The sequence below is a fragment of the Ambystoma mexicanum genome, chromosome 2p (genome assembly GCF_040938575.1).
Source record: "Ambystoma mexicanum isolate Mex_15411 chromosome 2p, UKY_AmexF1_1, whole genome shotgun sequence".
In the NCBI taxonomy this organism is placed as follows: Eukaryota; Metazoa; Chordata; class Amphibia; order Caudata; family Ambystomatidae; genus Ambystoma; species Ambystoma mexicanum.
In genome coordinates, this window is record NC_090923.1 from 602,811,444 (window position 1) to 603,055,236 (window position 243,793).

Below are 243,793 nucleotides of genomic sequence, written 5' to 3' on the forward strand. Positions count from 1 at the left end.
TGGCTCTTTGTCTCTTGTGGATGTGCAGTAGACTCTAGCAGCTGAGAGCTCTAGCACACTCAGCCCTCGTAAGGGACAATGTCGCAGTGTAATTTCACGATGCAAACCATGAAGTAGGCCAGGAACACCCAACCACTCATTGAAAAAATACCCAGGACCCGGAAAATGAGCCCATCAGCACTTATGCTTTAGCATTAGAACTAGACCTTCATCTTGAAGGAAATACGCTCTTAAATCCTGTGAGAAATCTTCCTGTGAAGGCAGGAAGCGAGGGAGGAGTCCAATACACCCCTTTGTCTTCCTGCCTGCGATAATCCAGTTCAAAACGGGGAGGCTGGCTGTCCTGAAAAGACTTCCCCCGCCCCCAAGTTTGAATGGTGCATGTCTGTCCGATTGGCTGGGTTCCTGCATAAAAGTCTGATCCTGAAGGCTGAGGAGGTAGTCGACCACTGAACCTGAATCCGAAGAGGCAGATGAAGAAAATACGGCTGAGACCATTTCCAGTGACCGGAGAGCCTGTGTGTAACCGGAGCCTGCTATTAACACTTCTTCCTAACTACCTGGGGACTCCAAAAACGACGATCCCGACTCAAAGAAAGCCTGGTGAGATCCACTAGTCTCCATAGATTTATTTACAACACGGCCGACTAGGCCTAGGGTGGAAGATTGCCAGAGGAGCAGCATTTTATTGCAGTTTATTTTCCATGTACTGCTTGTTATTTTTTTTAAATATGAAGGCAATTTTGTTTCTCAGAGTCTGGCTGATCCACTGTAAGTAAAGTTGAGCTGTAAGCAGTCATTTCACTCCAACAGCTAACATCTTTGATGGCCAAACTTGTATACTTGCCCAAAACCTCATTGGTGCCACTTCATTATCTTTGGAATTCATTCTAATCCATACATACTAAACTGTGTTAAGCAATCATTTTTTTATTCAAATACACAACATGCATCTTTTAAACCGCTGCTAAAGTGAGGGTTTTCTCTTCAGAATAGTAAAGGTTAAAAATGAAGCATTTTACAATATTAAACATAATCCTACACTTATGTCAAGCACAAGCACTAAAATGATGTTCAGAATCAAGCATTTCCTTCCCCAGCCCCACACTTCAGAATGCCAGCCCATAAGGTGCAAGCATGAAATAGATCATAGAGAAGTTAAAATGGCAAAGAGTAAGTCTGAATGAGCAAGTGCATCAAGAAACCTGTGAAAGGATACGTAAAGCCATAGAAGGGTGAGAACAAAAAAAAACTGTACCCAAAGGTACACATGGTTTCAGTAAAGAGATCCATCCAGCCATCTTGACAGAAGCTGCTCGGTGCTAAGCAAGCAAATGGCATCCCTGCTGGGGTTATGTGCTTTGATGACATTCTTCTGCATGCTCAGTACTACCATGAGAAAGAACCAACCTCAATGTATATCACACAGTGCAAAACTGATATTTATAAGTAATCTTAACATTAATTATATTTTAAATGCAAGGGAGGACTTTTACTCTGGAATAGTACTTCAAACAACAGCAGGACATCTCTATCTATACCCACACATCTCAAAATGTATTGTATAGTCCAACCAACTCTACCGAGTTAAACATTTTAAATTACCTCAAATGCAAGCTGGCAAGACCCATAGCCCAAACCACAGCCAAAGATAATATTGTGCCGTAACACCCGATACATTGCTCAATTTTACTATTGGAGTGTTGGGTATTTTGAACTATTGCACAGACAACAATGATGTAAACAGTATGTACTTACCACTTCACTGGTCATAAAAGGTGCCTGTATTGTGCAGCTACGAGGAATGCTGTTGCTTCCAAACATGAATGTTCAGGGTCGCCCTTCTCCATTACTCCACCGTGAGAATGCACAGCCAAAGATTCATAGAACCTTCTCCAACTGTCTTTACTCTACTGAGGTGTTTATGCCCAGGCAAAGTTTACATATTTCACTTGTGATTTTGCCATATTGCAATGGCGTTCCATCATAAGGCATTGGAGGTACATCAGTTTCAGCACGTAACTGGTCTTATTTCCATTTTGCCCCCTACTAACACCAGAGCTGGAACCACGAGAAGGGGCTCGAGTTCTTTTTTTTTTTATAAGATAACATCTGATGTGACTGTACCATTTGCATACATTTCATATGTAAACTTCAACATTTGACACAACTGGATGTAGAAATGTAGTTAATTGCATTAATATTAGACCAGTCTAGGTGCTCATCAGAGAATGACAGCATGCACGTTGTGAGAGAAACCAGATATTAGCATTAAAACCAATCTCTCACTTGTGTCCAGTTGGCAGACAGCTGATGTTCATATCCCTTCCTCTAAAAGATTGTTTTTGGACTTAACCAAAGTAGACAATTAGCTGTAACAATTACCTCTAGTGCACTCAACTGTAGAACACACTGTCTTCTCGAAATCTTGGGCAGCAGAGATCTGAAAACTCTTTCAACTAACATAACATAGAAGATGATGGGCCTGAATAAATAGATGAAGCAATATCGGTCTAATCCCTGCAACCTAAATAGAGCGCTACAATGTTCTGGAGCAAAAATGTGAGACACAATGGGAATGATGGGGCATATTTTGGTCAAAGCATACAGTTTGTTGAAGGGGCACAATATGGTGATTGTGCAGTCTGGCAGAGGTGGAGTAAAGTTAGGGGTGGCTGCATGCACTAGCAGAAAGCCTAAATACACCACTGTTTAAGACCTGCATTTTGAGCCATCCCACAACGTGCTGTGACCTTACAGGGCTACAAAACCTCAAATACCCTGGGACCTCGAGCCATTGTGTGATGCGTGCTCTTCTGAAATTGACTCAAACTGAAACTTTGGTGGCATCCTGCTGGACCCCCAGAGACGCGAGTCCAGTCCTTGAAGTCCACTCACCAGTGTGCTGGACCAGATTAGCGACGCAAATCCAATCAGCGATATTCAGTCTTCTGGCTCCTGAGAAGGGCACCAAAACCACAGAGCTGCATCCTGCCACAAAAACTCTTGCCTGGATCCTTCCCAGTTGCTTCTTGCTGCAAAATCCCTTTCCAAGTCCTGTCTTATTATCTAAATGACAAAGTAATCCATCGAATGGGTTTTTGGCTGCATATCCTCAAGACTCCCCTGCTGTACCTCCTTTTCCATGCAGAGGTACTGTGTTCGCTGGGGACGTTACCTACCTTAAGCCTTTGTGAATCCTGTGTAGCTTTGGGGTGTTTCTTGCGATTGGGAGTCCTCTCATCCAGTTCACCCAGGCCCACTGCTGCAATCCTACAAAGGCGCCTTCTCAGAAGTCCCTGGACCCTTTCAACCTGCCCAAGGGTAACCCTTGCCCGTTTGAACAGCCTTCCTTGGGAACTCTGACTTTTGCTACTTCTGTGCCTTCCTCAACTGTCTGTTGGATGCTAGAGACTTAGTGACCCCGCCCTCTGCCACTGAGAACACTCATGCTCCAAGAATAAGGGAAAGACTAAGGATTGGGCCTGTTGCCCAGAAAAGTAGTAAAGTGTACCTTCTTGTAAATGAGCTGGTTGGTAACTAAAGTGAGCAAACATATTTACTTTGTTACAAAAGTTATTACTTAGCTTGAATGTGCGCTGTGCCATTCTGAAAAGTATATGTAAGGTGCTCTGTGCCATTCTGAAAAGTATATGTAAGGTGATTTTTATCACCTGTGAATTGGTTGTGCCTCTTCCCAAAAGTGATGCTGTTGGCTTTACTTAACTATTTCTTCCAGAATAGAAGTGTGTACCATCACCAACTGGGTCTTGCTTACCCCTATCTGCTGTATAGCCCGTCTAAACAAAGTCTGTCTTGGGTTTTACCTACCTGGAATAACACGGTCATTTTTGAAGTGTAGCATTGGGTTTTTGTTTCCCCTGGTCGGTTTTAAAACAGTCTTCTGTTATACCTACCTTTAAGTTGCTGATGTTCCTTTAAAATGTATATCTACTGAACTTGTTCTGCCTTGGCCCATCCTGAATTAAGTTAGAAAGTTATTGCTTCCCTTAGACTGTGTCCCACTGACCTACAAAAGCAACTGTAATAGTATATTACCACATTAGGTTTTACCTGCCTAGAATAGCTGTGTGCCATTCTCAAAAGTGTTGTGTAGGTGTAGCTGACCTTGGTCTGTCTGGTGCTATCCTGAGTTTTTGCTTACCTTAGTGTTCCACAGATCTGAAAATCAACTAATTGTATATTATACCAAATGGTCTTACTTACCTCGTATAAGTGCGTTATCCTGAAAATGGTTCAGAGGGATCATTGGATATACTATTGCAGGGGCACTGGCTGATGAGTGAGCTGTATATTGACGGGTACCAGATGTTCCAAGTATTGACTAGTAAAAAGGCCCTGGGGACGACCTTTTGGAGGACTTCTAATTGGGGGTAAAATGCTACAAAGGCCTCCAGAATTCCTTGCAGTGAGAATTTGCCTACATGATGGTTCTGGAAATCACATCTTTATAAACATTTACAACCCTCCTGACTATTACTCAGACTGCATTATTCAAAGTGTCACTAAAATAATTTGTTCAAAACCTGAAAGTGCCCCCAAAAACAACAATAATGGGGGAAATTATAATGCACACTGTTGCTTCAAAAAAAACATTTAAACCAAATATGTAAGCAGCCTTTGTATTATGGAGAGGCCATCAACTACTGGGAAGGGGAATGTATGGTGGTTCGATGTGATGAAAATAACTGGCAAAATAAACTGAAAAGAAAAAATGAAAAAGGATTTGGGGGCCCGCCCGTTTCCCTAAATGTTTAACCCTGCCCTGAACCCCACACTATTTAGCTTTTGGTAAAAGTTGATTCTGTATTTTATTTTCATTAACATCACTGGATACCATGTATGGATACACTCGCGGATTGCGACTGCATTATGCTCAATGTGCGAGTTACCAGGGATTTGCCAGGAACATCTACTTTGAAAAACACCCCCTCCACCCCCCCACCCCCCGCCCCCTCCCGCTATCCACGAATGACTTTCTTTTGTAACAAGGCGGCTATTCTGCAAGTTAGGAAGTTAGCAGTTGAAGTGAACATTTACAGCGACCATGTTAGGATAACAATTTCCTCTGCTGGCTATGGCTCTTCTGCAGACGCCATAGTCCGCGATAGATGTAATTTCTAATGGAAACCAAATTAGATGGTCAGAGAAAAACCTTGAAAAAGAGAATACATTTGTCACCTTACACCCAGGTGACTTGACCCAAAAATTCCTTGGTCTGACAGCGGATGCCATTGAAGCCTGGATCAAGGAAACTGGGTTGACTGCATAAGGGTAGTTATGCAATGCTTAACCCAGGAAGAGAGCCCATTTCGATAAAGCAATTCAGGATTCTTAAAGGCTCATGAGACGAGAGCTTAGAAGTATTATCAAGTCTGATCTCGACCCTCTAGGTATTCATCAGGCATCTCGACTAGTTAAAAAAAAAAAAAGATAGGCAATAGGTCAAGGGTTGGAAACTTTGCCATAGGAACGCACAATGGCAGGATTTGCTTAAAGCAGTGTCCTCAAAAGATACGCAACTGCTCCTCCTCAGAGGCATTCTTCCTTTACTCTCCTTCCCCAGAAGCTTGCTGTCTCCAGAGCTCTGGTTCTCTCTAGGCTGGACTATTGCAACAGCCTCTTTCTAAATCTACCTGGTTCCACTGTCCACCCTCTGCAACTCATCCAGAACAGGACTGCGAGACTTGTCCTTGGCCGCAAACCCTGAAATCGTATCCCTCCAACCCTGAAATCTCTTCATTAGCTCCCAGTGGCTGCAAGGAACAAGTTACTTACCTGTAACTGTTCTCCAGCATGGGTCTGGCATGGATTCACATGCTCATGAATATTCCCCGTCGTCAGGCTGGGAATCCTCGGTAAAGAAAAATCAGTATCAGTTTCGTTTCTGATCTGTCTTTCGTAGTAGTAACCAATCACTGATCTCCGCGTCATACTGACCACAGCCAATGACTGCCATCTCCCTAAGCCCCGCCTCTGGCAGCCATCTTCAGATTTGGTAGCACGTGAAGTGGCAGTATGACCAAGTGAAGAGCCGCAGAGGGGTAGGCGGGATGGTTCACATGTGAATCCATGCCAGACCCATGCTGGAGAACAACAGTTACATGTAAGTAACTTGTTCCTTCTCCAGCATGGGGTCTGGCATGGATTCACAAGCTCATGAATAAAAGAATACATAGCAGTACACACATGCACAACCACGGGAGGTGGCAAAGGCTCAACATTAAGCAATACAACAACTCAACATTAAGCATCTCTTACCTTCTCACCAGGCTCACCTTAGGCGAACAGGTTGCGCAGCACTGCTTGGCCGACCCTTGACTCCTCCCTGGAATCCGGTCGACGCAGTAGAATTTCGTGAAGTTGTGCGTCGACCTCCACGTAGCAGCCCTGCAGATGTCCAGCAGGGGCACACCAGATAGGAACGCCGTGGTAGCTGCAATCGCTCTGGTGGAATGGGCTCTCGGACGGCCGGGCAGAGGTCGGTTTGCCAACCGATGACAGTACATGATACAGCCGGAGAGCCATCTGGAAATGGAAGCCTTTGAGAGAGCCTTCCCCTGATTGACAGGTCCAAAGTTCACAAAAAGTTGTGACGTCTTCCGAAAACTCTTTGTGCGGTCCACGTAGAACTTCAGCGCTCTAGCCACATCCAGCGAGTGCAAAGTCCTTTCAGCCGGCGACGGGAAGAAAACAGGCAACACGAAGGGTTCGTTGAGGTGGCAGTCCGACGGCACCTTGGGCATGAAGGAGGGGTGCGTCCTGAGCACTACCCTTGCGTCGTGAAAAGTCAAGTACGGGGGCTTGCAGGAAAGGGCCTGGATCTCTCCTACCCATCGTGCGGAGGTGATGGCCACAAGAAACGCCGTTTTCCACGAGAAGAACTTCAACGGACCTGAGTGCAGAGGCTCGAACGGAGGTCCCATGAGCTTGGTCAGCACCACGTTGAGCTCCCACGCCGGGGCCGGAGCCTTCACCGGCGGGAACGATCTGAACAGTCCCTTCATGACTCATGAATTCTTTCAGACGATGAGACCACAAAGACGTCCGTCCCGTGGTTCTGGTGTATCGGGAGATCGCAGCAAGATGAATCTTGATGGAAGCGTGCGCCAGTCCACCCTTGGCCAGCGTCAGTAGGTACGGCAGTACTTGAGGAGCCGTAATCCGTAGAGGGTTAATCTTCTGTACGTGGCACCAGACAGAGAACCCCTTCCATTTGTGTCCATAGCATTTAAGAGTTGAGGACGCCCTGGCCTTTGCAAGAACCTCTCTGCAGTCGGCCGGTATGTCGTAACCTCCAAACTCTAACGCTGCAGGAGCCAGGCCTGCAAGTTCAGCGACTTCGGGTCGTGATGGAGGATGGCGCGAAGAACCGCGTCCACTGGCAGCTTGATTGACGGGGACGTTGACAAGTCCAGAAGGTCCGGGAACCATATCTGCCTCGGCCACGCAGGCTCGACGAGGATCATCCTGCACCGTGACCTCTTGAGCTGGTTGATGAGCCGGATCAGCAACGGCAATGGAGGGAACGCGTATAGAAACAGGCCCTCCCAGGGGAACGAGAAGCATCACCCATGCTCCTCGGCTGGGGAAACCTGCTGGCGAACCTCCGGCACTTGGAGTTCGTTGCCGTCGCGAACAGATCAATCTGGGTTGTGCCCCACCGTCGGAAGAGGCGGTCCACTAGATCCTGTCGTAGTTCCCACTCGTGGCACGAGCGCAGCTCTCTGCTGAGCGAGTCGGCGATGGTGTTTTTTATTCCTGCCAGATGAAACGGCACCAGAAACATCCCTTGGGCGACGGCCCAATGCCACAGATCCTGCGCCTCCTTGGACAGGGCTTGGGATCTGGTACCGCCCTGCTTCCTGATGTAAAACATGGTGGTGGTGGTGTTGTCGGTGAAGATCCTCACCACCTTGCCCTTGAGGGATGGAGGAAAGGACCCGAGGGCCCAAAACACTGCACGGAGCTCCAGGACGTTGATCTGGAGGAACTTCTCAGTCGGAAGCCAAAGGCCTCTCGCGTGCAGATTTTCGGTGTGCGCTCCCCACCCTTCCAGGGAGGCAACCCGTGGTCACTGTCTTCTGGTGGCCCGGGGTCTGGAAGTCCATGCCCGCCGTCAGATGCGCGCGGGTGCCCCACCACCGGATCGCTCGTCGGAAGCTCTCGTCGAGTGTGATCCTGTCTTTGAAGCTGTCCGTCGTCTGAATCCAGCGAGCGTCCAGGAACTCCTGTAACGGGCGCATCCGAAGCCTGCACAGGCGGATGAGATAAATGCAAGAAGACATCATTCCGAGGAGGGATTTGATGGACCTCACCCTGGCCACGTCCGCAACCAGCATTCGCTGCACCTTGCCCAAGATGGCCCTCTTCCTTTCCTCCGACGGAGAGGCCAGAAGCGCCACTGTGTCGAGTTTCGCTCCCAGAAACAGTGCGTCTTGCGCGGGCACCAGGTGGAACTTGGCGTAGTTTATGGAGAATCCCAGGTCCGTGAGTAGTGGACGGTCCTTGCCGTGTGCTCCGCGGCGAGCTCCCTTGTCTTTGCTCGGATGAGCTAGTCGTCCAGGTAGGAGTAGAAGTGGATCCCCTCCAGGCGCAGCCGCGCCGCCACCAGTGCGAGGCACTTGGTGAACACCCTGGGTGCCGACCTCAATCCGAAGGAAAGGGCTCTGAACTGGTAGGGACGCCCTTGGACCACAAATCTGAGAAACTTTCGGTGTCCCTTTAGGATGGGGATATGGAAGTAAGCATCCTCCAAATCCAACGACGACAGGAAATCGCCCTCCTCCAGCTGACCCAGGACGTGCTGGAGGGTGACCATCCGGAACTTCTGTGCCTTGATGAATTTGTTCAGTCGTCGTAGGTCCAGGATGGGACACCATCCTCCTGTCTTCTTCACGAGGAAGTATCTTGAGTAAACTCCGGAGCCCCGAAGCCTCTTTGGGACGAGCTCGATGGCGCCTTTCTTGAGCATCGCCTTTACCTCCAAGAGAAGTTGAGGGACGTGATGTTCCTTCCTGGCCACGGGGGGGACGGGGACGCGCGGGCACTTCTTTAGAAACTCGAGCGCGTGACCCTGGGCCAGGGTGTCCAGCACCCAACGGTCGGTGGAGATGGATTCCCACACGCTGATGAAGTTCGCCAGCCGGCCTCCCACCAGGATGCTTCGGTGGGGGCCCGACCCCACGGCCGGTTCAGTCCTGCTTCGACGAGGCTTTGCCGCCTTGTCCTCCCTGGCGACGACGGCGGGGTCCGCCCGACTTGCCTCGTCCCCTGTAGGCTTCCTGTGACGACGAACGGGCCGCTTGCCGGTAGGTGGAATATCCGCTGCCGGAACCTTTGGAGGCACCCTGCTTGCCTCCGGTGCTCCGAAAGGGCAGCCGTCGTTGCTGGAGAACACCAAGGGCCCGGGCCGTCTCCGTCTTGATGGCTTGTAGGGAATCGTCCACTGTTTTCCCAAACAGGTTGCTCCCGTCAAACGGCATGTCCAAGACTCTGGTCTGCACGTCCTGCCGGAAGTCAGTTGCCTTGAGCCATCCACGCCGTCTGAGGCACACGCCGTTGCCCAACTGGCGAAATCCGGTGTCAGCGATGTCCGTCGCTATCGTAATGGCGTGGTCCGACGCCACTTCTCCTTCCTGCAAGATCTCTAGGGCCTCCGCCCTCTTGTCGTCCGGTAGGAAGTCCAGCAGGGGGGCGATCTTGTACCACAACTCCCTGTCGTAGCGGGCTACGATAGCCAAGGCGTTGGCAGCCTTAATCGTCGTCGCTGCCGATGAGATGACTCTGCGTCCCATCGTGTCCAGTTTCTTTCCCTCGCCGTCCGGGGGAGGTTGACGTAGAGGCCAAAGCCCCCCCCCGCTTTCTTCCTGGCTGCCGCGGAGACGACCGAGTCCGGGGTCGGCTGTGCCCGAAGGCACAAGGGGGCCACGTCCGGGACCCGGTAATTCTTTTCGTACCGATCCCTTCTCGCAGGCGTTGTGGATGGGTTCTTGAGGAGGGCGAGACCCTCATCCCAGATATCATCCAGTAGAGGTACAGCGAGGACCGTCTTCCTCTTGGTCTTGTGCCGTTGATAAAGGAAACCTTCCTTCTTCTCTTCCGGGCAGAGCTGGAAAAGCTCGGATGCCCTGGCGATCATGGCATGAAACGATCTAATCTCGTCGGGCGGGGAAGCCCGGGGAGGTGGCGATGACGGAAGATCCTCGTCGTCTGTACCAGTCGCGGCCGTGTCCGTCCCCGTATCATCCCCACGGGTCGTGGACGGGGAGGAGGGCTGAGCAGGGCGCGATGGTTGAAAAGGAGATGGAGGATGAATCCTTCTCTTAGGAGGAGGGCTCCCAGAAGGGCCTGGCTCCGGGTCCCCGTCGGGAGCGGTTCCTCCGTTGGTGGTAAAACCAATCTCGTCCTTATCTCCGAACATAAGGACTGTATAGCCAACAAAATGGCCACCGAGTTGTCTTGCGGCACTGGTTGAGGGGATTCCGACGGGCGGTCAGGAGCCTCGTCGGCACCCTCGACGTTCTCGTCGTCTCCCACGTCGGGGTCCCTCCCGACGGGTTGGTCTTCCACGCCAATGCCGTGGCTTAAGACTTCGATCAGCTCCTCTTCAGAGGTTGAGGCCGAATCCACAACGACCTCCTGCCCCCCCCCTTTTCTTCTCCGTCGGAGGTTTCACGGGGGTCCTGTCGATGGGCTTGAAAGAGGAATCCCTCCGTGGTGGCAGGGAGACTCTGGGCCCCGAGGTCGACTCCACTGGTGTAGCCTCCACGGGCTGAGCCAGGGCCACCGCGACTGTCTCAATAGAGGCCTTGGCAGGGTGGATCAAGGCTTTCACCATCTTAGGTGCGCTCACCGCCTTCTCCTTGGGGGGGTGGGGGGGGTCACCGCCTCGCTCCCCCTCCGATGGGGCCTTCGAGCTCGACCGGGGTCTCTCCAGGAGCTTCCCCGGGTGCTCGGCCTTCCTCTTACCCGAGCCAGAGCGTTGGCTCGTGGTTGATGGCGCCGGGGAGGATGCGCCCTGCCTGGCAACCGTAGAGCCCGACCATTCGGCGCTCCCGGTGCCAGTGGACTTGCAGTGCTTGGCATTCTGTTGGGCCCCCGTCGCCGGGGCACCCTCAAAGGTCTTAGAAGACCACTCGGACTTCTTCTCGCCTGACGGGCTCTTCCCTTCCAGCCAGTTGGCGAGACGCAGATGGCGGTCCTTCATGGTCCGCTCCGACATATTGCCGCAAAACGCACAGTCCTTCTCCACGTGCGTCTTGTCCTCATGCAGGCAGTAGAGGCAAAGGGAGTGTTCATCCTCCTTAAAGACATTCTGAAGCCGGCATCCAGGGTAGACCCTGAACAGCTTTCCGGGCGTTGAGCTTCCCTTCTCCTGGGCCATGTCCGAGATGGGCCTGAGAAACTTCTGGAGTCCTCCAAAAGCGTGGCTCGACGAAATCTTCACCCTTGAAGGGTGTAGAAGAATCCGACACGGGTCCCCGTTGATCGCATTAAGAAACGGTGGAGCTTGAGGCTCTTTTGACCGAAAAAAGAGAATTTTCCTATGAAAAAGCGCGAAAACGCACTAAAGCTCGAGAGCAATAGCACGAGGATCCCAACACTTGAATGTGCGGTAAAAATCTGAAGATGGCTGCCAGAGGCGGGGCTTAGGGAGATGGCAGTCATTGGCTGTGGTCAGTATGACGCAGAGATCAGTGATTGGTTACTACTATGAAAGACAGATCAGAAACGAAACTGATACTGATTTTTCTTTACCGAGGATTCCCAGCCTGACGACGGGGAATATTCATGAGCATGTGAATCCATGCCAGACCCCATGCTGGAGAAGTATTACATTCAACACCCTTTGGACCCTGGTCCTTGTGGACAATGCAAAATACCTCCAACTCTCCCTCTGTAAATACCATCCCTCTTAAGCTCTTCTCTCTTCCAACTCCCTCAGGGTCAGTTGCTTCTCCAAGCAGGGGAGTGGTGGTAGATATCTTTCCTCAGCTGGGCCGCCTCCCTCTGGAATAGCCTTGCAGCCACTCTGAAAAGAGGAGGAACCATCTCCGGAAGCAGCTGAAGACCTGCTTCTTTGCTTCTGCCTTCGCCCTTACTCTCCCCTGATGATCTATCAACTCCGGCACCGTGCACCAGGTTACCCTTTGATTTCGGGCCCAGGTCCCTGCCCTCCCAGCCACACACCTGCACTGCCTTCCAGCTACCCTTTCACTTGGGTCTGTATCTGTATCCCTGCAGTCCCCTACCCGCAGTCAGGCACACCTCGTCTGCGCTTTAAACCTTGCACTTGCCACCCTGCTGGCTGCACTACCAGTTAATTTATCCTTTGCTCAGCACTTTCCACTTCTCCCCTCTCCCCTGCACTTGTGCGTTCTCGATGTCACTGGGCTTAGTATGATCGCGGTTTTTTTATCCTTGTTCCCTACAATTGCATCATCACGCTCTGAAACTCTTGTGTATGAGTGCGATACAAATAAAATATATCATATGCACAACTATGAATATATTTTATGACGTCTAACATGACGGCAGGGGGGTGCTAACTTTCATCCAAATGCTAAGAATGATAGATATGAAAACACCGGATAGATTTGGTTTGAGGGTACAATGAGTTACGATTGCAAACCTTTTATAAAACAAGGAGTGAAGCAAGAGCAGCCTACACCGTTGTCTCAAGTGCATTATCAATACCCTCGGAAGCCTTCTTTACAATTATACCTAACTGGGAGGTGTAGGTACGTACCTGCTGCTCACCAGATCAATCACAGATCAGGCCCTGGAGTGGCTGACCTCTTTCCTCCTGGACCGAACCTCCCATGTCCAACTTGGGTCCTTTCACTCCACCACCTCTCTCCACATGTATTGCCCAGGGCTCTAAACTCTCACCCCGGCTTTTCAATATCTATGTGGCCCCTCTGGCCCAGCTTATCTCCACCTTCTGCTCTAACTTTCAGAGTTATGCGGATAACAGGTAGCTCTTTTTCTCGCTCCCTACAGCCTCCTCACCTCTATCACACATTCCTGACTGTCTATCCACGATTTGGGATTTGTGCGCCTTCTCCGATCTCGGTCTTGATGCCAGTGAACGAGATCCTTCTCACTGGGACCCCATGCTCCCGCTTTCCCTCACTCTGGCCACCCTTCATGGGCCCTCTCTTCCTTCGCCTTCTTGTGAGGCAAAAAACCTTAGTGTCATCTTCGACTCAACTCTCTCCTCACATCGCGGACCTTTCAAGGCCCACTGCCAGCTTCCTTTTCTCACTTTCCCCCAGAAGCTCATTGTCTCCAGAGCCCTGGTTCTCTCTAGGTTGACTACTGTAACAGCTGCTTTCTCAATCCGCCTTCCTCTACTCTATGCCCTCTGCAACTAATCCAGAACAGGACCGCAAGACTTATCCTTGGCCACAAGCCCAGGGAGCGTATCTCTCCAGCCCTGAACTATCTCCCCTGGCTGCAAGGATCAAATTCAACAGCCTCTGCATCGTCCACAAGGCTTTCTGTGGCCGGGGCCTGCACTACATTAAAAACACTCTTCCCAATTGCCTTCCTACTCATGTCCTTCGCTCTGCTGCCTCCAACTCCGAGGGTCAGACGCTTCTCCAGGCTGAATGTAGATCACTTTCCTCTGCCGGTGCATCCCTGCCCCTCTCAAACTTGAGCCAGCCCACCTGAAATTCTGGAAGCATCTCAAAACCTTTGCTTGCTCTCCCTCCTTCCCCTGCTGACCTACATGTCTGCTGTGCCAACTGGTTGCTTGGTTACCCTCAGTCTCACTGGGTACCTGGCTCCTCTTGATCCATCTTCCCCGCACGTCGCACATTAAGCGCTATAGCAGTAACCTCTAGTCCCCCACCTCCTTGCACTTACCTGGAGAAATGTTGCCCCGATTGCACTTTCCCCTTTGCCCCCCTTGCACCCCTAGTCCCCTTCAACTGCACTTTGCGATAGTGCACGTGCACAATCTGAATGACAAGGCCTAGTAAGATCGTTTGGCTAATCCTCCCTCCGAACCCCCCCACACCAACCCGTCTTGTCGCACCTACAAACGTGTACAGCACATTCTAAATTACTTGTCATATCATTGCAGATTTCAAACTTTGTCGCACACCCAATCCGCAGCGGTAGCAACAAGCAAATCTTCTTGGGCTTCTTCCCAGGCAAATACAATGTGAAGTCAGCCATCAATCCCAGTCATCCTAGCTCCGAGCTCTAACCTACAGTCTCAAGAAGGCCATAACCATAATATGCCCACATACTTGTTTCCAGAGAGTAAATTAAGTCTATAGGATATCCTTGGGACCAGTCCTGGGGAAACCTAATCCTTGCCAGAGAATACAGAACACTAAATGACAGCGTGTCACAGATTAGGACGTTAGACTTACAAATGCCTGTGCACATCTAAATGGTTTTTGCTTCGACGTTACCTCACTGACCTTTTGATGAATGCAGGGATTTATTCAACGTCCCTTTGCAGTTCTCTTTGGTAATGCATTTCTCATGGCCTTGGCAAAGCTGGTATTCTTCCCCTTTACACAATAAATGCAGTCAGTGGCTATTAATATGGTTATGCCAGGAATAGCTAAAGGGACACACCATCAAATGCATTCATCTTTAGCTAATGTGAACATAAAATTCCATAGAAATCACAAATAGTCTCCCACAGAAGGCGCACTCTTGAAATCCATTCCCTCACTAGGCAGTACTAATAGTGCCTTGCCATTGATGGAAATACTATAGATTAATGGGCAGTCTATTGTTCCCCGGAACCGTAAAGGACACACTGGAAACAAAGTTCTGTGCCGGTCTCATACAATACCAGATAACCATAGTTACATGGTTTTGCCTTCAAGTTGTGACTAACACTGCTCTGTAAATTGAAGGATAACACTTTGATTAAATGGCCCTTCATGAATGTGAATAAAATAAATTGTACAAAAATCGAGCACATTTTAAGCTGCTTCGGCAGCATGCTAAGATACCACACGGAACAATACAAATACCAAAAGCTGACTTTTTAATACTTGAGTTCTAAACTAACCTTGGTGCTACATACCTTCTACAGTTTGCGTCTCAAAACATGTGTCTGTCCAGCTTTCATTAAGAAAAGATCCATGCACAGCTAACTACACCCACATCTAGTTGCGGCTTACAGGATTTTGGCATCGTACAAAATACAGTTTACACTGTCGAAAGGTGGGTAAGAAGGAAGAGGACATTTAAATATCAAACAACAAAACTCACATACTGCAAGACTGGCATGGCCACAAGAAATTCCAAACGACTCAGTTTCTAAATATCTTTATTCCCACAGATTAAAAAAAAAAAAATAATAAATACCAGCCTGTGTCCATTTTATCATTTTCAATGTGGATTTTTAAAAAAATATATTTTAGGTAGAGAAACTAATCTCCTATCCTATGGTGGAATCGATCAGCAACCCAATAACGCATTATTTTATGGGAAAAACATGAACTCTGAGGCTATGAGGAAAGAACATAGCTTGAGCTGGACCGGAAAACCAAAGTAAGGCAAATCAGAAATTGCAGTGATTGCACACAGGTAAACTAGAAATGATGGTTTGATTCAAAAACAGACCTGTGCAGAGGCTCGTGTAAAAGGAAGGCTCTTTATCCCAACCCACTACAAGAACAGGCCATTCCGTGGTAAAACAAATCCATGTCACTTCATACATTTACATTCCTTGAAAATCTTGATCGCCAGAATACAATAAATAACGTAGAATATTGCATGCTCCTGTACACAGGTACAAGACCGCAGCGCTGGCGGGACAGTCCAGCACAAGGGAATCAATGAAATGCATGAGTAGGTGCAATCAAAGTATGACATTATTTCCACAACGCTCTTAAAACGGTCCATTGTTACTTAGCACGCCCCATTAACTATTGATAAGAAAGATGCACTCATTTGCTGCACCCTCAAGAAAGAGCACAGTAATGAAAACATCAACCATTTAAAATCAGAACACCAACTGGTGTCAGCGGGAAGACATTTAATAGTTCATTTCGCCCACATTTTTCCGTATTCATTTGGTTTTCTGACAAGTCACAATGTAGAAGCAAATTGGAGGACTTTTTTTTTGCAAGTAATTCCTAATGCAGAGCGGGGCCTTTTAATTAGCAGGTATAAAGGAAGTGATTGCCACATGCTTAACAATCCTTCGAGAATGCCCCCAACACTTAATTGAAGATTTATTTATAATTCCGTTTCTGCTCCATAAGGTGCATCAAGGGAATCGTTTGACCCCCCACAACAATGCATGGGAGTGTCTCTGTAAAATGAAAAGAAAAACATTAACCTTGAAACATTCCAAGTCATTTCTTGCACCAGAGACCTCAACTATATTTGGAGGTTAATTACCAAGTTATGCTGCCTTCGTTTTAGAGTCGCACTAGTTACTAAACGGTTGCTACTCTCTGCAATAATGGTAGACTTGATTCCATTGTGTATGTTGGGAGTAGATATTAACCCCATCAGTGGCCCAAAAATCAACATGGTCCCAATTGGTTTTGTACATGGATTTCTTGTCTTGCTTGGAAGTACTACACATGCTCTTTTTGGTTGCCCACATGAGAAATATTAGGGCCAAAACTGGCAGAGCTGGTCTCAAATTATTGCGGTTGGCCACTGGCATATTTCGTATGAACCGCATACGAAACATGCCAGTGGGCAACCACACTAATTTGGGAGACCAGCTCCTCCAGTTGTGTTAGCCTTCTGACCGAAATATTCATTAAGCCGTAGAAGACAGCCAAGTTATATCCAGATTTCAAATACGAGTACTTTAAGGTAAAATGTGCACTGTAAATGAAGACATCATGCCAATGTAACTTACTAATTGTAAATACTGAAAAATGAGCCCATACAATAGTACAGTTCAGATAAAACCTTAGAATTGGGTGAGGCTATACCATTAAATGAAAAATAATTGTTATAATATGTACATGTCAACCAGACACGATGTCTCAAAAAAGCCACACACGTCCAGTCCTTTTCTTCTTTTTTTGAGATATTGAGGCAAGATTTGGTTTGGAACTGCACCGACACTATTAGGAATTCCAAATAGCCCTTTTATAGCCGAAAATGAATCCTTGCATCAAATTATCAAATCCATGCAGGACATTCTAAAGCAAAAACCCGGAACAGCCCAGTAACAGAACTGTTGCCATTCCCAGGGCTATACATGTTTTTGTCCTCAGAATTTGAAATAGTGATTACTCAAGTTTTGTTACCGAATATGCATGAATTACTGTATTCCGGGAGAACACTACTTGTTAGAATGGGAAGTGCAAATACCCCCTTTCCATTGATAGCATCATTTTCATAACTGTGCTAAAATGTCGGTAGGCTGAGGCACAGATGAGAAAACAGGAGCAAGTTCCTTGGGTACTAGTTAGTAGATCGTACTGAAAAAGCAGACTGAAAAGGCAGATGGGCTCGAGGTTAACGACGGAACGGGCAGACATGTAACTTCATAATGGACCATCAAATGAGCCCAGCGTGCCAGTTTAGTGTTTTGCTTGTGGGGAGGATTGTGTGTGCACAATACGTCTCTGGTAAGAGGCACTGGAAGGAATCCCCACCAGCACATGTGATACAAACGAGAGTCATGCAGACAGACACAAAGGTTGTAGTGGGATGAGAACCATAGAGCAGGATCCATCAAACACCACCAAAAACAGTTGCAAGAGAAGCTAAAAACACACGCTCTTGTAGGCAAGACAGGAAACAATAGCTAATTTGTAAAAGAAAGTGTAAGTAGCAGAATTAAAACATAGGGAAAGATGCAGAACAACTTTTTGGTACAGCAGCAAAGTCAACCAAAGCCGTTTTTGGGGTCAATTGGTTGCAATTGAAATCCTCCTTTTTTCAAGTATGTTTCCAAATCGATTAAAAACAGTCCATCCTTCCTAAAAAAAAACATCTGAAGTGTCCGGCTGCCCTTTTAAGTCCATTGTCACCCACCGCCTCCATGATTAGAGGCCTGGAATTGTCCCATCAGGGACCGAGGTTTTTAAAAAGATGTATAAAAAGACATTCCGAGGTTAGAGGGTGCACCTCCAAAGAAGAGCGGTGTAGCCAGACATTACGTTTTCAGATATTATGTCAGATGTGAGATGACATCCTCCTGCTGTAGTGGCGTCATCTCTTCTTGGTAACAGTGGTTGGCAATTGAAGTCAGAATTTGAGTCTTGCCAGCAATAAGGTGGCCTTGATTGGAGGTTGGGAGTCTAGGCTTAGCCTGGTCACATTATATCAGCACGCTTGTCTCGGACTTTGCTCCTAGCTTTTGTTCGTGCTTTGAAGGCTGCAGAGTTGTACATGTGCTGCAGAGGAGCGAGGCCCAGGAAGGAGGATTTGTAATAAAAACAAGGGGGGAAACAGTTAAAGAAAAATCATCAATGCAGGCAGATATCAACCTCCAAGATGAATTAACAAAACAAAAGTTTGAAAGCAAACAAATAAGCCCAAAGCAAGCATAACAGATGTACTCAGTGTAATCTTTGTTGCACAGACAAGAGAAAGCCTAAAGGCCAGATAGAATTTCACCATACGCCCCAACTGCAGCAGCCTTAGGTCACTACTTACCACACAGGATAGATGCATGGACATTGCAGAGATACTCAAAACCACCTGAAGTGGTATCAAGTCTATCGCTTCAAAAATAAAATACGCTAGTGAGAGCATGAATTGAGACTAAGCCTGCAGGACGCGCAAACCATGTTCAAGAGGGGATTAAAATGCATGCCCAACTGTGCACGCACGACAATAGACAACAAGAGAATGAGTGGAATCTCCTTTCTTGCCATTCCCATTCTCGAATCACCTACTAAATCTTAATGTTGTTGCAGTCTCCCAAACTGCTGTATGACTTAGTTTAAAATGATACCACATATTCATGGAAACTCCATGAAATCATTGTGCATTTGTGGCATTCCGAACAAAATAGATGTAACTTTCTGTTATCAAAGACTGCAATGTCAATAGTTAAAGCACTCGTCTAATGGCATACCTTTTCCACACGCGTGATTTTGTTGGCTTTGATTGCAGCTGCATCCAGCACCAGTGGGGGACCTAGTTCCAAAATATCTCGAAGAAGCTCATTGTTCTAGTTGGAGAAAAAACACATTCTAAACGAGAAGGGTAGCAATCTCTTGCAGCAGCTTTCAGTTGGACAACAATGCTGCCCCTTGCAATCCAACTAGTACAATGACTGCAAAAGGAGTAACAAACATTATCAAAGGCAACAACTTTGACTTTTCTGTAGGCAAAGGCTAGGCATTTCCCAGACACTGCCTTATTGGTAGTAGCTGGACATTAATAGGGCAAGATGCTTGTTTTTAACAGGACTTCAATGAAGGACATGCATACTGCTTAGAAATCAAGTGATTGAAAAAACACTTGGTTAAAACATTTGTATTGTACCGGTAGACCATCTACAGCTCCAATTAGGTCATTAACTCACAAGACTTTGTTGAAGTAACACTGGACTACTAAATTTGATGTTACGGAGCATGGACAGAGCAGGCAAGGCTTATCTTAGTACAAATAAATGGTGGCATACATATGGTCCAAAGAAACACTTAAACACATGTATTGCAAAAATAAAAAAGGGTTTATTTAAATACAAGTAGGCCAAGAGAAATCTAGGGGAAGCACTATAACATCTCATATAAACACAATTATAAAAAACCAACTCAATCAGTATGGGTTACAACCCAAATTATAACCTTATTTGGATTACAATAAACACTCCAGGAGAGTCAAACCTATAACACATTCAGAATGGTGGTCAGCTATTCCTGGGGAGTAAAACCAGATTATAATTTAAGGGTAGTAGGCCCGGTCAATCGTGCAGCAACACTCACAGAAATCACTTAATAAACCAACCCAGTTACAAGTATACACCTGGTAACAATTACTTTGTAGAAAACAGTTCAGCGCTAGTAAAGTAACTTGTATACTTTCTGGAGGCGCCTTAAGCTACTCAATGAGAAGTATGAACACCGACTATTTTAGAAGTGCTCTGAAAGTAGTTTCAGGGAAAGGACAACCCAGAGACAAGTTTAGAAGAGCAGCAGCTATTCAAGGTAAATAAAGACTAATACTTTTAAGAGGGGCTACAAGCAACTCAACGACAATTATTAACTTCAAGACTGTTTTAGATCTTGTCCCAAATTTGAGTAGTTATATTGCAGCAAAGGGCCTATTAGACAAATCTTTTAAATTTATATTGATTACTTCCAATATAGCCTCAAAGTAGTAAAGAATACAAAATCTTTCGTCTTTGAAGATTTTGAAACTAATTCATTATTTTTGAATCAATGTCTTATGAAAAAGTAAACATTAATGTATTATGGTATCGGACTTCTCCAAATTTCTACAATCAATGTTTATCAGACTCTCCCAAAATTCTTCCTAAACCAAAGTATTTTTTACTCTCGACAATTTCAATATCCAGTTTCTTACATTGCCCTAATGTCCTATCCATTTATTAGTTCACTTTTGATATGCTTTAACTTTTAAATAGATTGACCTCATGTTGACCTCTACACGCGTTTCCCCACCCTTTGCTGAATAATCAGGAGGTTTTATATTTTAATTAGCTTCTTGCATGCAGCCTTATCCACATCTTTTTCTATTTCCACAAATTATTAGTGTCCTTCCATTTTTGTGGCAATTTGGGAAGGTTTCTTAATTTTCAGGAGATGGCTATGATGGTTCATTGGATTTGTAGCTCGCTGTCACTTTTTTGCAGGCTTCCCAGGCGAACACAGGCAAACACGGACTGTGGCTGCTTCATCTGGAGCTGCCTTGTGCCTGGATGCCCCAAGCTGGTGGGGCTGCCTAGGATATTGATCACAGGCCCAATCAGCACTGGGGAGGGGGAAACGCTAAATCCTCAACCACTTCATAACATCCTGAACCTTCCTCGAAGCCTTAAAAACCTAAATCAAACCCTTCCTCAAAAAGCCTATACTTGACACTCCCCCAGAACTACTGGCCCAGCGCCAACACCTGCAACATTGCCAAACTCATGGACCGCACAACAAAATAAAACCTTAAGAGCAGCACTTGGATTTTAAAAAAGGGACCACATATCACAGACTAGGAGAGAAGTACATTGGTTACCCATACAAGCCAGAATATTACATAAAATACTTACCACCACACATAAATGCCCCTATCTAAATCAATGCATCTCTCGTAAAACGGTAACTAGATCATGCAGATCCAACTCTAGCACTCACCTACTCATCCCCCTGCTTCAATAACTCAACAGGAGGCTCCAGCTTCCCTGGAGCAGCTCCTAGAATCTGGAACTCGCTCCCCTTGAAAATAAGAAAAGGAGCCCTCTCACACCCGCTTAAAGAAAGTACGAAAAACCTGGCTTTTCAACAAATTCTAACCTACCCACTGCTTAAGTCCTGCTTATAACCACGTGTCATACTGTATATCTGCAAGTTTGACTACTTCAGCCTATACTTGCACTGTACCCACTAGGCTACAGTCTAGAACGGTTCAACTTTAAGCCTTTATAACCAGAAAGCTGTACTGTACTCTTGTATTTGTTTATACGCAGTGACACCCCTGGGTTTGGGCGTATAAATAAATATAAGCAGCTTGGCCATTTCACTGAAGCAAACAACCTCCTGGACCCTGTCCTCTGTCCTCCCTAGTGTCTGGGACGACAGCAGATGCAGAAAGTTTGCGCTGTACTCATTCTCCTTGACCTCTCTGCCGCCTTCAATACCATCGACCACACCATTCTCCTGGAGAGGCTACACTCTTTAGGAATCAAAGACACTGCCCTCACTTGGATCTCCCCTTTCATCTCTAATCACTCACAAATCGTGCTCCTCCACCCTTTCACCTCTACTTCACGACCAGTACCAAAAGGTCCCACAAGGAGCATCTCTCGCCCCTCTTCAACATCCATCTGAACCCACTCCCTGCACTCATCTGCTACCACAATCACACATGCTACAATTCTGCAGGAGACACTCAGATCATCCTTAAAATCCCCAAATCACCAGGCTCCAAACATTCAGACCCGTCATCTTGCCTCTCGGATAGGGACTACTAGATGACCAACCACCTCATCCTCAATCCTGGGAAAACGCAAAGAAGTTGGTGGGAAAACAGCACTCCTTCCCAAACCTATTCCCTTGCCTCAATCCCCAAGCAACACCCACCCTCCCGGCAACCTCTGCCTCAGTGAAAAACCTTGCATTTACACTGGACACTGATGTATCCCTCTCCCAACAGATCAACTCTGTATCCAGAACCAGTTGCTTCCAACTACGCATCCTCAGGTGCATCTTCCCATACCTCATGGTTTCTCTGCCATCATTCTTTCCCATTTAGACTATGCAAGCTGCCTTTACCAAGACGCACCTGCATTTCAGCTAAGAAAACTGCAAAGAACCCAAAACGCTGCTGCCTACATGCTCATTAGCCTCCCTCCCAGAAAACACTACACTAAGTCCTCCATTGGCTCTCTATTGGTCGACGCACTACCTTTACAGCCATGTGCATCACTCGAGTGCCATCCACAACACCAGCCCGGAGATCCTCCAAGACAATGTCACTCGCTACCACCCCTCAAAGACACTCGCCTCTGGCACAGCATCTCTCCTAGTAGTCCCACATTACAACTCCCGCAGACCGGGAAGAACCTCCTTCTCTCTTTAAGTGCCAATCTGGAAATCTCTACACCAGCACATCGGCAACATTGACAATCACTTGGCATTCAGAAAGGCCCTCAAAACCGGCCTTTCGCCTTTCTCCAATTGAAACCCTCGCACACTCTATGGTCGATAGGCACACAAACACTGGCGAAACCTAACACTGATCCATCCAAACTTTTACCGAATGAAGACAGCCTTTGCAGCGGCACACCATGACAAATTACACCCGCCCCCTCACCCACAGACTATCGTAGATCAACCCTGTCTCTCCGGGCCCCTCTCCCATGGTTGAGACATTCATTCTAGGGAGACCACAACTGGCGAAATCAATTGCGCTGGACCTAGAAAAACGACATTGAAGATGAACGCCGCCATTTATGGTACATATACCTTGCACCACATCTATGGACACAGGCCGCATGCACAACCACCCATCCATGCACACTAGAATGCTGCTATAACTAGGCAATACCGGTCTAGCAGTCCACACTGAAACCCGACGTACCTCCTCAACACCTCTGCCATTAGTATACAGCGACAACCTATGAACAATGTTGGTCTAGCTGTGAAAACATTGAATCTCCGTTACTAGCACTCCATCCTAAACCACCAAAGGCACTGCCCACGTGCTGGACCTCTGGGCTGCTAAATCCAAACCTGTCAAAATGCACACACATATCTTTAAATGAACTGTTACAAACTCCCACAGATGGGCTACGGTCAACAAGGGCGTTTCAACCACAAAGCACATCAAAGCCATACAAAGGGAGAAAGGGCGCCATATAAATGACAAATACAATACAAAGTGTCGGAGGAGAGGCAGGCAAGGCAACGGCCTGGAAAACAAGAAAAAGAGGCAGGAAAAAACTAAATTATATTTAAAAAGCACACTAAATGCACAGGGCTGCACAGGCAAGCACCTTACCTCACAGCTGGATGGGGCACCTCTGTTGCACATCTGCAAGTGAGTCCATCCACACACATGCGCTGAGCATGGACATGTGCATGATTTCTGACTGTCATGTTGGTGCATGGACCTCTCTGGGACAGGGATGTGATGTGCCATCCCACTAAATGTGAAGCCAGAGTTGACATGTGATCAAGCCATATGTATGTTTTTGGGCAAACAGCATAAGTGCTTGTTCCTCAGAAACGTGTAAGCTTACAGGTCAAGCTATCAAGGATGCATGTTGCCAACTGTAATTGGATGGAAAAGTGCCCACTTCCCATGGCCCTAGCTGCATGTCAAACTTGTCACTTTGGCATTGCTATTGTTTGTGTGCTTGTACACCCCAGACCATTTTGCTTTGACTAGTTATTTTACCTTGTCCTTCGGTGAAAGGGAATCTTTTTCCCCCCTCTCACCTAGTCTTTTACTCTTTTTATGTCTCTCCATAGTGTATGGTTAATGTTATAGTTTCCTACAACTTTCGGTCTTGGGCTGGGTTGCCCCTAACGGCTCCCCTGTTAATTTCTCTTTCATGTACTTGGGTGAACTACAGTTCCCAAGTAGTAAAGATGTATTTTCGTCCCCCTTTACATTTTATAAAGTGAGCCAGCACACCCCTGCCTTATGGGGCGAGCTGGTGGTGTGGGGTGAAGGGGGGTGAATACCATGTATCCCCTTTCTTACCAGGAAGCGAGGGAGGAGTACAAAACTCAACAGTCCTTGGTCTTCCACCTTGCCTGAAACGGAACAACTCCCAGTGGGGGGCTGGCTGTCCTGATTGGACAGCCAGGCTGCCCATTTCTGGAGGGGGGGGGGGCTCTGAAAGCAGAGTTTGTGCTGTAGTTCCTGATAAAAACTCTGAACCTGGAAGCTGCTGACAAGTCGACCACTGGAACCAAACCCAAAGAGAATGATTAAGGAAACGTGGATGAGACTATTTCCAGCTACCAGAGAGCCTGCTGTGGAACCAGAGACTGCGGTAGCCCTTCCTTCAATCAACATGGGGACCAACGACCCCGACCCACAGCCTGGTGAGACCCAACGGACTCAAGACTACCTGCATTTTGAGCGATCCCACGTCGTGCTGAGACCTTGCAGGGTTGCAATACCCAGATACCCTGGGACCTCGAGCCATTGTTCAGTGCACCGTTTTTCAAATTCCAAATCTTGCTAAAACTTTGTGGGCATCATGCTAGACCATCCAGAGAATCCAAAAAGTCCCCTCGCCAGAGTGCTGGACCTGGCAAACAACAAGAATTCGGCCGGCGATATTCCTTCTGTGCTCCTGAAAAAATGTGCCAAATCCACAGAGCAGCATCCAGCCACAAAAACCCTTGCCTGAAGCCTTCTGTGTCGATCCCTGGTAAAAAGCCCATGCAGGGTCCCGTTTTCTGTCGTCCTGACAAGGAATGCAATGCCTGGGTTTTTGGCTACAGATCCTGAAGTCCTGCTGCAAAATCTTCTGTTCTGAGGTACTGTGCTGGCTTGGGTATTTACTTACCTTAAGTCTCTTGTGATTCCTGGTAGTTTTGGGGTGTTTTCTGTGATTCAGTGGTTTCTCGTCCTGTTCACCGAGGCCATTCTGAAGTCCCTGGACACTCAACTAACAAGAACGTAAAATACTTACGTGTTTGAACAGTCTTTCTCTGGAACTCTGAACTTCGCCTACAACTGAGCCCCATCTCACGCTGTCTACAGCTGGCTCCACTAGGGTCCCTCTTCTGCTTCAGAGAACTCATGTACTAAAATTGGGAAGGGCTGGATACGTTAAAGGGTCTGCCTTGAAAAGTAGAAAGTTTGTTGAAAAGTGTACTTAATTGTAAAAGAGTTAGTTGGTAACATTAAACTCTTAAAGTGAATAGTTAAAGTTATTACTTACCTTAGATATGTTCTGCCATTCTGAAAAGTATATAAAATATTTACTTACCTTGAATAAGCTGGGTGCCTTAAGTATTCTCAAAGTCTTACTTTCCTTAGAAACTGTCTCAGCACTCGAACAGGAAGTGGATAGAATGTTAACCTATTCACCTGTGAATTGGGTTCCCCTCTTACCAAAAGTAATGCTGTGGGTTTCACTTTATTATTCCTGTTAGGATAATTGCATGAGTGTGCCCAATTGGGTCGTGCTTTTCCTGTTAGCCTGTCCAGAATAAGTCTGCCTAGGTTATACTTATCTTTTAGGTTGCTGGCAGCGCCTTACAAAAAGATTATAGAGGTTTTACTTACCTTGAAAGTTGTGTGCCATCCAAATATAAGTCGTCAAGTTATTGCTTCCCTTAGTCTGTTAACTGAAAAGCAACTGTAACTGAATATTACATCCCAGTATCCAACTCCCCTAGAATAACTTATCCTGAATAAGAGTTATAGGTTTATACTGTTCGTGGAATAAGTTGCACCATTTTGAAAAGTATATTGTTCAATTGACTTACTAGGATTGCTTGCTAAGCGTCACGGTACAACAGTTAGGCTCTACTACCCTTGTAAAGTAATCCAAAAGTAATCATTGGTTTGGACTTTCCTAGAACTACTGTTAGGTGTACCAAATTCGGTTATATGCTTTGGTCTATGTACCTGCAAGCATAGTGTGTTTTTATAATTTTGGTTATATATAATGTGATAGTACTTCTTTCCCCCAATATTAATCTGGACCTACTTGCACTTATACAATTTATTTTTACAATACATAGTGTATGGATCATATGTATGACATGCATTACTTAACGGAATAGCATTTCTGATCATTGTATCTGCTTAGATTCACATACTGTGCATATAGTCCGACACCTAGTGGTAACAGCAGAGTATTGCATCTTGACTTTCGAGGATCGAAAGGGGACATCGACATGGGCGTGCCTGCAACATTATCCCTAACGTGATGTGTAGTGTACCCAAAATCCCTCACACGTCGAGGTCCCGCTGATTGTATTTTTTCTGCTGTGAGGGAGCCTTAGGACTATCGCAAGTACAGAAAGAGAGAAGTAGTAGTAAGACGTCTATGTTCCTTCCATCCGAGTGGGGAGGAAGGGTGGGCGCATGTGAATCTAAGGAGATACAATCATCAGAAATGCTATTACGGTAAGTAATGCATGTAGTCTGATGCTTGTGAATCGGCTTAGAATCATCATATGCTGTGCATAGACTAGCGAGCATTGCCCGTAGTTGGTGTTAATGTTAAAGGACATTTGTACAGCGCACTATCACCACCGTAGTGGTCCCTTGGCGCTCTGGCGGCTCTGAAAAGGGAGAGGGGGGTGGAGTTAGTGGGAGGAAGCAGGAAAAATGCAAGAGAGCAGTGATGTGCTGTTGGCGGCCTCAGCACGGTGGGTCCGTTGGCTGGGCCTGGGGTGTTTGCGGCCGGTAGTCGTTGTGTACTGTTGTGCAAGGCTACGTGTGTTTTTGTTTTGTCGTTGCAATGTAGTGAAGTTTGTGCGGTTTGTTGTGCTGTAGGTTTTGTTTGTGTTTGGTTTGGAGTTTGAGAGGTGTATGCAGAAAGGGAAGTTGTTAGTAGGGTTGGTTAGTTTGCATCTCTATCCTGAATTGAAGCGCTCGGCTTGCGTAATCTCCCCTGTTGCGGCTCTGTCCTGATCTGGGTCTGACTGGCCTACAGGTTCCTTACTCCTCTTGCCCCCACCTCTAACATGCTCTCTCATGGCTCCCCTTATCCTCAATTTAGACTCTAGTGGCCAGTGCATCTGCTAATGACAACCTCTCAGGTAGTGGGGGGATTGTCAATGTCTCGATAATTCCACACCAACGTGGTACCTGGCGGTAATTAAATTACAGGGCGGGCGAAAGCGTTGGTGGGATTGTCTAGGTTAGTTGACTCAGTCTCCGTGTGTGCCGCCTGTGTTCCTGTCCATCCGCCGTGGGTTTTACTCTCCCCGGTCAGGGATGTCTGGGTCTTTTCGGTTTAGTTATCCTTTTTACCAGTTTCGTTTTTCAGGTTTAGTCTGTGGTGTTGTAGAGCCAGGTTTTTAGTGATTTCCTGAATTTTAGGTGATCTTCAGTGTTTCTCATTTCCTTTGGGATGTTGTTTCAGGTTTTTGCTGCTAAGTGGTAGAAGGAGGTGGCTCCAAGTTTTTTCTTGAGGTTTGGTTTCAGTTCCAGGCAGATTTCATTGCTCGATCAGAGGGGTCTCGCTGGTTTGTAGACTTATTTTCTTTTGTAGGAATTCTGCTCCTTGTCCACTGATTGCCCTGTGCGTTATGCACATTGTTTTGAAGGTGATGCAATGTTTAACTGGGAGCCAGTGTAGGGTTTTTAGGGCTGGAGTGATGCAATCTCTTCTGGATAGTATGAGGAGTAGTCTTGCTGCTGTATTTTGTATCCGTTGCATTTTTTTCAGGAGGTATTCAGGTATTCTGAGGTAGAGGCTGTTTGCATAGTCTATTTTAGACATGATTAAGGCGACGATAGTGAGTGTTTTGTGCGCGGAGAGGAAAGGTAGAATTCTTCTTGCCGTCCAGAGGAGGAAAAAGCATTTCTTCACTGTTGCATGTATTTGTGGCTCCAGGGTTAGGTTGTTGTCCATTAGGACTCCCAGATTTTTTACTACCTTCGATGGTGTTGGTGCGTTTCCCATTTCCGTAGGCCATGGGATGGTGGTTTTGTTCTCTTGGTCTTTGGATACGATCATGATTTCAGTCTTTCCTGGGTTAATTTTCAGGTTGTTGGCATCCATCCAGTCGAGTACTTCTTTTAGACAGTCGGTAAGGGTTGAATGGTCGGCATCAGTGTCTTTGATTTTGTATATGATCTGAGTGTCATCTGCGTAGTTGTAACATGTAATGTTGTATTTTTTGAAGATTCTGATGACCGAAGTCTGGTAGATGTTGAAATATAGTGGAGATAGTGAGGATCCTTGCGTTACTCCACAGTCGTTAACTCGTCGAGTGGATTTAGAAGGTCTCATCCATACGGTTTCTGTTCTGTCTGTTAGGAATGATTTGGTCCAGCGTAATGCTGTGTCTGTTGTGCCTATATTTCCTAGTCTTTTGGTCAGGGTGTCGCGGCTAACTGGGTCAAAGGCTGCAGAGGTGTCGAGCAGAATAAGGGCTGAAGTAGTGCGAGTCTGCGTTAGTTTTGAGGTCGTCCCAGATGGATAAGTAGTTCCTCTTGCTGGTCTGAAACCGATTTGAGCTTGGTCCAGCAGGTGGTGTTTGTCTACGTGTTCTTGGGTTAGTTTATATGACAATGCATTACGTACCGTAAAAGCATTTGATGGTTGTATCTGCTTAGATTCACATGCTGTGCATAGGTCCGACATCCAGTGGTCACTGCGGAGTATTGCATTTTGTTTTTCGTAGTCGAAAAAGGGGACGTCGACAAGGCGTGTCTGTAACACTATCCCTATATTGACGTGCGTTGTACCCACAATCCCTCACGCGTCGAGGTCCCTCTGTTTGTATTTTTCTGCCCTGAGGGAGCCTTCTAGACGTGAGTGAGTACAGAAAAGAGAGCAATATAGAAAAGGATGTCTATGTTCCTTCCATCCGAGCGGGGAGGAAGGGTGGGCGCATGTGAATCTAAGCAGATACAACCATCAGAAATGCTTTTACGGTAAGTAATGCATTGTCTTCTGATGTTTGTTTATCTGCTTAGAATCACATGCTGTGCATAGACTAGCGAGCAGTACCCGGAGTTGGCGGTGGGTTCTGAGAAGGAACAGTAGAGAAAAGGTGTCTTAATACTGCCTGTCCCACCTGGGAGTCAGATCTAGAGTGTGCATCTAGACAGTAGTGTTTTGTAAAGGTGTGCACAGAACTCCAGGTAGCCGCTTTGCAGATGGACTCAAGGGGAACATTTGCAATGAACGCTATGGAAGCCCCAGTGCCTCGAGTGGAATGTGCTCTTGGCTTGAAGGGTAGTTCTCTCTTAGCAAGAGTTTAACAGAGTGATGCATTGAACAATCCATCTAGATATAGTGGACTTTGAAACTGCATCTCCTTCTCTTCCTGCTGCCACAGAGACAAAGAACTGATTAGTCTTTCTCAGTGGTCTGGTTCTTTCCATGTAGAACATGACAGCTCTGCGTACATCTAGTGTATGCAGACTTTTTTCTCCCAAGCTGGAAGGGTTTTGAAAGAACGTTGGTAGTTCTATTGACTGGTTTACATGAAATTTCGAGATTAATTTTGGTGCAAACCTTGGGTGTGTGCGTAGAACCACCTTATCCTTGTGAACTGTTACGAAGGGGTCTAGTACAGAAAGAGCCTGTAGTTCACTTACTCTCCTAATGGAGGTGATAGCTATTAGGAAAGCAGTCTTAAGAGTGAGGTCTTTAAGAGTTGCCTTGTGCATGGGTTCGAAAGGAGGGCCCATGAGTCTAGAAAGTACCACATTTAAGTCCCATCCGGGAGCTGGGTTAGCTATCGGAGGGTGTATTCTCTTTACCTCCTCCAGGAAGGCCTTGATAACTGGTATCTTCCACCACGACACTAAGTTGGGAAGTGGTGTATGCAGAAAGTGCCGCTAGGTGGACTTTAATGGAATTGAACACTAGACCTGAATCCAGTAAATGGGTCAAGTACAGAACAATGTTAGTGGGAGAGCAGTCAACCGGGTTGATGCTCTTACCTCTACACCAGATGACAAATCTTTTCCACTTGCTAGAATAGCAGTGGCGAGTATTAGGTTTTCTGGCTTCCCTGAGGATGTCCATACATCTCTGCGGGAGTTGTAAATGTCCAAATTCTATGATCTCAGGAGCCAGGCTGCTAAGTTCATGGTCTGAGGGCATGGATGCAGTGTCCTGCCCTTGTCCTGTGACAGCATGTTGTACGGGCAGGGAAGTTTCACTGGGGGAGATAGGGACATCTCCATCAAGTGAGCGAACCATGGCTGCCGGGCCCACATTGGGGCCACTAGTATCATGGTAACCTGCTCCTGGTGCATCTTGTGCACCACTTTGTTGAGAAGGGGAGTCGGGGGAAAGGCGTAAACAAATTTCCCTGACCATTGAATCGACAGACCGTTCCCCTTGGACTGGTTCTGGGGGTACCTGGAGGCGTAACTTTGGCATTGTGAGTTCTCCAGAGTTGCGAACAGGTCTATTTCCGGGAATCCCCATTGCGTGAAGACGTCCAAGACGATGTCTTCGTGCAATTGCCATTCGTACTCTTCGGGCAGGGGGAAGTCTCTGCTGAGTTTGTCTGCTAGCAGATTGAGTTCCCCCTGGTACATGTTGTGATAGTAGGAACATGTTGTGTTTGAGAGCCTACTTCCATATATTCTGGGACAGTCCTGGAGAGTGAGTGCCCCCTTGCTTGTTGAGGTAGTACATGGCTGTGGTGCTGTCTGTGAGGACCATCACTGTCTTTCCTTGTAAGTGTTCCTGAAAGGCTTTCAGGGCTTTGAACACCGCTAGTAGTTCCAGCAGGTTTATATGCTTGGATGCTAAGCTCGGAGTCCACACTCCGTGAGCAGTCTGATGGGATAGGTGAGCCCCCCATCCTGTAAGGGATGAGTCTGTGGTTAGAGTGGCTTCCACTGCGGGTGTGGCAAAAGTTTTCCCTAATAACAGGTTTTCTTTTGTCCACCACCGTAGCGAGAGATCCAAGGTCTGCGAGACCACCACTAGATCGTCCCATTGTCCGCTGGCCTGACACCACTGGCTGTAGAGCCACTCTTGCATTGGGCGCATGCGCAGGCGCGCGTGAGGTACCAAATAAATACATGACGCCATCATCCCTAGCAAGCGCATTGCTTTGCGTACCGTCACCTCTCGACCTGCCACATAATGGGGGATCTGAAACAGCATGTTTTGGACCCTCTCGTTGGAGGGGAAGACAAGGCCGTCCTTTGTTCGAATTAGAGCCTCTAGGAATTGTTTGATTTGGCTGGGGTCTAAGCTGGACTTCTTTTCATTGATGGAGAAGCCCAGTTGGGACAAAAGGTCTACGGTCTTTTGGGTATTGGAGAAGCATGTTTCGTAAGAATCCCATGCTACGAGCCAGTCGTCGAGGTAAGGGTATACCGGGATGGATAACCTGCGCAGGTAGGCCGCTGCCACTGCCAGTACTTTCGTGAATACCCTTGGTGCAGATGCTATCCCGAAGGGTAGTACTCTGAACTGGTAGTGTTTGTTCTCTATCTTGAATCTGAGGTATTTTCTGTGCGCTGGCAACATTAAAATATGAAAGTATGCATCTTTCATGTCTAGTGTTGTCATGTAATCCCCCTGTGATAACAGTGGGATTACTTACTTTTGGGGTTTGACAAACTTGTTCGCTGGGCGCAGATCTAATACAGGGCGCATGGTTAAGTCCTTTTTGGGTACAAGGAAGTACACTGAATAAATACCTTCTGTTACCTGAGATAGGGGGACAGCCTCTATAGCTTCTTTTTTCAGTAGCTCTTCTACTTCTTGAAGAAGAATAGTGAGGTGTTCCGGTGTCATGCGTGGGTTCCGTGGGGGTCTGTACTCCGGGGAACCGTTGAATTCGATGCAGTATCCGTGGGCTATGGTGGATAATACCCAGCGGTCTGACGATATTCCCTCCCATGCTGAAAGGAACGATGTTAGCCGGCCCCCGACCGGTGATGCATGGGAGGGGACCCGAATCTTCGGGTCATTTGTTGGTATTGGGCGTGGAACCTTTGGGGCTGGAGCCGCGACCTCTTCCTTTGCCACGGCGTTGGCCTCTTTGACTGAACTGGGTGTTACCCTGGTTAGAGGGCCAGTTGGTAGCAGAGTAAAATTGCTGTTGGTTTTGCTGCTGGCGTTGGCCACGAAAGGAGCGTCTATTGCCATAGCTGCGTCTGTTATGGGGCCTAGAAATTTGGTCAAGAGTCTTGATGGTAACAAACTCTTTCTTCGCATGTTCTAGGGCCTCATCAACTGCTTTCCCAAACAGATGTGTTTGTTCTATGGGCTTATTTATCAGGGAAGCCTGGGTTTCCGGCTTAAATCCCGAATTGCGCAGCCAGACATGGCGTTTGAGAAGTATTCCCTGAACCAGGGAACGGCCAGCCGTCTCTGCGGCATCTAAGGAGTTCTTTACGATGCCCTGGTTTACAAGAGTTCCCTCTGAGATTATAGCTAACAGGCGTGAACGCAGGAGTTCTGGTGCGTCCTCTGCTTCGCTGCGCAGCTTGCTCCACTGTGCATCTGCGTAGCTAGCTAGTAGGGAATTGTTATTTGCAATCCTAGTTGAGAAGGCGGCGGAGGTCGTGATTCTCTTCCCAAGTGCATAGAGCTTCTTGCCCTCTTTGTCAGGTGGTGCCTCACTAGTGGATAGCGGTACCCCCGCTCTTTTTCTTGTATTAGTAACTACGAGGGAGTCCGGAATAGAATGTCCTCTGATGTACAAAGGGTCAGAGGACGAAGGGCTGAAGAGCTTTTCTATCCGAGGGTTGACCCCTCTGACTAAGGCCGGATTGGAAAGGGAAGGAGTTACTCTTCTCTTTATAGAAGCCAGGAGCGGAATAGACTAACTAACAGGGGCTTTTTCTTTAATAACTTTCTCTACAAAGTCTATGTCAGGAAGAGTCTCCCCTGTGTCTATTTCAAAATGCGCTGCTGCCTTGCGCAATAGTGCATTAAGTGAAGGTTGGTCATCTATGGGAGAGGTGTTTCCAATAGGTGAATCCTTGGGAGGAGAAGGGTGAAAGACATCAGGGTCTGAGTGCACTGATGGGGATTGCCAGGGCTGCGAGCTAGCTGTATCTTCTTCAAAAGCTCCTGCACTAGTGTAAGGATCTTCTTCAAACCCCTCTTCCTCATGTTCTTCCTCTCCACCCAAACACTCATCTTCCTGGAGGTATTGCTCCTCTTCAGTGAGGTCATATGCGTCTGTAGAAGGGGTAAACAGCCTAGGAATCTTGACCCTAGGGTCATCTTGGGGCCATTCTCTTGGTCTTTTGGGTGTGGGTGGGTTTTGGCTTCCCAAAAACCTTTCCATTTTCTCCATACAAGAATGGAGTCTTTCAAGGGTCTCCTGGGGGACCCCTGAATAGTCTAGAGGGGGGAAATCAGTGTCTTCACCTTCAAAACACTTAGAACGCTCCCACGTCGAAGAAAGGTTTCCGTCGCCCTCTGGTAGTTCAGCAGTGCCCTTAGATGAAGGGGGCAGTTCCTGGCTACTCTTGCGCTTTTTCGGCGTTTCCATAGCTTTTTGTGCGGTATTCGACGTTTGTTTCGTCGTCCGCTTACGTTTGTCTTCGGAAACAATTCTCGGCAGGCTCTCGACAACGAGTTTGTCAGTAGAGGAATCTGGTGTCGACGTTGCCTGCGTTACGCGTTGTTCCTCGACAGCCGCCCTATGGAGCGTTACGTCGGATGATTTTGAGGTAGCGCCCGTGTTTGATGAAAGCCCAATCGCTGGTCGCGGCTGCGTTTGCGGGTGGGGCTTGAGACCCTTACGGTCTGAGGTAGACGCCGGAGTGCCCTGCGTCCCCTTCGGCGCGGATGGATCCTTCGTCTTCGACGAAGAAGAGCCGTGGGTTGTGTGCTTAGGCCTATGGGGTCTATGTGCGTCCTTGTCGCCGGGGTGTTCATCCCCATAAGCAGGGCGTGAGCCGAGCCCGTCGGGGCCGGGGACGGACGTCTAGGAGCGCGAGCGCTCCTTCTGGCGGTTAATGACTTCCGTAACGGACATCGAGTTATCACCCTCCTCGTCACTTTCTGTAACAGCGGCGGCGGGTGAGGAAACTGACTTCGACATAGCGTAGTGCGCCCACCTCTTAACTTTTCGTTCTTTAAGAGTTCTTGGTTTCAAGAGCTTACAGGCCGCGCAGCTGTCCTTATGATCGAGGGGCAAGCAACGATTACAGAGCTTGTGTTTGTCCTTCCAAGTGTATTTGCCCCTACAGCGTGGGCAAAACTTAAAAGGTGTCCTCTCCATAGCTGAGGCAATAATAACTGGTGATAACAACCCCAAGGGAAAGATAGGGGAGAAAGAAAGACATTCTCAAAGAGAAGATAAAAGTTCGAACCCCCACTCTCCCTACTGTATGTTGGCCGGCGAGGCCAGGCCACGTGTTCGGCAGCGCCGAAGGATCTCCGCAGTCTCTTCCCCTCCGTCGAAAACTTGCTCGGCGGAGAAACAGCTTCACAGCTAACGTCGAGGGGAGGGATCTTTAACAATATAATAAGTATAATTAAGGACCAAGGTCCGTAGTAAGTATTTGCAATGTCTCTCTAGGAGCTCCGCGTAAGGCGACCAGAAGCTGGGCGGAAAAAAACAATCTGAGGGACCTCGACGCGTTAGGGATTGTGGGTACAACGCACGTCACTATAGGGATACTGTTACAGATACGTCTTGTCGACGTCCCCTTTTTCGACTACGAAAAACAAAATGCAATACTCCGCAGTGACCACTGGATGTCGGACCTATGCACAGCATGTGATTCTAAGCAGATTAACAATCAGAAACGTAGGTTTCTAGAAGTTTTGCTGGGTAGGGGATGTTAGAGATCGGCCTGTAGTTGGCAAGGTCATCTACGTCACCACTTGTGTTTAAGAGTGGCTTGAAATATGCCGATTTGAAGATCTTCGGTACAGTTCCTGTTGATAGTGATAGATTTAGAAGTTTTCTGTAGTGTTCTGCTGGCGATCCTTGCGCGAGGATTGATTTGTAGATGTCTGGGGGACATGGGTCCATTGGTGATCCCGCTTTCTTGCTTCGTTTAACCAGCCTTGCGAATGCCTCTGCTGATATTTCAGGAAAGCTTCAGAGTTTGTGTTGTGGTTCAGAGTTGGGTTCGCTGGGTTGTATGTTGTGGTTGGTTGGTCGCTTTTGTATGGTTTGGCGGATGTTGTTGATTTGTTTTTTTTTTTAAGTGATCTGCCAGGTCGTTGCATAGTTTTTCTGAGGAGGTTGGGGTGTTATCACAGCCTGGTGGGTTTCTCATTTCTTTAATGATGCTAAACATTTCTTTTTGTGTGTTGGTGGCATTGTCGATTCTGTCATCGTAATGTCTTTTCTTTGCCTTTTGAATTTCATTCTTGTATGCACGGATTTGTTTCTGGTACAGTGTTTTTTTCCCTAGGTTGTATTCTTTCCTCCATTCCAATTCCATCTTTGTTTTCCTTTTTCATGTCGTTTAATAGTGGGGTGAAACATTTTGCCATTGCTCTTTTTTTTGATGGGGTGAACGTTTTTTCCGGGGCGATCTTGTCTATCGTATCTGCGATCCATTTGTGCAGTATTTTTGCTTTGCCGTCTAGGTCAGCTAGTTCCAGTTCTGTAGTTGAGGGTTTCATTAATTCCAGTTGTTCGAATAGGTTGCTTTCTTTGACGCGTTTCCAGTTTCTTTCGGTGGTGGTTGTGAGTTTCGGATGTTGGATGTAGGCTTCGGTAGGCAGAGTGATCACGAATGGGATGATGAGATGGTCGCTCCACAGTATTTGTATCGGAGGTGCCGTGGTGATGAGTTTTTCTTTGGCGAAAATTGCGTCTAGGGTGTGACCTGCCGAGTGCGTTGCTCCTTTGACTAGTTGTCGTAGTTTCATGGTGCTGAGTTGTTCAATTAGTGAGTTTTGGGAGTTGGCGTGGCCGTCTTCAAACCAGATGTTGAAGTCCCCCAGGATAATTAGGTGTTTGTGGTTGATGGCTAAGTTGGTGATGGCTTCTATGAAGTTATCGACAAATGTTGCATCATATGTTGGTGGTCTGTATACCAGGATGAATGTGATGTTAGTTTTGGGGTCGCTTTTAGGTGAATTACCATGGTTTTACAGTTGAGGATGTTGAGTGGTTCGTCAGTTTTTATTTTCAGATGTTCTTTGAATGCTATAGCGATGCCTCCTCCTTTTTTTGTTTTTTCTGTTTATTTGTAGGCATTTGAAGTCTGTCGGAAGGCAGCTTTGGAGTGTGATTTTGTAGTTGTTGTCCAGCCATGTTTCTGTGATGGACAGGATGTCAATGCCGTTGTCGTCGAGTAGGTCGAAGATCTCTGAGTGTTTTGACATGGATCTTGCATTTATTAGATTGCAGTGAAGTTTGGAGGTGTTTGATTTGGGTTTTGTCGAAGTCGTCTTCTGCTCGGTGTTGAGGTTTCCTTCTTGGTCGGTCACTTGTTGGGCTGTGGGGTTTGGGGTGTCAGCGTCTTCGAAGAGTTCTTCTAGGTTTTGTCTTGGTTTTTTTTATGTTTTCATCGGGTTCGTCTTCCGGGGGTTGTGGTTGTTGATGGGAAGTTCCTCTTGCTTTGGTGATGTAGGGGGTTATTGGGTCTGTCTGTATGTTTGTTTTGGTCATCCTTCTTCTACTTGCTTGTGTTAGGTTGATTGATGGTGCTGCTTCTAATGTTGGGTTGGATTAGCGTGGTGGCCAGTTGTCTGCGAGGTATGGAGTTAGGTAGATGGATTTTTCTCTTCTCTCAGAGTTCCTTCGGTTTGTGTTCCTGCCTGTGGGGGTCCAGTCTATAGTTGTTCTAGGTTGCTGTTCTGGCGTGTTTGTTCTTTCCTCTCTTCGTCTTTTTCTCGGAATTGGTCGTTTGCGCGGCATTGTAGGGTTGAGAGTAGTTTAGTCTTTTCCTTCTCTGGATACGCTGGGGTGTTCTCTGGCTCAGTGTTGTTTCCTAAGGGTGCACTCTCGGTGGGGGGGTGGGTGGGGGCTTAGGGTGTTAACAGTCTACTGGTATGGGATTTAGTTGGGTTGGGTAGTGGGGGTGGTGGGTTTCAGGGGTTGGTAGAGTATTGGAATAAGCGCAGTTAGATTATTTGAGAGATCTGTATATTGGGTGAGAGTCCCATCAGTGCAATCTAAACATCACACAGTGCCGTTCGGAGACAAGGCCCCTGCTAAGTTTGAGAGACCTGCACAGTGGGATAGACGTCCACCAGCGCAGTCTAAACGCCACACAGTGCAGTTTGGAGACAGAGTCCCTGTTAAACTTCAGAGACCCACGCCGTGGGAGAGAGGCCTGTCAGTGCAATCTAAACATCCTACACGGCAATTTGGGGAGAGGGCCCCTGCTAAATTTGAGAGACCTGTATAGTGGGATAGAGGCCTATCAATGCAACCTAAACATCATACAATGCACTTAGGAGACAGAACCCCTGCTAAATTTGAGAGACCTGTACAGTGGGAGAGAGGTCCATCAGTGCAACCCAGACATCATACAATGCAATTAGGAGACAGAACCACTGCTAAATTTGAGAGACCTGTATAGTGGGAGAGAGGCCTATCAGTGCAGCCTAGACATCATACAATGCAGTTTGGGGACAGAGTCCCTGCAAAATTTGAGGGACCTCTGTATAGTGGGAGAGAGGCCTATCAGTGCAACCTAAACATCATACAGTGCAATCATTTTTTACTTTTGGGTTTGGTAAGTGGCTCTAGTCCTGACCCAGGCCACTCCTACCTTACTGGTCCTTGTGGATGATTGTTGACGGCTGGCCACTGCTTCCCCTGCAGACACTGGCTGACACTTCTTTAATCTGCTTCTGTTGGTGCCGCCCTTGGCCTTAGGGCCCTTAGCCGCAGGGGGCTGCCGGGCAGAGGGAGGAGAGGAGCCGGGAGGGAGAGAAGGAGCTGGGGAAATGGAGCGGCGCGGGTCGCGAGCCTCCGACGGATGGTCTGGGCTAGCAGACCAGGCCCAGAGGGGTCACTGGCCTGGGGGCACTCACCTGCAACGCTCCAGGTCTCAAAGATGTAATGGAGGCTCACCTGTGGAGGGCCAGGCGTTGCTGTGCTCCTCTGCAGATGGGCTGCCGAGACGCTAGCAGTGGGGCTAGGTTCCCCTCACACGGCCCTAAGGACCAATGGGAGCGGGGATGGGTGGGGCAGGAGGCCGGGGAAGCAGGAACTGGGCCCGGGGTGAGAGTGGGCTGCTGGGGGCTCACAGAGGGCCTTGGGCCTTGCGGATGTAATGGAGGCTCACCTGTGGGGGGCCAGGCGTTGCTGCACTCCTCTGCAGATGGGCTGCCGAGACGCTAGCAGTGGGGCTAGGTTCCCCTCACACGGCCCTAAGGACCAATGGGAGCGGGGGATGGTGGTGGGATGCGAGAAGGAACAGTAGAGAAAAGGTGTCTTAGTATTGCTTGTTCCACCCGAGACTCAGACCTAGAATGAGTTTGCAATGAATGCTATGGAAGCCCCAGTGCCCAGAGTAATGTGCTCTAGGCTTGAAGGGCAGATCTCTCTTGGCAAGAGTGTGATGCAATTGACAATCCATCTTGAGATGGCAGATTTAGAGACAGGGTCCCCTTCTCTACCAGCTGCCACTGAAAAAAAAATGTGGTTCCTTTTCCTTAGTGGCTTCGCTCTTCCCAGATAGTACATGACTGCCCTGCGCACATCAGTGGGTGTAGGCTTTTTACCACCACGTTCGTGGGGTTCTGGAAGAAAATGGGTAGTTCTATTGATTGGTTCACAGGGAAATTAGAAATTAACTTGGGTGCAAACCGTGGGTGAGTGCGCAGAACCACTTATCCCTGAATCGTGACAAAGGGGTCTAGGATTGAAAGGACCTGAAGTTCACGGACTCCTAGAAGTGACTGCTACTAGGGAGGCGGTCTCGTATGCGAGTGCTTTGAGGCTTGCTTTGTGCATAGGTTCAAAAGGAGACCCCATAATACCACATTTAGGTCCCATCCGGGAGCCGGGTTAGAAATAGGGGGATTAATTCTCTTAACCCCTTCCATGAAAGCTTTAATTACTGGAATCTTCCACCACGACACCTGCTGGGACGTGGCATAGGCTGAAAGTGCAGCTAGGTGGACCTTCAGGGAGTTAAAAAATAGACTAGAGTCTAATCGGTGAGTCAGGTAAAGTACAATATGAGTTGGCAAGCAGTCAATTGGATTGATGCTTTTGGAATTGCACCAGATGACGAAGCGTTTCCATTTATTGGAGTAGCAATGTGTGGTGTTAGGCTTTCTTGCTTCTCCAAGTATTTCCATACATCTCTGAGAAATTTGGAGATGCCCAAACTATGACCTCAGGAGCCAGGCCGGTAAATTGAGTGTCTGCGTGCATGGATGAAGTGTTTTCCCCCTTGTCCCGAGATAGCATGTTGTATGAGCAAGGCAGTTCAGCAGAAGAGAGACATCCCCATCAGATGGGAGAACTAGGGTTGGCGGGCCCACATCAGGGGGGAGGGGTGGGCGAAAGCTTAAACAAATTTCCCTGACCATGTTATCCAGAGACTGTTCCCCTTGGATCGGTTCGGAGGGGACCTAGAGGCGTAAAGCTGGGCATTGCGAGTTCTACAGAGTTGCGAACAAGTCCATCTATGGGAAGACCCATTATGCGAAAACATTGGCGACAATGTCTGTGTAGTTGCCATTCGTACTCCAAGGGTAGTGGTAAGTCTCTGCTTAGCACGTCTGCTAGAAGATGGAGTTCCTCTGGAACATGTTGGGACAGTAGGAACATCTTGTGCTTGAGAGCCCCCTTCCAAATGTTCTGAGACAGTTTGGACAGCCCCGGAGAGAGTGCCCCAGTTTGTTCAGGTAGAACATGGCCGTGGTGCTGTCCGTGAGGACCAATACCGTCTTCCCTTCCAACTGTGCCTGAAAAGCCTTCAGTGCTTTGAAAACTGCCAACAGCTCCAACAGGTGGTTGGATGCTACTACTGAGGACCAAACGTTGTGCGCCGTCTGATGATGGAGGTGAACCCCCCACCCTGTGATAGATGAGTGTTGTGAGTGTGGCTTCTCCTGTGGGGGTGGTAAAGGTTTTCCTTTTCAAGAGATTTACCCTCTACCACCACTGCAGAGAGAACGTGGGCTGCCAGGACAACCACTAGACCGTCCGATTGTCCGCTGGCCTGACACCACTGGACGTTGAGCGACTTTTGCATGGGGCATCTACGCAAACGTGCGTAAGGGACTAAATAAATGCAGAATGCCATCATCCCCAACAGTCGCATGGCCTTGCGTACCGTCACCTCTCGACTGGTTACATACTGAGGGATCTGAAACAGCATTTTTTGAACCCTCTCGGAGGGGAAGACAAGGTCGTCTTGTGTCCAAATTAGGGCACCCAGAAACTGATTTGGCTGGGGTTTAGGCTGGACTTCTCGTTTATGTAGAATCCCAGACTGAAGAGTAGGTCTATAGTCTTTGGGTGTTTGACAGGCATGTTCTGTAGGAATCCTCGGTTATTAGCCGGTCATCAAGGTAAGGATATACTGGAATGGATTGCCTGCGCAGGTGAGCTGCTGCAACTGCCAGCAGCTTTGTAAACACTCTTGGTGCTGAGGCGATGCCGAAGGGAAGAACTTTGAATTGATAGTGTTTGCCTTCCATCATGAACCTTAGGTATTTCCTATGTGCCGGCAACATTGAAATATGAAAGTATGCATCTTTCATGTCCAATGTTGCCATGCAATACCCTTGTGTTAGCAGAGGAATTACTTCTTGCAGCGTTATCATTCGAACCTTCTGTGGTTTGACAAATTTTTCGCTGGGCGCAAGTCTAGCACAGGGCACCTGGTGAGATCCTTTTTGGGTACAAGGAAGTACACTGAATAAATACCCTTGTTTACCTGTAGAACGGGGACAACTTGATGAAGCCCTTTTCCTGCAGGATCTCGACCTCGAAGCAGGATTCTGAGGTGTTCCGGTGTTAGACGTCTGTACTTCGGTGGTCTAAATCGAGGTGGTCAGCTGAACTTGATGCAATAACCGTGGGGGCCGGTCTTGAGCACCCCCTGGTCTATGGTAAGCCCCTCCCATGCGTGTATGAATATTATACCTCTCCGACCGGGAAGGCATGGGAGGGGACCCGGATATGAGAGTCATTTCAGACTGGGGCCCGGGAGCCGCTAGGTGTGGCATTGCAGCCCCTTCCTTTCCCACGGCATTGTCCTCTAGGTGGATACTGATTTGAGGTAGCAGACCCTTGTCCTGGAGGACCATGTTTTACCCGTTCCATATTGTTTATGTGGGGAATGAGAACTACCACATCTCTGTTGAAAGGGCCTCCGAGTGATCTAGTTAAAAGCTTTCAAAGTCTCGTGTTCCTTTTTGGCAGTTTCTAGCACCTCATCTACAGCCTTGCCAAACAGGTTGGACTCTTCCACTGGTTTGTTGATGAGACACTTGCGTTTCCGGTTTGAACCCTCAGTTCTTTAACCAGGCTTGTCGTTTCAAAAGGGTACCCTGGGCCAGGGTCCTCCCTGCTGTCTCCGCAGCATCTAAGGTGTTTTTAAGGATGTTATGGTTTACTTGTTTACCCTCTGACACAATCATGAGCAGGCGCAAGCGTATTGGTTCGGGAAAATGCTGCAGGCACTCCTGTAGCAGGTCCCATTGAACATCACAATAGCTGGCCAACAGCGTGGTATTGTTGGCAATCCTGGTGGAATATGCTGCTGCAGTAGTGACCCGCTTTCCTAGGGCATAACATTTTTTGCATTCCTCGTCCGGTGGTGCCTCACTGTGGACAAGGGCACCACTGCCCTCTTTCTTGTAGTGACCACAAGAGCATCTGGGGTGGTATGTCCCCGAATGATGCTCTATCCTCTTTCCTCTTCTATCTCCTCCATCCTTGATCAACTTTACCCCCTTTCTCTCTTCCGTCCAACCCGGAAACCCTCTCAACCTTGGCTTACTCCTCATCTCCTCTCCATGCGGTGCCTTCTCCGACATCTGGAGAGACTCTGGCTCAAAATTCCCTCGCTTTCTAACAAAATCTTACTTCTCTTACCATGCACTCTACAACTTGTCTTGCCTCGGCTAAATCCTCCTACTACTCTAACCTACTTCAATCTCAAGCCACCCACCCTCACCATATCTTCCAAACTCTCTCTCCTCCCACTCCTGATGCCTCCTCCAATTCCACACTCTTTCTGACTTCGCTAACTTCTCCTCAAAAATTCCCGACCCTTTGGCAAAAAATCAACACCCCCTCTGATTTTCCCTCTCCTTCTACCTCCCCTCCCTCCCTCATCCTTCATGTCCATCTTCTCACCCATCTCCCCTTCCGAAGTTTCCACCCTTTTATCCAAAGCCCACCCCACGTCCGCCACAAATGACCCTCTGCCTTCCCTTCTTATCCCTAAAATATACCCTCTTATCCCCTACCTTACCTCCGTCTTCAACATCTGCCTCTCCTCAGCAACCTTTCCCTCTGCTTTCAAGCATGCTACGATTATTCCTATTCTGAAGAAACCTTCTGCTGATCCTCTTCTCACCTCTAACTTCAGACCTCTCTCTCTTCTCCCATTCCTCTCTAAGCTTCGAGCGCCTCGCCTACTCTCATCCTTTGTCACTACTTGCTCTCTCCTACCACCCTCCCAATCTGGCTTCCGCACCCAAACATTCCACTGAAACTGCCCTCACCTCTATCCTTAACCCACTCCTCTCTGCTCGCCATGCCAAGCAATCCTCGATCCTTATTCTCCTCGATTTCTCTGCAGCCTTTGAAACTGTCCATCATCCCCTCCTTCTCCACACTCTTTCCTCCTTCGGGTTCAAAGGCTCTGTTCTCAACTGGTTATCATCTTACCTCTCTTCCCGCTCCTTTACTGTATCGTGGGGCGGCCGGACCTCTCCTACCTAGCCTCTTGATTACAGAGTACCCCAAGGTTCAGTGCTTGGTCCTTTCCTCTTCTCTCTTTACACCTCCCTCATTGCCCCTGTTATCTCCTCATTTGGCATCTCCCACCCTTTCTATGCGGACAACACTCAACTCCTTCTCTTTCTCCTCCTTCTCAACTGAACTTCACCAAAAACTCTTCCTGCCTTACTGGCATTAAGAACTGGATGTCCTCCCGCTTTCTCTCTCTTAACACTGACAGGACCGAAGTCCTATTCTTTCCCTCCAACTTCACCCTCACTCTCCTCCCCCATTCATTCACTTTCCCCCCTCAAATCTCCCCTTCTCTCTCCAAGCTCCTAATTTAGGTGTTCTCTGACTCCTCTCTACTTCTCCCAACACATTTCCCTCACTTCTCGCACCTGTCGCTACCACCTCTTCAATATTCGCAAAATCCGTCCCTCCCTCACTTTCCACGCTACCAAACTCTTAATCTGCTCCCTCATCTTCTCCAGCCTCATCTATTGCTCTTCTACTCTTTGGACTAGCTACATCTCATCTTGCCCCCCTTAAATCCATCTACCACTCAGGGACGTCATTTAGGGGTCGCCAGAGGTCGCAACTGCGACCTCTGGCGTCTCCCTTGCGACCTCTGGAAAAAAAAAAGTAACGCAATCTCCTGGGCTGTGGCTAGCACCATGTGGCTAGCGCCATGTGGCTATTTATACTTCAGGAGTGTCTGGCTTTCTTTTTCAGGCCCCTTAAAAAAATAAAATGAAAAATAAGAACAGGAGTGCCACAAGTCTATACATTTAGCACTGACCCTAAATAAGAAAGAATAGGAATACCAAATGTGTCTTTCTGGAATTCTATACAGTAATTGCTAGACTCATTAAGGGTTTATTTCAGGCACACTTCAGGGGGTGAGTCACTGATTTAGTCTGTACTTAAACGCCTCAACTCAGCCTTTCATCCTACTGAGGTTGATAAATTAGTACCAACACAGGTTGGGTAATATTGGGTGTATATTTTCTCTTATATAAAGCGCTTAAGCGTAAGTGCTATATAATAACACATCATTATCATTTGTCATGGACGTCTTCTTGCGTACACAGTAATTTGCTAATATGGGCCTATACACTGATCTTAACGATACATATGGCGATACATTCTTGTATGAAATGTATTCATCACATTATAGGGATATCGTAACCATAGTTTTCGTAGTGTACAATGCTATGTGATGCCTCTTCCTGTTTTGTCAGCGGGTGAAAGGTTGTGTTCCATCGCTTCCCGCGATATCACTTCGGGGTGGGGCAAATGACATCACTTCCAGAGATTTGAAGAATGGGAGAGGGTGCACAGCTTGTTTCTTTTGATTTTGAATAGATTAGTATCTGTTGAGTATGCTTTTAGATTTTACTTCAAAGGGTGCAGCCCATTATACTGTGTCACCGTGTGGGACACTTGTTATGTGCTGAAAGAGAAAGGACCTAGGCTTATTAGCCTTCGGTGTGGGCTGCACACCTAAATTCCCCCAATAGGGTTAGAACATTTGTTTTTAGAATATAAATGACAGTAAAGCCATCTTTGATAAAGTTGCTTCAAAGTGCTTTTATTCTGCAAATTGCAATTCAATTCGATTTCTCATTTAGTTAACAAATGGTTAAACTTCACCAATTCGTTTTGTGCTGATACAATGGCAAAGAAAAATAACCTAGGGCTAATGCATTTCGGAATGGTAACATTCCTTCCTCAGAGCCAGGTTAAATGTACACGAGCATACAAAAAAATCTTTGTTAGAATATTTTGAAAAACATTTAACCTGGCTCTGAGGAAGCCATTTTCTTGAAAAAGAAAGACCCCCATACCCCACTCTCCCTACTGTCCAGAAGGCTTAAGCACGCGGCCGACAGCATCACCTGGAGCACCAGCCGTCGAAGTCTGTTCTTCCGCCATCTTCGGTGGTGGTTGGGAAGTAATCAAAGAGGGGACTTGTTAGGTAAGATATTCACAGAACTTTTACATCTTCCTGGCCTGGGTCAACCCCAGACCATTTTGCTTTATTAGTGGGATATTTTTCCTTAATACCTCAGTGAGTGAGAACCTTTTTGCACACTCACATATCTTTAACTCTTTTAAGGGTGTAATTTGTAAGACTCTCCATAGTGTCTTTTTAATGTTATCCTCTTTAACAACTTATTGGCAGTAAGTGCCTGTTGCTGGGGTGCCCAAGGGCTCCCCTTTTAACTTTCTTTTGCTTACCTTGGGTGAACTAAAGTTCCCAAGGGTAGAAAGGATCTTTGGATCCCTTTTACATTTTATTCTGTGAAGCCAGCACACCCCACCGTATGTGGAGCGCTGGGGAGATGCAATGGATCCCCTTTCACATTAAAATTAACAATTCTGATAGTGCCAAGTTTACCTTCAATCGCTGGTGGCAGTGATACCTTGTATTAATTTGGTGCACCTTTACTACGGGCTGTGATCACAGCTGCAGTAAGGCACCACAGGGTGCTCATTTTACCAAAATGGCCCCAGTCTTTTTCCCTCAATTTAGTTTGTCGTTTCTTGTTCCTTCCCAACATCCAGGGCAGGAAATTCCATTGTGTGATTTTTGTCTTCGGCATGAGTCCCCTGGACTCCCCCGCCCAGGCTCCAGTCTGAGAGCAGGAAGAGAGGGAGGAGCCCTAAACCCCCAGCCCTTTGTCTTATGCCTTGCTTGAATGGGGACAAATCCCAGTGGGGGACTGGCAGTCCTGATTGGACAACCAGACCTCCCCTTCTTGTAAAATGCGGGGATAGACTGCAGAGGTTGTGCTGTAATTTCTGATAAATACTCCAAACCTGGAAGTGAAAAAAAGGTCGACCAGAGGAAGGAAACCAAAGAGGAAGACGGAGAAGCGGCTGAAGCGATTTCCAGCGACCGGAGAGCCTGCTGTAGCCCTTTCTTCCAATCTATCTGGGACTCCGAAAACGACGACCCCGACCCAGAGCCTGGTGAGACCTGCATTTTGAGCCATCCCACGCTTTGCTGCAACCTTGCGTTGTTGCAATACCCTGGGACGTCATGCCATTGTGCGGTGCACGGTCTTCCAAATTCCGCTGAAACTTTCGTGGGCATCCTGGTGGATCTCCAGAAACATGAATCGAGTCCAAAGTCCCCTCAACAGAGTGCTTGACCTAGAATAAGTGTTTCACTATTCACGAAAAGCTGACCGAGTAAGTGATTTGTACTGAGAATCATTATACAACTGGATGGGTCTACTGCCGTTGCATTACTGAATGTAATCTGAAAGTAACCATTGTTTTTTTACCCCAAGAATAGGTGTGACCTATACTGAATGCGTATGAAAAGGTTTTTTACTTTCTTATACCCGTTAGGTATTTCAAATAAGAGCTATACTTGGGGGTCTGTGTGCCTTCAAGAATAGTGTTCTGTTTTTATATTGTGATTTCATATAATGTGTTAGTACTTATTAACCCTAGATTCATCAGAGCCTACCTGTATTTAAATAAATCCTTTATTTAAAAAATACAAAGTGTTTCTTTGGATCATTTGTATTACAATTTCCTGTGTACTGATTCTACAGCCCTCTCTCCTTCCTAAGATAAGCCTGGCTGGTCGGTCTATGCTACCATGATTTCCGGTGGTACAGCCTTTTATGAAGAGTGGAGTCTTGTACTACTTCAGTTCAATGGTTTTACTAAGCCCTTAGTTGAACTTCAGAAACACTGTCCTAACAGGACGAATGATATATAAACAACTGAAGGTCGTGGAAAGAATATAATTTTGCAATTTGTAAGAGCTCTGCATAAGGTGACAAGCTAGCTGGGCAGAAAAAAACGATCCAAGGGACTTAGACTAGTGAGGGATTTTGGGTACACTACACGTCACAGATAAAGTTACACGCACGCGCATGCCAACGTCCCCTTTCGATCCTCGAAAGACAAGTCGCAATACTCTGCGGTTACCACTAATTTCTTTGTACTGATTCTACAGCCCTCTCTCCCTCCTGGAATAATCCTGGCTGCTCGGTCTAGGATACCCTGAACTCAGCCCCAAGAGTGGAGTCTTGTACTGCCTCAGTTGAATGGTTTTACTAAGCTCTTAGTTGGGCTTCAGAAAAACTATTGACCCGTGCAGACTGCATGTTCCTGGTAATGTTCTGTGTTCCACACATGCGTTGACACTGATGACCGATGTCAATGTTCTTTATCCCATTTTCCACAGTTGCAGGCTGGAGGCAGTGGCCTAGCTCTGGTTTAGATCCTTGGCTGCTGGGTCCCCTTCCCGAGAGTTCATCCTTTTTGTCCTGATCATCTGCTGGAGCCAAGCACTCCATCATATGGCTGTTTTCTAAGCCATTATTCCGCATTTAACCAGTTTCACACCTAGGAACACACAATTATCCTAACAGGAATGCCTGCTGGCTGAGCACTTTAGGTTTAGTTTCCCCATTTGGTTGGCCACACTTTCACCAGTACATCAGATGACTGCACATCCCTTACCAGAGGGCTGTGTAAAAATCTCTCCCTCCCTGTACAATGAATATAAAGACATAGCGCAGCAATGGGTGGAGGTGAGTGGTTATGAATGGAGATGCAGTCGACACAGAGGAATTGTATGAGAGGAGCAAGGAGTGTTGTACAGCGAGTCGTGAACTTCAGGATTTTGTTTGGCCAGCGTGGGGCAAGAGTAGACCGGATTGCCCAAAAGGAGGCAGGAGCATTACAAAAGAGTGGATGAGTTTTGACAATGACGGGTGACGAGATTGCAGTTCTTTCGAAGTGCAGCAGGATTAGTATGGCCACAGTGGCAGTCAATGTTAGACATTTCTGGATCCAGGGGCTGCCATCAAGGTAACCAAAAGTTGTGAGTCACAGGAGCGGAGGGAGAAGCATTGTGGGCAGGAAGATGGATTTTGACTTCACTGAGAAGAGCAAGAAACCATGCAAGAACAAATGAGCTCAGTCCTTTTCACAGGAAGGAAGCACATACAAGACTGAAATCAGACTGCACAAACAAGGAGATCAATTCACAGCCAGGATCTGGTTGCAGCAGTGTTCAAAGTAGTACTGTTGCTTTTAGCAGTTTGCATATACAAGTTGTGCAATTGGCCAGTCAGCAGACCCCACTTATTGTGTTCCACTGCCGACAGTTGCAAATCACAAACCAGCCCTCGATGATTCAGAACTTCTATTAGTTATACCTGTAGATGATGCCGCACTCCAGAACCAAGCACTTCTTTGAAGGCGGTGTACGTTCTTCTCCGCACCCAACTGTCTACATACATACACTCTAGTCCGAACTTTATAGTCTCCTCATGGCACTCGCTGTTCTGAAAGGTGAAACCAAAAAACAAACATGTTTTAGTTGAGAACCTCTGCACAAGGCAGTTATGAAAAGTGGCCAATGCCACAGTAATAGAGACTATTGATGCATGAAAAGAACCCGAATAATCCCTCCCTCAGAATTCGATAAAACAATGTATAGCGTGAAGGTGCAGCTACATTTTGGCCACTAGGCTGCTCTTATAGTGCAGCCATGGTGATGAAGAAACACCTGAAGCCACTGAAACATGCTTATTGTGAACCTTACGAAAAGACATGGAATTGACATGGAGATGCAATAAAACCGTACTAAGAGGGTTTTAAACTGGTGGGTTTGAGGTAAAAAACCAAACCATGGGTCATCTGGAAGGGACACCTTTTCAGAAAAACAAATATATGAAAAGGATTTGGGAGGAATAAACACAGAAGTAAAAACATGTAAATTGGACTGTCATCAAGATCAAGCTGTGTGTGAGGTGATCAAGAGAACCTGGCATGGAATTGGACAGCCTGAAATAGGGACAGACTAGGAAAGCAGCCTGAACTCCATTTTGTGCTCTGGAGAAGTCATATCATGGTCTACTAAAGTATGAGAGTCCAAGTAGTTTTCACCTTACCAGTCTTTGGTTACAGCTCACAACAAAAATACAACTCCAGTTCCACACCCCCTAAATATTCCCCCTAAATACCCCTGCCTCCCCATGTGGGTCCTGCCAGAAAGGGGAAGAAGGATAACCCAACTTATATGTGGACTTTGGACTTGCTCAATGGGCTCAGGGTGCCACTCAAATGAGTATTCAAATGAATACTCCTCCCTCCCAAGCACTTGCACGTTCTCAATGTCAATGAGCCTAGTAAGATCGTTGTTTTGTTCTCCCTTGTTCCCCTCCCTTGCTGTGCTCTGAAACACTTGTGTATGAGCACGATACAAATAAAATATCAAAATAAAAGCATTTGACAAAAACTCTGAAATCAAGGGTTTTGACCACACACCCCGGAGTGAGCTTTGCAATAAGGTGTTAAGGGGAGAAATAGATGGGTTAACCCTGGCATGAATGGTCCAATTGAGAACGAAGGGAAAGTTAGTTACTATTAATCAGAGTTCTCTATCGATATCGTAATTGAACTCGGAACACTAAATAGCACTGCCTGTCGGCAGAATCTGAACGCATTCCCAAGTGCTCTATAGCCATTAGTTAATGGATCCCCGGTTAGGAAAGTGTAAAGTCCACACAAGGGCCTTTGTCAAAATATACCTTGGGCAATACAGTAAACTGCAACTCTTAGTATAGAGCTGCACTGCATAATTTAGTAGCATGGACAGAGCAGTCAGGCTTATCTTAGGAGGGAGAGAGGTCTGTCGTTCGGTACAAAAAACTTTTAGCATACATACGGCCCAAAGAAACGCTTCACACTAATGTATTGTAAAAATAATGGCTTATTTTTATATTTACATAGGCAAAGAATAATTTAGAAAAGTTAAGTACTATTATAAGTCAATTATAAAAACCAACACAATACTTATGGTATGTAAACCAAAGTATAAAACTTATTTAGAATAGCAGAATACAGTTCAGGGTGAGTAAAACCTAGTAATACGCATTTAGAATAGCAGTAAGCTATTCACGAGGAGTAAAGCCACATTAATAGACTTAAAATAACAGTTTGTAATTCAAGGTAAGCGGACCCCCTTGGTAATAAACCAAGTTACTTATTCAGTTTCAGGAACAATACAGCTATACCAACAAAGTTACAAGTAAGTATCTTTCAACATATGTTAGCTTATTCTTCTTTCAGGAAGGATACAGTTACACCAACATTACTTTTCAGAATAGTGGAACATAATTCTAAGGAAAGCAAATTAATTACTTTTCAGAGGGGCAGTATGCACTTCATGGTTAAGTAATAACTCAGGATACACATTTAGAATGGCAGTATAATTCAAGTTGAGTAAAACCCCACTTGTAATAAACTTACACTATTTCTATTACAGAAATATGTAGATATACCAATGTTACTTTTCAGGATTTTTCAGAAAGGCAGCAAGTAGTTCAAGGTAAGCAAAACCTAATGTTACACATTTAGAATGGCAGTGTGCTATTCTAGGTGAGTAAAACCCTATTGGCAACTGGGATTGGACTCTACAAGACTTCTCCCTTGGTTTTAGGGCCCCAATAGACCTGTACTACTCAAGGTTGGTAGAGTGGCAGAGCAGCCTGGCTCAGAGGAGAAATGTGAGCTGTGAATCAGTACACTGAAATCAGACCATTCATAGACCCAAAGAAATATTTACACACTTGTAGTTCTATAAAAATAAAAAAGTTATCTATTATATATGCACACAAGGCAGTTATTAACTAAAGGAATATTTATCAACTAACATTAAAAGTACATTTAGAAGAAGGAAAAATAAAGCAATGGAGTAAATGGTCATTTCCTTTTCCTATCCACACACAGAGTGACTTCAGTCAGGTAAGCAAAAGCACTTAAATTAACTCTGCATTATTAGGTTGGACGAATGGGCTCCTGCAACAGTAACCATAGCTGAGTGGGACTCGCCAGCAAAGAATTCCTCTTACTCCCGGGTCGGTTTGAGGTTTTGGTGTCTTTCCCACCATTCGGAGCAAACTATCACTGCTGGTTGCAAGCTTCTTTCCCCGGTCCTGCACTCTGGTGAGGGGACTTCGAGGAGAGGATTCATGCCACCGAAGTTCCAGCAAGATTCGTCTCGAGCAAGGCAATGCAAGGAAGTCGAGGTATCCTGGGAATTGGGACTCTGCAGCCTGGAAGGTCGCAGGACGGCTTAAATTGAAGAGCGTCTTGAGGCTTATGCCCACCAACCCAGAGGAGGAAGTCGTCCTTGGCGGAGCTTTGTCGATTCAAAAATGGGCTCAGGACAGCAGTGGTACTTCAAAGGTGCTTCTGTAGTTACTGGAGCTGCTGCAGGAGTCTCTAGTCTTCGGTGCTTCAGTTCCACTGGTCGACTTCGCCTTCTGTCCCAAAAGCTTTACCTTTTATGCATTAACTCATTCATTTAGTCCTGTTTGCAACGATTATCTGATGAACACTTGCAGGAGCCCTACTTTTATAAGAGTCTGCACCATTTAAACATCCAGTAGCTATCCAATAATAGCATCAAATCTGCCAGGCAACAGACTAGGGTCTTATCATGCAGGAGCAGGGCTACCCTACCCTGGAGTGGATCCTGGTCAACTGCAGGGGTCGTCACCTGGCCGCTTTTCTTCATAGAGGAACAGCAAGTGTGCGAGCGAGTTAGCCCAGGAAAGGGGAGGTCAGTCCACCGGTCCATGGGTCGTAGCACTAACAAGGGTGTTCTTAAGATCAGGCAGAGGTTCTGGGCTTCACTCTGATTTCACTGGATATGGTGATGGTCAGTTGCAGGAGTCTTCCTCTGGTTGTCAGCGGGCAGCTCTTCGAAGGGGTCTTGGCTATAGGAGTTTTCATCCAGGATTTGGACTGGACGCTCGGCTAGGTCCACCAAAGTTAAGGAAGTGCACCATTCAAACAGGCAGTGTTTATCCAAATATGCTTAGACAACTCGCCGTACAATCTGCCCAGAAACGTACATTCAGGCACTAGGATGTGGATTGGGGCCAGACCGTCTCAGGCCACACTTTAGCCTGCGAAAGCAGCAGCTTTCTCCATAAAAGGGAATTCCATAGAAGGCAATTCCAGCCATGGGATGGCAGGAAGGCCAAAGGACAATTTGGCCAAGGGACAATTTGGCCAAAGGACCGGAATCTCAAGGCATGGCCAGCTTAGAGACTAACCACACTTAGTAGCCATTTGTGGTATTTAAAGCTCAAATCATGATAGGAAAATGTCCACAAGCCTATCCTGGACACACTGTACTTCCCAAAAGTTACAAAGGAAAAAATAGGATACAAAGTAATGTAACCAAACTACTTTAAAGCGGTTTTCAGTTGTAAAAATACAACAAATCCATAAAGAGACCGACTATGTACTGATTAGTCAACCCATAAGGATGGGTACAAAGCAAGGGAAGTAAAGCAGAAGGCTTTAGTTTCCTCCAAAAAATCAGGTGAGTAATACAAATAAAGCAAAAAGAAAGTGTCCCATAGAGGTCTATGAGAGGAAAGCAGCAAAAAGAAAAATCTCTTAACCGAAGATGGCCATGTTTTCGTTACAGCTGAAAGGGACTAAAAAGGCATATAATCATTTTTAGGTTTCCAATTTGCAATTCAAAGTCCATATTTAATTTTTAATGCTTAAGATCCCAACCATCGGAAATAACGACAAAGAACCAAAAGGTTTACTTGAATGCTTTATCGAAAAGATGCTATACAATGTTGGTAGAAAGAACATAAGTTATTTTAATGGTGCATAAAATACTGCAAATATAGCAAGTAGGCAGAATGGAATGATTAAGGTATTCAAACTACGTTACCCATCACTAAAGTGTTTACCTCAATGAAGTGCAGTACATCACGGAAGATGGAGCGTTGCTTGCGCCGGTCTAGCTTTGCCCGGTACTTGTTGCTGTCTGTCGCCAGGGCTTTAAGCTTCGCACACAACAAGTCTGTATCTTCATAGAAGAAGTCCTCCTGCCCAGAAAATAAGTGTTGAATTATCAAATGTAGAATCACAAAATAAACACCAACAACCTTTACAGAGAAGGGACCAACTTGGATGGGGCACAACTAGGGTGGGCGCGTGCGTGTGTTAAGAGTTATGAGATATGTGGACCAGTGACCATTTCATGATGGCCTAATCCAGAAATCAAATGACGAGCAAAACTGAGGCCCTGCACGTGAATCAGTGCGAGAAAAATAAGCCACACAGTGCACACAAAAAAAAAGAAAAAAAAAAAAAAGTCTGACCTACACATAGATTTCCAGATCTGTGATTAAACTTCCTGACCTGTGTCAACGCCAGAACTCTTTGCTTTGTCTAGGTAGCTATTTTACCATGTCCCTAGGTGAAGGGGAATCTTTTACCCTTCTCGCCTTTTACTATTTTTATGGGCAACCTTTTCATGTCTCTCCATAGTGTATGGTTGGAGATATAGATTCCTATACCTTTAGGGCTTAGGCTGGGTTGGCCCTTTGGACTCCCCTATTCATTTATCTTTCATATACTTGGGTGAACTACAGTTCCCAAGCAATAATAGAGATATTTTCATCCCCTTTACATCTCACATGGAGTGCTGGAGGATACAGTGTATCCTCTTTCTTACTTACCTGGTAACATTGTTACAATTGCAAGTTTTACATGAATGGTTGGTGGCAGTGGTTTTACCTTTATGACTTAGTCTATTACTTGCAGGCTATTATTTCAGCCTCGTTAATGCACAGAAGGGCCTTTCACCATTTCTTGTGCGCTTGCTGTTTTCTGAGGTCTTCCACTGAGTCGTTCTTACCTAGAATGGCAGTGGAAGTGTTGGTCTTCAGTGGAAATCCTTTGGATTCCCCGGCCAGGCTGCAGAGTGTCTGAGAAGGCAGAACGCGAGGGAGGAGTCCAAAGCGATGCAGAACTTTGCAGGGTTTGAAATTGAGATTCGATGAGCAGGAGCTAAAACCAGCTCCTGTGTGTTGGGCATCCCCCCATAGGCAGGAGCTACCACAGGGGAACCAGTAGCTATCAGAAATGCTCCTTTAACTTTTTGTCCATTTTGTATGAACCATTCCAATTCTTCTGGATTAACATTCCCAAATACTTATTACATGTACGTTTGGAAGGCACCAGTTGGCCCTAGGAGTGAAAAGTAGCTGTTGGTTTCAAGGCAACCAGGCTCTACTATGCTAGAAGCAGGAGCTAAATTGCTCCCATCTCCCCTCAATTTCAAACCCTGCTTTGTCTTTCACCTACCTTACCTGAAAGGAACCAACTCCCAGTCGGGGGCTGGCTGTCCTGACCACCCCTTGCTTCAAAATGCAGGGAGATAATGCAAAAGTTGTGCAGTAGTTCCTGTTAAATACTCCAAACCTGGAAGCTGCTGACAAGTCGACCAATGGAGCTGAAACAGAAGCGGAAGATGAAGATGAAACAACGGCCGTATCGATTACCAGCGACCGGAGAGCCTGCTGTAACCATTCCTTCCTATCAACCTGGGGTTCCCGAACGTGACGACTCCTACCCAGAGGCTGGCGAGATCCACATTTTGAACCGTGCTGCGACCTTGCTGGGCTGCAATACCCCAATATCCTGTGACCTCGAGCTATTGTGCAGTGAATGGTCTTCCGAGGTCCGAATCAGTCTGAAACTTTGGTGGCCTCCTAGCTCTCCAGAGACATTATTTGAATCCCTGAAGACCCTCACCAGAGTGCAGGACCGAGAGAGGGATGAAAATCCGACCAGCAAAATTATTTCTTCATCTGCCAGCTGAAAAGGGCGCCAAAACCAGACACCCAGCCACGAAGGTAACCCTTGCAGTCTCCTCCCTGTTGATCCCTGCTGCAAAATTCCTTCCAGTGTCCTGTCTTGAGTCTCCATGACAAGGAAGACCATCAACCAGCGTTTTGGCTGCAGATCCTGAAGATGCCCTGCTGCAAACTCTTCTGCTGTGCTCAAGTACTGTGTTGGCTGGGGTATTCCTTACCTTAAGCCATTTGTCTAAATTACCTAGCCTCTCTGTGAAAAGTTGAATTTAGAAGCGTGGCTAATACCCTCTTTGTTAAAGTTTAATTTAGAAGTGTGCCCAATAGCCTCTCTGAAATGTTGAACCTAGAAGTGTGCCCAATAGCCTCTCTGTGAAAAGTTGAACCTAGAAGTGTGCCCAATAGCCTCTCTGTGAAAAGTTGAACCTAGAACTGTGCCCAATAGCCTCTATGAAATGTTGAACCTAGAAGGGCCCCCAATAGCCTCTCTGTGATAAGTTGAACCTAGAAGTGTCCCCAATAGCCTCTGTGAAAAGTTGAATTTAGAAGTGTGTCTAATACCCGCTCTGTGAAAGTAGAATTTAGAAGTGTGCCCAATTAGCCTCTCTGTGAAAGCAGAATTTTGAAGCGTGCCCAATAACCTCTGTGGAAAGCTGAACCTAAAGTGTCCCCAATAGCCTCTCTGTTGAAAATAAAATTTAGAAGTGTGCCCAATAGCCTCTTTGTTAAAGCTGAATTTAAAGTGTGCCCAACTTCGTTTGTGTAAATTAGAAATAGAAGTGCACCTAATACCCATTCTCTGCAAACCTTGCAGATAATATCCCTCCAGTGCAAACCCGAACCCAAATATACCCAATACCCCCCCGTGCAAAGCTGACCCTAGAACTGCAAAAAGTTGAACTCATAAGTCCTGTCTAAATTACCTACCTGAAGCAGGCCTAATACCATCTCTGTTGTACAGTCGAATTTAAAAGTCTAACAGTCCAACACCATCCCTGTGTACAGCAGAATTCGGAACTTAGAAGGCTATCTAAAAGCCCAACATTATCCCTGTGTACGGTTGAACTTAGAAGTCTAATAGACCAACATCATCTTGGTGTAAAGCTGAATCTAGAAGTGTGCCTAAAAGCCTATCCCTAAATTCCCACTCTAAATACCCGCAAAGCTTAATTTAGAAGTGAACCTAATAACGCACTTAGCTCGAATTTAGAAGTATGACCAATAATTGCCCTGGCTGAACTCAGAACTATCCCTAATACCCTCTCAGTGCAAATTGAACTTAGATGCGTGCCTAATATCCTCTCCGTCTACATAATATCCCTCCGTGTGCATTAGGGTGCCCAGTATCGTTGAGTTATTAGCTGAATACTGAAGCATGCGCAATATCGTACCTGAATAAAGTGTAAATTTAGAAATGGGCCCAATAGCGCTGCTAGCTTGAATCTAGAAGTGTGCCGACTAGCGTACACATTTAATCTAGAACTAAAATTAGTAAGCCCTCCTAAACTGTACTTAAAAGTCGGCCCAAAACCATACCTGGGGTGTTACTACATTCAATTTCTCCCAAATAGCTTACCTGTATTCCAGCTTTCTAGAAGAGAGCCTACCAAACAGCGTAACTGCTATAGTTCCAATTAAATAGGCCACCTAATCAGCATTCACTGAAACCATGACCAATCTCACCCAGTGATAGAAAGTGTAAGCTTCACCTGAAACTACACCCCTCCAACCCCCCCCCCCCCCCCCCCCAAGTAGCCCGTGCTAACCATGAGTGCACCCGCTCCACCAATGGATAGCTTCATTCCTCAAAGATAGGTACCAAATAACGATACTCTCCACTTATTCCTCCCAAGCCCGACCAGTCGACACGGGAGTCCTACAAGGTGCATGCCTATCTGCCCTCCTGTTCAATCTCTACTTGATCACCCTCCCACCAATCCGCTCACACAACATCCTGTGGTACAACTACGCTGACGACACTCAACTAATCCTAAAACTCCTAAACTCAAAACTCAACTCCCGACCTGACCTCGCCTCCTGCCTCCTTGACAGAGCTCTGGATGACCCAAAGCCACCTCTTGTTAAACCCCTCCAAAACTGAAATCGTGGTATGTGGCAACTCCAAACTTCTTCCAGACCCACTACCCTGGCCATCCGCCATGGGCAACCCACCGACCCCCTCCAACGCAGAAAAAAACCTTGATGCACGCTTGACTCTGACCCAACACTCTCGCGCCAAGTCAACAACGTCTCAAAGTCATGCCACTACCACCTTAAAACCCTTAAGATAATCTTTCCATATCTCTCCTTTCCCAACAGACACTCCACGGTCCAATCAATTGTTTTATCAAGACTCGACTACGCAAACCCCTTCTACCTCAGACTCCACGCATACCAACTGAATAAACTTCAAAGGGCACAAAACGCTGCAGCCAAACTGCTACTTGCGCTCGGCCCAAGAGACCACATCTCCCCGGCCTTAAGACACTGCACTGGCTTCCAGTCGCCCGAAGGGTGACCTTCAAAACCTTATGCATCTCCCATCGAGCAGTGCATAAAACCAAACCTCAATATCTTCAAAACAAGCTAAAACCCTATCACCCTCAACGCACTCTAAGATCAAGCTCAGCCGGCCTCCTAATCATCCCTAAGACAAACTCAGTCAGGTTAGGCGGATCACCATTCTCAGCCTTGGCCCCCCACACTGTGGAACGCACTCCCACCCCACATCCGCCTTACTGAGGATCTAATGTCTTTCAGCAAACTGCTGAAAACATGGCTCTTCCCCTAGAACCGACCTGTACACGGAATGACCCAACAGAATAAAATCACCTCAATGACATCAACCCAACAAACTACCAGATGTGAGAATCGTCATCTAATAACCACTAATGTAAACTGAAAAGATCAACAGAACAGAATGAGTAAAGTAGAGCAAAGCAGCTACGTGAATAATAAGAATAAATCGTACAAAAACAGATTTAAATCAATTAAATGGATATAATGCATGATGAATGGAGTGGATGAAATCAATAGAACCGATGAAACATGTGAAGCGGGAAGAGGGCGCGCAGAGGGGACAGGCACGCAGTATGTGGAGCGAAGGAGTGCCGTACCAGGAGCAAAGGAGTGCCCGGAACAAATGGACGTGCTGCTTAGAACCGAGGATGACGTAGAGCTTGCGTGGTCCAGACTGGAGCGCGCAGGGCGAACTGGAATGCATGAGTGCGTGGAGCGGACCGGAATGTAGGGAACAGACTGGGTGCATGGAATGGATAGGGTGCATGGAACGGATGTTGTGAAGTACATAGGATAGTTTGGACTGCTGAAAACGTTCGAATGACCACATAACCCACCAAATGCTTACTCTTCTTTACACCACTACTCAACTAGAACACAGAGATACTATGACACCTTTCGGTAAACTGTTCTCATACCAACAACCGCCACATACTCCACATCACTATGTAAACACTGCTGGTTTCACACTCCCAGCCAGGCGTACTCAGGCCTAACACAGCCACATCCGGTCTGGATAAATCCTGCCAGAACGAACACATATTCCTGACCCCGCAGCTACCACACCTACCGCTAAGAAGCAGCTATTACATGCTCAAAATGCACACCTACCCGGTGCTCACACGCACCTTTGACTCTCCCTACTCCCTCTACTGATCTGAACTTCGGTTCCCAAGGGCGTTCAACCTACCAGCGCCTTCAGACCATACCAATGGTATACAAGGCGCTATATAAATGCAAAATAACATAACATTTGTGATTCTTGTGTAGCTTTGGGGCGTTTCATGTGATTGGGAATGAATTTGGGCGCAAATAGAGGAGTGCGCAGAACCACCATATCCCTGTGGACTGTAACGAAAGGGTGTAGAACCGAAAGGGCCTCTAGTTCACTAACCCTTCTGATAGAAGTGATAGCCACAAGAAAGGCTGTCTTATAAGTAAGGTCTTTGAGACTTGCCTTATGCATAAGTTCAAAGGGAGACCCCATAAGTCTAGTCAATACCACATTTAGGTCCAATCTGGGAGCTGGGTTTGAAATGGGGGGGGATGAATTCTTTTAACTCCTTCCATGAAAATAACAGGTATTTTTCACCAGGACCCCTTTTGTTGTGACGTAGTGTAGGCTGAGAAAGCAGCTAGGTGAACCTTTAGGGAATTAAAAAAAAAAAAGTCCAGAGTCTAACAAGTGAGTCAGGTACAATATAATGTGGGTAGGAGTGCAGTCAATCGGGTTGACGCCCTTGGTATTGCACCAGACGACAAAGCGTTTCCACTTACTGGAATAGCAGTACCGGGTTTTAGGTTTCCTAGCTTCCTTAAGTATATCCATGCATCACTGAGGGAGTTGGAGGTGTCCGAACTATGACCTCAGGAGCCAGGCCGCCAAGTTCAGAGTTTGCGGGCATGGGTTTAGTGTTTCCCCTCTGTCCTGAGACAGCATGTTGTACGGGTAGGGCAGCTTCATAGGAGGGGAGAGGGACATCTCCATCAGATGAGAACCAGGGTTGGCGGGCACACATGGGGGTCACCAATATCATGGTGACTGGTTCCTGATGCATCTTGTGCACAACCTTGTTGAGTCATGGGGGAAAAGCGTAAACAAATTTCCCTGACCATGTTATCCAGAGCCCGTTCCCCTTGGAGTGGTTTTGGGGATACCTGGAGGCGTAGTCTTGGCATTGGGCATTCTCCTGAGTAGCGAATAAGTTGATCTCTGGGAAGCCCCATTCTGCGAAGACGTTGGGGACGAGGTCTTCGTGTAGACGCTATTCGTACTCTATGGGCAGTGGGAAATCTCAGCGGAGCACGTCCGCTAGCAGATTGAGTTTGCCAGGAACGTGTTGGGACAGCAGGAACATCTTGTGTTTGAGAGACTACATCCAGAGGTTCTGGGACAGCATGGATAGCCCTGGAGAGTGTGTGCCCCCCTGTTTGTTTAGGTAATACATGCACCACAAGACCTTTTCTTCTGCCTTCGCTACCCCTCTCCCCTGCTGATTTGTTCTCTCTTGGCACCGTGCACCTGCCCACCACCTTCTGTCCTTCGGGCCCAGGTACCTGCTCACCCTGCCACCCTCCCGCACTGCCTTCGGGGCACCCCTTGCACTGGGGTCTGTATCTGTATCCATAGAGCCCCCCCTTTTTCTTCCTGCACTTATCAGACCTACCCTGTCTGCTGCCTTAAACCTAGAACTTGCAAATTGCTTCCTGCATTACCACTGTTTGTTGCCTTTATTATTTATTTATTGTTATTTATCTGTTTCTCCTCTGCTTCGCACTTTCCACGTTCTCAATGTCACTGGGCCTAGTAAAATCGCTGTTTTGTTCTCCCCTGTTCCCCTCCCTTGCCTCGTTGCGCTCTGAAACACTTGTGTACGAGCGCGATAGAAATAAAATATCAATCAATCTGTGGTGCTGTCTGTCAAGACCAGAACTGCCTTCCCCTGTCGCTGTGTCTGAAATGCCTTCAGTGCTTTCAATACTGCCAATAGCTCTAACAGGTTTATGCGGTTGGACGCTACTACTGGGGACCACACTCCATGCGCTGTCTGCTGTAGATGAGGCCCCCCCACCCCGTGAGAGAGGAGTGTCGTGAGAGTGGCTTCTACTGCAGGGGTTGTGAAGGTCTTCCCCTTCAAGAGGTTTTCCCTCGACCACCACTGAAGAGAGAACGAGGGCTGGTGAGACAACTACCAGATCTTCCCATTGTACGGTGGCCTGACACCACTGGCTGTTGAGCCACTTTTGCATGGGACGCATGTGCAGCCGCGCGTGAGGAAGTAAATGCATGACGCCATCATTCCTACCAGTCGCAAGGCCTTGCGCACTGTCACTTCCTGACTGGATACATATTGAGGGATCTGAAAAGGCATGTTCTGAACCCTCTCGGAGGGTAAGACGAGGCTGTCTTTGGTCCGAAATAGAGCCCCTAGAAACTGTTTGACCTGACTGGGGTCTAAGCTGGATTTCTTCTCTTTGATGGAGAATCCTAGACTGAACAAGAGGTCTATTGTTTTCTCAGTGTTCAATAGGCATGTTTCATAAGGAGTCCCTTGTTATGAGGTTTTCCCTCGACCACCACTGAAGAGAGAACGAGGGCTGGTGAGACAACTACCAGATCTTCCCATTGTACGGTGGCCTGACACCACTGGCTGTTGAGCCACTTTTGCATGGGACGCATGTGCAGCCGCGCGTGAGGAAGTAAATGCATGACGCCATCATTCCTACCAGTCGCAAGGCCTTGCGCACTGTCACTTCCTGACTGGATACATATTGAGGGATCTGAAAAGGCATGTTCTGAACCCTCTCGGAGGGTAAGACGAGGCTGTCTTTGGTCCGAAATAGAGCCCCTAGAAACTGTTTGACCTGACTGGGGTCTAAGCTGGATTTCTTCTCTTTGATGGAGAATCCTAGACTGAACAAGAGGTCTATTGTTTTCTCAGTGTTCAATAGGCATGTTTCATAAGGAGTCCCTTGTTATGAGCCAATCGTCGAGGTAAGGGTAAACCGGGACGGATAGTCTACGCAGGTGTGGTGCTGCTACTGCCAGGACCTTTGTAAACACCCTTGGTGCCGAGGCAATGCTGAAGGGGAGTACCTAGAACTGGTAGCCCTTGTCCTCTATCCTGAATCTTAGGTATTTTCTGTGCGCTGGCAACATTGAAATATGAAAGTATGCATCTTTCATGTCCAGTGTTGCCATGTAATCCCCCTGTTTCAACAGTTAACTCCTGCAGAGTTATCATCCGAAACTTTTGAGGTTTCACAAATTTGTTCGCTGGGCGCAAGTCTAGTACAGGGCGCATGGTGAGGTCCTTTTTGGGTACAAGGAAGTACACTGAATAAATACCCTTGTTTACCTGAAGAATAGCGACGGCTTCTATGGCATCCTTTTCCAGAAGTGCTTCCACCTCTTGCATCAGGATTTGCAGATGGACTGGCATCAGGAGTCGTGCTTTGGGCAGTCTAAATTGTCGCGGTCGGGCGAATTATACGCAGTACCCGTGGGCGACCGTCTTGAGAACCCACAGGTCCGACGTTATCCCCTCCCATGCCAAAAGGAGGATGTTAAGCACCCTCTGACCGGGGTGACATGGGAGGGGACCTGGATCCGTAGGTCATTTCTGACCAGAGGCTGCAGCTCCTTGCTGCTCGGGTCTCTAGCTTAAAGCCAGAGTTCCTGAGCCAAGCGTGCCGTTTGAGCAGGGTGCCTTGTGCCAGGGATCTTCCTGCCGTCTCCACAGCATCCAGGGTGTTTTTCCAGCACATTCTGATTGACCTGCATGCCCTCGATGGAGAGTAATTTGGTTCTTGCGGGTTCAGGCCCCTCCTGGAGACCTTCATGCAGTAGGTTCCACTGTACGTCGGCGTAACTGGCAAGCAACGTGGTGTTTGTTATGCGTGTGGAAAAAGCAGCTGCTGTGGCGACTCGGTTTCCCAAAGTGTACAGCCTTTTCGACTCCTTATCGGGAGGTGCCTCCGCGGTGGAAAGGGGTATTCCCCGCCCGTTTCCTGGTGGTGGTAACCACTAGGGAATCGGGGGTGATATGGCCCTTAATGTAGGTAGGGTCAGTAGGCGACGGGCGAAATAGTTTTTCCACCCTCGGATTTACCGCCCTAGTCTGGGCTGGTGTGACCAATGAAGGAGCCCATCTCCTCTTAATGGAATTAAGAAGAGGAATGCTTGACTGGAGGGGGCCTTTCTTTGAGGATATCCTCCAACACAAAACCCTGTTCAGGCCAGGCCTTCTGGGTGGCGATTTGAAAATGGTCAGCCGCCTTTCTCAAGATGGCGTTGAACGCCATCTGGTCGTACACTGGGGAAGCCTGGCATGCCGGAGTGGAGGGAGGGGAATCTAAACATAGGACATCATGGTCCTGGTCGTGGGTAGGAAGCGTCCAGGGTTCTGCCTCAACCTGGCGGCTATCCTCCCAGTTGCCTGTAGGATTTGCCTGGTCGTCCACAGTATAGTCTTCCAGGAAGGTATCCTCCTCCTCCTGGTCATAAATGTCCTGATGTGTGTCCATGTGGATCTCGTCCTCAGAGGGGACACAAGTGTAATCTTGCTGGGTGGGTTCTAAAGGGCTTTGAAACTTAGAAGCAGGCACAGAGGGAGGGTCCTCCTGAGTTCTCTTGGGGGTAGGGTTCTCTGAAAGCGAGACAAATTTCTCCAATCTATCCATACACCCTTCAAATTTTTCTCTAGTCCATCTAGATGAGCCAGAGGGGTCTAAGGGTGGAACATTTTCATTTTCCTCCCTATGGCGCTGAACTTATCTAGTCCTTGGGAGCATCGGGATGCTGTGGAGCATCTTTCGGCACATCCACAGGCCGCTCCTTGTGCTTAGTCGTTTCTTTAGACCTCACCTTCAACCCCACAGCCGAAGCAATCCAGGCGATGCTTTCGGAGATGTTCGGCGAAGCGCCGGTTGACTTTGGGGCCTAGCAGTAGATTTTTCTCCTACTGGGGCCTTAGAGGGCACCAGAGCGTCAGCTAAGGGCGCTTAGACAGCCTTATGGGTTTTGGATGGTTGTTTTAGAGGGCCCAGTCACAACACGCTGCTGCGGATGCGAGGAAGGCTGCAGATCCTGAGGACCAGTGGATCCCGTTGAAATTTTCGGTGGTTCCATTGGCGCTTTCGCCCATTTCGATGGCATAGTTGAAACCGGGACTGGGGTTGTGTGCTTTGTGTTGCGATCTTGTACGCCCCTGTCACCGGGTGTTTTCCCCCACAGCATGCCTCGCGTCAGGTCTAGCGGGGGCGGTCGTGGCGGACCCTGAAACGTCTGCCGTAAGGTCAATGGTATCCGACAAGGATGCCTGGTCATCACTGGTTCCCCCCCCCCCCCCGTCACTTTCGGCGGTGGGGGCGGGGGGGGGGGGGGGGGGGGGAAGAGAGTATCCAGCCCATGACATGCCGTAGTTTGCCCACCGTTTAACACGGCGCTCCTTAAGTGTCTTAGGGCTCAGGAGACAACAGGCCGTGCACCGCGCTTCGTCGTGGTCAAGGGGTGGACAAGTGCTCATCCTTCCAAGTGTACCTGGCCCTGCAAGAGGGGCAAAACCTGAATGGCGTCCTTTCCATAGCGAAAGGCAATAAAGGTGATGACCAGACCTAGGGAGCAAAGAGGAGAAACAAAGAATATGGCTACCCCATCTCCACAATCCCTACTGTGTAGGCCGGCCAGAGGTCAGGGCCACGCGGACGGCTCCACTGCCGGATCACAGGAGTCGAAAGTCCACCGCAGTCTTCGGCATAGTACAGGAGGCACCATCGAAATGACCTTAAGGGGATAATCGACAAAGTCGATTAACAATGTGTTAACAATGTCTCTTATGAAAGAGCTCTGCAAAGTTATCTGGGTGGAAAAAAACAATCTGAGGGACCTCAGCGCGAGAGGGATTTTGGGTACACTACACGTCACGATAGGGATAGTGTTACAGACATGCTTATGCCGACGTCCCCTTTTGATCCTTGAACGATGCAATACTCTGCGGTTACCACTGGATATCGGAACCATATGCACAGCATGCGATTCTAAGCAGATTAAGAAGCATCACAAATAGGTCTTACTCCCCTTGAATAGCTGTGTGCCATTCTGAGTAAGTGTACTGTGGTTTAGCTGACCTTGGTCTGCTTGGTGCAATCCTAAAATAGAGAGTTCTTGCTTACCTTAGTTTGTGTTCCACTGATCTGAAAATCAACTGTAATAGTTTATTACATCATTAGGTCTCACACACCTGGTATAACTGAGGTTATCCTGAAGGTAGTTATAGGTTTATACTGTTCCATGAATTTGTGTTTCACTATTCAGAAAAGTATCCACCGCATGACTGACGGGGTCTACTACACTTTAATTAATGACTGCATTCAAGATGTTATGTGACCTGGTTTTACCCCAAGAATAGCTGATTGCATTTTGCATGTTATAGGTTTACCTATCCTTGAACTGCTGACTGCTATTCTTAAGGTAATACTTTGAGGTGTATCCCTTAAGTAGGAGTTGTTTTTTTTTTATAATTGTGTACATATATAAATGGAATAGTACTTATTTACCCGAGATTCATCTTGGCCTACTTGTATTTAAATAGACCCTTTATTTTTTACAATAAATAGTGTGTTTCTCTTTGGACCATATGTATGCTACAATCTACCAACCTGCAGCCCTCGCTCCCTCCTGAGATAAGCCTGGCTGCTCTGTCTACACTACCAACTACTCAGGTGGTACAGCCTTATACTAAGAGTGGAGTGCAGTGTAGTACTGTCATTTGTATGGTTTTACTAAGCCCTTGGACTTCAGACAAACTGTCCCAACAGGCCCGATCTGCAAGCAAAGGTTATGGGTGCAATAAAACATGCACTGCAGATGGATACTTCCTGTGCTCACAAGCAGATGGGGCTTAGGCAGCCAACTTGTACACCCAGGCTAAAAACACTAATACTACAGGCTACCCCCATACTCCTCCCGGCATGTCATTGCTATGTATGGAGGAGGCTGTGGCCTCCGAGAAACCAAACTGGCCTTAGCTCTTCTTTGTAAATGCATTTTCTATGACTAGGGCTTATGGCAATATAGACTTTGAAGAGCTTCTCCAATTCATCAGTTGCATTTTGAAGTGAACAGCGTTTGTGCCCAGCTAAAAATCAGTTAAAACAATGTTGCCTGATAATGAAGCTTTTACAGTATTGGGATATTGTAACCATATTTATTTTGTTTTCAGCTACTTTCGGGGTACAGTGAGGCTAATGACGCATGGTATAAGTATGAATAGCCTGGCTTTCGGTGGCAAGTTTAACTTTATGTGTGGGAAGGCGCTATACTAGACCCCTGAACAGATTAAAGTCCTAAATGGATGGTATTTTATGGAATGTCCATTAACTCCCTGGGATAGCTTACTAAAGTCTTAGTAGCAGTAGGACTTTTGGAAAACTCCCCTAACAGGGGTGGGAAATGTATTGCATTTAGACTGAATATTGAATGTAAGAAAAGTATTGCCACATACCAACTGTACTAAAAACTCACCTTCTTTGCATACGCACCCTCAAACTCTGAACTAAACCCAACCATACCTCTAGCGCACCACAAAATGCATGCACTTCACAACACCAGACATGAAAACAAACCACACACAATCACACCTCACCACCACATGACGACTAACTGAAAACTCGCCAACGCTCAGTGATCAGTTTCTCCAAACTGAAGCTGCCAACAGCACATAAAAAGCGCTCTTGCTCTTCTCCTTCGGAAACCCACTAAAACCCCACAAGCCTCCTTCTATTGCAGAGCCGCCAGAGTGCTAAGAGACCGCGCAAGTGGCTACAGTGCGCGGTACAAGACTCATTAACATAACATTAGCAGTACCCTGTGGTACAGTAACTAGTGTGATTGCCTCACCAGTGAAAGAGCAAAATAACACTAAAGTAAACGAAAAAGTTAAGACATCAATACGTATAGATTGTTCGGCGAGTTTTCCTAACGTCTAACATTTGAACTAGTCAAGGTTTTGGTAGTATGGTAGAGCAGCCATGCTTATCTTAGGGAGATGTGAGCTGTAGGCAAGTACAATTAACTCAGTTAATACATAGACCCAAACAAACTCCTTCAAACGTGTAGTTCTAGGAAAATAGATTTTTTTTTTCATATACACAAAGGTTATTCAGGTAACTACTATTTTAACTAATCAACACAATAGAAAACAAATGCAATACTTCAGGTGAGTAAACCATAAGTAAAGATTTATACAAATTCATGAATACAGACCAAAGTAAAAACACCTGTTATAGCAACTCAGAAAATGTTCAGTTGTAGAAAAAAAAAAAGTCAAACCACACCAACAGTAGCAGCGCAATACCTTAAAAACATGTAGGCCTTTTCACAGGCCTTAAGGCTTTAGTGGTCCATCCCTATCTAGGTACAGGGACAACAAATTCAGATTGCCATTAACACAGGTAAGGCACAGCAGCATAAACAGCAAAGTTCCAGAGGATTCTTCAATTATAAGTACAATTGTGAGTCAAAAAAGGTTTGTGGGACCTTGGGAAAGACTACCTACGGGTAAACCAGCATTAGGTCTGGCCGAACAGTGTGGGCCAAAATCCAAACATCAGAATCAGCACTCATCAACAAAGGAGCTACAGAAGGACTTGAGGTATGTACTACCACAAGTCCCAAAGTATCTTGTGAAGAAGTTGCAGCTGGATTCTTTTTGGGGTGCAGCTGCGGGTGACCCGGTCTCCTATTCCTTGGTTGTTGCGGGGAAAAAAAAAGGAACAAGTTAGTTACTTACCTGTAACTGTTCTCCAGCATAGGTCTGGCATGGATTCACATGCTCATAAATATTCCATCGTCAGGCTGGGAATCCTCAGTAAAAGGAAAAAAACAGTTTGTATCGTTTCTAAACTGTCTTTCTACTATAAACTAATCACTGAGCTCTGGGTCGTACTCTCCCCCTCCGACCCCCCACTCTCCACACCACCCCCATGACTGCTCTCTACCTAAGCACCTCTATCCGAAGGCAGCCATCTTCAGATTTGGTAGCACGTAAAGTAGCAGTAGAACCAAGAGAAGAGCCACAGAGGGGCAGGCGGGAGGGTTCGCATGTGAATCCATGCCAGACCCATGCTGGAGAACAACAGTTTCAGGTAACTAACTTCTCCAGCATGGGGTCTCGCATGGATTCACATACTCATGAATAAAGAATACACAGCAGTACATAATTACACAACCACAGGATGTTGCAAGGCTCAACAGAAGCAATTTCTTACCTCCTCACAACCAGGCTCATCTTCAAGTGAACAGGTTGCGCAGCACTGCTTGGTCGACTGAACTCCCTGGAATCCCAGTCTACGCAGTAGACGTTCATGAAGGTGTGCGTGGAACTAGAGACAGGAACAGTCGACACAGCGATTACTCTAGTAGAATGGCCTCCAACGGCCAGGCAGCGGTCGGTTTGCCAACCGGTGACAATGAGTAATACAGCCAGAGAGCCACCTGGAAATGGAAGCCTTGGACAGGGCCTTCCCATAGATCACAGGACCAAAGTTCATAAAAAGCTGAAAAGTTTTCCGGAAACTCTTTGTGCAGGCCACAAAACTTCAGCGCTCGGGCCACATCCAGAAAGTGCAAAGTCCTCTCAGCCGGCGACAAAGGCATCAGAAAAAACACAGGTAACAAGGACTCGTTAAGATGAAATTCCGACAGAACTTTGGGCATGAAGGAGGGTGCGTCCGCAGTACCACCCTGGTGTCGTGGAAAGTCAAGTAAGGCCACTTGCAGGACAGGGCCAGGATCTCACCTACTTGTCTCGCATAGATGATGGCCACAAGGAATGCAGTCTTCCACGACAGAAACCTGATCGGGTTTATCTTCTGCTACCGGCACCAAGTCGCAAAATGCTTACATTTGTGTCCGTAGCACTTTAAAGTAGACCCCTGGCATTGGCGAGCATCTCCCTGCAGTCTGCCGGAAGATCATAGCAACCGAACTCTTAAAGCTGCAGGAGCCAGGCCTTCAGGTTCAGAGACCCCGGGCCGTGGTGCAGAATTGCTCCACCTTCCCTGGCGAGAAGATCTGCGACCACTGCTGGCTTGACTGGAGGGAACGCTGACATGGTCCGGGTACCAGATCTGCCTCGGCCGCGCTGGTGCGACGAGAACCATCCAGCACTGGTACCATCTGAGTTGACTGAGGACTTTTAGTGTTAGCAACAGAGGGAAAGCATACAGAAACAGGGCATCCCAAGGCAATGAGAATGCGTCCCCCATACTCCCCGGCTGGGGGAACCGAACCTACGGCACTTGGTGTTCGTCGCCGTCGCAAACATTGATCTGGGGACTGCCCCATTTGAGGAAAAGGTTGTCCACTTGATCCTGCCGGAGCTCCCACTCGTGGCAAGAGCACAGCTCCCTCCTGAGAGAATCAGTGACAGTGTTTGTTAGGCAAGATTGTATGCAGTACCCTTTGGGTGCACTACAACAACCCTGACCTCCTGACAATAGGAACCCAACCTTCGGTATAAGTCTGTACTACACAGACTGGTAGCGTGTTGAGCAGCCAGGCTCATCTCAAGAGGGGTCAATCTGAGCTATAGGGGAGTTAGAGATTCACAGTGACAAGAATCCACACACAGGGTTTCTTGATTTAACAATTAATTTATTTAACTGTCAGTTTGAGTAAGCCTTATTCAGAAGGGGCAATATATAACAGTAACACAAATACAAACTCCAAAATACACACTCTTCGTTTCTCTAAATCAGCAAATACCCATTTGGGATGTTCCACAGACACTACCTATACCCTCAGGTGACTTCAATAGTTAGGTTGCTGGAGACATTAATATATCACTGTTGCATTTAGAATATTATTGGGAGTGTCAAAGAATAGAGGTTTAAGAATAAGACAAATGTTCACACAATTATTCTTAAACAGATAAGTACTAAAAAACAATGCAAAGTCAGTTAACTTTACTAGAAGGAAGGCAAAACACATCAGCAGGAGAAGTTTCATTCAGGGAGACAGGCCAGCCAATGTTAAGTTAGCAAAAGTCAAGGTGAACTCACACTTCTTTCAGTCTTGCACAATGTTTTTAGAAATCTGTAGAAAAGTAGAATCAAATGTAGGGTCACAGGCCTGAGAGAGTAGTGGAAGATGAAAGCAACTTTACAGGAGCAACCAAGACAAATCTCAACTGAGAACAAGCAAGGCGGCACAACAAGAGGTAAGTTCTTAGACTGTAGAGTACCTTTAGGTTGAAGAAAAGTGCAGCAGATTGTTTCTGTTCCTGTGCAGCTCCTGGTGTTCCTGGGCCTCGGCTGTGGGGTCAAGAGGGAGGACTTCTGGGGACTCCTGCACTGTAGTGGGACAGTCACAGACCGCAACCGGCAATCTTCAAACAAGTGGCACTTTGGTGTTTTAGCTCCTCGCATCTACCGCAAACACCACGTTTCCTGGCTGTCGAGGTGGGCTTTCCTTGCATCTGGGGTCCAGCATTCTGTTAAGGTGGCTCAGGCTCGGTCAGTGCTGCTTTCTGGGATTCCAGATCTTCCTGGCGCTCTTGGCCAGCTTAAAAGCACTGGCTATTCGGTTCCAGCAGCGACTGCAGTGGAAATTCAACCAGCTTCGAGAGGGTGTCCAGGTGGCTTAGTTTGGAGTTGATGGGTCCCACCAACTCAAGGGCAGAAGTCGTCCTTGCAGGGCTTCTCTAGTCAAGACAAATTCAGAGCTTCAACACTGCAGCAGGGCTTCACCGGGCAAATCAATGGTCCAGGAGTTGCAGCAGGTGTCTCTTAAGATTCCTTCATCCAGTGGTCAACTGCCTTCCAAGCCAAAAAGCCTCACCTTTTATGCAGGTTTCTCCCATTCATTCCAGCCTAGATGCCAGTCACCAGCAATGTGGGTGTCCTTGCCGGACAGCCAGCCGGCCAATGACCTATGAGTACATTCCTATCTCCTAGGAGACTAAGGACAGGGAGTTCAGGTACCTCCCTCGCTTCCTGCCCCCGCCAGACACCCTGGAGCCAGAGGCAGGCTTCACTCGTGAATCCCACCAAAGGCAAAATGAACAAAGGGACCAAGGGACCAAACATGGTTTGGCGTGCAGAGTAAATCTCAAGAAGGATATTCCCCCACAAAGAAATGAAAAAAAAACAAAAAAAAAACAACCTGGGCCTTTTTGACAAAAATGGCACCCTTGGGTGCTCTACTTGTGCTCTACTGCAGCTGCGGACCACTGCCACCAGCCATTCATCGATACTAGGTAACCCCTCCAACAGCCTATTGTAAGATAGTGTGTGCGGGTTCTAGAAAGTTACAAATGTAAGTAAAGTCAATTTCGCTTTACTGCTCTTGGAAACAGTATATCCAAGAGAAAGTATTTAAACACTCCAGCCAAGTGAAACTGAGGAACAGCCCCTGGGCGACAGCCCAGTGCCACAAGTCCTGCGCCTCTTTGGAGAGCGCTGGGGATCTGGTGCCCACCTGCTTCGAGATGTAAAACATTGTGGTGGTATTGTGTATTGTCCGTGAAGACCCTCACCACCTTCCCTTGAGGAATTGCAGAAACGACCTGAGGGCCCAAAACACTGCCCGTAGTTCCAGGGCGTTGATGTGTAGCGTCTTCTCTTCTGGCAGCCATAGAGCTCTGGCATGAAGATGTCCGGTGTGGGCTCCCCATCCATCCAGGGAAGCATCCATTGTGACAGTCTCCTGGTACGGGGGCTCTGGAAGTCCGTGCCTCCGGCGATGTTGGAGCGCATGCCCCACCACCTTAGCGAATGGGCCTCCACCCCCTGGTCTTTCTTACGAGAAAGTACCTGGAGTAAAATCCGGAGCCCGGGAGTCGCTTTGGAACCAGCTCTATCACCCCTTTTTTTAACATGGCCCGAACTTCCAGCAGCAGCTGAGGGATGTGTTCCTGTCGGGCCACTGGTGGTATTTGTGGACACTTCAGTTGAAACTCTAAAGTGGGTCTGTGGGGGAAGAGCATCCAGCACCCATTGATCGGTGGAGATGGTCGCCAACCCACTGACTAAGTTCGCCAGCCGGCCTCCCACCGGGTGCTGGCCAGACATCTTAGCCGGTTCAGTCCTGCTTGGCGGTCGGCGCGCAGCCCTGGGATCCTTGACGGCTGCTACCTCAGAAGTGCTTGGAGCTACCCCTGTTGGCTTCCTGGGTCGAGGAACGGGAGGGTTGGCATTAAGAGGCTCCCCACCCAAAACCCTTCGAAGACCTGCAACACTTCCCTCCTGTGGAACAAAAGGACGGCCTGTGTTGCAGGGTGCCCAAGGCACAGGCCGTCTCCTTGTCAGTCTTGATGGCCTGGAGGGATTCTTCGACTGCCTTCCCGAACAGGTTGTCACTGTCGAACAGCAGGTCTAGAACCCTCATCTGGACTTCCAGCCAGGGTGGTGATGGACACATCTGGCAGAAGCCCGTATCCGCAATGTCCAGGGCCACTGCTATAGAGTGGTCCAACACCACCTCACATTCCTGGGGGATCTCCAAAGCCTCTACCAGTTTGTCATCGGGGAGGACATCCAGGAGTGGAGCCATCTTGTGCCAAAGCTCCCGGTCGTATCTAGCCACGAACGCCAAGGCATTGGCCGCCTTGACGGTCGTCGCCGAGTAGATTATTACTATCCATGGAATCCAATTTCTTCTCCTTGTTGTCCGGAGGTGCAGATGAAAACTACAAACTCTACGACTTATTTTTAGCGACCGCCGAGACCGGCAACGGCTGAGACCATAGATACTTGGGTGCAGATTCCGGCACCCAGAACTTTTTTTTAAGCGGGCCTCTTCGCTGGGGGCTGAGGTGGGGTTCCTAGCAGAGCGGGACAGACAGGATGGTCTTCCTCTTCGCCTCCCGGCGCTAGTACAGGAAGCCCTCTTCTGGGGTGTGCTGGAAAAAGCACTGACGCACAGGCGATCATGGAATGAATGGATCCCACTTCATCTGGCGGAGAAGCGCTCGGCGGCAGTGATGCAGGATCTGCCATCCCTGCATTGTCTTCCGTGTCAGTCATTGCTGTGTCCGTCCAGTCCCCCTAGGGGGGAAGGGGGGGGGGGGTATCATGACAGTTGCAATGAAGAGGTAGGAGGCATCCTCTTCTTCGCCAGTGGTTGCCCCACTGTCAACGGTGGTGCCGCCGTCGACATCCTCTGATTCTCCGACACCAGCATGTGGCAGGTCGAGAGGATGTCCTGCGATATGTCTGAGGAACCGGGGGGGACAGGGTCACTGGGTCCATCGCATAAGTGGTTGACTCTGGTGGGTGTTGGTTAGCCCCCAGCACCCCCTGACATTCCCATAGTCATCATCCTGGATAGTACGGACGGAAAGCATCGCCTTGTCGGACGAAGAAATATCTGCCTTGAGTTGCTCTCAGCCACCTCCCCCCACCCCCTAACTCTCCCCTCTTAGGGTCCTAAGGGGTTGGTACTGGGCTAAGCTTCAACATCCTCTTCTCCGGAGTCTTCTCCACTGGCTTGACCGAAGCCTCCCACCTGGGAGGAAGAGCCACTCTGGCCGCCGCCACGACACCATAGACCGGGTCACGCTGCCAACCGGACGCGTTGATCCTTCTTCGTGCGCTCGGTGAAGCCACGGCAGATCACACAATCTTCTTTATGCTTTGGGTGTAGACCACACAGGCACTAGTAATGCTGGTCTTTCCGAAAAAACATTCTGCAAACCGCAGCTGGTGCACAGCTTGTAGAGAGAAGCTCAGTCGTTGTCCTCCGACAAGATGCAGCACGGTGCAGGTCTGAAGACTTCTAGAAGCTTCCAAGAGGAACACTGAACGATTTCGGCCCTTTGGGGGAGATGAGATGCCGTAAAACAGGTCCCCGTTAATCGGAAGGATAAGCGATGGAGCACACAGGCTCAATTGGACTGAATTTTTTTGAAAACCGTAGCTGGTGCCCCTCTCCAGAAAGAACACTGCATGATAACCCGTTCTGTGTTTTTTTCCCCACTTTGAGAGTTCGCAGCCATAGCATTTTCTCACTGTACCTTTCACAGATGGGAATTGCAATAGCATTTTGGTGCTAGACCACCCATGTGGGCAGTCTAAAGACTTCTATACAAATGCACACAAAAAAAAAAACAGGTCATCATGCCATGTTCTTTCTTGAGAGGGACCCTGCTACCTTTTTTGAAAATCAACTGAACCGAAAACAGTTTTCCAAGCAAAAACATGAAAATATACAGATAGCTCGAAGAGCAAAACGTGACTCCCCCCAACATTTGAATGTGCAGTAAACATCTGAAGATGGCTGCCTGAGGAGGGGCTTAGGTAGAGGGCAGTCATCGGCTTGGGGCAGTATGACCAGGAGGCTCAGTGATTAGTTTACAGGAGAAAAAGACAGTTTAAAAACTAAACTGAAACTGTTTTTCTTTTACCGAGGATTCCCAGTGTGACGACTGGAATATTCATGAGCATGTGAATCCATGCCAGACCCCATGCTGCAGAACGAGGGACTCTGTAGGGATGTCATTGCAGCAGTCGGGAGAAAGGCCTCACAAAGGATTCTTCGTGCTTCAATGTCGGTCTGCAGTTATGGCACCTTTTCACAGCCTCCAAGGATGAACGTTTACCGCCTGGTCAACCCACCTCGATTCTTCAGGCCTACACTCGACTTTGAGAAGGGGGTGGAGGGGGGGGGGACCTTGTCTCTGAAGGTCCAACTGGAGCTCACCAAAGTTCTGGGAGGATTTGTTCACGGGAATACTAGGCACTACAATATGGTCAGAGATCCCTGGGTATTTGCGGTTGGCAGCCCAGGAAGGTCACATCACGTTGGGGGGTGCCTCGTCTTGCAGGTCGTCTTAGGTCTAGTTGGTCCCACCAGTCAAAGGGAAGGAGTCGTCCTCTTTCTGAGCTCCTCTATTTGAAAACCGGGTCAGGACAGCAGTGGTCTCTGTGGTTGCGGTTCTTCTGTTCTAGTGATTAACTCGTCTTCTGCCTCAAGACCCTCACCTTTTATCAGGAATTCACATTCGTCCTCTGCAAACTCTACTTGCAGTTTACAGAAACTGGCAGGTGGATGTCCAATCAGGAAAGACAGCCACCCCACCCCCCCAACCTCAGCCAGAATGTTTCTTTCAAGCACACCAGAAAGAAAGGATAGAGTTTCGGGATCCTCCCTTGCTTCCTGTGCTTTTAGACACACTGAAGCCTCAGCTACACAAAGGGATCCCGCCAAAGACAAAACTCAAACCCAGACCTCCCCCACCCCGAATGGCAGAAAGGCCAAGACAGGACAAGCACACAAGAAATAGTTATAAAAGAATTCACACTTTTGGATCAATGGTGACACTTCTGTGCATAACTGCAGCTGTGGAGACAGCCTGCAAGTAAACAAATGCACAAATGTAGAACATATCCACTGACACTAGTCATAAATTTATGCCAGTCACTGTAACAGATAAGTTACAGGAGCAGTGAAAAAGGGAATAGCAGGCAACCCCGTAGGACTCCACATATGGTTGTGTGGGCTGATCTCACAAAAGGGAAAGCTACGGAGGATAAGTAGTATCTGCCTAACCTTGAGACAGTAGTTCTTAAGGATAATAAAAATATAAGAAGCAGAGCCCCAGGTGATGTGAGCTGCAAAAGTGAAACACGGATGCCTCAAGATGCATGGAAGAAAGAAAGACTCCATAAATCAAAGTAAAACCACACTGAACTGGGTTCCCTTAGGCAAAGCAGAAAACATGAATGGAGGGGGGGGGTGACAAAAGGCTCCCCTCATTCAGGGGGGAACAAAAAAAAAAAAAAGGTCAAAAAGTCCAGCAGAACATGCTAATGGTCTCACAGGAGAATGGATTAGGCACAGGGAAACATGTCCCTAATACAGATGTTACTGAGTGCACAAGGCACCTTAATGATTTTTAAGCTAGAAACAAGTCTACCCTACTGACTTGCACAAGCCCTTTACAGAGAAACTCAAAATCAATACACGACTGCACTGTACAACTGCAATCTGCCGATAGGGCACTGGGCTGGACACAGAGGCATACTGAAGACATTCAAGGAGAGGCCGGTTTGCTTGGCACAGTGCCCTAGGTTCCCTACTTGTGGCTTTGCACATCATGTGTACCACTAGAAGATGCAACAAAGTAAGCAACTGAGAGCAAGCATTTCATGATACAGAATTCTTTAGAGCAAAGGGAGGGAGGAAAGATTGCCTTGAAATAATAGCCCAGTATAAAAAGATCTGCCGTGGATGGGGAGGCTCTAGGCAGACCGATACATTGCTATGTATTCTCCACAGGAAGGTTGGATGCTATACTCCGCCTCTAACTGGGATCAAATTAGAAATTTGGGATTGAAGACTGAAAAACCAGGACAGATCTGTATCATCCCACTTATTTGCCACTCTATGCAATGGGCAGTATCTTCACTCTAATAAGGAGGGCACAAGTCAGTCATTCTAGAATTGGGGTCCCTTTACGTGACAAAGATATACAGCAATTACATTTTGGACAGGGCATTAAGACCCACCTCCAGTTCACGGGCCAGCTCAAACAGCAAAGCGATGGTCTCTCCAGCCACAATGCGCAGGTTGACATTTTCACTGGAGAGCATGCCAGGAAGCTTGGGTAAGTGGCTAGATGAATAAAACAAATGGTTATAAGAGGCTCAACAAAGGATCTGAACGCAAAACAGACTTTGATTAGATGTTTGTGGTAGGGAGGTTTTGGATGGCGGGGTCTGGGTAAGGGACAAGACATCAAAACAGCAGTGAACATTTTCACAAAAAAACAGGATGCAGAAATCCATACTAAAAACACTGATATTGCCACAAATGAAAAAAGAACCAACTCTTGTAAAACGTTTGTATTGCATAACAACCACAATTAATGTATGATTGACAACTAAGCGTCATAGTTGGACATTTCCAACATACCTTTTTTGAACATCAGCAATTCATTTCAGAAGTCTCCAGATCATAGACAAGGAACAAGTTACTTACCTGTAACTGTTGTTCTCCAGCATGGGTCTGGCATGGATTCACATGCTCATGAATATTCCCCGTTGTCAGGCTGGGAATCCTCGGTAAAGAAAAAACCAGTATCAGTTTAGTTTCTGATCTGTCTTTCGTAGTAATAAACAATCACTGGTCTCTGCGTCATACTGACCACAGCCAATGACTGCCCTCTACCTAAGCACCGCCTCTGGCAGCCATCTTCAGATTTGGAAGCACGTGAAGTGGCAGTATGACCAAGTGAAGAGCCGCAGAGGGGTAGGCGGGAGGGTTCGTATGTGAACCCATGCCAGACCCATGCTGGAGAACAACAGTTACAGGTAAGTAACTTGTTCCTTCTCCAGCATGGGGTCTGGCATGGATTCACATGCTCATGAATAAAGAATACATAGCAGTACACACATGCACAACCACGGGAGGTGGCAACGGCTCAACATCAAGCAGTACATCAAACTCAACATTAAGCATCTTACCTCCTCACCAGGCTCACCTCAGGTGAACAGGTTGCGCAGCAATGCTTGGCCGACCCTGGACTCCTCCCTGGAATCCCGATCGACGCAGTAGAATTTCGTGAAGGTGTGCGTCGACCTCCACGTAGCAGCCCTGCATATGTCCAGCAGGGGCACACCAGAAAGGAACGCCGTGGTAGCTGCGATCGCTCTGGTGGAATGGGCTCTCGGACGGCCAGGCAGCGGTCGGTTTGCCAACCGATGACAGTACATGATACAGCCGGAGAGCCATCTGGAAATGGAAGCCTTCGAGAGAGCCTTCCCCTGATTGACAGGTCCAAAGTTCACAAAGAGTTGTGACGTCTTCCGAAAACACTTCGTGCGGTCCACGTAGAACTTCAGCGCTCTAGCCACATCCAGCGAGTGCAAAGTCCTCTCAGCCGGCGACGAAGGCGACGGGAAGAACACAGGCAACACCAAGGGTTCGTTGAGATGGAAGTCCGACGGTACCTTCGGCATGAAGGAGGGGTGCGTCCTGAGCACTACCCTCGTGTCGTGAAAAGTCAAGTACGGGGCCTTGCATGAAAGGGCCTGGATCTCTCCCACCCGTGCGGAGGTGATGGCCACAAGAAACGCTGTTTTCCACGACAGAAACTTCAACGGGGCCGAGTGCAGAGGCTCGAACGGAGGTCCCATGAGCTTGGTCAGCACCACGTTGAGCTCCCACGCCGGGGCCGGAGCCTTCACCGGCGGGAACGATCTGAACAGTCCCTTCATGAACTCTTTCACCAGACGATGAGACCACAAGGACGTCCGGCCCGTGGTTCTGGTGTATCGGGAGATCGCAGCAAGATGAATCTTGATGGACGCGTGTGCCAGTCCAGCTTTGGCCAGCGTCAGCAGGTACGGCAGTACCTGGGGAGCCGTAATCCATAGAGGGTTAATCTTCTGTGCGTGGCACCAGACAGAGAACCTCTTCCATTTGTGTCCGTAGCATTTAAGAGTCGAGGACGCCCTGGCCTTTGCAAGACCCTCTCTGCAGTCGGCCGGTTTGTCGTATCCTCCAAACTCTAGCGCTGCAGGAGCCAGGCCTGCAAGTTCAGCGATTTCAGGTCGTGGTGGAGGATGGCGCCTCCTTCCCTGGAGAGTAGATCCGCGTCCACCGGCAGCTTGATTGGCGGGGACGCTGACAAGTCCAGAAGGTCCGGGAACCATATCTGCCTCGGCCACGCAGGTGCGACGAGGATCATCCTGCACCGTGACCTCTTGAGCTGGTTGACGAGCCGGATTAGCAGTGGCAAAGGAGGGAACGCGTAGAGGAACAGGCCCTCCCAGGGGAACGAGAAGGCATCGCCCATGCTCCTCGCCTGGGGAAACCTGCTGGCGAACCTCCGGCACTTGGAGTTCGTCGCCGTCGCAAACAGGTCGATCTGGGGTGTGCCCCACTGTCGGAAGAGGCGATCCACTAGATCCTGCCGTAGTTCCCACTCGTGGCACGAGCGCAGCTCCCTGCTGAGTGAGTCGGCGATGGTGTTTTTTATCCCTGCCAGATGAAACGGCACCAGAAACATCCTTTGGGCGACGGCCCAATGCCACAGGTCCTGCGCCTCCTTGGACAGCGCTGGGGACCTGGTTCCGCCCTGTTTCCTGATGTAAAACATGGTGGTGGTGTTGTCGGTGAAGATCCTCACCACCTTGCCCTTGAGGGACGGAAGGAAGGACCTGAGGGCCCAGAACACTGCACGGAGCTCCAGGACGTTGATATGGAGGGACTTCTCCGTCGGGAGCCAAAGGCCTCTCGCGTGCAGATTTTCGGTGTGCGCTCCCCACCCTTCCAGCGAGGCATCGGTGGTCACTGTCTGCTGGTGGTCTGGAAGTCCATGCCCGCCGTCAGATGCGTGCGGTTGCCCCACCACCGGACCGCTCGGCGGAAACTCTCGTCGAGTGTGATCCTCTCCTCGAAGCTGCCCGTCGTTTGGATCCAGCGCGCGTCCAGGAACTCCTGCAACGGGCGCATCCGGAGCCTGCACATGGGAATGAGGTAGATGCAGGAAGACATCATTCCGAGGAGGGACTTGATGGACCTCACCTTGGCCGCGTCGGAAACCAACATCCGCTGTACCTTGCCCAGGATGGACCTGGTCCTTTCTTCCGACGGGAAGGCCAGAAGAGACACTGTGTCGAGCTTCGCTCCCAGAAACAGTGCGTTTTGCACGGGTACCAGGTGAGACTTGGCGTAGTTCACGGAGAATCCCAGGTCCGTGAGAAGTCAGACGGTCCTTGCCGTGTGATCCACGGCGAGCTCCCTCGTCTTGGCTCGGATGAGCCAGTCGTCCAGGTAGGGGTAGACGTGGATCCCCTCGCGGCGCAGCTGCGCCGCCACCGGTGCAAGGCACTTGGTGAATACCCTGGGTGCCGACCGTAGTCCGAAGGGGAGGGCTTTGAACTGGTAGTGACGCCCTTGGACCACAAACCTGAGGAATTTTCAGTGCCCCTTTAGGATGGGAATATGGAAGTAGGCATCCTCCAAATCCAACGACGACAGGAAGTCTCCTTCCTCCAGCTGACCCAGGACGTGCTGGAGGGTGACCATCCGGAACTTTTGCACCTTGATGAACTTGTTCAGACGTCGCAGGTCCAGGATGGGGCGCCATCCCCCCGTCTTCTTCTTCACGAGGAAGTATCTCGAGTAAACTCCGGAGCCCCGAAGCCTCTTTGGGACGAGTTCGATGGCGCCCTTCCTGAGCATCGCCTTTACCTCCAGGAGAAGTTGAGGGACGTGAAGTTCTTTCCTGGCCACGGGGGGGACGCGCGGACACCTTTGAAACTCGAGCGCGTGGCCCCGGGCCAAGGCGTCCAGCACCCAACGGTCGGTGGAGATGGACTCCCACACGCTGACGAAGCTCGCCAGCCGGCCTCCCACCGGGGTGCTTCGGTGGGGGCCCGACCCCACGGTCGGTTCAATCCTGCTTCGACAAGGCTTTGCCGCCTTGACCTCCTTGGCGACGACGGCGGGGTCCGCCAGACTTGCCTCGTCCTCTGTAGGCCTCCTGAGCCGACGAGCGGGCCGCTTGACGGTAGGTGGAGAAACCGCCGCCGGAACTTTTGGAGGCGCCCTTGCCTCCGCTGCTCCGAAAGGGCGTCCGTCGTTGTTGCAGAACTCCAAGGGCCCGGGCCGTCTCGGTGTCCGCTTTAATGGCCTGAAGGGAATCGTCCACTGTTTTCCCAAACAGGTTGTTCCCATCGAAGGGCATGTCCAGGACTCTGGTCTGAACGTCTTGACGGAAGTCCGTAGCCTTGAGCCATCCACGCTGCCTAAGGCAAACGCCGTTGCCCAACTGGCGGAACCCAGTGTCGGCGATGTCCGTCGCAACGGTAATGGCGTGGTCCGAAGCCACCTCACCTTCCTGCAGGATCTCCAGGGCCTCTGCCCTCTTGTCGTCCGGCAAGAAGTCCAGTAGGGGAGCCAGTTTGTACCAGAGCTCCCTGTCGTAGCGGGCCACGATAGCCAAGGCGTTGGCCGCTTTAATCGTCGTCGCCGCAGACGAGATGACTCTGCGTCCCATAGCGTCCAATTTCTTTCCCTCGCCGTCCGGTGGGGAAGTCGATGTGGAGGCCGCACCCCCCCCCCCCCGCTTTTTTCCTGGCCGCCGCGGAGACGACGGAGTCCGGGGTAGGATGCGCCCGGAGGCACAGGGGGGCCGTGTCCGGGACCCGGTACTTCTCGTACCAGTCTCTTCTAGCTGGCGTTGTGGAAGGGTTCTTGAGGAGGGTGAGGCCCTCATCCCAAATGTCGTCCAATAGAGGCACTGAGAGGACCGTCTTCCTCTTGGCCTCGCGCCGCTGATAAAGGAAACCTTCCTTCTTCTTCTCCTCAGGGCAGAGTTGGAAAAGCTCGGATGCCCTGGTGATCATGGAGTGGAACGATCCAATCTCGTCGGGCGGAGAAGCCCTGGTGGGAGGCGACGACGGTACATCCTCGTCGTATACCTCGTCGTCCGTACCCGTTGCTGCCGTGTCAGTCCCTGTATCATCCCCTCGGGTGGACGGGGAGGAGGGCTGGGAGGGGCGCGACGGCTGAAAAGGAGGCGGAGGGTGGATCCTTCTTTTCTTGGTAGGGGGAACACCAGAAGGTCCCGGTTCTGGGTCCCCCGACGGGAGAGGTTCCGTCGGCAACGGTAGTCTCGTCCTTATCTCTGAGCATAAGGACTGTATAGCCAACAAAATGGCCGCCGAGTTGTCTCGCGGCGCTGGCAGAGGGGAATCCGACGGGCAATCAGGGGCCCCGTCGGTACCCTCGATGATGTCGTCGTCACCTGCGTCGGGATCCATCCCGACGGGCCGATCTTCTTCCACGCCGAGGCCGTGGCTTAAGACTTCGACCAGCTCCTCCTCCGAGGTTGAGGCCGAATCTACGACGACGCCCTGCCCCCCCTTTTTCTTCCCCACGGGGGATTTCACGGTCGATCGATGGGCACAAAAGAGGACTCCCTCCGAGGTGGCAGGGAGACTCTGAGCCCCGAGGTCGCCACCACTGGTGTAGCCTCCACAGGCTGAGCCAGGGCCGCCGCGACAGTTTCGATAGAGGGCTTGGCCGGATGGATTAAGGCCTTCACCACCCTAGGTGCGCTCACCGCCTTATCCTTGAGGGGGGGGGACACTGCCTCGCTCCCCCTCCGCCTTCGAGCTCGACCGGGGCCTCTCCAGGAGCTTCGCCGGGTGCTCGGCCTTCCTCTTACCCGACCCAGAGCGTTGGCTCGTGGTTGATGGTGCCGGGGAGGGTGCGCCCTGCCTGGCGCCCGTAGAGCCCGACCGTTCGGCGCTCCCGGTGCCAGCGGACTCGCAGTGCTTGGCCTTATGTTGGACCCCCGTCGCCGGGGCGTCCTCAAAGGTCTTAGAAGACCGCTCGGCTTTCTTCCTCTTCTTCTCGCCGGACGGGCTCTTCCCTTCCAGCCAGTTGGCGAGACGTTGATGGCGGTCCTTCATGGTCCGCTCCGACATGTTGCCGCAACACGCACAGTCCTTCTCCACGTACGTCTTGTCCTCATGTAGGCAGTAAAGACAAAAAGAGTGTTCGTCCTCCTTGAAGACGTTCTGCAGCTGACATCCAGGGCAGACCCTGAACAGCTTTCCGGGCGTCGAGCTCCCCTTCTCTTGGGCCATGACCGGGCCTGAGAAACTTCTGGAGTCCTCCAAAAGCGTAGCTCGAAGAAATCTTCACCCTTGAGGGGCGCAGGCGAATCCGACACGGGTCCCCGTTGATCGGATGGAGAATCGGTGGAGCTTGAGGCTCTTCGGACCGAAAAAACGAAGTTTTTGAGAAAAAAAGTGAAAAAATAGCACTAACGCTCGAGAGCAATAGCACGAGGATCCCAACACATGAACGTGCGGTAAAAATCTGAAGATGGCTGCCAGAGGCGGTGCTTAGGTAGAGGGCAGTCATTGGCTGTGGTCAGTATGACGCAGAGACCAGTGATTGGTTATTACTACGAAAGACAGATCAGAAACGAAACTGATACTGGTTTTTTCTTTACCGAGGATTCCCAGCCTGACGACGGGGAATATTCATGAGCATGTGAAACCATGCCAGACCCCATGCTGGAGAAATTGTGTTTTCACACTGAAACCGAGCGCTGCAAGGCTCAACATAGGAAAAGTTAATCACTGTACTGACTACTGTACCCCTATTCCAAAGTCCCCTTTCCTGCATACTTTTGGGTAGTTCCTGCCAAGTGAGGTTGGGAACAGAGCCCTAAGAATTTAAGGGGTGGCAGACCAGTTGTGTTTGTGCGCCATGCACTAGTCTCCACCTCCCACGCTCCAGTAAGAGAACCAACTTATTAGGGAGATGGAGGACATGCATATTGAGGAAATGGGAATTTGGACAAGAAATACAGTAGTTGCTACGGTGAGTAACATTTCCTTACTCAATGTCCCTTACCTTACCTTCATACCTTTAGAAGAGTACCAAGCACTACTCCTCCGTAGGGAGGAGGGAACCTACACTGCTGCAAAAATATTTTCAGAATGATTACCTGAACTAGGCATCAGCCTAGGAACTGGAATACAGCGAGGGCCATTTACAAAACGCTGAAGGGAAAGCCCATGCTGCTTTGCATATGCCTCCCATGGCACATGCCGCTTGAAGGCCATTTCCGTACTCTTTTCTGGTCAGATGAGCGCAAATGCCTTGAGGTGGCACCTTGCTGTGAAATGGTAGGATGGAGACATGCACAAGATGATCTACCTGGCTATGGTGGTTTGTCACCTTTGGCAGTGCCCATCCAGGAAAACAAGCAACTAACGCTCTGTCCGAGGACCTAGGAGTCCTCTATAGATAAAGCCACACATCTCTTCAAATCCTCCACAGTCTAGACTTTCGATCAGCTTCTCTCTGGGGGACATGGAAAGAAGCCCGGTAAAGAAATGGCCTGGTTTATGTGAACATCAGTTAGGTTGGTACAGGTGCAAATGTCCCCAGAAGTGGTATTAGATTATCTGATTGGAAAAGGACACCACTTTGTCCTCAGAGAGGAAGGGCCCAGGGCCCAAAGTCCGCCAAACAGACCCTGGACAATGAAAATGGAGCACATGAATGAATTAAATGTGCCAAAGACGGATAGAATGCAGTCTATTGAGGCCGGCAGGCAATCTGAAGACCTTTGACCATCCAGTGGCTCATGTAGAAGGCTTCCTCGCAGCAACCTACTGCTTAAAGGTCGTCTTCCTGGTGACCAAACATTAGCTTCTTAAGTACCAGAGAACTAAGAAAAGCAACCGAGAGCAAGAGTGCAGTACCATCGCTATTTGCTGGAGAAAGACAGCCAGAAGGAGGGATAGTGGGGGTGAAGGAGAGGTTGAGACTTGCCATAAGCAGCAAATCGGAAAACCAGTGCCTGATGCCAATGGAGAGCAATGAGGAGAACCTTGCAATACTTGGGAGATCCAGAACTTCTTTAGGACATTCAGAATTGGAGGAAGGGGAGGAAATGCTCAAGAGCGTCCCTAAATGACCCTTTTCCTCCCACCCTTCCCACAAAGCATATGGCGACACATGCTGTTCAGCACTGTTGCAAATAGGTTGACTAGAAGTGATCCCCTGGAGGAAAAGAACGATTCTTAAATTGCCATTCGTAGTTGGCAAAACCGCCTTTTCCGCACATCCACTTGAACATTTGCTCACTCGTGCTAGATGTGCTGCCTGAAGGACTATAGTTCCTTAGTGCCCACTCCCCCAAATGGAAGCCCAGAGGGCACAACTTTATAGAGCAGGTGCCTCATCTTGCAGCGCAAGAAAAAAAACTCCTCCAGAAAATGCATGTGCAGGACTTACATGCATTAGTATCCCAATGGCTATACACCAATCTAGTAAGGCAGTAAGTCCGATTACAATCCTGAAGCCAAAACTAAACTACAGCTGCCACCAGCCGGCCTAAAATGTAGTGTTGTATAATGATACTGGGACCAACATTGGGTGCTCTGGGAGCTATATAGGCTACAATAGGACACAAAAAAAAAAAAATGAACATTTAGGATTGCAGTGTCTGGAGTACCAAGTCCCTCTAGCCACCAGAAGGCTAGGAAAAAGTGTAGGTGTCCCATAAAAGAGGCAGCAGAAACAAAAATTTGATTCTGCTCTTGCCTTTAGGAGAAGGCCTAATTTGTGCAACCATATTTTCTCACACTTTTTGAACTGTGTGAAAACTAAATTGGTGTAAACGCCACAAACCAAGTACAGCTTTAGTTTGTGGCGTTTGACTTTAACGCAAATGTACACTTCATAAACAGTATATTTTTATGTTAACATTCTACTACTTTTCCCTCTATTAACTTTCCAGGCAACAAAATCTCATTACCAATTGACAGCTTGGTTAATCCTTGCTTTCCAGAACCTCAGACCAGAGATGATGTTATAATTGCAGTCACTTCACTGACGTGGGGAACCTTTTCCCCTTAGTAACAAACTGGTGAGCACATATACCCAGGTTGAAAAGTGACGGAAGAAAGCATGAAGAGGGCACGGTTGTTTGGAGTAGTTCGAAATGCACCACTCCACAATTTTGCAAAACGGAATTAGAAAGTGAGGGCCCCATGTAGTGGGTTGACCACGGAAAAATGAAAGAAAAGTAGTGAGTCACAGCAGGCTGCCCTCTGCGCCGCCTCCTAGTTCTAAGAAATGCAGGAAACAAGTCCTACTCATAATGAATGGAAAGAACGCTTGGTGGTTGGGGGGAGTAAATGTGAGAACAGTACAGCCTCCAAGCTCTAGCATCAGTATAAACTTATGCAAGGACAGTATTTTTACTATGGCCAACATGCAGCAATATGAACTCCAGCGTAGAACAGGCATCATATGCATGTTGCTTGATAACCAACACATCGGGGACTATCATAACAAGGACCCTCTGTGCAATTACATGATGAAAGGACCGTGCGCCACAAATAAAAAATGCATCTGGAATTTCAGTGTACATTTGAAGCATAACAATTTCAATAGAAAAAAAATGCCTTGTTATGATTTCCCCTTCTGTCTCTTGGAGGATAATGTACCTTGCAGTGGTAACAATCAACATAGCTTTCAGCAATGGCCTAGCTAAACTAGGATGCCTGAGACACTCCCCTAGCCCCTGCCCCACACCCTTCCTGCCCACCATACCACCCTTCCCACCTAATCACCATCCTAACCTTACCACCAAAGTTAGTGACCGCCCAGCTGACACCCCTGACAACTATCTTTGAGGTGTAGCTATCATCTTTAAATCATCCTTAGGCTTTATATCAGCCACTTCCTCTCTATTAAAATCATGTGAGAATCTCACTATCAAGTGGCAAACCTCCCCCAAATGCACGATCTCTATTAACCTAATATATAGCCCCCCAGGCCATCATGGAGCCTTTGAGGAAGACATCACCTCGCTAATAGCTGAGAATTCCAAGCCATCTGCACAAATCATCCTGGGAGATTTCAACCTTGGGTATAATGACCCCCAGTGACTCTCCTGCCTCTTCCCTAGCCAACGCTTTAGCTGAGCATGGCTTCTTACAACTCTGCTCTCAACCTACTCATCAGAAAGGTAGAATCATCGACTGGGTAACGGTCCTCATTTGCAATATTACCTGCAAAGTCCCACAACCTCTTGCATGGACTGACCACTACCTCATCCCATTAGAAATTAATATCAATAACTTAAATCCCAAATAATGCCCTACGGCACCAGCCTGCCCGACCAGGAACAAGCGTAACATTACTGCAGAGGCCCCAATACCTTTGGTCCTTCCTCCTCTCAATGCACTACCGGCCACCACCGACCTCAACTTAATGGTCAACACATTCAACGACTCTATGGCCACTGCAATTGATACCATCGCCCCATTGAAACTGCGCAAAGGAAAACCAAGAGCTCACTTGAACTCCTGGTACACCCCCAAACTCAAAATACAGAGAAAAAAGAAAGCTAAGCTAGAACTACTGTGGAAAACAGAACCATCTGTTGAAAACAAAACCAATCTTACGGATATATCCTCCTTATACAAAAAGGAGAAAATTCGCATCAAGAAAGAAGCCTATAATGTTAGGATAAATCAGGCAGGATCTTGTACCAAACAATTATTTAATTTACTAAAGGAATTAGAAAATCCTATTCCACCCAAAGACATGTGCACAAAAGACACCCTGGTGCACAGTATTCAGAACACCCCTGCCAATAAAATTACAGGGCTCCAAACCAAAATAGAGGACAAACGACAATAACTCACCAATAATAAGCCTACCAACCTAAGTTCACCACCGCCCTGTGACACCAACTTAGGCTTCACATTTAAAAAGGTTACCACACTGGAAGTACAAAAAATTATAGCCTCTCTAAAACCTTCCAACTGTAAAGGGGACAGTTGCCCTGCCCAGATTATAAAAGACGCAGCTAGAGATTTATCCCCCTTCATCGCTAAACTAATCAACCTGTCCTTCTCTACCAATTCACTCCCTGGCAATTTGAAACAATCATGGGTTCTCCCATTCTTAAAAAAAAACAATCTTTAGACCCAGCCATACCCACCAATTACAGACCCATCACCACGGTCCGATTCTTGATAAAAATCCTTGACAGAGTTGCCTACCTGCAACTTCAGGACCACATGGAGACTAACCAACTGTTAGGAATATGTCAATCTGGCTTTAGACCCCAACATGGAACTGAAACGGCCCTTGTTGACCTCAAAAGTCAGATTCATGAAATCAAAGAAAGGTAACACCGCCATCTTACTCCTTTTAGACATTACAGCGGCCTTCGATTTGGTGGATCAAAATCCTCTGCAATCACCTATCCTCCGCAGCTCACTTCCCCTCCTCTGCGGTCATGTGGATTCAATCCTTCTTGGCCAATAGAACTATGAGGGTCTTTTCACCAGTAGCGGCAGCAGACCCCATCCCCATCACCCGTGGTGTCCCACAAGGCTCTTTTGTGTTTCGCTCACTTTGTACAATATATTTACAAAGCCACTCTTTGACAAATTGGACCATCTGGGCGTCACCTACACCAATTATGCAGATGACACCCAGATACTCCTTACCCTCTCAGGTAACTACAATGCTGACGTCACCCGGATTAACGAAATCTTCTCCATCATTCAGGCATGTATGGCCATACACGGCCTCGGCCTGAATGATGAGAAGACTGAGCTTCTCCCTGTCGGATCACCCAATAACCTGGCGAAACTTAGCCCCATCTACAATAGCTTCATCATCGATGGTAATACCATTCCTATTGTTAAAAGTGTGAAAACCCTTGGCTTCTATCTTGATGGCAACACTAACCTGTCCAGACAAATTAACATTACTGCCTCAGCCACTGCCTAACTGGCAAGCTTATCAGGGCCGGCAGACCTTTCCTGTCCTCTAACAGCTGCCTTATGCTGGCCAGGGCTCTCATACAGTCCAAACTGGACTACTGTAACTGTCTATACCTTGGTGCAATCCATAATCAATAAACTACAGGTACTCCAAAACAACGCGCTACGAGCAGCCTTAAACATTCCCAAACAAGATCACATCACCACCACAAGAAAATCATGCAAATGGCTCTCCATACAACAAATAATTGACCTTAAAACCATTCGTCTCACCTACAAAGCCTTAAACCATCTAGCCTCACCCTATCTCACCAACAAATTCACTATGAAATCTGCCACCAGAATTACCAGATCCTCCAATACCTTATGCCTAACAGTGCCTAGATTCACATTAAAAAGAGCTGGAGGATCCAGCTTCACGGTCCTTGCCTCCCAACTCTGGCATACCTTACCAATCAACATTAAACCCAGCAAGTCCTTTCAGTCTTTTAGGAAACAAGTTATTAGTTGGCACTGGAAAAAAACGAGCATTTTCCATCTGCCCTCCCCCATGCCGGAAGATACTGCCTATACTTAACTGTACCTACCTGAAAACTGCACTATTGCATAAATGTACAAATATATAAATGTAAACTTTATATAATGTACTCTAACCATTTCTTGATGCACCCTTTTACCTTCGGGTCCGGAGCGCTATATAAATAAAACAGATCGCCCCCGATGTGTCGTTATCAAGCAACATGCATATGATCCCTGTTCTTTGCTGGAGTTCATATTACTGCATGTTGACCACAAACTACTGTCCTTGCATAATTTTAGACTGATGCTAGATCTTGGGGGCTGTACTGCTCCCATTTACTCCCCCAACCACCAAGCATTCTTTCCATTCATTAGGAGTAGGACTTGTTTTCTGCATCGCTTAGAATTAGGAGGCAGCGCAGAGGGCAGCCTACTGCGACTCACTACTTGTTTTTCATTTTTCCGTGGCCAAACCACTACATGGGCCCTCACTTTCTAATTGCGTTTAGCAAAATTGTTGAGTGGTGAATCTCAATCTACTCCAAACAACCGTACCCTCTTCATGCTTCTCCCGTCACTTTTCAACCTGGGTATATGTGCTCACCGGTTTGTTACTAAGGGGGGGGGGGTAGGTGCCCTACGTCAGTGAAGTGATGGCAATTATAACATCTCTGGTCTAGGGTTCTGGAAAGAAAGGATTAACCAAGCTGTCAATTGGTAATGAGATTTTGTTGCCTGGAAAGTTAACAGAGGGAAAAGTAGCAGAATGTTAACAAAAATACACTGTTTATGAAGGGTACTGTTTATGAAGGGTACATTTGCCTTAAAGTCAAACGCCACAAACTAAGTAAAGCTGTACTTGGTTTGTGGTGTTTGACAAATTAATTTAGTTTCACAAGTCAAAAAGTATGAGAAAATCTGGTTGTACAAATTACAGTCCTTCTCCTAAAGGCAAGAGCAGTGTAATTTGTGTTTCTGCTGCCTCTTATGGGACACCTACACTTTTTCCTAGCCTTCTGGTGGCTAGAGGGACTTGGTACCCCAGACACTGCAATCCTTAATTCTTTTGTCCTATTGTAGCCCGTAAGGCTCCTAGAGCACCCAATGTTGGCCCCAGTGTGATTATACAACACTACATTTTAGGCCGGCTGGTGGCAGCTGTAGTTTAGTTTTGGCTTCCGGCACACAAGTCAGTGTAGATAAAACATTTGTCTCATCGTCAAAAAATGTTTATTCGGATAAAGGACATTCATAAACAGTACAAAGCAAAAAACCTTCATCAGTACAGTTTAAAAGCAAAAATAAATATAAAGTTCACTAAAAACTATTTATAAATCGTAATTCTCTCTGAATGCCCCCTTATGAAACTACAATAAGGCCCAAGCAGCATAACACAAATCAAAGACGCACGTCTCAAGCACAAAAACCAAGCCTAGCCCTAGAACTGCTTTCTGAAAGACTTTCTCAAGGGAAACCTGTTCATACAAGGAAAACATTAATAGGACTGGAATGTACTTTTAAATTGAATGTTCAATATACCAGTCTTTATATAACAAAGGAATGAATGTTAAGTCCATTTCAGTACTGAACTGCTGGGACCAGAATGATGTGCAAAGAGATTTCTCCTCTCTGAAGGTAGGGAGCTTAAACGTGGTTGTAGTCCCACCTACATGGGAAATATCCCAAGAACTATTTATTTGGGTAGTGTTCAATTTTTGTAAAAGAATAAGTGTTTGTATAAAACAAGGAATTGGCAATGCTCCAAGTGTATTTTTCAATGCCTGCACAAAGTACAGCCGCCACCAGGATACTTCTCTCACTAAATACTTCATGTCACTGGCAAGACATTTAGTAAAGGAAGAAAATGAACAATATTTTCATACATTGCAATGCCACAACCAGCACAGAACTCACTTTAGGAGGATCTTTTCAACTTGTGAGTTAGGACAGATGGTTAGCAGCAGCGACCAGGCATGCAGTGCACTGCAGTGCAGAAGTTGAAGCTGAGGGTTGTGCTGCACTACAGCAGGCGAGGCAGAATTCGCATATGAAGAGGTGAAGATTCCTTCCAGGCATGTGAGGCAAGTACTTAAATCCTGTAAGAAAAGCATCAGGGCAGAGGTAAGCAAAAATAATGACATCTGGAAAGTAGAATAACAAGTTACTTCTTACCTTGTAACGTTCTTTCGATGGGATGTTCCTCCGACGTATTCCTCATCTTAGATATATCCTTCCAGCTCTGCTGGCCTCGGAAAATTTTTTCTCCAGAGGGCGCTGCGCGTCGACGTCCCTCGAGTCGATGACCCTCGACAGCCGCCGTATCGACGCTCGACGTCATCCTGCCTATAAAGGCCGCGCGCAGCGTCCGTTGCTCAGTTCCGTTTTGTAGCCCACAGTATTACTGTTTGGACTAGACTAATCACCCTGAAGGAGCGTAAGCTGCAACAACAAGGGAAGTAAAACTGCGGGGATGGATGGGAGGGTCGATGAGGAATACGTCGGAGGAACATCCCGTCGAAAGAACGTTACAAGGTAAGAAGTAACTTGTTCTTCGAAGGGATTGTGTCCTCCGACGTATTCCTCATCTTAGATAGGCTCCCATAGCAGTATTCTATATTCGGAGGAGGGACTACTGACTTCACGCTGTCTTCTATTGGTGAATAGAATGCAGTACAGCCCTTCCAAACCTAGTCTCTTGACTAGAGGAGGAATCCAGATTGTAAAAACGTGTAAAGGTATGGACAGACGACCATGTAGCGGCCGCACATATGTCTTTAATCGGCACGCCTCTTTTGAGGGCCGATGAAGCTGCAATACCTCTGGTCGAATGAGCCCTAAGGTTTTGAGGGGGCTCTTTCCCTGCCAGTTTATAACATTCCAGAATGGCTAGAATGATCCATCTGGAAATGGTCTGCTTAGTTATTGGTAACCCCAGCTTGTGACCTGCGTAGCCTACAAACAGCTGGTCTGCCTGTCTTATCCTGGCTAGTCTACTAATGTAAAAACTTAAAACCCTCCTAGGGTCTAGTCTGTGTAACCTCTCTTCCTCTTTCCCCGGGTGAGGAGGAGGATAGAAAGATGGTAGGATAATCTTCTGAGAGATATGGAATTCAGAGACTACTTTTGGGAGGAAATTAGGTTTCACTTGTAGGACAACTTTGTCTTTGTGAAAGATTGTATGAGGGGGTTTACAAGAAAGAGCTTGTAACTCGCTCACCCTTCTAGCAGATGTAAGTGCTATTAATAAAACAGTCTTAAGGGTAAGAAATCTTAACGAACAAGAATGGAGAGGTTCGAAAGGTGTCCCCATCAGGAAAGTTAATACTAAGTTTAAATCCCATAGGGGAACTTGGAATGGTCTTGGGGGATAAACATTGGTTAACCCCTTTAGAAACTTTATTACCAAGGGTAATTTGAAATAGGATGGTTCCTCCGCAGTACGCTTAAAGATAGATAGCGCTGCGAAATAGCCCTTAATTGTGCCAACTTGAAGGCCTGAATTTGCCAAATATAGTAGGAAGGACAAAACCATTGGTGTACCACATGAAAATGGGTCGATATTCTGTTCTCTACACCAGCTGCAAAATCTGTTCCAACGGCAGCGGTATAAAGACTTTGTTGCTGGTCTCCTTGCCGAAAGCAACACCTCCATAACATCATCAGGGAGGTCCCAATCCTTGTACCTCAGCCGTTCAGAAGCCAAGCGTGAAGGTTGAGGGTTTTGATGTCTGGATGGAGAACCTGACCTCCCTTCTGTGAGAGTAGGTTCTCTCTGAGAGGAAGTCGAAATGGAGGGCAGATGGACAAGTCTAGAAGGTCCGGGTAGCACGTTCTCCTGGCCCAATCCGGGGCAATTAGGATCATGGTTCGCCGGAATCTTCTCAACCTCCTGATCATTTGAGGAATGACAGGGACCGGTGGGAACGCGTACAGAAGCGGAAACTCCCAGTCCACTATGAACGCGTCTCCCAGAGCTCCTCTCGGAGGAAATTCCCTTGAGCAGAACAGGTCGCATTTCCTGTTTAGACTGGTGGCGAACAGATCTACTTGAGGGGTTCCCCAAAGGGCGAAGATCTCGTGAAGGACTTCCTGAGCTAGCTCCCACTCGTGGGAGACTGTTCTGCCTGCTCAGAGCGTCCGCTGTCAAGTTCTTCTCTCCGGCTAGGTGAACTGCCGATAGAGAGATTCCTTCTTGGATTGCCCAAAACCAGAGCTGCATCGCCTCTCTGCACAGGGGTAGTGATCCTACGCCTCCTCTTTTGTTGAGGTAATGCATGGCCACCGTGTTGTCCGTCATTATCAGGACGTTCTTCCCTTGTACAACTGGCAGGAAAGCCTTCAACGCAAGTTTGATGGCTCTCAGCTCTAACAGGTTGATGTGTAGTCTGGACTCCGATGGAGACCAACGACCGCTGATGGTCAAGTCGTTGGCGTGGGCTCCCCACCCAGTGAGTGAGGCATCCGTGACTACTGTTATCTCCGGCCAGGGTTGCCAAAACTGTTCTCCTTTCAGAATGTTCGCCTGACAGGCCCACCACTGAAGGTCTCGGGCCACTCTGCCGGGAACCTGAAGAAGATCTGTCATTCTCCCTGAGAATTGAGACCACTGAGTCCTCAGTGTCCACTGGAGGGATCTCATTCTCAGGCGAGCCTCTGGCACAAGGAAAATGCAGGATGCCATGAGGCCTAGAAACCTCAAAAAGTCGAAAGCTGGGAGACGTTGGGCAAGTTGGAACTTGGTAACCATCTGTAGAATATCTTGAGCCCTCACCTCTGGTGGCGAGGCTTTTCCCAGGGAAGTATCCAGGATCGCTCCTATGAACTGGAGTCTCTGTGATGGTATCATTTGAGACTTCTTTAAACTGAGGGAGAAGCCCAGTTTGTGAAGGGAGTAGCATACGTGATTTAGCTGGATCTGAGCTTGCTCCGGAGAAACAGCCCTGATCAGCCAATCGTCCAGGTAGGGGTAGACGTGAATCCCTTCCCTCCTTAGACTTGCCGCCACTACCGACATTAACTTGGTGAAGACCCTCGGGGCGGAGGTCAGCCCAAAAGGCAGTACTCGAAATTGATAGTGAGAGTTGCCAATTGCGATTCTCAGGTATTTCCTGTGTTTGAGATGGATAGGCACATGGAAATAAGCGTCCTGAAGGTCCAGAGATACCAACCAGTCCTGAAACTGAAGGGCCTGGAGGATCTGAGAAAGAGTGACCATCTTGAATTTGTCTTTCCTGAGGAATTTGTTCAATTCTCGCAAGTCCAAGATGGATCTCAGTCCTCCGTCTTTCTTTGGAATGAGAAAGTAAGGGGAGTACCAGCCCTTGTTCCTCTCCGCTACAGGTACCGGTTCTATGGCACCTTTCTCTAGCAGGTCTATAATTTCCTGCAAGAGGAGCGGATCTGGAGCTTTCTGAGAGCTGATCCCCGGTGGATGACTCTGAGGTATACGTAGGAAAGGTAGGCAGTAACCTTGGGCAACTGTTTCCAATGCCCAAGCATCTGACGTGATAGCCTGCCATTCCGCCAGATGTTGAGTCAACCTGCCTCCTACAGGTGTCCTGTGAGGGAAGTCCTCAGAGTGGTTTTGGGGCGGCTGATGCAGATGCCGATGGTAAAGAGGCACCTGCTGTTGCTGCGGCTTTAGAATATCTACCCCGTCCACCTCGGGTAGTTCTTTGACCCCTTTGAGCCGGTCGTCCTCTACCTCTTCCGAATGAGGAGTAGAAGCGAAAGGACTTGCCCCTCGCAGAGGTTCCTGTGGGACGAAAAGGAGTCTGACGGATTGCAGCTCCTAGGGATTTTGCTGCTGCTTTTGAAGTTTGCAGTTTCTCTAAACTGTCATCCGCCTTTTTCCCGAACAAAGAAGAGCCATCAAATGGCTTGTTCAAGAGCCTGGCTTGCACATCTGGGGCAAAACCCGACTTTCTCAACCAAGCGAACCGCCTGGTTGATGTACTTGCCGCCATTGCTCTGCTGATACTGTCAGCCGAATCAATGCCCGTCTGGAGGGATTCGCACATAGCGTCTTTACCGTCCTGTATAATATTCAGGAACGCATCCCTTTCTTCTCCCTCCGGGATGCAGTCAGCCGCTGTAGAAGCACACTCCCAAAGTGTATGGCTGAACCTAGCAAGGGTGCAAGTAGCATTAACAGACTTTAACGCCATGCTACATGCTGAAAAGACTTTCTTAGCCATAGCATCATACTTTTTATCGTCCCTGTCCTGTGGGACAGTAGGATAAGCCGTCTTGACGTCGGTAGAGGATGCTGCTTGTACCACCAGACTTTCTGGGGATGGATGTTTAGACAAGAACTCTGGGTCTGTGGAAGATACCCTGTACTTTGCAGACAGTTTTTTATTTACTGCTGGTATTACATCTGGGGTTTCCCAGTTTCTCATGATCTTTCTCTGAAGAGCTTTATGAAAAGGCACCACTGGATCCTCTTGTGGGCCTTTGTCAAGAATATCCGTGAGGTCATCTTGCTGGAAAGATTGTGAAGGTGTAGACCACCCCATGAACTCTGTAATTCTGGCCATTAAGGCTCTGTAGGGGGTTTCAGCATGCTCCCCAGGGTCTGGTTTAGCAAAATCCACCTCAGGGGAAGTGTCTAAACCACTTGCCTCATGTAAAGAATCATGAAGATCCTTTAATCTGTGCTCTTCAGAGGAAAATTCCTCTCTAATTGGGGTTACAGGTCCCTGTAACCCATCTTGTTCTGACAAATCACCCTCTTCTAAAATTGAGGATATAGTTCTCAATTGTTCTGAACTAATAAAGGGAGTAAATCCCATTTCCAAGGCAGAGGGTGCTGAACTTGTCATTATTGGCCTCGAAAGCGTCGATGTCGTTGACGCCGACGCCGACGGCTTCGAGCGTGGCGTCGAAAACAGAGGTGGAGGCCTCGAGGACCTCGACAGAATTGGAATTTTACTCGACAATATCGACGCCATCGACGTCGAGGGCCTGGTAATCGTCACTGGATGTGTGGTCATCGTGACTTTTCTCGGCGTCGACGCCGGTGTCGAGTCGACAGACCTGTGTGTCGAAGGTCCCTTCGACAACGGCGTCGAAGACCTCGACGTCGACGGAACCTTCGTCGACGGCGTCGACGGAACCTTCGAGGAAGGTTTGGAGGTCATAGTCCTACTCGAGGGTTCGAGACGCGCTCGAGAGGTTTCTTTCGCCGGGTACTGCCACTCGCGGCGTTTTTGACCTTTGGGTCTTTCGACCAGAGCATCGCTCTCGGCAGTCTTCGAGGGGGTCGAGGCCGCTTTCTCGAAGACGCTCATCATGTTTTTTCTGAATTCCTCCCATTCAGCCCGGGAACTATGTTTCGTGGGGCAAGGGATTCTTTTTGGCGAAACAGTTGAAGAGGAAGATGGAGAAGGGGATCTTCGACGTTTCCTCTTCGAGTGTTTCGATCTCGAGGAGTGATGAGACCCACTCCGAGATCTGGAGCGTGAATGGTGACGAGGAGACGAATGTCTCGACTTCGTCGAAGAAGAAGAAGCTTTAAAAGTTTTACCTTTCTCCAGCTTCCCCCTACGCTCCTTCAGGGCCTTAGCTGTCATGGACATACAGTCCTCGCACTCCGAACAATGGTGTTCGGCTCCCAAGCACCACAGACAATTTCTGTGAGGATCGGTCAACGACATCTTTTTCCCACAATCTCGACATTTTTTGAAGCCGGATCGAGGGGTTGTCGGTTCCGACGAGGAAGCCATCGAGTACGATTCGAATAACTTGAAGTAAATAGTACTAAGAACTGAGCAACGGTATTCCGAGGCACCGAGTTAGCGCGGAAAAACGGAACTGAGCAACGGACGCTGCGCGCGGCCTTTATAGGCAGGATGACGTCGAGCGTCGATACGGCGGCTGTCGAGGGTCATCGACTCGAGGGACGTCGACGCGCAGCGCCCTCTGGAGAAAAAATTTTCCGAGGCCAGCAGAGCTGGAAGGATATATCTAAGATGAGGAATACGTCGGAGGACACAATCCCTTCGAAGCAACATTTCTTGCAGTCTTATGGTCTCTAGTTTCAATTTCAAAATACTAGAAATTGAAATGGTACAAGTATTTTCAGAATTCACTCTGGGCAGACAGAGGCCTCTCCATTCTGGGGAACTGGAAAAGACACCAATGTATAGCCAAACTATCAAGGTAATGTGACTGAGTAGCAAGGTGTACACTTGTGGTGAATGCTTCAGTTAAGCAGAAAGAGCACTAGATTAAAGTTAGAAAGTATATAAATACACCAATTTTTAGGCCTTGAAACAAACTTATCTATGAAAATCACAGGTAAGCAAAACTACCAGACATAACCTATTAGCATATATACATCCAGCCATGGAGGGCTCTTGAAGAGCACCAATAATGTAGTTTTCGAATTGATCAGATTCGATTAACACTAGAAAACGAACAAACCGTATTAAAGCAAGTGAAAAAAGCAAAATATAAGTAATAAACCAGTATGTATCCGCTTTGTACAAAGAACAGTAAAACACATTTACACTGCCTTACAAAAATAAGGTCCTATATTTTAAGAAGTCCTTACCCTCAAGGGTTGTGAGGAACGTTTACACCACTCGGGAACGCTTGATGAGAGCCTGGAAAGTGAGCTCCATCCCAGAGGGCGCCGGGGACTTAGTCTGTCGGGTGTTTCTCACCTGACCGAAGTTTTGATTCCTAAATCAGACCTTGCATTTGTCGAAACGTTTTAAACAAGATGGCGGTCAGGTCTAGCCTCAACGGCGGGGGAAAGGAAGCAGCCGGGGCACTATAGCTTTACCGACTGCACCGGGGGACACCTCTGGAGATATGGCAGCCGTCGCAGTGAGGGGCCCATCTGGGAGAGATCATTGGCTGCTGACATTAATACAGACGGCTGATCACGCCTGATGGAGATCGCCGAGGCTCGGGGATACACTGGTGCGGCTTCCAACAGCATCCAGCAGAGGTTTCAGGTGACTATCAGGGCAAGGAACTGAGCGAGGACGGGAGAGCCATGGACAGTCTTACTTGCCAGCTCGAGGTACTCTGCAGTTAATGTATTCCATCATCAGTATGCCAGGGGACACTGAGGGCACGCGAGTTGTCCCGTTGTGTGCTCAGGAGGCCAACATGGATATCTACGCCTGCTGCATCTCGCCATAGTGTGTAAGAGCAACTGACCCAGATGCTGGAGAGAATGCGGGCGTTTACCTGGAGACAGCAAGAAAGGTATAAAAATGGCTCCAACAGCACAGGTACCCTCCATAATTTGTGTTCATGTTTGGGGCCTTATCCGATGAGTACATTCTCCGAACCTTTTGATGAGAGCGCTCTGGAGTCGGAACACTATATTTGAAGCCCAAGGAAGAGTAGAAAGGCCCACAGACTACAGGGAGGATTCAGACTTTTGAATTGACCAAGAGGTGAGAGGGTGGTAACAATAGCGACGGGGGAGGAGGGGCGAACTGGGGCGGAGGGAGGGGAAACAAAAATGAGAAATAGACTGGTTTTTGTAAACCCCACAGCTCCACTAGCAGACCCCAAGGGCTGAAGGATCTAGGTCATCTTCCCCAGCATGAGACCTGGTGATCGCAGCTTTGGGAGAGATGTAAAAATCAATGATGCATGTAGAGAGTATGTTTGATAAACTGATGAAGAAGGTGACAGTTAGAATCTCGTACGTCCACCCGGGAACAGAGGACTAATGAAGTAGAGCAGTGCTGGGCACAAACTGTTCCAGTAGTGGAACAACGTGGAAAAGAGCTGTAATCAGGGGTAATGGTTATGGAAAGCAGATTAGAGTACTTGGGGAATGCAGCCTGAGCAAGGCAATCAGGATCATAGGACTCCCCCTGGCGCTAAAGAATATTTCCTAGCGGCCTTTGTCGCTACTTGGATTTCTCAACTCCTAGACTTGGAAACAGATGTTGACAAATGTTATCTAATTAAGATGCCCATTACGTCTGCGAAGACAATCTTCAACGGGGCCATCGCTTCTTGTTAAAGTCTCTGATGAATGTGACAGTTTTATCAGCAGCAAAGGCTAAGGGAAATCGCCAGTAGAACAGTTATGGAAGATTTTTCATTTTATGCCAAATCTCCCTTCACCCGTGAGACCCACCAACACTTTTTGCTGGACTTGTGGATTTCTTTTCTATGTTCCTGGGTGAGTGGGAACTCCACCCCCCCGCCCCCCCCCCCAAACACTTGACTCCAACTTGTTTATTTAGCATTTGCAGAGCGTGCCTAACCGGTAGGTATCTGGGGGCTGGAGATACAGGGTAAGAAACAATTACAATTGTTACCACAGGCAACATGCGATAGTCATTAAATCTACAATCACAGCTTTACACAAATTACAGTATATACAGGTTGAATAAACAATTCACAATATGAGGGTTCTCAGTGCTCGTTCTCAGTACAGTTTTGCAGGATAAATATACAGTTGGCAATGCGGTCGTTGCAGCAGAGTTGGGAAAACTAGATTCAGTGAGAGGATCCAAATTGAGTTTTCTTTAGAATGAGGCATGGGCGGGATCAGATCCAATGGCATCCATTGCTACTATTTGCTACATTTGCATCTATTTCACCGTTGTAGCATACAGCACAAGTGTTCATAGGGAAGTCCCTGGGTCCTCCCTTTTTTATTTTATCTTACTTTCCTTGTGAGAACTAATGTTCCCAGAGGTAGAGGGATTCTTTTTATCCCTTCTACATTTTATATTGTAATATCAGCACACCCCACCCATGTACTGTCTTCTGGCATGCCTACCTGGAACCAGTTAAAACTGAGAGGCTGGCTGTCCTTCAGGACAGCCACGCCCCCAAAAGTTTGAATGTAGCATGAGAGCCGATTGTCTGGGTTCCTGGATAAATGGGCTGGATCCTGAAGCTGAAGACAAGTCGACCACTGGAGTCAAATCCAATGAGTAAGAAGAAGCGAAGACGCCTGTAGCTATTTCCGGTGACCAGAGATGCCTGCTGAGTGACCGTTGCTATACTAACCCATTCTTCCATGCGACAAACTAGACCCAAAGAGGAAGTCCCCTTCCACTAGACTTGTGGGACCAGTGTCTTCAGAAGACCTGCCTTTTGAGCCATCCTATAACGTGCTGTGACCTTCCAGGGCTGCAAACCACCAATACCCTGGGACCTTGAGGCAGAGTGTTGTGCATCATCATCCAAAGAACGAATCTCAAACTTGGTGGACTCCTTCCGGACCTCGAGAAGTAGGATTCCACTCAAGTACCATGGGCTGAGAAAGCAAGGCAAATCATTCGGACGACAACAGTTTATCTGGTGTCTCAAAAAAGGGCACCAAAACAAGTGCTGCGAGAAGGGACAAAGAATCCTTTGCCAAGGACCTCTTCAACCGACTGCTGCTGCAAAATCCCATTTGTTATCCTTTCTTTCGTCTGACGACCAAGAATCCAGTGAGGGGATCCTGTAGCTGCAGCATCGCAAGGGTGTCTGTCCGTCGGCATCATCATCGTTATGCAAGATTGTATGCTGCACCCTTTGGGGGCACTACAACAACCACCCTGACCTGGCAATAGAAATCCAACCTTTGGTATAAGTCTGCAATACAAAGGTTGGTAGCGTGTTGAACAGCCAGGCTCATCTCAAGAGGGGTCAATGTGCGCAGTAGGGGAGTTACACAGATTCACAGTGGCAATTATCCAAATAAACTCTTGCACACAAGGTTTAAACAATTATTAATTTAACAGTCAGTTTGAGTAAGCCTTCTTCAGAAGGGGTAATAGTAACAAATACACACTCTTAGTTTCTCTAAATCAGCCAGTACCCATTTGGGATGGCACACAGACACTTCCTACACCCTCAGGTGACTTAAATAGCTAGCACAACGTGGACATTGATATATTACTGTGGCATTTAGAGCAATAGGAGTAAGTCAAAGAAAAAGGTTATTAGAATAAAACAAGAGATCTCAAAAATATTCTGAAGCAGGTAAGTACTTTTGGTAACCCGCAATGCAAAGTAAGTTAACCCTTTCCTGGAAGGAAGACAAAACACACAGTCAGCGGGAGGAAGAGTCATTCAGGGAGCCAGGCCAGGCCAAAGTACATTGCGCAAAAGTCTAGGTGAGCTGAAGCAATTCTTGCAGGTAGGTAAAAGTCTTGCACAATGTTTTAGAAGTCTATGTAGTTAAGAAGAAATCAAATCAAAGTATGGCAACAAGCTGACTAGGCTTGAGAGGTAAAGAAGCTGATCGCAACTCTACAGAAGCAACAAAGATAAGTCTCCAGTGAGAACAAGTGAGGTTACACAACACAAGGTAAGTTCTCTTAGACTTTACAGTACCTTTGGTTAGAAGAAAAACAGTTACAGCTGGCTTCTGTTCCTGTGCAGCTCTACAGATGTGTTCCTGGGCCTCAGTCGTGCGGACAAGTGGGAGGATGTCTGCCAAAAGTACCGGACCAACTTCTATTCAGTGGCACTTCACAGTTTCAGCAAATAGCACCACCACAGACTCTTGGCTGTCAAGCTGGGCTTTCCTTGCATCTGGGGTCCTGCACTCGGTTGAGGTGGCTCCGACTCGGTTAGTCCTGCTTCCTGGGAGTCCGGAGGATCTTCCTGGAGCTCTTGGTAAACTTAAAAGAAACGCACGCAATCTGGTGTTCCTCTCCCTGGCTCTTCATTCCCACCAGCAACTGCAGTGGAAATTCAACCAGCTGTGAGAGGATGTCCAGGTGGCTTACTTTTGAGTGGATTGGTAGACAAATTCAGAGCTTCAGGACAGCAGCAGGGCTTCACTGGGCAAACCAACGGTCCAGGAGTTGCAGCAGGCGTCTCTTCCAAGCTCTTCTTCGGATTCCTTCGTCCAGTGGTCGCCTCTGCCTCCCAAGCCAAAAAGCCTCGCTCTTTCTGGAAGCTCTGGAGGTAATCCTTGGTGCTTTGGCCCTGCCTCGTGAGGTCTAGCGACCCGCGTCTACCCTCGAGCTCCACTTCCATTCGTGGCAGCTCTGAAGGTAATTCTTGTGTAATTGCCCTCTCTTTACTGAAAAAGTAAATATTTCGGTGCCCCCAGGCCTGTGAACCCCTTTCCTCGCTGTCCGCCCCCTGCCTCCCCACACCCGCTTCCTGGTTTCACCTCCCTCCCGCCTCCCGGACCGCCCCCACCCTCCGATTGGTCCTGTCAAGCAGATCCCTGCTCCTTGCCAGTCCACCCAGGGCAGCCCATTGCCCGGCAGCCCATCGGCTAAGGACCCAAGGCAAAGGACGCCTCCCGATCTTATCTGCAGGTATCCGCAGGAGAAGTAAGAAGCTGACAATAAGTAAGTGTGGCAAGGGCGGGGGCAGAAGCAATTACTTCTCGCCATACTACCCTACCACTCAACCTAGAAACTAAACCATTGCAAAATCTTCATCCTGTGTCAGCATTACATTTAGAAGTCTGCATTTACTAACATGTCCGGGGCATAGTTCCACTCACAAATCGTGAAATTAACTGTTGAATTTAGAAGTGTGCCCAATATCCTGTCTGTGCAAAGGTGAATTTAGAAGCGTGCATAATACTCTCTCTATACAGAGTTGAATTTAGAAGGTGCCTAGTTGCATCCCCTGGTTGTCTTTAGAAGTATGCCCAATATCCTCTCCGTCTAAAGTTGAATTCAAGAAGCGTGCGTAATATCCTCTCTATGCAAAGTTGAATTTAGAAGCGTGCAGAATACCCTTTCTATGCAGAGTTGAACTTAGAATGTGCCAAGTAACGTCCCCTAGTTGACCTTAGAAAGTTGCATAATATCCTCTCCGTGCAAAGTTGAATTTAGAAGGTGCATAGTCCCCTGGTTGCCTTTAGAAGTGTGCCTAATATCCTCTGTGCAAAGTTACATTTAGTCTAGTATCCTCCCGATGCAAAGTTCAATTTAGAAGGTCCAAAATCGTCATTAGAAGTGTGTCCGACTTCCTCTCTTTGCAAAATCGACTTTAGTAGTGTGCCTAGTATCATCTCTGTGCAAAGTTGAACTTCGATATGTGCCTAATAGGGTGCCCTGGTTGAATTCAAATGTGTGCCTAATAACGTACCCTGGTTGACATTAGTAGTGTAACTAATATCTGTGTATATATAGTGTCTCGCTTCCTCTCCTTGCAAACTCGACTATTGAAGTATGCCTAGTATATTCTCCGTGCAAAGTTGAACTTAGAAGTGTGCCTAATATCCTCTGCGTAAACTTGAACAAAGAAATATGCCTAATACCCCTTCTGTCCAAAGCCAAACTTAGAAGGGAACCTTATATCCTCTCTTGCAAACTTGAATTTGGTACCTAATAGCGTGCCCTGGTTGAATTTATAAATGTACCTAATAGCATGCCTTGGCTGACTTTAATACTATGCCGAATATCCTCCCAGTCCAAAGTTGAATTTAAAGGGGTGCCTGTTATCCTGTGTGTGCAAACTTGAATTGGTCGTCTAACACCAAGTCTGTGTCCATAATATATATAATTCTGTGCCTTGCATAATCTCAGACATGTACACATCTCGGTGGAAAGCTGACTACAGAAGTGTATATATCACATCACTTTGGCATAAGCGGAATTAGACAGTGTTCTTAAGAGCGTCACTGTACCAAAGTCTTGAAAGTCACTGTACCAAAGTCTTGAAGTCTGTTCTATAGCGTATGTGTACCATAACTTCACTTAGAATGTCCACCTATAGTTTATCCGTGGCACAAGTACATTCTTAAACTCTGCCCGTCTATAGCATGCTGTGTCATAATTGCATTTGAAAACTGGATTTAGAAAAGCTAGACTAATGCAATAGCGTAATTTGTAGCTAAATTTGTAGCCTAATTTATAGCCTAATTTACAAAGTCTGCGCCATAGCCTATCTATGCCATAACTGCAATCAAAACTCTGCCCTATTGCATATGCGTGACACAATTGCACCTGGAAATTGGATTTAGAAAATTTAGCCGATAGCATATTTATATCATAACTGCACTCAGGAATCCCCCTAAATTAGAAAATTTAACCTAAATGAGAAAATTTAGCCTATAGCGTATTTATATCATAATTGCTTTCAGAAGTGCTCCTAAATTCCACTTATAAGTAGTACAGAATTTAATAGATTTTATAGATTTGAATAGAGCTGTGTTTATTTGAATTGCTAATAGCTTTCGAAATTGCAATTTTAGTTTTAGATTTATAGAACCTTGCTAGAACCCTAGCAGATTTACTTCTTTGATTGAAATTGAAAGTTTTTTGTATACGTTTGCACGAGTGAAACTAAGTTTCCATCTATTTCGTGATTGCAATAAGTACCGCAGGAACTACAATTCCCATGCTTTTTGTAGTTTCACACGCCGTCTAAGCCGGCGCGTCTAAGCCGGCGCGTCTAAGCCGGCGCGTCTAAGCCGGCGCGTCTAAGCCGGCGCGTCTAAGCCGGCTTACTCCGGTTTCGCTCAGGGAGCGCTCCGCTCCGCCATTCCTCTTTCGCTTTCGAGTCTGTAAGCATCCCCAAGATGCATGCAACAATGAATGATTTCCCGGAGATCAAGCAGGTAAAGGGGAACACAATGCAACACATAACGAATGAGTCGGAAAACGGAAAAGGGATAGATAATGCAAGTAAACTGGATCAGAAGTTAAAAATTGGCCTGCTGAATACTAGGTCAGTGGTTAAGCATGCAAATAATGTACACGACTTGATTCTAGAGAAAACCCTCACATTCTCTGTATTACAGAAACTTGGTTGAAAGATCCCATAGGCCCAGCATGCACGTTGGCAGTACCAGAGGGATATATAATCTATAATGTAAATTGAGAAGTAAGAACAGGTGGGGGAGTGGCTATTATTGCTCGTGAAGAGCTGAAATTTTACAAAGTCACATTCAGTTGCATTGGATGCGAGGCCATTCAGTTGAAGCGAATATTTACGCCAAACAATAGCTTAAATATTACCTTAATCTATAGGCCTCCCGCTCTTATTTCTGAATTTTCAAATGAACTAAGTTCACAGTTAATAGCATTAAGGTCTACCAATGTATCTACTTTGATTGCTGGTGACTAACTTTTGGAGAGGGAATAAGAAAGATAGAAAGGCAATAGCACTAGAAAAAAAAACATTAAGGAATTTGGATTTTGAGGTCATGAACAACGAACCTACAACTCCAAGGAAACCAATTGGATTCTCTCACAATTTGCAGACACAAATGATAAGGACAGAACCTTGCATTTGAAGTGACCATTATTTGGTCACTGCAGAGATCATGTTACAAATGTCAATCAAAGTACAGAATCCACATATAAAAGTTTCAAGTAGGAATTTTAGAAACCTTAAAATCGGACAAATTCAGCCTTACCTAGATATAGTTATATAATCCTACCAGCCTCAAGAGAATTATGAGACCCCTCTTATATAAATACCTCAGTCAAATACAAAATACAAGAGCTAGTGGAACAATTGGCTCCTTTAAAATGTATGATGGCACGAAAAACTAGCAATAACCAGAAATGGTTTAATTCAGAGCTAGACATGCTAAAAAGAGAAAAAAGAGCACTGGCAAGGAAATGGCGAAATAACAAAAACAGAGGAAAATAAAGAAAGATGGAGGCAAGTGTACAAAAAAAATATAGAGAGGATGTACAACTAGCTAAGGCTAACTATTTCAACCAAGAAATAGGTGCAGCAGCTAACTCCACGAGTAAATTGTTTGAAATACTGAAAAGCATTGAAAAAACTAAGATGCTTACCCCTCCATTCCTCCCATCAAAGGAAGATTGTGACCTAGTACAAACTGCTTTTGCAGCAAAAGTAGAAAAAGCACGGAAAAATCTTAGCAATGCGAGGAAAGGTTTTAAACAAGAACTCCAGAAAATGGACAGTAGGGCAGAGGAAGAATTAGAGGCTTTTAAACTCTCACCGATTACGGTAGAAGAGTTCATAAAAATCATGGGTAACATGAAACCTACATCGTGTGCCGAGAATGTCCTACCAGCGCACCTAATACTGGAATATAAGACTGAGTTTGCACCAGCTCTAGTAAGAATCATAAATGCCTCTTTCAAAGAGGGTTATATACCTAAAGAACATAAAAGGTTTACTACCACCCCCTTGATAAATAAAGTAGGTCTGGATCCGAAGGACCTAACTAATCTTCGTCCCATCACGAATGCAAATTTCTTGTTGAAAATAATGGACAAAATCGCCACCCTCCAACTACAAGATTACATAGAGCAACAGGGGACACTCCACCCACAACAATCAGGTTTCAGGGCATTTCCATAGCACAGAGACCGCTATGCTTGACCTACAACAAAACCACATGCTGGGGATACTGGACAGAGGAAAGATAGGGATCTTGATGCTGCTGGATCTGAGTGCAGCTTTTGATTTGGTGGACCATGATTTGTTAGCCAAAGCTTTACAAGATCATGTTGGTTGTTCCAAAGAGGCTCTAAAGTGGCTTATATCCTTCCTTACGGACCGCCAAACAAAAGTACATTGGGGGTCTAACTTTTCAGATCCACTGGCCATAATATTCGGAGTACCACAAGGGGCAAGCTTGTCACCCATGTTATTTAATATCTACATGTGTAGTTTATGCGATATCTTGATGAAGGCAGGTGTGTTTCACAAATTATGCGGGTGACACGCAGCTGGTCCTCGAAATTAAAGGGTCATACGAGGAGGACAGTAAAAGGATAGCAGACGTTTATGGCATAATAAATGAGTGGATGCAGAAGAATTGGATTTGCCTTAACGACACAAAAACTGAATTTATGTTATTTGGACAGAACACCGCCCTGTATAAATTAGGAATGGAATACGGGAATTTCAAGATTAACGAAGCCATAATTAAGGTATCAGACCAGGTAAAAACATTAGGAATGATGGTCAACTGAACACTAAACTCGGAAGCTCAGGTAAATTACCTGATTAAGAACTCGTCCTATTACTTGCGCTTAATGAGAGCAATTAGTCCTTATCTAGAGGAAAGAAACATAGAAACGATAGGAGGGGCAATTGTACTATCCAGATTGGATTATGGCAATGCCCTCCTGGTGGGAATCACCGTAAAAGCTTTAGGGAGATGCCAAGTCCTCGAAAATAATACAGTAAGGATCGTAAAAGAAAGCATGACCCCATCTCTCTGGCCAGGCAATCCTTGCATTGGCTCAGAGTAGAAGAGCGTATTCAGTTTAAAACACTAATGCTTGTACATAAGTGTCTTTTTGGCAAAGCTCCCATTTATCTCAAAAATCGACTAGTACCCTATGCACCTCAAAGAAGCCTAAGATCAGAAGGTAAAGGACTGTTAGTAGTGCCCAAGTATAGGCTGAAACGAGGTTTAGGCAGGTCTTTTGTGGTTCGTGCACCACAGCTGTGGAATAGTCTTCCTCAAACACTAAGACTGGAGGGAAACCACCAGATCTTTAGAAAAACTGAAAACCCTCCTGTTCAAATGAACTTGCACATTAGAAATATATCCTTAGGAGCACTCCCTGAAAGTTAGTGACCTAATTGTTAAGGTGCATGTTATTTTATGTTCGTAGTTCTTTATTTTTGTGTAAATCGCCCCGATGCCTTCGGGCTACCGGCGCTCTAGAAGTAAACATAACATACCTAAAAAAAAAACAATATCTGGTGTTACACTCGAAACTCTGCCTAAAATCATTCCTGTATCGCAGCTGTTCAATTTAGTACATTAAAACTTAGTATACGTGAATAATTTCACCCTGCTTAGTTGAACCTATAAACCTTGAATAATCTCACCCAGTGGTACCACTCATCCTAACCAGGAGTGCTCCCATTCCACTAAGGTCTACCGGAAACTACCATCGGGCACCACCCCCCCCCCCTTCCAGTCAACCCTACCTCCTGCCCCCCTCCCAAAATCATACTACCCTCCACCTCCCATACACCAAGGCAGAGGAGCACGATGGCGTGCCATCCACCCTAAGACCACTACTCTTAAGAACCCCACCGATCAGCCTACCGCGATCATACATGCCCCCCGCCCAGCAATCATGCACCCCGCGTTTCTCCCATCGACTCCTACCTCCATCCCTCCACAACCACACTCCTTCCCCTCCCTAAAAATTGAACGCCTAGCCCTAGCAAGAACGGAAGCTTTATCCCTCTCCCCCTACAATCCCCCCCTACCCTCTCGCACACACCAATTGCAAATAAGACGCTAAAGAGGAAACGTACCTGGTCCCCCTCAATTTCTCAGCACTCATCGACTCCCCTGTCTCGACCCACCACCTCACCCTGCCCCCCCCCTTCACCCTACTTGAAACCCCTCTCCGTCAATTTCTCACCAACCACTGCTAAAACTCTTAACCCAACACACCGCACCTTCAAGTCCCCCGGCCCAAACCGCAACATCCCAACACACACGTCCATCCACTCCCACCCAAAACCCACCAACTTCTATGCCCGCCCACTCTTCCCATCGACCATCAACCACCCCACCCCTCTCGCTCTCCTCTCCCCCCTCCACCCATCTCTGCAACTCCGACATCAATCTCTTCTACCAAAGTGAACTGCATCCTATTTAATGCCCGATCTGTAGCAAAAAATAGACAGCATCTTTGACCTCCTCGCCTCTGACAAACCAGACCTGGTCTTCATCACCGAAACCTGGTTCTCTGACAACTTTGCCCCTATCACCAATGAAGACTCCCACTCCCCCCCTGTCCCTCCCCTCCCCGACTATTCCTTCATCCCACTGAACCGTCCTTCTAGAGAAGGATGAATAGCATTCGCCTTCCAATCTTACTTCCACGCCTCAATCATCGACAACCAACCTTCCATCCCCTCCTGCGAATCACTCCTAGTTAAACTAACACTTTCCCCTTCGTTCTCCCACAGCTTCCTAATAATTTACAGACCCCCCCCTGGCTATGACAGACAATTCTCAAACAACCTCTGCGACTATTGCCACACTCCAACTAAACCATCCCTAACCTCACCCTTCCGGAGATTAACCTATGGCTCGACATTCCCACCAACCCTATGACACACTCTTGTTGACGGCTTAGACGCAATTAACCTCTAACCCCACATCAAAGGCCCAACCCACCATAAAGGACACACTCTTGATGCCATCTTCAGCTCCCACAACCAGATACATCTAAACCCCCCCCCCCCAACCCCTATCATCTGGTCCGATCATTTCATTCCTTCACCATTCGCTCTCCCAACACCCCCTCCCGTAGCCGAACCTGAACCTCCGCCTATACGCAAATGCTGGAAGAAACTAATAATCCTTCCTGACCTAGCCGACGCACTCCTCCAGTCTCCCCTGCCTATCTGCCTACTCAATCAACTGAACCCTGACGCCTTTGGCTCTTGGCTCAATACCCCTCTAACGCGACTCACACCCACTTGCAAACCATCAGCCCGCCGTGGCCACTTTCCTAGATGGTTCACACCTGTGTTGAAGACCAGTAAACTATACAAATACCTAGAATGCAAATGGCGGAAAGACAAAACTCTCCTGAGCAGATCCACCTTAGCCCGGCACCTCCATCAGTACAAAGCCGAAATCCAGAAAGCAAAAAAAGCCCATCACAACTTCCGAATTATAAACTGTAAAAACCCCAGCAAATAACTTCACAAAATCATCTCTGAATTCATCAATCCATCATGCACCACTACCGCGCCGACCCCCTCTCGATCACTGTGCGACACTCTCTCCACTTTTATACCACAGCTCTCGAAAGAACAAACTCTCTAACCAACAAACTCACTGTCCTATACCCACCAGGCAACCCACCGTCCATACCAGCCATCCCACCGCCAGCGACCACTAGCCAACCAACGTTCGACTCCTTTAGTCCAATATCAGCTGTCCAATTTCTCAAACTCCTCCCCGCCCCCAAGCCCCCAAGCCATCCGGCTCCCCGCTGGACCCCTGCACGGCCACAACCCTTAAAGAAATGTTTGCATCTACCTGTGCAGGAGAACACGCAAGAACCATCATAAATGACACGCTTGCCGCCGGAATTTTTCCCGATGCATTCAAAACGGTTCACGTCAAACCTCTATTAAAAAAACCTTCCCTTAATCCTCTCGAGCCCAAAAACTACCGCCCCATCTCAAACACAAGGTTCCTTGCCAAACTCATAGACCGAACCGCCTACGCCCAACTAAATGCCTTTGTCGAAGCCAACAATCTCCTAGACTCTGCTCAACCAGGTTTCAGAGCCCGACACGGAACTGAAACCACCCTAACCTCAATCTGGGATGACCTTAAAATCACGGCAGATGCCGCAGGATGCGCTGCATTAATCCTTCTCGACCCATCAGCCGCCTTTGACACAATTAATCACTCAATCCTCCTTGACCGCTTCCACTCCCTAGGAATTTGTGGAATCGCTCTAAAGTGGATAGTTTCGTTCCTCAAAGATAGGTACCAAATAACGCTACTCTCCACCTATTCCTCCCAAGCCTGACGAGTCGACACGGGAGTTCCACAAGGAGCATGCCCATCTGCCCTCCTGTTCAATCTCTACTTAATCACCATCCCACCAATAATTCGCTCACACAACATCCTGTGTTACAACTACGCTGATGACACCCAACTAATTCTAAAACTCCTGAACTCAAAACCCATCTGCCGACCTGACCTTGCTTCCTGCCTCCTTGACAAAGCTCTGGATGACCGGAAACCACCTCTTGCTAAACCCCTCCAAAACCAAAATCATGGTATGTGGCAACTCTGAACTTCTTCAACACCCCCTACCCTGGCCATATGCCATGGGCAATTCACTAATCCCTCCAAGTCAGTAAAAAACCTTGGTTGCCCCCCTTGACTCTGACCTAACTCTCACGCCAAGTCAACAATGTCTCAAAGTCCTGCCACTACCACCTTAAAACTCTTAGGCGCATCTTTCCATATCTCTCCTTTCCCCAACAGACTCTCCGCGGTCCAATCAATTGTTACATCAAGACTGGACTACGCTAACCCCACTCTACCTCGGAATCCACGCTTACCAACTGAACTACAAAGAGCACAAACTGCTACTAGCGCTCGGCCTGAGAGACCACATCTCCCCAGCCCTCAAAACTCTGCACTGGCTTCCGGTGGCCCGAAGGGTGAACTTCAAAACCTTATGCATTTCTCACCGAGCACTGCAAAAAACTGGACCTCAATATCTTCAAGACAAGTTAAAACCCTATCAAACTCCACATACTCTAAGATCTAGCTCAGCTGGCCTCCTAGTCATACCTAAAACAAACTCAGTCAGGTTAGGCGGATCATCATCATTCTCAACCTTGGCCCTCCACTTCGTGGAACGCACTCCCGCCCCACATCCACCTAACTGAAGATCTAATGTCTTTCTGCAAATTACTGAAAACTTGGTTCTTCCCCTAAAAACAAACCCTGTACTGAAACTAACTCGAACTGAATAACAGCATCGCAATGACACCAACCCAACAAACTACTAGATCTTGAACAATAAGACAAATAACAATACAACAGAAAGATCCAAGCGAGAAATCGACAACTAATAACCGCTAATGTAAACTAAAAGGACAAAAATAGAATGAGGAAATTAGATCAATGCAGTGAAATGGATAAAAAGAATAAATCGTGCGAAAACAGTAATTGCGGTTTAAATTATTGAAATAGGTGTAATGATTGCAATGGACAAATGAACAAAATGATCGAAATGAATAAAGAGAAGACGATGGAAAGGTGAATACAGGAGACTGATGAGTACACAGACAGATGACATGGAATGTATTGGCATAAATGGAAAGTACAGAATAGACGATTCAAGTACATGAGACTGGTGCAGTGCATGAAACAGATAGAGAGTACGGAACGGATCCAATGCGTATGGCAAGCGACATGGCCTGAACCGTTAATGCATGATGAATAAATGAAGTGAGTAGAGCGGACGAAATCGGTAGAATTGAAGCGCGTTACAGCCAACAAGCGCGTAAATGATGGAACAGGGAAGTATGTGGATGGAATGGGTGATGTATGTGGATAGTGGATGGAACGAATGAAGTATGTGGAAGGTACTGGTAGAATATGTGAAAGGTACGGATGAAATATGTGGATGGAGTGCATAAATCAACCTCTAATACACCGACCGGGTTGGAGTGTGTGGAACGGGCTGGAGTGCATAGAAGTACGCGACATACATGGAATGGTTTAGACTGCATAGAACGTTTGAAAGAGCATGTAAACAATCATATCACATCACCACGCTTACTCTCTTCTTTACACCACCACTCAACTAGAACACAGAGATACAATGACATAATTCGGTATAGCTGTTCTCATACCAACATCCGCCTCATACTCCACATCACTAACTAAACACCGCTGGTTACACCCCCCCAGCCAGGCGTTCTCCTCAGGCTTAACGCAGCCAGAATCGATCTGGATAAACCTGCCAGAACGAACACATACTCCTGATCTCCCAACCACCACACCTAATGCTAAGAAGCAGCTATTACACGAATATGAATGCCACACCAGCTGCACACATATACGGTGCTCACACGCACCTTTGACTCTCTATACTCTCTACTGACTTGAACTTCGGTTCCTGAAGGCGTTCAACCTACCAGCGCGTTGAGACTATACCAATGGTACATAAGGCGCTATATAAATGCAAAGTAACATAACATTCCAGCCTAGCTGTCAGTCACCCAGCAGGGCGGTTGTCCTTGTCAGCCAGTCAGCCGCCCAATCACCACAGAGTGCATTTGGGTCTCCTAGGAGACTAAGCACAGGGTGTTTTCGGGCAACTCCCTCACTTCCTCACCCCCCCCCCCACCCCAAGGCACCCTGGAGCCAGAGGCGGGCTTCATTCAGGAATCCCGCCAAAGGCAAAGTGAACCAAGGGACCAAAATTGGTTTGGCGCGCAGAGTAAGTCTCAAGAAGGACCTTTCCACAAGAAAAATGGTGAAAATAGACGACCAGGGCCATTTTGACAAAAAATGGCACCCATGGGTGCTTTACTGCAGCTGCAAACGCAGCCCACGGTAAATGCACACCAGGGTAGTTAAAAGCAAACTACTGCCACCAGCCATTCAGTGAGGAAAGGCTAACAAATATGGTACATGAGAAGCTAGACAAAGGGGATACTAAGTAACCCCTCCAGCACCCTATTGTAAGATAGTGTGTGCTGGGTCTAGAAAGTTACAAATGTAAGTAAAGTCAATTTCACTTTACTGCTCTGGGAAACAGTTTATCCCAGAGAAGGTATTTCAACCTTGGGGAAATCTGAAAGACTTGCCTGTGCCACTGCACTGAAAGTGCGGTGTGACCATGTAAAAGATGATGCCTATGGAGTTTGTCAGGCTCAATAATCAAAAGAAATGCAGTTGAAAAATCACATTAAAATAAATGAGTGGGAAAAAGGGTCTCACTCGCTTAGGTTATCAAGTCCTCAAAATCCAGCAAAGTTGTGCTGGGGGTCTCGAAGGTGGAGGGAATTAGCACATTTCTGAAAATTCTCCCTAACAGACCACCAGTTCTTTTGCTCGACTCTGGGCTTTTACATTTTTACTCCTGAGTGAGTGGGACCCTTTTGTCACTCACCTGTTTGTTTCATCCTCCCCCCCCCCAGACTATGATTTTCGGTGTTCCTTACTGTTTAATGAAGTCTTGGGCATCTGCATTTTCATTGCGACACACAGCACCCTTTGTGCGGTGCCACTGAAGTCCTATATTTTCTTGGGTGTACTACCCAATAGAATAGCAAGAATAGTAAGAGGACCTCTGTCTTACTTACCTTTACTTTAGGGGTGCAGCACACACCACCCTATGTGGAGTGCTGGGGAGTTTTAACTCCTATAACCCATTCCTCATGTAACATTTTATTACACCAACTCACTTGAATGGCTGGTGGCAGTGGTTTCTTTTTTACTACCTAGTGACATGTATCTGCACCCAAGGGTGATCGTTTTCTCAAAATGCCCCCCGTCTTTTTCACCTTTTCCTGTCGTTTCTTCTGGGCTTTTACTCTGTTTTTATCAGGTTTGAGGCCTTTGTGCGTTTTGCCTTTGGTGGGCTTCAGCCCTGAAGTCCACCCAGGCTACAGTGTGTCTGGAAAGGCAGGAAGTGAGGGAGGGTCCCGAAACTTCCCTGTCCTTTGTCTCTAGGTGTGCCCGAGTGAAACCAGTTGCTATTGGCCAGCCGGCTGTCCTGGAGGACAGCCACCCTGCTGAGTGATGGACAGCCTAGGGCTGTGATTGAATGGCAACTTGCATAAAAGTGAGGTTTTTGGGACTAGGAGTGTCGACCACTGGAGGACAACATCCAAAGCAGAAGACGAGAGACTACGCTAGCAGCACGCTCCTAGACCGCAAAGTGCCCAGTGAAGCCCGGCAGCCTCGAGACACTATTTTGGTGCAACTTGCAACTTTCCAAGGCTGCAGAATCCCAATACACGGGGTACCTCGACCACCTGTTAGTGCAGTGTCTTCAAGTCCGAATCCGGACAAATCTTTGTGGGCATCCAGAGGACCCTACAGATGCAAGAAATCCACATCCAGAGTCCGTCACCAGAGTCCAGGACCAAGGGATCAAGAACGACTAACCAGAGCTTTTCGTTCTTCGTTGGTGCTGAGAAAAAGGCGTCAAAACCACAAAGAGCCACTGAATCGACGGAAATCCATTGCTGTCCAGCCACTCTCTCAAAAGTGCTGCCGCAGGAGCCCACCAGACGTCCTCCCTTTCGTCACCGCGACCAAGGACCAGGAACAAGGGTCTGCTGCATTGCATTCAGAAGGCATCAGCTAGAACAACTTCATTTAAAAAGAAAAGGTACTGTGGGGTTTGGAGACATCCTTTTGCCGTTTGGGATGCTTCCCATCTTTGGGAGTGCGATTGAATACTACATTAAGTTGACCTCAACTTGCCTGCACTGGCCTTACAGCTTGTGCTTCCTAAAGGAGACTCCCTTGAGTTGCTGGGATTTCTCTTTTGAACACTGACTATTTAAGAAGAGCATCAGAACTTTAACTTTGCCCATTGACTTTGGCTGTCCTGGCACCCTAAAGGCCTCCTTCTGAACCTATTGGCTTTGGCAGTGCGTGTTCCCTTACAGGTCTTAAATGTTGAACACTTTAATGCTGGGATAATAGACTGCCTGCATCCCTCTGAAAAAATCCAACTTTTCTTATAACTAATCAGCCTGTTCTGATCCTTCCTTAAAATAACTGAATATTGCAAAGGTGTTACCTATAGAAATGTTATACTGACCTCAACTGACGTCACCTCTGGGTACTGGAACATTTACATATGCAGTGCCGTAAGTGGCACTCGTAAATGAGCTGGTGCCCATCAACGTGGCGTTTTCCGACCCCTGCTGGCCCGTCAGGCCGTGCCCCCTTGACGAGCACAGCTCAATGTGCTACTGGCAGCCCTGCCAGGCAGTCTTTTGTAGACATCAGCACACACTGCCCATGGGGAGTGTGTGCAGATCTCCATTTATGTTCTATAGGCTTGCCTGGCAGGGAACAGCACCTCACCTATTCAGGCTTAATGGTGGTGCTGCCCCTCGCCAGCTGGGGAGAGGCAGCGTCATCATTAAGGCTGAAAGGGTGAGGCCACTGTAAGCTGAGGCCTTTTGCCTAAAGACAAACTCCTGCAAACGCGCAGCAGCTTCAGGATTTAGACAACAAGGACTGCTTCCAGCGGCCTCACGTTTCTCTCCATAATGGTGGCGCCGGGTGAGCTTCAGGCTTTAGGGGGAAAAAAAAATCTTTGTGTAGTTGCCGGGGCTGCAAGGGGAGACTAGTGAGCCCTGGCAGGGCCCAGCCTCAAACGAAATTTCAGATGCCTGCCGGGGCTTGGCCCCGGCTGTCCCCAGCCCACTTAAAGCCGATAACATGAATTACTCACCTGCTTTATTGTTCATTTTTTTTTAAATGAATCCGAGCTTAGGATTAATGTTACAGCCAATTACTGCTTTTTAAAGAATGCTTTAAATAGCTGTGTGTATAAATACATTTTATAACCAAGTGTATACTGGTTTACTGATTTCATTCTACAGCTCACATTACCCCTCTTACGATAAGCCTGGCTGCTCAGTCACACTACCAACTGGTGCAGTACAGGCCTATATTAAAAAGGTGGGTTACCTAATACCAAGATATAAGTCTTGTGTAGTCCCACACCCGTTGGACTGCACTAATTCTTACCCAACAGTTGCGGAACACCAATACCAGGAGACCTGCTGCCCATTTCGAGTGCATCGTCGCAAAAAGGCCAAATCCATCAAGGTCTTTTCTGAGCCCTCAGGGACACTCTGAGACACAATCCAACTCGTTCAGACCCACTCAGACTACAAGAACTGAAGAAGATTGACCGGGACGAATAGAGTCCTTTATTGGTGCTGCAGAAAAGACAGCAAAACAGCATAGTGCCCAAAGAAGTTGATGAAAGCCATGCCAGAGGTCCTCCACGAGACTGCTGCTGACCGATCTAGTCCATTGTCCTGCCTTTCATCATCAGACCAAGGAATCTGGAGGTTTGGTCCAGAGATGCAACATCATGGCGCATCCACCACAAAAATGTTCTTCAAACCTAAGGTACTGTGGGGAAAAAGGTATTGCTTACCTTATTCCAAAAAGTCACTCCAGAGCATTGAGTGCACGTAGGTGTCCCGGCAAAACCACCTACCTCAGACTCAAGCCGCTGATTGGGTCCCTTTAGCAAGTCCTTTAACAGGGTCTACAAAGATGGTTAAATCTCCTTCCTACAGGAACATTTGACTTCTGCTGCTTTTCAAGCCTAAGCCTCTTCCTTTTAGCTAGGGTTGCGTTGTGGACTTTAAAATACTTGCGGTGCAGGGAAACTGCCTCTAGAGCCCGACGCTCTGCTAGGATAACACTAACAGTTTTCCTTACCAAATATCACCATCTTAGATGTGTATGCTGACTAAAAGCAATTACCCTATTACTTTGTGGGTGCGCATTATTACCAATAGTACGGTAGACCTGTCAAACTCCTAACAATTTTATGCGTTCAGCAACTCCCAACTAAGAAGTGGCCTTTTGAAAGTTTACCGGTGTGTGCTGGTTTGTTGTGCCAAATATTTAACAGTATTGTGTAAACATAATAAATCTATATTTTAATATATATTTTAATATAAATATATGTGTGCGTGTTTCTTTGATGTGCTTTACTAACTAGGTTCAGTGTACTTACCTACAGCTCACATCTTCCTTTTAAGATGAGCCTAACTGCACTGACACCAACAAGGTCTCCGAGTAGTACAGAGTGAGATTAAGAGTTGGGGTGCATACGGGGGGAGGGTGGGGGAGGGAAGGGGGGGAGGCTACAAACCACTGGAATAGCTTACTAAAGTGTTACCTCCAAGAGGGACTTCAGAAAAACTCCAGTTAGGGGACAGAGCTTCCATCTGCCTTGGGCAGTCCTAATCTCACTGGCAGAGGACTTTGGAAAGAGCAACAACTGAGGTCCAATTAAATATCTAGCCTGCCTTCATGGTCCAATCCCTGTTCTTGAAATGAGTGGACTTTACCCTTCTGACAACACACCAAAAATGCTTTGTGCTACAGGAACATATGGGTCCGGAAGTAGGGACACAAGAGGGCAGAATTCTCCCTAAACTAACCCTGTCCCTCAGTAGAATCCAAGGCCTTTAGAAATACAGCACACTGGTGTGAAGCCTAGCCCTTTGAGTGGTTGTGCCCTTTGATTCCTGTTCTTAGGCCAGCCTCCTGTAAAGTGACTGCTCCTGGGGAAAAGGGTGTGATCTGCCCCAACAAAAAGCTCACCTTCAAGCGAACAGGTGGCGCAGCACTGCTTGGCCAACTCTGGACTCCTCCCTGCAATCTTTGTCGACGCAGTAGAATCTCATGAAGGTGTGCGTCGACCTACACGTAGAAGCCCTGCAGATGTCCAGCAGGGGCACACCAGACAAGAACGCTTTGGTTGCAGCATTCGATGTGGTCGAATGGGCTCTTGGATGGCCAGGCAACGGTCGGTTTGCCAACCAGTGACAATGGTGATGCAGCCGGAGAGCCACCTGGAAATGGAAGCCTTGGAGTGTGCCTTCCCTTGGTTCAAAGGGCCAAAGTTCACAAAAAGTTGTGACGTCTTCCGGAAACTTTGTGCGGTCCACGTAGAACTTCAGCACTCTAGCCACATCCAGCGAGTGCAAAGTCCTCTCATCCGGCGACGAAGGCGTCGGAAAAAAAAAAAACACAGGCAACACAAAGGGCACGTTTAGATGAAAGTCCGACAGCACCTTGGGCATGAAGCAGGGTTGCGTCCTCAGCACCACCCTGTGTCGTGAAAAGTCAAATAAAGTGGCTTACAGGACAGGACCTGAATCTCATCCACTTGTCGTGCAGATGTGAGGAACAGTCTTCCACGATAAGAACTTCAGTGGAACTGTCTGCATAGTTTTGAATGGAGGGCCCAGGAGCCTAGTCAGCACCACATTGAGTTCCCACGCCGGGGCTGGAGCCTTCACCGGCAAGAACGAACGGAACAGTCATTTAATAAACTCCTCAACCAGACGGTGTGACCATAACGACAACCGTCTTGGAGATCTGGTGTAGCGGGAGATAGCCAGATGAAGGCATGGGCCAGTCCTGTTTTGGCCAACGACAGCAAATACGGTAGCACTTGCAGAGCCATGACTCGTAGAGGGTCGATCTTTGCACGGCACCAAAAAGCCAACCTCTTCCATTTATATCCGTAGCATGCAAGAGTAGACAAAGCTCTGGCCTTGCAGTCTGCTGGGAGATCGTAACCTCCGAACTCGAACGCTGCAGCAGCCAGGCCTTCAGGTTCAGCGATTGCGGGTCGTGGTGCAGAATTGCGCCTCCTTCCCTTCCCTGGCGAGACGATCTGCGACCACAGGAAGCTTGACTGGAGGGAACGCTGACATGTCAAGCAGGTCCAGGTACCAGATCTGCCTCGGCCACGCCGTTGTGACGAGGATCATCCTGCACCAGGACCATATGAGTTGATAGCCTAGTCGAAGAAGCAACGGCAGGAACGCATACAGAAATAGGCTGTCCCAGGGGAATGAGAATGCGTCCCCCATGCTCCACGGCTGGAGAAACCAGCTGGCGAACCTCCAGCGCTTGGTGATCGTCGCCGTCACAAATAGATAGATCTGGGGATTGCCCTATCTGCGGAACAGGTGATCCAATAGGTCCTGCCGAAGCTCCCACTCATGGCAAGAGCGCAGCTCCCTGCTGAGTGAGTTGGCGACTGTTCACTCCTGCCAGATGAAACTGAATGAAAAACATCCCCTGGGCGACGGCCCAGTGCCATAGGTCCTGGGCTTCCTTTGGCGAGCGCTGGGGATCTTGTGCCCCTCTGCTTCCCGATGTAAAACATGGTGGTGGTATTGTCCGTCATCCGAAAAGACATTCCGCAAGCAGCAGCTGGAGAAAATCCTGAACAGGGGAGTTGAATCCTTTTCCTCAGACATGGTCCATTGTCCACACGGTGTAGGCCTGAGAAACTACTGGAAGCCTCCACAAAGAAACTCTGAAATCCGCCCTTGAGTGGGTGCGGAAGAATCCGAAAACAGGCCCCATTAATAAAGTTGATCGATGGAGCACAAGGCCTGATTGACCGAAAAATAGAGTAAACTTTGTAAAAATGCAAAAACGCAGTAAAAGCCTCAAGAGCTAAACACAAGGACTTCCTACACTTGAACACGTGGTAAAAATCTGAAGATGGCTGCCATAGGAGGGTCTTAGGTAAAGGACAGTCATTGGCTGGGGGCAGTATGACCCAGAGCTCAGTGATTGGTTAGGAGAAAGACAGTTCAGAAATGAAACCGATTTTCTTCTTTATCAAGGATTTCCAGCCTGACGACTGGGGACCATGTGAAGCCATGCCAGACCCCATGCTCGAGAAAGGAGGGTTATTCAACACTATAGCAGTCATTTACTTTCTATTAACACTTTTCACGGCTTCTAATGCTTTGGCAGTCCAATCCCTAACGACCCAAGAGGTCATCAAAGTCAGTACAGGAGGAGAGAAAGCCTTATGCAGCTGTAGAAAAGGCAGAGATCCTCAGGCTACTGTTGTCACTCTTAAGTGCCAGGCTATTATGCAAGTCTATGCAAAAAGGTTGGCACTTAAGGGGTTTAAAACAAAGTAATTTTAAAAATATTTAGCAAAAACACAATGCCTAGGAACCCTGCAAAGGACTCCCTAAGAGCACAAGCTGTTAAGCCTGGGCCAGAGGTATGGGTGGACACCCAAACACCTTGCAACGTACCCCAATCACAGTGGAGCGACTATTCAGCTTGAGTTAAGTTCCACCTTGAGCCCCACAGTACCTTAGGTTGGATGAAGCAAATAAAGCTCGATTCTTGCCTGTGCAGCAGCAATGGACCCAGTCTCTTGATTCTTTGGTTTGGTGACGAGGAGGACTCTGAATGGGATGTCAAAGCAGCAGTCGTGAGAAAGGACCCTCACAAGGATTTCTTTGATCTACCAGGTCGGTCTGCAGTTTTAGTGCCTTTTTAGCAGCTCCAACAATGCACAGTCATCGCCCGGTTGATCTTCCTCAATTCTGCAGACTTGCACTCTTGAGGTGACTTGGAGGAGTGAGATCGTACCTCTGGAGGTACAAATGGAGCTCACCACAGTTCTGGGCAGATTTGTCCATGCAAAGACGTACTGCAAATGGGTCGTAGGTCCACTGGTATTTGCGGTTTGCAGTCCTGGAATGTCGCAGCACGATCTGCAGTTCTTCTTCCACCTCTTTAGAACTCATCTGTCAATTAGAAAACGGGATTATGGCAGCAGTGGTCGCTTCACGGTTACTGGAAGGGTCTTGCAGGAGTCTCTGGTATCTTCAGCTTCAGATCTTCTGTTCCCGTGGTCGACTTGCCTTCTGCCTCAGGAGCGTCAACTTTTATTCGGATTTCCCATTCACTCGTCTGCAAACTCCCCCAGCAGTTTACAGACAGGGGTGGGTGGATGGCCCTTAACTAGTTCTTTTCAGGCACCCTGGCCAACAAAGGACAGGGAGTGTTTAACTTCTCCCCTGCTTCCTCCCTTCACAGACACACTGGAGTCTAGGCGGGAACACCTACTGTTCACGCCAAAGGCAAAGCACACATTCAGATTCCCCCCCCCCCCCCCAACTCACCCCCCAATGAATGGTAGAAGATCTAACAAAGGACAACCACACAAGAAATGGTGAAAAAAAAAAAGAAGGAGTCAGGACATGGATGACCCTTATAACTGAGGCTGTGAATAGTCTTCTGTTGAAAATAGCACAAAGGATGGTAGACCACGTCCAATGCCAGCAGCCCTACCTTTAGGGTTGTCAATGTGACTAAAATGTCACAGAAGAGAGAAGGGGATACTAGGTATCCACTTAGCACTCCACATAAGGTGGTGTGTGCTAAAATAAGGTAACATTTTAGGAAGGATACACAGTATCCCTCTATCCTTCAGATCAGCATTTTTTTTTTTTAAGGATAATCAAGGAATACCGAAGGAGAGCCCAAAGGGTTCCCAGCCACACCGCACATATGGTGCTGTGTGCTGCAAAGTGTAACACAGATGGCTTCAAGATAGAGAAAAGCAAGACTCCAAAGCAGAAGGTAAAGCAAAAGTACAGAGTTCCCAAAGCGCAAATCAGAATCAATGAGGGGGAAAATGGCTTCCCTTATTCAGGAGAGAAAGAAAAAGGTGCAGAAATCCAGCAAAAACATGCTAGGAGAGGGGGATTAACCATACAACTGATACATTTCTCCCAACAACCATCATGAGCCATTTATGATCATCAGTTTTGGTATAGGGGTGTGTATCTTTAGTTCTTGGCCGTCACTACAGTTGTCAAATTGGCAGCTGTGACCTCTGAAACAGATCTATGTCATCACTGAGACCACACAAATACAACGGCCGAAAATGCCGACTTTTTATTAATTAAACCCTCTTTGCACCACATAGATATGCGGGGGGAGACTCCCATAGCCCCCCATATTACTATGATATCCCATACCCCCACATATATATGTGGTGTAAGGGGGGTATTAAAACAAACAAAAAAGGTGGCATTTTCGGCCGTCGCAATTTTCAGGGCAGCATTTTTGTACGATTCCTCTGAAACTGATCTGTGCCACTGGTAGAGCAGGCACGGCAGATCAGGAAACTGATGCAGCAGGACACATGTACAAACTAGGAGATTACCCTTTCAGAGATTGAATTTGCCACATCATTTTTTATTAATTTAATACAAATAAAAAGCCTGGGCTCCTACAACCTTGCCAAATGGCAATCCATCACACAGGCACACCAACTGTACACACAGATCTATAGGATTTTGTGTCACAGCTTTTAGATAGCAAGAGCTACAATACAGAAAGGAAATCACTTACCTCTACATCAGCAGCAACCAAGTAACAGCACATAGCCAATGCGGAGGCACACTGTTAAAGAAAGGAGCATTAGGTTCAGGAAAATCTGTTCAGAGATAAGATCACTGCCTCCACTCCCCCATCCCCCAACCCACCAAACAGACAAACGTGTTCAAATGCTGTAGCATATACATGTAATGCACTCTAGCCACAAAAGATGCATTCTAAAAATAAAGGTCAATATGCATTTGAATGTATGGTCTCACCAGACCCCACCAATGTGCACTTTTCACTTTAACATTTATGTTTGAACAGTTGTTAAAAACAAAACAGGCTGGGTATATGAGAACAGAATTCTAGTACAGCAATGCTAATCAGGCCACACCTTTTATGCAGGGTACCATGCTTTGCTACTGTGCAGGAGTCATGGTTCCTTTGAAGTCCAGTTCAAGAAATGCGTTGGTGTGGTCCCCAAAAATAAACAAAGCACCTATAAGACACTAGTTTCTAAATGTTTGCCTTTTGATCCACTCTCAAACATATTCACACCTCACATCTTATCAGTTTGTTTGGATCAATTCAGATTGTCGTATTTAAAAAAATTATATTCAAATATCAAAAATACACATCTCAAAACTAATGTTAAAACAGAAGCTGGTGTAGAACACCCAATACAGTATACAAACAATACTTGCATCAAAATGCAATGGTGGGGTTAGTTAAGTGTGCCATTGTAACAGATTCATTTTTTCAATGTATTGGCACATTATTTTCACTTCAAGACAGCACTGAACTGGACTTGCTCGGAAACTGGCGCTCCTCACAATTTCTAATCAGGCATTCATCACGACAAGCCTTTTTCTATTTTTGATAACAGCTCTTGGGGCCCTTCACTGTTGTCCCTTCTATTGCATTCAATGCTGCTGCCACTTTTGAAGAAATTTTTGAAACATTTTCCTTCACATTTGGAAGGCAGCAGTCGCAGTGCGAGAACTATTTGATAGTGAAACAGCCCGATTGTGATCAGAAGACCCAATTTGGGGAGCAGGGCAGGAATTACTGTTATAAGTATTTGAAAGAAAGACGCTAGTGAATTAGTGACTGATTGAAGAAAGTTTCTTCAAAAGTGGCAGCAGCATTGAATGCAAAAGAAGGGACAACAATGAAAGGTCCCAAGAGCTGTTATCCAAGAGAAAAAGAAGGCATGTCGGATCTCTGTCTAGAAGTCTCGATATAAGAAGTTGGGCTTAAAATGTTTCATCTGTCCCGACGAAGGCACGATTAGAAATTGTGAGGAGTGCTTGTTTCCAACGAGCTGACCCCAAATTTAGAGGCCGAAACACACAAGATTCAACGTGTTTTTTGTTTTAAATACATTGCACTAGAAACTAGAAAATGTCTGAGACGAGAAACACAGAGGCCAGGGATTTGTCTGACCAGTCTGTTTTGCAAAAACAAGTTTGACCAAATGAACTATCTAGGAGACTGACCAATAAGAGAATGGCTAAACAAATGTAATAATTAAGCAAGAGAAAGTCGAGAAAAGTACTTGTGTCTTGAAGAGAAAATAATGTGCCAATAAATTGAAAAAATGAATCTGGAATAACTGCACACTTTACTAACCCCACCATTGTGTTTTGATGCAAGTATTGTTTGTATACTGTATTAGGTGTTCTACCCCAGGTTCTGTTTTAACAGTTTTATGAGAGATATCTAGACACGTGTATATTTTTGATATTAGAATAAAGTGTAGATGGAAGAGGCTAGTGCATACTAGTTTAAACCAATCTGGCCAAAAATCACCCATTTCCAACTAGGCTAAAATTCAAAAGGACCCACCTGTAATATCCCATTAAATGGTCTTCCTACTACTGAAACTGTAAAGGATTCACTTTCAGAGCTGGGAAGAGTAAATGGGCCACAGGAGAGATCCCATGTTAATGGTGTATTAAGTACTACGTTTATCACTTTCAGAAAAACTAGAATATTACAAAAACAGAGGTAGAGACCATGGATGTTGTACTTACACTCTGCCGTGCAACAGGACTGGCCGAGGTATCTGTGAGGATACTGATCAGAAGTGGCTTCAGACTCCGGAAGACTTCCTCCCCTTCAGGGCCTGAGCCCATTTGAAGGCACAGCAGAGTGAGAACACTAGCAGCCAGAGACTGCTCCTCTCCTTTACCTGAAAGTAATACAGACATGGGTGATCTTTTACCACCTCTAATTTTTACATCCACTATGTTTCACGGAGAAAACTTGCACACACGCATCAAGACTGATAGAGCAGCAACCATATACAATCTTGCATCTCATTATCAAGGAAGGCACATATGAGAACCCGTCACAAGGTGGACGGACACTTAATTGCCCACCTCATGCAGTGATCTAGTGTGATAGAAGGGAAATCTCTGCTGGGGTAGTTTCGGGAGCAAAGCCAATTGAAAGGGTAGAACCCATGAAGGAACAAGTTACTTACCTGTAACTGTTGTTCTCCAGCATGGGTCTGGCATGGATTCACATGCTCATGAATATTCCCCGTCGTCAGGCTGGGAATCCTCGGTAAAGAAAAAACCAGTATCAGTTTAGTTTCTGATCTGTCTTTCGTAGTAATAACCAATCACTGGTCTCTGCGTCATACTGACCACAGCCAATGACTGCCCTCTACCTAAGCACCGCCTCTGGCAGCCATCTTCAGATTTGGAAGCACGTGAAGTGGCAGTATGACCAAGTGAAGAGCCGCAGAGGGGTAGGCAGGAGGGTTCGCATGTGAATCCATGCCAGACCCATGCTGGAGAACAACAGTCACAGGTAAGTAACTTGTTCCTTCTCCAGCATGGGGTCTGGCATGGATTCACATGCTCATGAATAAAGAATACATAGCAGTCCACACATGCACAACCACGGGAGGTGGCAAAGGCTCAACATTAAGCATTACATCAAACTCAACATTAAGCATCTTACCTCCTCACCAGGCTCACCTCAGGCGAACAGGTTGCGCAGCACTGCTTGGCCGACCCTGGACTCCTCCCTGGAATCCCGATCGACGCAGTAGAATTTCGTGAAGGTGTGCGTCGACCTCCACGTAGCAGCCCTGCATATGTCCAGCAGGGGCACACAAGAAAGGAACGCCGTGGTAGCTGCGATCGCTCTGGTGGAATGGGCTCTCGGACGGCCAGGCAGCGGTCGGTTTGCCAACCGATGACAGTACATGATACAGCCGGAGAGCCATCTGAAAATGGAAGCCTTCGAGAGAGCCTTCCCCTGATTGACAGGTCCAAAGTTCACAAAGAGTTGACGTCTTCCGAAAACACTTCGTGCGGTCCACGTAGAACTTCAGCGCTCTAGCCACATCCAGCGAGTGCAAAGTCCTCTCAGCCGGCGACGAAGGCGACGGGAAGAACACAGGCAACACCAAGGGTTCGTTGAGATGGAAGTCCGACGGTACCTTGGGCATGAAGGAGGGGTGCGTCCTGAGCACTACCCTCGTGTCGTGAAAAGTCAAGTACGGGGCCTTGCAGGAAAGGGCCTGGATCTCTCCCACCCGTCGTGCGGAGGTGATGGCCACAAGAAACGCTGTTTTCCACGACAGAAACTTCAATGGGGCCGAGTGCAGAGGCTCGAATGGAGGTCCCATGAGCTTGGTCAGCACCACGTTGAGCTCCCACGCCAGGGCCGGAGCCTTCACCGGCGGGAACGATCTGAACAGCCCCTTCATGAACTCTTTCACCAGACGATGAGACCACAAGGACGTCCGGCCCGTGGTTCTGGTGTATCGGGAGATCGCAGCAAGATGAATCTTGATGGACGCGTGTGCCAGTCCAGCTTTGGCCAGCGTCAGCAGGTATGGCAGTACCTGGGGAGCCGTAATCCGTAGAGGGTTAATCTTCTGTGCGTGGCACCAGACAGAGAACCTCTTCCATTTGTGTCCGTAGCATTTAAGAGTCGAGGACGCCCTGGCCTTTGCAAGAACCTCTCTGCAGTCGGCCGGTATGTCCTATCCTCCAAACTCTAGCGCTGCAGGAGCCAGGCCTGCAAGTTCAGCGATTTCGGGTCGTGGTGGAGGATGGCACCTCCTTCCCTGGAGAGTAGATCCGCGTCCACCGGCAGCTTCATTGGCGGGGACGCTGACAAGTCCAGAAGGTCCAGGAACCATATCTGCCTCGGCCACGCAGGTGCGACGAGGATCATCCTGCACCGTGACCTCTTGAGCTGGTTGACGAGCCGGATTAGCAGTGGCAAAGGAGGGAACGCGTAGAGGAACAGGCCCTCCCAGGGGAACGAGAAAGCATCGCCCATGCTCCTTGCCTGGGGAAACCTGCTGGCGAACCTCCGGCACTTGGAGTTCGTCGCCGTCGCGAACAGGTCGATCTGGGGTGTGCCCCACCGTCGGAAGAGGCGATCCACTAGATCCTGCCGTTGGTCCCACTCGTGGCACGAGCGCAGCTCCCTGCTGAGTGAGTTGGCGATGGTGTTTTTTATCCCTGCCAGATGAAACGGCACCAGAAACATCCTTTGGGCGACGGCCCAATGCCACAGGTCCTGCGCCTCCTTGGACAGTGCTGGGGACCTGGTTCAGCCCTGTTTCCTGATGTAAAACATGGTGGTGGTGTTGTCGGTGAAGATCCTCACCACCTTGCCCTTGAGGGACGGAAGGAAGGACCTGAGGGCCCAGAACACTGCACGGAGCTCCAGGACGTTGATATGGAGGGACTTCTCCGTCGGGAGCCAAAGGCCTCTCGCGTGCAGATTTTCGGTGTGCGCTCCCCACCCTTCCAGGGAGGCATCCGTGGTCACTGTCTCCTGGTGGTCTGGAAGTCCATGCCCGCCGTCAGATGCGCGCGGATGCCCCACCACCGGACCGCTCGGCGGAAACTCTCGTTGAGTGTGATCCTCTCCTCGAAGCCGCCCGTCGTTTGGATCCAGCGCGCGTCCAGGAACTCCTGCAACGGGCGCATCCGGAGCCTGCACATGGGAATGAGGTAGATGCAAGAAGACATCATTCCGAGGAGGGACTTGATGGACCTCACCTTGGCCGCATCGGAAACCAACATCCGCTGTACCTTGCCCAGGATGGACCTGGTCCTTTCCTCCGACGGGGAGGCCAGAAGGGACACTGTGTCGAGCTTTGCTCCCAGAAACAGTGCCTTTTGCGCGGGTACCAGGTGGGACTTGGCGTAGTTCACGGAGAATCTCAGGTCCGTGAGAAGTTGGACGGTCCTTGCCGTGTGATCCACGGCGAGCTCCCTCGTCTTGGCTCGGATGAGCCAGTCGTCCAGGTAGGGGTAGACGTGGATCCCCTCGCGGCGCAGCTGCGCCGCCACCGGTGCAAGGCACTTGGTGAATACCCTGGGTGCCGACCGTAGTCCGAAGGGGAGGGCTTTGAACTGGTAGTGACGCCCTTGGACCACAAACCTGAGGAATTTTCGGTGCCCCTTTAGGATGGGAATATGGAAGTAGGCATCCTCCAAATCCAACGACGACAGGAAGTCTCCTTCCTCCAGCTGACCCAGGACGTGCTGGAGGGTGACCATCCGGAACTTTTGCGCCTTGATGAACTTGTTCAGACGTCGCAGGTCCAGGATGGGGCGCCATCCCCCCCCCCCGTCGTCTTCTTCACGAGGAAGTATCTCGAGTAAACTCTGGAGCCCCGAAGCCTCTTTGGGACGAGTTCGATGGCGCCCTTCCTGAGCATCGCCTTTACCTCCAGGAGAAGTTGAGGGACGTGAAGTTCTTTCCTGGCCACGGGGGGGACGCGCGGACACCTTCTTTGAAACTCGAGCGCGTGGCCCCGGGCCAAGGCGTCCAGCACCCAACGGTCGGTGGAGATGGACTCCCACACGCTGACGAAGCTCGCCAGCCGGCCTCCCACCGGGGTGCTTCGGTGGGGGCCCGACCCCACGGCCGGTTCAATCCTGCTTCGACGAGGCTTTGCCGCCTTGTCCTTGGCGACGACGGCGGGGTCCGCCAGACTTGCCTCGTCCTCTGTAGGCCTCCTGAGCCGACGAGCGGGCCGCTTGACGGTAGGTGGAGAAACCGCCGCCGGAACTTTTGGAGGCGCCCTTGCCTCCGCTGCTCCGAAAGGGCGTCCGTCGTCGTTGCAGAACTCCAAGGGCCCGGGCCGTCTCGGTGTCCGCTTTAATGGCCTGAAGGGAATCGTCCACTGTTTTCCCAAACAGGTTGTTCCCATCGAAGGGCATGTCCAGGACTCTGGTCTGAACGTCTTGACGGAAGTCCGTAGCCTTGAGCCATCCACGCCGCCTAAGGCAAACGCTGTTGCCCAACTGGCGGAACCCAGTGTCGGCGATGTCCGTCGCAACGGTAATGGCGTGGTCCGAAGCCACCTCACCTTCCTGCAGGATCTCCAGGGCCTCTGCCCTCTTGTCGTCTGGCAAGAAGTCCAGCAGGGGAGCCAGTTTGTACCAGAGCTCCCTGTCGTAGCGGGCCACGATAGCCAAGGCGTTGGCCGCTTTAATCGTCGTCGCCGCAGACGAGATGACTCTGCGTCCCATAGCGTCCAATTTCTTTCCCTCGCCGTCCGGTGGGGAAGTCGATGTGGAGGCCGCACCCCACCCCGCTTTTTTCCTGGCCGCCGCGGAGACGACGGAGTCCGGGGTAGGCTGCGCCCGGAGGCACAGGGGGGGCCGTGTCCGGGACCCGGTACTTCTTCTCGTACCGGTCTCTTCTAGCTGGCGTCGTGGAAGGGTTCTTGAGGAGGGTGAGGCCCTCATCCCAAATGTCGTCCAATAGAGGCACTGAGAGGACCGTCTTCCTCTTGGCCTCGCGCCGCTGATAAAGGAAACCTTCCTTCTTCTCCTCAGGGCAGAGTTGGAAAAGCTCGGATGCCCTGGTGATCATGGAGTGGAACGATCCAATCTCGTCGGGCGGAGAAGCCCTGGTGGGAGGCGACGACGGTACATCCTCGTCGTATACCTCGTCGTCCGTACCCGTCGCTGCCGTGTCAGTCCCCGTATCATCCCCTCGGGTGGACGGGGAGGAGGGCTGGAAGGGGCGCGACGGCTGAAAAGGAGGCGGAGGGTGGATCCTTCTTTTCTTGGTAGGGGGAACACCAGAAGGTCCCGGTTCTGGGTCCCCCGACGGGAGAGGTTCCGTCGGCAGTTGTCTCGCGGCGCTGGCAGAGGGGAATCCGACGGGGGATCAGGGGCCCCGTCGGTACCCTTGACGATGTCGTCGTCACCTGCGTCGGGATCCATCCCGACGGGCCGGTCTTCTTCCACGCCGAGGCCGTGGCTTAAGACTTCGACCAGCTCCTCCTCCGAGGTTGAGGCCGAATCTACGACGACGCCCTGCCCCCCCTTTTTCTTCCCCACGGGGGATTTCACGGGGGTCCCATCGATGGGCACAAAAGAGGACTCCCTCCGAGGTGGCAGGGAGACTCTGAGCCCCGAGGTCGCCACCACTGGTGTAGCCTCCACAGGCTGAGCCAGGGCCGCCGCGACAGTTTCGATAGAGGGCTTGGCCGGATGGATTAAGGCCTTCACCACCTTAGGTGCGCTCACCGCCTTATCCTTGAGGGGGGGGACACTGCCTCGCTCCCCCTCCGCCTTCGAGCTCGACCGGGGCCTCTGCAGGAGCTTCGCCGGGTGCTCGGCCTTCCTCTTACCCGACCCAGAGCGTTGGCTCGTGGTTGATGGTGCCGGGGAGGGTGCGCCCTGCCTGGCGCCCGTAGAGGTCGACCGTTCGGCGCTCCCGGTGCCAGCGGTGCTTGGCCTTATGTTGGACCCCCGTCGCCGGGGCGTCCTCAAAGGTCTTAGAAGACCGCTCGGCTTTCTTCCTCTTCTCGCCGGACGGGCTCTTCCCTTCCAGCCAGTTGGCGAGACGTTGATGGCGGTCCTTCATGGTCCGCTCCGACATGTTGCCGCAAAACGCACAGTCCTTCTCCACGTGCGTCTTGTCCTCATGTAGGCAGTAAAGACAAAAAGAGTGTTCGTCCTCCTTGAAGACGTTCTGCAGCTGGCATCCAGGGCAGACCCTGAACAGCTTTCCGGGCGTCGGGCTCCCCTTCTCCTGGGCCATGACCGGGCCTGAGAAACTTCTGGAGTCCTCCAAAAGCGTAGCTCGACGAAATCTTCACCCTTGAGGGGCGCAGACGAATCCGACACGGGTCCCCGTTGATCGGATGGAGAATCGGTGGAGCTTGAGGCTCTTTTGACCGAAAAAACGAAGTTTTTGAGAAAAAACGTGAAAAAAAAATAGCACTAACGCTCGAGAGCAATAGCACGAGGATCCCAACACATGAACGTGCGGTAAAAATCTGAAGATGGCTGCCAGAGGCGGTGCTTAGGTAGAGGGCAGTCATTGGCTGTGGTCAGTATGACGCAGAGACCAGTGATTGGTTATTACTACGAAAGACAGATCAGAAACGAAACTGATACTGGTTTTTTCTTTACCGAGGATTCCCAGCCTGACGACGGGGAATATTCATGAGCATGTGAATCCATGCCAGACCCCATGCTGGAGAAGTTATATATTCTAGAGTGAACAACTCACATATGCTACAAGACGGTGTATAAAACAAGATGAGCAGCGACTGATCAAATGAAAACTATATGTAGCATTTAGAAAACAAAAGTGATGTGATGGAGGCAGCCAAGCAGTCTTTTGTACTACTCTCTCAACAACAGTCACTGAAACATGACAGGCAAGCATGCCCTACCTTTCTTCATGCATCTTTCCAGCCCATCAGTGAGGGTGAGGCGTCGCTCAACCAGGAAGTCATACAAAATCCGTGCAGACAAAGTGAGACGAAGGCTTTCAAGGGCTGTCTGGCGTGTTTTAGCACTGAGAAGAAATCCAAACCAATGGGTTAACGATAGGTGAAAGAAGTAGGGACAGCTCATGCATCAGTTTAAACAACGAGGATTCACCATTTTTAGCAAAATTTAACTCAACCATGTCCCAGTGTTTTGCTAAAAGCCAGAGCACACAATCAAGTTTTACTGAATGTTAGCCAATGAAGACTTTGCAAATGTAGCCTGTGTCAGTTATAGTTTGGATGCCATACTGCACCCAGTGCCAGCTGTAAGACATTGGCTCTGGGGTTGAGCAAAGGTTATGAGGCCTATGTACTTGTGCAGATTAGACAAAGGGCAGGGATATTTTCAAAAACATTACGCTACAAAAAAACCGAAGAACTAGTGCAGCATATACCTTGCTAAGTCACTAGCGTGGACAATGCACTAATATATATATATATATATATATATATATATATTAGTATTTATTCATTCATGAGACACACCCTTACCACCCCTCAATGAAGAACTGAAATATAATCAGGGCTTTATTTTCCTTGTGCTACCTGCATGTCTCCCAACCTGTAAAGCCGTTTCACAACTCCATGGATGTGCATTACAAACTACCAATGAATCAGGATTTCTGAATCTTCCCATAAAATTGTCTTGTCTAGCCCCTTATCAACAAAATTTTTATATTCTCACAATTCAAAGGTTTGTTGGGGAAAGGGATGTGTACAGAAAGATGGTTAAGATACAAATGTAACTGTACAAAGTATTTTGACTCACCTTTTGTCGGTTACATTATCAATACATTCTTTCAGCTTATCTTCCCGCTCTTCCTGCAGGGTCTGCTCGTCCACTGGCTCGCTCCCTGGAAAATAGATCCAAGTATGAAAACGCATGTGCCAGTACAGTGGCTCTTCCGGGTGGCTCTTTAACACTGGTGTCAAGTGGTAATAGAAGGTCAGCTAGCCCACCCAGCTATCTGGCAGGAACAGGGTAATGAGGACTACCATTGAAGACCAGCAGAAAGGGTAGACAGCAAGAATTAAATTGCTTAACATAAATTGCTTAACATAAGACTGCCACCCAATTTTTATTTATTGCGCATTCATAAAGGTGCTTATAGATCAAGTAAATTATGTTCAAAGTACCCAACTCACCAGTTCCTTCCTCAGCAACACTAGCAGTGTCACTGGTGCTGCTGTAATGACTGAGCGCCTCACTGGCAACGTCTTCATCATCACTCGCCTGTGAATCTGCTGCTCTGCCTGTACCCCGGACACCTGGGAAACAAAAAGGAGGTAGATCAGCATTACTAAGAACACCATTTCCAGATTGCAGCACAAAGCCGAAGTACTCCTAGGTCATGCAAGGTGAAGACCAGGAACAGAAAGCAATGCATGTGTGCTACTGGTTAAAGACTCTTGGGTCAATGTTTACCACTGTATCAGCAATGACCATTTTAGTTGGAGGAATTACATTAGCACAGAGAAGCAATGCAGTCATCAGTACCTAAAACCCAAACAGCAGCACTTCTTGCTATTCCAGTACTTCAGTCCCACACCACAGACGCTGGACCGTCTGCTTTCTTATTACATAGACTACACACATCCAACTGAAACCCTCTGCAGAACAAAAGTTGGTGTGCCATATAGTATTCACTCTTGTGGATGGCCCTACGTTTAGAAGAGGCATCTTCCATCAATCCAAAATAAAAAAAATAAATGAAGTTTTCCACGTGTTCACTATAAACGGTATTTTAAAACCTAATAAATTAAACAGAGAAAGTACTTCAAAAGCAAGAACTGTCATGAGAATCGCTCTGATAACTGCAGTTTAACAGCAAACATAGGTGGACCAATACCACTTGTGTTTCAAGAGAAGGACACTTGGCATAAAACACTATATAAACAAACACAAATGCATCCCCAAGGCACAAACTCTGCTCTACTAACACAAATGCATCCCCAAGGCACAAACTCTGCTCTACACACACACAAGAGCAAATCCTGCCGAGATGCACATGTTGGGTGCACAGTGCTACCAAATTTCCCTAACTTGCTGGGGAACTGAAACCTAGCACAGGAGTGCTAGCCATGCCAAGGAGGTGCATGCATGCGAGTTGAGCGGCCAAGTGTAGGGATGAACCTATGCCATTCAAGGTCACAAATGGAAATCCGCTAGTAGAATGGCAGAAGCATTCTCTGAAATTGTGCCCTTCACTCAAAAACAACAGTCTCAGATTAGTACGAGATTCACAGACCATTCAAATCCAATATGAGAACGATACCATTCAAATATGAACACGATCAGTAAATAGTTCACACATTTAGACCGAACAATAACCTGAGATTGGTACTGGATCTGCAAGGGGTAGGTAGATCAACACGACAATGGGTATTCCAAGGCATCTTAACCCAGCAAGGTCGGTGTTAATATTTAGATACACGCTAGCTAGCTTCTACAGAAAGAAACGTGACCTATGTGTCAGTTTCTGATCAATCAGGATAAAGCAGTATCTTATATTTGGGAGCCATCCTGGCAAGCCATTAGGCGGGCAGGTCAAACATTAACAAGTCGATTGTCCATAATGCATCCAAATAAAAACCTCCAGAGACAACTACGGGACATAACATTTACATGATCAACTCGCTGCACAAACCTCAGTGCAAAACATTAAGACTAATTTACACACAGTTTGTGCACACTGTTAATACCAAGAATTTTAATTCGCACACGAATGAACACTGGAATAAAGAGTTTGACATCTTTCAAGCACGAAGCGAAAAGAAATTTGGAAACGACACATCGGTTGTGTGGCATCCCTGGCAGGGCCATTAGTCTACGTGGAGACAGTCATCGCAAGAGAAAAGGTCCCGAGGTGAAACTCCTAGGGAGTCAGCTTACAGAAAGCGATTGCGGTGCTGACGTGGCCCGACTTGGCACGCATCGACAGAGCTCAGGCTGGGGCAATACGCAGGCGGCGACCTTACCAGCAACTGGCACAGAACGAAAACACAATGACCTGGTAGTGCGTCAAGATATCGTCATTTCAAAACAAACCGTATTACGTCCGTGCACGTATGCTGCCAACACAAACTATTACCGTGATCCAGGGAGAGAGCGAACAAGTGGCGCAGAGCTAGAAAAGCTCTGAAGTATCGACCTTTGGTAACATGCAGATTTAGGGTATATTGGCACAAATAGGAGATATCAGAAGCAGTAGCAACATGTAACGATTCGCCCACAAATGGGCGGATCGGCAGGTTTACCAGGACAAAAACAAAATCTAGTCCCTGCTGAGGAGTAACAAGGGGGCTACAGGGTTTAGAAGATTATTCAGGCCCAAAGTCCCTTACAAACTGCGAGATGACGACGAGCAACAGCCACAGCACATGTGGAATATTAGCGTGAAGGCAGATGAAAGCCATGCAGCAGGGAACGAGGCGCCAGTTACCTTTCACCAGGCCGACTTTTGACGTGACTTGCAGCTGCAGCAGCTCCTGCCTCAGAGACCCTGCGGCCACAGGAGATCAAGAAAGGGAGGAAAGGCAGTCAAACAGCTGAAATGACTACACGAAGAAAAAAAAACAAAAAACACTTTCTTCATCTAGTATTTAGGGTCCCCCGACCTATGTTTGGGGCGACCTCCCAAAGGGTGAAGGTCGAAGAACCCGTGCGTTGAAAAGTATTCTTGATCCACACCAGTCGGACGAGTAGCGTGTTTCAATGTTTACATTACTTGGAACAGTTATGTGGGTGTATTTAGCTCACGATCTCCTTGCACCGCTGGTCTTGTGATGGCTACACTCTGCACTAGGGAGTAATAAAATAGAACTGATTGGAGTCACGAGAAGCTTGGTAGGAATCAGGCAGCCTAAACGGGCCTCCCACTTAACACACCAGTCCAAGCTTTGTCAAAGAGTTCAGAAACAGAACATCCCTCCAGTCCGGTTTGGTTAAGTGATGCACGTGCGTTGGTTGGGACTCCCGACCGGTGGTCGTTTTTCACATTTCAAGAAATCCTACAAATAGATTTTGATCAACATTCAGTTATGGCGGTGTATAGACTTGTACGTATAAAGTTAACTCAGGGATGATATAATGTTCAAAACGTGAGTGGTATCCCTCAAGTAGGTCAGTGTTTACTGGGCAATAGGTTGCAGAATTTTATCCAGATATTTGGCCAATGGGTCAAATATACTCTCAGTCGTAGTGACAATAGATCACTGGTGTAGAAGTAGATTCATGCAGCTGGTTTGTATTGCTTTTGATAAATAGTACCTCCTTTATCGGCAGATCGGATGACTATGGTAGAATCTTCTGCCAGTTGTATAGAGTTTATGTTGGCGTTTCCTCCTAGTGTGCCATCTCATACCAAATAATTTGACAGCTTTTAAATCTTAACATTTTGGACTCGAAAAGTTCTAATACCGAGTTTCGAATATTAGGGTTAAACATACTCTTCGGTTTACGTTCCAAATAGTCATAAGTTTGAGATCTTTCCCTAGAATGAGGGATCGAGTCAAAAAATATCTTGAGCCGCGTTTTCCTTGTCAATTTCGCTAGGTTAAGTTCTGCAAACAAATTATAAGTTACTCACTGTAGTGACTAACATATTCTTAGTCCATAGTCCCCTTTCCTCCATGCTGTATGGGCGTCCTTTCCAAGGGATGGGAGACGGAACCTTTTTCACCAGAGAAAAACCTTCTTCCCCTTTAAATTTAGAGGAGGGCGCGGCCCAGGGAGCATGCGCTGGCCCGACTCCGCCCTCCGGCGCCACACCACAGTCCCCATTGACGAATCGACAATAGATTGAACATTGCCTAATGACACCAGTATTATTAGGGGAGGTTAGTGGGACGTATGGAGGAAATTGGACGATGATGACTAAGTAAGTTAGTCACTATGGTGAGTAACTTATAGTTACTCTTACGTCCCATCCACTTTCCTCCATACTGTATGGGTGATTACAACGGATTGTAGCCCCAGGGTGGAGAGGAGACCCTCCTTAAGCAAATAGGTTGCTGAGAACTGCCTGTCCGAAAGTCGCATCAGATCTAGTGCCGGCATCCAAACAGCAATGCTTGCAGAAAGCCGAGGGAGAGGCCCATGTGGGCGCCCTGCTTCTTACTTGCCAAGGGACATGGTGCTGGAATGCGATGGCCGTTGCCTTGGTCCTGACTGCGTGGGCATGTATGTTGACTGGGAGCGGCATGTGCTGGCCCTCATGCGCTTCTTTGATGGCAGAGACCATCCAGTGGGATATGTAGGCCTCAGAGGCCCGATAGCCTGGCTTCGAGCCTCTGAAAATTACAACCAGGGTGTCCGACTTGCGGAAGCCCTTGGTCCTGTAGTAAAATTTTAGGGTACGCCTGACATCCAGGCAGTGCAGCATTCTCTGTGCTACGCCCTTGGGATCGGAACGTAGGAAGGACTATTTCTTCGTTCAAGTGAAATGCACATGGAACCTTGGGCAGGAATGCCGGGTGCGTCCGCATGACTACCTTGTTCTTGTGAAAGGTGGTATATGGTTCAGATGCGACCGGAGCCTGGATCTCGCCAACTCAGCGAGCCGAGGTAAGAGCGACTAGTAAGGCCGTCTTGATGGTGACCAACCTAATGTCCATGGACGCCATTGGCTCGAATGGTTTGTGCGCCAGGGCGCCACAGACTATGTTAAGGTCCCACACAGGGTGCGGTCTCTTGGCGAGCGGGTAGAGCCTAGCGAGACCAGTCAGATGTTTGACGATAGGGTTGGAGGAGGAAAAAATGCTTCCTGCGAGTTCCTGTAAGCCCCAATGGCTGCAAGGTATGTATGGCAGGTGTCAACCTGTATGCCCGAATGAGCGAGGTGCGCCGAAAAAGAGCATGTCGTCCATATTGCACGCCAAGGGGTTAATTCCCTTGGAGTCTGCCCAGTGGCAGAATCTGGTCCATTTGCTTTTGTAATGGACCCTGGTGGCTTTGCTCCTGGCGCCCTGCACGATCTCCAGATTAGCCTACGAGAGGCTATGCTGCCGAAGCGTTACCTGCTCAGGTACCACGCTGGGAGGGCTAGTTTCCCTGGCACAGAGTGGATGATTCTGCGCCCCCCCCCTCCCGCTGTGCCAGAAGATGACTGAGGAGCTCTGAAAACCATGGCCTGGCCAGCCACCATGGTGCAATTAGAATGATGAGTCGGTGAGACTCCTTGATTTGCAAATTACCCTGTGGATCAGGGAAGTGGGAGGAAAGGCATAGGCCTTCATGCCGGTCCACTCGAGGTGAAATGCGTCACCCAGAGAGCCGGGGCCCTCTCCCTGCCAGGATGTGAACTGGGGATACTTCTTGTTGTGCCAGGTGGCAAAGAGATCCACTTGGGGGTGACCCCACCTGTTGAAGATCTCCTGAATAACGAGGTTGTTTAGCTGCCACTGGTAATTGTCTGCTCCCAGCCTGCTGTGCCTGTCCGCCTCCAGGATGGATTCCCCGGGAGGTGGACTGCCGAGAGGTAAAGGTCGTTTTCCAGGGCCCATTCTCACATGCTGATCACCAGTCTGCACAGAGGAGGGGGATCTGGTGCCTGCTTGTTGACGTAGAACATGCTGGTCAAGTTGTCTGTCTGGATGAGGACTGCCTTGCCCTTGAGAAGTGGAAGGAATGCTCCGAGCGCTTGCCAGATGGCATTCAGCTCCAACCAATTGATGTGGTATTCCTGTTGAGTCCAGGTGCCGTGGATCAAGAGATTGTCCAGGGTGGCTCCCCAGCCCCCGAGAGAGGAGTCTGTTGTGATGGTGGCCTGCGGAGAGGGCGGGCGAAAGGGCTTGCCTGTCCGTAGATTGCAGTCCATGGACCACCAGGTGAAGTCCGGGTGGAGAGATGGAGGAACGTTGATCTTGGATAGCGAGCCCCGCTCCTGATTCCATGAGGCTGCGAAGTGCAGCTGAATCCTTTTCATCCTTAGTCTCGGCACGGCTAGCAGGACCGCCGCCAGTAAACCCAGGAGCTGTTGGTACCACCATGCCGAGGAAGTGGGCAGTGGCTCTCTTGATGGCCGAGATTTTGTCCTCCGACGGGAAAATCCTCTCGGAGCAAGTGTCCCAAATGAGTCCCAGGAAGGTCAGTCTGCGTAGGCTGCAGCTGTGACTTGAGGTTGAGCGAGAAGCCCAGATCATACAGTGTGTTCATAAAGGCATGGGAAGAGTGGCGAACCGCTTCCGGAGATGTAGCCCTGACGAGCCAGTCGTTGAGGTATGGGTAGATGGAGGCCCCATGCGCCGAGGAGGACTGCCACAGCGTTCATGAGTCTGGTAAAGACCCTGGGGGCTGAGATGAGGCCAAATGGAAGGACATTGTATTGGAAATGGTAGCCCATGATCCTGAACCGTAGGAACGATGGGGCTGCCAATTCGGGACATGTAGGTACATGTCCTTCAGGTCCAGGGAGCGCATCCAGTCTCCCTTGTCCAATGTCTCCGCTATAAAAGCTGGTGCAACCATCTCAAATGTTTGCAGGGGTAGGGAGAGGTTGAGGGTGGAAAGGTTCAGGACAACTCTCCGGCCCGCCTGGTTCTTCTACAGAATGGCAAAAATCCTGGAGTAGAACCCAAAGCCTCGCTGGGACTTCCTCCACTGCCTGGCTCTCTACAAGCGACCAGATCTCCGGCAAAAGAGTTGCTGCCCCAACCTGTGGGAGTGGAGGGGAGTAGAGGCTGGGATAGGAAGGTGTTACACTGGATACTACAGAGGATCCAGGGGTCCACGAAATTCTGTTGCCAGAATTGTGCATGGAGAGCAAGCCTGCCCCCCACCGGAGACCTGGGCATGTCATGCCTCCTTTCCCTCTGAGGCTGACGCTGAGGGGGGAGGGAGGGACTAGAAAAAGCCCTTACTCCCTCCCCCCTCCTTTTCTCTTTGCACCGGTTCTGAGACAGCGAGCGGTCCGGCAGCCTGGATCTGCTTTCCTGGAAGCCACAGAACCCTCCATATGTATGACCATACATATGCATCATCAGCACTGCTGAGATTGGGTGTACAATTTGGGTGTGGTCTTTGTAAGAATGGATAAAGACTTTGCTGTTTGTGAGCTGTTTTTGTCCAGCTCTTCGTCCGTAGAGTAGTGGAAGAGGTCTCTCTCCCCTCTCCCCCTCCGAACGGTAGATCTAGAATGCGCTCATGGACATCCAGGTTGAATTTCATTTCCCGGAGACGGGCTGTTCTCATGTCCGTGGCAATGCAGATGGCACAGTCTGAGGTATCGATATGAACCACTGTGGATTCCATGAGGTCATGAGCCACAAGCTTGGCTTCCGCTAGCCTCGCCTTAAAGCTTGCACTGGGTGGGGAGTTCCGGAAGTCCACAATTTCCTGCCATAACCGTTGGTTGGGGGCAGTCAGTATGGCATCTACGTTGGCCTGACACAGGTGCAAGGAGGTGTTGAGTAAATCTTGCCATATGCCTCCAAGACCATCTCCTCCTTGCCTAGCAGCGCCGCAGAGGAGGAGGCTGAGCACGACTGAGGCATGGTGTATAGTGATGCTGCAGGGATCAACAAGGAGTGTGGCTGAGGATGGGTCAAGAGCAAGAGTGTATCCGCCTCCATCTGCCTATACTTGGCGTCCAGGCGTCGATTGACCGGCTGGACCGAGTCGGGATTGAGCCAACCCTTCTTGGCCAAGGAGACTACATCGGTTTGCAGTAGAATCCCCGTGTTGGCAGAGGGGTGTTTCATGAGGACTTCAGCCAGAACCCCCCTCTGTCGGCTGTTAGACCTCGGGTTGGGGAAGGCCCTGGCTGAGGATGGTGTGTCCGGATCCGCCTCCTAGTCGGTGTCCTGCGGATCTGGAGGATCTTGTGGAGGCTCAGTAGATGGTGCTGGGGTACAGGGACCGCAGCCGGAGCCAGCGGAATTTGCTGTAGAGCCAGAGGAGGCAGCTGCACCAGGGCCAGATGGTGGCGTCTGTGGTGCCACTAGCATGGCAGGGATGACTTCCCTGATGGCGTCTGATAACCCCCCATCTGAGGAGAACTCATGAGGCCGACAAACTTCTCGACGAGCACCTCCTCACTGGCCAAAGAGGTGGCAGGGGGCTGCATACCCTGTCCATACGGACACAAAGGAAAGCTGCCCTGCGCAACTGAATGGTAGACTGTAGGCCACGTACCTGGTGAGGCCAGTCCCCACCTTGACACTCATTCTTCGCCAAATTCATGGAATGGGGTCGAATGGGTGCCGCCTCCTGGCGTGGCAGCCATTTTGTCGAGCTGCCTGCCACATGCCTGCGACTTGGTGCTCGGCCCACTGGACCCGGCCTCGTCCAAGACTCTTGCATGTGGATCATTAGGCTGCTCCTCAAGCCTCGGCCCGGTAGGTGCAACACCCTCCACTCGGAGATCGGTAGAGCTGCATTTAGACGTATTGCCGGTATTAGGGCATAGCCCCTAGGACGTATTGCCGGTATTGGGGCATAGCCCCTAGGGTGTAGACCCGGTACAAGAACCTTCTGGTCCCTCAATCCCTCGACTAGGAGGTCCTGGGAAGGAAAGGTCCTGGGAAGGAGTCTCCCTTGCGGGGTGTGCTGGAAAATATCAGCCCTACCTTGGGCCTGGTTCGATGCTTCACAAAGCTTTTGAGATCCTCTGGAAGAGCTCCCTCCACACCTGGCTAGTCTTTTCTTCAGCACCTTCGATGACAGCGAGTCACACGCCGAACATGATTGCCAACCGTGGTCTGGGCCAAGGCAACGTAGGCAGTGGGGGTCTGAAGTTGGGAAGAGCCCATTGATGGATGGACACCTGCTGAACCCTGTAGAAGTCGACATGCGCCGGGGAGGAGCACGATGCCTGAGGACAGAGTACCTGAATGAAAGAAAAGTAAAAAAAAAAAGAAGTATCCGCGCGTGGAATTACATGGCCAAAGCCAAACCCAGGATCGCTGGTGAATTCGGCTCCTTCCCGTCGACGCCGGAAAAGGGGACTGAGGTGTGGCGCCAGAGGGCAGAGTCAGGGAAGCGCATCTAAATTTAAAGGGGAATATGGTTTGTCCTGGTGAAAAAGGTTCCATCTCCTGTCCCTTGGAAGGGACGCCCATACAGTATGGAGGAAAGGGGATGGGACGTAAGAGTAAGTGGAGTTCGTTTGTTTATTCATTTGTTAGGCGCACCAGACTCGTAAGTAAAAGGGCGCAGCAGTATGGAAATGCAAAGCTTACAAAGGTTGCGAAATATGCACAGGATACAGTACTTACATGATTGCGGGTTATACAGTTTTTACATGATTACAGGATATACACAATGTACAAAAATAGGGGCAAAGACTAAGAATGACCAATATAGTTACAGAAATAAACACTGTACAAAAATGTATATGACAAAAGTGAGGCCCTTCGTATAACACTTAGGCTCCCAAGTAGACTAGATTACACATGGTCTTCAAAAGTGAACGCAGTAGTACACTATTAATGCAGGGTGAAAAGGTCTCTTCAGATGTGGGCAGGTCCCCAACAGGTACTGGGAGACTAGGGGTCAGTAGCGATGATGTGTTTGATTACATTTTTTCTGAAATGTAGGTAGGGTTGGTCGGCTCTCAGATCATGATGCAGCGAGTTCCAGAATTTAGCTGCCTTTACAGTAAAGCTATTACCCCCAATAGTGGTGAGCTTATATTTAGGTATGGTCAGACAGTTAATACTCCCAGTTCTGGTAGGTCTGGGAGAAGTTCTTCTCTGGAGTTTATCTATAAAGGTAGCTGGGGGCTGTGTTAAGGGCTTTGTAGGTCAAGAAAAGCATTTTTAGTTGCATTTTGTTGGATGTGGTTAACCATTTGTGTTGGCGTCTCAAGGAGGAGATGTGAATTTTCCTATGTATGCCTAGGGCTGCTCTTAGGGCATTGTTCTTTAGTGTTTGGAGCTTTTGGATGGTAGATTTATTGGCACCACTATATAGGGCATTACAGTAGTCCATTCTGGAGAGTATTAGGGCTCTAGCCAGGATCAGGCAGCTATTGACAGAGAGGAACAGCTTACCAGCTCCCAGTAGCTTGCAGATGTGAGCCGTGGCGGAGGCAAGGGATTTGACCTGTTTATCGAAGTACAATGTGGAGTCCAAGTAGAATCCAAGGGTTTTTACTTCCTTGGAAACTTTGATGGTGTTCCCGTCAATATTAAATGAGGAGAATTCTTGGCCTAGTTTTTTAATGTTGGTCTGTGAGCCCAGAATTATTAGTTTGGTTTTATCATCATTCAAGCACAAGCCACGAGTGGCCATCCATGCTTGGATGAGAAGGTAAGCTTTGTTCACTAAACCTGTGTCTGTACTGTAATCCTCAGAAAGCGGGAGGAGAATCGGAGTATCATCTGCGTAATTAGTGTAGGTGATACCCAGATGGTCCAGATCGTCAAACAGTGGCTTCATGAAGATATTGTAGAGGGTTGGCGAGACCCTTGGGGAACACTGCATCGGATAGGTGTTGGGTCAGCGGCTGCCGAGGGGGAGAAGACTCTCCTAGTTCCCTCACTCAGGACTCAATCCATTTGATGGCTCCCGTGGAGAAGTGGGCCGCAGAATCAAGGTGCCGGCATAGGACCTTGTGATTGACCAGATCAAATGCGGCAGAAAGATCAAGTAGGAGAAGGAGTACTGTCCTACCTTTATCTCTCTGCCCGTCTATTTGGGACTTTAGGTCTATTAAGGCGGTCTCTGTTCCGTGTAATGGATGGAAACCAGATTGTCTGTTGCCTAAGAGTTTGTGCAGTTCAAGGTGTTTTTGAATTTGGATATAGGCGGCTTTATCCAATATTTTTAGTAGAAATGGGACCGAAGTAATGGGCCAGTAATTAGTGGGAATAAGAGGATCTAGTGTCTGTTTCTTGAGGAGGGGGAGCACCCAAGATTGTTTTGAGGTTAGCAGGTATGGTTCCTGTGGCCAATGAGGCATTTATCAGTTTAGTGATGAATGGGGAAAGTTCTCTGGCAGCATCTTTTATTAGTTGTGCTGGGCAAATATCACCTTTGCAGTTTGAAGGCTTCAGTGACAGGATAATTTTTTTCTACCTCCAAGATAGACATTTTAGAAAAATGGAAGGTAGTATTGTGTGCCGATGGTGAAACATTAGGCAAGAGGGTGTTGGGCGAATGCTGTAGGTTCAGTACTTCTTTTTTTTAAATTTTATTTTGGAGTGTGTTAATTTTATTAGCTAGGGCATGTTGGATGTCTGTACACCAGGATTTGTCCTTGGTGCAAACATCAGGTATAGCAATTGGGGACTCTAGTTCTTTGAGTATAGAAAAGAGTTCTTTCATACTCGAATTCGAATTAGCAATACGCTCATCGTAGGAATTACGCTTTGCCCGGCAAATGTCCTTCTTGTAATGTGAGGAAAGGGAGGTTAATTTAACTTTGTTCTCACTGGAGGGGCAAAGTCTCCAATTAGTTTCACTTTTATTCTTTAAAGTGCGAAGGTCTTTAAGTTGTGGTGTGAACCATTTGTTTAAATGGGCTATTGGTTTGCTCGGTCTGAGTTTGACAGGGGCAATTTTGTCCAGTGTGGTGAGCATAATATTGTTAAATTCCTGAACTAGGATGCTAGGATCAAGATTTTCTGGCAGTGCATTGAGGGTGAGCAGGGTGAGCAGGATGGCAGGGATAACTTTTAGTGATACTTTTTTTACTTCTAGTTGAGCATGATGGCGCTAATGGTTGAACCAGTGGAGTGGGTCTTATAGTAGATCGGTGGAAGGACCCCAGAAAGTGGTCTGTCCACGATAATGGCAGGATGGAGGAGATGGTAACCGAACAGTTAAGGTCCACTATCCAGTCCAGTATTCTCCCTTTTAGGTGGGTAGGTTTGTTAACTTTTTGGGTGAGGCCTAGTGCGTTCATTGTGCTGGCTATATCTGTTGCATTTTTATCCATTTGGTCATTAAAACCTAAGTTGAAGTCTCCTAATAGGAGTAGTTGCGAAGTAGGTTTAAAGTTATTCATAATTATGTTATGCAGATCTTCCTCAAAGGTACCAAGAGGGCCAGGCAGTCTATATATTAGGTGCATAGTGAGTGATTGGGAGGTATTTATCTGAAGTTTGGCAGTGAGAACTTCACATGATTGTGATAGATGGGTGGGGGCTAGTCCAAGGCCAAGAGCAGTTTTAGAAATAATGGCAATACCGCCACCTCGGGCATTGTCTCGGTCTTGTCAAACTATGGTGTAGCCATCAGGGATAGCTAGCATAAGAGCGGGTCCTGCTGCATTATGGAGCCATGTTTCCGTAATTGCGAGGAAATCCAAGTTCCCTTCAGTGATTAGGTCGGCAATATTGGTAGCATGTGCGACAAGTGATCTTGCATTGAGAAGCGCTCCTTTGAGGGGGGAGGGGGGGCTCAGATGCTTTGTTGACTCGGATAGGTTTGTCAGAGTTATTACAAGACTTAAGACATAAGCTTTATGGTTAGTTTTAAGGTTAGTGGCCGGTAGGGATCTTCTGAAAACGTTCATATAATTTGGTTAATCTAGCACGCAGTCTGTCATTTCTATTGGACATGGTGCATGGTAGAGAGGCGTAGGATACTGTCTCTAGGGCCCTATAGTGTATGGATGGATTTGTTTGTGCAATATTTGTAGAGGTTGGCAGGCTGGGGTCTAGGGTAGGTACTAGGGACTGAGCAATGTATTCTTGGCTTCTAGAGTACACATACATGGCAGCAGCCATAGTACAGGGCAGTATTACTAAGTTTGGCATCCTTCCAATTCCAGTATCAAAGATGGTGTTGTATCAGAGATAGGGGATTCAGTTATAGCTAAGTGACGCAGATTGGTAAATGAAACTAGAGAGTGACTAGCATGACGCGGTCAACAGCATTAATAAAAGCATAGTGGCTAGCATGACGCGGTCAACAACATTAGTCAAGACATAGCATGAAGCAAGCTGATGTCAGTGCAATAAGGCACAGTGGAGATGGCAATGAGTCGCCGCAGCTAACAAGAGTCAGGTTGGAACAATGACGGCATTAGAACAGAAACTGTGGCAGGCATGAGACAATGATTAATATGACTAGGAGTACATTGTCTACTGCGAGCAACCGTGACAGGCATAGAGGATGGAAATCGATTTAGGGCATGAAGCAAAAACTGTCAGAATACACGCTTTAGGCTGTGTAGCTGCTATCAAACATACAATAAAGCAGCCTTTGGGAGCAGGTTATAGGCTTTGGCACGGCTGGTAGTAGAATGCAGTTCAGGCAGAGAGTCAAAACATTGATAGGAAGCGCGTTATGGTCTATGGTGCTGCTTTTAGACGAGCTGCAAAACAAGTCTAGTCCGGGAACAGGCACTGACAATTTACACGTTATGGGCTATGGTACTGTTATCAAACATACAATAGTGCAAACATTAAGAGGCAGGTTATATTGTCTGTTGTAGTGCTAGCATATGTAATACAGTTCAGGGCAGGAACAGAATGCTGAGGCAGTTGTCAATTGACGCATTACGAGGCAATGTAACAGGCGTTAGCAGGATATAAGTTGTAGAGCAGTGCCAAGAATCTTATACAAAATGTAATTCAGGGCGAATGGGCGATGGGCAACGGACACTATTATAGCGAGCAGAGAAAAATGGCTAATCATGCATGCGAGTAGCTGTCAGTTACATAATATGTATACATAAGCGGGCTGAATGCGCGCAAGAGATATTCTCTGGGAGGGAGGAACTCGTGGTCGCAACATAGAATGCCTGCTTACGGTAATGGGCAGACAATTAGGAAGTGTGCTGACAGACTTAACAGGCTGACATGATCAGAACGGGATCGTGTGCACACAAAAGGCGATAATGCAAGGGTTCATGGTGATGGCATGTAGGAGGCTCGAGTTGAGGTGTTTTATTGGACAGCATAGTCTGTGGAAGGTGTCTCACCGTAGTGGCAGAGGGTCTTGCGAAGAGGATCGGAGGATGCACGGCAGCAGAGCTTAGACCTTGAGCAGCCGGCAGCACAGTCAGCTCAGTCAGGAGCCTTTTTTCTGTGCCTTCTTTAGTGGGCCGGCGCTCGCCTGCCGGCGATTTGTGATTGGCTAGTTACAATTCTAGCAGCCAATACGGATGTATCCTGGGTCAGTGGCACAAGGTGGGGAGGGTTGCATGGCCCATGTATCATAGGGCGACCATGTTTGAAGGAGCACAATCCTCGTGGTGGACAATGGCGGCTAACACTCAATTTCGTCAAAAAACAGAGATTTGCATTTCTTATGTTTAAATGCAATATTCTTGTTGCAAGGCGGTCAGAAATACGATTTTTGGCATTTTGTCGCAGGATGCAAATTCATCCGCAGAAATAGCTTGGGCTCAGTAGATATGCCCTTAAGCTTACCTTGACACCCAACAGGGTGAAGGTGCTGGTGGAACTGCTCCTGCAGCTCGGAGGGGAGCAGGTAGAGCTCCAGCTCTGGTGTAGACGGACTGTATTCGTGGCGACAAAAAGAGTCCTAAACTGAGCAGGTCTAATTGTTAGTTCATAAGGTAGTGGTTTGAAATATTACTAATTCACGATTTTCTCTTTTTCCCTCAGTCTTCTAGAGTCCTTCCCTTGTTTTCCTTGACCTAAGAAAGGATGGTCATTAGCAGAGGTAGCCGCTATAAGTATAGTAGTCATGTCCACCTGTGAGTTATGTAGTCTGTTTGGCGGTATTAAACATGTGGTTGGTGAGAGGCGTGGTTGGATCTCTACCACCGTTTGATGCGTCACTCGAGGGGCCGCTCCCTGTTGGTCTGGGGGGGTCCCATCTGGTTGGGGTCCCATCTGGTTGGGGTCCTCCAAATGGTCTACATTCTTGATAATATTCTTGCTAAAATATAGACGATGTCTTTTGAATCGAAGGTGTCCCTTCTGAATTTGATTATATTTCTATGTCCAATATATTTTTGATAAGGATTCCAATTTGCTTTGTGTCTAAAATTTTTTGTAATTCTTGTGTCAGAAGTGCACTTAATTGGTATAGTAATTTCACAGTATTTTTACAGAGATTTGGCCAATTTTCAATTGTTAAGAGGTGGTCTACTGAGTATTTATTTAGAATTTGCTGCCAATCTTAAGTTTTCTTTAGAGAATAGACTGCTAATAAATTCTTATTACTCTGGGTATGTGGTGTGCCTTCAAGTATTGTGCGAGAGTAGACGCATGCAATTTCGTTTCTCAATAATCTTTCCAAAGTTTCAACAAATATCTCTGGATTTTCTGAGGCTGGACTACTTCGTGTCCTTCACTCATACTAAGACTCAAGGCTTCTTACTCACTAAAAGCTAGGGTAGTTGTGCGTTTACTGATCAATAGAACATACTTCAACATGCAAAATATCTAATATAGGTGCTAGTCACACATAGTGCTTCTCCTGGGAATTAACAGAATCCAAATTAAGCTGTGGCCTGCGCACCAAATTCTGGAAAAAATGTATTTCAAACAAATATAATTATTTGGGTGCGGGGGAGAAGAAAAAAAAACAAACTTCTCTGGCACTAGAAGCCACTGCAATAACACAAACTAATACAGTGTCCTTGTGGTGGGCACGCCCGTTGCCCGCACACCTTCCTAACTGAGATAAGTCAAACAGTAGTTATAGTAATATTACTTTTTCCACATTTCAAGAAATCATACAAATAGATTATTTTGATCAACATTCAGTTATGGAGCAAACAGCCTCTTCCATCTTTAGTTTACAAATTATTGAATCAACACCAATCGTGAAAATGATGAGCTCAACGCTAGACATACTGACAAGTGTATAACATTGTGAATGCTATTTGATCAAATAGCGTGGGTATGTACTTGAATTAGGTCACTGTAACAAGAATATAGACCGCTGTTGAAGAAAGCACAATCATAAATTATGAAAATAAGATAATGAAAAGTGGATTGCAATGTTACATTATCCTGGACGGACACAGGTTTAAATATCCTGTTGACTGGTCATCCGTAGAGTCACAAGCAACACTTTCCACAACTTGTGGCTTCTGTTTAATAAACCGTTACCAGCTTGTAAACATAGTATTATCTATAGAAATTCAGTGTACAGCCAACACAAGTCATCCATGGGAGGAATTTCAATCCATCATCAAGTACCAGCCACCGAGGCTGTCTTACATAATAAGCGCAAACGCTCAAAGACATTGTTTACATTCGTCATTGTGACATCATCAGATCAGACGTCATGACGTATACTAAGTTGCCATTTTCTACCACTCGCGATCTGCGAGAAGGTTCAAACTAGACAGCGAATCAGTCCAATAAGATCATTTTATGTTGGCCCAGATACTCATGTAAGAGACTGTTAGTTATAGTTATTTCTACATATGAGATGGTGGCCAGTCATCGTATATAGCTTGCTACATTACACAAAGTTTTCGTAGTTCTAACCCCTATGTCTAACATTTGCAGATCGATTTACTTACCCTGCCTCACAAATCGCTAACTCCAGCACACTGGTGAGTTAGCATTTGGTATATTATGGGACATTTATTAGAATAGTTAGTTATATAGTGTATCTGCAAATAGTTTCAGATGCGTAATACCATTGAATCTCTTGCGTCCAGTTGTGCAACATCAGGTGGAGTGTCAACCCAACAGGTATTCAACTCCATAGTATAGTTATATTTATAACTACAATGGTGGCACAGGGGCATTAACAGTTCCTTCTCAGACTCATCCATCACAGTTCTAACATTGGTCAAAGGCGGGTTAACCTTACAGAATAAAAGATAGTCAGCTCACACCTTCTACATAAGATATTTTTTGCTTTTTGTTTTTGATGTTAATATACCAGTATCTAGACTAGAACAAGGCATACATTAATTTTTTTTAAAAAATGATTAGTCAAGTTTGCTCATTTACATTTTCTTGATTAGCAAACAAACCCACTTAATTAGCAATATTGTATTAATAGGTTTAATGTCACCAGATGTTATGTGTACCCAAAACATATGAGCAACAATACAGCAGTTGTGTACCATTGAAGCAAGACATTAGTCGGGCCTTGCAAATTCTTTAAAACTCCACTAGTCCTGCAGGTCGAGTAGGTAAACTAAGAGAAATGCACTCAACCCATGGCAATTTATCAAAATAAATTTAAATGTGCTTTCTGCAAAATGGTGCTCGTCACCACAAACCCACTTAGTTTGGCACACTGCTGCCACCCAGAATCCAGCCATGCACAGTGAAACTTATATTTGACATTTACTGCAAACTAAGTAAATTTTAAATACAAGTTTCAAACATCCCCTGCAAATGGTACTTGTCCTTCATAAAATCTACTAGACTAGCTGAGTGGCCAAAATGACTTTGCGAACCCCAGATGAGTGTCTGTAAAATGTAAACGGTTAGCTGTGTGAATGGACAAAGATATGATAAAAAGGCTCTGAAAACTGTTTGCCCAGTTCTCTCCCACAGGTGCTTATACTGCAACCATAATCATAGAGCAAAGCGAGCCCTGGAGGCTAACTACAGTGCATGGTAGTGCAGTAGATCTAGATGTACAGTCTGGATGGAACTATTGATCACTACTTTGCTTTAACATCAAGTTAGTGCGTAGTTATTATGTAAGGGGAAAGGAAGTAAGACTAAGAGTGGATGGAGTAGGAGTGAGAGAACTGGGTAAACTATTTGCAATATTGTAGTTTGCAGCCATCTCACTTTCAGGCTAGCTGGTACAAAGCAACAGGTTGATACGATACAATGTCAATGAGTATGGGATCAGCTCATGGGTTGATCAGTTGCAGAGATGTGTGCAACCACCAGGTTACAGAACTAGGCGGGTCATCAAATGAATTTGATCATATACATTTTCAAAAGTGTTCACTCGTCATCTTCCCCAACAAAATGAAATATAGTTGATACTATGAGATTTAGATTAACAAACCTAAACTTTAGTGTAAATCATGTAGACAACAGTAGCACTACAGTAATTATGCATTATATAACAACTTACATTTTTAAGAATGGAATTGCATGACCGTCTTAAAAATAAAAAATAATAAAGTTCACACCTACCTGTCTTTGCGAGACAGGATTTAGTTGGCTTAATCAAAGTATCATTCCGATTACTTCTGGTTTGCAATTATTTGAAAAAGAAAGGACGATCTTGCCTAGCACTCCCAAAGGCATTTGGTACTAAAGAGTGGAGGAGAGGATTACTGATGCACTCTTTTTCCATTAGCTCCTTAAACTTGCAGCGAACAGAGAAAAGAGTAGATCCCAAAAGGCAAGAGCAGAATGCAGGGCGAGTTGTAGCTTAATTAGGTAGCTTTGCTATACATGTGCTATACATGTGCCAATTTAATTAGCAAACCTACAGAATTGCATAGCAAATTGCTAAGCAACACATTTATTTAATGCCTTGAACAAATTGAGAAAACATTTTGGACCTCTATTGGATTTCACGGACCAGAATCTATGGGCTGCAAATGTCAACCAGGTGATTAAATAGGCAAACCTCCACAATAATTGTGCGCCCCAGAAATTATGTAAACATAACAAATGTGTAACACAGATTGACTTATTCTTCAAATATTACACAGAAGAAATATAATTTGCAAGAGACAATTGCTCCTGAGAAAGGGCTTAGCCCAAAACACGTTAAGCTAATTTTGTGCTGATTACATCATTTGTAAACTAAAAACTAATGTTGATCAAAAGTATATATTTGTAGGATTTCGTGCAATGTGAAAAAAGATAAACAATATTACACCTACTGGTCGACTGTTCTGTTAGTAAGGTGTGCAGGGGACCATTAGTTCTTGTGTTATTGCAGCGGCTTCTTGTGCCAGAGACTGTTTTTCTCCCTCCTTTTTCCAGAATTTGGTGTGCAGGCCACAGATTACTTTGGATACTGACTGGCAGCGCGAGACATGGGGCTGTGAGGAGTGTATACCAACCCCCTTTCTCCCATTCCCATTTCGTTGTAGGCAGGGCTGCAAATTGGTGGGGCCAAGGGGTGCAGTCCTAGGCCAGGTTGCGCAACACATCATCTCCTAATGGAAAGAGAATGGCAATTTGCATAAAAGCAAAGAGCATTTTGGGAACAGAAGAATGGCCACTTCGAATTTGAAATGTGTCCGAGATTAAATCAGCAAGAAACCCCTTTGCACGAGTAATGGAAGTTGGACTCTGCTCCCTACGGCCATTGGTCACAATACTCACCCTAACAAAACAAAAAAGTCTGTAAATTGCAAAACATTCCAATTTGGACAGTTTAACAGGCTGTGAGACTTTGGTTGTTTCTGCATTCAGTCTCTCGTGCCATATGCAGGCTTCTCTTGTGCGAGACCTCAGCTTGTGAACAGATGTGAAGGGCTACCCCGTGGGCAACAAACCCACTCCCCAATGATCTGCCAATAACATGACGAGCAAAGGGCTTCCGACTGGCAAGCACAAACAAGGGGGAGGGGTTACTGGTGGCACTTGCCAACTACTGCCTGCAAAAACGAGGCCGTTCACAAATGTATTCACCCCCCTCTCTCAAAAATGTAAACAAAATTTTAAAAAAAAGGTAAATATTTGAGGGGAAATATAAAATGTATTAAAATGCACATTGCGACACTCAGGGCCCAGTAAATATACTACCCCACTCAGATGGCACTACCTTGCTGGCGAGGATGGGGAGGTTTGAAACTTACATTTACTGCCAACAAATTGCAAATCAAAGATTCAATGCACAAGGCTGATCGGTGGCTGCACTGCACCAAATATGGAGTGCTCGCATGTGACACGCACCATTTTAAAGAAAGCACTGGTAAATATTGTCACCCGTCACCATGCAGCAGTTCATTTCTCTTAAGTAGAGTATGTAAACTAAAAGTAACTACAAACGTATGCAAAAGTATCTGGCTTTGAAAATCTGAAACTCAACACCATCAGAAGGCAGAAAGTCCAACAATGAAGTCAATGTACAGGCAGATTAATTGCATTATTCCATCATACATGATTTCTGGTAGTATCTTCTGCATTACAGCCTTGCAGGCTCCACATGTAGAAGACATTTTCCTTAATGTAAATACAGAAGGCCAGTGGATTATGTCTCGTTAGTGGTAGAGATGTTAATGTTAAAGGACATTTATACCACGCACTATCACCACCGGAGTGGTCCACTGGCGCTCTGGCGGCTCTGAAAGAGGAGGAGAGGTGAAAGAGGAGGGGAGGTTGAGTTAGTGGGATGAAGCAGGAAAAGTGCAAGAGCAGTGATGTGCTGTTGGCGGCCTCAGCATGGTGGGTCCGTTGGCTGGGCCTGAGGTGTTTGCGGCCGGTAGCCGTCGTGTACTGTTGTGCAAGACTGTTTTTTGTTTTGTTGTTGCAATGTAGTGATGGTTGTGCGGTTTGTTGTGCTGTAGGTTTTGAGTGTGTTTGGTTTGGAGTTTGAGAGGTGTATGTAGAAAGGGAAATTGTTAGTAGGGTTGGTTAGTTTGCGTCTCTATCCTAGTTGAGGCGCTCGGCTTGCGTAGTCTCCCCTGATGCGGGTCCGACTGGCATACAAGGTTCCTTACTCCTCTGGCCCCCACCTCTAACATGCTCTTATAGCTCCCCTTATCCTCCCTTCATACTCCTGTGGTTAGTGCACCTGCCAATGTCAACCTCTCAGGTATTGTGGTGATTGCCAGTATCTCGACAATTCCACACCACTATGGTACCTGGCAATAACTAAGGGGCGGGCGAAGTGTTGGTGGGATTGTCTGGGGTAGTTGACTCAGTCTCCGTGCGTGCCGCCTGTGTTCCAGTCTATCCGCTGTCACCCGTCCAGGTGCCGTGGGAACTACCCCCCCGGGTCGAGGATGTCCGTGTCCTTTTCGGTTTAGTGATCCTCTTCCCGTATTGGTTTCCAGATTTAGTCTGTGGTGTTGAAGATCCAGGTTTTTAGTGATTTCCTGAATTTTAGGTGATCTTCAGTGTTTCTTATTTCTTTTGGGATGTTGTTCCAGGTTATTGCGGCTAAGCGGTAGAAGGAGGTGCCTCCAAGTTTTTTCTTAAGGTATGGTTTGAGTTCCAGGCGGATTTCGTTGCTTGATCGGAGGGGTCTCATTGGTTTGTAGACTTATTTTCTTTTGTAGGAATTCCGCTCCTTGTCCGATTGCCCTGTGCGTTATGCACATTGTTTTGAAGGTGATGCAATGTTTTACTGGGAGCCAGTGTAGAGTTTTTAGGGCTGGAGTGATGTGGTCGCTTCTGGATAGTTTGAGGAGTAGTCTTGCTGCTGCATTTTGGATCCGTTGCAGTTTCTTCAGGAGGTATTCCGAGGTAAAGGCTGTTTGCATAGTCGATTTTTGACATGATTAGGGCGACGTTAGTGAGTGTTTTGTGCGTGAAGGAGAGGAAAGGTAGAATTCTTCTTGCCGTGTGGAGGAGGAAACAGCATTTCTTCACCGTTATATTTATTTGTGGTTCCAGTGTTAGAGTGTTGTCCATTAGGACTCCCAGATTTTTAACTACCTTCGATGGTGTTGGTGCGTTTCCCATTTCCATAGGCCACGGGATGGTGGTTTCGTTCTCTTGGTCTTTGGATACGATCATGATTTCTGTCTTTCCTGGGTTGATTTTCAGGTTGTCAGCATCCATCCAGTTGAAGACTTTTAGACAGTCGATTAGGGTTGAATGGTCGGCATTAGTGTCTTTGATTTTGTAGATGATCTGCGTGTCATTTGCGTAGTTGTAACATGTAATGTTATATTTTTTGAAGATTCTGATGACCGGAGTCCGATAGATGTGGAGATCGTGAGGATCCTTGTGGCACTCCACAGTCAACTCGTGGAGTGGATTTGAAAGGTTTGATCCACACGGTTTCTGTTCTGTCTGCTAGGAATGATTTGGTCCAGCGTAGTGCTGTGTCTGTTATGCCTATGTCTTCTAGTCTTTTGGTCAGGGTGTCGTGGCTAACTGTGTCAAAGGCTGCGGAGAGGTCGAGCAGAATAAGGGCTGAGGTAATGTTTGAGTCTGCGTTAGTTTTTAGGTCGTCCCAGATGGATAGTAGCGCTGTTTCCGTTCCTCTCGCTGGTCTGAAGCCAATTTGAGCTTGGTCCAGCAGGTGGTGTTTTTCAACGTGTTCTTGGGTTAGTTTATATACGTAGGTTTCTAGAAGTTTTGCTGGGTAGGGGGATGTTAGAGATCGGCCTGTAATTGGAAAGGTCATCTACGTCACCACTTGTGTTTTTTAAGAGTGGCTTGATGTTTGCTGATTTGAAGATCTTCGGTACAGACCCTAGTGATAGATTTAGGAGGCTTCTGTAGTGTTCTGCTGGCGATCCTTGCGCGAGGATTGATTTGTAGATGTCTGGGGGACAGGGGTCAATGGGTGATCCCGCTTTCTTGCTACGTTTTACCAGCATTGCGAATGCCTCTGCTGATATTTCAGGATAGCTTTGGAGTTTGTGCTGTGGTTCCGTGTTAGGTTGATTGGGTTGTATGTTGTGGTTGGCTGGTCGCTTTTGTATGGTTTGTCGGACGGCATTAATTTTGTTTTTGAAGTGGTCTGCCAGGTCGTTGCATAGTTTTTCTGAGAGGGTTGGGGTGTTATCGCAGCCTGGTGGGTTTCTCATTTCTTTAATGATGCTAAACATTTCTTTGTGTGTTGGTGGCATTGATGATATTGTCATCATAATGTCTTCTTTGCCTTTTGAATTTCCTTCTTGTATGCGTGGATTTGTTTTTGATAGTGTTTTTTTCCCTGGGTTGTATTCTTTCCTCCATTCCAATTCCATCTTTTTGTTTTCCTTTATCATGGCGTTTAATAGTGGGGTGAACGGTTTTTCTGGGGCGATCTGGTCTATTGTATCAGCGATCCATTTGTGCAGTATCTCTGCTTTCCCGTCTAGGTCAGCTAGCTCCAGTTCTGTAGTTGAGGTTTTCGTTAATTCCAGTTGTTTGAATAGGTTGCTTTCTTTGATGTGTTTCCAGTTTCTTTTGGTGGTGGTTGTGAGTTTCGGATGTAGGCTTGTGTAGGCAGAGTGATCGCGAATGGGATGATGAGATGGTCGCTTCACAGTATTTGTATTGGCGGTGCCGTGGTAATGAGTTTTTCTTTGGCGAAAATTGCGTCTAGGGTGTGTCCTGCCGAGTGCGTTGCTCCTTTGACTAGCTGTCGTAGTTTCATGGTGCCGAATTGTTCAATTAGTGAGTTTTGGGAGTTGGCGCAGCGGTCTTCAAACCAGTTCTTGAAGTCCCCCAGGATGATTAGGTGTTCGTGGTTGATGGCTAAGTTGGTGATGGCTTCTATGAAGTTATCGACGAATGTTGCATCATATGTCGGTGGTCTGTATACCAGGATGAATGTGATGTTGGTTTTTGGGCACGCTGTATGTGTATTACCATGTTTTCGCAGTTGAGGATGTTGAGTGGTTCGTCCGTTTTTATTTTCAGGTGTTCTTTGAATGCTATAGCGATGCTTCCTCTTTTTTGTTTTTCCTGTTTGTAGGCATTTGAAGTCGGTCGGAAGGCAGCTTTGGAGTGTGGTTTTGTAGTTTTCGTCCAGCCATGTTTCTGTGATGAACAGGATGTCAATGTCTTGACATGAATCTTACGTTTATTAGATTGCAGTGAAGTTTGGAGGTGTTTGGTTTGGGCTTTGTCGAGGTCGTCTTCTGCTTGGTGTTGAGGTTTCCTTCCTGGTCGGTCACTTGACAAGGCACAAGACAATCTATTACAACTGATGGACTGCTATGGAAACAGGCATATTGATGCTGCTTCAGGCCGCTACCCGGGTCGCAAACTATGCTGTAAACTCCTCTCATGCCATGGTAAGCACACCCCCAGTTGCAAGCTCTACCAATGGCCATCTATTGCTAAACGTCAAAAGCTTGTTCATCAGGATTACAGTTAGACTATTGCGATGGCTCCTCTCTCAGGGCTCTATCCAACTACTTTTAAGCTCTGCTACAAGAGTAGTGTCAAGCTTGCCAAAAAGAGACAATGGTTTGCCTGTTCTTAAGAGGTTTCACAGTGGAACAGGTCTTATTTTACAGGGGACAAAAAAAATGTGCAAGTTACTAGCCATTAAACAACAGTGGAACCAAGTAAAAATCGGGGAAGGAGACAAGAGCCGCGTCTAATTAATCATTTCATTTTCAATATATAAGTTACAAAATTGATTCAATAAAACATTGCTCCTTCATTCATATTCCATACATACCATTCATCTCCAATATTCTAAAACCATTCATCTGTGAAAGCTAGAATTTTGCATATAAGCCTTCTATTCCCATTTGCTAAATTTCAAATTTATCTCACTAATGATATATCCACTGTTAATAATCGCCCACATTGTAATTATCAACTATAGGTGCCCCGCAGTTTTGTTCTCCAATTTGTGTGGGACTTCCCAACAAATAGGTTCGACTCAATATCTAGTGAATTTCTTCCAGATAGTTGTATAAGTCTTCTTCAGGATATGTGAACATTTATAATTTTCAATTCTAAAAATAGACAAACAAATGTGCTTTAAACCTTTTTCGCAGCTCATGTCTTCACCCCGTGCTTCCCCCTTTCAGTACAATATATCTAAATCAGAGAGGAAATTGTCAATCCAATGCTCAAACCCGTTTTCATTATTTCCTTTAAATTGGGGAGCCAATTTCATTATGCTCTAGACCCCTCATTTGTCGGTGACAGTGAAAGGAACAAAATCTAACCTTATTTAAAGGGTACACCAAATCATCCCTTTTTGGTTCACCATTTATACACAAAAGCAAAAAGGCTTCATTGTCTCAAAAATAAGTTAAAAACCATTAACACCGTTCAGCAGCACACCCTTGTCTGGTCCCTACTAACGAATGGCAGCCCCGTCTACTTTTCACACAACACACTGTCTTAATAGTGTTTACCTCGGCATTTTCATTACAAAGGCTCAATTTGTTTCTTTTTTATTTTCCGTTTTTCCAACACTCTTATCTTATTCTGGGTTTCTATCTAGTAAAACAATAGACATAAATATATCCGTTATATAACCACTTTTGTATCATGGCTAGTTCCCATATTTGATCTGATATGATAGTTTATTTATATAGCGCCTATACACAATGTGTTTCAAAGCGCTTCAAGGCAAGGGAGGGAACAAGGGAAAATACAACCACATTCTTACAGGCCATGAACAGTAAGGATGTGAAATTACCATCGTACTCTGCCTGACGACATTTCAGATAGTGCAAGAGCTAAGACATATTTAAGGAAAGGAGGGGGAGAGTGGGAAGGAAATGGAAACACCGTACTAGGCCTGACAACATTTCTGGTAGAGCCGGAGAAAAACAAAAAGGTGAGGGAGAGGGATGCAGAAAGGGAGGGGAGGAACAAAACAAGTGACTATCATACTAGGCCCGATGACATTTCAGATAGTACTGGAGGGATGGTGGGGAGGAAAAAAAACAGTAATGGGAAGGTGGAGAAACAGACGAGGTTGCTATCATATTAGGTCCAGGGACACTTCTGATAGAGTAAGTGCATAGAAGAAAGTAAGGGGAGGAGATAGGAAAAGGGAGAAGGGAAAGGTGGAGAGAAAAGAGTGTAAGCAGTCAAAAAGAGTGGAGAAGCAAGAGTGGAGAGCGAATACAATTGCAGATGTCAGTAGTAACACATAATGTTGCAAGCCAGGATACAAGATGAAGATGGGAATAGCATGATTCAGGGCCACCACGAGTACAAGATGCAAAGGAAGTCCAGCATGAGAGTTGAGAAAGAGTGACACCGTGAATGAAAGAGTGGCAGGTAGGAAGGCACCAGGTGGGTGGGGCTTAGGCCAGGTGACCTAGATCCACTTGCACCTGCTCCCCCCTCTGCAAAGGAAAAGAAGCTGGAGGGCTCCTTAAGTAGGAAAACAGAGCAGCAAGCAGGAAGGCACCAGGTGGGAGGGGCTTGCTAAGGAGATGGAGATGTTCTTTGCCTTGTAAATTGGATCTGCAGAGCTGACTACAGCACAAGAAAAACAGACTAAGAACTTCAAAATGGGGTATGTAACCTCTTTTAGGTCACTATCCATGCATTAGTCGTGTAATTGCGCTTCAACTACAGTAACCACTAGTATTATCATAAATGAGAGAAATTGGACATTAAGAAATCATACTACATGCCTAAGTTCTAAGTCGTCATATATGTGGTATGTCCTTGTAGGAAAGCATATATTGGGAAGACTTCCCGTGCAGCTAAATTACAAATAACTGAACACACCAAAAATTAGAGTAAACAAATGGGTGCACCTCTTACTGCACACTTTGTAGAATGTAATCATAGCTGTGAAGATCTAAAATGCTGTTTTTTGGAAAAAGTCATGGGGTCAGATGCAGCCAATACAGCGTACCGACTGTCTCAAAAAGAACAATGGTGGCTCTACCAAACCCAGAGTTTTTTTGAAGGGTCTCAATTTACACGAAGAGTGGAACCAATGTATTAGATAAAGGAATCTTTTGAGCACTCTCGATATTTTTATTCGAGATTATTGAAATATGTTCTTGTTATAAGAGGTTTCTGACTATAATGGGGTTATCCATGTTTATTCATTTAAACATGGGTGTAAGACTTGGCACACGTAGCCTTCTCAAAATATAGGGATGGAAATATGTAATCATCTATTTTCTTACTGTTCGTTAAATAATGGAACTTAGAATTGCCCATGCTTTATGATCAGTCTACATTATAACGGCTTGTCCGCTGTATACAGAAATGAATACGAGTGCAGTCCTCTTTTGCTCTCCATGCTGGTGGATTGACCCAGCTAAACCTTAGTCCTCTTTATTTCACCTTAATTAACAGCAGAGATGAAAAACCGAAGACTGTCCTATTTAGTTCTCCGATAAATTTGCGTGCGTAAGAACGCGGGCCGGAGACAGACGATCGCCAAGACAAAATGAGAAAACAGACACACCACAAAGGTAAGCACTGCAAAACGCCGTTTTGGGCAACAATAGACTGAATAGCTAGATTTTAACATCTATGCTGTTACGTTCATAGGCATAAACTAAGAGGTTTCTGAAAAACCAGGGACCCGGTAGAAAAATAGCCACAGAAGGACCGCGCTAAACTCAAATACAAGAACATGGCGGACTCAAAACGAATGAAGGTACATATAGACTGTTGTACAAATTTAAATTTTGAATACAAGAAAAAGATCAAACATTAACATTTTAACTCCACTGCAGAACAAAGAAAACAAACAGCACACTGGCAGAAATGAAAAAGCCATTTAAAAAGATCAACCATAAGAAAAACACATTGAGAAAACACATTTGGAAATAGTTGACACAATTTACAAGGTAAAGAAAATCTAGTAAATATGGGAACTAGCCATGATACAAAAGTGGTTATATAAACTGATCCATTTGTCTATTGTTTTGCTAGATAGAACGCCACGATAAGAGTGTTGGAAAAACAGAAAATAAAAAAGGAACAGATTGAGCCTTCGTGATGCAAATGCTAAGGTAAACAATATTAAAGGAGAGTTCCGGGACTTTTTTTTTATTGTCCCTACGGGTCGGCCATGTGTTTGTAAGCATAAATCGGTAGATCGTAGGAAACTTTCCTATGGACCTTACCCGACTTTTCGCCCATTATCGCACTCGAAATCAGCCTCCATTTTGTGATAATCCTATCATTCCGCCGCATCGACCTGGCTCACCTGCCTTTGCGGCACTAAATCAAATCCCCCGCCCCTGAAACAGACTTTATCAAAACATTCATATTCCCCGCCTCTATCCGTGACGTGACTGAGCTGCGTAGGCAAACGCGCCCAGGCGTCTTCTACGCGACTCCACACAGACCCCGGAAATCAACACAGATCAGCTCACAATACAGCACGCCACAATTCGGAATATGAAACTGTACTTTGAAATCAAACCGCAAGATTGTAAATGTGGTAAAGTACATTTATTTGACATCAAATGTTTAGAGAATATTCAGCGATTTACATTTTTATTTGCTCACGTTCCAAAAAGTTCGTATTGAGGAACGCGATGGTCCTTTGCTGTACACAGGGTCTTAGAGCATCTCACAATACAGCGCCACAATTCGGAATGTGAAACCGTGGTTTAAAAGCAAACGGCAAGATTGGACATTTGGCAAAGTACGTTTATTGGACATCAAATGTTTAGAGAATATTCAGCGATTTGCATTTTTCTTTGCTCTCGATCCAAATTAGTTCGTCTTGAGGGAAGCGATGTTCGTGTGCAGTACACAGGGTGTTGGTTTACGATAAAAATAAGCTCTTCGGTCGCACTGATAATCGCATGGCTGTTCCAACAACCAGGCACTAGGCCACCACAACGGTAGGTATGTTGCATCTAACCGTTAGTACCGCGTAAGGGCATACTTGTACTTGGCGATCGTCCCATAAAATGGTCAGGGTGGTAACGTTGTTCACGCGGAGAAGCAACTGGCGGCTGTAGAACCCGTCCGCAGGTGTCTGGTACTCGTGACACAGACAGTAGTGAATGATGTACCTAAAAACATAAAAAATGAAATTAGTCTCACCATCAGATCCTTATTAAAATTATTCATTTCATAGCGAGGACAGCGCTACTGGGTGTACACAAGTGTTTAAAGGCGTGGCGAGGCATGGAGGGGGGGGGGGGAGTGGAGTACAAGGTAAGTAGCATAAAATAATAAATAAATAGGGCCAGCTGGTGGCAAGTGCAAGGTAAGTGCAGAACAAGTGCTGGGAAGGGGGGGCTGTAGGATACTGAGACAGTCCCCCAGTGCAGGGGTTGACAGGGAGGCAGTGCAGGTGGAGAGTGGAAGGGCCCAGGACCGAGGTCGCAGACAGTGGACCAGTTGTAGCAGGGGAGAGGGAGAGAGAAAGCAGAAGCAAAGAGGAAGGTTTTGAGGTGCTTCAGTAAAAGCAGATGTTTCTCCTCAAGATAGTGCGCGGTAGAAAACAATATGCCACATAGAACGAACAAGTACAACTGAACCCGTCTTTAAAGCCACTGTATAGTAATGAAATTGCGGTATAAACTCATCAAAAGTTACTTACATTATATTTGCATTTTCCATTGTGTCTCTGTGTAGGGCAGACCCGAAACACCACTCCTTCTTTGCCGACGTTACTTCTTCTAATTAACGTGGCTCATCGTTTCGTTTCTGAATTTTTATTCATTATCTTTTCTTAGTCTTTCAGGATGGTCCCGGCCTGTCAAGGTCAAATCACAATAGAACCTTATATTGGGTCGTGGGCCGTTCCGCCACCCGAGCAAAACATCAAAGCAGCTGACCTTCACTTTGAGCGAGCACACATTTCTAGTTAGCTGCAGTTAGTTTTAGGGACATCTTGTCTGCATGCCTTTTTTTTTTATTGTCCCTATGGGTCGGCCATGTTTTTGCAATACGGAAACATTCTATAATTTTTGTAAAAATGATTTATTTTACTGTTTGGTTTAATTGCAATGGGCCTGCAACATGAGGAGACTCGAGAGAACAGACAATCAAATTACAATCATTTAAACCGTGATGTGTATTTCTCAATGAGCTCTGCTTTAGGTGGACATGGAACAGAGGCAATGTTGGGTGGCAATGCAGTTGTCCCCTGCATAGGTTCGTTCACCACTCCATGTATGTGCCTATCGAGGACATCTACGATAAGTCTCTCAATAAACTCATATTGCATATCCTCAAACACTGGTTTGATCACCCATTGTTTACTTCTTTTAGTGAAGGCCTTATTGTAGCGAAGCGTCCCTAAAGTTCCGGTCGTCCTACTTTGTTGACGGCCAACATTATGGTTATGTGCCAAGACCGCTAAAAGAGTCCGATTTATCATGCCTTCCATGCCAAAATGCAATCTTTTGGGCCTGTACTTGAGGCACATATTGTGGAACACCTCCAAATCTCCTGTGTGGCAGAATTCCGTGAGTCCCCTCAAAGCTTTTGTTATAGTTTTATCAAATACAATCTTTTCAATGGCTTTGTGAGTGGGTGATGAAGGAATCAACCACTTCTTCTTCCGTGCCTCCTCTGTGGACAAATGGCCATGTTCACATTTGTGGAAATGCTCATTTGTCGACCATCGATGTACGTTGCTACAGTGCAACATTACTGACCGCCATTTTTCCAGTAGAATTTCCAACGACCCTTCACATGTTTTTGAGCTCCACCAAAGATGGTTGCTGATTGACTTGGACCACTGTGAAATACCTTGCAATTCTTTTTTTTTACCTGCAGCAGACAATTTTTTATTGATTGATTTTGCAAGATGCCAAACGTCAAATTGGTGATTTATATTTTTGTACTGTTCTCTCATTGTCTTGGCAATTGAAACGTGTCTGTCCGTGGCTATCAGGTCGATCACCATTCCCCGCGATTGTAGTTCTTGCAATGATGCTACAAAGCCAACTTTCTCCATGGCCACTGAGGATGTACTTTGTGACACCTGCACGACCACCGAACTCACAATTTTCTTACTTTCCATGTCCTGAAAGTGGTAGGTGCAGTACTTGGCTGAAAATCCTGGGCTGTCGCACTGTCCATCACCGGCTAGCCTGAAGCGTTTGCCCGCGAATGTACTTTCCATTGACATTTTTTCCATTCTCCAAGCTTCGCTGATGGCTGGAAATAGATAATCGGTTTGGTATTTGTAGAACTGACTTTTCGCAATGAAATGGATTCCCACAAACTGAAAGAAATACTGTAACTTTTTAAAACTTGAACCACTAAAAAGTGCGGCCGCTGCACAAAGTAGATTGCCTGCTGGCAGTTGCCCCAGCATGGGTTGTGCAGACCATGCGAACGGATGATATTGTGTACAGGTGGCATGTATTTTAAGGTTAGTGCCTCGAATTGCACGAGTCACATTAATCAATGGCTCCCCACATACTTCCCCACCAACCGAATGCCCACATTTCATCATCATAATAATATCCATCAAAAAGCTATCGAATACAATGAATTTGGCCTCTTTCCTTATACTGTCACTCTGCATCCCAGCTGGTTCGGCCTGTAACGTTGAGGACATGTCACTCGCATGAAAGGTACAATCTCTGATATCGTCTTCCGCTATGCTGAGTGATATTGATGGTGTTTCATTGTCGTCCACGTCATTCTCTTCCATTGCAACATCTGTTCCTTGTCCGGAGATGGGAGAAAAAAACAATGTCTTCAACTTTCGCGCGCTCTTATTTTTTGCGGGTGTGGATTCTGTGAATTGATCTCCGACTGCATCCAAACTACCAGGAGGACATTCACTATCAATGGCTGGTGGTGGTATAGCTCCGTTGTCAATCACTTCATATTCTTCCCATTGGCACGATGCATCTCCAGTCTCAAGTCCCTGCCAAAAGGTTTGACAAGCAACATCTCTCGTTCGCTTCACTGTCTGTGTAGATCTAGTTCTTACACCCACTCGCAACTAGAGGACAGATTAGAAAAGGGATGTTCAGTTTAAACACAACTTACAGTATTGAACTATTGACAGTGAAAGACAACATAATATAGTGAACAGGACACTAACCTTCTTTTGCTTTCTTTTCTTTGAAACTTTCTTGCCTCGAACTTCAACATCTGGACGCTGTTGCTCCGACTCGTGTGTGCATGTCTCCACTTCCTCTCGCGCTGCAACGACTATATTTTCATGATAAGCACATCCATCACTCACTGAGGCTCCATCGACTCCCTGAAACATAGAACTTTCATTAGTATGTATAATAATATTGAAAACACAAAATGTACTTGGGGACCAATACCCATACGTACATCTCAATAGCAAAACACGAATGAACGCATTGTGTAGAACATTCAAACGACAATAGTTCACGCATTGTTGATCTAGTTAGATTGAACTGTCAAGATCCATACCTCGGGCTCCGCATAGACTTCCATTGATGATATTATTGAAGATGACGCTTCAGCAACTCCCTGAAACACAGTAATTGCATTAGTATGCTTTTCTATTTTGTTAAAAAGAACATAAACTTTGAGCAGGCGTCAACGGCTCATCTAAATAGACCTGCACAAATGATCAGTTGTCTAAAATAAATAATGGATATGTAAATATGATTCGATTTGCTCGATCGTTGGAAGTGTCACCACCCAGAGATCTGCATCAACTACTAGGGGTGATGTTCTTGTAGAAGAAGCTCCGTCATCTCCCTGAAACATAGTACTTGCGTTAATAAAGAAGGAAGTATAGCGGATGTAATCACGTCATATGATTTCGCTTGATCGAACTGTCAGTATCCATACCTCGAAATGCATAAGAACATCAAGGGACGATGTAACTGCGGTGCACACTTCTGCAAGCTGTTGCGCCGACCCGTAACTGCATGCTCCCCCTTCTACTTGGACTAATGCTCCATCGACTCCCTGAAACATAGGACTTTCATTAGTAATGAACACAATATTGAAAAAAGAAGACAAATAGGAGGGCGACGACAGAAGGACATATCAATGGCTAAAAACGAAAGAAACATTGTGTGTAACAATCACGCTACAAGAATGCAAGATCTGATGATCTCCATCGATGGAACTGTCCGGAAACGTACCTCGAGCATCTGAGTGACATCTACGGTTGTCGTCAATGCGTTGGACTCCTCAGCATCTCCCTGAAAGACAGTACTTGCATTATTTTGGATAACAATAATTATAACTGAAAACAAAGACTAGAGGACGAGTACAAGGGTGTACCATTAGGTAAAATAATTACACGATCAATTAAAACTATTGATTTACATGCCTAAAACAAGTCAGTGTCAGAATAGCTAAGTAAGATTACCCGATAGGCGCTTGAAGTGGCTGATGACTGCAATAACGACACGGATGGAGAATCTTCCGCCTTCATATTGAGTGGATACATAAATGGGGAAATTATTGTTAGCTAATGCTACACACTACCGCAAGGCCGAGAGATAAATACGTAAACTTGACTCACCAGTGGAGGGATGTGGACGAATAGAGTGGGAATAGCGGTTGAGAGCAATTTTCGCCTCGCTCGCGGTGTTTTCTTCTTTATTAGCAATGATGTGGAGTACATGTCTGGGCTAAAGTGCCTGCTGCAGATGCGGTATCGATCACCCCTCTTGTCCGCAAAGACTTCTAGGACTCTACTTTCTAGCTCAGAGGCTGGATATCCGCAATATCGGACCCATTCTCTTATCTGATCTATTGTCTTAGGGAAAACATGCATTATAGTACCTTCAGATTTGTTATGGGTCTTCGAAGGGCAACCGCCAATGGAACAGGCAGGCATTATGGAAAGTTCTGAAAAGTAAAGATCAACAATTCTCTATGAATACCAATGTGTTAAAACAGTAAATGACACATAAAAGGTTCAATGCAAGGTCCGTTTTGGTTCTTGGAACTATACACGTTATTCACATGCGGATAAGTATTTCAATAACTTTCAAAAAATAGAAAAAGTAATTTGACTAAACTCAGAACATGTGACTAGTTCCTTGCATGTACTGTCGTGAACGAAAAGAAAACATGGATGCAATTTGATGACTACTAGCAAATAGATATAAATTAAAAAATTGGACGCAAAATGATTATGGTACATGGACTTACCTTGATGAACAAACAGTTAGATGCAGGGATCAGAGTAGTTTCTTGTCGTAGAACAGGGAGCAGTTCACAGGTTGCAAACTGACGAGTTTGCTCAAAGTGGTCACGGAAGTTCACAGAGACGAAGAGCAGATAACCAGCACCTTCACGGGTTGACTAGCAAAGCGCAAAGAAGTTCTCATTAGAAATATGAAGTGGGTTATAAAGAATTCGAACCAGGGGTGTGTTTGTGAATGAATGACGTGTATATGTCGTGGCATTATGTGGATTGCAGGGGGCCGTCCAGCGTGAGGGGGATGCTTGGCAGGAGACACGGGGTCTGGAGGTAGACATGGGAACAACAAACCCATGCTCTATAGACCACTTTGAAGTGTACATGGTCTTTGGCACCTCTTGGCCTTTATCGCTCCCTGACAGCTCCACTTGCCAGCAGCTCAAGTACCCCGGTGCGAACTGCCTTTGATAAGGCGGGGGGTGGATCGGGGCGGTGGTCGTGCAGACAAGACCCGTTTGCCGCAGGGCCTCACCAAGGAGAGGCCATCTAACTGAATGTAAGAGGATGGCTGCAGGATCTACTACATGGAAGGCAGGGGGGTGAGTTTATAAATACCTCACCCTCCCAGGAGAATATACACTAGATTCATTTAAAAAATCAAAACAACCATTGTTAAAATATATGTTGGGCTTTATTTTAGATTTTAATTAAACATAAATAATAAACATTACACATTGTAAAGTTGAGGTTGCAGCACATCGAGGGAAAATCCGCGGTATTGTCCACTGTCACTGGGGAAATGTTGTCTAATGGCAAGTACCGCACAGGCAGGTATTACTCTCCGAACGCGGTGTCCGAGCCTCCCGTGAAGCCACCAAGTGAAGCAACGATAGGCCACCAGCCTGTACCACCTGTGAAAAAAAAAGATGCAAACTGTATTAAACTGACCAAACTTTCTTATCAATGTCGATTCAGGTAACACATGTCATTTTCCTTAGAAAAAAATTATATCTAGAAAATGCACTATATGGAACCAATTTACATGCGTTCCAATGATATGTAAATGTAATTTTATATGTGGGAGACGACCATGAAATAGTGGTGGCATCACTGACATCACAAACAGAGTATACTTACTCGTTACTCGGATTACGCGGACGAACAGTGCCACGAAGTTCGTGCATAAGCACCATCATCATCCTCAACACTGTCCGTGAGAGGCAGGCTTCCCTGAACTCTGGCAGCTCGGTGATGCATTGCAGACTTTGCTCGCCTTCCTGCTGACTTTGCTCGCTTTCCGAAATGTAGGCCAAGCACCCGGAATTTTCACGGCAGCAGCAGTTCTCCTCCTCAGTTGGCATTAGCTCGCACCGATTGCACGTGCACCAGGTGGAGACGCCGTCCATGCGACATGGTCCAGGCTCTTCATCCGTTGACTGGTCCTCCCAACTGCCGTCCGAATCCCCATCGTTTTCGCGTGCTTGCCTTTCCAGTAGTTCTTCCTCGGTGTACTCGGGCTCGTACATATACGGCATTATTGTGGCCATTGTGCGGTAAAGATAGTAAAATAATTTATAGCGGTGGTACTGGTATCTGTTCACACGGGCTACAAGCGGCGAAGGTAGCTGACCAGAGCACTGAAACGAGTCACAGAATACTCAAAGTAACACAGAGAGAGGAATGGAATCGAAAATCTGCTGCTGTATGTTGTGAAACGGTCTGTTTATACTTATTGGGGAAAGAGGCGTCCTGCCATTTCCATGGCAACACGTCAATAGCTGAGGCACAGCGATTGTTGACACGAGACGTGCTTGAAATGGGCAGTACGCGTCTGCTGATGTCAGGCTCAGGGGCGGGGGATTTGATTTAGTGCCGCAAAGGCAGGTGAGCCAGGTCGATGCGGCGGAATGATAGGATTATCACAAAATGGAGGCTGATTTCGAATGCGATAAGGGGCGAAAAGTCGGGTAAGGTCCATAGGAAAGTTTCCTACGATCTACCGATTTATGCTTACAAACACATGGCCGACCCGTAGGGACAATAAAAAAAAAGTCCCGGAACTCTCCTTTAAGACAGTGTGTTATGTGAAAAGTAGACGGGTTGCCATTCGTTAGTATGGACCAGACAAGGGTGTGCTGTTGAACGGTGCTAATGGTTTTTAACTTATTTTTGAGACAATTAAGCCTTTTTGCTTTTGTGTACGAATGGTGAACCAAAAAAAAGGGATGATTTGGTGTACCCTTTAAATAAGTTTAGCTAGAAGGAGATTTGTTCCCTTCACTGTCACCGACTAAATGAGGGGTCTAGAGCACAATGAAATTGGCACCCCAAATTAAAGGAATAAATGAAAACTGTTTTGAGCATTGGATTGAAAATTTGCTCTTTGATTTAGATATATTGGACTGAAAGGGGAAACAAGGGGTGAAGAGACATAAGCTGCGAAAAAAGCTTTAACAGCACGTTTGTTTGTTTTTTGTCTATTTTTAGAATTGAAAATTAGAAATGTTCACATATCCTGAAGAAGACGTATACAACTATCTGGAAGAAATTCAATAGATATTGTCGAGTCGAAACTATTTATATGTTGGAAGTCCCACACAAATTGGAGAACAAAACTGCCGGAGACCCATAGTTGGTAATGTTTACAATGTGGACAATTTTTTGTGGATATCATTATTAGTAAGATAAATTTTAAATTAAACAAATCGGAATGAAAGGCTTATATGCAAAATTCTAGCTTTCACAGATGAATTGTTTTAGAATATTTGGAGATGAATGGTATGTATGGAACATGAATGAAGGAGCAATAATGTTTTATTGAATCAATTTTGTAACTTTTCTATATATTAAAAAGGGAAAATAAAATCATTAATTAGATGCAGCTCTGTTCTCCTTCCCCGATTTTTCCTCGGTTCCACTGGGCACAACTGTTGTTTAATGGCTAGTAACTTGCAGATTTTATTTTGTCCCCTGTAAAATAAGACCTGTTTATCCCAGCTTTTGGCACATCAGCATAAAGATAATTTGTCAACAGCACAATCTTTGTCAATCCCAATTTGATTGGTGCAATCAGCCAAGTGAATCAAATTGGGATGCACAGAAGACTGCTATTGACAAATGAGCTCTGCACGGACATGCCATACACTGGGATGAAGAGGTCATACATACTATGTTCAAGCATCAATACGAAAGCACCAAATGCACAGCAAGTAGTGGTGGAGAGGGCAATTGTTACCTTTGTGCGACTGGCTGCAACACTCAAGACACTGCAGACACTTACGAAGTCTATTCAAATGGCAGTTATGGCACTTTATAAGCAGTTTAAAATAAATATGGAGCAGAGACGCCTTGCTTCACTTTGGGTATATATTGGACATGACATGGAGGCTGGGGTGCTCTTCCGATAGTAGTACGTTAAGTCAGTTGGCCAAATAAAGTGAGAAAATGCAGACTTTATACAATTGGCCCGATATGGCCCAAAGGTGATATCGCTCTGAGGTGAGGTATGGCATAGAGGTGGAAATCCAAATTACCTCCTCCCGTGTTTGAGCTATATAGGGAAAGTCCCCAAAATACTTTATTATTTGAAGGAATTGCATTGCTGATAGCCAGGAGGCAGACAACATGCCACTCTGTGGTGCATCTAGTTCAGTATTACAAGACATTACTGAGAGTTAATAATAGCAGGGTCCCAACTCAAATCTTACTAGTCAGTATTCACTTTTTCTTTGCAACAAGCGACACCTCGAAATTGATTCTAGACTACAAAGTGCAGCCCATTGCTAGTAGGTTCCCTGTAGGTTTGACAGATGTATAGCCCAATGATCTTTCCTTCATATGCAAAGAGACAAAAGGGAGTTTCTGTGACAAATTTTCACCCTGCAAACTCAGCCCTCACACCGCTGCAAACCAAGAGCCAACACTCATAGTTGAGATATACCTATACCTCCTTTGCCTTTTGTGGCAATGTGGGCTGAGGGAAGGCTATGCTCTTCAGAGGGGCGCGACTGTGTTCCAGTAGTAACCCAAACAATAAATATGTCCAAAATAATGGGAATGTTTAATTTAGGTTTATAAAAAATATATACTTTAATCAAACACCATCTGCAATAGAACTACCTAGAAACCCCATGTACAAAACCCCATCCCTGTGGAAACAACAGACGATGCAACAGACAGAATGTAGACCTGGGCAGAACTGAGCAGGAGTACAGGGGTGCTGAGCAAATTAATAACCACGAAAAGAATAGGTGTCAAGGGCCCAAAGGGGGCAGTTACTGGTCGGCAGTACTTAGTTTTTGGGTCTTTGGCGGGTAGACAGTGTCAAGACCGGCTTCGACCACGGAAGCTCCGTTTCGGGTTTGGTGGACCATCCGGCCTCAAACAGCAAGCTGGCGTCGAAGGCGGCTTTGCGATGGTACGATGCACGTCAAGGCATTCAACAGGATCTCTTTGAGACGAATTGTAAGAACTGGGAAGTGTCGATAAGTGACGCTGAAGCCTTTAGAGTCAGCAGGCAAGGGTGGTCAAAATGGTGGTCCTGTTGCTCCGAGGTGCAGTTCGGCAAAGCAGTTGAGGGACAGGATGAGTTGTTGCATAACCCTTGGTTTGAGTCAGCAAGAATCAACAAGCGGTTCAAATCGGTCCCATCGTCAAGGAGATGGGTCGGGCCTCGCAGGTGACTGGCTCAGCAAGGGCATGATGCAGCGTCAAGCAGGCTCATTGTGCAAGCAACTGTATGGAGGAGTATCAGAAAGTAACACAGACGAGCACCTCAGCGTCGAGTTTGCTTCGATGGCCATCTGACAAGTTTCAAGGCGATGGAAAAGGGAGCCATAGCAGATCTGGTCCCCCAGGTGCTGTGAGACCCAATTCCAGGGCTCTGGCACAGGGCGAGCCCTTTCCGGGTCTGCTCTCCCTGCCCTGAGATTCTGGTGCAGAATGACATGACCTGCTCTTTGGTAGTTCAAAACCCTGCTTTGAACAGTGATGCGAGCAGACCAGGCTCAGTTCGTTCGATGGCTCGTGTGGGCACAAGCAGAAAGCTGGTGTCAAGCAGGTTCAAATGTGGTAGCTCTGTGCCGCTTGAAGGCAGCTTTTGACACTGCACGTCAGGGCGTTCACCAGGCTTTCTTAGAGCAGAGTTGTAGCCACCGGCAAGGGTCGATGCGTGACGCTCCCGGAGTCCAAGTCAACAGGCGACGTGGTCAAAATGGTGATCCGAGGTGCAGTGGGGCGAAGCAGCCTGGTCCCCCACCAAGTATCGGCTCCCCAATGTGCCCTGGCAGTGGGCATGGGGCAGAGCTCGCGTCTGACTTGGGCTCATTCTGCACCTCACTGGTCTAGTGCTTTGGAAAGTAAAAGTCTCCTAAGAGAGGTCCAGTGAATCGTCATCGGGAGCGGCTACAGATTTAATCAAAGAAGTGGTGGGCTCAGAGCAGCTGCCCGATTGGCGGCTGTCTCTTGCAGAAGGTGCTTCCTACCCACACAAAAAGAGGCATGGCCATTCAGGTTCCTGTCATTTGGCTGGCTCGTCTAGCCAAAATACACACCAACTTCCACAGCTGAGCTGACTCACAGAAGCAGACATGTGTTCTCAAATTGAATGTGGCAAGGATTAAAATTAGTGCCTAAACTCAGGCATAGCTCCATTTTGAAGTTAAACCTGCCACAACAATGGACTACTTATGACCATCATAGTTCTGATACAGGGGTGCATATCTCAAATATAGACCGTTGCACTGTATAGACCTGGGTGCCACTGCAGCTGTCAAATGGCCAACTGACCTCTGAACCTGCTCTGTGCCACTGGTACAGCCAGCTGGAGCTGCAAATCAGGATACTGATACAGCAGGACTCAGATACACCCTTTTGGCATGGAGTTTATGAAGGGGAAATCCAATCAGCATATTACCCCTTCAGTGATGGAATTAACAGCATCATTTTATCAAAAAACGAGGGCGTTCACACCAATCTAGAATGCAATTCATCCCAGTTTTATTTTGTGAAATGTTGTGAAGGCCAATAGGAAATTACGGGAATTGTGCAACGTATTTAATTACTGTACACGATTGAAGTGAGGACGAAACGGTCCCACACAAAGGCTTCGATATACCAGTGTATGTGTTGCAGTAAAAGGGAAATCTTTTGTGAAAATAAAGTTGAAATTTCATTTGAAAAAAAAAACAAAGATAACGGGAAGATGAAGCCTGCCTCAGAGACAAGGGTCTTTAGCAGGTTTATGATTCAAAATAAGGAGCACCTATGGATGCCACATTGCATTCACCATACAGTACCCCATTATACAACACAGTTTCCCCAGAAGGCAATCCTTTAAAACAGTAAAATTCCACATGGAATCAGTTGGCCTCTGGGGCCTATACTTTTTTTTTCTCTGAGCCTCTATGGCAGCACAAATCTCCACCATAGCGAATTGCTTGGAAAAATCCTGACAAACTGCTCCTTTAAGAATGATCTGGAAAGGGCGATGGTTTATTAATGAAAGCAATCTGGAACAAGGAACCATTATTTAAAAGCGGTTTTAAAAAAAAGTTTCTCAAGAAAGGTGAGGCCAGCAGTTTTATTTGAATGATGTTCCATCTAGAAAATGGATTTTCTTTCCTTTCAACAACAACAAAAAAAGTCTGTCATTGAGAAACCAAGCTGGAGGGGCTCTGGGGGGGGATGGGCGTAGCAGAGGAGAGTGGCGTGAGGTTCTCCTAAAATAAGCTGGGGCTTCAAGGGTCACAGATGCACATTACAAAGTGAATGAGAGGCTCATCGAGGCTCTTACGGGTGGGGCAGTACACCGAGCTGCAAGGCTACCTAAAGTTACAGTCGACATTGCAGCAATGATTTAAGTTATCATGACAGTGACTAATGGCAGTAATCAAGTGCACCGTATGTTGGATTTAGTTGCAATCAAACGATATGGCGGTGGAATGGTTGTCTTAAGTAAATGCACTGAATAAAGAAGTGAGAAAAATACCACACACCAGAGAAACCAAGTAACAAGGTGAAAACTATGGTGCCCGGGAAGGGACCGAGAGAACAAGCAGTTAAAGCAGTGCTGGCTAGATTGCGACCACCCGTATTACTCTAGAACAGCCTTTTGCATGTTCATGTAAAATCAATCGCATACAATGGTCAATGGAAAATCATGTTCCATGAACGTTTGCGAGAGCAGGCACAGTGCTTTCCATTGGAGCTCACAATGAAAAATAATTTTCCAGCAAACTCCTGCAGTCAGGCTGTGCTACCGACCTGGGCATGTCGGGAAACGTCTAAAGCCAACGCAGGGAAAAAGTGAAATGACAACTTGCCCAGGAAAGATACAGGCTCCATCCACAACAAGGGATACGGTTTCAGATATTGTCGAGTATGCTGCATGCTAGAACCGTATAATCTAGAAGTCAAACTGTTTGCAAGTCGCCTGTCGCCAAAACATAAAAGAAAAAAAAACAGCAATCCAGCGAGTACAACAGCTGCTAGAAAGTGGCAAACTACAGTAACTGCTCCAAAGATCAACAGACAAGTCAGTCCACCAGGGAACCTGTAAGAAGGTGGGCAACTAGCCACATGTGAAGACCCATACGCCCTCTTAGGGCTCTGTGATCCTTGGCCCAAAAAGAAGCAAAAACAAAATACACAAACCAACAAAAACACGGTCGCAATTTATAGAACTGCATGAAAAGTAGCCATTATTAAGAAGAGGAAGAGGAAAAAGCAGATGCCCTGCATGCGGCTTGCATAGGATTATGCAGTTTCTCAAACCCATAAAGCCCCCAGAGTTCCAATGTATGGTGTAGAAAGTCTTTCCTAGTTTTCTCCCAAAAACATTAACATGCTTTTTTTGAGGAATTAGTGAAAGCAATACATTTTTGGAACACAAATGCTTACAAAATGTGTAACAATAATTAATAGAGCGGAGGACGATGGTCCTTAACAATGGGCGAGTGTATGTGGATAAGACAATATGATGCAGGGGAGGTCGGAACAATCCAGGGACGAGGACAGTGAATGATATAGGAACGGGATAGTGGAGGAAGTGGTAAGTTTTGGGTGAGGGCCAAGTGCCATGGGGTTGTCGTAGAGAAGTAGGGGAGTGGGGAACAGGGAGATGTGGTGGAATAGAATGCTGTAAAAGTGGTTCTTGCGAAAGGAGAACTAGCAGGATGGATTTAAATAGCGAGAGTCATTCTCAAGCTCGTTCTGTGGGTCAACCGACCTGTTCGGACATGGGCAAGCATATGGAAGCAAAGTAGTTGCAAGCACTTCCGGCACAATCGTCAAACCCAAATTCAAGAACCGACTAGTTTATATGGTCACCTGCTGTTCGAGTACTTCCATACAGCATGTAGCCAATTGTCACTCGTGCATCGATTAATTCTTCACAAGGGCAACCTTACCAATCTACTTTTCCAGTGGTCATTTTGTATCCCTGGCCCACAATCCCTACAATGTTGTAAAATGCACACAATTACGTGCATTGTATTATTCCCCAAGAAATCAAATCATTTACAAACTTGCGACATTTCATTATTTTTATACACAACCTCTACTGCAGGAGCAAACAAGGCAGGATTTCGCTCCCTTGAAACTATTCTGGATACTGCTTTTAATAAAAATTTACTAGAGTGATCACACTCGTGGCTTTTGCTTTAGAGGTAAACATCTTCTGTACAAAAGCGAATCTGTAAATTTTCTTGGAAACAGTTCCTCTTTGAGGTCTCGTTTATAACAGGGTTACTGTCAGCGAAGGCAATCATTTGGGAAGACGGCACAGACCTGGAATATTTTACTCCATAGGCATTTCAAACTGAAGAGCATCCCTTCTTTAGGTGGCACCCAAAAATCAAGCCACGGCTCGCTGGTGTGATGCAAAGATTAGGATCCTGTGCATCTTCATGATAAATTCAATAAGACGACAAAAGGTTTATTCCGCTTTTCACACAACTGGTTATGTGTGCATGCGTAAAGAAAAGGTCATCTTTAACCTCAGAAAAATCAATTGTAAGGTAACTGAGAAACACTCATGCCTTAATAGGGAACCTGAAGAGGCCAGTAACACATTTGAATAATTCTTAATACAAACAGAACATTCTGACAGACTAATGCTGGAAATTCAAATCCGACAGCGGCTCCACATGCAGGTCTCCCTCCTGCAATTTTTGCACTAGAGCTGGAGGAAAAAAAAAAGTCAGGGAAAGGAGCCATTTCACACCGCATTAGGTAAGAACCTGAAGACAAATCTCAGCCTATAACATTCCTACAGGGGTTTAAGAACCGGAAGAACCAATGACCGCAAAGAAAACCGTGCTCCAGAACTGGAAAACAAAAAGATTGGATTTTAATGTAAATGTGGTCCTCCAAAGCAACTTCTGCCTGGAAATCCTGGAGGGTGAGAGAAACAATTAAGCTCAGGCAACAAAGAATGTGGGAAATATGTAGTCACGTAGGATTGGATTTGCTACTTAATACAGCTAGTTGATCGCCGATATGTTCGGGTTTCAAAAACATCCTAATCTATCTATCTATATAAATAAAAATGTAAATGTTAGTTTGTTCAAAATCTTAAATCTCCGAAAGTTCTTCACCGATTGCTTTGAAATTTTGATACAACGTTGCATTCGAATAGGCGTGTGTTTTTATATGCCTACTATACATGTGTCACACCTGTGACAGGTAAAAACATGCTTTTTCTGAAGAGAAAAAAATAAAAAATAAAATCGCAATCTGTTGGACGTAAAAGCAACAAACGCTATACTATAATATTTTACGCTTCCATTTCAATTTTTCCAATTTAGAATGGCTCAAATACGTGCCGAGGAAGCAGCAGAGCGACGTGCAGCCAGACTTCAGGATGCACGGTTGCGAGCACGGCAATCACGTTCTGCAACTTCAGATCTGTTTCGTTCTCAACAGGATGAATGCGACAGGCTGAGAGTGGCTGAAAGACGTCAACGAGAAACAGCAGATCAGCGTCAAACACAACTCCGTGCTCAGCAAGCACGCCACTACAATCGCCTTGCATTCCGGTACAACCCAGCTGATGATTATAGTTTGAGCCGGCATGTTCTCATCGGCACCATGACTGAAGTGTGTCCTTATTGCAAGGCTCTGAAATTTACCGGCGAAACGAAAGGAATGTGTTGCGCCGCTGGGAAAATTAAACTGCCTCAACTTGGAGAACTGCCAGAGCCATTAAAAACTACCCACAAGCATTGTGAAATTAAACATGAGAAAAGTGCGCTCTTTTCTTTCTTTTCCATTTAACCAGACTGAGCCACAGTTAGTTAAAACATAAGAGCGGTTCCCCTTGACGTTTCAGATAGTTGGAGCAATTTAATATCCCCGATTCCCGCCCTTAGAAACAATGTAAGAAATGTTAAGAGAAGCTAGTTTTCATTGGGCCATGGCATCCAATACTAGAACATCTAAACTGGAAGGTTTGCAAAGCAAAGGATAAACTGGACACTTTTTACACACAGACACAGTAACGCACTGGAGAAGATCACTAGTAAGCCAAAGGAGCAATGGATTTTACACACTGCTTGGATAACCAGGAAGTCATTAGGCATCAGCTAGAGATCACCTGCAGCTAGGAAGTGCTGCTACACTTGAGATTGAATGCACATTTGGAGAGGAGCCTAGTGCAGCCGGATGCTAGACCTTTGAGAACCCAGGGTTAGGACAGTTTTTCAGAAGTCCAACTAAGGGCTTCATAAAACTATATCAGAGGCAGTACAAAACTCCACTCTTATTATAAGGCTGTACCACCTCAGAATATTTGGTAGCATAGACAGAGCCGTCAGGTTTATCTTGAGGGCTGTAGCTCGGTTCATAGAACTTGTAGCATACATATGGTCCAAAGAAACACTATTGTAAAAAAATAATTATAAATACGTGTAGGCCAAGATAAATCTTGGTAAAATGAGTACTATCACATTTCATACAAACAATTCTAAAAACAAACTCAATACTTATGGTATACAAACCAAAGTAAAACCTTATTAAGAGCAGCAATTAGCAGTTCAAGGTGAAACCCAATGTAACACATTAAGTATGGCATTAACCTATTCTTGGAGAGTAAAACCAAGGTATTTAGACTTTTAGAATATCATAAGCAATTCAAGGGCATCAGACCTTATTGGTCATAACATTGTTATTCAGTCACAGAATCACTTAGACCAACACTGTTACACGTATATCTTGCAACTTATGTAACTTTCTTCCACTATGAATGGATACAGTTACAACACTAATGTTTCTTTTGGGAAACAGTTCAGAGGGATTAACTTCACTTTTATACTTTAGAGATGGGCCTAAAGCTACCGATGGGCAAGTAAGAACCTAGTGAAACTATTTTAGAAGCACACTAAAGCAATTCAGTGAAAGCACAACCCAATTACAGTTTAACAGCAGCAGCTATTGAAGGTCAGTATAACCTAGATGTATGCAAGTATTACATGTTTTCTATTACAGGACTAAACAGTTTAACCAAGGATAATTTTCAGAACAGTCAAGTGCAATTCTAGGTTAAGTAAGAACTCTAGCAGACTTAAGAACGGCAATAAGCAATACAAGGTAATTAAGGCACTATATACTTTTTAGAGGGGCTACATGCAACTCAAAAACAAGTGTCAACGCCAAGGCTGTTTCAGAAATGCATTTAAGCGGCAGATCAGGGAAAGCAAAACCCAAGGGTACACGTTAAGAAAAACAGTTAATCAAGGTAGGTAAACCCTATTGGTAAGCTTTTACACTCAGTTAAGAATAATAAACAGTACCAACACGATTAATTTTTAGAAGGCTAGAACACTATTCAAATTAAGTAACATACTTTTTAAAGAAGCAACTAGCAACTTAAAGTTATTACATAACTTTTGTAACTTACATTTCAAAGTTACAGTTACAACACTAAATAATTTACAAGTAAGCACTTTCAACACTGGTTACATTTTCTTCAATACAGAAGCCTTATCTTTTAGAGTCCTTCTCTCTCCGAAGCAGAAGAGGGCCTCTAGTGGTCTAGGAGCCTGCTGTAGGCTGGTCAGGATACTGTTCAGACACAGGAAAATCAGAGTTCAAGAGGATCACTCTTCACACAAGAATTAGCTCCAGAGTTAATATGGAGTGTTAAGAGTCTTTATAGAAGACTTCCTATAGGCATTCCAGCATTAGGCCGGGGTGACCGGTATGGGGAAACTCCCAAACACACAAATCACACACTCAGCCTCACAGATCAGCACAAGACTTGAGTTAAGTATTACCCCCAGGCCCAGGGTCGCATTGGGGCATCAAATTGTCCCAGGCATCAATGAAAAAGTGCCCCACAGTTGCAAATGACAATTCACTCCTTTTGCGACAGACTGAGAAATACCCAAGGGGGAGGTTTTTGTTTAAATACAATGCAAATTGTGCATTTTAAAAACATTTTATTCAGTAACAATGGTCGAAACTAGTAACCACATGGTGAAGTAACTTATCAAACTGGCCAAAAAAAAAAAAAAGTCCACTTTCACTTAAAAAAACAAATAAACTGCCCCACACTAGCATTTTGTGTTGTTGGTTCTGGCATTGATCCATTGGCCAGTCCGAGCCTGCCCAAGGCAAGACAGTACAGCTTAAGAGAAAGAGCTCCTGGGTGGATGATGTCACACTGCAGCAGCACAGGACCCCGGTCCCTGGAATCTCAGTCTTGTCACGAACGAAAGGGACACTGGATGGGAACTTGCAGCAGCCGTCATCGGAAAAGGCGGCCAACAAAAGTTTTCATCAAGGCTTCTCGTGGCTATGTGGATTTGGCGACCTTTTACAGGAACCAGATGAAGAATGAATATCAAGGGTTGGATTCTCTTCACTCGGCCCTGGACTCTGGTGAGAAGACTTCAGGACTTGAATCGTGTTTCTGGAGGACCAACAGGAGTCCAAAGTTTCAGTAGTTACCAGACTTTGGAAAAAGTTTCACCGCACTAAAGCTCGAAGTCTCCTGGTATTGGCGGTCGCAGCATGTTGAGGCATGGCTCATTTCGCAGGTCTTCTTGAGACTAGTGGGTCTCACCAGCCCCTGTGCAGGAGTCTTTCTGGGACCCCAGGTCAGATGGAAGGAAGGGTTACACCAGGCTCCGATTACACAGCAGGCTCTCTGGTCACTGTAAATCGTTACAGCTGTTTCTTTATCATCCTCTTCAGATTCTGCTCCAGTCGTTGACTTGTCAGCAGCTTTCAGAATCAGTCTTTATCAGGAACTACAGCTTCTGCCTGCAGTTTACAGAAAGGGGCGGCTGGCTGTCCATTCGGACAGCTAGCTCCCTAGTAAGAACTGGTTCCTTTCAGGCAAGCGGGAAGACAAAGTGCTGCAGAGCTTTGGGCTCTTGCATCCTTTCTTCACTGACACTCGGAGCCTCAGCGGGGAATACAAAGGACTCCTGCTCAGGACAAAATTTCAACCAAGGTCTTTCCCACCTAGGACAGCAGAAGAGCTATAAAACAACAAGCATATTTAAAAATGGCCAAAGAGAAGGAGCCCAGCTCCTATGCATTATCGCGGCTGATTTGACAGCCTGCAAGTAATATGACTGAAAGATCGAGGTAAAATCACTGCCACGAGCTATTCAACTTAACTTGTAATAGTAACAAAAATCTTACCACTTGAGTGAGAAAGTGGATACAGTATATCTCCCTAGCACCCCAGATAAGGTGGGTTGTGCTGGCTCATTAGATAAAATGTAAAGGGTATGGGAATCCCACTTTAATTCTTGGGAACAGTAGTTTGCCCAAGGAAGAACCCAGCCTAAGCCCAAAAATTGGAGACATAAAAAGGCCACACAAGAGTATAAGAATAGGTGAGGGGGAAAAAAAAAGATTCCCACTCACAAAGGAACAAAAAAAGATCACCACCAAGTCCAAGCAAAAAGGTTCAGGGGTCAACACAGGTCATAACATTTATCACAAAATGAAAATCTTACCCAACACCCAGATGTTAATTTATTGGAGCAAACCAGTGACAACAAAGATGAGCGTTAACCTCTGCATAGATTTGCCCTGAACTGTACAGGGTATATGGCCTTTCCATACCAATGTACATCGAGACAGCCACCTGCAGACACTCCCCGATCAACAACCACGTCAAAAGCAAGATTCACAAAACATAAGCACGACTCTTGAAGAAACCATTCACACTATACTTTTGGGCAAGTAAAAAACATTTAACTCGAACACCTTTTTGAAACGCATGATTAAATGCACCTAGCAACTTCTGCATACTAAACTACATAGTTGTATCTTCAGGTTCTTCAGAACAGGCAGTAATATTTAAGAACTGCTATTCGGGGGCCACTGATCTAAAACCTATCCATGGAGCCACGTAGATGAAGACGGTAGCAGGCTCCCATGTGGCCGTTACACTGGTCACCGGGAGCATTTGCTATATTGGAGAGCAAAAATTGGCTGGAATGCTGCTCATCTGTAGGGCCGACCGACCCACCGCACCACACAAAATGGCAGCCAGTCCTACAGATACGTACCAACCACTTCTACTTGTAAAACAGGCAGGCGCGCGCGCACACAAAAAAAAAACAAGGTAAAAAAAATGGGAGTACAGATACTTCAACCAAGAAAAATGGGCATGGAAACACAGAAGCATGCCGCATGCACTAATCCACTCAGCTGTAATGTACTGTATTTTCAAATTGGTGGTATCAGCAGAGCAGTTCCACAGGAAGGAGCTTTCATAACACTGCCCGATTTGAAGGGTAACTAAAAGTGCATCTTGTAGTTCACATAAGGAGTGACTGGAGACAATGAAAATGGCAGTGAAGTGCGGTATAAACCACAATAAACCTAGAAGGAACATGGATTAGAACAAAAATACAATTAGTTTCAGATTGCAAAAATATTTAGTACCCACCTAAAAAAAAAAAAAAATGAAAAAAAAAAATTACTTCGAGAAAGACATTCATTTTTACAACCTAAACACATCTTACTCCAAATGTGAAAAAAGAATGTGCCCGAAAAAGTCACCTGAAAAGTTATCTAGGGCCCTGATGAGAACATGGGACACCTTTGAAACAGTTTCCATGGATTATATACCTAAGACCGTAGCATCCCTGCAAACAAATTCCTACTCAAATGGCATGATCCAAGCATCATCCTCAAAAGGCACCTGCATGCAAGCCACCCAAATTATGGCAATAATTCCATGCCTTGCTAATGGCACCGTTTCCACCACTGTCAAAACCAAACAAAATGACCCTGCAACTCAAGAAGCCAAAACAGGGCCACGGGGATCTCGGAGACTACCCTATACAAACTGCCCTCATCACTACAGACTGTACATAAATGTATGATACCACACAGCATTGTAACCTAAGCTTAACAACCCTCTTGATGCCTACTGCGCCCCGATACCCCCGGGTCTGGCGCGCATTACAAATATTACAATAAACATGCTACGACACACCTTCCTTCCCTCGGCAAGATCCTTGAACAGTCAATGCCAACTGCCTCCTCCTAACCCATCAATCTGGTTCCAAACTAAGATAGCAAGCAGACACGATTTAATTTATATAGTGCATGAATGCAAGCCCCAGGGGCATAGAGGCACTAAAACAAGAGACTGAAAACATAACAAGAGGAGTCAGGAAGAAGAAAATTGAGATACCGCACGGCGACCAGGTGATCAGATAAACAGGACAGTCTTTGCTTGAAGAATGAGAGTGAGGAGCAGTTTCTAAGGTCAGGTGAAGGGTATTCCACATCCATGGAGCTGCAGGCGAAAAGGATTTTTGGGCTACATAGGCAAGTCTGGTTCTGGGTACCTCTAACATACCGCTGTTATTAGATCTCCTGTTCCATCAACAGGCAGTGGCAAAATGTAGGTGGACAGGTACCGAGGAGCCAGACCAAAAAGACATTTGTGTGCATAGCACAAGAAAAGTAGCTCTACTGCAGACAGGGAGCCAATGCAGAGCTCTCCTACCTGTAGAGACACAGTATATTCTGCGGAAGCCCTCAACAATGCAAACAGTGTTATTTTGCACGACCTGCAGACGGCTGAGGTTGTGTTTCGAGAAGTAGGCTAGAATAGTCCAATTTGGCTCCTATAATTGCCCGTGCAATGGTGCCACAGTTGCCAGAAGAGAGAGATCGAGTCTGGGAGTGCAATTTAAGGTGATAGCAAGAGCTAGATACCATACTACTAACTTGTAGATAGTTCTTGATCTAGAATGACCCCCAAGTGTTCTTACAGCCATCAATTTGAAATGATTCATACTCTGGGCCATGTTTGCATAGCTGTGTTGCTGTGCCCAACACCACGAGTTGGGTTTTAGAGCTATTCAACTTAAGTTTATTGGCTTGCATCCAGGCCTCGACATGCTCATAAGAGGAGCGCAGGGCAGTAGAGTCGATAGCATGTCTCCTGAGGAACAAGACACTGCGGGTCATAAGCTCCACTTATGAGCAAGGATAATTTTCAAAACCCTCTCACTCGCCCACAAGTGCCTCCATGACCTAGCTCCTCCCTACCTGGCCTCCAGAATTCAGAAACTCTCCTCTCAAAGGCCTACCAGAATGGCCTACACCAACATGATCTCCACGCCCAAAAGCAAGGGAGTGCCAGTGCGCGCAGGTGGCACTAGCTTCCCATCCATGGCCGCCTCTTTCTGGAACTCCATTCCCGCTCACCTCAGGATGATTGACTCCCATCTGGCCTTCCGTAAAGCCATTAAAAGCAGACTATTCGTTTGATTTGTCAAGTGTAAGCCTTAGCCTATCTTTGCTTACTTAACATGCCTGTAACTAAGACTGTATCACTGTTTCACAATTAAGCTTTCTTTCATTGACTTGCAAGTGCTGCAATGCCCATGGGCTGTATGTTGCACTATACAAATAAATAAATAAATCTGCGTAGTTATATACAACACCCAATCCTATACAGATGTTCGAACAGTGGAAGGAAATTATATATATATATATATATATATATATATATATATATATATGGGATACATTACTCACCGTAATCGTATTTCTGATGCTTGTATCTGCTTAGATTCACATGCTGTGCATAGGCCGACATCTAGTGGAAGCTGCGGAGTATTACAGTTTGTTTTGCGAAAATCGAAAAAGGGCGTCGACACAGGGCGTGCCAGTAATACTATCCCTAGTGTGACGTCCACTGTACCCATGATCCCTCACGCGTCTAGGATCCCCAGATTGTGTTTTTCCTGACATGAGGTAGCATGAGGAGTAGCGTGAGTACAGAAGTCCAAGCAGATAGACAGAAAGGTAAGACTACAAGCAACCATGCGCCTTCTCTCGGAGGGGAGGAAGGGTGGGTCGCATGTGAATCTAAGCAGATACAAGCATCAGAAATACGATTACGGTGAGTAATGTATCCCTTCTGAGGCTTGTGGAATCTGCTTAGATCACATGCTGTGCATAGATTAGCGAGCAGTACCAGAAGAAGGAGGTGGGATGTGAGAAGGGTCATGAGCAAACAGGTGTCTTAGAACCGCTTGTCCCACTTGTGTATCTGTCTTGGAATGAGTGTCAATGCAGTAATGCTGAGTAAAAGTGTGAATAGAGCTCCAAGTAGCTGCTTTGCAAATGGTGTCGAGGGGAACATTTGCAATGAAAGCCAGAGTGGCCCCAATGCCTCTAGTAGAGTGGGCCCTTGGCGTAAAAGGCAGAGTCTTTTCAGAAAGAGAGTAACACAGCTGTATACAGTTGATAATCCACTTAGAGTGTGCGCCGGGAGCATGGAAATATGAAAATAGGCATCTTTCATATCCAAGGTTGCCATGTAATCCCCCTTTTTTAGGAGTGGGATTACCTCTTGTAGCGTGGTCATACGGAATTTTTGGGGCTTGACATACTTGTTGGCAGGCCGTAAGTCCAATACTGGGCGCATTGTTAAATCTTTCTTTGGCACAAGGAAGTAAGTTGAATAGATACCCTTGTTTACCTGGTGTCCTGGGACGAGTTCTATCGCGTCCTTTAGGAGCAGATTGTAGATTTCCTCGAGGAGGATCTTTTGATGTTCTAAAGAGTGGACTCTTTGTCTTGGAGGGTGGTTTCGGGGACGTTGCAGTAGTTCTATACAGTACCCCTTGGATACCGTCGACAGCACCCATCTGTCGGATGTTATCCCTTCCCATGCCTGGGTGAAGCTGGATATTCGTCCCCCTACTGGGGTTGCATGGGAAGGGACCCTGAAATGAGCGTCACTGCTTTGGTGGAGGCGTGCCGCCTCCTTTACTGGGGCTGCCTCTGCCTCTACCACGTCCTCTTCTACTAGCCCTACCATACCCTTGGGTAGACTGTTGTGAGTTGGTGTTCCACTGTGTACCCTGGGTGTGGGAATAGTTATTTCCTCTATTGGAATTTTGGCCGCGGGGGCGACGAAAATTGCCGTTCCCTCTTTGGTTAGGTGGTTTTGTAGTTAACTGGCCAAGGGATTTGAGGGTGTCGAATTCCTCCTTAGCGTTTTTTAATGCGTCCTCGACTGCCTTTCCAAACAGGAGATCACTTTCCACTGGTTTGTCTAAGAGTGCAGCTTGTGTTTCTGCTCTGAATCCCGACTGCCTCAACCAAGCATGTCTTTTGATGACAGTCCCCTCTGCAATAATTCTCCCCGTATTGTCTGCGGCGTCTAAAGTTGCTTTTAAAATGCAGCCTGAGACGTTTCTTCCCTCTGCACAAATGCGAGATAGCTGGCTCTTAAGGGGTTCGGGAGCGGAATCTATTAGTGCTGCCACTTCTTCCCACTGATGGCAGTTGTAGCTGGCCAACAGTGTGGTGGAATTCGCGATTCTGGTTTGGTAGGCTGCCGTGGAAGCTACTTTTCTACCAAAACCATAGAGTTTCTTACTTTCCTTGTCGGGGGGAGCCTCCGAGGAAGATAATGGGGTTCCAGCTCTCTTGCGGGTGTTAGTTACGACTAGAGAGTCTGGCTTAAGTTGGCCTCTAATATATAGAGGGTCCGACTGGGATGCTTTAAACAGCTTCTCTACTCTAGGGTTTACAGGTCTTGTCAGGTTTGGGTTGACAAGGGATGGTGCTATTCTGCGTTGAATAGATTTCAGGATGGGAATGGTCTGGGCTACTGTCTTCCTTTCCCCTATTAGTTCTTCCGCGAAGTCCCTCTCTTCTTGGACACCTTGTGTGTCTATGTGGAAGTGGTTAGCTGCCCGAGAGAGCAGTTCATTCAGTAGAGGCTGATTATCTATTGGGGAATCAGACACTGGGGCTTCCCTTTCGACTGGTGAGTCCATTCTGAAAATATCTGGGCTATTTTCTGGCTCATCCTCGTCTTCGTCCTCCCCGTAATAATCTGACACTGCGAGATCTTCTGGTGTCTCAAAATCCTGGCCCTCTATAAGGGAAGAGTCTCCTTGGCCTGTAGGGAAAAGGCAAAAATAGGGTTGGACCTCGAAGGGGTCTGAAGCCTCCAACGGTGTCTCGACCCGGGGCCTTTTATTTGAAGGGATAGGGTCCCTTGAACCTGAGGGAGAAGATTCCCGAGGGTTTAAAGCTAGTAGTTGGTCAGGGTGTCTTTCGAAGAAATTTGCTAAGGAGGACATCCTTGACATTACTCTGTCAATGTCCTCGCATGACCAGAGTTTTGAGCTTGGGGTGACCTTGCTGGAACTCTCTATGGACTGTCCCTGAGAAGACTTGGACGGGGAAGTCAGTTCTATTGTTGTGGAGGATTGTAAGGTTTGTTTCCTTTGTTGCTTACCCCCTTCCCCGTGGGTGGAAGTGTGTTTACCATTTCCCTTATTTTTCGACGCCTGGCGTCGAGGATCGGAGGTGGAATCCCTGTGTTTCGAACTAGGCTTCGAAACTGGGCCCTCCTTACTCCCAAGTGATGTGCCCTTTCCCTGGGGTGCAGGCTGGGGATAGAGGTCGTGTTCGTCTCCGGACGAGTGATCTTCCGTGATGTTAATGGGCGAGGCACTATGTGCAAGTGTGGAGGCTTGCCTGACGTCGTGCGGCGACCTCGACCGGGACCGCCCAGAGGACGTCCTTTCGGACCGCTCCTTCTGTGCCTCTTTCCGAGGTTTCGACGACGTCGAATCTCGGGTGGCTTTTTTGTGTTTAGCGTGTGTATGTGTAACGCTCTTGTCGCCGGGGGACTTCCCCATAGTCGCCGGGACGGACGACCTTCCGAGGCCGGGGACGTGCGTTAGGCTGTCTTTCGACGCCTTGTTGCCCTCGCCGTCCGAAAGTCCGGCGTCGCTGCCGTCGCTGAAGGTACCCTCCGCCTCCATAGCTGCTAGCTTGGCGTGGTGGGCCCAACGCTTGGTGGAGCGGTCCTTAAGAGTTTTGGTCTTAAACCTGCTACAGGCCCTGCAACCCGCCTCGGGGTGGTCTCTGGGCAGGCAAAGGTTGCACGTAGCGTGCTTATCTACCCAAGGGTATTTCTTATTACACTTGGGGCAAAACTGAAAGGGCGTACCCTCCATACGCGCCTGTGGGCAGCGGGCAAGTGTGTGTAGGTAAGAAGGTGTCTATAACCGAGTGTGGAAGTGTACCACCCCCCACTCTCCCTACTTGTAGGGCCGAGGCCAGCGGCCCAGGCCCGAGCCGAGGCGGAAGCCTCAAGGCCCAATCCGTCGGGTTTCGACGTTGATCTCCTCCCCGGTTCGGCGTCGAGATGCTGATCGACGTAAGGGTGACAAAACGGGGCAAATTAGATTTAGTTTTAAGTGCAAATATGGCAAAGCCAGGGAACTCCGATGAAGTGCTTCCGACCAGAATGGCGGAAAAAAACAATCTGGGGATCCTAGACGCGTGAGGGATCATGGGTACAGTGGACGTCACACTAGGGATAGTATTACTGGCACGCCCTGTGTCGACGCCCTTTTTCGATTTTCGCAAAACAAACTGTAATACTCCGCAGCTTCCACTAGATGTCGGCCTATGCACAGCATGTGATCTAAGCAGATTCCACAAGCCTCAGAAATATATATATATATATATTTTTTTTTTTTTAAAAAGGAGTAGGCGACAGGCACGAGCCTAATGTCTGCCTCTGCATCCTTTAAGAAAACCTTAGCTCTGCCAAGAAAGACTTTAACCAATCAGCTGCTGCAGTAGATAAATGCACTGACGTGCATGTTCACTGTCGTCAGAGCATGATCCACAAGATCAAACGCAGAGGAGAGATCCAGCAATTCAAGATGGGTCGTCTCTCCCCTTTCCGTAGTCTGCAACATTTTGGTTTTTAATTCGAGCAGCGCGGACTCTGTACTATGTGCATGTCGGAAACCAGATTGTTTGTGGCCATGGATGTCTTGTTCGGAAAGGAAAGCCTCAGCCTGCAAGTGCGCTACCTTGTCCAAGATCTTGAGCAAATAGGGAACATTAGTGATAGGTCGATAATTGACTGGGTTAAGCTGGGATCAAAGGAAGGTTTTTTTTAAACTAAGGGGGAGATCCAAGCATGCTCGATATCACACGCGACGTAATTTTCCCTAAAAGAAGCATTCACAAATTTTGCAATGAGGGGGACCAAAAGAGGGGCAAAAGAAGTTATAACAATTGCTGGACCACTGCCACCATTCAAGTGTTCGATGAGTTATTCTGCCTCCTACACTATTGTAAATACCAAAATCATGTAATTGCCATGTTTCTTTGCCCCAGCAAGACTTAAAACATTGCCCATGTTATAGCATTATGTCCATGTTAAACCAACTGCTTTTGTGTCCGTGCACGAGGCCCAGGGTTTTCGCCTTGAACACATATTACTCATAGATTTAGGAATGTCCCCCTGCTCTCCTTTCCCGTAAAGCTACATAAACAGCGTCTGTTAGCACGTTTACACTGCCCTTCCACAGAAAGCGGCCTTGCAAGTCAGCATGTGTTCACTGACCCTGGGTTTTCTCTCTCGTGGATAAATGATTGCTAGCATCCGCACTCTTTCGAGACATAAGCATGAACTTATCTATATTTGAAGTTGTTATTCTCTGGGATATGCGTGAAGGAGACTTGTGTCAGGCGCTCGTGCGTCACTCTGTAAAAGCTATGTCCTGCTTTTGTTCAACAGCCCATAAATGGACATCATTATCACTACAGCAGCAGGATATGTGTAGCTTGCAAAATTCCCCACTCTGTCAAGTGTGATGAACTAGCTCGTTGTACGACCATACATGTTAAAGGTTACATCTGCATCCTGAAGCGTATTATGATTTGCTTAGATAAATTATATGAGTAATGACCATTTGCAATGTCCGGCCTTTGTAAAATCTCACCGCAATGTCTGGGAATACAGCCAAAAGTGTTCCGACAGGAATTTGTATGTTTGGAAATGTCAGGTTCCGAGCCAGGCATAAGACTCAATGTAAACATTTCCCTATAAAAAGCATGCTCACTAATACTGGCAGCACACACTAGCAGCATCACTCTGATGATGTTACGTGTCGGCCCTTCCGGGGAAGCTTTGTTTTATTGCAATAAATGATTGTTAAAAACTCATTTACGAGTGCGTTTATTTTTGACAGAGACCTCTGCCTGGTGAATTTTAGCATTGACTAATTGCCCCCCCCTAGCTGGTGGCCTTGCAGATGCAGTCCATCGCTTTGATGCGTGCCTTCCATTGAGCTCCTGTCTCAGACTGACGACTTACTGGGCCCAAATTCTATCGCACCTTTGCTGCAAACAGCGCAAGTCCTCATCTTGAGACGGAGATCAGGAAGAACGAGAGACGACTGCTCTGCCAAGGACCAGACGAACCAGACAGAGGGGAGGTCTCCTTGGTGCGGTGAGCGAATTGCATCTGCAGAAATTGTATTGGTGGACGGTAAGCCACAATTGGTATCAGTTTTATGGTACGTATTATTTGGGTTTGGTAAGGTATTTTATTAATAATGGGAAACTTGTGTGACCGAAATAAGAATGAGGAACCTATGCATGCGCCTGCTGAAGGAACTCCGTGTTATACTATGCTAACTAACTATGGGCTGGGGGCGGTACAGTTTTGCAAAAACTGGGAGGACTACACAAAGAAGTCCGTTCAATTTAGATGGCCTCCTAAAGTCGGGACTTTTGATGTTAAGACAATCGAGCATCTGGAATTAGTATTATTAAGGAAGAAGGTCCGCCCCGCCCAGCATGATGCTATTCACCAGTGGCGAACAAGCGATAAAGAAGAAAATGTCCCAAGATAAAAAGGATAGAAAGAAACAAAAACGAACCTTGCAGGAGAAGGCCTGTGAGTTGGATAACAAAGAATTTGAGCACCAGCTAGATGTAGATCGGGCTGCCCTAATAAAATATAGTAAAGGTATGTACCCACTTCTCCCTAAAACAGAAAAGGAAATCGCCAGTCTTAACATCGAAGCTGATCAGGATGCAATCAGATTAACAGAGAATCTTTTGCGACTAACAGTACCTGTCATATCCCCATCTAATATTGCGCCTCAAGTGCCATCTGCACCTCCTCCTCCACCCCCACATGGTACCCAGATCGGCATCATGGATCCAAATAGTATCGAGGCAGAGGAAGCAGGGCATTTGCCTAGAAAGCCGCCCTTCTTCAATCCGGTTGAATATGCCAGGTTAGAATACATAGCAAACAAATTGTTTAATAACCCGGCTGCAGGGGTAAAACAGAAATTGAACACCTGCCAAAAGAAGGAATTTCGCCAGGTAATGAGAATACATTGCAACCTTGTTAATAAGTGGTTGAGAGATGATGCCGAGCGCCCGCGGCCCACGGGTTTGCATAACATTTATAAGGACCTTGACACTGAAAAGATTGGGCTCTATGGGATAAATACAACCAGATAATTGACCGGGTAACTAAGGAAATGAAAGATTACCATGACCAACTGATGTGGGAAGAAGAGGAACATTTTAGAAGAACGCAGTCCTTGCATGATGCCAAACCAACGGCTAACGCTTTGATTAAAGGGATACTTAAATTAGAGGAGCCAGGGAAGTTAGAATATTGGACGGACATATTTGCCACCCATAGCGAGGCAACCCGACTGGTATGTCTGAAAGGACTTTTGAACAAAATAGGATCGGAATGTGCAACAGGTGGGCGGGAGGAAGTTTGTAAAAAGGTGAGAGTGCGAGGCCGAGTTAAAAACGTATAAACCTAATTGGGAAGTAGAGGATCTTAGGACGCGCAGATTGTTCAAAGAATTATTAGAAGTATTTCTCCCAAGAACCACAATGATGGCACCCCTGAGGGAATGTGCGCCTATTGTTGCAGCAAATGTAGACCCAGCCAAAGACCCCACTGTAACCAAGACATATGTCTATGTACCCCTCACTAGAGCAGAATTGTTTAGTATAATAAAAAGCACCCCGGACCCTAAGACTAATGCCGCGGGATTCTATAGGGAGCTAAAAGCGCTATTCAAAATGTGTACCTTGATTTTGCAGGACATTGATCATGTGATGTCTGCCGTGACACCGGCTGATATATGGGAACCCTTTAGATCTCAGGACCCTCTTGAGCAGGTCATCAATTGGACAGCGTTAGAAAAAGAGGATACAGACCGGAAACCAACTGACCCCATTCCAGAGGGCCTGAAAACACTAGGGACGAGAATATTAAAAGCATTAAGTGACGTGTTGCCAGAGGTAGATGTGAACGTTGAGAAAATGGATGCTGTTCTACAGAGCCCTGTAAAAACAGTTGGGGACTATTTCCTGAAATTTTAAAGTGCATTTAAGGCACACAGTGGTCAGTCTGTTAGCAACCCTACGGGTCAGAGATATTTCGCCATGGGCTTTGTGAAGGGTTTGCATAAAGGAATTAACAAATCACTCAAATTGGGCGAGAGCACTTGGCAGGCAAGCACTCCGTCCCAGATTCTAGCGATGGCTAAATATTACGAACGGGCAGGAGGAGGAAGAAGAAATGGAAGGTAAGAGACAGGCAGACAGGAACTTAAAAAATAAGGTGCTAATGCAACAACTGGTACAACCATCTTATAGTAAACAAAAGGGGCAGAAACCCCCGGTAAGAAACCCAGCAGGTAATGCCCCACAATGGACACCCCCACGAATTGATCAGTGTTCATTTTGCAAACAGACGGGACATTGGAAAAACGAGTGTCCCATATTGATGGCACGAGGTGGTCAACCGGCGGGTGGGAGAGGAAGAGGCCGAGGTGGACCTCATACAGGACCACCCCAAGGACAGGGAAGGTTTGTAAACCCTGAAAATAATGCATTCTCAACTGGCGCGGCGACAAATGGTTGGAGTGAATAGCAATGGGTTTGCGGAAGATGAATTGAGTGGAATGAGGTTCTTTGATAACACCGCAGCAATGAGTTGAAATGCCCCTAGTGAATCTGGGGAGGCGGTGTCTGTTCCTATAGACCAGAAAGGACCGTATGTTAAATTGCAAATAGGACAGCACCCCACCATTAAATGCTTGGTTAACACCGGGGCAGGTAACAGCTCGGTTGACGCCAAGGCCGTCCCCTCAGTTCCACTATCGGCTGAAAATAAGGTTTCTGTAGGGTTTGGTGGGGAACCCATATGTACTCCAGTGTCCCAGAAAGTTGAAACATCTATATGTGGAGTGAAATTGACAAACAAATGGTTACTTACTAACAGGTGTCCTGAGAATCTCCTTGGATTGGATCTTTTGAAAGCTCTAAATGCAACCATTTATTGTTCTCCGACAGGTGTTCGAATGACCATATGTAAATCCAAAGTTGGTGGTTGTTATCTGACTGAACCTTTGCTGCCAGAAATACAGGCATTGCCCGCAGAGCTTTGGGCTACAAGTAGTAATGATGTGGGGGTTTTGAACATTCCCCCTGTTGTGATCAAGGTAAAACATGGTGTCCCTCTACCCCGAACCCCACAGTATAGAATATCTCCAGAAGGGGAAGGAGCATTGTTAGGATTGTACAGGACCTGATGCAGCTTGGGGTTGTTGAAGAATGTGACGACAGTCCCTGTAACTCTCTGGTTCTTCCAGTCCATAAGAAAGGAGATGAAGTGACCCCATACAGATTTATTATTGATCTCAGAAGAATTAATAAGGTTGTGGACCCCAGGTATCCAGTTGTCCCCAGTGCGACTAGTATTCTTACTATGGTTCCCCCCCCCCGGCTACTTATTTTAGCGTTGTAGATTTGAAGAATGCCCTTTTCTCCATACCCATGGCTGAAGAATCCAGATACCTTTTCTCCTTTGTGTTAGCACTGTAAGAGGATTCAATCCAGCACTACAGCTAAGTCAATGCCTAGTCTGGGATACTGAATGGAAACCCTTATTGATATATCTTTATGTCCACTTCATGAGTTCTGGATGACTACCCCTATATAACACCCCTCTCTTGGAATCCCCCTGACCCCACTGAGCCAAGTAGTGGTTCTGTTTTGCAAGTTTAAAAGGTTTATTTGAGAAAAATTAAACATATATATATATATATATCACTTTTATGATAAAATAATTAATATCACACTTCAAAACATGAGCAGTTAACAACAATGGGTAATGTTCTACTAACAAACTGATTTGATTACCCAGGAGTAGTATAAAGGATGAGGTAGCACGCTTGGGAATAGGAACAGAAGAATAAGGTGGTAGAGAATGCTTTATCTAGTTTCAGATGGATGCAATGTTGAATGAAAATGCAATACAGAAAATACTCAATATGATTTCAACAAAACAATGCAATCACTTTTCTCTGGCAATCCACTCCCCCCCCTTATGCAATGCAAGTAAATGAAGGGGAGAGCACACAGTTCTTAGAAATGCAATCAAATGTAATTCAGTTCACCCCAGCAAGCTTAGACTACAGAAGTTTGAAACACAGGCAAAAGGCTTTGAATATGATGACAATACAGTGAGAAATATGCTGAAAATGCTTTTAATTCCCTTCAGGAGGTTCAGGGTGAGTGGTATCTAGTTAATATGAGTTCAGGCTCACTCTAGCAATGATTCAGGGATGGTTCTTAAGAGGCAGACGAAATTTAGCAGTTCAGGCAAAAGCAGCTATCTTTTTACAAGTAAAGAAATCGGGCCAAATCGCGGCAAAATTCGCGAGTGCGAGAATCGTGATTACGGCAAAAGTATAAGGAGTAGCAAGTCGGTTAAACCAAGTTCCTAGCACAAACAGTTCCAGAGATACGGACGATTAAATAAAGGTAGTTTTTCGGATTTGAAATTTTAAAAGTTCAAAGCGACAGGTTACAGCTTGCAGCTAGAAAATGACAGGTGACAGTTAGGAGGCAGTTCTGGTTAGATTAAAATATATTGAATTATATTATTTTAACTAAGAGATTGGTTCTGCACAGTTCTGCTAGGTACTCACAATATATTTTGAAATAGGCCTCCCCACGGATCTGGTCAGGTTTTGGACTGGACTCCGGTTCTGGTCTCGGCACTTCACAGTGATCTGGGTCAGCTCTCTGGTTCTGCTAACAGCGGTCTGGGTCACTCTGGATCTCTGGCCTCTGGTTCTGGATACTGCTCTGCTTTCTCTGGGTACAGCACTGCTTCTGGATCTTTCTGCACAGCTTTCTCTGGACCCAGCGCTGATCTGCACAGCTCCTGGATGCTGCTACCGCCGTTAGGTTTGCTGGATGCTGAGGCCTACTGAGAAGAGTTCTCAGTTTGTGGGTTTAGGCCCTTGCTTTGAGTTCTGAATCAAGTTCTTTCGAGCTTTAAAGTCTAAGTGTTGAATCTGGTATCTTCTGGATGTTGTATGGTCCGGCAGAGTGCGTTGCAGCAACTGGATTTGAATGTCCTCTCTAGCTTCCAGTGGCTCTTTTTATGTCTTTTGAAAGTGTGTGTGTGCAGCATCACTAGCCAGCCCCTCTTTCAACTGCCCATTGGTCAAGCTTTCCGCACTGCTTTGATTGGGGGAAGGAAATGTGTGTCATGGTGATGCTGTAGGTTTTATGGGTCAGAGGATCCTCCCCTGGTCAGTTTTCCCACAAATCTATATTTGACCTAAAGACATATTTCATAGATACACAGTGGTTTGAAATTACATGCACCCATCACATATCACATGAGGTATACTCTGTTCAAACTCTGATGTTTCTAAGAGCTTGCATTCAGAAACTGCAACATTTTGCGTTTTTTAACTGGTTTTGCAATATTGGTTTTTCATTAAAAATTATACACATATACACGGCCTGTCCATACATACTCCAGTAAATTCCCATGTCTCTAGCTTAAACACAGTCTGTAGTATACATAAATAGCAGGGTTTTGCCCCAGAACATCACACAAATTCCCAACGCGTCTTAAAACGTGCACAGAAAAATCACAAGAATAATGGTATCATTTAAATAATTTTGACAAGTCCGCACCGAGTTATACATCTTTCTTAGAATCATATTCTTGCCAACAGGGGTGTGTCTTCCCAGGTCACATGGTATAGAAACCAGTTTATCCAGTTTCTGCCAAGCTCAGAGACCCTGCCCCTCCCAGCTTCTGCCAAGAGGAAGCTGTTTTACGGTCCCCCCAATAAACCATCTGCCTGAGTCCTGGAAGGCCCATTGTTCAAGAGGAAGCCATTTATTACCTCCCCCCAATAAACCCTCTGCCTGGGTCCTTTATTTAGTCTCTAGCAGTCCCTTGGTAATTCAATCAGAGAGGGGTAACCTCCCCTCAGAATGCAGCCAGGCCTGAGAACTGCTGTGGATCCAGTTTCACTCCAATTGGGGGGGGGGGGGGGGGGTTGTCAGGCAGAATCCAGTTCCTTAAGCCAGGCCCCAGCTAATGTCACTTCTAGTTACCCAGTTTTCTGCATTCAAATAAAACTAACAATTTTTACACATGCAGCTAGAATGCTGATTCCAAGTTCAAAACTATGACATTTTAACAGTGACAAACTATGTGGCAGTCACCAGTCTGTCCCTCAGTTTATTTACACAATTCGATTTTTGGTAATTTTAAATCCAGTTTCAGTTTAAGCCGCTGCAGACCTGCAGAGCTCAGCCAGTCTTGTTATAAACCTTCAAGTCACTTCAGAATATAACTTTACATTGCATCCACCTCTCAGTAAGTTTTTCTTTGGCCTGCTTTGGGTTCATTTATTCAGTTTTACACAAAAGCCTGGTGGTTTTAAAACGCCGGCTTTCTAATAGTGGCGAGTACTGGTAATGCAACCATTTTGGGGATTTAAGAAAATGAATTCCCCACAGTTGTAGGTTGCTTTTGGCAATCAGCATTGCCATTCCCAATGGTTCCAGGCTACTGTGTGGGTAGTCCAATGGTGGTTTTAGGCAGTGCCCTTCTGTGCCCATAACATCGGCAAAAATGGGTGGCAGCCTGTTCGTCATGCATTTCCCTGGGCATTTTCTGGGACGCTCTGGCCATCATGATGTTTTCAATGCCAGTAATGCACAGGTTTTTTTTTTTTTTTTGGTAGGGCTCGGATGCACGGGTAAAAACATCCCACAGCACAACTGCAATATAGGTTTTGTCGAGCGCCCCAAGGTTACACAGAGAGCCCAGCCATTTTTAGGCAAGCACTAAAACAACAATTGGATGAAATTGTGTTACCCCATGGTGTGATGCTCATCCAAGATGTGGCTGATATTCTAATTTGTGGATACACTGAATTGAGTTGTAAAGAAGGTACCTTGATCGCGTTACAACATTTGGCATATCATGGTCACAAAGTGTTGCTTAAGAAAATGCAATATGTAACGCCTAAGGTTGATTATTTGGGATATGTCCTCACTGCAGAGGGTCGATCACCGTCACCTGAAAGGGTACGATTAATCCAAGAAATGGCCTATCCCAGTATCTTTAAAGAATTGAGACAACTGTTGAGTATCACCTCATATTGCCGCCATTGGGTCCCCGAGTTCTCCCTGCTAGCAAAACCCCTGTTACAATGTTTGAAGACAGAAAAGGATCAGATACCCTTCACCTGCACGCAAGAAATGAGAGGCCTGCGACGCTTTGAAAAGCGCCTTGTGTAGTGCCCCCGGGCTTGGGACACACAATTATGACAAGCCATTTACTCTTTTCGTACATGAACAAAAAGGTTGTGCCCTATCTGTATTGACTCAGGAACAAAATGGAAAGCAAAGGCCTTGTGCTTATTTCTCTGGCACATTGGACAGTGTGGCTGCAGCACATCCCCCTTGCATGCGATCAGTTGCCGCGGTAGCTCTCAAACAGAGTGCTGGTTTAGTGTTGGGAACTGCTATAATTGTGAGAGTTCCCCTTGCCGTAGATGTGTTGCTCAATAGAACTCAAACTCAGCATCTTACAGCAGCCCGCTTGACACAATATGAATTGACATTGTTTGCACCAAATGGAACTATCATGAGATGTAATACTTTAAACCCAGCTTCCCCTTTGCCCTTGCCGAGTGGTGAGGGAGATCAAGACATGCACGATTGCCTTATTCGTACTGATGAGCAGACCAGAGGTAGGGCCGATCTGAGTGACCTTCCCCTAGAGGGAGGCGATGGGGTTCTATTTTGTGATGGTTCATGTTACAAGCTGGAAAGTGGGGAGACAGTGGCTGGGTACGCGATTACAACTGAAAGTGAAATTGTCCATATGGAACGCATACTCGAGTTATCAGCGCAAGCTGCAGAATTAAGGGCATTGACAAAGGCTCTAGAATTGAGCCAAGGTTTAGCTGTAACCATCTATACGGATTCAGCCTATGCACATGGTGTGGCCTTTAATTTTGGCCTGCTATGGAAAGAAAGAGGGTTTCTCACCTCACATGGTACCAAAATAAAACATGGTAATTTGATAAACAAATTATTGACGGCACTGGCTGAACCCGCTCAGGTGGCTATAGTGAAGTGCTCCGCCCATAAAAAGGTGGTAGATTTTGTGGGGCAGGGAAACGATTTTGCAGACCAGGTGGCTAAATATGCCGCGGAACACTGAACTGCCCCTTCCAGAGTGTAACATGCTGCAATGGAATGTGGGTGGGAAGAGGGATGAGGGTGAATTGGGAAAGGTCCCTGAGGAGATAGTAAAGGACATTCAAAAGGAAGCGGCAGATTGCGAAATTAAAGCATGGACTAAAGACAGTAACAATGGACAAACTTCTAAAGGTGTGTGGCTGGACAAAATCAAAATGAGGTGGTTGCTCCCTGACAGTTATTTACCCATGATAGTTGATATGGCACATGGGAATGCCCATGTTAATGCAGGTGCAATGGAGTACATTCTAAGCAAGGTATGGAAGAACCGGAAAATTGGATCATATTGCAGGAGGTGGGCAGCACAATGTGCCATCTGCCTCCAGCACAATGTGGGCAAATCTGTGAAGGTACCAGCAGGTCATAGCAGACTCCCTACGCAGCCATTTGAAGTAGTATACATGGACTTTATACAAATGGAACCAGTTACTAAACTAAAATATTGTCTTGTAATGAGGTGTGGGTTCTCTGGTTGGACGGATGCTTACCCCCTAAGAGACAACACTGCTCATTCCACAGCTAAATGTATCCTGAAATACTGGGTGCCCCAGTACACGGTGCCCAGCCTTCTGTATTCCGACAACGGAGTACACTTTACTGGTCAAGTTGTGAAGTATGCATGTACTGCCTTAGGTATCGATCAGCGATTCCATTTCATTTATCATCCCAAGAGTGCCGGGATTATTGAACAATCGAATGTCGTAGTCAAAAACAAACTGGCAAAAATCTGTGCCTCCACAAACCTGAAGTGGCCAGATGCCCTTCCTTTGGCATTGTTGAGTATGCGGACCACTCCAAAGGGGACGCACAAATTGTCCCCCTTTGAGATCGTGATGGGCCACCCCTCCTCTCCCTCCTCTCCCAAGTGCCTGGTCTGTCCCTAAACCAAGGGTTATTGGTAACATTGAACAGCCATTGTTGAGGGATTACTGTGCTGAACTCACACAAACTGTCTATTATCCATCAACAGGTGAAAGAAGCAGCTCCGCCGGCCGTAGAAGGAGAGGGCCACGCCATCAAACCAGGGGACTATGTCCTGGTAAAGAGTTTTGATCGCAACAATTGCTTGCAAGCCCGCTGGAAGGGGCCATTTTTGGTCCTCTTAGCAACACAAACCGCTGTCAAGGTAGCTGGGGACAAGACGTGAATACACGCCAATCATCTCAAGAAGGCACCACCTCAGATACTCCACCCCCCCCGACCAAGGACACAGATCATTTTGCAGCCGAACTAACGGAGGACACTCCAAGGTATAACTTGCGCCCCTGGAAGCAACATTGATTGCCTATGTTTGAACTCTGACATCTGGCTGAGAAAGGACTTGGTAAAGGGTTGGAACAAGCAAGGACAATTGAAAATACAGATGAAGTGCCCCCCCCCCCCAAAACCCCCCCAAGGGTAGGAAGTAGCCTCAACGAGATGAGTCAAGGTAGGAGCCAGAAGTGGTGACAGCAGAACGGGTTATACTGTGCAACCCTTGCGATCTAGCGCATAAACGGACGGCACCGTTAGGGTAATTGTTAGAGACTGAACTAAAATATACATACATGCATACATACATACATACATACATACATACATACATACATTTTGCAGCCAAGTTCCAGAACTCAGCCACCTGGGATCAGCCCTGTGCGAGGGAACAAAAGTAGGTTGTTAAAATGGATAATGAGGATGCAAGACAGAGGCGTCCTCGAGTAAATGGATATGCATGCACCCAAAGGAAAAGCTCATCTTATCCCGTGTCTGTATTTTTATATAACAGTAGGGTTCGCCATATTCCTCTGGTACCTTGAGCATCATGATATTTATGCTGCCCGTAACCTGCTACCCACCACATCGCAGCCCCCTACACCAGAACCAGTGACTATTCCCCATGTAGATCAGGAGTATCGGAAGAAACACCCCAGGAATAGCATCCGGACATGGATGAATGATACGAATCAGATCCTAAATAAGACCAACTGTTACATCTGCACATATGTTCCCCATAGCCATGAAAGCGGACCCGAATGGTACGCGACTCCTGCTACGAGTGATACATGCGTGCCTTGGCGAGATTACCTTTTGCGTGCCTCCCGTAACTATAATGAAACACAACAATCAGTCACATTCTTTAATAGAAAACACAATAAGACATTTACTGATTCTTGGGTTTCGAGAGACACTTACATTTCCCCGACACCAAATGCAACCAGGTATCTGAATGGATCCACTTCCTGCCCGTCCAAAGAAATAGAAATGATTCCTCTAACCACTTTCAAAAAGGGACGAGAAAGCAGTACTACCCCGTCCAATCCCGGTACAAAATATAGCTTGTAGGGCCCCCCTTTTGCTACCAACGGAACCAAACACATGCTGTTTTTGTGGGTAGACACAACTGCCAGAATACAGTAGATCTGAATAGTATAACGGCACCCTTCAGTCCCCCTAAGGGGGCAATGTTTATTTGTGGGAAAGAAGCATACCTCTGGTTACCCCGCTATTGGAAAGGTAGATGTACCGTTGGTTACGTAATGTTAGGTTTGCATTACAAATCTGTGGAGGAAGTGAACTTAAAACCCAAGGCAAAGAGAATAAAATTGAAGATGGGAAATTACAGATGAATGAAAAGAGGTGTTGTCACTGAGGAAGACACCACTTGGGATGAATTCTTTGATTTCCTAAAGGGCATAGTGATGCCAATGGGAATATTTATGAATTCCAGGAGCATTAGGCTCCTGGCTAGGTTAGTGGAGAAGGAATTAAATATGACTGGCGACATACTGGCTATCCTTACTAAAGAAGTACAGGCAGTCCGGATGGTCGCATTACAAAATCGACTAGTATTAGACACAATGCTGGCAGAGGTAGGAGGGGCTTGTAAAATAATTGGCACTTCCTGCTGCACTTTTATACCTGATTATAGCACCGATATCTTTAAAGGGATCGATGAAATGCATAAAATGGCAGCTCAAATCCATTCTGAATTTGGGCCTGGGGATGAGACATCCTGGTTCTGGGATCTATTATGAAGCTGGGGATGGAAGCTCCTCACCCCTCTTCTCGTCGTAGGAGGATTAATAGTTGCTTGCTGCTGTTGCATTCAGTGCTTTCCCTTATGTATGTCTGTCATAGGAGATTGCTGCAAGAAAATGATGGGAGCACTGGCACCCAAACCCACTAATGCCATGGCCACCAATGAGATGATAAAATTAAAGGAGGCAATCGAGGGGTTACAAAAGATTGATGCGTCAGACAACGATAATAAAAGAATGAATGAATACAAACCAAACCAGGTGTATTACTGATAAGTCTTGCTGACGCAAAAGGGTCGTTTGTAAATACCAAAATCACGTAATTGCCATGTTTCTTTGCCTCAGCAAGACTTAAAACATTGCCCATGTTATAGCATTATGTCCATGTTAAACCAACTGCTTTTGTGTCCGGGCACGAGGCCCAGGGTTTTCGCCTTGAACACATATTACTCATAGATTTAGGAATGTCCCCCTGCTCTCCTTTCCCATAAAGCTACATAAACAGCGTCTGTTAGCACGTTTACACTTCCCTTCCACAGAAAGCGGCCTTGCAAGTCAGCATGTGTTCACTGACCCTGGGTTTTCTCTCTCATGGATAAATGATTGCTAGCATCTGCACTCTTTCCCGAGACAAACATAAACGTATCTATATTTGGAGTTGTTATTCTCTGGGATATGCATGAAGGAGACTTGTGTCAGGCGCTTGTACGTCACTCTGTAAAAGATATGCCCGGCTTTTGTTCAACAGCCCATAAATGGACATCATTATCACTACAGCAGCAGGATATGTGTAGCTTGCAAAATTCCCAACTGTGTCAAGTGTGATGAACTAGCTTGTTGTACGACCATACATGTTAAAGGTTACATCTGCATCCTGAAGCATATTATGATTTGCTTAGATAAGTTATATGAGTAATGACCATTTGCGATGTCCGGCCTTTGTAAAATCTCACTGCAATGTCTGGGAATACAGCCAAAAGTTTTCCGACAGGAATTTCTATGCTTGGAAATGTCTGGTTCTGAGCCAATGAGACTCAATGTAATAATTTCCCTATAAAAAGCATGCTCACCGTAATACTGGCAGCACACACAAGCAGCATCCCTCTGATGATGTTACATGTCGGCCCTTCCGCGGAAGCTTTGTTTTATTGCAATAAATGATTGTTAAACTCACTTACAAGTGAGTTTATTTTTGACGGAGACCTCCGCCTGGTGAATTTTAGCATTGACTCTATGACAACACTCTATCCTGGTGCTCCTAGGTCTGCCCACAGCATTTGTTACAGTAGGCAATTAAGCTATCAGCAGACTGTTTAAGAGCAGGGGCATTGGAGAAAAGATCCTCCGTTGGTTCACTTCCTACATAAAAAGGCAGCTACCAGTTGGTCAAGATCGCCATGATCAGATGACCCCCCCCCCCGTCAGAGATGGAATACCATAGGGATCTATCCCTTCACCTATGATCCTTAACCCACATACAGCCCCCTAGACCATCACCCTGTCAGCTACACCAATACACAGACAAGCCACAATTTTAGCGAAAAAGATCACCAACTAACTTACAGCCCGCTTCACCCCGATTAGAACCCGAGTCCAGTGCCCATCACAGACAGTTTTCCTGCTCCTCACCAACAACTCTGAAAACCCCACATTCAACTGGGTTGTTCCTCAACGAACCGGGAGTGCTTCACCTAGATGTCGACACCATGCCTTAGGTCTATGGTATGCCAGAGACTTGACACATGGTCAATGAAGTCTCATGCAGAGAACCAGCCATTTGATGATGGTGATGTCACCAGATTAAGATTTCCCTCCACTTTTAGTGCCCCTGTTAAGAGTTTGTGGTCTTTGAGAACAAGGTACTCATATACAATTGGCCAATACTCATCAGAACACAACACATTGAAAAAGCATGCAAGCGTATTAGCTCCTATGAATTTTAATCATAATGAAAAGCACCAATATGCAAATGAATGCCAAAGACTACTCAATGACAACACTAGCTACAGGCCCCTCTAATCTGACCCTACTGGTGATGTAGCGAATATGAAAAAACAATACATGGGGATTATCTTGACGGTCTGATATAGTTAACGGGAGAAGGAATTTCTCTCCCCTACCGCACATCACACACCAATTTTCTACATCTTACACAATAAAGTTGGAGGCACCCCCCCTCCCCCCTATACAGATCAATTAATTGTGCCTGGTATTCTGGTATCTCACCCTTACTTCTTACTGCCTAATAGCATATAGTCTGATGCATGTAACCTTCAGCTGTATGGTAAGCATGCGTCATATCTAGGTCAAGTGCACTGGTTAGCCATATCCCACATTTCGGCCAACCGTGCTACTACCTAGAACATACTTCCGATGGAATTCAGGGGTAGAAAATGTAATACACTTACATGGACTTTTCAGGGGAGGTGTGCCGCACTTCGATGAACTCTCAGGACTGCCACCAACAACCCGTACTAAGAAAACTCTTTCTGCATACACCTCTCAAAACTCTGAACTCAACACAACCATACCCAGCCCTACAGATAAGGTGTGTATCTTGGCTTTATACGCATGTAACTAAAGCCATTATGGAGCATTTAATTTTCTTCTGTGTACAGTTTACGCTGTATTTATTTTCATTAAAAAGCAGCACAGCCCCACACTCAGATATGGAGATTATTGCCCTCTACTGCCATCTAATGGATGAAAGTATGCTTTTTTTTAATGAAAATAAATACAGTGTAAACTGTACGCAGAAGAAAATGATCCTGGTCCCCTGTCCCCATACTCCACCCTGCCTCCCACCCCATCTCTCCGGCCATCCTACTCCCTCCTTTTTGGATGCAACCGGGAGGACCACTAGTTCCTTTTTTCCACTTCCACCACTGCTGTGATGCGCGTTATGACAGATGCAGATTCGGCTATCTAGGAGGAAACCTATCGGGCAATCAAGACTGCTCTCCTAGGATGGAAGTAGAAGATGGGGGAATGTACAGACAAGTATTTAATACTCGAGGAGTTCATGTGAAGTTATATTAAACAAGCAGCAACGAGTAAGCCAAGAGACAAACTTTGTCATGTGCGTTATATAAATGGTCACTACTATTAATGCTACAGGTCGAACAGTGGAACAGAGGCCGGTCAGGCTTTTTTAGTAGCTACTAGTTGGAAATAAGTCACTTGTAGTAACAATTTCTATTTTTGCTAAAAAGGCACAGTGGATCACACACTTTAGTGTTGAAGTAGGGCTTTGGGACCAGTCTTCAACTTATGCACTTGCCTGCATTTCTTCCTAACTAATTGTGTACAAAGCCAAAAACCATAATTCTGGCAAACAAACCAGTAAAACTATAAATATGCCTACCATAATGCAATTCAACTTGCATGCACTTTTTGGTTATTTGAAGTGATATTGCTAACTAGTGTCTGGCGATCCACATTAATTTCCTGCAGCAGACAGCGGGAAAGGTAGATTAGCAGTTTGTGACTTTTGCTAAGATGTGTGCAAAGTTCCTGTAAGTAAATCATATGCCAACAATTGCTTACTTACACTCTCTCTGCAGGCAATACATCAGTCTCAATCTATAGTAGTTCTTAACAGAGTTTCTAGGCTCTAGAATTTATAAGTACCAGGTACGTGTAAGTTATTTTATGGCAGAATATTTTCTACAAGTGTAATAAAATGGTTAAAGCCAAACCAGACAACTTTGATCTACAACTCTTTTGGGCTACGGGTCTGATTTTACGTATGCATTGGGTTTATGTTTGATACGTTTTACTCACTTGCAGAGGAGAAAACTCATTTTTACTCTTGAAATTACTCCCACCTCAAAATCTTATCTGGAGCACTGACTATACAACAAACAGCAAAACAATCCACACATGTCGCACAACAGCACGTTGCGGCAAACTCCCCAAAATTGCACTTCTGCTCAATGAACAATGTTTCCGAAAGGAAGCTGCCAACAGCACATCACAGCTCTCTTGCTCTTATCTACTATCCACTCACACTCCCTGCTTGCATTACAGATCCACTCGAGCACCTAGAGGCCACACAGGTGGCAATTGTGCATGGTATAAACACGTTTAACATGAACATATCTTGCATCCAGGGAGGTAGCATCTTGTATCTAGGAACATTCTCCACCATTCTCATTGCAGCAAAGGCATTTAGGCCCTCCGCCATGGTATCCCAAACCTGTGGTTACTGCCTTCATAGTTATAACCCCATTTAGGAGTCTTCTTCTATCCAGGTGTTCCAGCATTCACAGTCTTCTGTTGCATCCCCATTAGGCAGCTCTCCCCTATCCAGGTGCTACAGCATTTACTGTCTTCTGTTGTATCCCCACTTAGGAGTCTCTCCCGCTATCCCGGTGTCCCAAAACACACTCCTACACGTCTGGACACAGGCCCCAAGTACAGCTATCCATCCATGGACCTTAGAATGGAGCTATGGCTATGATATTCCTGTCTGGCAGCACACAAACCCCTGACATATCTCAACACCTCTGCCATTAGCGACAATCAAAATAAATGTTGTCTAGCTGGGCACATATCGTATTTTCAGCACTAGCACTCCATCCTAAACCAACAGCACCCACCCATGTGCCGGACCTCTGGGCGTCCTCCTGGAACCTAATCAGCGCATTACAAAAGCGGCACAAATGCACACATGCATCTTTTAATTAAGACCTCCTACACATGGACTGCGGTCACTGAGGGCCTTCCAACCATAAAGCGCACTGAGGACATACAAATGGGTAAAGGGCGCTATATAAATTAATACAATAAAAGACACCACTCAAATGAATAACTAGACAAGAGAACTTACAAATAGACACACAGGACTTGTTCCTGGTGACTATGGATATTGAGTCACTCTATACTAACATTCTTGAATTAGAAACCATAAGGATTGTCTCAGAAACCTTGGACAAGAAACCCCGCCCCCAGACATCAAATAGGAGGAACTGGTATGGGTGCCACAATGGCACCCAGTATTGCCAATGTATACGTTGATTGATTTAAAACCACATACATATATGCCATACCTAATCTTTTCAGGCAACATCTACAGATATATTGATATGTTCTTCCTTTGGACTGGGTCTAAAGATAACCTTGAATTCATAGGTTGGGTGAACATTCTAGACTAAGGTTCACTGCAACCTTTGATACTACAGAAATACACATTCTGCCACCATATTAAAACATTTTAAAAATGCACCCGACTTAGTGCATGTCCTTTTAAAAAACCCACTGATAGGAATTCTCTCCCGAGATAAGACACTTTCCACCCGTTCAGCCTCAGAAACAACTTATCCCATAGCCAATTACTGCATAGAAACAGCACCTACACCCAGAACTATAGGAAGGAAGCCACTACAATTAGAATGGGCTAGCAAAAGAGAATGTAATAAAACCAATGAGAAGAACGATAAGCTTGTGTTCATAACGACCTTAGGGTGTGGAAGGAGGACACTGATACACAGGTGACATGATTGTTGGCAGACACTTTTATTCAATGAATGAGGGTTGCGGAAATACCTTCCTGTCCCCAATACCCAAAGGGGTTTTCCTGCCTGGAAATAATATTCTAAGGAGTCTGTCAGGATAGCCCAAAGAAATAAGTCCACTGTCATGACAAAAACCTATTTCCAGCCCTTCCACTAAGAACTCAAACTAACGTGAAAGGGGGTAAGGGAGTCTTCTTTAATGTCAATGTTCTGTTCCAACTCGCAAAACAAAGTTGCAAAATGTTGCAACAAATAAACTTCAACAAGGAAGGATAACCTTACGCCCCAGGTTGTCACACCCTCAGAATGTCCAACGAGGGTCACAAAAACAGGGGGTTAGCTTTCTTGCCTTCCTTACTGTGGCTAATCGACTGGGGGATGCTTCCCTTCCACTAGTTTCTTACCAGCATATTTCACAGTCAACCTAGCCCTCGTTTCTCCCTGGTACTTTGACTACGAAGAGTGCTTTGGCTCTTCATATGGGTGCAATTCCCAGATTCTCCTTCGCTGTATTTTCAATTGTGGTTTTCTCGCTTTGCTACTACTTTGTCACAGCCAACCTGGTATACTATCCTGCAAGGTACTGTGAGCATGAAGATTTTGTTGGATGCCTTAATTAAGTTCATGGGTGCGGGTCTAAGTCCACCTGCTACACTAGCCTGCCAGGTACTGTAACTATGAAAATCTTGTGGCGGCCTAGATTAGGTTTGTGGGTACGGGCCGCAGACTCTCCTTTGCAATTCTCCCTTCTCTTAACCGTCCCCCGCTCTCCACAACCTCTCTGGAGAGCTTACCAGTGGTCTTCAGTTGGTTGTGGGTGCTTTGGGCTTTCACTGCGTCCCTCCGCTACTTCCAGGGATGGCGGTGGCTCTGCATGGACTTTGTGCTTTGAGCTGCACGTCTCAGCATCTACGCACAAGGCTTCCCGCCTGACATGGGGGAAAGGGGCTCACCCACTGACTACTGCTGCCAGGGGGTGCTATAGGTAGTGACCTCAACTCCCTGGCCACATGAGAAGGGGCTCCTTGCCACATGGGAAGGGGCTTCTCCATGGAGGCAGCAACGACATCCTGGGATTCGTCACACTACTTTTTCTACTAAACCCTGGAAAATTAAAAACCTCATAAAAATGACACTGGCATTTCTTGAATAGTGACAATATGCAAATTCCGATTTTTGCATTAAAAAAAGCGCAGCCATCCTGTACAAGGTTGTTCAGATTGACATCACACAAATGTCTAGAACCGCAATCTACTAGAACACGTTTGGGCCTTCCATAACCGGACATGCACCATGTTGCAATTGCTCCGGCTGCAAGTTCACGGACAGAAGCACACAGGTCAACCCTGGGTTGAAAGGGGCACTTTTTGATTTTATTAATTTATAACACGCTCAATACCAGCGAGTGCTTTCTAAGCGCAGGATCAGGATTTGAACCTGTGTTGCGCCACGTTGCCTTGCCTCCAAGCTCAACGTTACACCCCCCCCCCCCCCCCGGAGTTATCCTTCCTCTCCTGTAACCTTCCATACATAGGTAAAACACAAGAAAAGTAAAAACCTGGATGTGTGAACATCGGAGCTGTATACGCAACACCTTCACTACAGCTCCCATTGGACAGGGATTAAAAATATCATGCATCATGATGAGAGCAGAGAGCATGTTACTAACTCTGATACTGCATTTTCTTTCAGTTTCTTTGAGGCACATCGAATAGAATGAGACTGACCTACAGCTGAACACCCATGCCAAGCGAGGTCGTTGAGCTGTGGAATGTGTGATGCCTCAGGCTGCCCAGGCCAGTTCAAGCCCCTCCTGAGAAGTACAAATCCGATGACGCTGCTTGCTCAACACCCCTAACCCCTCCCCAAGGTCAGACAGCGCATCCCGCCCCCCCATCCCCCCCAACTGCAGTATACAGCTTCCCCTGTTCTCCAAAATGGACCCGTTTGTTATTATACATGCCGTTTTATGGCCAGAGAATGGATTTAGCCAGTCCATTTGTATAGGATGAGCCGGCCTTGAAGCAGGGTTTTATTTTATTTTGCATTACGGCCCATTTGTCTACTTCTGGTCTCCTGTGTATTACTTGTGTCAGAGTGCCTGAGGTGTTGGGGCGCACTGGAATCTTAGGGAGCTGGACAAACCTGTTACAGTAATGCTAGCCTGCTCCCGTTTCACTCGATTTTTAGGGATTTCTGGAGACACTAAATTCCCACACACCCCTCATGTTGTAAGATACATATCCACCTCTCCTCCAGACCGCACGATACCAGTTGTCGCTCATACATGAAAGCCCTTCTAGACACCAACTGCACCCCCACCCCATAAGCGACTTGGTCCCATCTCACCTGGACGTAGAATATGATGCACAGCCCCTCCTACCTGTAAGGCAGTCACCATCTCTAGCAGTCAGTGCATCGCCCCAATTCAAAAGCTGGTCAGTGTAGAACAGCAACAAGGAAAATGTGTTATGGGTGGAGAATGGATTTAGCCACTCCATGTATATAGAAGGATGAGTCAGACCTTGATGCAGGGGAGGCAGGATAAGTCAGTGCCCTCCCATGCACTGGTGTGCTATGCATTACAGCCCATTTCTGTGTACTTCCGGTCTCCTGCGTATTATTTGTGTCTGAGTGCCTGAGGTGTTGGGGCGCACTGGTATCTTGGGGAGCAGGACAAATCTGTGACAGAGCATCTTGACCAACTTCGAGAAAAGGATGCTTTTTCTAACCAAGTGTCATCTGAAGGGACTAAACGAAAATATTGAATAGGGCCCCTGCATTTTTTGTACAATGGCCTATATGCCATAACTTGTGAGGGGGGCGGGGTAACTATGGGTATGTTTTGATCTTTCTGTGTCCGCCCCCAGTCCACGTTTTAGTTTCTCGGCTTGAACGATGGGTTCAGGCAAAGGACTATATGTAAGAGTGCAGCACTGTTTCGCACTTTTTCACACTCCCAAGGGACATGATTTTATATGGCATTCCAATAACACAATGTCTGGCCTACATAGCTATACCAGTACATTTGCACTCTTGCCCTTATGTCTGTTCCGGTACTCTTGTTCCACTGGGCGTGTTGAGGCAGATGCAGGGATAGTATTGACATGCTGTGACAATCAGCAACATCACACCCTAGCATTGGTTGGGACATTCTACAGAACACGAGTATTTTACTCGTTGGATAATACACCATCCACTGGTCACGCATTGACTAATCTTATTAAGCGTGCAGCAATACCATCATGAGATTTATTTAGACTTTTGTTTTCTACACGCAACTCCCCAACCCACATGGTTACATTCCCATAAGGCCGGGCTAAATATATTCTGGGACATTCTCCGTCACATCACCAAGGCGTTCCATCCGTGACAGGTATTTATGCATCGGGATCAGTTAGCAGGCGCACTCCTCATTCAACCTTCAGGTAATGTTGCCTCAAGGTGCGTCCCCCATCACCCAGCACTCGGTGTCCCTACCTCATTTGACATATGCAGTCATTTTCTTCACAACTGTAGTGCGTGTATTGCATCGCACGATATCAAAATGCAAAAATTCCTAAGCTACGTTCGTGATCTTCCAACTGCACCCACCAGAGGTCAGTAGATCTTCAATTTTCAGTCTTTGTTTTTGTAGATCCTCCCTTTTCTATAAGTATTCTTCGTTTTACATGGAGCTTTTAACTTACTTACCTATGTAATTCCGGTGTTGGCACTTGCATTAGATGAACGAGGCCCTGTATGAGCTACTGCTAAACCTAGTGAATAACAGGACCAAAACAGAGACGTATACAAGTGCAATGCGGCACAAAGGGCACAAGCACAGCACTACCGTTAGATATGGGCGTTAGAAATTAGCACTTTCGTTATTACTTCTCACAAATACCGTCTGGCTGTATGTATTCCATAGCTCTCTTCCCTGCACACTAGCCCTTTGATGAATTTCCTAAACTGCATACAAAAGGAATGAAACATGCCGGCTTGTTAATATTTGTGAAGCGTGTCGTACACCCGGAGGCAGCATGGCGCTACACTATAGAGGTGAAAACTGACTAACCCGCAAGAAGGACAAAATAGAAAAAAAAAAACGTTTCCAAGCCCGCCGAAAAGAGAGGCGGGGCTCAGTATCGCCCAGAAAGAAACAAGGTCATTCCAGGATTTAGCTGCCGCCACTGAGGAGGACCTCCCTCCTACCAGAGAGCCTAAACCTAAGGGGCTGGACAGTCTTCAAGGATTCAGAACGAAGAGACCTAGCGGGTATATAGGAACAAAGCTTTTAAGATATTCAGCACCTCTTTTGTAAAACTCCTTGACCATAATACGTGGTCAACTGGAAGCCAATGGAGCTGGTGTAGAAACTGTCATATGTGCGCCAAAAGGAGGATGTCTTGATAACGATTAACACCGAATTGGTTAATAGAAGTAGAAAATTCCCTACATTTTCAGACAACTACTCTCCGTGAGCAATACAGGAATTGTGGAATGCTGCCTCATACATTACGATTGACTAGACAAATATTGTCAGTAAGCCACAATTTATCTGTGCGTTTTGGTTCACACTATTGTGATCACTCCATGTTCTTTTTCATTATGATACATGTACTATAGGTACACACTTCATTGGTTTACGTTTTGTTCCCTACAAAGTTCTACCTACGGATTTTTTTTTAATGTTTTGCGTTTTATTCAAAGTGTACATGAATATTTTGCACGTTAGGCCTTGACATGTTCTCGTCTACAGCTGAATGCTGACGCAGAATTGCAATAAGTCATGCTGGTCATACACTAGATGACCAGAAGTTCTACAAGATATTGAGTCCAGTTTTTATCATCTATGTTTGTTCTCGTTTCACTCATTTGTTTTTAAAGGAATTTCTGGACACACTAAATCCCCCACTACTTTCAAATGCATACAAAAAACTCAGCCAGCATCTGGATGTAGGTTACGATGCATGGCCCCTCTGACCTGTAAGGCAATCACCATCCCTAGCAGTCAGTGCATCGCCCCAATTCAAAGGCTGGACAGTGTAGAACAGCAGAAACAAAGAAAGAACAAGGAAAATGGAACCCCATACCCATCAACATCAACACCACTCCCACCTTCTTGCAATTGGAAAAGGAAATTAAGAAGCTCCTCTTTTCAAGGAACAACTTCATTATTCCTAAGCGACACCGGGACAAAAATCACACAGCCCCGTACCCCTCCTCATAAATGCAGGTTGCAGCTCACCCCCCTCCCCGCCACATTTACATATTCGCATTAACTAGTGTAAACATTCTTTACAACTGAAAAAAGAAAAAAAAAAAAATATGCCAGTAAGGGAAAGTCAGAGGAGAGCAAGCAGTTAACAGTCACCAACAAAAACGGTAAGTGTGGCATGGGTGGGGTGTAGAGCAATTACTCTACACCAGAAAGCCCCTGCCACTTTACCTTTCCAGAACATAGACTTAGAGCATGCATACTTAGAAATATTTGTGACCACCAGCCTCAGGTTCTCTACGACAGTATTGGAAATGTTGCCTTGCCTCGTAACATACTAGTCAATGTTAACAAGTGTTGCACCCAGAGGAAATTGTGGACGCTAGCCTGCGTCGCATCTAGATAGGTTTGTGATTATCAGCATCTGCCTCACTTTTGGAATTAGGAACGTTAGCATATACCAGAGAGAGAAAAAGACAGAGAGAAAAACAAAGAGAAAGACACGTGCAGCTGGTGTAGTTGGACGATTGTAAAAGAAAACCTACGGGTCGTAAGGAGACAATGCGCTTGTTAATACCGCCGCGGAAAAGAAATATTTAGACAGATTGGATCTGCTGCGTCAGTGTACTTCCACTGGGGGGCCCCTAGAAGGTACCAGGACACACGGCATGAAGGTGACAAAATGAAGTTAAGTTCAACACGCAAATCCTGGGTATTGTCATTAGTGTTAGTCCAAGTAGCTTTGAAAACAATATTTCTTTCACATCAGATCTTGTAGTATAGCAAATGTGATCTTTATATTTGTATCAAAAGAAGTATGGAACCAGCCGAGACATGTTTCGACCATCCAGGTCGATACCAAGGCATGTATCCGGGTAAGCACTCAAAGCTCACAACCATCTCTCGCACAATAAGCTGCGCGCACTTCACTACACTGCAACAACACACAAGCCGCACCAACACCACACACGGACTGACACAGATCCAATACTCGCACCAAAGCTCAGCATCCGGTGTCTACTGAGTTGAAGCTGCCAACAGTATACCACTCCTCTTACTATCCTACTCCCTCTTCACCTTACTAACCCATCCCTCCTTCTCGTTTACAGATCCGCCTGGGGGAACAATCCCGTTGGTGATGGTGCGCTATATAAATAACATTAACATAACAACAAATGCCATGTTTAAAGACCGCTTGTACCCCCAAAATCAAATGAGCAAATGAATAAGAAAACTGTACCATGTGTTAACCTACAACTCCTACTAGCCCTGTGGTGAGGGATCATGGTGGGGGGGTCGAAAAAGAATCCCCCCAACCCCAATTTAATTATGTCTACTGATGTACAGGGTTTCGTTGATTCCATGAGCTCGGTTCATACTCAAAATAAATGAAAAAGCACTCTAAAATTTTCTAAATGCAAATAACTCCCTGGGTATATTGTTTAAAGCTCTACGAGCAAGGCTGGTGGAAGATTTGGAGCACCTCACACAATGAGATTTTGCAATGACGCAGTGAACAGGAATTTCCCAGGTGTCGGTGGCCCATCACTACATTCAAGGGGAGGTCTTGCAGTGGGCGCTCTTGGGGTTCAGGAGCGTGGTAGGCTGGATGTTACATTGAGTTTTCTTTTGTGCCCCGCTGAAATCTTTCCCCAAGCACTCAGCGGGATATGAAGGAGGGACTTAGAGAAAATGCAAGAGCTTTGCTGTTGCATTGATCTGTGCAAACCTGAAGCAGCCACATTTCTGCGTTTAGGTCATCTCTAGGTGTTCAGCGTTACAAACAACCTGTGTCCAGATGGAAGCCTGCGTGGATATGCACGATGTACTTGTGGAAAGTGAGGGTAAATAGCTTCAACAGATTTATTATTAAATAACCAGATAGGCAGTTCTATGGCATACCCAAGTGGCATACCTAAGTCCAATTAGCACAGCATCATATCCGGACCTCACAAACCACTCATCCCAAAGAAACACTCACAAGCACCGCTTCCTTAAACGCAACAACCTGCAGTTCCTCCAACCTCATGGTTGCGATGGCCGGGGGGACATTGGCTCATCTCCATAAAATGTAAGTCTTTTGTTGAACAGTGCCATCCTTGCAACGCTATACACTCCAGAAATAATATATGCATAGCCTAGCTAAAACTGTTGCTCGACTGTTTAACACCACTCCCAACAGTGGTCTATTCCGGCCTTGCTCAAATCCATCACCTCCATAATTAAAAAGCCAATTTTGAAACATTGCTGCCCAATTTCCAGTATGCACCCCCTTACTGTAGAAAGTCTTGGAAAGATATATATGGCACAATGAGAAGCAGGACCGGTCGAGCGGTTACATGTGATATACCTAACCAATAAACACTTGGTCTAAACATTAACAAAAAAAAATAGTCGCTATCTTTTTTTTAATTTGCCTCCCCCTTCGAAGGCAACCGTTCCGCTTTATCACTAGTTCCACCCCAAGCCCCTCCCCACCCATTTTAAACCATCACCCCACAGATTTTTAAAAAATCCGACATTCTTTCTTGTTATAAATGTTTAGATCAAATTGCTGTTTGTTATTTTCGATTCGTTAATGACTGCATACCATATCGAGCAACCACCACTATGGTTTTTGCCCTATTAGAAGCACTGAAACCAGCCTTTTATTTATGCAGGAGAAAGTCTCCCAAACTTTAGACAAGAGCATTGGTTATATTTATCCTTCTGAACTGCGCAGTAGCGGTTGATACACAAAATCAATAGCTACTAAATTTGCCTAGTACGTACTGCTACTAACCCAAACACTATATTTGCCTAGTACGTACTGCACTTAACAAAATCAGCAACTACCTTCAGCAGTTTACACCAGCCATGTAAGAATTGGTGACTCCCCCATGCCCCCGTAACACCAGCCAGTTAACCTCCAGTGTCCCCCAAGGGTCCATCATTCCACCTGGCCGGGGATATACAGAATCTGTCTCTCAGGATGTTAAAACTACAACTTCCATCAGCTCTGGTAAGCTGAACGCCTGGAGGCTAGTTTGCAGTCCTTGGCCATCCAACAGATGTTAGACCATTACTAACCCAACCAACTCCTACACCCCCCCACCCCCCTCTCAGAATTGAATCCTATAAACCTCCTGGAGCACTTGCCTAATGAAAGGGACGGAAGTCTGATAACATTCCACCAAAAGCTTCAAGACTTGACCACAGACAATCTCTGCCTTAAAACAGCTAAACCCAAATTATTTTCTTTTGTGATACAATCACTTTCTCCCCGTCAAATGGGAGCCGAACGCAAGTGAAGAGATTCTGTGATAATACCACGCTGTTCACTCTTCAAATCAAACTTGTCAAAAACAGGGCTACGCATTTCAAGTTGTAAGCTACTAGACAGCCATAAAGTAATTTGTCACCTTAATTTTACATACACACAGGACACCATGTCTTATCACTGAGGGTCAAATTTCACTAGCAAATGTATGGAGGAGACTAAACATTTTAGCCCTATTCCAGAAGAAGCATTTCTCACTACATATGCTGAGAAATAATGTTAGATTGAAATGACAAAAATGAGTAGTGTGCTTAAAACCTATCGAGATCATGTTATTTTAACACCGACATCAGCCTCGAAGCCAAAATTCACTAGTGCCAACTTCTTCAAAACAAGGCGGCAAGAACCCTCTTTGCTCTCAAAACCATGAAGTGGTTGCCAAGAACTGCCCTCAAGACCCTCTGCATAATCTAGAATAGCATAGTTCTGAGCTACCCTTCATCCAACATCAAAACAACTACCCCCTTCAGCAAAATATGCCTCTGAACTGGCTAAGAACACACAAGGCCATCAAAACAAAGATAGTTTTCTTTAAGGCTATAAACTCTACAAGGATTCATCAAGTGCTCAAAAAAGCCGAAAATTCTCCAAAATAAAACAAAAATGTAACAAACTGAAAGCTTAGCTTCTATTATTAGCCTATGACACTGCTCTTCCAACGGCAATTGGATTCCAAACGTCACATGCTACTGAGGTTGTGTACCGTTTACCTTCCCCATTCTTGAGCCTTTGAAAATCTCTGCATCTTTTTCGGAGTCATTCGGCCCTACCATAGAAGGTTGCAAGATGCGTTTGCCTACCCAGGATCGGACTTGTTTACGTTGTAAGCTGAAGTGAATTGTTCCAGTTGGGTATTCTTACAGAGTAGGTGCGTTATGAAACTTCAAAATAAATTCTCTAAATGGATTGTAATCTACGTTCTAATTTAGTGTTGCAATGCAATCTTAGGTTTGCTTGGTATGCAGACTTTCTACCATGAAGCCAGTAGCGTGCAATAATACGCATTAAGAGACCCAGCAGTGCCACAAGACCAACCTGTAGCAGCTTGACGCTTCACAAATATTCAGGCAACCTACTATTTTACTGCAATGTGGAAATTACATGAAACCATACCTGTAAAAATGACTATGCTGAAGTTAAAGTGGGCCGGATTGCTAAGAGTTAAAGGATTTAAATACTGAAGGGTGGGGGTCCCCCACATGCTTTCTTTCTCTACCCCAGCCCCTCCCCATCACCCACAAAATATTTCGAAGTAATCTCCATTTACCACATGGTACCAAACTTCAACTAACAGTGAAGATGAGGTTGATCACAATCAGTGACTTACTAAAGAACGCTATATATCAATGTTCTCTCAAACAGACCAATTACAACAGTTCAGTCCCGGAATATAATAATCCATCACAAATTAACAAAGAAGTAGCAATTGCTCAAATGGAACGTTTACTTCCTGTGGAACATCAAAATATACAAGTGGGGTTTCATGTTAGGAGAATGGGAATATGAAACGTCATAGACGGTACATTTTAAATCGTAAAGTATCTTTAAAATGAGACCATAGATATTATAATCTGTACATAAACAGATATTGAAGATTTTATTAACTTTGTTGCCAGCTGTCAACCCTAAAAGCTAAACAATGAACATAGAGCGACACCTTGGAAGTTATTCAACGTTGGTACTTTCTGATGACATGACCAGTCACAAGTTTAAAATGGTCAATAACGTACAAATGCTCCTGATGGAGAAACAGAGCTCATGCAATCTTTCTTAGAGTATCTGATCTTTGCTACTGCTTTACTGTCATGCACACAAGCCAGTGTGCTCAACCACAACCGTATATAACAGCCAAGGTACACAATAAAAAAAAAATATATATATATATATATATATATATGATAATAACAGACAATTCACATACAACAAGCAACCCAGGCAATGGACCTCACCCGTATGGATACAACACACCAGTGCACGCAATCAACCCATCTGCAACCCACCACACAGACACCGGTTTTTCCTTGTTCTGGACCCATCCTATCCTTCTACCTTCACTAACCAACCCTGTCCTCTTTCTTGCACAGACAGGCAAGCACCTGGAGACTGCCCATGGGTGGCAGCGGTGCGCAGTATAAGTCAACATAACATTAAATTCATGCATTCGAGTACAAGTGGGTGCGATTATGAGCATTGTGTTTAAATGAATTAGAATTCTTGATTGATCATTCCTTTTGACAGTTCGTACCCCAACGTGCATGCTCAGGAGGGGCTTGCTTCCTGGGCCTTCTATAGCCCATTGGGGATGCAGTCTCAATGTGTGTAATTTGGTGGTGTGGAGAAGGTCCAAAAAAATAAAATACATTTAAAAAAATAAAATTAAAATTTAAAAAATAAAAAAGAAAGACTAGTGACCCCCCCCCCCCCAGAAATGTAAATAATGAATGGTCATATGCGAAGGACACAAGGTTAGTGGACTCATTTGGAAGATAGGTGTGTTGCATGCTACGCATTAGTTCCCGATTCTGCAACAGAGAAAAAGTGAGCCAATCACAGAAAAAGGTGTCAGAGAAGTAAAAATGTGGCAGTGGAGTAACAGAGGTTAATGCAGTAACATGCTATGTCAGAGTAAAGACTAAACGAGCTGTAGCAGCAAGGACAAACTGACAAAAGACCATTTAAAAGAAATAACAGGGAAGGCAATGTAAAGAAAATGTCAAAAGGAAGACCTGCAAGCCAATGTCATACATCTTCCAGGCCAAGTGCGAGGCCCACCGGCTTCCCGCCAAAGAGCATATCACTTTCAAGACGTTATCCATAACGCACAAATGCCTCGCACTCACAGTCTCCTCTTATCTCTCAGATACAATGGTCAGAAATAACCCCGCCAGACCAAAAAGAGCGAACTACACCAACCAATTGAACATCGCCACCGTAAAAAGGGCTAAAGAGGGCTGTGCCCGTTTCCCCTTCATTGCGCCTAAACAATGGAACACTCTCCCAATCACCCTCCGGAATTAGACAGCTCAAACCCATTTTCTTCAACTAGCCCGGCTCGCCCCATTCCGTTAAAGCTGCCAATCATCCCACAACAGCCGAGTTCCACTTCTTGGCTCTCTGCAAACTCCATATTACACCCTTCCTCAAGGTACACCTCATGTATTTCTGCCCATGTTTGCTACACTCTCCTCAATGTCACTGGTCTTGTAATGGTTCACTGTAACAACGAACCACAGGTCTCATGTCTTCCCCATTTTTCTCTTCATGTAAATAAGCAAAGTTTACCCATCTTTTGGGCGAAATTTCTCTTTATTCGTTTCAAGTTGATTTTCCATACTGGAATTATTCTGGAGTCGTAGTTTATATAATCATCCCGATTCATAAAAAGGGCCCCTTGGATGATCCCGCCAATTTTAGGCCCAGATCAGTGCTGCAGCTAAAATCTCTGCACAACTCATTTTGAACGAATTGGAGTCCTGCCTAGCAAGGAACCCAATTATTTCAAGAGGGCAGGTAGGGTTCCGGAATTCGATGCATACCCAATTGAACGCAACCATTTTAACGCGTTTATTGGCGTCATCGCACCTCTCATCCATTGGGCCAATTTATATGGCCTCATTGGACCCATCTTCAGCGTTCGATCTTATTCTTAGAAATAGTCTTTGGAAGAAAATGTTGGCATACGGAATTCCTTCGACCCTAGTTACGCCGATTGCACTCCTTCATAACAATACCTCTTATAGGGTGCGGATTAATCTTGCTGGCTTACTCTCGGATAACATTCCTACAAAGATTGGGGTCAAGCAAGGTTGCAACCTTGCGGCAGTACTTATACCTCGCCGATATTGGTGCACTATGGAAGACCTTAAAACATCTTTCCTGTGAAACTGGGATCTCTACGGCTTAATTGGTTAGCCTTTGCGGACAAAGTGATTCTTTTCAATGGAACACCCTTTGGCATACAAAATAAGTTGAATTATTTCCAGCACCATTGCTCGTTTTTCCATAAACTCAGCCAAATCGAACACACCAACGTTCACGAGAAAGAGGAAACTGCCCAGATTCAAATAGCATATCTGATAGATGCAACTACAGAGATTACTTATTTGGGTTATCAGCCATCTAACAGCAATGAGGTTACCAAATGGCAAATGTTCTTGAACTTGAAAGTTGTACATCTGATAGCTCAGATGAAATTTATATTTCATCGCCATTGTAAGTTCTCTCTTGTACCGTTGATAGATTTTTATCAGTTAAAGGTCGAAGCCATAATATTGTATGGACTATCTTTGTTTATTAGAAATAGGTCCTCTTTTACAACAAAATACAGGGAAACGCGTGTAAAGCTGTGTTGGGGTTACCGAGGCATCTGCCAAATTCCATTCCGATTCACGAACTGGGTCTGTATCCCCTTGAGGATAGATTTGAATGGAGAATGGTAAGCAACTTTACAAAGATGCTCTGTCCTCCAGCAAATTCTTTGTGCGAAGATTTGCATGCAATGTTGAGTAGTAATTACCCGGCCTCTCAATTTCATGCACGTATGAATACAATTCTTTGCTTACTTAATGTGTGCAAACAAGACCTACTAGAGCGCCCTGCCTTGGTCAAAAAAAGATTCCATCAAAATGCATGGGCAGCAAATTCTGATGCCATGGTGCAATACGCTCCCTTTAAAAACTATGCTAACTAAACCACGTAGTTAGTATCTCATTTGCTTTCCTTGTAACAAAGCACGAAGCACATATGAGGTTCAGACTCGATCTAATACACTCTGGATATCGCACTAGGAATTGGCATGGCTACCCAGTCGATGCTTCAGTGCTAGACTGTTCGTTCTGTTCAAACTCAGATAAGATTGAAACATTGGAGCAGCTCTTTATGTATTGGCTCACCTTTGAGTTTGAGAGACAGCAATGCTTTGGACCATGTATAGGGGCAAACTCCTGTGCCGCACAGAAACGTGTTCGTATGAGACGTATGTGGGGCAGGAGCAATTCTATTATACTGGTTACAATACATCTGGTAAACATTAATGAGGAAGCTCCTAAAGAAATAAATCTTGGGTAAGTGAGTATGGCAGTCCAATAGCAAGATTGGGTGTTTCTCATGTATAGTCTTGCATGCCTTCCAGTGTGTGACGATGTACGAGAGGTTGTGACATGGAATATGCTGGTTATCCTACTGGAGTGACAGCGTGTGAAGTGACTCATACGATCATTAAGAGGGTGGTGATTATCCTTGTTTGTTAGCTTTTTTTATCTTCCTTTTTTGTTTTCCCTCCTTTTGATTTGGTCTCATTTTGGGACTTCTTGAAAATATCGACACTTTGATGGTTATCTCCTCGCTAAAGTGAATCCTGTTCTAGGTATAGCATTCGATTAAGGCTGCTTTTAGATCTCATTTGGCTTACAATAGGTTAATGAATGATCATCAATTATGTGGTTTGGTTTTTAGGACTGAACATGTAAATAATTGGTGTGATATTTTAACGGTCAATGAATATTAGTTCTGATTGGTAAAGAATGTAATTAATGATTTGTTGCTTTGGTATGCCTATTTGTAAAGCTGTTTTTTTACCAAACAAATAAATATTTTTTTTAAAAATAATAATAAATAAAGCAAAGTTTTGCCTGCAACAGCGCCACGATGCCCAAGGGCTGCTTTGTAAAAAAAAATGTATAAAATGTGGCCAGGGGCTGAGGATTCAACGGAAACGGTGAGCAATAGCCTACACATAGTAACACAAAAGTCAAAAAAGTGCATTTTTGGTGGGTACATGCCACAAACGGGGGGGGGGCGGGGGTTAGACGAGGAAGAACAGCAGCCACCACCTTTCAAGTACTCCATATGTTTTGTGAAAATGGACTTGAATAGCTCCTTGTTCACGTTGAGAATCTCCTGGTCAGATGAATATTTTAACAACCGGGAGCTACTTCCTGCTCCATGAATACCAATTTTGACACTTGCAGACTGGCTGCAGCAATGCAGTCCAGTCTAAACACGTATCTGGCTAGACTGGACTGCATTACTACAGCCAGTCTGGTTACGCATTTTGGTTAAGCATGCCCTTTTCATACTGGGCATCAATGTTAAAAGCAAATAGTATGCGTTTGCTTTAACAACGATGCCCTGAGAAAAAGGGCATGCCTGAACCATAAAGCGTAACAAGACAGGCTGCAGCGATGCAGTCTAGCCATCCAACAACATCATGAAAACATGACAAGGGTTACGTGGCTAGACTGCAGCCTGGTTATGTTTTCGGAATTGCATGACATTTTTCTTGGGATAATTTTAAAGCAAACTATGTTTTCTACATACATTGTGGAACTCTTTATCCTTACAATGGGGCAAATGCATTTTTTGGGTGGGGGAGGTCGTGTAGGTGAACCAAGTAGCTAGTCCTACAGACCTAGTTGTATTTTTAATAACATGTGAGCCACGTTAAGGGACATGAGCAAAATAGGAACAATTACAGTTTATGAAAACCAGCTCTTGGATGTAGGGCATTACCCCATAGGCAGGAGCTACCGCTGGGGAACCAGAGGCGAGAACACAGTAAATCCAACCTCCACAATTGTTTTGCCCATTAAGCGTAATCCATTATTAAAAGTACTGTACATGTGTCCTAATTCTCCTCTATTAACATTGTCGAATGTATAATGCCACATATGCATCTTTGTTAGGCACCTGTTGGCTTGAAGCTAACCAAGCTCGCCTAGGCTAGGCCAGCCTGAATCAGATGCAGACTGTTTCTGCATCGACCAGCGTATCTGCATTATTTTGATCCCCATTTTACGACACAGACACTACACAGTGGTATACTACAACAGTCACATTGGTAATATTTGAATAATTTTGGATGCATTGGGTATTAAAGTGATTTTCCTTTTCCATTTCTCCCATGTCCACATCTTATTTGAGCGTGGACACTGTGTGTTTCTGTGTATAAACTCAGAAGTTGAGGTGACCTGATTAGGCAGCAATATATTGACCGGAATATTGATATGGTTGATAGCACCTCAGAGTATCCTTTCTTTTTCATCCCCTATGCTAGAAAGCAGGAGCTAAATAGCTTCCAGCAATTTCAAAACATGGATTCTAAGAGCGATTGTGAAATTAACGTGTGCCTACATTAATTTATAAAAAAACAAAGTCACATGACCAGAATTGAAAGATATTAGAAATCTGCTTTCACGATGCCCAACGAACAGCTTCCTCAGGTGTAGATCCATATTAAAGTATTTTTACTTTCCCTTTGCTAATACAGAATGCCTTCACACTCTAGGATTCAACTACAAAAAAATAGAACTTTTAAAATTACTTTTACAGATCATTTTGTTCCACAAAAATCAATGAAACCGTTGAAATCCTTCAGAACATTTGACATACAATTGTACTTCCATCTGGCCGAGATTTCAACAAATTTTAAATTTTTGTTCATGCACATAGATCTTCGTACAGGCACTAAGAACTCATAACAGTGCGAAATTAACAGAAGCCTCATTTACAAAGATTAAGGGACAGACTCAATAACGATCAAAAGATAGTAATGTTACCCTTTAACGCATTTTGCCAATCCCATAAATTGCATTGCTCATTTAACTTCCGACTTTTGTGTTAAGTTTGTTTGCACATAAATAATCAAATCTATCGTTCCACCTGGATTTTAAAAGCTCTTCAAAAATGCAGGTGCATTGGAAAGCTTGTCTTGATTAATTCAAGAATGTTTGGCAGGTTAGTCACAATTTTGAATTAAGGGCATCCCGTCTTCAGACCCAATTTGGTGTCAATAAATGCGATAGGGGTGCTGTGAGCCAACTACTTTAGATGTCTTCACTTCTACTGAAGTGAACCATATGCTCATGAATCCATGTTGCGTGATACAGAACTAACTATCTTAGCTTTAGTTGAGCAAGAAAAAAAAAAGTTCTAAAAATTAAAGCATTAGAGATCTGCATCACTCGACTATATGTCCATTGTCAAGGTTATGTATAATGATCGAGCTGCATGGGTTTACAGAAGTGTACCAAAAATAGTACAAAAACAAACAAGTACATCTGGCATAGAACAACATTTTCCAACGACTGCAGAGCTGTAATAAATCATTACCCCAGCTCGAATGGAGAAGATCATGGTTGACTATAACTGAGAGCGAGCAGTAACAGTAGAGGCTGTACATGCCACGGAAGACTAATAAAAAAGTGATATCATCTCAAGTCCTTTTCCATAAGTGCCCATTATGGCCATACCAGAAAGGTAGAAAAGCCTCTGTCGATTAACCACAGGACAGGGTTTGTTTTATTAAAAATAGAGCGAAACATGGGCAAGCCCCCTAGCCAATCAGACTCAAGGTAATACAAATATAACAATTTTTACAAAATCCACAGATATCAATCAGCAAGGTTACAGTTGTCTATTGTACCTACAAATAGCCCCATGATTAGGGTTAAATTCAGAGCAAACGCGCCACTTTCTTTTTCGATGGATGCATTACCATGGTGTCCGTTTCTTACATCTACCAATAAACATCTGGCAAATCAGGACGGGAATGAGAGGCATAGTCGGTCAATTTTATAGAATTGCAGTAAAAAAAATAAAAAAAGACATAGTTAGGGGCATTGCTAGCGTTCCCTTTGCCACCTAGCTAGGTATTACGCGTGAGGACATCTGGAATCCGTACGCATTACCGTAACAAGGTATGAACAACCTTTTGGAATTGCCCTCTACACAGTCTCTCAAGCCCATTTGTGGTGGGTTCCTCGTACCCCATCACAAGGAGACATTTCCGGGATCACAGAGACCCATATTCTTCAATTCCTCCTGATTGTTGTCCGCCACTAGCCACAGCTCTACGAACGTCTTAAAAACCCGTTCACGTTTGATGAGGTCAGGGGACATCGGGACCTCACCCCTAGCTCCAGTCTCCTGTCTACCCCGGAAGAACGTGACTGCCGATCCCTACCAGCACTTATCATCGCCCACTAACATGGACTTCCAGAGACTATGACATGTGTTTCCCAACACATTTCCGGCCAATGTCTCCCTGGCTTCTGGTGGTACCACGCCATCCCGGAACTACTGGGGCCACTTATTTAAAGCCCTGTGACTCCTGCCACGCTAAGCCTCAAGGCCCACTGAGCACTTGCCCTTTCGCCCCAGTACACATTAGCCCTTACCTCTAGCACTCTTCTTGCCCTGCGGGTTTCCCCGCTTTGGCTTCGGCATATCAGCTATCAGGAGGACGGCGTTTCACTACCACCACCGCCGCCGCCGCTCACAATCCGCACAAGTATCCGAGAACACGCTGCCAGATCCGACACCATCTTCCCCCGGCTACCTCTGAGCTCTCTCGGCGCCCGCCCTCGCAATGCCTGCTGGGATCTACAGTCCAATTTCCTCCTGCACGCCTTTCAATGAGGCGCTGCCGGACTACAAGCCCAAACGTGCTTAGCTGCAGTGTACGGGTGAGCGGCACCTAGAAAGGGCATCATAGGAAATGTAGTTTTCTTGTGACGCAGTCGAGGCTGCTGGCCGTGGGATATGTGAGCAGGCTACACTACATTTCCCAGGATGCATAGGGAACAAGTGAACCACAAGGTAGACGTGTAGTTTATAAGAAACGTATTGTAACTGAGCAACAGGTATGGGGTGAAATATGGCTCGTGTTTGATTTGTGGGAAATGAACACTGATGATTCGACTTTAGGTTTGTGTTTTACCTCAAATTTCATGCGCTCTGACTGGAGAGGAGGGACAGGGCCGGTGCTCTGGGAAACATATAGACGACTGTAACAGGTAATTACAGACGTAGCCTTGTTTAATACCTCTCTTTATTATCCTCTACAGCAGTGGTATTCTAACTAACTCCTGTCCCCTTCCTCCAGAACCTTAAGGTGGTCTTTCTTTTAAGGTTGTCCGTCCTGGGTGTGATGTCGCGTGGCAGGGGAGACAAGGTCACACATCAGGGAGCGGGAGCCGGAAATAAAGGAATCACTGGAACTGGCAGTTTGGCATGGCGCCAGTCCGGGTTTATGCAGCAAGCCACGTGGTTGTGTGTTGTCAGGGCTGCGACCTAAGGCTTAAGCAGACCCATGCACCCTGTAGGGATTCCGCAACAGCGCGGTCCCCCACATCACACTGGGGAGCTCATTTACTCTAGAGACCTCGTCTGGTGCAATGGGAGTGAAAGATGAGAGTATGGGGAGGGTACAGGGGCCAAACGAGGCAAGAGAAGGGGGTGGGAGGTGAGCAGATGACATTGAGGGCTGTATGCTGTATGTCCAGAGTGTTGGAGGAGAAGTGGGTGGTCAGTGCATTGTAGAGGGCCTGGGAGGGAGGAGGAGACTGCAATAGGATTCGCCAAGTTCCTTGCCGATTTTAAAAAGTTCATCTGGGTTAATGGTGGCCCCAGTGATGCGGCCCTGGACATGAGCCCTCTTCTTAGAGCAGATAGCTTGATGATATTGTGTTTGGAGTAGGCGGCAGGCCAGTTTGTCAGAGGATGAGCTAGATGCCTGCCCTTTCCGCTCAGCAGCTTTGCACTTGTGTTTCAAAGCTGCCAAGTCGGAGTCCTACCAAAAGTTGCATTTGAAGGCAGGCTTCGTGCGGATCCTTGTGATGGGAAAGAATGTCCTAGGTATTTGAGATAGCGAGATGGAGGTTAGCCAGAGCATAGTCAGAAGGAGAGTCGAAGGTAGGGGAGAGAGGAGGGATGAAGTTAAAGGCAAATGCAGCGACTGACACGCTTCATCGGTTGAATGACTGAGAAGGAGGCTGGTGCGGGCAGGTGCATTGTCACAGGGCTAGGGAGTTCAAGGTGGGAGGAGAGTAGATAGTGGTCAAACCAGGAGAGGGTGGTAGTAAGAGGGTTGGAAAGAGGGATGACGGTTGAAATGGGAGCATCCAAGTTGTGCCCAGCAGAGTGGGTTTGGCCAGAGGGAAAAGAAAGTCACAGAGGTCGCGAAAGAGTACAGTGGCCAGATCTGGAGAGTCCAGGTGGATGTTAAAGTCCCAAAGAAGAAATGTTTGGGAGAAGAGGCAAGGAGAGAAAAGGTGAGGGCCGCCCATTCTGAGAGGAAGAGAGGGGTGGGTCCAGGGGGGCCTTTAGATGGTGGTGTGAGAACATGAAGGTGTCTCACCTGCTAGTTCCCAGGGATCTGCCATCCAGTTGGCCAGGACAAAGCCATCGCTTTTGGATCCAGTTCCTGGGTGTGTACCAGTGTAGGAGGATCACCTGGGTGAGGGGTCTTCGGGTAGTGGGACCCCGGATGGCGAGACACGGTAATCCCTTTCCCTGTAACACCTTTTCCCATCCTACCAGATCGGATACTTAGGAACTCAACGCCTACCCCTTTCACAACAAAAACACTTTCTCATGGACAGCTCGCTATGAGAGAAAAGGAACTAACACCAGAACCGTATACCTGACATGTCCCAATAAAATGATCAGGCAGGGTCAGGCAATTCCTGACCATCATGCACATCTGACTTCCATTACATTTCCCCACATGGATAGAAGGTGGAGCACTACAGCACACTTTGAGCAAGGCAAAACACACGAGCAAGCAGCAGTGCCAAGATGGCAGTTTAAGACGAGAAGAAAGATGGCAAAGCAGAAGGGGATCGCAAGGAGAAAAGTGACATTGACCTTTTCGACGAGGAACCGTTACTTTCACAAACCCGTGAGAATAGAAAGCGTAAGACCCAGAAACGAGGCTGAAGAACCCTGTATTGTGTGTAGGAGGTACCCGGGAACCTCCCGCATCGATAATCGAGGCAGTGGAGAAGCATCTGCCGCCATGGTACTGTCCTTGGCTCATAAAACAAAGCAGTACCAGTGAAATCAACACAGCCGGTGAGTTGGGGAGACTGATACGAGAGATGTCTGTGCTCAAGCCAGGATTGCAAGCAGCAACATTGTATGGTGAGTGCTGAAGCATACAGTGGGCCTCATTACGAGTCCACCGGTCCAGAATGCAGTGATTCCGTGACGACGGTGATACAGTTTCGGTGACCGCAAGGTTGCGGAATGAACAGATGATTTTGACTGGTTGGTCGAGCGCACCACACCAATGCAGAAACTGTGTCACCGTCATAACGTAAATGTCCACGTAAACAGACATTCTGCCACAAAAAGCAGTGCAAAACCCGTGGCTGCCCCCGCCGTCACAAACACGTATTCACCGGAAGCGGAAATACCATGACCGCGAAAACCGGAAACGTAGAGGCAGCCATTATTTAAACCACAATCCACTGCCTTCCTCAGACACCACAGGCCAGATCACCTCCTTGAGCAGCAAAAACCTTCAACCACTATGGCATCCAGGATTCCAGCACAAAGACAGCACAAGCAGCGCTTCAGTGAGGCAGAGCTGGTAGTGCTTGTAGTGCAGCATGCGGAAATGCTTTTCAGCGCAGACCAGCGGCGCGCCACCCAGCAATGCCGTAAGGAGGTGTGGGCTGAAGCAGCACGCAAGTGCACAGCAGCAGGGGTGACAACACGCACCGTAAAGGACTACCACAAGCGGTGGGATGACCTCGGGCTCAGAGTGCGCAACCTCATTGCTACACACCGCCAGCACAGCACTGGCACTGGTGGAGGCCCTACATATGCACTGAAACTTCAGTCGTGGGAGGAGCGCTGTAGCAGTGTCCTGCACCTTGAGGGCATACACGGCATTGGCGACGCAGAGGCAGGAGTGAGCCCACCTGTAGATTCCGGTAAGTGCACAGAGTACAAAGCTATGAGTGTGAATGGACCCCAGGAGTGACCCAATGGACCCATTAATAACCCCCCCAGCCAGGGCAGGAGTGACCCAATGGACACACTGATAAACCCCCCAGCCAGGGAAGGAGTGACCCAATGGACCCACTGATAAACCCCCCCCCCCCAGCCACGGCAGGAGTGACCCAATGGACCCACTGATAACCCTCCTCCCCCAACCAGGGCAGGAGTGACCCAATGGACCCACTGTTAACCCCCCCAGCCAGAGCAGGAGTGACCCAATGGACCCACTGTTAAACCCCCCCACCCCCAGCCAGGGCAGGAGTGACCCAATGGACCCACCAATCACCCAGATGAGAAGCAACACACCCCCAATACATGGCCCCTGGACATCCACACAGTGTGTGACTGAGTACAAGTAGAGACACATAAACCTGAGTGCATCGACAGTCATATGTATGTAAATGCAAGTGGTCACAGATCGTTCATTTTGATGCATGTGATGGACCCATCAAGTACCACCACACAACTAACAGCATGCCCTCTGTATCCCCACAGCCATGTCAAGTGACAGCGACAATGCCCAACAGGCAAGGCAACGTCCACCTGCACGTAGCCAACGCAGCACTCAAGCCCAGGAGGATGAGGCAAGCAGCTCCGGAACACAGGCGCCAGATGCAGCTGGCACGGATGCACCAGCCGACTTCACCATCCCCATACAGCCTGCCCCCACACAAGTGGCACACACTCCCACCATGGCCACTGAATCCATCATGCAGACCATCTGCACTGCGGAGGAGGATGCATCTTTTGACGACAGTGCCCCAGCCATGCAGGCTGAAGTTGGAGGACAAGGAGAGGGGGACAACATGGATGACCTGTCATCCCTCCACAACCTACAGTTCAGCCCCGCCTCAATGCCCAGCCCCATGAGGTCACCAACGCCCTCCATGGCAGAGCTAAGTGCCGGCATGCAGTGGATGGAGGAAAAGCAGGCCACCCTAACGCAGCTTGTGGAAAGCAGCTGGAGGAGGTTATTCTGCAGCGGGAGGAGGCGATGCAGCAGCGGGAGCAGGCAAGGCTGCAGCGTGAGAGCAATGCCACATCGGTGCGTCGGCTCTCCAGGGCCATTGGACGTTTCGCCACCACCATTGTCACCTTGGCACGCCATGTCCGGGAAGGCAACAGTGTGACATCCACCATTGCAGAGTCCATGTTGTTTACCCAGCAGGCGTTTCTTGCACATGTACCAACAGTCGCACCACCAGTGCCATCCACCGGCACCATCCCATCAAGCTCTACCACTGCCAGCCCACGGAGGCGCTCTAGTCGGCTGACTGGACTCTCTGGCAAGGACGCTGATGTGCATAAGCGCCCCCGGAAATAGTGCCATGTGGGAATGGCTGTCCACAAGACATTCTGGGACACAATGGGTATATGGGGATGGGTACATTTGGGTGGTGGGGGAGATGCAGTATGGGGTTAGTGTTTTGGGGCCTGGTTGGGGGTGGGTAAGTTTGGGTGGTGGGGGAGGTGCATTTTGGGGTCAGTGTTTTGGGGCCTGGTCGGGGGTGGGTACGTTTGGGTGGTGGGTGAGGTCCATTATGGGGTTATTGTTTTGGGGCCTGGTTGGGGGTGGGTATGTTTGGGTGGTGGGTTCACGGGTGTACAGCTTTCCTATCCAATACACTTTGAAAACTCTTTCACGAGTGGACATCCGTAATTTAATTTGCAATCAATCTGTTTATTAACCTGCATCTTCATATACATGCAATGCTGTTTATGTGCAGTCTCTCAAAAGTAAATGCGAATGAGTGTATCCCGTGCATGTTGACCATCTTGTGCCCCCCTGCGAGGGAGTGGAGCCATCCCATCTTCATCATCAACTCCATCATCATCCTCTGTGTCTGGGGGAAACGGAATGTTCCTGCGCATGCACAGATTGTGCAGCATGGCACACACAAGCACTATTTTACCCGTCTTCACTGGGTTGTACAGCAGTGATCCGCCAGATCTGCTCAAGCAACGAAACCTGGCCTTCAGTAGGCCGAATGTCCTCTCGATCATGCCACGTGTGCGGACGTGTACCCTGTTGCACGCCTCCTCATTCCTGTTCCTTGGCCTCCGTACGGGCATCATCAGCCATGGCCTGAGTGCATTTCCTGCATCACCTACATGGGATGTAAATGGAGGGGACATGTCAATGTTTGTGGTATACATGTCTTCACCAAATGCAGTGCAATCATGTGCCATTAGTCAATAATCCATATAGGCCAAGCAGTGGTCTGACCAGTGGGTGATTACCATTCCTGGTTCATTGTTGTCCACATTGGCGTTTGGACATTGCCCAACAACTTGCTGTGCATATGGAGTTGCCCTTGCGGCCAGTAGTGGTTGGTGAGTATGGCATTGTGCAGTGATGTACACACATGGAGGAGTCAGGCAATAGACTGTGATGATGTGGTAGATGCAGAATGTCTCATGTGCACACATCATGTGCATTGGGGGCAGTGGTGCATAGTGTGGGTGGCTGTATCAAGTGTGTCAAGTTGTATGAGCTTGTACTAGTCTTGGTTGTGCATCTCCTTTGGCAGGGTGTGTATGGGCACACTGTGGCAACCTGTCATGTGTAGCTTTGTGATGTGTGGGTTGTGGTGACTGTCCATTACATGGGCCAGGGGGTGATGCATTTGCTGTTGTAGCAGGCCAGTCACACAGGACATCGCCCTGGACACCCCCCCTTTCACAGGGCCCGTGCATTGGTAGTTGTACTCACCCAATAGCCATGTGCTTTGTCCAACATAGCGTTCCATGTACCGTGGCAATGTCGAATTTCGCAGGACCAGTGAGTCGTGTTGACCCAGGGAATCGTGCGCAGTAATATGTTATCACTTGTCCAGCGTCCCATACCATCTGTACATTCAGTGAGTGGTACAGTTTCCTATTGCGGTACAGCATCTCCATTGCATGTGGTACTTTAGCTCTATGTGGGTGCAGTCTAGTGCTCCAATGCAATTTGGTATGGCCGCAATGGCATGGAAGGCCAACTTGGTGGCAATGACCTGGGCAAGGGTACGGGGTAGGGCGATGTGTTCTGACACATGGTGCGGCAGGGCATCCAGGACCTGGACCAGTATTCTTGAAAAACAGGGTTGTGAGAGCCCGTGCAACTCACCAACAGTGTGCTGGTACATTCCAGTGCCAAGAAAATGCAGTACCGACACCACCTTCAGAAGGGGGGATTGCGGTCAAAATGCCAATGCGGCTGCTGATGTCATCCTCAATCATGGTGGTGTTGTATATAATTGTTGGACAGTCCAGCCGGTATAATGTGTGAATCTGTCCTGGGGTCAGGTTCTAGTATGAGGCCCTAATGCGGGGTATTGCAGGCTGCCTGCGGGGTTGTGGCAGCTGCACAATTGGGTTTGGCATGGGTGCAGGGTTTGCTAACTGCCGCATGCGCCTCCTCCGCCTCCGCGTCTTTCTCCTCGGCACCTTTACTGCCACCATGTGCAGTGCTGCCTGTAGGTTCAATAGCCGCAGTCCCAATGCTGCAACAGCAGCTGCCTGCATAGTTTTGTTTGGAGTTTGCCTGGGTGTGGGTGGGCCCTTTTGTAGGCTCCCAGTGGCCTGCTGGGTCCAGCTGGGCTCATTTGGTGCACCTGTGGCCTGATTCAGATCACCAGGCACTGTTTAACATGTCCGCGGTGGCGTTGATACCGCCACTGTGTCCACAGTGTTTACGCCGTTTTTGTGGCAGAGTTTCCATGTCCGTGCTACTTGTAATGCACACAGTGTTATGTATTGCCGGTAACTGGGGGTTTTCTCTGCCGACGCAGTTTTCGGATGCGTTGACTCTGTGGTAGCGGTTTCCGGTGGTGGTATTTCCGGGATCGAAGGTTGGAATTTGCTGATTCGGTAAAGGGTGCTGGTATGGTTATACCGGCAACGTTAAATCCGGACTGGTAGACTCGTAATGAGGCTCAGTGTGTTAAAACACATGTGACAACCAAATCGAGTGAAGTAGATGAGTGATTAAACTTTTAAAGTACGATCTGATCCCTTGACAGAGTGATCCTGCACTGCATCTGTGCTAGTTCGAAGGTCTCTGTAAGGTATCCAACTAAGAGTGGATAAAGGTGAAAGAGTGGCAAAGAACTGTGCATTGAAGTGGTCCTTTGACGGGTCAAGCAAAATCCTGTGCGCAATCTAAAGTCTTCGATGTTGACATTGCCCAATGAATTGATGACCAGAGAAATAAGTTTGTCCGAGCCCGAATGAGGGAGATCAATTGAACAAGCAGATGACAATTGAATTAAGTTGATCCAAGCCTGAACAAGGGAGATCAATTGAAAGCTTTTTGGGATAAAATAAGTTTTGTGTTAAAGAGAATTAAATTGGTCCAAGCCCGGAAGAGGGAGACTGATTGAACATTATGTTAACCCAGATCTGTGCCTGGCTGAGGGGGATCCGAGGTGAATAGTGAATCACCGGAGAAATTGGACACATGAACATTGTATTAAGTTTGTATTAAAGGGGATATGAGCCCGGCTGAGGGGGATCCAAGGTGAATAGTGAGTCACCAGAAAAGGTGAGTATGTGTGAACTTCCAAGAGGAAAATAACGTATTGTTTATTTGTCGCATCAGGCCCTCTGAAAGAAGAGACTTTGAAAGGAAACGATACTTGGACGCAGTCGTTTGAACTGTACCCTTGTGACAGAGAAGCCAGAGACTGTGCTCAGCTCGACTGTACCGCCTTGTTCCGTTCTGAAAACATGGGGAAGGGAGGCCAATGGCCTGAACATCCTGACATATGATTTCTGAAAAACATTTTTTTTGGCATAACATTGTTTCCCACACTTTGTATTTAGAGGTAAGGATTGGAAATAGGTTTATTAGTATAGGCCTTTTTATTTTGACAAGACATCACTAGGACTGCGTAATTATTATTTGATGGTCGTAGCTTGCTCCCATCTTTAGATTTAGGATTAGATAGGTGTTTTTTAAACCCTTTTTTGAAGTTCAATAAACACCCTTGAACATTGGCCACTTGTGTCTGTATTACTGTTGATGCCATGCCTTCCTTACATGTGGTGTCAGAAGTGGGATGTGAGTCAATTGATACAAATTGGGGAACCCTAAAATTCCAAAAGCTTAGTCATAGAGCCTCCGACCCTTCTATCGCAACAAAAGAGTCCATAGGCTTTGATATCTGTAGCAGCAGAGAAGCTACTATCCCTCCTGGGAAAAGAGGAATGATTCCCACAGACTTAGTTTTGATACCCCCTCCTGGTGTTATGTAAGATTGTCTCCAAAATCTGGCCTGGGCCTGGAAATTTGGTTTAGATGTCCTAGCAGGCATCATAGATCCTGACATCCGGGGTGACATAAAGGTTCTCTTACAGAACCATTGCGAAAATCTTCTTGAAGCACGTAGTGGGAACAACATTGCACAATGAATTCTTGAAAGGGCTTTATTTCCTAAATGCCCAGTCGCTTGTGCTAGAAGTAATCTAAGCTGGTATCCCAGCGGTGAGCGGCACTTCATATTTGCTCACAGTAGATGGGCTTGAGTGGTTAAATGCATAGAGTGCCGTAGTGTGAATGCGAGTAAAAGAGTGGCTCATATTTTAGGGGTCCTGTTAATGCAATCACCATCGAGTCAATAATAATAATCATCGTGCCGTTCACATTAACAGTTGCAAGTACGGCCCTATGGTTACTGTTATACAGAATAATGCTTGTGCATGTACATTGTTCAAAGCGTGTATGCATTAAAGAAAGATGGTTCCGAAGTGGCAGGTGAAAAATGCTGCGAGTGCGATCGTATTACAGGCATTTGTGCGGTCGCGCTCGTGCCAGTGATTTGAGATACGACCCAATGATAACTGTTAAAAAGATAAGTGCTCGTGTATATTCGTTCCTGCGTAGTGCGTATATTTACAAAGTGCTGGTTTCCCACCCGAAGCGGCGATAAAGAACGCTGCGAGTGCGATCGTATAATAATCCTTCATGTGATTGCGCTCGTGCGAGTGGTTTAAGATGAGAATGAATAGAACCTAAGTGGGTGCAGCAGGTCGAGCCTTCCAAAGCTTACCTTGCACCACATACATAATTTACTGCCGTCTGAAGGAAACGCTGTACGATTCGGTCCGCGTTTACATATGTTGTCTGGGCAACCAAAGTCCTACAACTATTTCCATTATGTCCCAGATGGAGGGTCAGGCAAAAGAACAAGGCCATATTAGAGTGAGGTAGTACCAGTCATACATAGCATTAAGAGTGGGATAGGCAGCGGTGGTCCCACAGGGTAGCTAAAGTGGTACAGATATTGGATAGACTCGAAATGCCAGTCAGTGGCTAGAGTTCCAAAATAAATACAACTCCCTATGCATAATGAGAAATGAATATTTGAAGAACAGTGAGAAATAAGGGGCACTTTCCAGGAATGCATCTGAAGTTGCATAATTAGTAAAAAGCAAACGAGTTTATAGAACACAATACATTATTGTGCTCGCACAGGAGAACTGTCACGTTCAATGAAATATAAAGTAATACAATTTTTGAAAATATTGGTTGCATATACAGTGCATTAAAAAATGTGTCAAAGTAAGTAACAGGTAAAACGTCATGTAGAAAAGTTCTAAAGAAAATACGCCATCTCATGTTCCTGATTCAGGCCAAACTCTGTGGCTCGGAATTTACAAATAGTTTGTGCTTCAATCTGGCGTAGAAGGACTTCTCTGTCTCCGCCTTTTTCACCCAAAGAAACCTGTCTCAGTCCAATAAATCTCACATTCATTTTATCGTCCAATTGATGCTTAGCCAATGTTGGGCAAGCGGTAGAGTGTAATCATTCTTGCTCATTGCATACACATGCTCACGTATTCTGTATCTCAATTCCCTGATAGTGCTGCCAATATATATCCGTGCACATGTGCATATTATGGCATATACTATTTGCTGCGGCAATTGATAGTATCTTTGATAAAAAACTTGGTTCCTCTAGAATCAACAAAGGCCTCTGTATCCTTGTGCGCCATTTTGCACATGGCACATGACCCACACTTTCTAAATCCTGTTAGTTTGGGCAGCCACATCTCTGGTCTTGATATTGGAAGCTTAGGCAGTGGGGAGGGGCTAAGGATGTTTTTAAGAGATCTCGCTTTTTTGAAAATTAAATTGGGTTTTTCATCAATGAGGTCTTTCAAGTGGTCATCAAGTTTGAGTAGATGCCAGTTCTTGTTAAGTATTTTTCTAATTTCAAAATTGTTGTGTGAAAAGGTCGCCACAAAGCTTATTTTGTCTACTTCCTTTTTGTGGCGATTTTTGGGTATGAGGGTTGTGTCCCTGTTCATATTCTTGACTTTATATGCCAGTTCTATATGCTTTTTTATTATAGTCTCTCTGAGGAAATCTGTGTTTGAGAAGATCACATTCTTGAGTGAAATCAATGTTGTTGCCACAATTTCTCCGTGCTCTTACAAACTCACCCTTAGGGATGTTTCTTATCACTGATTTATGATGACAACTTGATACGAAAAGGGTTGAGTTTGCCTCAGTTGTTTTACGAAATGTTTTCGTCAGTAACTGGCCATCCATCACATATAAGGTGAGGTCCAAAAAACCTAAACTGGTGTCACTGGATGGTCCTGAGAGGAAGATCCCTTCTGTATTATGATTAAGTCGTTCTTTAAATTCATTTAGGTCTTGTTCATTACCATTCCAATTAAAGGATAGTTCCGGGACTTTTTTTTTATTGTCCCTACGGTTCGGCCATGTGTTTTTAAGCATAACTCGGTAGATCGTAGAAAACTTTCCTATGGACCTTACCCGACTTTTCGTCCATTAACGCACTCGAAATCAGCCGCCATTTTCTGATAATCCTATCATTTCCCCCCATCGCCCTGGCTCACCTGCTTTTGCGGCACTAAATCAAATCCCCCGCCCCTGAGCCTGACATCAGCAGACGCGTACCGCCCATTTCCCAACGCCAAAGCACGTTTCGTGTCAACAATCGCTGCGCCTCAGCTAATGAAGTGTCGCCATGGAAATGGCAGGACGCCTCTTTCCTCAATAAGTATAAACACACCGTTTCACAACACACAGCAGCAGATTTTCGATTCCATTACTCTCTCTGTGTTACTTTGAGTATTCTGTGACTCGTTTCTGTGCTCTGGTCAGCTACCTTCGCCGCTTCTAGGCCTTGTGAACACCTGTACCATCTCTGTAAATTATTTTACTTTCTTTACCACACAATGGCTACAATAATGCCGTATATGTACGAGCCCGAGTACACCGAGCAAGAACTACTGGAAAGGCAAGCACGCGAAAACGGGATTCGGACGGCAGTTGGGAGGACCAGTCAACGGATGAAGAGCCTGGACCATGTCGCATGGACGGCGTCTCCACCTGGTGCACGTGCAATCAGTGCGAGCTAATTCCAACTGAGGAGGAGAACTGCTGCTGCCGTGAAAATTCCGGGTGCTTGGCCTACATTTCGGAAGGCGAGCCAAGTCCGCAATGCATCACCGAGCTGCCAGCGTTCAGGGAAGCCTGCCTCTCACGGACCGTGTTGAGGATGATGATGGTGCTTATGCACGAACTTCGCGGCACTGTTCGTCCGCGTAATCCGAGTAACGAGTAAGTATACTCTGGTTTTGATGTCAGTGATGCCACTACTATGTCATGGTCATCTCCCACATATAAAATTACATCTACATATCATTCGAATGCATGTAAATTGGTTCCATATTGTGCATTTTCTAGATAGAATTTTTTTCAAAGCAGAATGACATTTTTTACCTGAATCGACAGTGATAAGAAAGTTTTGTCATTTTAATACAGTTTGCATCTTTCATTTTCACAGGTGGTACAGGCTGGTGGCCTATCGTTGCTTCACTTGGTGGCTTCACGGGAGGCTCGGACACCGCGTTCGGAGAGTAATACCTGCCTGTGCGGTACTTGCCATTAGACAACATTTCCCCAGCGACAGTGGACAATACCGCGGATTTTCCCTGGATGTGCTGCAACCGGAACTTTACAATGTGTAATGTTTATTATTTATGTTCAATTGAAATTAAGATCTAAAATAAAACCCAACATATATTTTAACAATGGTTGTTTTGATTTTTTAAATTAATCTAGTGTGTCTCCATTGAATAGTCTTCCTGTGCCTTGTTTTGTCACACCACATGTCTCCGGCCAGCATCCTCCCTCACGCTGGCCGCCCACCTTCAATCCACATAACCGTTGAACCCATATGCAGCAGACATACATATGTTATTTTGCGGGTTGGCATCAAGCCTACCGGCCTTGCCTCCTCCCCCAAAAATACTTACCACACCACTTTGTTCAAGCGTTGGCAATAAAAGGAAGGCCGTTGGATTTTATTGATACAAAACATGGTTATAGGTAAATAATCAATATGGTTGATCATAATAAATCATCCTTTTGGGCACCGGGGACAGAGATGACCCCCTCTGGCCCGTGCCGCCTTGCCACCACAGGCCAGCCTGCTGCTGACTAACTGCCTAGGCATCCAGGGTCTCCAGGGTGAACTGCACCCATATATTCTCCTGGGAGGGTGAGGTATTTATAAACTCACCCCCCTGCCTTCCATGTACTAGATCCTGCAGCCTGCCTCTTACATGCAGTTAGATGGCCTCTCCTTGGTGAGGCCCTGCGGCAAACGAGTCTTGTCTGCACGACCACCGCCCTAATCCACCCCCCCCCGCCCTATCAAAGGCAGTTCGCACCGGGGTACTTGTGCTGCCAAGTGGAGCTGTCAGGGAGCGATAAAGGCCAAGAGGTGCCAAAGACCATGTACACTTCAAAGTGGTCTATAGAGCATGGGTTGTTGTTCCCATGTCTACCTCCAGACCCCGTGTCTCCTGCCAAGCATCCCCCCTCACGCTGGACGGCCCCCTGCAATCCACATAAGTTTGTCTCCATTCACGAGTCTTCCTGTGTCTTGTCTGCACGACCACCGCCCCAATCCACCCCCCACCCTATCAAAGGCAGTTCGCACCGGGGTACTTGTGCTGCCAAGTGGAGCTGTCAGGGAGCGATAAAGGCCAAGAGGTGCCAAAGACCATGTACACTTCAAAGTGATCTATAGAGCATGGGTTGTTGTTCCCATGTCTACCTCCAGACCCCGTGTCTCCTGCCAAGCATCCCCCTTCACGCTGGACGGCCCCCTGCAAACCGCATAATGCCACGACATATACACGTCATTCATTCACAAACACACCCCTGTTTCGAATTCTTTATAACCCACTTCATATTTCTAATGAGAACTTCTTTGCGCTTTGCTAGTCAACCCGTGAAGGTGCTGGTTATCTGCTCTTCGTCTCTGTGAACTTCCGTGACCACTTCGAGGAAACTCGTCAGTTTGCAACCTGTGAACTGCTCCCTGTTCTACGACAAGAAACTACTCTGATCCCTGCATCTAACTGTTTGTTCGTCAAGGTAAGGCCATGTACCACAATCATTTTGCGTCCAATTTCTTTTCGTTCAAGACAGTACATGCAAGGAACTAGTCACATGTTCTGAGTTTACATTGGTATTCATAGAGAATTGTTGATCTTTACTTTTCAGAACTTTCCACAATGCCTGCCTGTTCCATTGGCGGTTGCCCTTCGAAGACCCATAATAAATCTGAAGGTACTATAATGCACGTTTTCCCTAAGACAATAGATCAGATAAGAGAATGGGTCCGATATTGCGGATATCCACCGTCTGAGCTTGAAAGTAGAGTCCTAGAAGTCTTTGCGGACAAGAGGGGTGATCGATACCGCATCTGCAGCAGGCACTTTAGCTCAGACATGTACTCCACATCATTGCTAATAAAGAAGAACACACCGCGAGCGAGGCGAAAATTGCTCTCAACCGCTATTCCCACTCTATTCGTCCACATCCCTCCACTGGTGAGTCAAGTTTACGTATTTATCTCTCGGCCTTGCGCTAGTGTGTAGCATTAGCTAACAATAATTTCCCCATTTATGTATCCACTCAATATGAAGGCGGAAGATTCTCCATCCGTGTCGTTATTGCAGTCATCAGCCACTTCAAGCGCCTATCGGGTAATCTTACTTAGCTATTCTGCCACTGACTTGTTTTAGGCATGTAAATCAATAGTTTTAATTTATCGTGTAATTATTTTACCTAATGGTACACCCTTGTACTCGTCCTCTAGTCTTTGTTTTCAGTTATAATTATTGTTATCCAAAATAATGCAAGTACTGTCTTTCAGGGAGATGATGAGGAGTCCAACGTATTGACGACAACCGTTCATGTCACTCAGATGCTCGAGGTACGTTTCCGGACAGTTCCATCGATGGAGATCATCAGATCTTGCATTCTTGTAGCGTGATTGTTACACACAATGTTTCTTTCGTTTTTCGCCATTGATATGTCCTTCTGTCGTCGCCCTCCTATGTGTCTTCTTTTTTCAATATTGTGTTCATTACTAATGAAAGTCCTATGTTTCAGGGAGTCGATGGAGCATTATTCCAAGAAGAAGGGGGAGCATGCAGTTACGGGTCGGCGCAACAGCTTGCAGAAGTGTGCACCGCAGTTACATCGTCCCTTGATGTTCTTATGCATTTCGAGGTATGGATACTGACAGTTCGATCAAGCGAAATCATATGACGTGATTACATCCGCTATACTTCCTTCTTTATTAACGCAAGTACTATGTTTCAGGGAGATGACGGAGCTTCTTCTACAAGAACATCACCCCTAGTAGTTGATGCAGATCTCTGGGTGGTGACACTTCCAACGATCGAGCAAATCGAATCATATTTACATATCCATTATTTATTTTAGACAACTGATCATTTGTGCAGGTCTATTTAGATGTCTCCTGCCAAGCATCCCCCTTCACGCTGGACGGCCCCCTGCAAACCGCATAATGCCACGACATATACACGTCATTCATTCACAAACACACCCCCGTTTCGAATTCTTTATAACCCACTTCATATTTCTAATGAGAACTTCTTTGCTTTGCTAGTCAACCCGTGAAGGTGCTGGTTATCTGCTCTTCGTCTCTGTGAACTTCCGTGACCACTTCGAGGAAACTCGTCAGTTTGCAACCTGTCAACTGCTCCCTGTTCTACGACAAGAAACTACTCTGATCCCTGCATCTAACTGTTTGTTCGTCAAGGTAAGGCCATGTACCATAATCATTTTGCGTCCAATTTCTTTTCGTTCAAGACAGTACATGCAAGGAACTAGTCACATGTTCTGAGTTTACATTGGTATTCATAGAGAATTGTTGATCTTTACTTTTCAGAACTTTCCACAATGCCTGCCTGTTCCATTGGTGGTTGCCCTTCGAAGACCCATAATAAATCTGAAGGTAATATAATGCACGTTTTCCCTAAGACAATAGATCAGATAAGAAATTGGGTCCGATATTGCGGATATCCACCGTCTGAGCTTGAAAGTAGAGTCCTAGAAGTCTTTGCGGACAAGAGGGGTGATCGATACCGCATCTGCAGCAGGCACTTTAGCTCAGACATGTACTCCACATCATTGCTAATAAAGAAGAACACACAGCGAGCGAGGCGAAAATTGCTCTCAACCGCTATTCCCACTCTATTCGTCCACATCCCTCCACTGGTGAGTCAAGTTTACGTATTTATCTCTCGGCCTTGCGGTAGTGTGTAGCATTAGCTAACAATAATTTCCCCATTTATGTATCCACTCAATATGAAGGCGGAAGATTCTCCATCCGTGTCGTTATTGCAGTCATCAGCCACTTCAAGCGCCTATCGGGTAATCTTACTTAGCTATTCTGCCACTGACTTGTTTTAGGCATGTAAATCAATAGTTTTAATTTATCGTGTAATTATTTTACCTAATGGTACACCCTTGTACTCGTCCTCTAGTCTTTGTTTTCAGTTATAATTATTGTTATCCAAAATAATGCAAGTACTGTCTTTCAGGGAGATGATGAGGAGTCCAACGTATTGACGACAACCGTTCATGTCACTCAGATGCTCGAGGTACGTTTCCGGACAGTTCCATCGATGGAGATCATCAGATCTTGCATTCTTGTAGCGTGATTGTTACACACAATGTTTCTTTCGTTTTTAGCCATTGATATGTCCTTCTGTCCTCGCCCTCCTATGTGTCTTCTTTTTTCAATATTGTGTTCATTACTAATGAAAGTCCTATGTTTCAGGGAGTCGATGGAGCATTATTCCAAGAAGAAGGGGGAGCATGCAGTTACGGGTCGGCGCAACAGCTTGCAGAAGTGTGCACCGCAGTTACATCGTCCCTTGATGTTCTTATGCATTTCGAGGTATGGATACTGACAGTTCGATCAAGCGAAATCATATGACGTGATTACATCCGCTATACTTCCTTCTTTCTTAACGCAAGTACTATGTTTCAGGGAGATGACGGAGCTTCTTCTACAAGAACATCACCCCTAGTAGTTGATGCAGATCTCTGGGTGGTGACACTTCCAACGATCGAGCAAATCGAATCATATTTACATATCCATTATTTATTTTAGACAACTGATCATTTGTGCAGGTCTATTTAGATGAGCCGTTGACGCCTGCACAAAGTTTATGTTCTTTTTAACAAAATAGAAAACCATACTAATGCAATTACTGTGTTTCAGGGAGTTACTGAAGCATCATCTTCAATAATATCATCAATGGAAGTCTATGAGGAGCCCGAGGTATGGATCTTGACAGTTCCATCTAACTAGATCAACAATGCGTGAATAATTGTCGTTTGAATGTTCTACACAAAGCGTTCATTCGTGTTTTGCTATTGAGATGTACGTGGGTATTGGGCCCCAAGTACATTTTGTGTTTTCGATATTATTATACATACTAATGAAAGTTCTATGTTTCAGGGAGTCGATGGAGCGTCAGTGCGTGATGGATGTGCTTATCATGAAAATATAGTCGTTGCAGCGCAAGAGGAAGTGGAGACATGCACACACGAGTCGGAGCAACAGCGTCCTGATGTTGAAGTTCGAGGCAAGAAAGTTTCAAAGAAAAGAAAGCAAAAGAAGGTTAGTGTCCTGGTCACTATATTATGTTGTTTTTCACTGTTAATAGTTCAATACTGTAAGTTGTGTTTAAACTGAACATCCCTTTTCCAATCTGTCCTCTAGTTGCGAGTGGGTGTACGAACTAGATCTACACAGACAGTGAAGCGAACGAGAGATGTTGCTTGTCAAACCTTTTGGCAGGGACTTGAGACTGGAGATGCATCGTGCCAATGGGAAGAATATGAAGTGATTGGCAACGGAGCTATATCACCACCAGCCATTGATAGTGAATGTCCTCCTGGTAGTTCGGATGCAGTCGGAGATCAATTCACAAAATCCACACCCGCAAAAACTAAGACCGCGAGAAAGTTGAAGAAATTGATTTATTCACCCATCGCCGGAGAAGGAACAGATGTTGCAATGGAAGAGAATGAAGTGGACGACAATGAAACACCATCAATATCACTGAACATAGCGGAAGACGATATCAGAGATTCTACCTTTCATGTGAGTGACATGTCCTCAACGTTACAGACCGAACCAGCTGGGATGCAGAGTGACAGTATAAGGAAAGAGTCCAAATTCATTGTATTCGATAGTTGTTTGATTGATATTATTATTCGGATGAAATGTGGGCATTCGGTTGGTGGGGAAGTTTGTGGGGAGCCATTGATTAATGTGACTCGTGCAATTCGAGGCACTAACCTTAAAATACATGCCACCTGTACAAAATATCATCCTTTCTCATGGTCTGCACAACCCATGCTGGGGCAACTGCCAGCAGGCAATCTACTTTGTGCAGCGGCTGCACTTTTTAGTGGTTCAAGTTTTAAAAAGTTAGAGTCTTTCTTTCAGTTTGTGGGAATCCATTTCATTGCGAAAACTCAGTTCTACAAATACCAAACCGATTATCTATTTCCAGCCATTAGCGAAGCTTGGAGAATGGAAAAAATGTCTATTGATAGTACATTCGCGGGCAAACGGTTCAGGCTAGCCGGTGATGGACAGTGCGACAGCCCAGGATTTTCAGCCAAGTACTGCACCTACCACTTTCAGGACATGGAAAGTAAGAAAATTGTGAGTTCTGTGGTCGTGCAGGTGTCACAAAGTACATCCTCAGTGGCCATGGAGAAAGTTGGCTTTGTAGCATCATTGCAAGAACTACAATCGCGGGGAATGGTGATCGACCTGATAGCCCCGGACAGACACGTTTCAATTGCCAAGACAATGAGAGAAGAGTACAAAAATATAAATCACCTATTTGACGTTTGGCATCTTGCAAAAACAATCAATAAAAAAATGTCGGCTGCAGGTAAAAAAAAAGATATGCAAGGTATTTCACAGTGGTCCAAGTCAATCAGCAACCATCTTTGGTGGAGCTCAAAAACATGTGGAGGGTCGTTGGAAATTCTACTGGAAAAATGGCGGTCAGTAATGCTACACTGTACCAACGTTCACCGTTGGAACACAAACCAACATTTCCACAATTGTGAACATGGCCATTTGTCCACAGAGGAGGCACGGAAGAAGAAGTGGTTGATTCCTTCATCACCCACTCACAAAGCCATTGAAAAGATTGTATTTGATAAAACTATAACAAGAGATTTGAGGGGACTCACGGAATTCTGCCACACAGGAGATTTGGAGGTGTTTCACAATATGTGCCTAAAGTACAGGCCAAAACGATTGCATTTTGGCATGGAGGGCATGATAAATCGGACTCTTCTAGCGGTCTTGGCACATAACCATAATGTTGGCCGTCAACAAAGTAGGACGACCAGAACTTTAGGGACGCTTCGCTACAATAAGGCCTTCACTAAAAGAAGTAAACAATGGGTGATCAAACCAGTGTTTGAGGATATGCAATATGAGTTTATTGAGAGACTTATTGTTGATGTCCTAGATAGGCACATACATGGATTTGTGAATGAACCTGTGCAGGGGACAACTGCATTGCCACCCAACATTGCCTCTGTTCCATGTCCACCTAAAGAAGAGCTCATTGAGAAATACACATCACGGTTTAAATGATAGTAATTTGATTGTCTGTTCTCTCGAGTCTCCTCATGTCGCAGGCCCATTGAATATGTGTATCTATGTAATGTGTAAATAAAAGTGATTGCTCAGTGTACATGCAATGTGTCTCTCCACCCTTGCCCCTCCCTTCACCGTGGAGTAGTGCGAACCACCCGGGTGTCACCTGTGACTTTGCTCTCGAGTCCCCTCATGTCGCAGGCCCATTGAATATGTGTAGCTATGTATTGTGTAAATAAAAGTGATTGCTCAGTGTACATGCAATGTGTCTATCCAACCTTGTTCATTTGCGCATTAAATTAAACCAAACAGTAATATAAATCATTTTTCAAAAAATATAGAATGTCTCCGTATTTATGGTTCTCTGGGGCTGCAAAGCACGCAGACAAAATGCAAAGATGGAGTGTAAATTTCAAGTCCTGTGAGATGGCCTTACACTGAATGTAGCAAACTAGGAATGTGTGCTCGTTCAAAGTGAAGGTCAGCTGCTTTGATTTTTTGCTCGGGTGCCGGAATGGCCCACGACTCAGTATAAGGTTCTATTGTTATTTGACCTTGACAGGCCGGGACCATCCCGAAAGACTACTTTTTGGGGGTGTGGTGCAATAACGTAAGAAACGATAATGAATAAAATTTCAGAAACAATAGCCATTTAATGTTCGTTCATTAGAAGAAATAACATCGGCATAGAAGGAGTGGTATTTCGGGGCTGCCCTACGCACAGAAACAATGGAAAATGTAAATATAATGTAAGTAACTCTTTAGATGAGTTTATACCGCAATTTAAACTTGTTCGTTCTATGTGGCATATTGTTTTGTACCGCGCACTATCTTGAGGAGAACCATCTCCTTTTACGGAAGCACCTCAAAACCTTCCTCTTTGCTTCTGCTTTCTCTCTCCCTCTCCCCTGCTACAACTGGTCCACTGCGACCTTGGTCCTGGGCCCTTCCACTCTCCACCTGCACTGCCTCCTTGTCAACCCCTGCACTGGGGGACTGTCTCAGTATCCTACAGCCCCCCCTTGACGTATAATACCCAGATGCACTGTCCTAGCTATGAAATAATTTCCCGACCGAATATATAAAATGAATAATTTTAATAAAGATCTGATGGTGAGACTAATTTCATTTTTTATGTTTTTCAAACAGGTACATCCTTCATTATTGCATGTGTCACGAGTACCAGACACCGGCGGATGGGTTTTTCAACCAGCAGTTGCTTCTCCGCGTGAACAACGTTACCACCCTGACCATTTTATGGGACGATCGCCAAGTACAAGTATGCCCTTACGCGGTACTAACGGCTAGATGCAACATACAGACCGTTGTGGTGGCCTAGTGCCTCGTTGTTGGAACAGCCATGCGATTATCAGTGCGACCGAAGAGCTTATTTTATCGTAAACCAACACCCTGTGTACTGCACACGAACATCGCTTGCCTCAAGACGAACTATTTTGGATCGAGAGCAAAGAAAAATGCAAATCGCTGAATATTCTCTAAACATTTGATGTCCAATAAATGTACTTTGCCAAATGTACAATCTTGCCGTTTGCTTTTAAACCACAGTTTCATATTCCGAATTGTGGCGCTGTATTGTGAGATGATCTAAGACCCTGTGTACAGCAAAGGAACATCGCGTGCCTCAAAACAAATCGCTGAATATTCTCAAAACATTTGATGTCAAATAAATGTACTTTACCAAATTTACAATCTTGCGGTTTAATTTAAAAGTACAGTTTCATATTCCCAATTGTGGCGCGCTGTGTTGTGTGAGCTCATCTGTGTTGATTTCCGGGTTCTGTGTGGAGTCGCGTAGAAGACGCCTGGGCGCGTTTGCCTACGCAGCTCAGTCACGTCACGGATAGAGGCGGGGAATATGAATGTTTTGATAAAGTCTGTTTCAGGGGCGGGGGATTTGATTTAGTGCCGCAAAAGCAGGTGAGCCAGGGCGATGGAGGGAAATGATAGGATTATCAGAAAATGGCGGCTGATTTCGAGTGCGTTAATGGACGAAAAGTCGGGTAAGGTCCATAGGAAAGTTTTCTACGATCTACCGAGTTATGCTTAAAAACACATGGCCGAACCGTAGGGACAATAAAAAAAAAGTCCCGGAACTATCCTTTAAGCAAAATATCGTCAATGAATCTGGTCCACATTACAATTTTATCTTGTGCATTAAGATCCGTGTAAACGTATTTATCCTCAAATTTACTCATTAACAAGTTTGCAAGGGCAGGTGCATATTTCACACCCATAGCGACTCCTTTATCTGCTTATAGTAATCTTGATTAAACAAAAAGATATTGTTTTCCAACGTTATTGTCATCATTTCTTTCAACATAATCACATACTGGTAGTGTGAAGCTGTTTCCCCACGAAAGGTATAATCAATGGT

General features: G+C 46.4%; 1 protein-coding gene across 2 annotated transcripts; it reads right to left on the reverse strand.

Annotated features, from left to right (window-relative positions):
* Positions 1–15,311: 15,311 nt before the first annotated feature.
* IFRD2 (interferon related developmental regulator 2) lies at positions 15,312–222,080 on the reverse strand. 2 transcript variants are annotated; one of them, XM_069644126.1, is made up of 13 exons: positions 221,797–221,980; positions 133,665–133,724; positions 131,368–131,490; positions 130,991–131,075; positions 130,123–130,247; positions 123,473–123,630; positions 121,467–121,517; positions 90,056–90,237; positions 75,842–75,947; positions 52,901–53,038; positions 48,332–48,460; positions 19,061–19,156; positions 15,312–18,374 (listed from the first exon to the last, which is right to left on the reverse strand). In XM_069644126.1, exons 1-13 carry the CDS (start codon positions 221,843–221,845, stop codon positions 18,294–18,296), a joined length of 1,383 nt encoding a protein of 460 aa, XP_069500227.1. In that variant the 5' UTR covers positions 221,846–221,980; the 3' UTR covers positions 15,312–18,293. The 2 variants fall into 2 exon arrangements, with proteins under 2 accessions (XP_069500227.1, XP_069500228.1); XM_069644127.1 differs by lacking the exon at positions 133,665–133,724 and having other exon boundaries at positions 221,797–222,080.
* Positions 222,081–243,793: the final 21,713 nt, after the last annotated feature.

Bases quoted from the DNA above. Each gene is read 5' to 3' on its own strand.
- IFRD2 (XM_069644126.1), bottom strand. From the start codon at position 221,845: ATGCCGAAGCCAAAGCGGGGAAACCCGCAGGGCAAGAAGAGTGCTAGA. The intron at 121,518-123,472 runs GTAAGTACAACA...TTTCTTTAACAG, and splicing joins GTCCTGTTGCACGGCAGAGT to TGTGCCTCCGCATTGGCTAT. The intron at 75,948-90,055 runs GTGAGTTCTGTG...TTATTCATCTAG, and splicing joins GTTGAAAAGATCCTCCTAAA to CCACTTACCCAAGCTTCCTG.